Here is a 288,358-nt window from a genome sequence, read left to right on the forward strand (position 1 = left end):
ATAAAACAAAGAGGTGCGGGTGCTCAAACAAAAGCAGAAAGTTGGCGAGATAACAAAATGTGGAGATGGATGAACACAGCAGGCCAAGCAGCATCTTATGAGCACAAAAGCTGATGTTCCGATCCTAGACCCTTCTTCAGAAAAGTGGTGGGTGGAGAGGGATCTGAAATAAATAGGGAAAGAGGGGGAGGCGGATCGAAGATGGATAGAGGAGAAGATAGGTGGAGAGGAGACAGACCAGTTAAAGAGGCGGGGATGGAGCCAGTAAAGGTGAGTGTAGGTGGGGAGGGCAGAGGTCAGTCCGGGGAGGACGGACAGGTCAAGGGGGCGGGATGAGGTTAGTAGGTAGGAAATAGAGGTGCGGCTTGAGGTGGGAGGAAGGGATAGGTGAGAGGAAGAACTGGTTAGGGAGGCGGGGACGAGCTGGGCTGGTTTTTGGACGCATTTGGCAGTATTTGTGGACAGTGGGGAAAAAGAATTAACCTTTTGAGTCCAGTGATCCTTCTTCTGAATTGAAACAAAATGAAGCAAAACCCATGGCTTTGCGTTCATCTGTTTAAAGACCAGAAAAACAGATAATGTAAAGAGATCCGCAAACTGCGGGAGAAACTCTGAAGAAGAGTCAACGGCAACTGGTCACTGAGCCTGAAACGTTAACTCTGCTTTCTCAACAATGCTGCAAGATATGCTGAGTTTCTGCAGAAATTTCTGTTTTTGATTTCAGGATCCCAACAAAAGCAGTTCTTTGCTTTACTTTTCTGAAGAAGGGTCACTGGACTCTCCCCACAGATGCTGGTGAGTTTCTCGAGCACTTTATGCTTGTGTCTCCTTTATATCATCTCCTTCTCGTGTCTTTATTCATGTAAAAGTGTTACATTGTTTTGTCATAATAAGGTGTGGAGCTGGATGAACACAGCAGGCCAAGGAGCATCAGAGGAGCAGGAAAGCTGGCGTGCCGGGCCCAGACCCTTCTTCAGAAAATGTTTTTTGTTGTTTTATTTCAACTCTGAAGAAGGGTCACTGATCTCAAAACATCTCTCTCTCCACAGATGCCGCCAGACCGGATGAGCTTCTCCGGCATTTTCTATTTTTGGTTTGCTTCAGATCTGCAGAATCCACTGTTCTTTGGGCAACGGTTGTTACTGAATGTGGCGGCAACGGTTCAAATAGCAAAACAACAAATCCTGCTCTCTCTGCAACATCTGCGTTCAGATCTTTAATCATAAAACAGTAGTAGTCTTTTATTCATTTGTTTTACTTTGTTTTGTTTTATTTCAATTCTGAAGAAGGGTCACTGGACTCAAAATGTTGACTCTGCTTCTCTCTCTCCCGAGCAGGAAGGGTGACGTGTCGGGCCGAGACCCTTCTTCAGAACCGTCAGCCTTCCTGCGGGTCTAGGCCCGAAACGTCAGCCTTCCTGCTCCTCTGATGCTGTTTGGCCAGCTGTGTTCATCCAGCTCTACACCTTGTTAGCTCTGAGTTTCTCCATTTGTTTTGTTTCAGATTCGAGCACCCACAGTTCTTTATTCTGTTTTGTAAAAGGGTAACGTTTACTGGAACAAAAAAAACTAAGTTGCTGGAAAAGCTCAGCATCTATGAAGGAGAAAAAAGTTTTCTCCAGCATCTGCAGTTCCCATTATCTTTGATCGCAATTTTAACGTTTCGGATCCGGTGGGTTCTGAGGAAGGATCACCAGATTTGAAATATTAACTCTGAATTTTCCTTTACAGATGCTGTCACACCTGCTGAGCTTTTCCCGCATCTTAGTTTTTGTTCCTGATTTGCAGCATCCGCCGTTCTTTCGGTTTTTATTTGCTAACGTTTACTGATAAATCTGGGGTGAGGGGCCAAAGTGAAAAGCAAAACTACAAATCCCAGGAGGCAGCGCCGTCTTTGGTGCATGCGCCTTTTCTCCGCATGTCAACGTGGCGGTTCCCAACCAGTAAGAAACCCCACTCTGGACCCCACCAGTCACAGGGCCGGTAACAGATCCGGCAGGGCGGCGTGCGGAATGAAAGCTGAGTGGTGATTGGTGGATGTTTGTCTCGTCTGGAGTGGCGATAATATATCTCTTGCCCACAGATAATTCCAGCATTTTATCAGACTCATTGATAAGCGGTGAGAATATTATTTTTCTATTGATGAGGCAATGATAAATTAAAAATCTATCGCAAAATATTGCAAGTTTGAAGTTTTGTGTTTATAATGCACTTCTGTGATTTGCTACTTTTAAATTTCAGTTTTTAAAGTTTCTTTCAAGTTTGCAAACAGTTTATGTTAACATTTTCCGTCATTTATTCTTTTCCGTCATGTATTTGCTGCTGCTTATCTAAAATTTAGACACTTTGCGAACAGATATTAGTTCTTATTCCTTTTTTTTAACTAAATCTTTTAAGGTTTTGAAGGCTTCCATATCAGGAGGTGCTTTTTGTTAAATGTAAGTTTCTGTTTTGAGCGGGGAGAGAAGGAATTGCTTTGAAGTCTTTGTGTCAGTTGAGGTCGATTTGTTTTTTTTAAACATGTATTTTACGAAAAAGGGGTAGCTCTGCTAAACCTTTTCAGGACTAATATTAAAGATGCATTCAAGCCTTCATGCTGTCCCCTTCTGTTTGCTTTGCGTGTTTCAAATTTTGTTTTCAAGAAAGTTCCTGAAGCTTTTAGAAATTCGTACTGCATTGTTGATTCTGTCTTAATAAACTCATTTAAAAAAACGCTGGAGAATCTCAGCAGATCCGACACATCTTTGAGTAAGGACAGATAACGATTCGACTCCGATATGACTGCAGAATACTCAAAATGGTTTTTGAATGTTATGTGCACTGTCGTTTCCATTTAAATTAATCGTAATTTCCCTTAGTTTGTTGCGTGAGCCCGATTTAATTTGAAAGAGTTTCCAGTTTAGATTTTAAGCTAATGAGTTTTTTAGAAAATATATTTCTCAAGTTTTGTAAGAGGCAGAAGTACTGAATGTTCCTACACTCTTTTTATGCTGAACATAAGTATCCCTGGAAATAATGTACGGATAAAATATGAAATTTTCATTTTATTATGTAAAACGTTTATCCATGTCTTTGCTCTTATCAATATGTCATAAGTTCCACTCTTGACAATGGTGATGTGTCTTCTAATCTGTTGGCTAGGGACACAAGTTGAGGTTAGCTTTGCTTTCAGCCCAGATATTGGGGTCTGTTCTGTGCAGTATAAAACGTACAGCTTGCTCATTTCCTTGATTACTTGGCATGTGTATGATCAGCCTTGAACTAAATAGAATTTCAATCCTTTCCAAATCCTGCTCTGACCACTTTTTTGAAGAAGCTGTTGACTGCAGCGTTAAAAATTGGTAACTTGCAGGCAAGGAACGACAAAAAAGCAGAGGATGACTTGAAATTTTTTTTTAATAAAAGCTCATGCTACCTATTTTAAGATCTAGGATGCATTGCCTTAAGGGCAAGGGGAAACCAGTTCCATGCTAACAAAAATTGGACTTGTACAATTTGTATAATGCCTTTATTTTTCTCTACAGTAAATCCATTTAAGATTGACTCTGACTCTGAGAATTTCTTTTCCTTCACAGTGGTCAAGAGTTTTTCAAATCTCTTCCTCAAGGTTTAGAAAGCAGAGCATTTGGACTTTTCTAAAGGTAGGGGTAGCTAGATTTTTTTTGAGCAAAGGGCTGAAAGGTTATTGGGGATACCTGGGAATGTGGAGTAATTAGATCAGTCATAGTCTTATTAAAATGCAGAGCAGGTTTGAGGAGCTTACTCGTGTTCTTAATTCTTGTGTACATCCCAAAGTTCTTAATACAGAAGTATCATCAGACAACATTTGAACACTTGAACAAAAATGTTTGTGGGAAAAGAACAGAGCCGTAGATCTAATTGAATAGCTTGTACGATGGAACCGCACAGGTGGAATGGGCTGCATGGCGTCTTGCTGCACTGTTATGCTATGATCTTTCTTGACATTGTGCCTTGGCCTTCAAGTACTTAAAGTTAAGCCATTTATTGGCCACGCTTTAGCTTGCTGTGCTTTTTCTCGTTCCTTGTACACACACTCTTCTTCTTTTGCAGTGGCGATGAAGTCCCTGATTTTCCTCTGCGTGCTAGCTGTCTGCAGCTCTCTGGCCTCTTGCAAACCCACTTCTGAGAAGAAGGACAGGGTGCATCATTCTGTTGACCTGGGAGAACGGGACCATGCAGATCAGAAAGGCTACCAGTTTGATCATGAGGCCTTCCTGGGGAAGGAAACAGCCAAGACCTTCGACCAGCTCACACCGGAGGAGAGCAAAGAGAGGCTGGGGTAATTGGAATCTATGCTTCTCGTGGCGTCTGATTTATTCCTGGCGAGCATTTTCTCTTATTTCAAAAATATTGTTTATTCAGAAAAATATCTTAGTCCCTAAAGCAGTTCTGTTCTGTACAGTAGCATGTGAAGAAACAAATGTTGGAATTTGGTGTGTTTGTTGGATAGAGTCAAAGGCATTTCCTTTTGTGTAAGACTTTATTTACATATAACTGAATGGACCCCCATTTAACGTCGACTGGAAGATCTTGGTCAGTGGTCTTTCCCCACTGCACCATGGTGGCAGCTGCCCCAAGCTTTGTGCTGAGGGATGCACTATAGTCCTGGCCCTTGCAATGTGCCAGTTTGCAACACCCAGTTGCTGTCCATTCCTTTCTCTGGAAGACCATCTCATTTCAGGCACACTAAAGAGTTGATGGTTCTCCTGCATTACAGACAAACCTCAACATAAACCCCCGTCTTTGTCCCGATTTCCTTTGCAAAGGCAGATTGCAGCAGAAGATACTTTGAGGATAAAGCAGAAACTCTCACTCCTTATGCAACTTCTTCCCCGATCCTACGTGTTCAGTCGACTGTTCCATGTGCATCACTTAATTCAATAACGTCCCAGTTCAGTTGGCTACAAATTGGCAAGTTAATCTTTATGTAGTGATTTGCCTGACTGTTGTTTTGTTTTGTAGTAAATTTATCACAGTTAAAAGATCACACTCCTTGATAAACTAGTTCCTGCATGAATGGATAGTTCCTTCACTGCCAGCCTGTCGCAAACAGCTGACTGTTAGTATCTTGCAACCTCTCACTCTAACTATTCCTGTCATATGTTTGCAAAGTATAAGAGAATAGCTGCTTCTTGGTGCTGCGGAGTTCTGCATGAGTTGGTGGGGCAGGGGGTGCATTGTTCGTGGTGGGGAAACTTTGTTTTATGATTTTGGGAGGGAAGTGCTTTTTAAAAAAACTACAAACGGATTACAGTGAGCATTGGGGTGGGGATAAGCGGGGGGAAAGGGAGATTATATTACAGACTCCACTTGCTACTGCCTTCTGTCCTTTTTTTCACACAAGTGGAGCCTGTAATATAATCTCCCTTTACCCCACTTAGCCCAACCCCAACACTCACTGTAATCTGTTTGTGGAAAATTTTTAATTTTTTCTTAAATCTCAAGTGCTGCTTCCTAAACTACCTCCCTCCTTTGTTGCTGAGTTGGCAACAAGGTCCCACCCCTCCCCCACCCAGTCACACTCATGTAAATCCTGACTTTTCTGAAGGAGAGGCAACAGACGTGGCAGAGGGCAGAGCAGCTCTGGGCTACGTGGCCCCTCTACAGGCAAGTCCAGACCAGGAGTTATTTATACGGTTTCCCTAAAGTGCATCAGCTATTGTATCCTGTCAGCACAGATGGCAGGAAACCGAAGCAAATTGACCGGGAGTTGCATTTTACTGCCGGGAGTTGACAAAAGGTTAATTGAAGAGTTTTTGGTGACCCAAGGATTCTCCTCTGTGCCTGCAGCCTATGCCTCCCTCCCCCTTCTCTATGCAGACAGTGAGTGAAACACACATGCTCTCCCCCGCCCCAGGCTATGAATATTTCGGGATAATTGGGGTGTAGTTTGTGTTGGAATTTTACACCTCCCCCATCTGTGATGATGCTGACTTAGGCAGCGATGCACAATTCAAGTGCTTTTTTTTTAGAAAAGCCAAACTTTGAACAGTAGCAAGGCCTGTTCTTGGCACCTCCAGTGGAGGTCATTAACATTTGGTGGGTGTACAGGGCACAGTTTATAGTTGTGCCAGTAGTTTCTTGTCACCAAACCCGTTGGTATCATCAAAGTACAAGTCTCACCAATGTGCGGGAATGTTGGCCTTGCGCTGTCTTTCCCAAGTAACCATCTGTTGCCCTTGAGCCTTGACAGTGATCGTTGGTTGACATTTCGAACAGGAGGGGAAGGGAGGGTTTGGGGAAATACAAGTGCTGAAGTCCATCCAGTCATGCAGTGAAATTCTTTGCTTACGTTTGTCTTCGCCCTGAGGCTTGTCTCCTGTGCTCCTGCACCCTTCAGTAGTCAAGGCTCCAACTTTGCAATATCTGTCACTGGAGCTCCTGTTTTGTTTATAGTTTTTGTTGGAATGTAGGTGTCACTGAGAAGCTTAGCCTTTGTTGCCGCCTCCTAATTGCCCTTGAAATGACTGACGACTGTTTCAGAGAGTAGTGCAGAGTCAGCCACATTTTTGTGGGTCTGGATTCACATGTAGGCCAGACCAAGTAAGGACAGCAGATAATGTTTCCTGAAGACACTTGTGATCTAGATGGGATTTTACAACAATCAACTATGAGTAAGTGATCACAATTAGACTGGCTTTTAATCCCATGTTTTTGTTGAATTCAAATTTTGCCATCTACCATGGGGAAAGTTCAAACTCTACCTCAGTACACTGTTGCCTCGCAGCACTGGTGACCCAGGTTCGATTCTAGCCTTGAGTGACTGTGTCTGTGTGGAGTCCGCTAAAGTTTCTGCCAGGTGCTCCAGTTTCCTCCCACGCTTCAAATGCCTACAGGTTAGATGAATTAGCTATGCTAAATATGGGGTAATGGGGGTAGGGTGGAGCCCTGGATCTGGCTGGGATGCTCTTTGGAGGGTCAATGCAGACTGGATGGGCTGACTGGTCTCTTTCTGCGCAGGTATGGATTCTGTGATTTAGAACCATAGAAAACATCCAGCTCAGAGAAACCTTTCAGCCCATCATGTTTATGTTGGCTGAATAAATGTACTGCACTTTCTTATCCACTTTCCAGCAGCTGGCCCATAGCTTTAATGTTCCAGTGCTTCAGGAGTAGATCCAGGTTCCTTTTTTTATTTAAAAGACTTTAACCTCCACAACCAAACTGAGCAAAGAATTCCATGCCACCACCACCTTCCAGTGAAAAAATATTTTCCTCATGCACCCTCTCTTTTACCAATACCCTAAATCCATGCCACTGTTAATCGTCTGCTAGAGGAAGCCGATCTTACCTTCCAGTATATCGAACCCCTCATTACTTTGTTCACCTCAATTAAGTCATCCCCCAAACTCCTCTGTTTGGAGGACAACATCCCCACCTATCCAATCCTTCCTCAAAGCTGTAATTTTTGAGCCCTGGCAACATTCTGATGGATCACCTCTGTACTTTCTCTCTGGAACAATTAGGTCTTTCTGTAATGTGGTGTACAAAGCTGTACACAAACACCAGCTGTGGCCTAACCAGTGTTTTGTCAATACAGCAATAAATCCTTCCTCTTATTTTCAATACCTTGCCCAAAGAAGGAAAGCAGCCCATTGTGCTGCCTTTACCACACTATCCACCTGTCCTGCTACCTTCAACCCTATACATGTACTCTAAGGTCTCTCACTTCCTCCACCCCTCCCAATACACTCCTGTTTATTGTATATTCCCTTGTTTTACTTACCCTCCCTCCTGAAATGCACTTTTCCACATTGAGTTCCATTTTGCCCTCTTATTTTGTCCAACTCAACCAAGCCATTGATAGTATCCTGTAGTCAACAGCCATTTTCTTCACCATAAAAGCCCAGGTCAATTTTACAAATTGTGCCTGTCACATTCAAGTTTAGATCAGTAATAAATGCCACAGATAACAAGGAACCTGACACTAAATCCTGTGGAATACCACTGCAAACCACTTTCATGTGCAAAAATACCCATTAATCACTACTTCTTATTTTGTTGCCTGTCACTGAGTAAATTTTTCAATCCAGTTTGCCATCCTCCTATTTCCTGTGGGTGGGCTCTGTTCCCCCCCCCCGGCCAAAAAACTGGTTACCACATGGGACCTTGTCAAATGCCTGATTTAAATACCATGCAAACAACATCACTGCACTATCCTCAAAAATCCTCTTTGCCACTTAAAAGAATTCAGTGAAGTTCATAAGACACAACAATTCCTTCACAAAATCATGCTGCTATTAAACTGTATCTTTCCAAGTAACAGTTGACCCCGTCTCAATATTGATGATATTTCTTTTCCCACAACTGAGGTCTGACTGACCGACCTAGCATTATTTGGCTGTTCCCTTGCACCCTTTTTGAATAACGGCACAATGTTGGCAGATTGCCAGTTCTCTGGTACCTTACCTGTATTGAGTGAGGATTGGAAAATGATTGTTGGAGCACCTGCTATGTTTCTTCATACTTTCATTTAAATGCTTGAAATAAATTGACCTAGCTGATTTATCCACCATCAAGGAGGTCTGCCTCCAGGACTTCCCTTCATGCCATGTGGTTTTCTTTTAAACAAAAGTTCCCACTCTCGTTATAACGAAAGTGTGAAGCTGGATGAACACAGCAGGCCAAGCAGCATCTCAGGAGCACAAAAGCTGACGTTTCGGTCCTAGACCCTTCATCAGCTCTGTTGAAGGGTCTGGGCCCGAAACGTCAGCTTTTGTGCTCCTGAGATGCTGCTTGGCCTGCTGTGTTCATCAAGCTTCCCACTTTGTCATCTCAGATTCTCCAGCATCTGCAGTCCCCATTATCTCTGATCACAATTTTAACCTTCCCACTCTCATTTACTGGAATGTCAGCATTAATCCTTGCCTTTTTGAAGACAGACAAAGTACTCATTAGGAACCCTGCCCATTTGTTCTGCATCCTTATGCAGGTTATCATTACAACTTTGTGCCCATCTAGTTCCTTAGTCATTGTCTTAGTCTTAATGTACTGATTTAACTATCTTTGGATTTTCCTCCGTGTTATTGGTCCTTCTTTTTTGTATCCACTTTGTTTTTCTCAATTTTTTTTCCCATTCACCCCCATATTTTCAATTGCCCTTAAAGCTTCCTAAAGTAGTACTTTTTTTTTCTACTTTATTTAGCCATCTTTGTGTCTGGATGATCTGGAGACTTGGCATACCTTTTTTTTGGCTGCAGTGAGGAGATGTCTACACGACCTGCAGAATTGTGCTTTTCAACCTCTCACTGATGCTCCTTCAAACAGTTGTACCCAGTCGATTTTTGTCAGGGCATCTCTCAGCTTTGTAAAGCTTGTCCCCTGACCGTGTATAACTTTTTATTCCCATTCTTTCATTGTCCCTTTCCATAATAATGTTAAATCTGTCTATTATGATCACTGAGTCCTAAATGATTGCCTACTGGTACTTGATCTACCAGCTTTAGCTTTGTTTCCTAAGACTACATCAAAAATTATGTCCCCTCTCATTGGACTTGTTAAATTCTGGCAAAAACAACAAAGTTCTTCTAGAATGCAGTTCAAGAATTTTGACAATCTTTGCCTTTTTACATTGTTTTTTCTGTATGAGGCTTTTATCCCAGGGTGGGGAGCCAATTACTAGAGGACACAAGTTCAAGGTGTGAGGATGAAGTTTAAGAGATGTTCGAGGCAAGTTTTTCTCTCGAGGTGGTGAGTACCTGGAATGTGCTGCCGGAGGAGGTGGTGGAAGCAGACACAATAGCAGCTTTCAAGATACACTTGGAATTGGAAGGGAATAGAGGGATACAAATCCTGTAAGTGAAGACAGTTTTGGTATGGAAGGGCAAAATGTGGTGGTGCAGGCTTGGAGGGCCAAAGGGCCTGTGCCTGTGCAGTTGTTCTCTTTGTATCCCAGTTCATTTTTGGCTAGTTATGTATGCAATTATTATTGGCCTAGTGATGTGACCAATTTTGCAGTTGCTTTGCCCCCATATTTTGGAGGTGCTGTTTGACTGAGTTTATGGACGGTCGAATGGACGGACAGACAGAAACATGGATGCTGAAAGTGCTGTCAGAAGGGCAGGAGTGGTACCAACAGCTGGCATGTCTGTTTCTTAGTTAGAATATTCTGACCATGTGTCTTCCCCTTCTTGCTTGCTCTTCTAGGAAAATCGTTGATCGGATTGACCAGGATAAAGATGGTCTGGTCACCGCAGAGGAGTTAATCACCTGGATCAAGCGTGCGCAGAACCGGTACATCGATGAGAATGTTAATAAGAATTGGAAGGAATACGACAGTAATCGGGATGGGAAGGTGTCATGGGAGGAGTACAAGAATGCTACGTATGGATTCTACGTGGGTAAGATAGCTACCAAAAAATGCCTTGCTCTAAAAACACACCCATCGTAGAGACTCATGTATGCACATGTAACGCAGTTCTTCCCTTGATTATTTGATTGCCTCTTTATGCCCGTCACTATTTTGCCTCTTGCCAAGTTTGGTTTTCCCTGACGTGAAGAAGAATTTCTTCAGAGAGAAGCTCGTTGGTCTGTGGAACTTAATGCAGCAGAGGGCTGTGGAGGCCAAATCACAATGTACCTAAGACAGAGAGAGAGAGAGAGAGAGCCATGATATCAGCCATGATTGAATATTGGAGCAAACTTGATGAGCTAAATGGTTTAAGTCTACTCCCATATCTTAATGGACACATACTGTTCATTCTGAAGCTGTCAAGTGGCCAACCTTCTGGGTGTGAATATTGACAGGGAGTGTTGACTATCTATTCAGCTGTGAGCAGTAGCACAGGTCAATGTTGTGTGTGGCTCTGTCTGTTCTCCCTGTTCCCCAATAAGGTTCAAACCTTCCTATTTTATTCTCCCCAATCCTGCTGGATCTCCTTACCTCGGGTATTGAGGCTACAGAAACCGAGGAAGAGTATCCAGCGCTTGACACGTTTGAGGAAAAGTCACACTGGACTCAACGTTAATCCGGCTTCTCTGTCAACAGATGTTGCCCGATCCACTGAGTTTCTCCAACTCTGTCTGTTTATGATAGTTCAAAGCTAATTTCAAAATTGAGTGTCAATAAGGTTAGTTTCTTCACGTACAGTCTCTGGCAGTCAGAGCTGCACTTGCAGTTACAGCTCAAGTTTACAGTTTCCATAAGACGTATGAGTGGAAGTCCATTTGGCCCATCAAGTCCACTCTGCCATTTAAATCATGGCTGATTGGCATTTCAACTCCACTTCCCTGCACTCTCCCCGTAGCCCTTGATTCCTTTGTGAGATTAAGAATTTGTCGATCTCTGCCTTGAAGCCATCTAACATGCCAGCCTCCACTACACTCCATGGCCATGAATTCCACATGCCCATCACACTCTGGCTGAAGAAATGTCGTCTCATTTCAGTTTTAAATTTACCCCCTCTAATCTTAAGGCTGTGCCCACAGGTCCCAGTCTCTCCGCCTAACGGAAACAACTTCCCAGCTTCCACCCCTTCTAAGCCATACGTTATCTTGTAAGTTTCTCTTGGATCTCCCCTCAACCTTCTAAATTCTAATGAGTACAATCCCAGGATCCTTAGCTGTTCATCATATGTTAAACCTACCATTCCAGGGATCATCCATGTGAATCTCCGCTGGATACGCTCCAGGGCTAGTATGTCCTTCCTGTGCTGTGGGGTCCAAAATTGGACACAGTATTCTAAATGGGGCCTAACTAGAGCTTTATAAAGTCCCAAAAGCACATCGCTGCTTTTATATTCCAACCCTCTTGAGATAAACGACAACATTACATTTGCTTTCTTAATCACGGAATCTACCTGCAAGTTAACTTTTAGAGAATCCTGGACCAACACTCCCAGATCCCTTTGTACTTCTGCCTTATGAATTTTCTCACAAATTTAGAAAATAGTCCATGCCTGTATTTTTTTCCAAGGTGCAAAACCTCACATTTGCTCACATTGAATTTCATCAGCCACTTCCTGGACTACTCTCCTAAATTGTCTAAATCTTTCTGCAACTTCCCCACCTCCTCAGTACTACCTGCCAGTCCACCTATCTTTGTATAATCGGCAAACTTCGCCAGAATGCCCCAGTCCCTTCATCGACATCATTAATATATAAGGTGAACAGCTGCGGCCCCAACACTGAACCCTGCGGGATACCAATCGTCACCGGTTGCCATTCCGATAAAGAGCCTTTTATCCCAATTCTCTGCTTTCTGTCAGACAGCCAATCTTCAATCCAAGCCAGTAGCTCACCTCGAACACCATTGGCCCTCCCCTTGCTCAGCAGCCTCCAACGAGGCACCGTATCAAAGGCCTTTTGGAAGTCTAGATAACATCTCCTGGGTTTCCCTGGTCTAACATAGAATTCTTTGAAGAGGTAACGACTAACAGGTTTGTCAGGCATGACCACCCCTACTTACTCCATGCTGACTTGTTCTAATCTAACCCTGCACTTCCAGGAATTTAGAAATCTCATCCTTGACAATGGATTCTAGAATTTTACCAATTACCGAGGTTAGGCTAATCAGCCCATAATTTTCCATCTTTTGCCTTTATCGTTTCTTAAACAAGGGGGTTACAACAGCAATTTTCCAATCATCTGGGACTTTCCCTGACTCCTGTGACTTTTGAAAGATCACGACTAAAGCCTCTGCTATTTCCTCAGCCACCTCGCTCAGCACTCTAGGATGTAGCCCATCGGGGCCAGGAGATTTATCAATTTTTAGACCTGTTTAGCTTTTCTAGCACTTTCTCTTTTGTAATGCCTACCATGCTCAACTCTTCCCCCTGACTCTCCCTAATTGTTGGCATACTATTCATGTCTTCCACTGTGAAGACTGACGCAAAGTACTTAAGTTCTTCAGCTATTTCCTTATCTCCCATCAGTAGCTTCCAGCATCAATTTGGAGTGGCCCAATATAATAAAATGTGAGGCTGGATGAACACAGCAGGCCAAGCAGCATCTCAGGAGCACAAAAGCTGACGTTTCGGGCCTAGACCCTTCATCAGAGAGGGGAATGGGGAGAGGGAACTGGAATAAATAGGGAGAGGGGGGGAGGTGGACCGAAGATGGAGAGTAAAGAAGATAGGTGGAGAGAGTGTAGGTAGGGAGGGGATAGGTCAGTCCAGGGAAGACGGACAGGTCAAGGAGGTGGGATGAGGTTAGTGGGTAGCTGGGGGTGCGGCTTGGGGTGGGAGGAAGGGATGGGTGAGAGGAAGAACAGGTTAGGGAGGCAGAGACAGGTTGGACTGGTTTTGGGATGCAGTGGGTGGGGCGGAAGAGCTGGGCTGGTTGTGTGGTGCAGTGGGGGGAGGGGACGAACTGGGCTGGTTTAGGGATGCAGTAGGGGAAGGGGAGATTTTGAAACTGGTGAAGTCCACATTGATACCATTAGGCTGCAGGGTTCCCAGGCGGAATATGAGTTGCTGTTCCTGCAACCTTCGAGTGGCATCATTGTGGCAGTGCAGGAGGCCCATGATGGACATGTCATCTAGAGAATGGGAGGGGGAGTGGAAATGGTTTGCGACTGGGAGGTGCAGTTGTTTGTTGCGAACTGAGCGGAGGTGTTCTGCAAAGCGGTCCCCAAGTCTCCGCTTGGTTTCCCCAATGTAGAGGAAGCCACACCGGGTACAGTGGATGCAGTATACCACATTGGCAGATGTGCAGGTGAACCTCTGCTTAATGTGGAATGTCATCTTGGGGCCCAATGTCTACTTTTGCCTCTCGTTTGTTTCTTATGTATTGAAAGAAGCTTTTCCTATCACTTCTAATATTATTAGCTAGCCTACTTCATGTTTGATCCTCTCCTTCCTTATTTCTCTGTTTGTTATCCTGTTTGTTTTTGTAGCCCTCCCAATCTTCTGATTTCCCAGTGCTCTTGGCCACTTTATAGGCTGAATCTTTTTCTTTGATATATTTCCTGACTTCCTTTGTCAGCCATGGCTGTCTAATCCCACCCTGGATAATCTTTCTTTTCTTTGGGATGAACCTCTGTACTGTGTCCTCAATTATACCCAGAAACTCCTGCCATTGTTGCTCTACTGTCTTCCCTGCTAGGCTCTGCTTCCAGTCAATTTTCGTCAATTCGTCTCATGCCCCTGTAATTACCTTTATTTAACTGTAACACCATTACATCCGATTTTTGCCTTCTCTCTTTCAAACTGCAGACTGAACTCTACCATATTATGATAGCTGCCTCCTAAGTGTTCCCTTACTTAAAGGTCTTGTATAAAGTCTGGCTCATTCCATAGCACTAAGTCCAGAATAGCCTGCTCCCTAGTGGGCTCCATCACAAGCTGTTCCAAAAAGCCATCCTGCAAACATTCCATGAATTCCCTTTCTTTGGATCCACCAGCAAGATTATTCACCCAGTCCACCTGCATATTGAAGTCCCCCATGAACACTGTGACCTTGCCTTTCTGACATGCCCTATCTCTTTCCCGGTGCATCCTGCGCCCCTGGTCCTGATCACTGTTAGGAGATCTGTACGTAACTCCCATTATGGTTTTTTTGCCTTTGTGGTTCCTCGACTCCACATCCTCTGACCCTATGTCATTCAGTGCCGTAGATTTAATTTCTTAAGTAACAAGGCAACCCTGCCCCCTCTGCCCACCGCCCTGTCTTTTCGATATGTTGTGAATCCTTGGATGCTTAACTGCCAGTCCTGAACTCCCTGCAGCCATATCTCTGTGATGCCTACCACATAATAATCATTCAAGAGGATTTGTGCTGTTAATTCATCTACTTTGTTGCGAATACTATGATCATTTAGATAAAGTGCCTTAATTCTAACTTTCTTATCATTATTAGAGAGATTGATCAGATTCCAATCCATATACAACGTACAACCCAAGGTGAGGGGTCAGCTAGGGCCTTTACCCTCTTCCTTCACAGAGCAGTGGGGACACAATACAGTCAAGTCTGAGATAGCCCCACTGTTTGATCAGGGAGAGATGGTGGTTATGGGGGTCAGAAAGTGGAGCTAAAGATTCAGTCAGATCAGCTGTGACTTAGGGACTGTAGCAGGCCTGATGAGCAAAATGGCTGACTCCTCCTCCTAATTCCAGCCCTCCATGTACCATGGAACTTTGGGTGGGGGAGGTTAGATAAATATATTTTCATCCCTGATATAACACGGTGTGAATCTGGATGAATGCAGCAGGCCAAGCAACATCAGAGGAGCAGGAAAGTTTGACGTTTCAGGTCAAGACCCTTCTTTTCTTGGCCTGCTGTGTTCATCCAGCTTCACACCGTGTTATCTCAGATTCCCCAGTATCGGCAGTTCCTACTATCTCTGTAACATGTTTTCATCCCTGTTAGTTGTGGGAGGATTAGTGGTGGGTGGTTGAAACGTTAAAATTGAGCAGCAGTCTTCTGCTTGAAGATGCCGAGATGTAAGTAACCATCAATGGATTAAAATTTGTTATCTGTGATTTAACTGGATGGCATAAATAGGTTCGAGAGACTGGATGGCTTTTCCCTGTCCCCATGTTTCAATTCTAAAGCAACTATAGAGACTTAGGCACACAGACGAACATACTCACCCACACCCATACCATGAGGGCATTGTACACCATGGCTGAGACTGCAGGCACGCGAAAAGGATCTGACCGAGATTGGCAGGGGTTGGGGGCTCTTCCTGATGCATGCTGAGGTATGTCTTGATGCTCATTTGCAATTTTTTTTATTATTTATTTACTCACATCCCAAAAGTGTTGCCAGCACTTATTACCCATCCCTACCTGTCTCTAAAGTGGTGGTGAGCTGCCATCTTAAACTGCTGCAATCCATAAGTGGTGGGTAGACTCTCAATGCCCTTTAAGGTGGGCATTCCAGGGTCTAGAATCTTTTACTCCTCAAGGATCTCTTCCAAAAATATATCAACTTCTCAGTCTCATTCTTCCATCACTCTTGCACTTAGTGACTTTCACTAGCTCGCAGTCTGACAATGCCTCAGCTTTAAAATCATCACCCTCTATTTCCTGCTTTTCACCTCGCTCGATCCCATATGTATAGAAACGTTCAAAATGTTTGCACTCAAAGTTGTTACCATCACAACTTTAATTCCAAGTCTCGGGCACCAGACAGCAACACAGTCAGTCCAATTTACAAAGTCTGATTGCCCTCCAGTGGACAGAACTGTTTACTGCGGCAAATCATGACTAAATTGCAAATGCGCACGGAGATAATGTTGTAGTTTCATTTAACTTTTTTTTCCTTTGGGAATTTGTTCAGAATTAACATAAATTTCAGGTTTGATGTTTGAGAAAGCATTTTGAGTTTGTTTTCCCAATGTGAACCTAGGCAAAGTCTCCATTTCATTTAACTAAGGTGAATAATTTCTTGGGGTAGACTGTGTGTATTTAACAAGGAAGCATATTTAATCAGAGCATCTTCCTGAGCTGGAATGGGAGGAAAAGTCACATTCTGTCCCTGCCACTTGTCTTTTTGTGTGTAATCCCCAAAAATCTATTCATAATGTAACATCCAAAATTTAGCCTGGGCCTCTGGATTACTGGCCCACTGACATCACCACTTTACCATTATCCTCTAGGTACCATTCCACTCATTTTTTCAATCTCTGTGGAATAACCACATCCTTTCGCCCGGCTTTGATTCTGACCTTACATAACTTGGTTCACATCTTGATTGGAACAAACCCCATACAGTATTAATACAGCTAATCAGCTTTAAAAGACCCTCATACTGGATCTTGGATAAATCGTCACTTAATCATAAGGAGTCACTTGGAACAGAACCCAAACATCCACTCTGGGATTCTGTCAGAGAAATAAATGTACCCAGTTTAAAATAATGGTGCAGATTGTCACATCAAGCAGCAAAGAAAAGGCTATTCAGTCCATTTTGTACCTGTGTTTCTATAGCCTTTGATGTTTGGTCATGACTTATTGCTTTGAACTGCTACGGTCCATATTGGGTAGATAAACCAATGAAGAGGAATTCTTGTTAATGCTTGTTAGTGTTTTAAGTTATTTTTCCCCAGCGAGCATTGGAGATTGCATCATCAAATGTATTCCAGGCCAAGTCAGAGTGCACTTTGTTCAACATGGGAATCACTTTATGGACAATGGCATTAGGACTACATCTGTTCCTGAATGGCAGGATAGGTTGGAGAGGCCAAATGGCTTACTGTAATTCACATTGAGTTCTTAGTTTTCTCTTTGAAAGGACTGACTTATTCATTTCAGTGATTCCTGTATGACCTCCTAAGGGGAGCAATAAATGCTGACTAGCTTGCACTGCGATCATCCCACAAGAATTTAAACTGCCCAACGGCCTTTTTAAGTTTTCAATATCACTTCTGCCATCCCCTCGGGCAGAATATTTCCAATCAGAACTAGTTCTACTTAAACTTTTTTAAAATTTTCCCCTCCCCTTGTCCTTCCACTACTTATTTTAAGTCTGTGCCCTTTGCTCGCTGACCCTCTGCCTGATGGGAGCAGATTTACACCCAGTTTATCATCTAACTTTTAATCTTCACTCCAGGTGAAGAGTTCAATGATGTGGATGACAAGGAAGCCTACAAAAGGATGTATAAGAGAGATGAGCGTAGATTCAAAATGGCGGACAAAGACGGTGATCTGATTGCCACACGGGAGGAGTTTAGTGCATTCCTTCACCCTGAGGAGTTTGACTACATGAAGAGCATTGTTGTCATGGTAAGCAGGACTGTGAAAGGGGAGCAAGATGTGCCAAGATCTGAGCTATGTTTCAACAATGAAACAAAAAGCATTGCTGAAGCTTATCTTGCATTCACTTGGACAAACACAAGGATACAAAATTCCATATTATCACAACAATTTGTATTACGTAAAGAGTACATTGGTTGTTCTGGCCAAAGTATTGCCATCAGGAACTATTGGCTCCCCAAAGATTCATGGGTAATTCAACTAAAGGCGCAAGTCTTGAGCGAATTCTGTTTGTTTCTGGAGAACAGATCCTTTTTATTTGTTTGGTTTTTTGTTTTTTTTAACCCAGGAGCCTATAGCCCCCTCAGCCTACCACTGTGCCATAAAGAGTGAAAGCCATGGTTTAATCTAGTTCTTTCAAAGAGAAGTGGATAATTATCTGAAGAGAAACTTTATAAGGTGGAGGGGAACTAGCTGAGATGCTGTAGCAGTGAGCGTAGATACAACCAGATGTCTCCCTCCTATACTTGGCTCAATCGTTCCCTACTTTTTTTTAAAAGAATTTTCTTTGCATTTGTGTAACACTGACCAGGTTGCTACTTGTCACTCGTCTCTAATTGTCCGTGAACGAGTAGTTTACTCTGCAATTTGAGTGGACCGTATTGCTACAGGCCTGGAGCCCCAAGTAGGCCAGACCTGGGAAGGCAAATTTCCTTCCCTAAAGAGCTTTGGTGAACCAAATGAGACAATCCAAGGAATCGTGCAGTATTGAAAATGCCCATTGAGTCTATGCTGTCAAATATGTACTACAATCTATACTAATCCTAGTTTCCTGCACTAGGCCCATAGTCTTGAATGTTATGACATTACTTCAAGTGTTTATCTGTCTCTTTCTTGTTTTAAGGTTTTTTGACTCTGACACTCCCACACAGTGCATTCCAATCCCCACCACCTTCTGGGTAGAAAAGGTTATCCTCTCAACCGCTCTAAACTTCCTGCCTTTCGTAGTAAGTGTGCTCCCTTTACCTAAGGGAAATGGCTGCTTTCTATTCATCCTGTTCCTATCCCTCATACTGTTGTATACACCTCCTATAGGTTCATCTCCAGCCTTCTCTGCTCCAAAGAATACAACTCGAGCTTATCCAGCCTCTGCTTATAGCTGAAATGCTCCTACCAGGCAACATCCTGGTGAATCTCCTCTGCACTCTGTCAAGTACAATTACATTCTTACTCTTGTGTAGTGATCAGAACTGAACACAGTACTCCAGGTGTAACCTAACCAAAGCTCTGTACAACTCCAACAGCTGTACACTCCCAGCTCTTATAATCTATGCCACAACTGATTAAAAGCAAGTATCCTGTAGGCTGCCTTAACCACACTACTAACCTTTCAAAGATAAATGGACATCTCAAAATCCGTCTGTTTACTGGTGTTTTGCCATTCTGAGCACTCCCTTATTTTGTTCCTTCTTCCCAAATCCATTACTTCACACTTAGCAGAGTTAACTTCCATCTGCCATTGGTCTGCCCACCTGACCAATCCATTTATATCCTCCTGTAATCTTCCACCTCACTGTCAACCATTCAGCTGGTCTTTATCATCCCTCCCCACATTCTCATCTATGTTATGTGTGAATACCCTTTTTGTGACTGGATAAGAATGGCGTATCTCTTTTCCTGCAGGGGGTGAGCAAACCAGATGTGTGTGGCTTGTTTTTGGGATGATCTAATAATTTCAAATTCTGTTCATTGACTTTGAACTCCACTAGCTGCTATAGTGGGATTCAAACCTGAGCCTTTGGATTACCAGCCCAGTGACATAACTACTGCACTACTGTCTTTCCCAAGCCTATTTCATAGAGAACCTAACAGTCACGTTATACCTTGACGATTCTGTCTGAATGCCTACTATCCAGTGATTATGAAGTTGGACTGATTATTTGCATCCCACTGTTGCTGTGCTGTATGTTGAGTGTCAGAGTAAAGGCTGCTAATGTCATTGTTATCTTTAGGAAACAATTGAAGACATTGACAAAGATGGTGATGGAATGGTTAATCTGGAAGAATACATCAGTAAGTTTTTTTTATTATTTTTGTCTCCACTGTAGCTTTGACTCCAGGGGAACATAATTTTGCAATACTTTTTTCAAACTTTTGTGTTGGGTTGCTTTTACTTTTTGTCTTCAATTGTAGCACTGACCATTGTTATAGCTAGCCTTGGATGCTCCATCTGCAGAGCGCCCCCAGTATTCTTCCCTCCCTCTGTCACCACCTCTCCGCCCCGCCCCGCCCCGCCCCGCCCGAAACTTTCTCGTCCCATGCCCAACAATTCATACAGTATGAGGAACATCCCCATTTCTTAAGCCAACCGTCCTGCTGTCTGTACAAAAGGACTTAACTAGTAAAGTGCTTCTGACTTTTGAAGGGTTGTCATGGAGGAAATGCAGCAACCAGTTTGGACAAACAGCAATGGGAGAAATGGTCCAATTTCCTTTTTTTCTGATTCTGAGCGTGGGATTGGCCAGAAAAACTTCTCAAAGCAGTGCCATTGGTTCACAAATGTGGCCTTGAGAAGGCAGTCAAAGCCTGACCTGAAAACAATGAAAGCTTCTTCTGTGCTGTATCCAGACTGCATTTTGAACCCAGGGCCCAATATAAAGGTGCCTGTGAAACAGCATCCAAGCTGGATTTGAATTTCCATCCTGGAGCTTTGAGTTAAAGTAGTATGTAATAATGCCACTATTCCCAGCTGGAATAGATATTTGACAGGAAAACTACCCAAGCACGCCTGTAGATTATGCTGCTACAAGTAACTCTCTGATTTTACAGATTTTATATTATCCTCCACTCTTTTCACTAGAGAAAGCAACTTGCTTTTATTGGGAGACATTATTTTAATCAAGAATTTCACTTTCTGTAGTTTAGAAACATCTTTTACTGATAAAATAGACTGTTTAGTGTTTGCTGTGTGTATGGCAACAAGAGTACTTTTTTGTAATTCATTTAATGACAGCAGTCTTGGTAAATATTCTAATTTTAATGAGCCAATTTTTAACATTTGTGAGATAGGTACTTTCTTCCTTGTTAACCTATACTTGCCAATTTCAATTTTATAATCTGATGGTTTGACATCAAACATTGATCTTTCTTAACGTGGATGGCTTACCAGAGACTATCCAGCCAGTAACTCTTTCTGTAATCCGTCTCTGACAGGTGACATGTACACACCCGAAGAAGGTGAGCCCGAGCCTGATTGGGTGAGGAATGAAAAAGAGCAATTCCGTGACTTCCGTGACACAAACAAGGATGGGAAACTTGACCACAGTGAGATTGAGCATTGGATCCTCCCCGGAGACTATGACCACACAGAAGCAGAGGCCAGACATCTTATCCACGAGTCTGACAAAAACCAGGTCAGTTCATTGGTTGTTGCCAACATCTTGCTATCCCTCTGAAACGTGTTTCTTCCCCACACCCTTGACTTATTCCCATTGTTACAATAACATCTGTCTCCATCTCAATGCACTCAACTGCACCAGCATAAATGAGAGAACTACTATCATCTCATTCTGTTTGATACACTCTCCCATTTTCTTTCATATTCACTATTCCATCACTCCTGCCCTTGTCTCATAAGAACATAAGAAATAGAAGCAGGAGTAAGTCAAGTGACCCACAGAGCCTGCTCTGCCATTCACTAAGATTATGGCTGATCTTTTCATGGACTCGGCTGCACTTACCCACCCACTTGCCATTACCCTTAATTCCTTCATTGTTCAAAAATCTATCTTTGGCCTAAATATTAATGAGGTCACCCATTTTAAGTTCTGCAATCACTCTTGCTGTGTGGACACTGTGTCTTGCACAACCCACTGCCCTGCATCCCTTTTATTCTCTAAGCTTTCACTGTCTTTCACCACCACAACCGCCCCCACCAAACCGTCTCACGTTTTTGTCCGTCCGTGTGTCCCGGGCGAAAGAGCTCTCCCATAAGCTTCAAAATTAGTGGAGCTACAGGGAACTGAGCAGGGGCTTAGCAAGACTAATAAGCTAGCTCTTGTAAAGAGGAACAGAGGGCCGAATTTCATTCCTTGGGCTCTGTTTAGTTTTCTTTAAATCTAATGGCCCAGGTGAGATCTACAGAAGAAATTCCAATATTCTACTGTTCCAATTAATTCTCAATAATTTTTTGATCACTTACTTTCTATGGTCTCTGTACTTGCAGGATGAGAAATTGACAAAGCAAGAGATTTTAGACAACTGGAATATGTTTGTTGGCAGCCAAGTGACCAATTATGGGGAGGATCTGACACGTAAACACGATGAGCTGTGATCCTTGATGCACAATTTCCCATCAATGAACCCATCGGAATTGGCACCAATCCAAAGGAATTGCTTTTTGTTATTTTGCCTAACCCAAGATGTGTCTAATTTGAATTGTGATCAAAATTGTTAATTGTATTTATTTAACTGATTCATTAACCCTCTGTGGGAGTGAATTTCCATCAAGTTGACCCCCACCCCAAACCCGCAAAAAAAAATTGGATCTCTATGTTCTGGTGTAGAACTCCATACTGACTGCCCCATCGACTATAAGCCACGTGAGCTCCAAGTATTAGATTAAATTTGACCTGAGTTTTAATTGGTGGGTTTGCAAATGTATTTATCCCAACATAGCTTTCAAATTCCAGAGGAAAGATTTCTCTTTAAGAATCCCTTCGCCAGCTGGGAAATCTTCACCATTCTTGTTTTCTGTGGGGTTGAGGGGGAAATTTGCTCAAATCAGTGGGCAGTTGGGGCAGATACTGCACACAATCCTGTTCTAGTTTGGAATTAAGCAACCAAAAAAAAAGTTAGGGCTAGCAGCCCACGAAATGCAGTGTAAGAAAAGTGAAGCCTTTCAAAGGAAGTGTACACATTGTTAAATTAGAGATGCTTTGAGGGTGAACCTGTTCTATTGCAAAAGTGTTTGAAGCCAATGGGAGCTTGATGGAAAATTCATTCCTCACTGCATCCGATCTAATACCTGGCAGGTGAAGTCTAGGAGTATCTAAATTGGGAAGGGTACTCTTATCCCCATGCCTAGTGAGTGGTGCTCCCAGCAGCCAGCTATTTACTCACTTAATGTAGTACCTTTTTTTGCCTTGATAGGATATATTGGGGGGGTGGTGGCGGCGGTGGGAAGGAGTGTAAATGGTTGTACAAGAAAGGGAAAACCATCCCAAATAATAGATTCTAATCTGTGGTGTGTTTGTGTGGTGAGTGAGTGAGCAAGCCTGTCTGGTGTTTGTCCTCTGTGGGGACCTGTGCCATATCGTGACACACCAGATCCAGTTTTGATAAGATATGTCTGAACTTTGGGGTGAGAATGAAGGGGAGCATTTGCTTTGGGTCCAGTTTTTTTTTTGCCTGTTCTGTTTAAGAGTGTTGAATATAAAAGTAGTTTTCACCCTCTTGTCCTCAAGCCTTGCTCAGTTCTACTCATAGTGTGTGTGTGTGTGTGTGTGTGTGTGTGTTTGGGTACTGTCATTAGCACAGTGATTGTCGACACTATTTTCTTTCCTGAAGCTCCATTTTTGTCCAGTATCTCCTGTTGGAGGACAGGAAATCTGTCATTACTAGAAGGTTGGTCTTATGAGGGCGTGAAGGGATGAGAAGCAGGAATTGCCCAACTCTCCATTTCTAAAAGGTGTAGCATTGCTGCAAAGGAGATCTTATTCAATACTGACCTGAATATGTAAATTCACATGTTGAATGTGTATAAAGCAGCTGCAGGCTTTAAAACTCCCTGATTTCTTAGTAGGAAAGATCTGCCCATATTTAATGTGCCGTAAATACCTGGAGAATCTTAAAACCTGGAATGCACACCTGGTATTGGTGCCTTTTTTCTTACCTCCAAATAGGAATGTGTAGTTGTTATAAACACTAATTCACTTTTTATATTGTATTGAAAAACCTGTGAATCTCACTCTGATACTGAGCTGCATGTGGAGAGCTGGAGGGACCCAGGAACAGTACTGCCCCAGATTTGAACAGACTCTGAGAAGGGAGCTCAGAGTGCGAGTCAGTGTCACTTCGGCTCATGCTATGTTAGCAAAGATTGTGCAGTCAATCACCATTCTTGCTACTGCTTTTCTGAACAGCAGATGAGACTGCTGCTTCATTACATGGCAGTGAGATACTCCATTGATTTGCCTGATCTGCTCTCTACATGCAGGTAGTGGCCTCTATAAGGTGCCAACATGAGAAGTCATTCCCCTCCCCTGGCAACAGGCTTTTTGAATGGGGTCAGGGAGGCAGGGTGAAAATATACTAAGAAAAGCTACAATGTTAATTGATTCATTCACACCATGTGGACCTCAAAGACTGTTATCAGGAGCCATTGCAATGTTACTGAAAATCCATTGTATTTTTTGTCTTATACCATTATCCTCTCGAGATTAAATTTATAGAATTGTACTGTATTTTGAGAAGCTGTTCCTGCTGGCACCCTCATTCTAACATGACGTCTTGCTTCTGTGTTAGGATGGCAAACTTTCAAAAGAAGAAATCTTGGAGAAGTATCACAGATTCGTAGGGAGCACTGTGACAGATTTTGGAGAATTGATGGTTCAACACGATGAGTTTTAACCAGCACTGATTGCTGAGTCTCATTTTCCCATCATTGCTGTATGTAAGAAGCTGTGTAGCTTCTTGTCATTTGAAGGGTGGGGAGGGCTAGATTTTAACTTGTACAAGAATGCAGACTCTCTTAATTCATTTCTTTGGACGATTTTGTCCCCACTCCTTTTTTTAGTCCTTACTTAATCCTCACACCTTTATTTCAGTACGACTTCCACTTTTGCAGAGCCAGATTTTAGCAGATTATGGTTTTAGTAATCTTGTGACAAATTGAGGATAGGAAGTTGGTGGAATGGAGAACGTGTAGGAAGAGAGGGGAGTGGTAGAGAAGAGGAATCCTTGTGATTACGTGAGACATTTGGCACTGGGTGTGTTTGTTGGCAAAGGGTATATTGGATATTACAAAGGTGTTTGTGGCATAGTACAATGTTACTGGACTAGTTATGCTGGAGCCCAAGGTTCACATGCCTGGAGTGGAGTCGTAAACTCAATTCCAGCTTTTATTAATGGAGTTTATCAGAACATGGCTATTGTTGCTAGTAATCCTTTTTTTAAACCAACCACCTGAGTTCTAAAATGTCACTTGGAAAAAGAAATCTGCTATCCTTACCTAGTCTGGCCTAAATGTGCCTCCGTATCCACAATGTGGTTGATGTTCAACTGCTTTGAAGGGCAATTGGAATAGGTAACAAACTTTTATGGAACAAAATGTAAAGTAAACTGCATCTAACCATTGAGTATGAAATGGGTACACAACAGCTGAGGTTACCAATGATGTTCCCACTTCCTCAACCTTAAGTGTGGTGACCCTCAGGTTAAACTACAACCGTATCTCCCTCTCTTAATGAGAGAGCAGCCCTCCAGTCTTCTGGGCCAATGTCCACTTGTCCTTTCAGACAGGTATAGCTGATGCTGACACATGATTCTGTCTGCGACACTATTACCCTTCCTCAGCTCAGAAATTCTGCTCTGATCCTGGTGTGAATGTTGCTGTTGGGCGCCGTTGAGAAGAACCAGCTAATGCCCAACAATCATGCAGTGGAATACCTACTGAAATAATTGGTTTGACCAAGTTAAAACTCCTGTAAATTATGTCATTATACTGCATTGACAGAGAATAATGTACCAGTTGGTGCTTGTTGGCTCTGAAAGGCTTCTGGACACCTTCATTTAGTTCCAAGGTCACCCAGACCTGAACAAGGCTGGCCTATCTCCCTAATGAGGAGGAAAGTGTCAGTGAAGCTTGTAAGTATGTTTCTCAGTCATGGGAACTTCCTTCAATCGTTGTGCCCTGCTGTGTGTTCAGAATACACAGTGTCCCTACCTCTGAACCAGGAGGTTTGGATTCAAGTCCAACCTGCTCCAACAGTGTGTCATAACAGTGATTTGGGAGGAGGGGAAACACAGGTTTTAAAAAGTCTACAAACACACCAGCTACAGATCATTATGTGGAAAATACAGTGCCATTGACCTTCCCAACCCTTCGCATTAAGATTCCATCACTAAATTCACCTCATTTGAATTATTACATCCCATGAGGTGACTATTTAGTCTGAAGCTGGTTCCCAACTTGCTGTAGACTAATTAAGTCAGTCTTATTCCTCCCCTTTATTCCCTTAGCCCTGCAGGATTATTCCCCTACCTATCCATCCCACTAACCCTAGAAACTATTCTCCCTTCTTCCACCACCCTCCTGGGTAAAAATGATAGTTGTCCTCCCACCCCACTTACCTAACTACATCTGCCTACATCCACTTCCCCACCTCTTGAATCATCAGCAAACAGGAACAGCCATGTCTACCTTCACCAAAACCTATCTTTGTAAAATCTCCTTTGCTTCAGGGAGAACAGAGCCCACAGTCCACTCATTGTTCATCAGAATCTTGACAGCAATTGGCCTTATAATTCTTAGTAGGGTTGCCCAACTATGGTTAAATGCATTCCTGAGGTTAATTACATGATTCCCCACCCCATCTAATTCAACATTTTTATGTGCGATGATGTGTGTCCCTGGGCTTGCTCATTGCTCCAGTCTGGCCTTCAATCTCTGGGCAATCCTAGAAGAACTTGCTGTAATCGAGTCTCAGAGATGGAGACCACACCCTGGCTGCAGTTGCTTTTTGAGCCATTACCAAGAAAATTCACAAGTGAATTTTGAGTCTGCAGCTTTGGAACTGTACCCGAGTGAGAGTCAGCCTCTAAATTGTTGTATGGCTGAATGTAGTAGTGGGTGTTTGTTGGTGGGGGAGGGGGAGGGGGGGGGGCGGTAGTGAGGGAGAATACCAAACTGCTTTGAGCCCCACAGGTTTTCAGAATTTGCATGTCACTGTTAGATTCTCCTAAATACAAATGCACATGGGGGGAATAGTATCTCATCCCATGTTACCAACTTCTTTGAGTTTGTCAATAAATCTTTTATTAAAAGTTAATTTTGTGTCTTCTTTAACACAATTGTGAAAGCTTCCTCTTCTTCCCCCTTCCCCCCCCCCCCCACCACCACCCACCACCAATATTGAAGTAATCACATTGGTAGTTGGAGATAATGCTCTAACTGTTGTCAGTCATTCTCAAACTAAGTTTATATTTTTAAATGGCACTGCGGTATCCTAACTGAGTTTATTTCATGCATCTTTCAAAGGACCTACCCTCTGCCTTAGAGACTGCCACAGGCAGAAATGTTGTGGTTAGACAATTAGTATTACCTTCTTAAAAGGGATTTCCACAACCCTGGCAAGTCCCAAAGTGTTTTGCAGCCAACACAGTACCTTTCAGGTGTGGTCAGCCCATTTGCACACAGCAAGCTGTCAATTGTGCAAAGTGATAAATGACCAGATCATCTGTGATACTTAGTGTGGCTAAAAGGCTCAGATATGCTCCTATGATCAGACAGCTTGCTAGTGTTCAGAAATAACGCCTTGACAAGATTAAGGGCTAAGGTCAGAATAGGAGGCCACCCTGCCCCTCAAACCTATGCGACTATTTAATAAAATCATAGATAATCCTTTACTCAGCATTCTTTTACCAATGGCCCTGCCCTGCCGTGAAACACCAAGGATTCAGAATATAGTTCCATGCCCCTGGAGATATCTCAAGTGTGCCCACACAAGACAGCCTGAATAACAAGTAGAAAACAGCCTGTCTGGGGTTGGCTTCATAGCTGAGCACAACTTTTGTCCCCACGTTACACTTGAGATGAGCACTAACAAAGTCACTTTATACTGATAATTTGGGAGCTTTACTGATTTACTCATCCACCCGGCAATTTGAGGGTAATTCTTGCTCAGTTGCCCCACCGTGTACTATCAACAAGATGCATTGCAGAAATTTACCCAAGATCCTCAAAGCACCTTCCAAACCCCTTGGCCACTTGAAGGATGAGGGCAGCCGATATGTGGGAACATCACCACCTGCGAGTTCCCCTCCAAGCCATTCACTATCCTGACTTGGAACTATGTTGCCTTTCTTACACTACTGCTGGGTTTAAAATCCTGGAATTCCCTCCCAAATGGCATTGTGGATAAAGCCACAGCAGGTAATCGGCAGCTGACCACCACTGCCTTCTCAGGGGCAAGTGGAGATGGGCAGTAAAGGCTAGCCCAAGCAGCAACACCCATGTCCCACGAATGAATAAAAAAAACTTAACACGGCACACGATAGCTAAGCTTATGCCCTTGATCCACACTTTACCTGCCTTCATTCTAACAAAAGCAGAGTGTGAGAAGAGAGTAACTTTATTAAATATATCAACAAAGCACAAATGTGTTTGGAAATAAAAAGTGACCAAAAAGATGAAAAAAATGACATTATGACTGGCTCCCTAGCTGGAGGACAGCCTCATAATAATGCAAGTGACAGGATGATGCACACCAGGGACTCCTGGTCATTCCTGTATTTTCTTGAATTACTGTGAATTTTTAAAACAATTTGCAGATGGGTTGTGTCACCAATGAATGTCTAAATCATTTGTAAAGTAGAGTTTAGTACAAAGTGCTGATGATGGGAGCAGGAAAATGTCCACTTGTTCACTCAGGCACCTGATGGACAATCTGATAACTGCTGTGTTGTTACGCTTGCATCACCGGCCTCGACTCCTTTGCTTCCAATTTCACTCCGGAACCTGCAAATCCAGTCCCGCCCTGTGCCCAAAGAAACAACTGGTTAGTAAGAACCACAGTCCCTCAATCTTTACTTTGCAGTACCTAAAAGATGACAAATCCAAAGTCCTCCAGCAGGAAGAAGTTAATTATGTAGCATCCTCAGGATGTGCAAGAGTACTTTGCAGTCAATGACATTCCATATGCAAAAACAGAAATTGCTGCAGAAACTCAATAGGTCTGGTGGCATCTGAGGAGAGAAACAGATCTAACATTTCAAGTCTAGTGCCCCTTTGATTCTTGACTCGAAACATTAACTCCAGTTTTACTCCACAGATGCTGCCCAATCTGCTGAATGTCTAAGTTTCAGATTTCCAGCATCCACAGTTCTTTGATTTAACTTTGTGTGCTACTGTTTTGAGAGCAATTCTCTACTTTCCCTCATACAATAATGGGTTAATTTATTATTTCGGTGATGGCCAGGTCACCAGAGTAGTCTGGGGTCTTCAAATTACATCATAGGAAATTTAAAGCCCAGCTCAGAGGTCAGACAGCGCCTTAGTTTAATGTCCGAGTTGAAAGTTGGTACCTCAGACAGTGTAGCACTCCCTCAATATTGCACTGGAGTATCAGTCTGTATTACGTGCTCAAATCTCTGGCATGAGACTTAAATGCAAGACCTCTCATGAGGCAGGAGACAACACCGAGTGACGTTACTGTGAGATTGTCACGTTTCATCCACTGACCCGCATTCCAGTTCTCCACATGGTCACCTTCGTGTTTCCTGATTCTGTTACCATGCAGAATTAAAAACTGTTATTCAGAATAAATTTCACAGAGCTACTGTCACGGGATAGGTTGACCAGTTGTTTTTTGGACTAATAAGAGCCTCTGGAATGAGCTGCCAGCTGATGGAGTATGAACTCATTCTCCGAAAGCCTTATAAAGGGAGTTGGATTAACAACTGAATCAAGTGTCAAGCAGGGGAGGCAATGGCCTCATAGCATTATGTGGACTGTTAATCCAGGAACCCAGATAATGTCATGGGACCCAGGTTCAGATCCATGGAGTTCAACTGAAGTCTGGAATTGAGAATCTAATGATGACCTTTGTCAATTGTTGGAAAAATTCATCTGATTCACTGATGTCCTTTAGGGAAGGAAAATGCCATCCTTACATGGTCTGGCCTACATGTGACTCCAAGCCCATAGCAATGTGGTTAACTCTCCTCTGGGCAATTAGGGACAGGCAATAAATGCTGGCCGAGTCAGCGATGCCGTCATCCCAGGCTTTGTCGCCCCTGGGGATTATCCAGTTGCAGTGAATACGTTGGATGTATTGAACCATAATACAAGGGGTGTTCTGGTGCATTTTCCTGTGCTGCTATGCGGCACTCAGTCAGATCTGAAAAGGAACACACATGTATATAGCTGAACCAGGACGCTTTTGCTCACCCTCTGAATCGGGATGATGTCTTTCTCCATCAGTTTCACCCCGCTGATCGGATCCACCATGTCATGTTTAATCAGTTTCTCCACGCACTCCATGGTGACCACAGACCCTCTGCAAACCAGATGGAAAAAAAACAATAAACTACATGAACGATCATGGTCCCTAGTGCTCAATCACTGACACCATCCTCATTGCTGACTGAAACCGCACTTCTGTCACTATGACGCCACCCTCCAACTAGGGAGTTAATTATAATGTCACAAGAACAGTGGTGGACCAAATGGGCTATTTAACCTGCTGCACGATTCAATATAATCGTGTAATACAAAGGTACAGGCTAATACCTCAATGAAGGAAATGGGTTCAACTCCCACCATAGGGCAGCACAGGGTTCAGTGCATAGCATTGCTGCCTCACAGCACCAGGAACCCAGGATTGATTCCACCCTTGGGCGACTGTGGGTTTGGAGTTTGCACATTCTGTACACGTGTGTGTGGGTTTTCTCCAGGTGCTCTGGTTTGCTCCCACAGTCCAAACATGTGCAGGTTAGGTGGATTGGCCTTGTTAAGTTATCCATAGTGTCCCAGGAAGTCCACGCTAGCTGGGTTAGCCATGGGAAATACAGAGTATAGGGGACAGTGTTGGGGGGTAGGGTCTGGATGGGATGCTCTTTGGAGGGTTGGTGGGGATTTGAATGGGGCCAAATGTCCTGCTTCCACACTGTAGGGATTCTATGATTCTATTCTGTGGCAGCTTGCAGTATTTAAAATCATTTCTTTAAAAACATCGGGAAAATGAAGCTGAGAGTTTGGGGTCTTGTGGCACAGTGGTAGCTCCCCTACCTCAGGGCTATAGGTCTGGGTTCAAATCCTACATGCTCCAGAGATTTGCTAAAACAGGCCTGAACAGGTCGGATTAAAACATGTGAAAGTGAAAATCTCAGTAATGGTACCCACAAAATTATCACCGATCATCTCTCAAGACTGTTGTCTGAGTGTAGCGAGGTCACAAGTTCAAATCCCACAGCCACTTATGGCATTTAAATTCCATTTTAAGAAAATCTGTAACTGAAAGCTAATCTCAGTAACATTAACAACGGTCATAAAACCCACAAGGAGGTGTATGTATGACTAGTTTTTTTTTTAATGAGAATGAGGTGGTGCTATATCTCCAAAAGACCAGATATATTCCAAACAATGTCCCTTCTGGCCATGGCGAGTTTAAGGCTCGGACTCTCCAGGTTTCTAGGTAAGTACCGGAGTCACTCCACCCTTCCTGATTATATAAAATCTGTTTGGGGCCAAAGGTAAAGGGCGCATGGACCACAAGTGGACCTGAATGATATCGCTGGTCAACTTGCTACCACTGTTAGGCACTAGAAGATAAGTCAACTGATAACGCTGTACTTGAACCCTCAGCAATGTGAGGGATGGTAGTCTTTCCTCTGCCATAGGCAATGGAAAAATGAACAACTAGCATTTGTATAGTGTCTTGATACAAAGCCAAGGCTTGCCACAGGGAGTGGTTATCAAACAACATTCAATACTGAGCCTACTGTGAAATATTTAAGTGACAACAAGCTCATGAAAGAGATGGATTGAAGCAACAATAAAAAGGGTGACAGACAAGTTAGGGTGAGGATCTCCAGAGTTTAGATCCCAGACAGGTGAAAATGTGCAAGAGGAAAGAATGTGAAGAGCAGATGACTGTAGTTGGTTATAGAGATTAGGAAGGGGACACGGGGTTATGAATCAGGAATGAGATGTTGCAGGAGGTGGTGGGCAGTAGCCCACAGGGAACTTACGACGGTCGAAGAACAGCACACGGCACAGAGTTTCCCAGAACATCCCGTGTCACCGCACAGACATAGCGCTCCTGCCTCGTGATCAGCTGTACGCGGTCCAGCTTACTGTCGACAGGCAGGAAATTGACAGGAATCAGGTCTTTCATCTTCAGAGGCTTCCCACTCATTGGGCAGTAGATAGTCTTATCCTGCAAGAGGCAAAAAAGGCAGCATAACAATTCAGAGACACGGTAAACAGAGGGCTGTTTCAAGCTTATGGAAGAGTTGCTCATTTTATCCCCCATAGCAGCTCTCTCTTATTAATCCCAACTCTTGACCCTATCTCAATAAGCCCTGATGAATATACATTACTTTAGAGATGAAATAGGGATGTAGACCATTTGGTCCATTCAGCCTCCTCCATTATTGAATATGATCATTGCTTCAACTATCACTTGACCTCAACCCCAGTCCCAATTCTCTTAATTCCATAAGATCTCAGAAATCTCGGTCTTAAGTATTTTCCACAATAGAACATCCACAACCATGGGGCGGCACGGTGGCTCAGTGGTTAGCACTGCTGCCCCACAGCACCAGGGATCCGGGTTCAATTCCACCCTCGGGCAACTTTCCATACCGACTGTGCACATTCTCCCCATGTCTGTGTGGGTTTCCTCTGGATGCTCCGGTTTACTCCCACAGTCCAAAGTTGTACAGGTTAAGTGGATTGGCCATACTAAATTGCCCACAGGGATGTGTAGATTAGGTGGGATGCTCCAAGGTTCAGTGTGGAATTGTTGGGCCAAAGGGCCTGTTTCCACACTGTAGGGATTCGATGAATCCTCCAGGATAGAGAATCCCTAAGACACAAGACATTGGCTGGAGAAATTTCTCCTCATCTCAGTCCTAAATCATCGTCCCTTTATCCTCAAACCGTGTTCCTCCTTTTTTCTAGGTTGACCAGGCCAGGGAAACAACCTCCCAGCATCTCCTCTATCAATCCCCTTCATAATCTGGAAGGATTCGATGATATCACCTCACATTTTAGACTATCAAAGCAATTGAACAAAAGACAATTCCTCATCCGAAACACCAGTTAACTTTTGTTGTGACTGCATCCAAACTAAAATGGAAACAAAGACTGCACAAAGATTCCAGGTGCAGGCTCACCAAAACTCTCAACTCATTGCCATTTGGCTTTCTGTGCTATCATCTCTCTAGAACCAAGTCTGGTATTTGTTTTCAAAACCTGTGCTGTAAAAGGAGCAAACTAGGAGACTGATGCGACATACGAGCTTTTTACTATCCGGATGCATATGTTAAAAGACTTGAGCTTTCACACATTCCCTGTCTACTTTCAACAGCAACTTCTTTTATTCCAATTTGCTTGCAATAAAAGCTAATGTGCCATTTGTCTTCCAACTGCTTAATAACTCACTCTATTCCTTGCATGATTGTTCCCAAGTCACTCCAACATTAACATTTACAAGATCCACAACGTTTAAAACTAAATCTGCTTTACTATACTTACAGCCAAATTGAGGAATCTCACACTTTCCCACATTATGCTCCATCCGCCATATTGTTGCCCACTCGCCTAACTATTTGTAGCCTCCTGTGCTCTCAATTTGTTTGATGTGTATGGTCCTCTGGAACAGTGCATTGTACATTTTCACAACCCTGGTCTGCACCTATCAGTGAGGTGCCAATGGCAACCTTTCACTGGTAGTCGTTCCTCTGCTGTAATTGCTAGTGTACCTCACCAACATGAGCCGAGTATTTCATCAAGTGTGGCCTGGAGGGTGCCCCACTCACACCTCTGAGCCAGACTGTGATAATCTCTAACAAGGGCAAAGAGATACAAGACAAAGTAAGTAGGGCTGAACTGGAGGATCATGGGATGGAGAAGCAGGGGCATGGCCAGATCAATAATGCAGACCAGGAACAGTCAATATCAGTCTCAGCAGCAATGGTCTGCCCAAAATCTCAGTACCAAGACAAGGACACTCAACTGGATGAGGTGTGAGGAGATACATGGGCATCTCTGGAAACATTTGAAAGAGACAGTTCCAAGGGAAGACACGCTCAAATGTTGAGAACTGAACATGGTGTGTTAGGCAAACAATTTCCGATCTCTCTCAGCACAGAATTGTTTGCCCGCACATTTATAACTTTATGACTTAAACATTTCAATATTATTAGATGAGCTTTGTTGCACCTCCAGCCCTGAGAAATCTGAACTGGCTTCAGATCACAATTTAACTTTCTGTACCACCATCTTTGCAGAATCAAGTTTTGTAGCTCTTTTCAAAACACATGCTGTAAAAGGAGCAAACTAGGGGACTGATGTGGCATGCCAGCTTTTTGCCATCCAGATGCACATGCTAAAAGTCTTCAGCTTTCACACATTCCCTGCCCACAAAAAATGAAAGTTTGCCTTTATAGCTTTCCACATATAAAATGGGAATATCTTATGCAGATGTGACATTATAATTACAATGCTCCACCAGTGAGGACAGTATACTGCAGCAAAACAGTTTCTGCCTCAATTAGTTCCAATATTCTGCATCACAACTTATCATTTTTCTTCTTAACTCTAAATAATATCAAATCACTTCATATAATGAGGGAGGATTTGACTCACAGACCCCTCCTCTTAATTTCTCCCCTCCTTTCTTCTGTCTCTGAACTCAAGGCACTAGATCCAATATAGATCCACAGGCACCAGCAGTTCTTCTCTACCTCATACAAGGGACTGTTTTCCATGCAGTCCCTATGTTGTGACAGTGACTATCTTTCAAGCATAAATTTACTCTAAGTCACTCTAGCGCACCATGAAGGTGTGAAAGGCACTGTATTAGTACGAACTGGTTAGACCACTTTTGGAATTATGCGTTCAATTCTGGTCTCCCTGCTATAGGAAAGATGTTGTGAAACTTGAAAGGGCTCAGAAAAAATTTACAAGGATGTTGCTGGGGTTGGAGGGATTGTGTTATAGACAGGCTGAATAGATTAGTTTAGGATATCTGGTTGAGATGGACAAGTTGGACCCAAAAGGTCTGTTTCCGTGCTGTACAGCTCTATGATTCTAAGTCTTGCCTTTCTGTGTGCCTAGATAGGAATGGTGGCTGACTATTCAATTTTGGACAGCTTCATATCCCAAGTCCCCACCTTTCTCTCCCTCTCTCACAACAGCTTCTATCAGTGGTTCTGGTAGTTAACACACTTCCTCCTCAGTGCATAAATACCACCCACTCCTCAGTGCAAGCTCAAAATTCTTGCAAATGTGGAACTCAAAAACGTCAGATTCAATTAAAGGTCATGAATCATTGTTGTATCAAGTAGAGTAAATGTTGGAATTTAGGAGACCTCAACAATTATTTTCAATCTCACAATACATGCGAAGTGACTAGTCCTCTGGTGTATAAAACTTAAGGAGTGCAGAAACAATGCAATAAGGTCACTCAACCCCCATTTTAAATAGGTGATGGTTTGGGACGGACACAGGGACCTGGGTGTCCTTGCAAGCTTGCTTTCAGTGACCAGTAAGCAAATGCAACAAGCAATTAGGAAAATAAATAGCACGTTACAATGACCTTCATTGTAAGGAGGTTTGAATTCAAGAGCAGGAAGTCTTACTGCAATCTACAAGGCATTGGTGAGTAGTGTATGCAGTTCAGTCTCCTCACCTATGAAAAGATACACTTGTCATTGAGGAAGTGCAGCAAAGGTTCACCAGACTGATCATACAAGGACAGAGTGGACCAGCTGGGTGTGTATTGACTGGAGTTTATAAGAATGAGAAGGGATCTCATCGCAACATATAAAATTCTGACAGGGCTGGACAGACTGAATGCAGGCATAATATTTCCCCGGCTGGACATCCAGAACAAGGGGCTATAAACTCAGGACTAGCATTAGCCTGTTTTGGACTGAGATGAGAAATTTCTTCACTCAGAGATTGGTAAACCTGTGGAATTTTCTAGCCCTGAAGGCTGTGGAGATTGGGTTACTGAATATACTTAAGGAAGAAACAGAGAGGTCTCAAGAGACTAATGAGGCATGGGAAGAACTAAGGAGTGTAGCATTGAGATGGAGGTTCAGCCATGATCATATTGAATGGTGGATTGGGCTTACCAGCCTACCTTGCTCCTGTTTTTTATGCTGGGGACAGGGATAGGGATGTTGTTTGGAACAAGTGGATCAAACTAGAATCAATTGCCTTGAAGAATCTTACCGGTTTTCTCATGGCAGACACTTTTGCCTCAGGAGTAAGTGACGGAATCCAAAAACTAGGCAAGTGCTTTTCATTCTCTGGCTGAATGGCTTCTGTGCTGGAACCAGCCTGGGCCTCCCCTAGGAATCAGAGGGAAAAGGAAACAAAAAACAAAGACGCTCTAAATGGTGCGGATTATTTCAACTTTCCAGAAGGAGTCCCTGAGTAGAAGTGGGGAAGAGGTCTTAAGGACACTGAAAAATCTGGCTGTTTGCATTGATGCCACGATCGAGTCAAAATGTGGCAAATAAATCTTAAATCTAAAACGCTGACTTCAGTCCGAACAGCGCTGCTAGCTTTTGTGTTATATCGTGGACGAGTTACCACAATGTAAGAAGACGGTGTTGTTGTGTTAATGTCACTAGGTTAGTTCAGATGTCCGGTTTATCACTCAGGGGGACAGCTTCAAATCCAGAAACTGATAGAATGTCAATTCAGTAACCAATACATCCTACTACAACTTTTAAAAAGTTAGTTCTAAAAATCTGGAAGTGAAAGCTAATCGCAGTAGTGGTGACCACGTATCATTGCTTTCTTGTGAAACCCCATACAATTGACTAATGTCCTTTAGTGAAGAAAATCTGCCACCTTCACCCGATCTGGCCCAAGAACATAAGAACTAGGAGCAGGATTAGGCCATTCAAACCCCCTAAATTCGGACTGCCATTCAATATGGTCATAGTTGACATCGTCACAGCCTCAAATCCACTTTCCTGCCTGTTCTCCATAACTCTTCAACCCATTATTTATGGAAAAAAAATTGTTTTATATCCTCCTTAAATTTACTCAACGTTCCAGAATCCATCACACCCTGGGGTAGTGAATTCCACAGATTCACATATAACATTGATTTCTTACTGAAAGTTTGCAATATAATTCTTCAAATGAATGCATTGGATTATATTTTACTGTCAATAACACCACAACCTTCCATTCACACATCTAATTACTCAACCAACCGGTTTCCGTAATTCACAATATGCATCTTTTTGACTAAGATGGCACTTGGCAGGATGTTGTATTTAATCTACTCATGACTCCTGACCCACAAGCAATGTGATTGCCTCTTAACTGCCCTCTGAAATAACCCGAGCTAGTCCCCACCTCAGCAATGGGCCAATTAGAGATGGGCAACACACTGGCCAGCAGCATCCACATCCTGTCAAAGAATTAAAGTATGGAAGGAATAAAGAGAAGCAGCAAGAAGGAAGACAGTGATTAGCAGAGCTCCAATGAACTGGTCATTGAGTCTTTCAGCACAGGGACAGACCCTTCAGTCCATGCTGCCCATAATACCTAAGTAAACTAGTCCCACCTGCCTTCACTTGGGCCATATCCTTCCAAACCTTTTCTGTTCATGTACTTATCCAAACGTCTTTTAAACGCTGTAACGGTACATGCATCCAACACTCTCTCTGGAAGTTCATTCCACACGAACCACAGTGTAAAAGAAAAGTTTCCCCTCATGTCCTTTTCAAATCTTTCTCCTCTCATCTTAAAACTACATCCCCTAATCTTGAAACCCCCCACCATGGAGAAAAGTTGCCTGCCATTCACCTTATTTATACCCCTTATGATTTTATAAGCCTCCAAAAGGTCACCCCTCAACCTCCTACACTCCAATGAGAAATGTCCTAACTTATCCAGCCTCTCCCTATAACTCAAACCTTCCATTCCTGGCAACATCTCAGTAAATCTTTTCTGAGCCTTCTCTTGAAAGGCTTTGCTTCAGGCTCTTTTATATTCACCAGAGAGGCGGTGTGGGACCTTACCGTTAATACCTCAACCAGAAGGTGACACGCTCTCAGAGCCGCAACAATCTGCCTAAAGTGTTGTGTGAATTCACAACTTTCTGACTGAGACACGAGTGTAGCTCACTGAGCCTCTGCAGGCTCACTAACACAGACTGCTCACACACCAATATGATAAAAATAGTTATTCTCGGATGGCCACAGGTCTCCAGTTAAAGAGTGCTTTTCTCATTCTTCTATCCAGGAAGGTCACGAGTTCAAGTCCCCTCCAAAGGCTTGAGCACCCTATCTACAGCTGACATTCCTGGGATGGGCCAGGGGCATATTGAATAGTCAGAGGTTCCAGCGCCAAGCTGGACACAGACCATTTCACAGTATCATTTTGAAAAACATGCAGGGCAGTCAATCCTACTCAAAAGATATTTATCCTTGAATGACATTATCCAAGTGGTGATTTGATCATTAAGCACGTTGCTGTGGGTGTTTGTGGGAGCTTGTTGTGCTTAAATTGGCTGCCACATTTTCTCCATTAAACCAGTTCAAAAGAATTGGCTGTGAAGCTATGCTTTAGGATATGCCCAGGGTATGAAAGGCAATACACAAATGCATATCTTTCCTGAAAAGATGGACATTTTCACGAGTGGCGTGTATTTCCAAATCCCCACCAACAGAGGAACACATTCCCGGACTGCACATCATCTTCCCTGGGACAGCCTACCCTCTTTGGAGCTGAAGGGATTCAGTGGCTTGCTGACAATGGTTGACTCTTTCTCCAGGAATGCCTTGACTTTGGTCTCCTTCTCCGCCTTTGCCAGCTCGGCCAGCTCTGTTTTCTTGATGTTCTTCTGTTTCTCGTAAGCCTATATGAAATTAAAAGAAAAAAATTTAAAAAATTTTAAATGCACAAGACCAAAGCACAGGATCACACCCACAACTGCCTACAGAACAACAATGTCTGATGCCTCTTAAGTTAATCAAATGGGCAGGACATAGTGTAACAATTTGCACTCTGGACTTTGAGCTCTGCAATCCGAGTTCAAATCTCAGTGGAACCATGTTTCATGTTGTCCTTGTAATTGTTAAATTTGAGCAGACAACTGGAAGATACCTGTGGGTTTATTTGTTGCTAGAGGGCCTTTTATGGGACACACTGATCTAGTGCTATTGTCATCGAATCCAGAGACTGAAGACTGATGTTCTGGGGACCTGGGTTCAAATCCTACCCTGGCAGATGGTGAACATGAATTCAGTAAAAATCTGGAGTTAAAAATCTAATGATGACCATGAAACCACTGTCATTAAAAATCCATTGGGTTCATTAATGTCTTTTAGGAAAGGAAATCTGCCATTCTTAGTCAATCTGACCTATATGTGACTCTAGACCCACAGCAACGTGGTTGACTCTTAACCACCCTCTGGCTGAATGGGTCAGTCAGTTGTATCAATCTCAAGGTCATGTAAGGAGAGGTACGACACCAACATCCCATGAATTATATATATACACATTCACACACACAGACACAGTCAGGCGAGATCACCATGAGGGTTTATATAGAATGTGGTCATACATTCTTTCTGCCTTAATGGAGCTGTGTGATGTTATCCATAAAAAGCAGAGAAATTCTGCACGTGGTTGAGATATTTTATTCAAGTTAACAAGTAGAGCACTTTATCCAGTTCCGCCTCACTCTATCGAAAGACATGACTGGTCCCAAAAGAACGTGAATGGTTTTTTACTAGAATGGTACTACAATGGGATTTTAGCTATAAGGTCAGGTTAAAGAGGCTAGAGTTGTTCTCCTCAGAGATTAGGGGGAGATCTGATCAAAGCATACAAAATTACGAGAGGTTTGGACAAAATCAGAGAGTCATACAGCACAGAAACAGACTCTTTGGTCCAACTCATCCATGCTGACCAAGTTTCCCCAAAATAAACTAGTCTCACTTCCCTGCATTTGGCCAGTATCCCTCTAAACCTTACCTATTCATTCACCTGTCCAAATATCATTTAAATGTTGAAACGGAGCCTGCATCCACCACTTCCTCTGGCTGTTCATTCCACATACAAACCACATCCCAGCTCCCTTTTACATCTTCCTCCTCACAACTTAAAAATATGCTCTCTAATTTTGAACCCCCCCCCCCCCCCCCACCACCGCCGCCGGGGGGAGAAAAGACCTTTGCAATTCAGAATGGACTGGATTCAGTGCCTTTTTGTACTCCAACTGCCATGTTTTTGCCTCTCACTGAGCTTGGCTGGATAGCTCTTCGCATCCTCCTCACAGCAAGAATCTAACATTTAAGAATATGAGATGATATTCCCATTATTGGTTGAAACATTTCATCATGAAATCTTGACAGGATGTTTCCTCATAGTAGAATCTAGAATTAGGGGTGTCTGTTTTAAAATAAGGGGACTACCTAATTAAATCAGAACAGGAGAATGTTCTTTTCTCAGAAGTTTGAAAATCTTCGCAACTCTGCTTCCACCTCTTTGAGGAAGGAAGTCTTTAATATTTTAATTCAAGTTACATTTAATGCCACTGAAGAGAAACATCTCCACATGCATTATGTACCACAAACAGATTAGTCTAGTGATGCTCTGACACCATCAATATTTTCAAATCTGTATTTTAAGAATTAGCATTAGACTTCAGGCCATGCAAGTGCATTTACTCCCTAGTCAGGCCAAATTGCAATGCAACTGTTACTGTGACTGCAAGAGCACTAGTCAATTCTTCCTCACTCACTGATCTCTGATAAAGAGGGAATCTATTCTGTTTTTTTAGCACTGACTGAAGCAGAGCATGTGGTTGAAAGAGGGCAAAAGCTTGCACTAGGTGGTTGGAGGGCCATCACCTTTTAACATGCTGTTTCCATTAACTGATGGCACAAGCACTAGATTGAAAGGTTTTGAACAAGGCCTGGAACATGAGGAAGAACTTTTTTTTCAAACGCACAAAGGGGCAATGACCAATCATAAAGCACCTGGACAGAACAGATAGGGAGAAACTATTTTACATTCACAAAAGGATTGAGATCGAGGGAGCACAGTTTAAAGTTATTGCCATAATAAGCAAAAGTGATATGAGGAAAAAACTTCAACATGCAGAGTGTGGTTGGGCTCTGTAATACACAGTGCACCAGAGGCATTCAAAACAGAAGTAAGATGCCAACTGAAAAGGAGCAATAGACAGTCCCAATTTATGAATGAGATGCCTTACAGGAGTGTATTAATAGTAATTTTAATTAATATTAGCATTAATATTAACTAGTTTCTTCATTCTTATAAACGGTTATTTTATATTGTCCTCAATTGTGTTCTGACTTGTGTCGAATCGCCTTGCTAATGCACTCAAGAAAGGAACCTGCTCACAACCTGACGACTGCCCAATAACAAAAAGTGTGGAGTTGAATGAACACAGCAGGCCAAGCAGCTTCTCAGGAGCACAAAAGCTGATGTTTCGGGCCTAGACCCTTCATCCCTCTCTGATGAAGGGTCTAGGTCCGAAACGTCAGCTTTTGTGCTCCTGAAAAGCTGCTTGGCCTGCTGCGTTCATCCAGCCTCACATTTTATTATCTTGGAATTCTCCAGCATCTGCAGTTCCCATTATCTCTGATACTATTTTAACCTCACTGCGAAGCCTCTTCCAGGGATGCCTAACCTGAAGAAGTCACCCTCCTCCCCTCCGGAAGCTCTCTGATGAAGGGTCCAGGCCCGAAACATCAGCTTTTGTGCTCCTGAGATGCTGCTTGGCCTGCTGTGTTCATCCAGCTCCACACTTTGTTATCTTGGATTCTCCAGCATCTGCAGTTCCCATTATCTCGGACTACCCATATGTATGGGGTTACCAGGAGAAGAACTGAGATACTCATTCAGAGAGCAGGTGCAGACAGCCTCCTTCAGTACTTCAATAATTCTGTGAATAACCCCTTCTGTATTGTATATACTGGATTTAACCACATAATCTGACAGGGGCTTGCATTTGTTAGACTCAAGGACTGGAGTGAAGTGTCTCTCCCTTCACCCAGATCTTCAGGAAACAGTTTGTGTATAATTATACAAATTAGGAGCAGGAGTAGGGCACTCGCCCCTCTCTCACTTGCAAGGCCAGTCAGTAAGACACTGGCTGATCTGACAACTCCATATTCTCATCTATCCTTATTAACCTACCCCTAATAATCTATTACTTCCTTGAAATATTAAAGACTTTGCTTCCACTTCTTTTCGAGGAAGAGAGTTGCAAAGATTTTCAACTCTCTGAGAAAAGAGCATTCTCCTGCTCTGACTTATTTAGGTAGTCCCCTTATTTTAAAACAGACACCTCTAATTCTAGATTCTACTACGAGGAAACATCCTGTCAAGATCGCAGGATTAAATGTTCCAACCAATAATGGGAATATCATCTCATTCTTAAATGTTAGATTCTTACTGTGAGGAAGACACAAAGAGCTATCCAGCCAAGCTCAGTGAGAGGCAAACGCATGGCGATTGGAGTATGATGGGGAAAAACGTAAAATTACCTGCATTGGTAGGAATACAGAAATACATGGATTTTGTAAATGGTTACATATTGGGAAATGCTGATGTCCAAAAGGGACCTGGATGTCCTTCTCACATGCCTTTAAGAGTTAACATACACGTGCAGGAGTTGGATGCAAATGGGAATTTGGATTTTATTGCAGGAGGATTTGAGTACAGGAGTGAATACGAGTCAATACAACAGTATAGTGTCGCGGTGAAGTGGTGTATGGAATACTGTGCAGAGTTTTAGACCCCTTACCCAAGGAAGGGCATGTTGGCCATTGAGGGTAGATACAGGAAAGATGCCTCTCCTGGCTGGAGGGTCTAGAACCAGGGGGCAGTAATGGAATAAGGGATCGGCCATTTAGCACTGAGATAAGGAAAACGGTCTTCACCCAGAGGCCAGTAAATCTTTAGAATTCTCGCCCCTAGAGGCTGTGGAAGGTCAGACATTGAATATGTTCAAACAGATATCTGTGGGTCTCTGGATATTAAAGGTACCAGAAGATATGGGAATGGTGCATGAAAGTAGCATTCTGAAGGAAAAGGGCCAGATAGGGCCTGCCCTATTTCCTATGTTCCATTACATAGAGTAGCCATTGCTGTCCTGTGTACATTCTGTTCATTTGGTGTCATGTTTCATTGGGTCTGTGTCTGATGCGTTATCTCCTCCGATCTTCATTACAAAGGATAAGATTCTCTTATCAACACTAAATTAAAATTCCTCTCTACATTCCTTCCTGCTACAATAAAAGTCTGCCTGAAAAGTACTATATGTATCCTTCCATTGAGTTTTAAGCCCCTGATTTACCAGGTCAATCTTAGCAAGAGAATCTAGAGAATTCACATCAACTGGTATGCCAGTCACAGCACCATTAGCTGTATTCTACCCGAGCAAAGATGCATGCATGGACAAAAAAGACAGATTGCAGCTTTTGACCCCAATTACAGTCAGTAGCAAACCGGCGCCCACTCACTTGATCCATACTTTAAAAAAAATGATTTGAATAAGGTGTGAAAGGACTGATTTCCCGTGGAACATCATCCCAGCATGAACAACCAAACTCAGGCAGACAGACTGTGGACGTCAACAGCAACATCCTCCAATTCCCCTTAATTCACTAATAGCAAAGGAGGAAGAGTAAGAGGAAAATGGAGAAAGAATGCAGAAAGCGCACGAGAGGCTGAGAGAGTTTGAGGAAGGCAGAGGCACAGCAAGAAGGTTAGAAAACCGGAAACATTAGGAAAGAACGATATTCCATGGGGGTAAACAGGAGGGAGAGATAAGAGAGGGAAATCTACCTTTATTTTCTTAGCAATTTCAGTTTTCTGGTGCAAGATATATTCCAGAATTGCTTCCTTTTCATATAGATAACCATCAGGCCTGCATAACCAAAAAAACATGAAATATTCAGGGAAAAATGCTTCGCCTTTTCAGTAATAGACACAAATGTATTTACATTGAATAATATTCTGCCCAGGTCCAGTCAATGGTGCAGAGAATAAATGTATAACATGCTGCGAGAAATACAGATTTGAAGGTCTAATGTGAAAATCGCAGCAGGTTAAGAAATAGCTTCCCTTTTCATCATGTCTGTCACATGGTCAGTACTAAAGTGCTGTACAGCCAATAGAATGCTTCTGAAGCACAAACATTGTGGTGAAGTAGGAAATATGACCACTGGTTTGTACACAGCAGGTTCTCATAAACAACAATGAGATTATAGGAGGACGGCAACAACATGATTACATCACTGGTCTGGTTACCCAGAGTCCTAGACCAATCAACCAAATTCACAAGTTCAATTTCCACTGCAACAGCTGCATAATTTGAAGGCAATTAATTAATTGGGAATATGAAATCTGAAACTGCACGGGTAACCATAAAACTTCTGAACTGTTGATCCACCACCAGAGAGAACGCCAGCGTTATTGTCCATTTCTAGCTATAATCATCGACTACCCGGCTACTATCTGTTATCTAGATAGGTATGGATCAGGTTTACTCATTTTGGAGGAAAGATTGCTCAGAATTACAGAAAACAATCCGAAAATACAATGATCGGATCTAATAAAAATTTGATTCAGTTACTTGCTTGCACAGAACTTTTGATCTTGCTAAAAAGAGACCTGTTACCAAAATGTTTTGTCTTGCATGCATCAGGACAAATGCAAGGATGCCAAATTTCAAACTGTCACAACATTTTATACTAAAAAGGAGAAAAGCATGCTGATTGGTTAACAAGTTGACTCTGATTGCTTTCTCCATGACAATGCTTCAGCCAATGGCAAATGGCAGACTCCTGGGTAATTCAAAAACGATGCAAGGCTTGGACACATTCCTTCTGTTTGCAGAGAATGGATCCCTGTGAATGTATGCACGTCGCTTTTGGCAAGTGTAAATGAGCTGTGTTACAAAGTTCAACTTATTAATTTAAACGGGTTGTCAATGTAGATATTAAAGTACTTGGGAATTTTTTTTTTAAACTCATTCACAGATTTAGGGCCTCGCTGGCCAAGCCAACATTTCTTGCCCATCCCAGAGGGCAATTAAGAGTCAAACACATCGCTGAAGAGTCTGGAGTTACACGTAGTCCAGACCAGGCAAGGATGGAAGCTTCCTTCCCTAAAGGACATGAATAAACCAGATGGGTTTTTCCAACAATCAACAATGCTTCATGGTTATCAGACTCTTAATTCCAACTTTTTTTTCAACAGAATTCAAATACCACCATCTGCCTTGGAATTGAACCCAGGTTCCCATAACATTACCTAGGTCTCTGGATTAACCATGCAGTGATAACACCACAAGGCCATTGCCTCTATATTATCAGCAATATTCAAGAACTTGATCCACTCAGTCACCATTAGCCTGACTACAGGCACAGGAGCTAACGTCCTATGTGAGGATCACAGCAGAAGTTGGGTTTGATCCCAAGGCAGCTGTAGCTTCCAAGAGAGCAGTACCAGTGGCACAATGAGAAGGACTCACGTTATAACTGGATCTTTGCAGGGCTGCAATGACAAACAGCAGCAGTCGAAATCCTTAATGGCATCTTTACTGAGACGTAGGGATTGTGTCCCATACCCCGAAACAGCTGAGGGAGAAAGGAGAATCAGTCAGTTATTGAGATCACATCACTATGGGCAATCCAAACACTGTGCCCACATGGCCAACAATGAACAAATTCTGCCTTCAGACCTTAACATTCATTCGATCACACTCCACAGCAGAGTACTGGGCACCTATCAGTCATAGGTTATGGCACAGATACATCTTGTTGACACACAAATGAATACAATAATGCGAAATCATAACTGGAACCTTCTGCTCAACACCCCTTCCTGGCTTCCTATCTTCACAAACCACATCGTCCCACACATCCACAATGATGAAAATCCATGAGCTGGTTGAAAGCATCTGTGCTGTGCCTTGCTTACCCACTCTACATTGACCTGCTAAGACCACGACTCCCCATCTCCCATCTCAGCCTGTTAAAGCTACCTTCCTGAGCCAGACATCTGCAAACTTTCTTCAGATCAAATAAACATAGGAACTCACAAACAAATTCCTTGTGACAAATCCCCTGTCGATTGGGAGACTTGGATCTATGATGGCAAGAGTAGCCCTTGCTAAACAGGTTCAGGACAAACCATGTCCCTGCACAGCCAACTTCCACCACGGAGGCCTCAGTACAAAATCTATGTACTTCTGAAGATGCACAAAGACTGCACATTATTGAGGAGTACCCCCCTCTACAGAATAAATAGCAACTAATTACCTTAACTCAACAAATAAAGAGACAATCATTTGGATCCAGTGATTTGCATTCATTAAATAATTTAGGGAAATAGTGAAAATGGTTCAGGCTGAACACTGGTTTTGGCTCGGATTGTGATATAATGTCTCTGATTTGAAAACATCAGCTCTATGCATTTGTCTCTCAACAGATGTTGCCTGACCTGTGGAGTGGTTTCCAGTTATTCTCCTATTAATTCCAATTGTTAATATTGGGGCCAAGCCAAATGTGCTTTTACTACAAAGCCAATTTCACCCTCACCTCCACCTCCCTCCCTCCATTGCTGCACTCTCATGTTCTGTAGGCAACCTGCGTGCTGCTCAACCCAGAATCCAGCTTTAGTAATGTCCAATCCTGGCCGTTACTTCCACTCAACCTGCAGCACCTCTTCTCCCACTTCACCCCACATCCCATAGAACAATCATTTCATTAAAAAAAAACCCTCGTTGCCATTTGAGGTGGTGATTGGAAGTGATTTGCCTCTTGTCCTACTGTAGTCTGTTCATCTGAAATCCTTTATGATAATGTTCTTGCAGAACTAAAGGAAGATTCAGGATCTAACCTAGTGACAGTCAAGGAGCAGGTTAGCTACATCTCCCAGTCAGTGGCCTGTAGGGGGATTTGGAGGCATGTGCCTTGAGTCACCTTCTGTTTATAGCTAATGTACAGTATTCAATTCAGCCTCCCACATCCATCCCCATACCTGTGTCCTTTTTCTTCTCGTAATAGGTATATACAGCCCCTGCTGTGCAATTCTTCCCGTGTCTTGTCATCACTCACACATCAACAGTATGGTATCAGATCTACAAAAGAATGAAAAGATTTCAGCAAGCTAGTAGGAAGGCTTTATTACAATATAATTTGAATACTGTAATAGTGAAGCCTCGCTTCAATTGTAGCGGAGCTTGGTTAGATTCCAACGGGGCACAGCTTTGGTCTCTATCTCCAGAAAGATATTATTGCCATAAGTAAAGTGCAATTAAAAAAGGTAACTAGATCTGCTCCAGGGACAGGCCCAATGAAAAGGAATTGGGCAAACTTGACTTGTATTTTCTTGAGTTTCAAAAGAAAAGACAGGTGGTTTCAAAATAATTCAAGAGATTGACAAAGTAGCTGCAGGCATGAGGTTTCCCTGGTTGGGGAGTTTAGAAACAGAAGTTATAATTTCAAAATAAATGGAATGCCAGATGAAGAGAATTTTTTTTTAAAACTCAGTGCTGTAAATCTTTGGACTTCTCTATCACAGATGATCGTGTGGGTTCTGAGGAAGGGTCACCAAACCCGAAACGTTAACTCTGTTTTTTCCTTCACAGATGCTGCAAGGCCTGCTGAGCTTTTCCAGCAACTGTATTTTTGTTTCTGATTTACAGCATCCACAATTCCTTCGGTTTATCTTCTGTTTAAGGTAGAGATTTCTGGTTTTGAGGTGTTCTGGTCATGGGGATGGGGGTGAAGAAAAATCATTGAAGTGTTCAATCAGCTATGATTGTATTGAATGGCAGGGCAGGTTTGACAAGCTGAATAGTTTCCACCAGTTCCTATATTCCTAAACATCTGTGAATACGATGTCAATGGGGAAATAGTGGCAAAGCAGTAATGTCATTGGACTGGATGCATTGGCAGCCAGTCTGTTATTCTGGGTCATGGTGATTTTAAAACTTAATTTAAAAATCTGGAACACAAACCTAGTCATAAAGACAGACCATATTAACTATCATCAACTGTCGTTAAAGGTGATCTAGTTCACTAATATCCTTTAGGGAAGGAAACTGCCATCCTCAATTAGTCTGGCCTGCATGCGTACTTCAGCAATGTTTCTCTTAACTGCTCTCCATTAGTGCTGCTGTCAACTCCATAGAGCTCATAGTCCAGCGTTGACGGTCTAGTGCAGTATCCATGGGATGCTACACTGTCAGAGGGGCCACCTTTGAGGGACTTGAGGCTGTTTTCGTTAGAGAGAAGGTTGAGAGGTGACTTAATTGAAACATATAAAATAATCAGAGGGTTAGATAGGGTGGATAGGGAGAGCCTTTTTCCTAGGATGGTGACAGCAAGCACGAGGGGGCATAGCTTTAAATTGAGGGGTGAAAGATATAGGACAGATGTCAGAGGTAGTTTCTTTACTCAGAGAGTACTAAGGGAATGGAATGCTTTGCCTGCAACGGTAGTAGATTCGCCAACTTTAGGTACATTTAAGTCATCATTGGATAAGCATATGGACGTACATGGAATAGTGTAGGTTCAATGGGCTTGAGATCGGTATGACAGGTCGGCACAACATCGAGGGCCAAAGGGCCTGTACTGTGCTGTAATGTTCTATGTTCTATGTTCTAAAATGGCCTAGAAGTCACTCAGTTGAAGGGCGACTGGTGATGGCCACATTTCATAAGAGAATAACAAAAAAAAATCAATTGAGATATTCAGCCCATCAAAACTCAACAAGCTAGAAAAATCTTTAGTAGGAAAGAGTTAAAATCAAAACATGATTATATCACTGATGCCTACAAAGAAACTCTTCACATCTCAAAAACCATTCATTTCATGTACAAAGTTCAGAACAGCTTACAAATTTGGACAAAAAACAGGAGAAACATCTTTCCATTAAACAAGAACTGACTAGTGAAGCCATTCTTTTTTAAACAATGTTTGCTGAGAGACAAATATTGGCCTCAACAAGTGAGAACTTCAATATTCTTCTTCAGGCAGTGACCACAGGATTTGGTACAGCCACCCAGGGGTGCAGACGGTCCCTTGGCATTTTTAAAAATATTTTTACGTGATTGGTGTAATCATCTGGCCAGCATTTATTATCCATCAGAAGGAAGTAGTGAGTGGTCTACTTGAACAGCTGCAATATATTCCATACAATCACACACACAGTGCTGTGACAAAGAGGGAGTTCCAAGTGTTTGTCCCACCAACAGCGAAAGAACAGCAATGTACTTCAAAGTCCAAAGTCAAGACGACATGTGGCTTGGAGGGGAACTTAAGGTGCTCCACCATCCAAAAGGTGGCCCCTCTGACAGCGTAGCATCCTATGGATACTGCAGTAGACTGCCAACGCTGGACTATGAGCTCTATGGAGGTGACAGCAGCACTAATGGACAGGCTGAAAGATAGATTTTTAATCTAAGTCCTAAGGCACGATAAAGCGCAGACTAAGGCTATCCAGCCCACTCTCCATCTTCGGTCCGCCTCCCCCTCTCTCCCTATTTATTCCATTTCCCTCTCCCCATCCCCCTCTCTGAAGGGTCTAGGCCCGAAACGTCAGCTTTTGTGCTCCTGAGATGCTGCTTGGCCTGCTGTGTTCATCCAGCTCCACACTTTGTTGTCTTGGATTCTCCAGCATCTGCAGTTCCCATTATCACTGCCCCTGCCCTAGCACTTTAATATCTATACAGCCCCACAGCCTTTCCCCTTCAAGCATACATACTTAATGACTTATTCAAAATTATTACTTGTTCTATTATTACAGACAAATTAATACCAAAACGCTCCCTTAATTATGAATTAATTGACAATTTTAAAATCCAAAACTGTACCTTTAAGCCCGATCTCAGGCTTACCCAAACAGGAAGTACGTCACATTTGACCCAACCGGAAGAAAAAAATAGTATCAGAGATAATGGGAACTGCAGATGCTGGAGAATCCAAGATAATAAAATGTGAGGCTGGATGAACACAGCAGGACAAGCAGCATCTCAGGAGCATAAAAGCTGACGTTTCGGGCCTAGATCCTAGACGGAAGAAAAAATAGACACGTTTCCTTCCGGCTCGAGTGGAAGTGAATCCAAGGGCGGTGGTGGCGACGGATGAGCATGCGCACATTTGCGCAGTAAATATGAAATTATTAGACGTAGATATTGCCTTAAAACACTCTCTGATGAAGAGACAGGAAGTTTGAATGTGTTTCCTGCTATATTTACAGCAAGTGGTGGGGGCCTTAACCAAGGGGAATTGAGCAGTTGCTCAAGCGATTGCCATTGGCAGCTTGTGCGCCCCCTGCAGCTCGGGAGGACAACCCTGCAGCTACCTTTCTGTCTACCTGATACCTGGCCAACCCCACTCCTAATTTACAAGGCGTGGAGCTGGATGAACACAGCAGGCCAAGCAGCATCTTAGGAGCACAAAAGCTGACGTTTCGGGCCCAGACCCTTCATCCGAAAAGGGGGAATGGGGAAAGGGTTCCGAAATAAAGAGGGAGAGAGGGATCAAAGATGGATAGAGGAGAATTAACAAGGTATAGTTCCTATTACCTCTCCCCACTCCTAATTACCTATATTGTCAAAACTCATAATGAGATCTGTAGGTCACAGATTGTTATATGGCAGAAAGAGGCCTTTCAGCCCTTCCTGTATGTTCTGGCTCTCCCAGTAACCATAAGATAGAGTCATAGAGATGTACCGGACAGAAACAACCCCTTTGGTTCAACTCATCCCTGCCTATATAAAACTAGCCTCATTTGCTAGCATTTGGCCAGCCCCGGCCTATTCAGCCTCTCCCTATAGTTCAAACCTTCCAACCCTGGCAACATCCTTGTAAATCTTTTCTGAACCCTTTCAAGTTTGACAACATCCTTCCTGTAGGAGTGAGATGGGAATAGCACGCAATACTCCAAAAATGGCCAAACCAATGCCCTGTACACCTGCAACATGATTTCCCAACTCCTATACTCAATGCACTGACCAATATAGGCAAGCATACCAAATGCCTTCTTCATTATCCTATCTAACTGCGAGTCCACTTTCAAGGAACTATGAATCTGCACTCTGAGGTCTCTTTGTTCAGCTACATTCCCTAGGACCCTCCCATTAAGGGTATAAGCTGTGTCCTGATTTACTTTTCCAAAATGAGGTACCTCCCTTTTTTAATTAAACTCCAACTGCTACTCCTCAGAACATTAAATATGGGCCATTCAGCCATTGAGTGCTATGCCATTCAATAAGACCATCGCTGTTCAGATAATCCTCAACTACATTTTCCTGCCTTTTTCCCAAAACCTTTGTTTTCCTGACTAATTAAAAATCGGTCTAATCTCAGCCTTGAATGTATATAAAAACATAGCCTTGACAGAACTCTGAGAGATGAATTTCACAGATTTATTTTCTTTTGAGGCAAGAAATCTCTCTCCATCTGTTGTGAAATGGGCATCGAAAATTTAGCATCACATTATCCTGCTTTTTCTCCATAACCCTGCACATTACCCCATTAAAATAATCATCTTATGCCCTTTTGAATGTCTCGATTAAACTTGGCTCCACCATACATCCAGGATGCATATTCCACACCTTAACTACACGCTGATTTGAATTTTTTTTTCTCTCACACCGCATTTCCTCATTTTGTCAATTATTTTAAACCCAAGCCCTCTCGTTCTTAATCCTTTTACATGAGGAGATAGTTTCTCCTTATCATCTCTGTTCATACCTGTCAGAATTTTGAAAATTTTAGTCAAGTCTCTTTGTGGGATAAGTCAGCATCTGCTCATAAAGCAAAAATTCTGTTCGGGTTCATGTCCACTTTTCTGTTCCAGCATTTCAACAGTTGCAGTTCTCTTTCTCTTCACATCTTTATACAATTGATTATTTTTCTTTATTCTTTCACGGATGAGGGAGTCACTGGCTAGGCAGCATTTATTGCCCATCCTTAATTGCCCTGAGGGCAGTTAACAGTCAACCACATTTGCTGTGGGTTTGCATTATATGTAGGCCAGACCAGTTAAGAATGGCAGTTTCCTTCCCTAAAAGACATTAGTGAAACAGATGGGTTTTTCTGGCAATTGACAATAGATTCATGGTCCTCTTCAGATTCTTAATTCTGGAATTTTTTAATTGAATTCAAATTCTACCACCTGCTATGGTAGAATTCAAACTTGGTTCTGAAAGCATTATCTAGGTCTCTAGATGAACAGTCCAGCAATAATACCAATAGGCCATCGTTTCCCCCTCTGTATAAAATATTCATGGGCGTGGCCATCACTGGTAAGGCCAGTATTGATTACCCATCCTCCTTTGTCAGGCGGTCTCTCAGGATCGAGGATAGCTTCCTTGTGCTCCAGTATTTTGGGTCCTCAGTTGACTAAAATAATTCAGCACCCAGTTTGGCCAGGTGGTATCAGCTGAGGGGAGGGGGGAGCATTTTTGGAATGGTCAGATTTTACACGCTTGTTTCATTTGGCACTTTGCTTTTGTCCTCCACTTAGGCCTGTCGGAGACTTTAAAAATGACTGGCATCTTCCTGGATGATCCCTCTCCAATTTGCATGGTCTTTAGGCAGTGGGCATGTGTCACTTCTTTCAGAGAGGCTTTGAGGAAGCTCTTGAAGCATTCTCTTTGCCCTCCTGATAATCATTTGCCATGATGAAGGTTGGAGTAAAGAACTTGCTTTCAGCATCTTGTCTCCTTTTCAAAGACTGTGCCTGTTCACCATATTCTCAAAGACAATTACGAATTGAGCAATTCATGCTGTCCCAAACAGCAAATGCCCGCATCCCATAAAAAAGGATTAAAAATGCCTAATTCCTTGAAAAGTTGGTACTGACTTGTGCCGCACATTTCTTCAATCACTGCAGTCTATGTGGTGAAGGTGCTCCTATATTGCTATTACGAAGGAAGTTCCACAGTTTAAATACAATGACCGTGAGGAACATTGAAACAATATGTCTAAGTCAGGATGGCTGTTCGAAGAATTTTCAGGTTGTGGAATGAAAAATTGCTATCAAAACATGTATTGCAGGTTCTGAGTTAGTTATAGAGTCATACAGCACAGAAACAGACCTTTTGGTCCAACTCATCCATGCCAACCCAAGTCTTCCAAAATAAACTAGTCCCATTTGCCTGCATTTGGCCTGTATCCCTTCAAACCATTCCTATTCACATACCTGACCAAATGTCTTTTAAATGTTGAAACTATATCTGCGTCCACCACTTCCTGTGGCAGCTCGTTTCACACACAACCCACCCTCTGTGTAAAAACGTTCCCTTTCAGGTCCCTATTAAATCTTTCTCCTCTCACCTTAAAAGTATGCCCCCTAGTTTTGAATTCCCCCACCTTAGGGAAAAGACCTTTGCTATTCCCCTTATCTGTGCCCCTAATGATTTTATAAGCTTCTTTAAGTTCATTCTTCAACCTCATACACTCCAGTGAAAGAAGTACCAAGCTACCCAACCTTGTCTTATAACTCAAGTCCTCCATACCCAGCACCATCCTGGTAAATCTTTTCTGAACCCTCTCCAATTTAATAATATCCTTCTTGTAGCAGGGTAACCAGAACTGTATGCAGTATTCCAAATGTGGCCTCACCAACGCCCTGTACAATCTCAACATGACGTCCTAACTCCTGCACTCAATGGGTCTGAGCAATTAAGCGAGCGTACCAAACACCTTCTTAACCATCCTGTCTACTTGTAATGTAATTTGCAAAGAACTATGTACCCACACTTCTCAATCTCTCTGTTCGACAACACTCCTCAGTAGAGTTGTGTGCTTTGTTAACATTGGTATACAGTTGGATTCAGATTGGGTAAACAGAAAACAACATTAACTTTTTCTACTGGTCTGATATATATCTATCGGGAACATGGGCTCCTTAGACATCACCTTCCAAAACCCTTGAACTCTACCATCTCAAAGGACAAGATACATGAAAACATCACCACCTGCAAATTCCCCTTCAAACCACACACCATCCCGACTTGGGAATACATCAGTTGTTCCTTCATCATTACTGGATCAAATTCCTGGATCTCCCTCCCTCACAGCATTGTGGGTTGACTTACACCAAATGGACTACACCAGTTCAAGAGGTTGGGGTTGGGCATTGAAAGCTGGCCCAGCCAGTGACGCCTACGTCTCATGAATTTGTCAGATAAAAGTGGGATTGGCAAACAGGTGGCCAATTGCCCAGTACCACTAAGATCCCAGGGAAGAATGGCCCTTAGGGTGGGAGACAGATGCCCTTTGGCACTCATGGGAACCCACGTTACAAAACAGGAGTTTACTAAGTTAATAACACTATTTATCAAAAATAAAGCTGTGCTCGGCCAACTTAGAAAAGTTGCACTCTGTGATGTCTAGACAATGGAAATCAAACACCAAGGAATCCGGTTATGAACCCGGCTTCTTTTGTGTGAAATTACCTGGATGTCTGAAAATATGGAGCTCTCCATATTTGGAATCAAATCAGCAGTGAAAACGAGGAGTGGGGGATGGGGAGCAGGGTGGCAGAAAGAACATGGAGGGAAAGTTACTATAGTAACAGGCCACATTTTACACTGGCAAACTAGCTGCGTTCTCTAAAAGAATGTATTCTCAAATATGGAAGTATAGAACTAAAGGCATTAGGGTAGAAAGACAGAGAGAAGACTGGTCTGTAGTTAACCTGATGACTGGAGGGAAATGGTGTGGTGACAGTAATTCACACACACATTCACCGAACAGGAGCAACTGACTCATTCTCAATATCACAGGGTGTTAGAGATAGGACCCCACCACTTCCACTTTTTATAATTACACACCCTAAATTGAAAAAGATCCTACCTTTTCATGAAATAAATGTAATTTTTCACAATGAACTTACAACACTTGCGGCCCCATACCTGGATCAGCTGGGGATCCAGAAAAGACTCCATGTGACTCATGAGAGATCCCGTAGCCTCTGCCGAAAACACACTCCAAACCCTACAAACTAATAACAGCACCAAACCTTGTTGGTGCCCCCTTCACCAACTGTAACATGGCGATGGACCCAAGTGCTGAGAATCTTAGGTTTGTGAGTACCTTCCATGGAAAACTTGTACAACCCTCAACCACTTTGAGGACTTGGAGGAGGCAAATATATAATGTGGCCACTTCCTCTGTAAGTTTTACAAACTCAAATTGTAACTGTGGTCAACCATTTCTGGACCACTGCCCACAGACTGAACCACTGAGCGAACTATCCCTAGTGGCTTCACAGCCATTCACACTGTAGTGGCTGAAGCTGTTGAATGAATTGATACTGTAGACATTGATTTAGAACTCTTTCACCAGCCGTATACAGTAACATCTGGATGGCACAATAGAAATCAAATCCCACTATTCCCATAATTGTTGCAAAAGTTAAAAATTTTTAAATGTAAGTAAAATTCCTCAATTTATCTCCCTTTTAGAATCAGGTTACCAGAATGCACATACCAAGTTTCTGCATGTAACATAAATGACTGTTACAAATAATTCAAATGCAATTCCCGGGAAACAATATTGAACTGTCGACATATAACTCAACCGGTTAAAACTCTAACCCCCTTATAAACTACCCCTCTGCACACACATACAGGCAGACATCAACAGGAAAAACAACGTGGGTATTATGGCAGAGGGAAAGACTGGGCAGACAGTTTGGTGGCCTTTGTCCACATGGTTTAATGAGATGATTCTTGTGCTGATCAGAATAAAACTTCTCAATCTTCCTTCTCCAGATATTTCATCTACTCAAGACCATAACAAATAAGAACAGGCATAGACTGTACAACTTGTAGAGCCTGCTCCACCATTCAATAGGATCATGGCTGCTCCAACATTCCTCATGTTTACTTTTGTGCCCTTTCCCCATAACCCTTGATTCCCCAGCTGATCAAGAACCCATCTATCTCAGCCTTAAATATACACAAGGACTCAGTCCCCACAGCTCTCTGTGACAATGTATTCCAAAGATTTAAAATGCTCTGAGAGAAGAAATTCCTTCTCATCTCAATCTTAAATTGCACCCCCCCCCTTAAATTCTGTAGTCTATGCCCTCTGATCTAGACTCTCCCATGTAGGAAACATCCTCTCAGCATTTACCCTGTCGAGCCATTTAAGAATCCTATGTGTTTCCATTAGATCACCTATCATTCTTCTAAATTCAACTGAGTAGAGTCCCAACCTGTTTAACCTTTGCTCATAAAACAAACCCCCCATACGGAGGATCATCTTAGGGAACCTTCTCTGAACTGCCTCGAAAGAAATAATATCTTTTAAATAAAGGGACCAAAACTGTTCACAGTACTCCAATAGCGATCTCACCAGCACCTTGTACATTTGCAGTAAGACATGTTGGCCAGAGGCAGAGGGTAACTGATTTCCACTCACTAAGATCCTTGATTTGTCAATTAAAAGTCACAGCTTACAGCAAGGTAACAAAAAAGGCAACTCAGCTTACAAATGGAGAACTAAACTGGCTACCTTCAGGCTTAAGATACCTTTTAATGCAAAGCAAAAACAGCTCCTTCTCCTCCAAAGATCCAATCATTTCTGCCAAAGTATTCACAGCCCAAAGCTGTTCAGCTACATGAAGGCCGATCACATAACTGTAGGTGGGTTGAAGGCCTTTGTCATTGTTTATTGGCAACTAGTCCACAGACTAACAATGTGTCAGCCAAAGCTTCATTTGTACACATGCCTTGGTTCCAGCTCATCTGCAAACTAGGCTTCCGCTACTGCTATGTCAACAGTACTTACAATGAGTGTCACATTTTTAAAAGTGCAGTAATCCTTCGGTCCTTGATTTTTGAAAAAAATCTTTTCCTATTTATGTCTACAATCAAAAACACATAAAAATAAAAAGGCAGTGTCTTTACAATACATATGAAAAAATAAGTTGACAGGATACTCACCTCTGAGTCACAAGTTTCTGAGCTCAAGTCCCACTCCAGGGGGACACTGACACTGAAGTACTGATGGAGTGCTGAACTGTTAGAGGTGCCATCCTTCAGATGAGATGTTATCCTGATGTCCCGCCTGCCTGCTCAGATAAATGTAAAAGATTCCATGCCACTATTTCAAAGAAGACCAGGGAAGTTATCCTTGGTGACCTGGCCAATACTGAGCCATCAAACAACATCATAAGAAATACAGATTACTGTGTTGCTGTTTGCAGGAGCTTCTGTGCACAAATTGGATATCCTACATCATAGAAGTGGTCACACTTCAAACAAAGTTCTGAACTTGCTGAAAAGTGTTCAGTCATGCAAAGGTTATGAAAGGTGCAATAATCACAATCCTCTTCTTTTTGTTTGCGTGTATGATCTTTTCTCTTAGGCAGTCCTTCAGGATCGAGGTTGACTCACTTCCCCTTAGTTCAATAGGTTCTGAAGTGCCAGATAAGCCTAATGTGTGATCCGCACACTCTGCTACATGTTGGCAGGTGTTTAAAGGATTTGATGTATAGTTGTTGAAGATTGATGGGCTGCCTCCAAAGCCACAACTTCAGTCCTTCAACATGACAAAGTTTTTTGAAATATTCAATGCTTTGCTCCTGGAGTGGGTCACTCCGTGCCTTGATCTTCTGTGCATTGGCAGGGATGTTTGACCTCTTAAGACCTGGTATTTACTGTGCAGTTCCATGGGTTACGGTTGATGGGGATTGACTCACCCAATTGAGCATCACAGTTGTGTGTGGCATGATATTGAGGGTCAGTGGGTGATGCAATCTTGGGCAGGATGCGGCATTATTGTTGCTGATAGGCACATTCAATCCTTTTGAGACCAGGACAGGACAGGGTAGTATGTCAGAGCCCAAGAACAGAAGCCTTAGGGCAGCCACAGTGCTTGAGTCTAGGGTGGGGCTACCTATTTAAGACAGGAGCTTGTGATGTCTGTCCCTCTTCGCCCCACTGCAACCCAGAACTCTTTGGTTAGGTGTAGCCACCTAAGTAATGACATAATAGACATGATTTTATTGCAAATTGGAAATGCAATCTGAGCCTGTCACGTCACGACTTGTATTTTTGTTTCAACTCCCAGAGTTATTTTTTTACATAGCTCACAAAGAATTATAATACTGCAACATTCATTGCCATGGTGACGAGCAATTTTTGATGCCATAATTGTAAGCAAACCGCACAATTTTCTCTCATTTTTCCCCATTTCCAGCTTAAAAGAAAAATTTGCATTTATTTAGCTTCCTTCTTGGTCTCGGGATATCCCAAATCACGTTATAACCAATAGAGTGGTTTTGTAGTGGTATTACACTGGTGCTGTAAGAAATATGGCAATTAATCACAGCAAACTCCCACAAATAATGTCATAATGACCAGATCATCTGTTCTTGTGATATGGATTGAATATCAGGCCGGAGACCAGAGACAACGTTCTCTGGGAATGTATATGCAATGTATAGAATACAACAGCTAATTTGTATTGCTTGATCTTACTCAGCAAGCTTCACAAGGTCAGGAAGCAGAGATTCCATCTACAGTGAGACACAGCCTGAGTGAGACATAGCCTGAGTGAGTATATAGTTTGGGGGATTGGGAGGCAATGTGGGAATTCAGTGCTGATGGGAAGAGGAGCTTTTTACTTGCTTTATTTTGGCTCATACTTAGCAAGGAAGAATTGAAGCAGAGGATCTAGGGCCCAGCACAAAAGAGTGACATCACAGGAAAACAATGTGTTGGTTTTAGCTGCTGCAAATTTAACTATCTACAATAGATTACTTTCAGATTGAAGGTATATAGGGGAAATATTTACAGGCCACAAAATAAAAGACCAGTGCTGAATTTTTAAATATCAAATTAAGAACGAAGGAATTAAAATAGAGATGCTGGGCTAGACTATATGTTGTAACTGCATGATGTGGGAGCTGTTGGCTACACTGTGGTTCATTGTAACCATTTCTGTAATAAGTGTTGACGAACTCCGGCTCAGAGTTACTGAGTTGTAATCTGAGTTTCAAACACTGCGACTCATCAAGAAGGGGAAGAGTTACCAGGAAACTGTGTTTTAGGAGGAGTCATACCCCTTAGATTAACCTCCTCAAATTCAGTCCGAGGTGGGGGACAGGAGGTTGTGACTACGAACAAGGCAGTTAGAGGGATCTAGGAGGCAGTGCTGAAGGAGCATCAGTCCTTGACCCTGTCTCTAACAGGTTTGAGATTCTTGCTCCTTGTGTGGGTGAGGGCAGGGGCTGTATGGAGAATAAGCAAACTGACCATAGCATCGTGAGGGGGCAGAAAAGAAAAATGTAGTTGTAATCAGGCTGGTATAGTCAAAGGAATAGATACTGTTCTCTGTGGCCAGGATCAAGAATCCCCTAGGCTGCGTTGCTTGGGCTCAGTATTTCTTACCTGGGCTGCAGAGCAACATGGACTGCAAAGGGAAAGATCCACTTGTTGTTGTAGGTACCAACGATATGGATAGAAAGAGGAAAGAGGTTCTGCTGAGGGAATATGAACAGCTAGGAGCTAAATTGTAATACAGAACTGAAAAGGTAATAATCTCTGCATTACTATCTCAGCCACTGCAAGTTGGCACAGGATCAAAGTGGTAAACAGTGGTAAACACATGACTCAGAGATTGATGTGGGAAAAATGGGTTCAAATTCATGGGACATTGGCACCACTACTGGTGTGGAGGAAGCTGCTCCTGAATCATGCTGGGACCAGAGTCCTTGCAAATTGCATAAGTAGGGCTGTAGATAGGGCTTTAAACTAAATAGTTGGGGGTGGGTGCAGTTGCGTGGAAAATTATGGAAAAGGTTAAGGGTGAGGAGGGCTCAACAGAGATTATTAAATTTTCAAGAACAAGTAATAGGACAGAGAGTATGGAAAGGGTCAGGCATCTAACTTCTGGCACAGCAGATAAGGGGACATCAATGAAAGGGGCGGTCAATGCAGGACTGAGGGTGTTGTACTTAAATGCGTGCAGTATCTGAAACAGGGTAAATGAGCTTGTGGTGCAAATTGAAATTGGCACGTGTGATGTTCTGGGTGTCACAGAGATAAGGCTGCAAGGGGATCAGGGCTGGCAACTGAATAGATATGGATATGCGTCCTATCGGAAGGACAGGCAGATGGGTGGGGGGTTACGGGGTTACCTTGTTCATAATAAATGAAATTAAATCAACAGCAAGAAGTGACATAGATTCAAAAGGCATAGAATCTGTTTGCGTAGGTTTGAGGACCCTGATGGGAGCTGTGTATGAGCCTCTGAGCAGTAGTAGAATGTGGAGAAGAAAATAGTCAGGAAATAGGAACGATGAAAGATGAATAAGTTAGCTAGTAAACTAAAAGAATATTGCCAGAGACTTTTTAAGATATTTAAACAGTAAGAGAGAGCCAAGAGTGAACATTCGACTGCTGGACAATGAGAGTGGAGAAGTATTAATGGGGATGAAGAAATTATGGAGGATCCGAATGGGTACTTTGCATCAGTTTTCACAGTGGGAGACACCAGCAGCAGCAGAACAAATCTTCAAGAAAGTCGGGAACAAGAATGTGACAAACACTACATTGGACAAACAGGCAGAAAGCTAGCCACCAGGATACGTGAACATCAACCAGCCACAGAACGACATGACCCACTATCACTCGTATTCTTACATACAGATAAGGAAGGACACCACTTTGATTGGGACAACACATCCATCCTAGGACAAGCCAAACAGAGACACGCACGAGAATTCCTAGAAGCATGGCATTCCAACCGGAACTCCATCAACAAACACATTGATTTGGAACCAATCTACCATCCTCTGAGAAAAAGATCAGGAAATGACATCACCAACGCAGGAAATGACATCACCAACCCAAGGAAACCTAAACAGACAAATAGAAAGCGGGGCAGACCCACTCTCTTGCGGACCGAGAGGAGGAGAGTGCTATCTTGGAGGTGAAAGGAGGACGTCGGGTTGGCTGTGCGCCCTTGCGACCAGTGGATCTTAATGCACTTCACCGGAGGCTCACTGATGATGTTACCTAGAATGGTGACAAAACATCTGGGAACAAACCGGCAAGCTCAGTGAACTAGCTTACATCTCGAACACAATAAAGACCCACTGTCTTGTGGACCGAGAGGAGGAGAGTGCTATCTTGGAGGTGAAAGGAGGACATCGGGTTGGCTGTGCGCCCTTGCGACCGGTGGATCTTAATGCTGGCTTCGGCCTAACGCTGGTTCAGGGAAGCAGCCAACCTGCAACGATGGCTGCGGCAAGTGCTCGTGCCCCAGGTCAGGGGGTCCGGAACACCATCCGTGTTTCTGTAAAGAAGGTGGATGAAGGTGCACCTGTGAACCGCACCTTCTTCGTGAAGAGGGTCCTGTTGGACTGTTGTGAGTTCGCTGCTGCGGACATCTACTGCCTGCAGGATTTCCCCGGAGGAGGTTTTTACGATGTGACCTTCAGGAGTGCCAAGCTTTGCGAGCGTTTCCTGGAGGTTTTCAAGGAGAAAGGAGGTGAGGGCCCCCTCTCTGTATTGACCGCTGTCCCGCTGTTTGTGATGCCAGCGCAGAGGAGCCGTATGGTGACTGTACACATGTACAACCCGCATGTGCCAGCAGTTGATGTCCTGACCTTCCTCGGAAGGTATGTGAAGGGGGAAGGGGACCTAACTGACATCATGGACCCCTTTGGCATCTGGACCAGTAAGAGGCAGGTCAAGGTGACGCTGAGGATGGGCGCAGATGGGAATGTCGCACACCCACGGTCCAGCTTCGCGATCGGCGGGAGCAGGGGCTACCTGACCTATGCAGGGCAACCTAAAGTCTGCCATGCCTGTGGTAGGTCAGGTCACGTGGCGGCCGACTGCAAAGCCACCATCTGCAGGAACTGCAGGGAGGAGGGACACCTTGCAAAGGATTCCCCACGAGAGAGAAGCTGCAACCTTTGTGGGGAAGCGGGCCACCTCTATCGGGCATGCCCGCGGCGGGGGACCACCTACGCCCAGGTCGCCGGCAGGGGCAATGCGGGGCCAGCCCCCCCAGAGGAGAGGAAGGCACCAGGGCCCAGCAAGGACCCCACTAATGTGCAGGAGGGCCTGGCCGTGCAGGAGGGCCCAGCCCCGCAGGTTGGGCCCGAGGCCAGCAAAGCACCCCTGCAGGCTCCGATCCACCCCGACAACCCGGAGTCAATGGAGGCAGCGACAGGCGACCCAGGGGAGTGGACAACAGTCCGGAGAGCGAGGAGGAAGGTGCGTCGACGGGCCCAGGAACCGCAACCATCAGGCGGGAAGAGGCAGCTACAGGGGGGCTATAAGAGCTCCTCTGACGAGGAGGATTCGGAGAGGGCCCACCCGAAGCAGAAGTTAAAGGTCTCGAGGGGGAAGGAAAGCAGCACCCCGCTTCCAGGTGACGGGAGGCGTTCTGAGGCTCACTCCGACACCCAGTCAAGTGCCGCTGGAGCACCGGAGGGCCCCCCGGAACTTCCAGGTGGGAAGGAGGAAACAGCGCGTCCCCAGCCTGACCCGGAGCCGGACCCTCCTGCCTCCGCACCCCTGACGGGGGGATGCTACCCGGAAGGCAGCACGGACGGTTTCCTGAGCCCGGAGAGCGTCCAGCAGTTAGCCCGGGCAATGGGCATGAAGGGACAGATGGAGGGGCTGGACCTTGGACTTGGGGAGGGTACTGCGGTCACTGCCCACAATGGGGGTACGAGTTGCGAGCATTAATGTGCGCAGCGTCAAGTCAACCGCGAGATGTGTGTCCACGTTGGCCTACCTGACCACCATCGAGGCGGACCTCCTGTTTCTGCAGGAGTGCGGGATACCGCACCTCAGCAGGTACGGGAAATGGTCCGGCGCCTGGACCTGTGGGCCTTCGATCTGGTCGGGGGGTAACGACTGTCGCTCCTCGGGCCTGGCTATTCTGCTGCGGGGGCGCGACTTCACCATCTCTCAAGTTCAGGAGGTGGTGGGGGGGGCGCCTCCTAGTGGCTGACATCACCTACAGAAATGATCCCCGAAGGCTGATCAACGTGTACGCCCCAGCGGTACGGAGTGAGCGGTTGGCCATCCTGCAGCGGCTTCCACCCCTGCTGGCTACGTCCAGGCCGGTCATCCTAGGCGGAGACTTCAACTGCATCATTGATGCAGATTGAAGATCCGGCGTGGGGACAGCGGGTGGGGGGAGTCAACTGGACGTCACGTCCAGATTCCTGATGGGCACGGTGAAGGACGCCAAGCTGCTCGACGTCTTCAGCACCCCTGCAGACGGAGCGCAGGAGAGGTACACCTGGTCGCGGCCAGACGGGTCTATTCGCTCAAGAATAGACTTCCTGTTTGTGTCACGGACGTTCTTGGTCAGGTCCACCGGCGTCGAGCCGGCGTTCTTCTCTGACCACTGCCTCCTGCTGGCCGACTGTCACTTACAGGACGACCAGCCGGCCGGCAAGGGGACGTGGAAGCTCAACACGACTCTGTTGACCCCAGAGAACGTCGAGGAGCTTAAGAGGGAGTACGCCGTTTGGAGAATCCTGAAACCCCTCTTTGAGTCTCCAGGCGACTGGTGGGAGACGGTGAAGGAGAACATCAAAAGGTTCTTTGTCCTCAAGGGTGTTCAGAAGGCAAGAGAGAGGCGGGGAAAGCTGTCGCGACTCCAGAAAAGGGTGCAGAACCTGCTCCTTCTGCAGTTGATGGGGGTCAATGTCACGGAGGACCTCCGCGAGGTGAGGGGCCAGCAAGCCTCGTTCTTCGCCGCGGAGGCCTCCAGGATAATCTTCCGGTCCAGGGTCTGCTCCGTGGAGCAGGACGAGACGTGCTCGCGTTTCTTCTTTCAGAAGGTGCACAAAGAGAGCTCTGTGCTTAGCCGGCTGAAGGAGGACGACAGCTCGGTGACGACGTCTCGGCCCGACATTTTGAGGATCGGCAGATCCTTCTATGCCAGACTGTACGACACGAAGCCCATGGACAGCATGGCCTCCAAGTCGTTCTTGTCGTCTATCACGGACGTCTTAGACGACAGCACGAGGGAGTGGCTGGACCGGCCGATATCCCTGGACTAGCTGACCAGAGCCCTCAAAGTCCTTGGAGAGGAATAGGACTCCCGGAAGCGACGGCTTACCGGTCGAGCTGTATTCCGCTCTGTGGGACCTGGTCGGCCAGGACCTGCTGGAGGTGTACGATAGTGTGCTTCGAGCAGGGGAAATGTGCAAGTCCATGTGGAAGGGCATCATCATCCTCATTTACAAGAGGAAGGGGGAGAGGGAAGAAATTAAGAATTGGCGTCCCATTTCACTATTGAACGTGGACTACAAAATCCTGGCCAAGGTCATAGCCAACCGGGTCAGGTCTGCCCTGGAGTCGGTGATTCACTCTGACCAAACCTGTGCTGTGCCGGGCAGGAAGATCGCTGAGAGCCTCGCGCTCATCAGGGATACGATCGCCTACGTACAGGACAGGCGGGTGGACACCTGCCTCGTCAACCTGGACCAGGAGAAGGCCTTCGACAGGGTCTCTCATGCTTACATGAGGGACGTCCTCTCCAAATTGGGGTTCGGGGAGGGCATCTGCAATTGAATCCAGCTGCTCTACACCAACATCGTTAGCGCAGTCTCGATCAACGGGTGGGAATCGGACAGTTTTCCTGTCAGATCTGGAGTCAGGCAGGGCTGCCCGCTCTCTCCGGCCTTGTTCGTGTGCTGTGTGGAGCCCTTCGCCGCATCCATCAGGAAGGACGTGAGCCTGAAGGGCGTGACTATCCCAGGCAGCGGAGGCCTTCAGATCAAGACCTCCCTGTACATGGACGATGTCGCCGTCTTCTGCACTGATTGTCGGTCGGTGAGTAGACTATTGGACATCTGCGGCCAGTTTGAACTGGCCTCGGGTGCCAAAGTCAATAGGGGTAAGAGCGAGGTCATGTTCTTCGGGAACTGGGACGACTGCTCCTTCATCCCCTTCACCGTCAGGACAGACTACCTGAAGGTGTTGGGTGTTTGGTTTGGTGGAGCTGGGGCGTGCACTAAGACTTGGGAGGAGCGTATCACCAAACTGAAGCAGAAGCTGGGCAGGTGGACACTCCGGTCCCTGTCCATTGTGGGTAAGAACCTGGTTGTAAGGTGCGAGGGGCTTTCGGTACTGTTGTCCTATTCCCTGGACCTGCGCCACTGTGGTCACCCGGGCCATCTTCCACTTCATTTGGGGGTCGAGGATGGACCGGGTCCGCAGGGACACCATGTACAAAGACCTGGAAAATGGGGGAAAGGGCGTACCGAATGCCACCCTCGCCCTGACGGCTACCTTTGTGTGCGGCTGCATCAAGCTGTGCGTAGATCCTCAGTACGCAAACACCAAGTGTCACTACTTACTCAGGTTCTACCTGTCCCCGGTGTTGTGAAGGATGGGCCTGGCCTCGTTGCCGTGGAACGCTCCGAGTAGTTGGACCGTCCCGTACCACCTGTCCTTCATGGAGAAATTTTTGAAAGGAAACACCTTTGACCACAAGGCCATCAGGCAGTTGTTAGCACGTAGTATCCTCGGGACCCTTCGGGAAAAGGAGAGGGTGGATCCCGTCGTGTGGTTCCCCACGCAGACTGCCACAGTCATTTGGCAGAATGCCTCATCGCCAGAACTTTCAAACAAGCACAAGGACATTGCCTGGCTGGCAGTGAGAGGGGCTCTGCCAGTAAGATCCTTTATGCATGCCCGGAATCTCTGCGCCACCGCACGTTGCCCTCGAGGCAGCTGCGGGGGGGACAAGACTGTCGATCACCTCCTTCTGGAGTGTGCCTATGCACAGGAGTTCTGGAGGGGGATGCAGTGGTATTTGTCAAGGTTCGTCCCGAGCAGCTCCGTGACGCGGGACTCCGTGCTCTACGGGCTGTTTCCCGGGACGCACACCGAGACCAACATCAACTGCGCCTGGAGGACCATCAATGCAGTGAAAGATGCTCTTTGGTCTGCCCGCAACTTGCTGGTCTGCCAGCTGAAAGAACTGACCCCGACCGAATGTTGCAGACTGCAGACAAGGTCCAGGACTACGTGCTGAGGGACACACTAAAGCTTGGGGCAGCCGCCGCCAAGGCGCGGTGGGGAAAGACCACCGTATGAAACCCCTCGTCCAGAAGAGAAAAAAGGGCCCTATCTGGTAACTGGGCCCAGCTGGCGCCTTCCCCAACTGGTCAGGGGGCCAACGGGGACTGTGCCGGGTGACGACTGCCAGGGTATTTTCTTTGCTTTGTTTTTTTTTCTGCCTTGTTTGTTTTTTTTTCCTTTAGTTGGTGTACGTACCCCCTGGGTAACCCGGAGCAGCTTGCATGACTGGGTAGGTGTATAAATATGTTTTATTTTTTGTACATCTTATGAATAAAGTATATTTTTTCCAATTTAAAAAAAAGGTGACAAAACGTCTGAAAACTAACCTTCCAGCTCAGCGAGCAAACTCACATCCAGAACCTCAACCTGAGCTACAAATCTTCTCAAAACTCGACAGAGGTGTGTAGTGGGTATCGTTAAGGAGAAGGTGATGGGGAAGCTGAAAGGTCTGAAAGTGGATAAATCACCCAGACCAGTGAAATACACCCCAGAGTTGTGTGGGAGATAACGGAGGAGATTGTAGATGCATTGGTATTGATCTTTCAGGAATCACTGCAGTCAGGGAGGGTCCCAGTGGACTGGAAAATAGCTAATATGACACCCCTATTTCAGAAGGGAAGGAGGCACAAGACAGGAAACTGTTAGCCTGCCCTCAGTCACTGGTAAGATTTTAGAGATTTTTAAGGATGTGATTGTGGACTACTTGAAGGTACATAGTAAAGTAGGGTGGAGTCAGTACAGCTTTGTCAAGGGAAGGTCATGCCTGCCAAATCTGTTCGAATTCTTTGAGGAGGTAAAGGGTAAGTTAGACAAAGGAGAGCCATTGGATGTGATTTATTTAGATTTCCAAAAGGCCTTTGACAAGGTGCTGCACAGGAGGCTGCTAAATAAGATAAGAACCTATTGGTGTTAGGGGCAAGGCACTAGCATGGATAAAGAATTGGTAGACTTGCAGAAGCCGGAAACTAGGGATAGTCAGGCAGTCAGTGACTAGGTAATAAATTCTTCAGAGTGAAACTTGCCTTCTGACTCATGGACAAAGTACGATTAATACTTTTGGCAGTCATTCTTGTAAGCAGAGCCCCAACACTTACTTCCAGTAGGGTGACAAAATTGAGAAAGGCAAAAGTCATGTTACACCCAAGCCATCTTAATCAAGAGCAAGCACTGAGAGCAGGAGTGGGCTATTTAGCCCTTGACGCTGCTCATCCAGTCATAGCTAAACTAACTCCTCAAGAACATAAAAATTGTGGGAGATGCGGCAATGAAATAAGCTGATGACTGAACACTAGTGCAATGCATCATATAGATCTTGCAGAGCGTGAACATACTATGTCTATATTGGATTGGCTGCCACACATAGTCTAGCGGCAATCAGACAAGCTATTCTGGATGGAATCAAGCTGCTTGAATGTTTTTGAAGCTGCAGCCATTCACTTAAAGTTTTGGGAATAACAAAGAGAAAAATTATGGAAAGACTTGCATCTATACAGCACTCATCACAGCCATTGGATGTCTCAAAGTGCTTCATAACCAACAAAGTACACCTTGAAGTTTAGTCATTATTGTAATGTATGGAACACCACAGCTAATTTGCATTTAGCAAGCTCCCACAAATAGTAATATGCTAATGACCAGATAATCTGTAAAAAATGTATACCTTCAATTTTCAAAATCCAAATGCAACCAAATTATGGATCAATTTTGTCAAAATATCCCACACTCCATCAACTTTGTATTCCTCTCGAATTGATGTGCTCGCAACATCAATCACCTTCCCTGACTATCCACAGGTGAAATATCTATCCCCAAAATTCACCTCTGCCCATTTCTCACTTGTGTCTCCTTTAGCCTCCTTTCAGAGAGAGAGTTGCAGATTTCCACCATCCACAGTCCAAATCTGCAATCTTGGCCAACTAGAAGGACAAGGGCAGCCATTGCATGGTAAGATCACTACCCATAAGTCCCATCCGAGTCACAGAAATTTCTGTCTGGGAGCTATTTCCCCATTCTTTCAATATCACCAGGTCAAAATCCTGAAATCTCTCCCTAAAATCACAATGTGTGTGGATGCAGTGGTTAGAAGGCAGCTCCCAACTATCTTCTCAGAAACAACGAGGTGTAGGCAAATAAATAGTGTTGCCCATATCCTAAAATAAATTTTAAAAAAAGAATTGCCTGATCCTGATTTCACCACTGAACAGTCAGCATCAGTTTTGAAACTGACATTCCATTGTTTTCCGCTGGACAAGAGTGATGCATTTTAATTGTACTTAATTGGCAAGAAAACATTTTGAGACCTCCTAAGGTCATGAGAAGTGCTACAGATGTGCAAGTTTTTTTTCTTTGTTCTGGGCTTCCCCACCAAATGATTTTCTTCAGCCATCCAATCATACCCTTTAATCATCTTAAAAACCTCACAGATTAGCCCCAGAGCCTGAATACTAGAGGGAATGCAAGTCTTTTTGAGGCAAACCTCATAATTTCATTCCATTGGTCCCAATACCATCCTAGTGAATCGTCACTGTAGTCCTTCCAGGGCATGGTTATGAATGCCATGAAGGAACCAACAAGTCAGAAGGTATTTTAAAAATAAACAACAGCATGTCTAACTTCAACATTGATGGGCAATATTGCATTCATCATTTGTCATACCATCTTGTCCATATGCCTTTTTGTTTACGAGAACATGTCATATAATGCACAGCCCACATAGGACAACTGCTCCACAATACACATTGCATTCCAAATATTCTCCACTTGCAACTCCACCTACACTCAACAAGTTCAATACGTACCTCAACATATTGTAGCCCATTTGATCAGCATCCCATCCACTACCTCCAGTATTAGTCCTGTCTATCACTGACACATGGTAGAAGCAATCTGGATCATATGTAAAATACACTACAGAAACTCAACAAGTCTCCTTCAGCCGCATCTTCCAAACCTGGGAACTAAATTACCAAGGGCAACAGATACATGGAGACAGCACCACAGACTATTTTGACTAGAAAATATATCACAGAGTCTCCAGGTTAAAATCCTAGAAATCGCTCCATAGCAGCACACCAGTTCAAGACGTCAGTTCCAACTCCCTTCTTAGAGGCAACTAAGGATGTGGAACCAGTACTGAACCGGCTAGTGACACCTCCATCCCTTGAACAAATTTTAAAAAACTAATAAAACAAATGGTGATTTCAGAACTCTGGAAAGTATATGAAATGCAATCTTAAAATAAGCATTTTATGGAGTGCAGGGAAATCACTTCGAGAATTACAACTCAATTTGAGGATTTGATCAAACATCAAGAGGAGAAATAGAAGTAATTGAAGGACATTGTATAAATTAACAGATTGAATTAAAACTGTATGTGGTTGGAGAAAGATTTTACAAGAAAGAGGCTGGAATACACCTTGTTGTTAATAACCTGTTATGGCCTGGCAATATGACTAGAATGTTTTACATTCATCAACTGAAGTGAATCTTCCACAGTGAACTTGTGTCGAGAGTATATTTTCATAGGGGTTGGGGGAATGACACTCTGATAACCACTTAGCTATTTTGATATCAAATGGAGGACAGATGGTGGCAAAATAGCTCAGAGTCATAGAGCTGTACAGCATGGAAACAGACGCTTTGGTCCAACTCATCCATGTTGATCAGATATCCTAAATTAATCTAGTCCCATTTGCCAGAATTTGGCCCATACCTAGCTAAACCCTTCCCATTCATATACCCATCTAGGAGCCTTTTAAATGTTACAATCGTACCAGCCTTTATCACTTCTCTGGCAGCTCATTTCATATACGCACCACTGTCTGCATTAAAAAGTTGTCCCTTTTAAATCTTTCCGCTCTCACCTTAAACCTATGCCCTCTAGTTTTGGACTCACCCACCCTGGTGAAAAGACCTTGGCTATTCACCCTAACAATGCTGCTCATGATTTTATTAACATCTATAACATCACCCTCCAGCCTCCAGTGCAAATAGATTAGATTACCTCCAGTGTGGAAATGGGCCTTTCAGCCCAACAAGTCCACACTGCCCCTTGAAGCATCCCACCCAGACCCATCCCCCTATAACCCACACACCCCCAAACACTATGGGCAATTTAGCATGGCCAATCCACTTAGCCTGCACATCTTTGGACTGTGGGAGGAAACCGGAGCACCCGGGAGAAACCCATGCAGACACTGGGAGAATGTGCAAACTCCACACAGACAGTCGCCCAAGGCTGGAATCGAACCCGGGTCCCTGGAGCTGTGAGGCTGCAGTGCTAACCACTGAGCCACCGTGCCGCCTCAGCCTATTCAGCCTCTACTTATTAGCTCAAACGCTCCAATCCTAGCAACATCCTTGTAAATCCTTTCTGAACCTTTCGAGTTTCACAACATCTTTCCTATAGCAGGGAGACCAGAATTGCATCCAGTATTCCCCAGGGCTAAAGTTCTGGGGACATGGGTTCAAACTCCAGATTGATAACTGGTGGAATTTAAAATCAATCGATGAACCTGGAATATAAAGCTAGTTTCAGTAATGTTAATTGTGACAACTACTAATTGTTGCTACAAGCCATCCAATCATAAATGCTCTTTAAGTCCGCCGATTTCTCAGCAACTAACCCAAACAAACAGACAAAACGGGCTCAGAAACCATAACCACTCTCCCCTACATCAAAGACATTTCCGAAATGACTGCCAGACTACTCGGACCTCTTGGCATCAGGGTAGCCCACAAACCCACCAACACATTAAAACAGCAGCTAATGAACTTAAAAGACCCTATACAGACAACAAATAAAACAAACGTCATCTACAAAATACCTTGCAAGAACTGTGACAAACACTACATTGGACAAACAGGCAGAAAACTAGCCACCAGGATACATGAACATCAACCAGCCACAGAACGACATGACCCACTATCACTAGTATCCTTACATACAGATGAGGAAGGACATCACTTTGATTGGGACAACACATCCATCCTAGGACAAGCCAAACAGAGACATGCACGAGAAGTCCTAGAAGCATGGCATTCCAACCGGAACTCCATCAACAAACACATTGATTTGGAGCCAATCTACCATCCCCTGAGAAAAAGAACAGGAAATGACATCACCAACCCAAGGAAACCTAACCAGATAAGTAGAAAGCGGGACATAACACCAGCGCTTCGTCGGAGGCTCACTGATGATGTTACCTAGAATGGTGACGAAACGTCTGAAAACTAACCTTCCAGCTCAGCGAGCAAACTCACATCCAGCTCTTTAAGAATGGAAATCTGCCAACCTTATGCAGCCTGGCCTACGTGTGACTCACAGCGATGTGTCTGACTCTTAGCTATCCTTTTAAATAGCCCCGCAAGCCATTCAGTTCATGGACGATTAGGGATAGGCCTACTCAATAACACCCACACTCCATGAAAGAATTATTTTCTTATGAAAAGCTTGGAGATTGGAAATCACCAAATAAATAACATATGGTGCAACCAAATAAAAACAAATGGTGAGAGCTCCTTTGAAAACAAGTGTGTATCAGATGCAGAGAGAAAAGAACATGGAGAGGAAATCTGAGCTAGAAAATTGCCCAAAATTCAGCCCTCTGTGATCCTGTGCCTTATGTTACCTTTTCAATGCAAATTATCCCTAGCTAAACTGCCAGAACTACACTAAACACACCAGATGATGAACATCTTTGTCTGGAAGGTGCATGAGCTTCTCATTTCCCAGAAGAACAAAATAGATTGCCATATGCAGACACACTATACTTGGTTTTCCAGAAAGCATTTGGTAAGGTGCCGCATTAAAAGTTATTGTGGAAAAGAAAAGCTCATGGCTTAAGGATAAATGTATTAGCATGGATAAGAAATTTGCTCGCTGGCATAAAACAGAGCCCATGCATATCTGGGTCTTTGACTGGCAGAATGTCACAAGTGAGATCCCGCATTGGTCTGCACTGGGGCCACAGCTTTTTACAATTCACATCAAAGACTTAGATGACAGAAGCAAAGGCATGGGAGCTAAACCTGCAGATGACACAATGCAGGTAGGATGGTTGGTTGCGAAGAAGACTTGTGAAGTTTGAGATGGATATCAATAATTTGAGAGAGTGGGCAGAAATTGTTTACTTCGGCTGGGAACTTTAAAAAGCAGATCATTATTTAAATGGAAAATGACTGCGGAATTCCAAGGTGCAGAGGGATCTAGGTGCTCTGGTGCATGAAGCACCAATGAGTTAGGTATACAGGCACAGTTTGTAATCAGGAAAGCTAATGGGATGTGATCCTTTAGTGCAAGAGGAATTGGACATAAATGTAAGGATGTTATGTTTCAATTTTACATAGAGTCAAAGAAATATACAGCACAGAAACACACCCTTCAGTCCAACACATCCATGTTGACCAGATATCCTAAATTAATCTAGTCCCATTTGGTCCTCATCCCTCTAAACCCTTCCCATTCATATACTCATCCAGACATCTTTTAAATGTTGTAATTGTACCAGCCTCCACCACTTCCTCTGGCAGCTCATTCCAAACATACAGCACCCTCTGGGTGAAAAAGTTGCCCATTAGGTCCCTTTTAAATTTTTCCCCCCTCATCTTAAACCTGCGCCAAATAGTTTTGGACTCCCCTATCCCACAGAAAAGCCCTTGACCATTCACCCTACTCATGCCCCTCATGATTTTATAAGCCTTTATAAGGTCACCCTTCAACCTCTGACACTCCAGAGAAAATAGCCCCAGCCTACTCAGCCTCTCCCTATTGCTCAATCCCTCCAACCTTGTAAATAGTCCTTGTAAATATTTCTGCACCCTTTCAAATTTAACAACATTTTTCCTATAGCAAGGAGACCAGAATTGAATGCATTATTACAGAAGTGGCCTAACCAATGTCCTGTACAGCTGCAACATAACATCCCAATTCTTATTCTCAATGCACTGACCAATAAAGGCAAATACCTTCTTCACTATCCTATCTGCCTGTGACTCCACTTTCAAGGAACTATGAACCTATACTCCAAGGTCCCGTTCTTCAGCAACATTCGCCAAGAACCGTACCATTAAGTGTATATGTACTGTCCTGATTTGCCTTTCCAAAATGCAACACCTCACATTTATCTAGATTGAACTCCATCTGCCACTCCTCTGCCCATCTGATCAAGGTCCCATTGTATTCTGAGGTAATCTTCTTGGCTGTCCACAACACCACCAATTTTAGCACAATTTGCAAATTTACTAGTCATACCTCATATATTCACATACAAATCATCTAGATAAATGATAAAAAGCAGCAGCATTGATAAGAAAACAGACTTGAATATTAAAGAAACAAAGACACCTACAGCACAGGAACAGGCCCTTCGGCCCTCCAAGCCTGCGCTGATCAAGATCCTCTGTCTAATCTGTCATCTATTTTCTAACGGTCTGTGTCCATTTGCTCCCTGCCCATCCATGTACCTGTGAATTGTTTTCATCTCCTTATTTAAAGAAGGATGTAAACATGTTGGAGTAGATTCAGAGGAGATTTGTCACAGTGTTACATGGAATTAGGAGGTTGTGTTATAATGACAGATATAGGCTGGGCTTGTTTTCCAGAGAGTTTAGAAAGAGTGACAAATTACTTGACTGAAATTTATAAGATCTTGAATGGTCCTGATAGGGAGAAATATTTAATATCATTGGATTGTGCAACATTGAAACTCTGTGCTTCAGAAAACAGTGGGAGTGAGGTCATTCAATATTTTTAAAACAGCAGTGAATAGATTCTTGCTAGACAAGGGAATCAAAAGCTATGGGGCGTGGTTGGCATAGGTGAATGTGGAATTCGGAATGCTAAATGGGATTCAATTACCTACTTTTTGCTCCTATTTCCTATTCAGTTTGTGGAATCTTGCTGTACGCAACTTTGGTCGTTCTGTATTAAATGGAAGTGGCTCCACTTCAAGGAAGTGATCAAGCCCTTTGAGATTTGGGGCACCAGCTGACGGTCATCCCTTCTCTATATTCCCTCCCCCAGCTGCCATCACCAAAATCTTAGTATCGAGAGTGGTGAACGAAGATGAGAAATAAAATTGATTTGGTTTCCCCTTTCCTTGTTGTCTAGAAATGGCCCTCAAAAGGTTTGTCATCCCTTGGATTTCCAGGACCTGGTCCTGAGAAATTGGCAAGGCAGAATTGTGGTGGGAAAAAAGGCGCTACACAAACGCCAGGATTGTCTCTAGTAGCTACATTTCCTCGTTACCTGTCACGAGCACGTGATGGGCGGCTGAGTTAATCCAGTCAATGAGCAGTACGTCGGTTTTTTTCCCTGTCTGTTTGGGAAGATTGTTTGTTTTCTTAGCCTCTCCTGTTTGCACCTGACTTGTGGGGAGGAGTAGGAGGAGAAAGAGGGAAGTTGGCGATTTGTGAAGACGCACAGAGAGGGCGAGCCATTTCTATCGAGGATCTGGGATTTTTAATTCACTGAATCATTTGGCCTCTCCTCGCTGTGAAACTGGACCTGGGAACGTTAATTTCATCCTGTAAGTTTCACAATTCAATTCGCAACAGTTTTCGTTTCAATGTGTCATTTTATTTTCGTAGACGGAACTGTCTTGATTTCCCTCTGTTTCCTTATCAGTGAAAAGGAAAAGATTTTAGTTTTTTCCAAACACTTATTGTATCGAGTTACTTTCTAACAGTGAGCGAATGGAGTACACATTGAGCGCCGCTGAGACTCGACTCTTCGGCTTATTTCGTCTTTTCCTCGCTTAATTTTGAAAGAGTGTTTTCTTTTAATTGTTTAACTGCCTCAACCCCGGGAGAATTGATTTTTGTATTCGGATATGAATAAATGTTTTAATCGTTTCGTGAACCCACGGCCGCCCCACATGGACTTGTATAGTTTTAAACAGAAGGTTTTTTTTATTTTGACGTTGCTTTGAGTCTGTTTTAAATTTTTAAAAAGCCGAAAGTGGGAGTTCTGTGGATCTAGGAAAGGCCGGAGTTTTGCCCCGGCTCGTCTCCAGTTGCGGCACACCACCCCCCGATTTTATTTTTAACCCTCCTCGTCCGAATCCCGTTTCACGACGGCTGCTCTTCGTTGGTTCGGTTCAGTTCTCTAAGTCGTTGGGGGGGCGGGGAGCGGGCGGTTGATTTGGTGTCTGGTTGAAAAACGCGATTTAAATTGGGGGTTTGGGGGGGTGTCGCATTCGTTTTTGTTTCCCCGTCCACACATGGATAAATATTTGTAAGAGATTAACAATTTTGGTTTAGACTGTTAACAAAACGACAGGGCTCCTAAGATTGCTGCTTGTCCTATGTTCATCCAGCTCCACACTTACCCTGGGCAATCCTTGAGACCCGTTGAGTAGCTCTTCTGAGGGTCTGACACAGACCCATTGGGCTGAATGGCTTCCTTTCTGGTGGGTGGTACTGTTCCCAAAAAAAAACAAAATGCTCACTGGATGTGGGCTAAGCAGTATTTACTGCCCATCCCTAATTGCCCAGTAGGCAGTTAATAATCAACCAAGATGCTGTGGGCCTGGAATCATATATAGGTCAGACCAGGTAACGAAGGCAGACTTCCTTCCCTATAAAAGGCATTAGTGAACCAGAAGCGAGGGTTACACAGTAGCCATTTGGCCAACTTTGTATCCCAGACTTTACTGAATTCAAACTTCAGCATCTGCCATGGAGGGATTTGATTCTGTGCCCCCAGAATGTTGGCTTAAAGTTCTGGATTACTAGTTATGTGAATTTCCTGTTACATCATCACCACTTCAGTGAAGGGGCAATGGGAAAAGGGTCAGGAATTAAGATACAGGCTTATGGATGGGCAAAGCTGCAGTATGTGAGACTCTGTTTTTAGATTTTGATTGAAGATGTAAAACCCTGAGAGGTCTTGACTGGGTAGAAATGAAGGTTATGATTCCTCCTAGAAGAGATTCTGAAACTACGGGGTCACTGTTTACAAAAATAAGGGAAAGCCCCTTAAAACATGAGTAATTTGTTCTCAAAAATGGAAATTTGCTTTCACTGTATTTTGAGGTAGTGCATGTGTTTTGAAAAATATTTTGAGGTAGTGGTAGATGCTTGAGCAAGGGGATGGTGAAAGATTATAGGGAGGTAGGTAGGAATGTGGTGCAATTCGGAAGCCCCAATCTTGGCTAGAGAGGCTTGGTGGGGGGGTGGGTGTAGAGTGGCCTACAGACATTCCTAATGTGTATGTTCATGGATTCCAGGTGGGATCTCGATTGTTGCCCCCCCCCCCCTTACAATTAACAGGGTTACTGAGGCCACCTTAAGCCCTCTGAACATGGGGCAGCTGTGGCTAGGTCATTCAGTACAGTCAGTGATTAGGAGACATGATGTGCTCCAAAGGGGCTCAGCTCAGCAAACCGACTGAAATGTACAGAATTGCACAATTTTTACTTTCCCATTTGTTCACAAGGCACATCTGCAGTCAGTTCAAACACCCTGAAGTTATGTGAGGGTGAAGTCTGTCAGCACTGAGTTGTATTGGCTGAATAAAGACAGAGGGCAAACAACAGGATTGGGGTGGGGGGGGAGGGGCTGTTTGTGGTGGTGGTGTTTGCGTGAGGGAACAAAGGTGGGAGGGGAGGAGGGAGGAGGACCAAACTGAAATGGAAAGGGAAACACTGTTAATCCACGTTCTGCAACTCTTCAGCCCTGCGAGGAGTGCTCACAGCCATAACAAAGTATTTTATCACCAGCTCATTAAATTGTCAGTGACAATTTGCACTTTAGTCCATCCGGATAAAGCCCACAGTCAACCTGTTGCAAATCACTTTCATTTTAAATGAATAGAGTTGTGACTTCTGCCATGGAATTCATTCTGTATTTTGATTGTTCTGTGTCATACAATTTACTGTGACGAATCCTAATTTGCTACGTAATATCTGGAACTTGTGCTCAATTTATTGCAAGCTAATGTCCAGAAGCCAATTCTTGCTGTATTTTTAGCTTTGTACCTGAAGTACAGCGGAAGTCCATTATAAAACAGAACAGTACAGTACAAGCCCTTAGGCCCAACATGCCTATGCCAAAGTCAGTAGTTGTGTGATACCATATTAAAGTCCAACAGGTTCCGTTGAACCCAACAGGCTTTTGGAATGTTGTTTCTTTGTCAGGTTGAAGTAGATTTCGCCTGATGAAGGATCAGTGCTCCGAAAGCCTGTGATTTCAAGTATCTGTTGGACTGTAACCTGGTGTCACGTGACTTCTGATTTTTGTCCACCTTGTCCAAAATTGGCACTTCCATATCATGTCAATGCCAGCCATGACACCATTCTAAGCTAATATCTATTGCTTGTACATGGTCTGTATCCATCTATTTCCTGCCTGTTTGTGTCTAAATGCCACTTAAACTTTTTGCTATCATTATCTGTTTTTCCCATCATCTTTGGCAGCACGTTCCAGACATCTACTACCCTCTGCATTTCTTAAAAAAAAACTTCCCTCGCACATAAACGTTCCCTCCCACCTTAAACTTATGCTCCTGAGTATTTGACATTTTTATCCTTTAGGGTGGATTCTGACGGTCCATGGCTTCCATAATTTTATGCTTCTATCAGATCACTCCTCAACATCTGACAGGCAAGCAAAACCAATTCAAGTCTCCCAACCTCTCCTCATAGTTAACATACTCCAGGTGAGGCATAATCCTGGTAAATCTCTGCACACCCTCCAAAGTGCCCCACATGTCTTCACTGCCCCTTCCACCCCCCCCGCCCCATTGTATAATATGGATATTGCGATCCAAAAAGTTAGACCACCTTATATGCAGGCCAGTTTTTCTTTTCTTTTAAAGAAAAGATTATTTTCTCCTTTTTTTTAAGGAGGAAAATGAAGACTTAAATAAAGATTTGTCTGTCTTGGGAGACATGAAGCACTGCACTGTAACTGAGTATGAAGTATATTGAACTATGTTATCATGAACTTCCACTGATCTATTGCATTTATTTAGCACCATTCACTACCTCCTTTTACAGCCAATAAAGTTGCCATCGGCAATCACTTGCTCGCAAGTGTGATTGTCCACCTGGGAAATTCCAGTAAATCCAAAAATAAAAGTAGCCTTTAAACAAAAACAAAATATTACTGGAAATCTGAAATAACAACCAGAGAAAATTTGAAAATCCACATCACACAGCCATCTAGTGAGCGAAGCTTTCTGTTTCTCTCCAAAGATGCTGCATGACTTCTAAGGCTTTTGCAAATAATACTTAAAGTTACAGCTTGCAAGTAATGAGATAATTGCATAGATATCTGGCTTGTCTGGTGAAGGGTCTAGGCCTGAAACGTCAGCTTTTGTGCTCCTGAGATGCTGCTGGGCCTGCTGTGTTCATCCAGCCTCACATTTTATTATCTTGCATAGATATCTGTTTGGTTTTATGTGGATGTTGATTTGAGGGATAAGTAATGGCCTCAAGATGAGTTAGGGCTCCATGCCTCTTCCCTCAAAAGTAGTTTCTTGGGACCTTCTACAACGCACTGAAAGTCAAGATATAAACTTTGTCGTAAGATGGATCTTTCAGTACTACAGAGCTAGCATAGAATATGTTTTTTTAAAAATTGGCCATCACCCAATTAAACCTGGAAGAAGGGAGAATTTTTTTCATGTTTCAGAGGCTGTTCTTTTCAAGGCAGATGAGAATTTTATTTTTCCCCTCGTGTTGTTAGTCTGTGGTAATCTGTTCCCTGAAGATCTGAAGGTTGAATCATTGAATACGTTAAAGTCTGAGTTGGACAGATTTTTAGACAAGTGTAAGGGGATAAACAGGAAGGGGGAGTCGAAACCACAATCTGATCAGCTACCTTCTTGTCACAAGGACCTGAATGGTTGGTTGAATCACAAATCTTATTTCCTAAGTTATGTGCTCAAGTATGTAAGGCAAAAACTGAATCCTCTGCTTCGGAGACAATGGAAACTCCAGATGCTGGAGAATCCAAGATAACAAAGTGTGGAGCTGGATGAACACAGGCCAAGCAGCATCTCAGGAGCACAAAAGCTAACATGTTGGCCTTTTTCTGATGAAGGGCCTAGGCCCGAAACGTCAGTGTTTGTGCTCCTGAGATGCTGCTTGACCTGTTGTGTTCATCCAGCTCACGTTTTATCACTGAGTCCTCTGCTTTCTGGCTTTAGGAATACAGCAATATACTCTTGGCTCCTTTAATACCAGAGGACTTTGCTGAGAAAAAGAATTTGGAAATTTTTCAACATTGGAAGCCATTTTGTGCACAGCAAGCTCCCACCAATGGCAATGTGATAATCTTTCCTAGTAATGACCCAATCTAAATCATGTTGATTGGGAATCAATACTTTCTAGCCTGGTGAGCTTGCTGGAGGTGATATCCTCATGCTATTTGGTAGTGTGACTACAGGAGTGATTCTCTCCACCTGACAAGATAGGCAGGGCCACAGTTGAACATCTCATCCTGCACCTCTGACCATACAGAGCTCCCTTGGTACTGCACTGAAGTGGCAAGGTGGGCTGTTCACTTGAAACTCTGTACCATTCGGCATTAGCCCATATCCTTCTGACTTAGGGTCCTAATGAGCTATCGGCTGAGCCACAGCAGGAGAATTATCTTTATTGTGATGCCTCTCACGGAGGAATATTCACTGTCAAAAGTTCGTGCATGAAGGACTTCTATTCGGTCAAGGAACCTGAGGCAGCTTAGAAAGTTTGGCTCTAAAATTAAACTGGAACTGGGGGGAGAAAAAAAGTACTTCAAATTCATGTTCGGATTCTCAATTCTTTTTGTTTCTTGAACATGAAATAGCCTTTGGGAGGTATGATGGTTTGGGAATAGAGTTTGGAAATAGTTGAGGGTTGTCAGCACTGCTGTCAGGCTGAATCTCATGGTTTATATTGAGGCAGGGGTGAAAGGTCAACAGGCTTAACTCTTGACAATGACAACACCCGTCTCTCAGAAAGCCAGGAGTGGATCTGAAATTAAGCATTCAAAGTGAGACTGTTTTGGCACCTGTTTACTTGATGCTGTTGCTTATTAATTAACTTATTCTCCATCTGTTATAAAATTATTCTAATTTTGTTGGTGTGAATCTTGCTGACAGTTGGGATATGTCAATTAAGAGTCAGTCCATGGTAACTGATAGCTTGATAGTTGCTGCAGTGAACTGTTTGTTTGTAAAGTTGTCTTTTTGTGGTTTGGCCTCACAGCTGTCTCTGTGTTTGATTTGGGAATATCTGTCTGTTTGAACAGTGAGTGCTGACAACTGGACCTTCCAGAAAAGCAGAACCCTGTCCGCGCAAGAGAGCTGAGTCAACGGAGAAGCAATCACTCACCTGGGGGCTGTAAATGCAAGTTTAGCATAATTTGGATCACCTTTTAGCTGTTGACAGCTGCAAGTAATTGCATTTATTTAGCACCTTTTGTGGCTGTGGGATGTTGTTTAGTTGTTGTGCTATGGAAAACACTGGGCTCGGGCCTTGTGTCCTGGTTATGGAATTGTAGGAACGTTATTTTTAAAAAAAATAGCGGTCCAATTCCCACCCCAGACTCTCTTTTTTTCGATCCAGAGACGAGCCCACATCCCTCGTCTCCCCAGCATTGTCTTGTGCTGTGTACCATTTAATTAATCATTTCATAATTATTGGTTCCACCCACCTACTGTCTGCCTTCCATTCTGGCATCCCCATACAGTAACATCGCTGAGCAAAACACTACTAGCAAACACCCATTGGATTCAGGAGTGTGAAGCAAAGTCACTGGCTGGTTCTCGTGACAAACCCCATCTGATGAACAGTGGACTTTAAACCGATTAAAATGGTCTTTGCCAAACAGGTTCACGACAATACGGGGTACCTGTGCGGCCAATATCCACTACTGGGACCTCTATATAAACTCCTTTTCAGTCTTGTGGAGAGACACAAAATGCTGCACATGACCCAGGAGTGTCCCTTCCTCAGATTCAGTAGCAGACTCATCAGCTTAAACTCAGCAAGCGAGGAAGTAATTGCTTGGTGTTGGGGTTTTGTAGTCATTAGATGGATAACTATGCTGTACTGCAAAATCTGACTGTTCATTGAGATAACAGTTGTCCAATGAGATTGTCATGATGTGTAACCCAGACCACTAAATGGCAAGCTGCTTGACTTTGTGCAGTGTCTTACAAGTTGGTGTGTGGGGACATTCCATGTTGTTTGGAATGTGACACGCTGCGACAGTCCTGGTGTAGTATTGACTTGCCATAACTTGCTCAGTTGACACAATGGAACAGATTTCAGATAGTTGTTCATGATTTTTGGGGCGTGTCCCTAATGGGTGACTCAGCATTTGTCAACAGGATTCTCAATACTTGAAAGCTGCGACAGGGAGGAAACAGGGAATTTTATTTTAGTTTCACTTTCACACCTGTGGTCTCAGTTTTACCTTTACGATATGGAAAATTATATAATGTGAAAGTGCTTATTTCTGTGTTTCATTTAAGATTTCACCCTCTTATTGCGTGTGGAGTCTTGTCACAATTAATCTGTGCATGTATCTCTGCTTTGGTGTTCGGAATAGTATTCATCAATTTTCTTTCATTGATGGGACATAGGTGATGCTGACTAGCTAGCATTTATTGCCCATCCCTAGTTGCCCTTGAGATGGTTGTGAACTGTCCACTTGAACCACTGCAGTCCACCTGCTGTGGGTTAGCCCACAATGCCATCAGGGAGGGAATTCCCACATTTTGACCCGACAACAGTGACGAGCAACTTGGAGGGGAACTTGAAAGTGGTATTCCCATATATCTGCTGCCCTTGTCCTTTCGGGTTGGAAGTATTTGTGGGTTTGGAAGGTGCTGTCTGCGGATCTTTTGAATTTCTGCAGTGTGTCTTGTAGATGGTATGCACTGCTGTTACTGAGCATTGGTGGTGGAGGGAGTGGAATCAACCAATGCAGGAGATACAAACATGAAAAATAGGTGTGGGTCAAGGGCATTTGGCAGCCCTGCCATACAGTAAGACCATGGGTGATCTGCTCCAGGCCTCAATTCGGCGTCTTTTGTACCAGTTCCTCATAGCCCTGAGCTGCTGTTTCAAACATCTGTGTTGCTTCTTTCAATACTTTGTGATCTAACCTCCACAGCTGTCTGGGGTAAAGAATCCCAGACATTGACCACCCCCTGAGAGAAGAAATTCCTTTGTGTCTCAGTGTCCCTTTATTCAGTAACTCTGTCCTCCTACTTTGAGACTTCCCCCACTCATGGAAACACCAAAATCTAATCTGATAAGCACATCCCTTGACAGTGATCTTATTGTGTATTGTATTGCTGTTCTTGGGATCTTGCTTTGTGCAAATTGGCAGCCATGTTTCCTACATTAATACAATCACTGTTTCTTTATTCTTTCCTGTGATGTGGAGATTGTCAGCAAAGTCTGCATTTGGTTTTTTTAACACCATCCTTAATTTCTTTTGAATAAACTTAACTGCTCTCTGCGATGGCTTAGTGATTAAGAGGCTACCAGATTACTGTCGGTCTGGAGTCACATGTAGGCCAGACCATGAAAGGATAGAGATTTCCTTCCCTAAAAGAGATTAATGAACCAGATGAGGTTTTTTTTTAAGAAACTCAATTGAGGTTAGTCATTGTGGGCATTTGAGACTGGTTTCCTAGAATTGAGAAGGTTGCCTTATGGGGAGAGATTGAGTAGACTGGGACTATACCCATTGGAATTCAGAGGAATAAGGGGGGGAAACCTTAAACATGTAAAATTTATGAAGGAAATAGATGAGATTGAAGCAGAGAGGTTGTTTCTGCTGGCGGGTGAAACTGAAACTAGGGGGCATAGCCTGAACACAAGGGGGAAGCAGGTTTCGGTCTGAGTTGAGTTGTGAATCTGCGGAATTCCCTGCCCAACAAAGCAGTTGAAGCCACTTTGGTGAAAGTTTAAAGCAAAGATAATTTCTTTGCTGTTCAAAAATCTAAGGGTTACAGTGACCAATTAAGTAAGAAGTGGAGCTGAGTCCATATAAAGATCAGCCATGAACTTATTGAATGATGAAGCAGGCTCAATGGGCCAGATGGCCTACTCTTGCTCCTGTTTCTTATGTTCTTATTGATTTGAATTGAAATTCTACCAGCTGCAGTGTTGTGATTTGATTCCATGTATCTTGGGAATAAACCTGGGTCGCTGGATTACCAGTCCAGTGACATTACTGAGGCAATAAAGTGTGAAGCTGGATGAACACAGCAGGCCAAGCAGCATCTCAGGAGCACAAAAGCTGATGTTTCGGGCCTAGACCCTTCATCCCTCTCTGAAGGGTGTAGGTCCGAAACGTCAGCTTTTGTGCTCCTGAGATGCTGCTTGGCCTGCTGTGTTCATCCAGCTTCACACTTTATTATCTTGGGAACTGTAGATGCTGGAGAATCCATTATCTCTGATACATTACTAAAGCATCCCTGTTAGAATTCATTTCGAAGGAGCGCACCGATAATTAAGCTGCACTATCCCACAGACTAACTCCAATGTGTAACTACCCAATTAAAGCATTGAGATGATCAGTTTATCTGTCTGATATTTAAGACAAACATTAATTTCACACTGGTTTTGTCATTATCTTAAAAATGACTTGATGATAAATGCTATTTTAACAAATAGCAAGAGTTTATTAATGTACTACTATGTAACTTAAACCATGTCCCTTTACCGCCACGTTCCTCCATCCATCCTCCATTGCACTTTCTCCCCCATTTCCGATGGACAAAACAGATGTGGATGGAAAATATGAAGTGGGAAAACAATTCCTGTTGATCAAAACTCCAGACCACAAAGATGGAGAGCTACTTCTCACAGTTCTTTTGCTTTTACTATGATGCCATGATGTGTGCAAAATGATGGTCAATCTTTGATTTTCAACAGTTAATCAGATGGATCCAGATCCATTCTTGTCCTTGACTTTTCTGAGTGCATTTTTTTTTTGCCCTTTTCGTCTCTCGGGGAGCGATGCCCCTGACTGCACTCGTAGCTCTCTAACAAACTGCAACTAGACCAATCCAAAGGCTGTCACCAGGCAGCTTTTTCTTGACTCAGCGCTCTGGTACCATTATGTCTTAATGTATCTACCTCATTGCTGCACAAAGTAACATTGTGTAGCTAAAGTATTCAGTACATACTCCTATGAGATGTTGAAATTTGCATGAAAAAGAATTCTCCTGGTACTTTGAGGATGTTATATAGATAAACTGTGTAAAATGGAAGTTTCTTTTTCTTAAAGGTCCAAAAGAGGAAAACATGTGGTCACTTGCACCATACCTCATTCAAGAAAACACCTCAAAATTGCTTCAGTGGATATAAAGCACTCTTTACCATTTTCAAGATCATGGAAGCAGCTATAGAAATGTGATTTATTTTTCCTCTTCTTTTGTTACATTCTTTTCCATCTCTTCTATCCCCATATCTCTGACATTTTTTTTCTTTGACTTTTAATGCCCTCAAGAGTGGTCCAGCAAGCCATTCCACTATTACTTTAACCCAAGTAAAAAAAGGCAAATGCAGAGGTAATGAGCTGAATGGCCTCCTTCTGTGCTTTTTTGGTTTGCATTTCTTTTTGTAATTCTATATATCTTGGGAAAATAAAAGAACGACAAAACTATAGTTAGCTTTGAGACTCCTCTCTCTCAGGCTTAAAAGCTGCTAGCTCAGGGTTCTGATGATTGTTTGTCATGAATTCACTGGAAAATAAATTTTCTTTCTTTCTCACCAACTTGCTATTACCTTCAACAGCACCTTCCAAACCCATGATCGCTTCTGCCTAGAAGGTCAAGAGCAGCAGATGCATGGGAACACCACTGCCTGCAGTTCCCCATAAGGCTCACCCTATTCTGACTTGGAAATATATCACTTCCTCCAGTGTCACTGTCAAAATTTTGGCGCACTCTCCCCGACAGCAATGTGGGTGTACCTACGCCACATGGACTATTTAAAGTAAGCAGCTTGCCACCATTTTCTCCAGGGCAATTAGGGATGGGCCATTTAATGGTGAACTTGCCAAAGTTGAATGCTTCCTGTGAGTGAATTTAAAAAAAAATTCTGGGATATTCAGTCAACCTCATGGTAAAACCATAGGGCAATTTAACAAACTAAATTGTGTGTTATTAATTAATAACAATGTTATACAATTTATATTTTGAAAAATGATTGTGGAAAAGACCTGTTTGTTGTAGAATCATCCAGAGGTGACATGGATGAGGGGAGGGCTTCAGTGAAACCTTATGTAGAATGTAATGCCAGAGACTTTTACCTTGTTTTTAAACTGGACTTTAGGAGGTTGGGTGAAGGACATTGGAGATCTGCTGAGTTTTTGCAACAAAAATGGCCTAATTCTTTCTTTCAATAGGTTATATTTACATAGCACCTTTCCCCTGTTTTAATCATAAATGGTTTGATGGTACACAACTTCTAAATTGCTGAAGGTTTTCATCTGCTTGGTTAACAAATCAAATCTGTCCAAGGCATTGTCTGGGAGAAAACAACTGGGAACTGTAGCCTCCCCAAGCTCCTAGCTAATTTAAAATAAAGAGCTCATAGCTAGAATGTATTCCTTTCATTTACAGAGAAAGGCTCACTGTATCTGAATTTGTTGCTTAGAGCCATGGCAAAAGAGCCATGTTGCCAATCTTTCCCAGTGTAAAAACACAAATTGTTGTGATTGTTTGAAATGTTGATATTCTGCCCTGATGAGTGCAAGGCAGAATGCTTCAGCATCTCTCTTGGTTTAACCCCATCAATATATGATATATCAGCAAGTGCTTCCTATGTGTCTCTTTCTGGTAATGTACAAGCAATAAAACATCCAACGGTGCTTCATATGTTCATTTTGAGCATAATGTGGCTCTGAGTTACATAAGGAGATTTTAGGTCAAATGATCAGAAGATGGGGAGGAGGGAGGTGTTACAACGGTATCTTGGAGCTAACTTGGTGGGGGGAGGGGGTGGTGGTGTGGTGTTGGCCACCAATAGTGGAGCTATTAAAATATGAGGATATACAAGAAGCCACATTTAGTTAAGCACTGATTATCTCTGGTTGAGAGGCTGGAGGAAATTGGAGATCAGGAGGGATTCATCTTATAGAAGGATTTGAAAACGAGGAAACTAAGTTTAAAATCCAAGATCTTGCATAACCAGGAGCCAATAGCCAGAATTGCGGATGAGACTTAGTGTGATGTGGTTAGCCATGTTTTGGATGATCTCCTGCTTATGAAGGGTAGAATGAGAGACCAACCAGGAATGTGATGGGATAGTCAAATCTAGAGCCTTTCAATGAATGACCCAACCTTTCTGTCCATTGTGTTAATCAGTGTAGCTTCTGTCGTTCTGTTGGAACTAGGTACTCCTCCAGAATGGTCACCAATTGGTTGTTATATCTGGTCCTTCTAATCTGCGCACTCTCCGAGATTTGTTCAATCGATGCACGATCCGTGCCACAGCCAGGAGACCTTCAGAGTGAAGGTATGTTCCCTGTCTAGTTCACTTCTCTTTCTGTAACCATTTCATAAATAAAACCTTCTCAAATTTAAAAAAAAATCGTTTAGCTAGTCATTTGACACAGCATTATGTAAGAAGATTGAAAGGGTAGATGTAATGTGTTGTGCAAATGGAAATATCTTCACTGCCATAAAGATTACATGGTCACTAATAAATACAAAACTGACATCTGTTTACTCAGTGTGGTAGAATGTTAAACTTGCCAACACAGGGAGTGTTTGAGGTGAATGGAATAGATACTTTTAAGTGACTGGACATACACAGGGGAGAAATAGGAGTTTATGTTGATGGGGCTAAACAGGGATAGGAGGATGCTCTTGTGGAGAATAGTATGGAGCAGTTGAGCCAAACTGCATGTTTCTGTGCTTGAAATTCTGTGGAATCCTTCAACTCTTATGACCAAAGCTTTCTGTGACTTGAATCTTACGGATCTTGGAATGAGACTTCATAAAGAATTTTGCACTAAGGCTTTAAAATTTGTGTGCGTGTTTTTTTTCCCCCTCTCTTCCAAATATGTCCAGTGTTCCTCGAGGAACGTCAAGCATCAGTGTTCTTGCGTCGGAAGCTGATGTACAACAGCTGGGATTTTGAACTCATCACTCCTGGAAATCTGCAGCGGGAATGCTATGAAGAAGTATGCAATTATGAGGAAGCTCACGAAATCTTTGAGGATGACCAGAAGACAGTGAGTATCGTTCCAAGAGCATGAAGTCCCTCGGCTCTGTGCTTTAAAGGGCCTGAGCGTGTGACCTTTTTAGTGTGAGTGGCTTTCAGGACAAAGGACCCTAATTGCTGCCTTTGCATGGCATTTTCTGGTTTCAGTTCTGTAATGGCCTAATCTGCAACCTTTTCATCTGTGTTCACAACAGCCAGCTGATCCAACATAAAAGGATTTTTTAATGGATTTAACAGCATCTCTTCCTTGCCACAAGCTGTAAAGTAGATTTGTGGGAAGGAGATGGTCTGGATGATGCACAGGCACCAGCCTCCCCTTCACCCCACCCTACAACTGTCAAACACTGCTGCTTAATGGTCAGGAGGAGCCCTCCTTTGTATCTCTGCTTACTTCCCCAGCAGGAAGCTCCACTTATCCACCACCCGCTGTTAGCTGCAGTTCACTTTCTTGTGTTGGGATAGGAATGATGCCATAAGTGTAATAATCCAAGGAGTGTTGATGGACATGCTAACTAAAGAGACAATAATTAGAAAAGGTGCAAATGGTAGGGCTTTGTAGTCTAAAGGGTAAAGTTTGTTAATTGACAGTGTATACCACATGACCGTACACTTGCTTGCAGCCTTGTGACAAGATAAAGCCACAGTGGGATGTTTCTTAACAGTATACTCTGTAAGTATTTCTTTAGCCACAGAACAATACCAAGAAAATTATAGAAAGGAGACTGTTAAAGGAGGGAGTGGTTTAGGGACAGGTTTGAGAAGTTCAGGACCCAGATGACGCAGCTTCAACTAGTCAGACACAAGAATGGTTAGCAGGTAAAGGCACCATAGTTGGAGGAATTTGCAAATTCTTGTCTGCTGGGTTGCAATTGTAACTGAAGTCCAAAAGATGAAGGAACAATGTCATTAACTACGAGGCCTAACGATGTGGGAGAATTGTACCATCACAGCTATGGTGTGACCAGGCACACACCGTCAGATCTTAAATTATGGATGTAAGTTTGCTTGCTGAGCTGTAAGGTTAGTTTTCAGACATTTCGTCACCTTTCTAGGTATCAGTGAGCCTCCGACGAAGCGCTGGTGTTATGTCCGGCTTTCTATTTATCTGTTTCGGTTTCCTTGGGTTGGTAATGTCATTTCCTGTTCTTTTTCTCAGGGGATGGTAGATTGGCTCCAAATCAACGTGTTTGTTGATGGAGTTCCGGTTGGAATGCCATGCTTCTAGGAATTCTCGCACGTGTCTCTGTTTGGCTTGTCCTAGGATGGATGTGTTGTCCTTCCTCATCTGTATGTAAGGATACGAGTGATAGTGGGTCATGTCGTTTTGTGGCTAGTTGATGTTCATGTATCCTGGTGGCTAGCTTTCTGCTTGTTTGTCCAACAGTTACATTGGACAAATAAGCAGAAAGCTAGCCACCAGGATACATGAACATCAACTAGCCACAAAACGACATGACCCACTATCACTTGTATCCTTACATACAGATGAGGAAGGACAACACATCCATCCTAGGACAAGCCAAACAGAGACACGTGCGAGAATTCCTAGAAGCATGGCATTCCAACCGGAACTCCATCAACAAACATATTGATTTGGAGCCAATCTACCATCCCCTGAGAAAAAGAACAGGAAATGACATTACCAACCCAAGGAAACCGAAACAGATAAATAGAAAGCCGGACATAACACCAGCGCTTCGTCGGAGGCTCACTGATACCTAGAAAGGTGATGAAATGTCTGAAAACTAACCTTCTAGCTCAGCGAGCAAACTTACATCCAGAACCTCAACCTGAGCTACAAATCTTCTCAAAACTCGCTATCTTAAATTATTTCACTTTTTTAAAATAGTACAACCTCAGGATATCCCAAAATGCTGTACAGCCAATTACATTGTCTTTGAAGTGTAGTCACTGTTATGGTGTAGGAGCTGTGGCACTCTATTTGCACACAGCATGCTCCCACACTGACATGAATAGTTCATTGCAAATACACAAAAAATGCTAATTAAGGAATAAATGTCACTTGGGACACTAGGATGACCCCATTCTTTGCTCTAACAATCCTTCTGCATGCCCCCCCCCCCCCCCCCCCCCCCACCAACTCACATCTGAATTAAAATGTCCATCTGCAACATGGTTTAACATCACATTATTTCATTAATAAAGCCTATTTTGTTTTACAGCGTGAGTTTTGGAGGCAGTATGTGAAAAATCAGAAACCAGGTAAGCGATGACAGGATTCAATGTTGGTGACTGTGTATCTGTATCAGACTAGCACACGATCAATGCAAGTTACCAAACTTTAGTGAAAAGAAAGTTGGGCTGTGGCTGAATCCACTCTTTAGGGAGCATGTCATAGCCTTTGAAGGACCAAGGATACTGAGTAGAATTGGAGCAGGGGTGAAAGTGGAGGAATTGGAAAAGAGATTGGACTGTGCTGCTTGGGTAAAGTAAGAGCAGAGGCAATGGAAACGTTCAAGACTTTTGAACAAATTTGGAGTACTTGAACTGTTTTCGCTGGTTACAGGCTCAGTATCCAGACAGCATGGGTTTGAAAATAATTGCTGAAAGAGGCAGCAGCAACATGTGCAAAACACTTTATGAAGCTGAGGAGATCAAATTGAACTATTGAAAATCATGTGTTCTCGACACAGTAAATAGGGAGAAAATGTTCTTGCTCCTGAAAGAATTAAAAATGAGAAGGCATTGATTTTGATGGAATTCTTAAAAGAAATGAAAGTGGTGTAAGAAAAATCTTTTCTTCTCTCAAAGCAAGTCTAGAGCACTTCTTGTCTGAGAATGTGGAGGCAGATTCAGTCAAAACATTTTGAGAGAGAATTAGATGGTTATTTGAAAAGGAACAGTTTGCAGGGATGTTCACGTGTTGCACTAATGTTCATTTGGTGATCGGGTGCAGCCATGATGGGCTGAATGGCTTCCTGCACGATATTGAATCTCCTTTGGAGTGTGCTCAGGCACAGGACATTCAAGGTATAATTGTGGTAAAAGATCAGGGGGAGAGAGAGGCTTCTGTTTTCTTGTAACGTTAAGAGAATAATACCATTGGTTCAGTTATATCCACCCAAGAAGGCAGAGAGGAACTCAGGAAAGACAGCACCTTTTTGACTGTGCAGCACTACCTCCCAGGGAGTGAGAGGACTTGAACCCACAGCCTTCTAACACTTAGGGACAAAATTGCTACCCACAGTGGTGAAAACGAGTTCATAATTTTCTCGTTAATTTTCATCAGCAACCAAGCCTTCCTGACAAAGGAAGTTCCCCTGAGGTGGTTTAGCTTGGATTTATAAATTATTTTTAAGCGAGGTGTTCTGGGGCAAGTTGGACTTCAACCTGGAACTTCTGGCCCAGAAGTAGGGCACTCTTACTGTACCACAGGAGGTCCAGTGTGGATCTATGTGTTTGTAACTAGCAGGAGTTGTTGGATGATTGTATTTGTTGCTCATCTCAGTTTTGTTTATTTTGGTCCCTGAACCGAGTAGGTTATTTCCGTCAACTACATCACTGTGTCGTACATAGGCCAGATTGGGTAAAGATGGCAGATTTCCATCATTCTAAAGAACCAGATGGGGTGGGGTTTTTTGTTTGTTTGAACAACAATCAATGATAATTTCATGGTCAGTATTACTGAGACTAGCTTTCAATTCCAGATTTTAGGCAATGGATTATGCTAGTCGCAGTTGTGGGATTTGAACCCGTGTACCCAAAATATGTTCCCAATGACTAGAAAGTCCAGACCAAGGATCACAATTTAAGGATTTAGGGTCGGTCATTTAGGACTGAGACGAGAAGAAATGTCTTCACTCGGGATGGAACCTGTGGAACCCTTTTGCCACAGAAAGCGGTTGAGGCTAAAACATTGAATGTTTTCAAAAATAAGTTAGATATAGTTCTTAGGACTCTGGTGCTATGGTATTAGGACAAAGTGGGAACAGGGTGCTGAGCTAGATGATCAGCCATGATAATGTTGAATGGCGACAGGCTCGAAGGGCCAAATGGCGCACTCCTCTTATTTTCAATGTTTCTATTAACTGGAACTCTGGAATACTCGCCCAGTGACAATACCATGACTCCACTCTGTCTCTCTTTTCTGCCATCCAGTGTCCAGATTGAATTTGTTATTGTTTGTTCCTCAGGTGGCCCCACTGCTCACAAGTTTGATGTTGCTGGGCTGGTAGCGGGACTGATCGGTGGATTTGTTCTCCTCATCCTCATTGGGCTGCTTGTCGTCTACTTCTGCAAACAGAGGGGCAAGAGAGCAGACAGGTAGGTGCCAAACTTTGAACAGAGTTCATCTACCTTTGCCTTTTTCTTAAAAAAAAATTCTGCTTCCACGACCTTTTTTCTTTGGGAAGCGTGTTTTAAAGACTCACGACCCTCTGAGGAAAAACTTTGCCTCACCTCCATTTGAAATGGGCAACCCCTGATTTTATAAGTAGTGCTCCCTCGACCCCTTTTTTTGCCTTCACCTGTAAGGGGAAGCTCCCCTCCACAGCTGCCTTGTCAAGACCTTCAGGATCTAACATAGTAAAACCATGTGTGAATTTTACCAGACAGATGGGGGCTATTCAGCCAATGGTAGCTGTGCTGACCCCTTTATGAAAGTTGTATCCAATCTGTTACCATGCTCCCGCTCTTCTCTCACCACCTTGCAAACATTTACCAATTCCCTTTTTGAAAGTCACTATCAAATCTGCCTAGATCCTATGGAAGAATAAAGAACTTGTCCAATACATCTTGATCGCTGTTTGCGTGTTGGTTATGGACCTTGGTTTGCTCAAACTTGAAGAATAGACCATGGACTGATGGAACCAAGTTTTGCCTTGGCAAACTGTTGGAGTTCAATTGTCCCAAATCACTGGACCTCCATATCCAGAAGGACAGGCAGCAGGTGCACAAAATGCATTGCAATCTCCAAGTCGTTAGCACTGGTCCAGACTGTCTAATGGTCCATCCAACAGCACACAGTCCGACTGCAGCGCTTGACGATGATGCCTCACCGTCATCTTCAAGGGCGGTCAAATGATGGGCAATAAATGCCAGCCTTGTTTATGTCCCAAAAATTCTTTTTAAGAGGGACAAAAAAAAACACTTAAGGACTGGAGAAGCTGCCATTACTTCTCTTCTAGCAGAGAAAACCAAGAAATCATCAACGGAAGGTTTCGAAATCACGTGATTCTAATGGAGTAACTGAGTATAAGCAGTTTCCTCAGGCAGAATAGTCAGGAACCAGAAGACGCAGATTTAAGATGAAGAACTTGAGAAGGAGAGAGGATTTTTACACAGTGGTTGGTGATGATCTGCAAGAGCAGTGGAAGCAGACCTGATAGTTACTTCCCTAAAGGGCAGTAATGAACCAGGATCAGGTTCTTTAAAATAATTATATTCACAGTCACCATTACTGAATTGACTTTCATATTCCACATTCATTCACTGAATTTTATTTTGTAGAGGGATTTGAACCCATTTCCCCCAGAACTCTAGCCAGGCCCTCCGGTTTACTAGCCCAGTGACTTTACCACTATGCTATTGTCATCCCTCAAAGCAGAGATATTTGTTAGATTTGATTTATCAATGGGTTTGGAGACTCTGAACTTGCCTGGAGTCTCCTTTTTATACTGGTGTCCAACCTGATTAAGAGCTAGTTCCACATTGCAGATGATTTATCAGTAGAGAAGCCAGCAGCCCTTGTGGCAGAATTGTAAGCAAGTACATTGCAAGAGGGAGCCAGGGATGGCTGTGAATCCCACCACAGATGAACAACCTGCAGTCACCCATTGGGTACCGACCGGCTCCTCTTGTTAACTTGCCAGGCATGTTTGTACACTTCCTGCCCAGGTCTCTGCCAGAAGAGGGAATTATGGGGTGGCATGCGTGCAGGGAACTCGGAATGGAATGAAACTGGGAGGGATCGAGAGTCTCCATGGACATGCAATGATGTTTCTCCCATCCTTGTTTAATTTTCTTCCAGACCACCTGAGTACCGAGGGCGAGTCCCAAACCCAACCAACCATCCACCTTTGGAGCCAGGTGAAGAGCTGCCCTTGACCAATGTGGAGGCCACAGCCCCTGGACTTCCCTCATATGAAGAGGCATTGACAAGATCAGGACATTACGATGCTCCTCCCCCACCATATGGAGGGTCTGTATATTTACTCAATTTTTTTTTATTTTTAAAACTTCTCACTTGGCTTGCAAATATTTGTTCCAAAGTCAAAGGGACAAATTCCCAGAATCTCCTACATGGTGCGAGGGGCACTTGGGCACTAAAGGTGTGACTGTGCGAGTTAAAACTTGCCTCAAATGCTTTATTTGATTTTTCTCAGTCACTTTTTTTCTCTTTTTTTAGGTTTTTGTGGGGAGTGGGGCTGTTTTTGTCATAATCACTAATGCCAATACAAACAAGTATGTTCTACGTCCCAGTTACCAGTTTTGTTTTAGGGTGCCTGACTTCCTTTCTTTTGTAGTCTCTCTCCCTTTGCTCAGTCGGTGGCACTCTGAGCTACAAGGTTTCTCGTTCAAATCCACTCTGGGGCTTGAGCACAAAGATGAAGTCTGACCCAATACAATGATGTTTTGAGGGAGTGCTGCAGTGTCAGAGCGCCGTGCTCTGGAGAAGTATTTGAACCACAGCACCATTTCTGCTCTGGAATTTAAAAAATCCCACCGTCATTTTTTTTCTTTTTGAAAAAGGCAGAGGAGAGTGCGCCTAGTTGCCTGGCCAGTCAATTATTTCTCCATCAATGTGGTGCTGGACCAAATGGCCTCCTTCTCATAGAATCCCTTTGGTGTGAAAAGAGACCGACTGGCCCATCAAGTCTGCACTGACCTTCTAAAGAGCATCCCATCCAGATCTACACCCCTACCCTGTAACCCTGCATTTCCCATAACTAATGCAGCCAGCCTGCGTATCCCTGGACACTATATGGGCAATTTAGCATTGCCAATCCACCTAACCTACAGGTGTTTTTTGGGACTGTGGAGCACCCGGAGGAAATCCACAATATGCAAGCCATGGGTGGAATTGAACCCAGGTCCCTAGCGCTGTGAGGCAGTGGTGCTAACCGCTGAGCCACTATGCCACCCGCTTCTATAACCTGATCACAGAAGTATGATTACCTGGCTACTACCATCCTGTGTAGGATCATGCTGTGCACATGTTGGCTGCCATATTTCCCCCCCCCCCCCCCCCCAACACAATAGCACACTTTGTCAGCTGCAAAACTTTCTACGATGTCTGGCCGTGAAAGATGCTATATATAAATGCAAATCTTTTGTGTAGCTTTATTTCTCAAACTTAGGCTTAGGATCAGGATCTATGGGAGTGTCCCATATATCATAAAAATATCAAAAGGTCCTGGGGTGGTGGGGCGCGAGAGGGTGGGAATCATTCCTGGTAGTTGTCAGTATTTGTAGGGAGGGATTTTGGGAGTGTCAGTGTCTCCCTGCACCCAGAGGGAGAAGGGGTGTGTGTTTTGAGAAGCGAAGGTGTCAACCTCTTAATCTGTCCACTCGCTCTTTCTCTCTGCAGTGGAGCTACAAGTGAGCAACGGCCAAGCTGAAACTCAGTACAATGCTGTCGCCTTCAATTTTTGAATCCATGGATCGAGTCTTGTGACGTGGAGAAGGGAGGGGAAGAGCTGCTGGACAGTATTTTGAGGATCATCGTGATAAGTGAAGACAATAACTTAACAAAATCTACTCTCTTGGGTGCCTGGCACCATGTTCCTCCAGCAAATTTTCATAAACCAACAAGTCAATTGGTTTCTCCAGGCGCCATTTAAGCTCTTTTTCTCTTTTTACAAACTTTGTAAGTAATTTGTTGCTCCAAAGCTGAACGATTGGACTTTGCTGAGTACTGTCGAAATGTTTCTCTGGGTTACCCACGGCTGGGTCTGAGATGCAGTTCAGATGAAAACCCAACTGGACGTGTGACCTTCTTCAAACTCATTTGGAATCTCCTTGGAGTCTACTTTTTCTGTTTCTGTGGCAGGACAGCAGCTGTAATTGCACTCGGTTTGTACCTCCCTTTTGGGCCACCCCCACAAGGCCACTATTGGAGGAGGGGTGTAGGTGTGTAATGGAATCGGGTGCTATTTTCAATCCCGATTGCTAAATTGGCAATTGCATTCAGGTTGTGTGCACTGGGGAATTGGGGTGTTTGAAGGCAAAGCTGACTTTGGGTGTCATTGTGTTTTGCCTTGAGGGACCACAAGATCTGTATCCTCTGTCCCTACCCTCTGGAGGGTGCCTCACCGTCAGGAGCGCAGCCTGTTAACGATGTTTGAGTTTTATTTTCCCTTTTATTTTGTAACCAAGAACTGGACCTTTTTTATTTGGACAGACCAATTCCTCTCGATTTTACTTGACTCCAGACTTCATTTCTGTTACCCCCTGCCCACCAAGTCAATGCTGATGAAATCTTACTACCTGTTAATGACCTTGACCTGTTTTCCCTTCCCCCACCCCATCTCATTCTATATGGCTCTTGCTGAAAAGAGAACCAAAATAAAACATGAATATTTACTGTCGGAAGCAATTCTGCAGTTGGGCAGCAATTACTAAGCAATCCTGAGTACGCTAATGGCCTTCAATTTAAGATAATCCATCAATCTTGGAACATTACTCATTCACATTAGATAGATGGAACATGTCTTCATTTGCATATTCTCTGTAAGGAAATGAATATGTCCCAAGACTTCCACCACTTTTGAATTTCTTTGGAGCATGGGTAGTTCATAAATTCCCTCTTGCTTTCTCCATGTCTGCAACTAGAATTGACTTGCCAACCAGCTGACACCCTTTTTCTCCTGTAAATTGTTGAGATCATTCCAAACTTGGCATTCTTGCATTTGTCCTGATAAGTGCAAAACAACAAGCTTCATCAACAAGCCTGCCTCTTCAGAGTTTAAATTCTGTTCTACAGTGAGTGACCACTGATAAAGTGAGCAGGGTGCTTTTCTGTATGTCCCAAACAGTGGCGCATTAACTTTGCGCGGAGTCAGAGTTGCTGAGGCCAACTTGTGCTTTCTGACGGCACATTGTAGCCCAGAGCTACAGATAGTGATAGTGGGTGCCCCAACATTATTTCCACCAAGCAGCTGGCCAGGAAACTGTCCTGCTATTACCACTTGCCCTTGGCAGGTGTTGACAGGATTTACAGGTCCATACTTAATCTGTTTGACATTTTGAACATCCTTTCCTTGATTTGTTGGTCCTAGAGTTTGAGTTAAGAGGCAGGGATTCAGTTTGCTGTTTCAGACTGTAAAAGCTCAATTTGCATTATTAGGAAGAGAGGTTGGGAAGTCTCTCTGCTGACCTGGCCAATATTTGTCCCTCCAGTAAGGTCAACACTGACACAAATAACATCATCTTACAACATCATCTGGTCATTTATCATACCGCTGTTTGGGGAAGCTTGCTGCGTACAAGTTGGCTGTTTGCTTTGTTTACGTCACAGTGATTATACTTCAAAAATATTTAGTAGGATGTAAATAAGATCCAAGGTCTATTTTCTCTCCTGTCTGTCCATCTTTGCTGATGGCCGTCAACACAGGCCTGTGAACACTCCTCCCAACCAAAGAAAATTCCAAATCACATGCATCTTTAACCTGAGCTCAGGATCCACTGGCTTGTCTTTCCTGGCCTCTCCCCTTCCACACTAATCAAAATCAGGAGATCTGTAGCGGTTAAACTGGGAACATTATTGGTCCGATTGAAGCAGGTCACTGGACCATCCCAAAACTGAGATGGTCGTTGCCAGCAATATGACTGTTGAGTACTTGTGCTGAGCACAGATGATTTGCCTACTATCACCTTCCTGCTATAGGCTTGAGCCAGCACAGTGTCGTGCCATACTCTCCTTTGCTTTGACCAAGGCATGAATGCCATCCTTCTGGAGTTATGATATGGGTATGGGAAGGGGAGGAAACAGGAATGGCATAGGCATGGATGGTGGGTACTGAACTTTGAGTTAGTGGGGCAGAAAGACAAAATAGGAGTTTTCTGCCTGTAGCTGAGCCCCTCCTTCCAAGGAACATGTTAGACGTTTGTGAAAGGCTTTTGGGGTGCGAATTGGTTTTTGGAGGGATGGGCAGTCACATGCCTTTGTTGTCAAGCAGTGAGGATGGGAGGAGAGAGAATAGACCTCAATCTATTCGCATTTGAAACAGTCTTAAACCTTTGTATTGACACTGCCAACAGTAACCAGACTTACAAATTCTCCTCGGGTACGATGTAGCAATAGCCATCAAGAGAACAAAAATGAGTGGGCCAACTATTTAAAGTTAAGTTGGTATCGATGACTTGGCTGGTGAGGGCCAAAAAATGAACCTGTGAGATGCTGTGTGTACCTCAGGCCTCCGTTTTAGCCCTGTGGGCCTCCAAGCAAAGCCTGAACCAAGGACCACTTGGATGAGGGCTGACCAGATCTGTGGAAATGTAGCCAAGCAGGAGTTAAACAATTCAGGATTGCTAAAACACCCCTCAGCAGCCTTAAGCCAGACAATGGTCGAGAAGACAAAAATGTCATCCAGAGTTGTGAGAAGAACAATGTGGGATAGGCTGGTGTTAGCAACTCTAGTTGGGCCTACAGTGCAGCTTTGGCTATAGAGTAAAATATTATTCCTCGCCCAGCCATCATCAAAAATCTTAACGATAAGTGTTTTGAATACGAAAAACTACTTACTTCCCCAGAAGGGAGAAAAGGGGTAAAGAGGGTAGTTGGTGGGGGTGGGGGGACTAACTTTTTTGCACTGTGGGCAACCTCTGACCCAAATCTACATGTGCTGATCAAAGAGAAAACCCACCACTTTTTTTTAATGGAATCTGTCCCTACAAACAAAATTCAAATTGATTCAAGAATATTATTCTCCTGAAGAGAATAATCTGCATGTTTACTGAAAACAGGTGATTAACACTCTTCTAGATTAACCCTGCCTCCAATTTGGAATTAATCCCAGAATTGGGAACTATTGTGTAGAAAAAAAACCAGTCATTCCTGTTAACAACTTAATAAAATACAGTGGGTGTGGGGAAGAAAGGTTCAGAAATCATACCATAAACTGTGGCGGGACTGGGCCTAGGTATTCATGTTTGGGTTTCCATGGTAACCAGGCCTTGACTTAATAACAGCACCTAGCCCATGCCAATCGATTTTAACAAAGGAAGGTACAGGGAGCTTTATGAGGACTTGGGCTAAGTGACAAAATTGCACCAGCATGGGCAATTTTCCAGAAATATTCCCAAAATAAAATGGGGGGAGGAGAGATTGAGGATAATTACAGCTTGTTTAAATTATTGTTAGAGTGAAAAAGAGTTTTTTCAAGCTGTAGTTCTCCATTCCTGCCTACAGAGGGTGGGTTTAATTTTGATGTGGGATTTGAGTGGGGGGGAAGGTCTCAGTACAGTTTATCAAAACTTCAGTAAATCCTGCAAGTTATTTGTAAGACTGAGAACACAAGTGCAGTGTGCAGTTTTAACAGGGCAGTACATGTTTCTGTCTTGTCTTGTTTCTTTGGGTAGTGGGGAAAGGAAAGGAGAAACTTTGTTATAATGGACTGACTTCCTTTTTTCTAAATGAAAAATCATTTCTAAAGCGGATCACACTCGGGTCACATTTCTGTCTGAAAATCTGCCCTCTAGCTGACAGTGTGGTGACCTATGTTGTACTTGATTCCTATTTCAGCCTCATTTCAGGGCACTGGAAGCCTACCATCTTATGTGGAGCACCGGGTAAAACTTCTGGCTCATTTTTAAACAAAATATTAATAAAATCAATGCCTTTCTGAGCCCAGCCTCCTGGATGTGAGGTGTGGTAGTGTTATAACTTACTCATTGTCCAAGCCACACTCTGTGCACGTTACAGTCTGGAGCTATGGTTTGTGATGGGAGAGGTTCCATTGCGCTCTCTATCGCATTTCTGACAGGAATCTCTTTCAGTCTCCTTGCTTGTGCATGATAGAGAGATTTGCAGGTTGCCACTTAACCTGAATGGCTAGGTTGTGAATACACCTTTGGCCATTGTGTTCTCAAGTGGGACTTGAATCCAGAGCATCTGGCTCACACACAGTCCACAGGACCATAAGTGCAAGAGTGTACCTACTGTACCTATTAGTGACTTGTTCACCAAATACAAAATGGATGAGCAGGAAAAAGAGCACAGTGACTGGATGCTCAATCCCTCTTCCATTTCCCCACTACAATCATGTGATCCCCTTGGAGGACACTGGCAATAACGTGGGAAAAGATCTGGAAATCTCAATCTGTCTGGGACTTTGCAGTCTTTTCCATACAGACCTTGCCTTCAGAAGTCATGACATTAATTCTGTTTCACTCTCTACAAATGCTGCCAGACCTGCTGGGTTTCACCAGTATTTTCTGTGCTGATTTTTAGATCTCCAGCATCCAAAGTGTTGGCTTTTATCTTAGCTGGCTGGCTTAGATATCTAGGGGTAAACCTGTGCCTTTGACAGAAAGTCTGGGAACTGAGTGTGGTCCAGTGGCTAAATGCAGGGTTCTGAGGTCTGTAGATAGCTGTTGTGCTCCATATGCCATTTGTGCCAAATTTAGCTGGTCTCTAGCCATGTTGGGATGCCATGCTTAAGGGGAAAATCATTTCGACTTGTCCTGGTGGAATCTTGAGGAGGCTAGAAGAAGGTATAATCCGTTACCTTTTTGAATTCTGATCACAATCCATCAGTGTCAAGGTGTGGTTGTTCGGCAACTCTGGTTTTTGGCCCAGACCAGAGATTGACTGCTCGGCATCTGCCCAAATTCCCTGAAACTGTATTTCAGTAAGAGTCAATGTAGGTATAAGGGACAATTTTTAATCGGACCTGTCCTTTTGGATTAGATGCAGGAATTGTGTGGTTTGTGTCCAACGAAGGCAAGTTTAACAGAACCAGTACTCTAGCTGACACTGTAGGCTCATCCCTTCTGTGAAATATGTTAAACTTATCCATTACATCTTTTGGCACAGTGTTAGTGTGACTTCTGAGCCAGGAGAACTGGGTTCAAGCCCCTGTGCTCCAGAGGTGTGTAATAACAGGCCTGAGGTTTATTAGAAAATATCTATGGAAAGGAATGGATGGCTCTGCAGAAATAGGGAAACAAAGTTATGAGTAATGTTCTCTTGCAAACTAGGTCTCAGAGCAAAAACAGAACCACTTTATCTTGTGCTAGTTGTTATCATTAGCATTTAACATATTTTATATAGTTTTGTAAGAGCTCAGAAATAAAAAGGCTTTAAATTCATGTCTTTCGTTTAATAAACTTCAACAAAAAAGTTTCATAAAAAGGATCATCGTGAATTACCCCCAATTTTCCCAAATCGCTCCCTCAATTTCTCTTCATTATGTTGCTGCTGTCTGGCTGGAGTTGCCTAAGTAATTAAGCACAGATGCTGGTTTCAGCTGGGCTTGGTAGCCATCCTGACTCAAAAGCATGGGCTCAAGCCTCACTACAGAGATTTAAGCCATAAACTATAAAGGAATGCTCTCTATGCAGTACTGAGGAAGTGCTGTATTGCTGGAGGTCATGTTTGACTGAGACTCCCAAACCTAAAATGCTGTAATACTGTTTGGAGAACTAAGAATGTTCTCTTGGTTATCAGCCAACAATTGTCCTTTCACTTATGTGCCCACATTACTTACCCCGTCTTTGATTAATTTTCTGTTTATTTGTAAACAGGGTGCATTAGCCGACTTGAAGAGGAAATAAATATCCACTGGTGACAAACACTGAGATCTTATGCGCTCTGGCCATAACATAAATGTAAAGTACATGGGGGGTGGAGGGTGGGTCAAGAACAGGCTGGAAAGCCCATCAAGGTGGGGGAGTGGGTCCGTTGTGCTGTAGTGATGTTACAAGCCCACTGATCAAGAAACGCAGGTTAATCCAGTGAGGAAGTGAATTGGAATCATATCATTGGTGGATGATGATGATGATGATGACCATGTAACCATTGTCAGTTTTGGGAATGGGGTGGGTGGTGTGGAATCATCTGGTTTACAAATGATATTCATGAAAAGCGATCTAACATCTTAGTGTGGTTGACATGTCAGTCTAGCCCTTCAGTGCTATAACTGAAGCTTAACTGACCTCAGCATTTGGGGAGGGGCAATAAATACTGCCCTTGCACCGTAAACAAAGAAGGAAAGCCTTGGTCAAACTCCAGAATTGTATAATTGTGACAGCATGGAATAAGGCCATTCAGCCTATCAGGTCCACACGTTGAAAGATCATCCCACCCTCACCCACAGCCACACCCACCTATCCCTATAATCCTGCATTTCCCATGGCTGACGCGCCTAGTCTGCACATTCCTGGACACCATAGGCAATCTGACATAGCCAATCCACCTAACCCGCACATCTTTGGACTGTGCATGGAAACTGGAGCAAACTTGTGCAGACACAGGGAGAACATCCAAATTCCTGGTGGGACTATCACAACTAGGTACCTCCCACCCCTCCACACACCCACACAATCTCACCACAGTGCATCCACTAGCTAACACAACAAAGATGACCACATTGTACCCAATCAAACAGCTGCAGGACATGTACATTACAAGGTTAGATACAGAGTAAAACTCCCTTTGCTCTTTTAAACAAAGTAAGTATGTCTTCCTTGACTCTTTTAAATTGAAAGTAAATCTGTTGATTCTGAAAGTAAAGCTTCTTATGCTCTTTCAAACTGAAAGTAAATCTCTCTCTACATTGTGTCATCAAACATTCCCAGGAGAGGGATAGCATGGTGTAAGAAATAGAATGAAGTTTCCTTAGCTGTTTTAAATAGAAAGTAAATGTCCCTTGACATTGTCTCCATCAAACACTCCCAGCTCAGATTAGATACAGAGTAACATTCCCCCTACTCTTTTAGTCTAAAAGTAAACTGAACCCTAATTCTTTCTCTACACTGTCCCCATCAAATGCTGCTGACACAGGTACACTATCATTTTAGGTACTATGTAAAGCTGCCTCTATTCTTGTCACCTGAAATTAAAGTTTCCTCTGCACTGTCCCCATCAAACACTTCCAGGACAGGCACAATATGGGGTTAGATATAATGGTAAAGTTTCCTCTTTGCCGTCAAACACTATTAGGATAGGTACAACACTAGGTTACACAGTAAGGATCTCTCCAGTTTGAAACAGAAGTAAAGCTCTCTCGCAAACACTCACAGGATAGGAACAGCACACAGTTTAGATCCAGAGTAAGGCTAAAAGTGCAGCTGAGCTGCAGCCCCATATAGTTCTTTTTGCCCCTCTATAGAAAGGATATTATTAAATTGGAGGGGGTTCAGAAAAGATTAACCAAGATGTTGCTGAAACTGGAAGGTTTGAGTTATAAGGATAGGCTGGGACTTTTTTTCTCTGGAGTATAGGAGGTTGAGGGGTGACTTTATAGAGATTTATAAAATCATGAGGGCATAGATAAGGTGAATAACAATGGTCTTCTCTTTAGGGTGGGTGAGTTTGAAACTAGAGGGCATAATTTTCAGGTGAGAGGGGAAAGATTTAACAGGGACCTGAGGGTCAACTTTTACACAGAGTGTGGTTTTTATGTGTGGAATGAACTGCCAGAAGAAGTGGTGGATGCAAGTAGTTGCAACATTTAAAAGACATTAGGGCTAGTTTAGGAAAGGTTTAGCAGGATATGGGCCAAATACAGGCAAGTGGGACTAGTTTAGTCTGGGAAACTTGGTCAGCATGGACAAGTTGGACTAAAGGGACTGTTTCATGCTTAATGAACCTATGACTATGTCCCGATATATTTTGCTTAACCATTTGCTTCAGTGCTCTGTGAGATTGCCATGTCATATTGGAATGAGGAACGAGGTCAGATGTGCAAACCCATTTCTTACAGGCCCTGATTGTCCACAGGGCAGCTGGGGTTCTGGTGGATATTGCAATGCTGATCCTGTGAAGGCTATTGGCTCGTCAGAGATGGGACTGTCAAAATGAACCTGACATAATGGATCCTAGACACCAGGTCCCATATCATCTGTACCATCATGTTTGAGAGACTGAATGCTGCAGAGCACAACAGCCACTTTGTCTCTGTGCAGACTGTATTTTAACATTAAAACCTGTCCCCATTCTATGATGCTTGAAATTGGCAAACCAGGTAGAATGGGTGCTTTATTTAAAAGCAAAACCTCTGGATTCGGTTTCAAAATCTGTTTTACCCTCTTCTGATTAGAATGACTATTTTTCTTTTGTTTCTTTGTCAACTTTTTACATGAATGCATGCATCTAAGGATATTGGATTTGTGCTGCTGTCTGTGTGTTTCCCAGTGAGGTTCTGGCTGAAATTTTTTTTGCATGTGTGTCTGTCTGTCTGTCCCCTTTTACTGGTTTGAGAGCTCTGAGGATTATATGATCCTCCTACCAGCCCCCCCCCCCCTCCCTGTTTCTCTCTGAAATGTATTCTGGGTATTGAGATCAGAGACAGGCAGAGAGAGAGAGCCTGAAAGATGGCCGAACCGTGAGTCCTCTTTTACAAGAAGTCTTTATACATATATATATATATATAAATATAAATATACACACACATTGCATGTTTTACTCCCCGTGAACTGAGAGCAGATTAAGAAACCAGCTCCACCAAAAAGATAACAACATCAAATCCAATAAGTCAGAAAGTGCAATCCAGGACTGTCTCGAAGGCTTGCAAAAAAAACCCGGGTTCCAACAATTTAAAAAGAGCCGAGAAAAACAACAACTTAAACTGAATTTAATGGATAGAAATTATCCCACTTCTGGATTTGGAGATCCCTTAGGTGCTGGGCAAGGATGGACCTACGACAGATCACCGTCAGGAGTGAAAGCCAGGTAAAAAAAAGCCTCCGTTTAATTTCCACCCCCACCTTCTGTCTCTCTCCCCCCACCTCCCTCCCCAATATAAAGCCGGTGTATCTCGGCTCCAAAGGGAGTCGGAGGGAGTTACTCCTCTCTCCTGCACGTCCATTCGCAACTCGTCGCTTGCAAATATCGGATACAATTTAGCAAAGTTAGCAAGCGGTACAAAAGCGTTTCCTGCTTTCAAATGTAAAACGCAGTGTATACACACACACGCACAAAAGAGTCGAATTAGGGGCCTTTTAATATGTAACCAGAAAAATCATATATGATGGAAGAGAGAGTTAAATAAGGGAGGGGGGAGGGAACAAAACGAAAGGAATTGCAACAAATGTTCGATACAATGTCGCGCCAGAGAGCGAGTGGAAACTGATCAAAGCCAGCAGAGAAATTGACGCGAAATGCAATGGGGAAAGAATGGGATGTTATTGATAATAGAGCTTGGGGGCCCAGCTTTTCTCCTTAGCCTTTCCCTGTTCCACATTTCCCCTCCCGTCACGATTTTGTGAGCGTCCCGTGTTGAAAATGCAACGACTCCAACCCCCCTCCCTCCGGCACATATACCCTCTCGCGTGCGTGTTTTGTTGCAAAAAAAATGAATGTAGACATTTCTTTTGCCATTCTCCACGACTAGGCCCCGCTGCAATCTCTGTGCTTGCAATGTAAAAGTCCAACCAGCCCACTTTCCCTCCCGCCCGCTTTTCAAAGGGTGCATCTGGAAGTGTACTTTACGCCGTTAGCTTTTTAGGAGGGGATGGGGCAAAGAAATGTAAGTTGTAAAATTAAACATTGCAACCTTGCTGGTACATTTTTTAAAAGAAAACCTGATGGGCGAGCATTGGTGTCTGAAGAATGATTGCTAAAAGAAGTGGGGATCTGCATTATTTTTAAATCTGAGTTGCTGCCTTTGTTGACATTAACCCCACCCCCTTTTGGGGGCGTTTGGAATCGGGCAGAGGAAGATCCCACACTACTCTTGTAAGTTTCTGATAGAGGTGATAAATTTGAGAACGGTGCCTGGTATTTATATTTTTTCTCTAAGAAAGCCAGGTCAGGTGTGCAAAGTTTAACCCTGCCTCAGTGCTGAGATCAATGCGTTCAGCTCATGTTATGGATTGACCTCAGTACCACTGTGGGAAGAGGATGGTGTGGGTGAGGAAGGGGCAAATATCAGGTGAAATTTCTGCCCTCAATCGCTTGTGAAATGCCCCCACAGGACAGTCAGGTGAGGTGTGAGAGAGACACACACCAATGCTTCATAGGCCGAATAGTCTGTATACATTAGTGTCCACACTCTGGTATGAACAACCAAAGATATCATTGTGTTCGAGGCAGCTCAGAAGAAGTTCTCAACTCATTTCTTGAATTAAGGGTTATCCTCTGAAGCAGGCTGGACTGGGCCCATGTTTACTGGAGTTTAGGAGAGGTGATCATATTGAAACCCATTAGATCCTGAGGGAGCTGGTCTGGACAGACGCTGAGATGTTTCCCCTTCTGAAGGAGAGCAGAATGAGGATTTTAGACACAGTTTAAAAATGAGATGTCTCACTTTTGAGATGAAGCTGAGGAGAATCTTTTTACCCTGAGGGTGATTGATTTCTGGAATTCTTCTCAGCAAGGAGAAACCAGGGCATGGACTGCAGCGATGCAAGGAGGCAGCTAGGGATGGGTAAGAAATGTCAGCCATGCCCACAGCCCACAAGTGAATACAAAAGGCAGCTAGATCAGATTGACGTGGACCAGCCATGATCTAGGTGAATGATGGATCTGACTCGAGGAGCTGAATCCCTTCTTGTGTAGGTTCACTGATCTGATCCCTGGGATATGGGGTGAATGCATAATGTTATACTCACTGGAGTTTTGAGGAATGAGAGGTGATTCTATTGAAACATTGAATATTCTGATAGGATAGCTGTAGAGAATTAGAACAGAATCCCTACCGAGTAGAGGCAGGCCATTCAATCCATCAACCCCACACCAACCCTCCAACTATCATCCCACCCAGATCCACCCCCTTACCGCTGTCCTTGTAACCCTGTATTTCCCGTGGCTACCCTACCTAACCTGCACGTTCCTGGACACTGTGGGTAATTTAGCATGACCAGTCAAACTTAACATGCACACCTTTGGACTGTGAGAGGAAACCGGAGCACCCAGAGGAAACCTACACAGACACGGGGAGACCTGGACCCCTGGTGCTGTGAGGCAGCACTGCTAACCACTGAAGCATGGATGAGTCTGGAACAGGGGTAGCAGGGGGAGAAAACAACAGCCTTTAATCAACCACCCCCCCGCCCCACGCTTTTTAGATAGATGTCGGCTTAATTAATCACTCTATGAAATTGCCTGTCTCAGAAATGTTGTAAATGTCCCATGTCCTTTCACCAAGAGTTAATCTGTGATGATGCAGTTAAGCTGCACACAAAGTAAGGTACCGGGTACTAGCCAACTGTGTCTGTGGTTCTTCAGCAATAGAGGGCTTTAGGTCTCCTTTATGAGCCGGGATCTCTGGATTCTATCACAGCATTTCCCAAGATGTAACTCTCTCTGCTTAGAAGTTAGGGAACATAGCAATGCCGTCATCTGCAAGTTTTCTTCTAATTCTGAGAACATCATGACAGAGATGAATCTCATCAAAATTCCCCTCAACTCAAGTTGTTTGCATTTGAATACTCTGTATCCAAATGGGACGGTAAATGTAACTGCTACATAATTACCCATAATATGCTCAATAATTTGTAGAATCGTAGAGTCTTACAGCACACAAACAGGGCCTTTGGCCCAACTCGTTCATGCTGACAAGATTTCCAAAACTAGACTGGTCCTATTTGGGATAATAGGAACCGCAGATGCTGGAGAATCCGAGATAACAAGGTGTAGAGCAGAAAAGTTGATGTTTCGGGCCTAGACCCTTGCTCAGAAAAATAAGGGTCTAGGCCCGAAATGTCAGCTTTTATGCTCCTAAGATGCTGCTTGGCCTGCTGTGTTCATCTAGCTCTACACCTTGTTATCTCTGGTCCTATTTGCCCGTGTTTGGCCCATATTCCTGTAAACTTTTCCCATTCATTGTACCTATCCAAATATCTTTTAAATATTTTGCTAGTGATTTTTTTTCATAGGGGACTCTGGGATGAGGCATATTTTCTCAGCACACTTTGTAGCCCCTCTCACTATTAACTCTTTTGACATAGAGTACACTGTCTTGTCGGAGGGCTGTCTTTAGGATGAGATAGATAAAAATTGTTAATTGATAATAAGACCACCATAAGAGCAGGTCTGGATGTATTAATTAAAAACATTGTTTAAACAGAGTGCAAATGAATTCTAACAGAGGGCTTAAGGATGTTTTAGATTTGGATGGCAGCTGAAACTTATCAGTAGGAATTCCTGTGCCAGGTGCTGCAAGGTGTGTCTTGCAGACATCTCAATGTTCAGTTCAGGCTCGGGATTTCTGAATGTGAAGCCAACTACAGTTGTTGTGGAGAATCAGCAAGGATGGGAGTTTCCTAGGTCATACTTTCCAGTGGAACGATAGTCTCAGAGGTCACATATCACAAACCAGCGTTTTCACCAAAAGATAACACAGTGTGGAGCTGGAGGAAAACAGCAGGCCAGGCAGCGTCGGAGGAGTGGGAAAGTTGACGTTTCAGGTCGGGACCGTGCTTCAGAAATCCTGAAGAAGGGTCCCAACCCAAAACATCAGCTTTCCTGCTCCTCTGATGCTGTCTGGCCTGCTGTGTTCCTCCAGCTCCACACTGTGTTATCTCTGACTCTGGCATCTGCAGTTCTTACTCTCTCTGAGTGAGTTTTCACCAATTGAGCTAACTGGAGTTGGTGAAGAAATTAAGAAGCAAGATCTCGAAGATTGCAACCTTTGAATTACAAGCTACACATTAAAGTTGGTGATTAATTCATTCAGAAAGACTCAAATGTTATTTATAACTAAGGGATCTGAAGGAAGCTGGTAACAGCTAATGCAGTGAGTTAAGACCTGGAATGATTTTCTGGAGACTGCCTAAGAAAAAAAATTCTTTATGGGATGTGGCTAGGCCAGCATTAATTGCCAATCTCTAATTGCCCTGGAGAAGGTGATGGTGAGTTTCTTTCATGAACCACTTCAGTCCTTTGGATGGAGTGTAAACTTGCGATTGTCTTACCAGACACATAGGACTGCTCTCTCATTAGAGAGAGAGAGAGAAGAGAGACAACTGATGATGGTTTAACTGGAGAATCACGATGCCTCAGGCAAGGGAAGAGCTTGAGAAGGTGGGACCTTCACGGTAACCTCAGCTGATGCAGGAGTTGAACCCACACTGTTGGTGTTAAAATGCATTAAAAAAACAGCCAACCAGACAACTGACCCTTAGGAATGTAGGGACAGACACAGTACTCTTGGAGAGGAACGCACAGATGGTATTGTTCCACTGCATCTGCTGCCCTTGCCGTCCAAAATTCAGAAGATGTAGTTGATGGAGCCTTGTTGAGTTACTACAGTGCATCTTGTAGATGGTACGCATTGCTAACACTGTGCATCCGTGGTGAGGGGAGTGAATGTTGAAGGTGCTGGATGTGATGTCAGTCAAGCAGTCTGCTTGTTCTAGGAAGTAAAACATCTTAGGTGTTGTTAGAGCTGCATCTACCTAGGCAATTAGAGAGTATTCCATCACATTCCTGACTTTTAATGCCTTATAGGCAGTGAACAGACATTGGGGAAATGAGCAGTGCTGCAGAATTCCTAGACTCTGATCTGCTCTTGTAGCCACAATTTATATGGCTCCTCCAGTTTAGTTTCTGGTCAATGGTAACTCCTGGGTTGTAAATAGTTTGGGTTTTCCTTGATACTAATGCCTTTGACTGCCTGCTGCACACTGGCACAGGTTGCTTCAGTATCTGAGGAATTTGGAATGGTGCTGAACATTGCATGATCATCCCCACTTCTAACCTCATGATCAAGGGGAGATCATTGAAGTAGTGGAAGATGATTGGCCCTGCAGACCTTCCTTGGGCAAAAATACTTGACTTCCATGAACCACAGCCACACTGGGTATGATTCCAACTAGCATAGAGTTGCCTCTGTGATTCTCATTGACACAACTTTTACTAGGGCTGCCTGATGCCACACTCTGTCAAATGCAACCTTGATATCAAGGACAATCACTTTCTTCACCTCTTCAATCAGATCTTTTGTCCATAATGAAACCAATTAGGTCAGGAGCTGTGTGGCCTTGACAGAACCCAATTTGGGCATCAGTGAATAGGTTATTCCTTTGCAAGTGCTGCTTGATAGCACTGCCAATGACTTTTCCATCCCTTCACTACTGGAGAATTGTGGAATTCTCAGCGATAGCACTGGAGAGGGTGGGGAGGAGATTTACCAGATGCTACCCGGCTTGGAGAGTTTCAGTTATGAAGAGAGATTGGACGCACTGGGATTGATTTCATGGAGTAGAGGAGATTGAGATGTATAACATTATGAGGGATGTGGAAAGGAAGAAACTTTTCTCTGTGATGGAGGGCTCAATGACCAGGGGCAGAGATTTAAGGTCAGGGGTAAAAGATTTAGAGGAGATGTGAGGAAAAAGTTTTTCACCCAGAATGTGCTGGCAATTTGGATCTCACAGCCTGTAAGAGTTGTCAAGGCAGAAACTCTCATCACATTGAAGACATATTGAGATATGCAGTTGCAAGGCCATGGACCAAGTGCTGGAAAATGGGATAGGAATAGTTAGTTGGTTGATTTTGAATGGCACAGATGTGATGGACCAAAGGGTCTTTTTCTGTGCTGTAGATCTCTATGACTCTGAATAGACTGATGGGATTGATGGGATTGTCATTGGCCGGATTGGCTTTGTCTTTGCTGTTCATGCACAGGACATACCCGGGAAGTCTTCCACATTGCTTGGCAGATACCAGTGTTGTAGCTGCATATGGAACAGCTTGGTTAGAGGCACAGCAAGGTCATCAGTATTATGGCTAGAGTGTTGTCAGGGCCCATAGCCTTTGCAGTATCCAACTATTTCTTGATATCACATGGAGTGTTTTGAATTGCTTGAAAACTGGTATCTGTGATGCTGGGGGCCTCAGGAGGAGGCCAAGGTGGATTCTCCATTCAGCACTGTTTGTTGAAGTTTATTGCAAATGTTTCCACCTGGTATTTTGGACTGATGTGCTGGGCTACCTCATCACCGAGGAGGGGGGTTATTTGAGGAACATCCTTCTCCATGTTAGTTCCTTAATTTTTCAGTGCACATGGCCGGACTGCAAGCTTAGATCTGATCCGCTGATTGTGCATCAGCTTAACCCTGTCTATTACATATCCTTTCTTTTAAATAAGACATTTTTGGGGTGTGGGCAATGCTGCAATTAGTTTAGCCCTAGTTCTTTCAGAGAAGATGGGAATGGATTGCTGTAGTCCTTACCAGTGAAGGTCTTGTTAGAGACAGAGACGGGAGCTTCGTAATTTTGAAATTGAAAGGACAACAAAATATTTCCGAAATCTAGATGGTGTGAGATTGGAGTTAGTTTCACATGGAGCCTCAGTGAGTTGCTGCAGTGCATCTTGCAGAGGTTACACATTGCTGCTCTTCTGCATTAGTGGTGTGGCAAGTGAATTTTGCTGTTGGTGGATAGGGTGCCAGTCAAGTGGGCTGCTTTGTCCTGGATGATGTTGAGCATTTTGCAAGTTAGTGGAGATGGTGCCTGAAATAACTGCATTGAGGCTGGCATCCTGTCGCCAAGTCACTCTTTATTTTCACGTGGAGAGTCTTTGACACTGATCTAGCTCCTTCAGAGCCAGCTGTCAAAGTGAACAGAATGTCTGACATGCCTGTTCTTATCTGTCAGCCAGGACTCCCTGATTGGACAAGATTAACAGCCCAATGGGGGAAACACATATTCTATGCGGTCCACCTGGCAACAATCGCTACATCTCTCCTCCTCAGAGTCCAAGGACATAGGCTAGTTCTTTTTATTTTGTAGCTCCTCCTGGGTGTGTTAGCTCTGGGTCAGGTTCCTCCAACTCTGCCTCAGATATGGGCAGTGTGTAACACACAGTAAGATAACAAGGTGTGAAGCTGGATGAACACAGCAGGCCAAGCAGCATCTCAAGAGCACAAAAGTTGACGTTTCAGGCCTAGACCCTTCATCCCTCTCTGATGAACGGTCTAGGTCCGAAATGTCAGCTTTTGTGCTCCTGAGATGCTGCTTGGCCTGCTGTGTTCATCCAGCTTCACACTTTGTTATCTCGGATTCTCCAGCATCTGCAGTTCCCATTATCTCTGTAACACACAGTAGTTTGCCTCTTGCGCCTGGAGCATCTTTTAAGAATTTCAGTCTCCCCTTCAGGCAGCAGAGGCATCGAAGCAGTAACATTTGCTGTATCCATCTCGAATTCCAAGGAATCTTGAATGCTTGATGGAGAGGGAGAACACACAGGCTCTGAAACAGTCAGAAAGGCTGTTCAGGAATCGGACATGTTTTACTTCTGCACCATTTGCGAGTTTGCAGCTTTCGTATGGACCACATTGACTTAGGACCAACCTGAACTGTTTATGTCACTGGACCTGATCTCACATCGACCATGCCCCTTACCCTGGCAAGGCCATTCCCTTGGTTCCTACACCAAACTTTGTCCTCCAGAGTAAACTGTCTGACTCACTTGGAGGAGTCTTGTGCCTGGATTGGAATTTCTGATGCTGGTTCACACACCAAACCGCCCCCCATTCAGAAACCAAGGTCCAGGAAAATCAGATTTAATCTGATGCAGAGTCTTCTCCCAGTTGGCAACTCTGCTGGAGCTGTTCATGTAGTTGCATGAGGGCTAGTCCTGTAATCAAATGGGGACCGGGATAGTTTGGTATCTAATGAAGCTGTAGGCTGTTTATTTAAGCCTGCCTTTGAGCTTTGGACTACCCTTTCTGCCAGACTGTTGGATGATGGATGGTATGGAGCTGTCCTTATATGTTGGTTAGCATTTGACTTTAGGAAATATTCAAACTCGCTGCTAGTAAGTGATGGCCCATTATCTGTGACCAACACTTCCAGGAATCCACAAAAGATGCATGCAGTTTTTCCATCGTCATCTCCATGTTTAACGACTGAACTCTATGCATGTCCAACCACTTTGAGTGGGCGTCCACAATGAATGAGAACATTGACCCGGGAAAGGACCTGTACAGTTGACGTGTAACTGAGTTCAAAGTTTACCCAGCTATACCATGAATGTGGGGGAACAGTAATTTTTGTCCTTGTTGGCACTCTGGGCACTGCCCCACCAACACAACTAAGTCTGCATCCAATCCTGGCCATCAGCCACAACTTCTCACCAACATCTTTAGTATGAAACCCCTGGATGACCATGGTGGAGTTCAGCCAGTAGCTGCTGTTGACCTTTGCTTTGAACAATCACTGTTGCTCCCCATAATGACATGCCGCCCTGCAATGTGATCAGGTGTCTCTGGGTCCAAAAAGGTTTCAATTCTGGTTGCGATGGCCCTTGGTTTCCCCCATTGCCACCAGCTGTTTCAGCTTTACCAGCACCAGATCTTTCTGTGTTCTTCTGCATCTGTTATTGTCGGCTGTGACTGGAAGTGTGTCCAGAAAATTTAAAACCATTACAGACTCTTCCAACACCCAGCAGGAGGTGGCTTGAGGCTTCTGCAGTTGCTACTTGTGCTCCCGGACTGTGTTCCAACTTGTAATTATGTGCATGTAGTATTAGAGCCCATCGCTGAATTCAGCCTGAAGCTATGGGCAGCACTACCTTGTCCCCTTTCAGTATACCCAGCAAGGGTTTGTAGTCCGTTAATATTTCAAATTTATGTCCGTGAAGGTATTGATGGAGCTTCCTGATGCCAGTTATGACTAGAAAACCTTCCTTCTCTGTCTGGGCATATTCAAGCTCTGCATTATCCAAGGTCCGGATGCATACGCTATTGGACATTCCATTGTGTCACCTATGAGCTAATACTACCCCATACAGAGAAGCATTACATGATGTTGATTGGTATTACAGTATGCCAACACCTTTAGAAGATGATAGCAGTTTCTTCACTTGCCTGAAAGCTATGGCTTGGCTACGTGAACATTTCCAAGGCTGACTTTTTTTAAAAAAAAAAGTGCTAATGCAAAAGTGCCAGGATGGAGGCCAGGTTATGTATGAACTTTGAGTAATTCACCGGCCCAAGGAAGGACCTAAGCTGTGCTCCAGCTGTGGAAGCCGGGGCACCTTTGATCACCCTCAATTTTATCTTCCAATAAGCGTAACCCAGTCTTGTTGGCTCTGTAGCCCAAGTAGATCACTTGAGGTGCCTGGAACACACATTTTTCCCTTCTAAGGTGTACGCTCACCTCAGAGAAATGTGAACACACTACGTACAGGTGCTCTAAATTTGCTGTTTATTGGTCTTCACAGCTGTTAGAATGTCACCTAGAGAAATGGCAACCTGGAGTAGACTTAGTAGAATGTTCTCCATCATCTGCTGGAAAATAACACAGGCTGATGATACCCCAAATGGCAGTCTTATATTGGTACAAACCATTCTGGATATAATTGTAGAATACATCTGAGAATCCTCATCTAATCACAATTGCAAGTATGTTTGGCTCATGCCCAAATTTGTGAAGGATAGCACCCTCCACCCGCCCCCCCCCCCCCCAACCCTTGCCAACTTTGCATATAAATCCTCTACGTGAGGGATTGGGTTTTTATCCAGCTTCGAAAAGCAGTTTACTGTTCTTTTTAAAATCCCCACAAAGGCGAACCGACCCGCTGGGTTCACAAGTGGTATGACAGGTGCTGCCCCTTCCACAACCTAGACTGGTTTGATTCGAGCCTTCTGATTTCTGCCTCGACTTTTGCCCATAAAGCAAATGGCATTGGGCAGGTGTGATACAATCTTGCGATTGCTTCATGGTCAACATGCAAAGTGGCCTTGGCTCCTCTTCCAATGACTTTCCTGAGAAGCCTCTGGGTATTTAATTAGGATGTCACTCAGGCAACCATTTGCTGATCAAGAAGTGTTCAGACAATCGAGATAAATCTTTCTCCATCAATTTTGCCCCATCGAGCTTTGGCCTGAGCCTCTTACTATAATCAGTGATAACTGAACCAGCTGCTTCTTGTAAGAACCGAAGCTGTACCCTTAATCTGTAAAGGTTCCCTGGTGTAAGTGCAGTCTAGCTGTGGTCTTGTGCAAACGTATGGGTTGGAGTTCAGACCGAGTTTTGTTAAAGACTGGTTCTGTGATCACTGAAAGAGTTGTGCTGGCAGTGATCTCCATTAGAACTGGGTGACCATTTAACCAAGTGATTTTTTTAAAAATTGGTGCTGGTTCAGATGTTGCTAAGCAATATAACTTTTCCAAACCAGATGTAGGTGGGCTTTCCAGTCTGTACGCTCTCCTGGATACCAGCCTACAAGTTGTCTTACTCAATTTAGGTCTAGTTGGGACTCTTCTTGCTGTCTCGAGTCTATGCACTGGCAGCAACTACAGTGTCTTGCCGGCAGGGATCCTGAAGAAAATCTTAACCGTTTGGCTTTGTTTTGGTGTTTGCTTTGGCCTGACCTAGAGTCCCTTTGTTTAGGATATGTCATGAGTGAGCCTATGCAATTACTTTTACTCAAGTAGTATCCCCGAACTCAGTGCAGTTGGCAAGGGTGTCCACTTCCATTGGAATACTCATATGCTCTACTTACTGCATTTTCCAATGATAAAGCCAGTTCTAGTGCCTGTATAAAGTCTAGTTGGGTTTAAGCTACTAGGCATTTTTGCCTGGTTACATCATTAATCCCATACAAACAGTCTCTCATCATCTTATTAAGGGTTAACAAGTCACATGCCTCTACCAGTTGTCTTAAACCTCGTCAAAAATCCCAACACAGATTCCCCTGATTCTCAAACTGCTGAATAAAACCAATATCGTCTCAGAATTAGAGGAACCTCAGGGTCATAATATTCCTTAACTAAATCTGTCTACTGTGGAAAGGTTTTAGTATTTTGTGCTTCAAGGAAAGTTAGGCTCCTAATAACTGGAAAAGCTGCAAGTCCACAAGCTGAGAGGAGAATAACTTGTGGCTTTTCATCTGCCCAATGTCATTTGTTTTATTTTTCCCCAGACATTCTTCCTGCATTACTGACCCCAGTCTTCAGCAGCACAATTGAATAAGTCAAGCTTCCCAAATAAGTGGCTTCATGCCAGAAATGTTCACCCAAACTCAAAGATGACTATTGCAATTTATTTTTTCAGGTGTGTGCTTTGCTTTCATTGCCATTATAATAACACCACAGAGGCCAATATCCCATCAGCAAGTCACCTTTTTTGACACATGGTGGGCCCTTGACACTGATTTAGCCCCCTCACTGTCAGCTCTGGAGTGAACAGGATGTCTGACACTCCTGTTCTTATCTGTCAGCCAGGACTCCCTGATTGGACCAGGTTAACAGGGAACTCATATTCTATGAGGTCCACCTGTCTGGCCTCGTTACAATCATAACAGTGCGATCACTCTTCTGTGAAGAATTATTGGTTTAATTGGGAAGTGAGTCAGTCAACACCAAATGTTGAGATTCTCAAGCTCTTCAAGTCACTGTATTCTTCTGGCTGGTCCACTTGAGCTTTCGCTGAGTGATGAACTCCAGGATGTTGATGCTGATGTAGTGACAGTAGCACCAAGAAATGTCAAAGTGTTTTGACTTTCTGTTGCTGGAGATAGTCATTGCCCATCAGTTGGGTGCCATGAATGTTGTTTGCCATTGAATTGCCCTGTTTCATCGCGAATGGTGCTGAACACTCGTAATTGCAAGTGAAATCCTACTTCTGACCTTATGAAAGAGGAGCAGCTAAGATGGTTGGGTCTAGGAAGGTCCTAGCATTATGGTGACTGATAATCCGATAACTAGAGTCCTCTTCCTATTTGGATAGGTAAGATTCCAATGAGTGGAAATATTTTCCTTTGATTCTCTCTCACTTCAGGTTTACTGCAGAGGGCTCCTTGATGCCAAACTCAATTGAATGCTGCCTTGATGGCAAGGGCAGTCAGTCTCACTTCAGCTTGTCCAAGGCCATGGAAGAGCTAGGAGCAGTGTTTTTTTTCACTCATTTGTCGGCTTTGGGTGTCACTGGCTGGGCTCAGCGTTTATTACCCATCCATTGTTGTCCTTAAGATTGTGGTGGTGGTGAGCTGCTTTCTTGAACTGCTGTAGTCTACCAGCTGTGGGTTAACCCACAATGCTTTTAGGGAGGGAATTCCAGAATTTTAATCCAGGAGGAATGGCGATATATTTCCAGATCAAGATGGTGAGTGGCTTGGAGGTGATCTTGCAGCTAGTGGTGTTCTCCTGTATTAGCTGCCTTTGTACTTCTCGATGGAAGTGGTCATGGGTTTGGAAGGTGCTGTCTGAGGATCTCTAGTGAATTTCTAAAAGGCACACAGTAACTTTGGCAGAACCCAAGCTGAGCAAGTGTGCAGGCTCTTGGCGCGTAGGCGTTGCGTAATGACAGTTTCACTTTGTTGATCAAGAGTAGACCGATGGGGCAGTAACAGGCTAGCTCGGATTTGTCCTGGGTTGGTTTTTGTGGACAGGATGTGTCTGAGCAATTTTCTGCATCACGGGGTGGTAGTGAGTAAGGTAGCTGCCCTCCACCAGCTTGTTTCAGGACGTGGAAAACTTTGGGATACAGCGGTGTAGCTGAGATATTGTTGGCAATTGTAACCTGTGCTGTATCCTATGCATTAAATTGGCTGAAAACTGGCATCAGTAGTGACAGAGACCTCAGGAAGAGGTTGCGAGGAGCACACACTTAGCATTTAGAGTCAGAGATGGACAGTGTGGAAACAGACTCTTCAGTCCAACTCGTCCAGGCTGACCAGATGTCCTAAACTGATCGAGTCTTATTTGCCATCATTTAGCCTATAACCTTCTAAACCCTTCCCATTCATATACACATCCGGGATGCCTTTTAAATGTTATAATTGTATCAGCCTCCACCACTTCCTCTGACAGCTCGTTCCGTATATGCACCACCCTCTGAAAAAGTTGCCCCTTGGGGGTCCCTTTTAAATCTTTCCCCTCACATCTTAAACCTACACCCTCTAGTTTTGGACTCCCCCATCCTGGGGAAAAAAGTCTTGGCTATACACCCTATCCATGCCCCTCATGATTTTATAAACCTCTGTAAGTCCACCCCTCAGCCTCCGACACTCCAGGGAAAATAGCCCCAGTCTCTTCAGCCGCTCCCTATAACTCAAACCCTCCAACCCTGGCAACATCCTTGTCAGTTTTTTTCTGAACACCTGGCTGAAGTTGTTTACACATTTCAGCCTTGTCTTTTACAGTCCAATGACTCGTCCATAATTTCCAAGTGGGCTTGGTTACGTACTTGAAAAGCAAAGAAGTTTGCAGGGAGTTAGGACAAATATGTGGGAAGAGCTGGGCTGTGGGAGAAATGGATTGATTTGAACTGTGCAGGAAACATAGTTGTTTCTGTGCTATAAGCTGTTATTTACAGCTCAACGCTGCTCTGGTTGAACGTTGTATAATGAAACTGGACTGAACTATTCAGCCCCCTCGAGTCTGCTCTCCTATTAGGTTGGATCATGGCTGAAATCTGCTTCCATTCCAATTAACGCTGCACCCCCCCCCCCCCACCCACCACCAATGGTTAAACCTTGGTCCATCAGAATGGGGCCAAAAGAATGCTGTTTGTGTTCTTTTCTGCCCTGCCCTACAGTCTTGTTATTATTGTTATTCTTTCATGGGATGTAGACATCGCTGACAAGGCCATCGTTTGTTGCCCATCCCTAATTGCCCTTTGAACTGAGTGAATTGGGCCAGGAAGCCAGAGGGTAGATAAGAGTCAACCACGTTGCAATGGGTCTAGAGTCACATTTTGATTTGATTTATTACTGTCACATATACCTAGGTACAGTGAAAAGTTTTGTTTTGTGTGCCATACAAACGGATCACACCATTCAAAATGGATCAGGGCAATAGAACGGAGCGAGCAATGCAATGTTGCAGCTGTGGAGAAGATGCACAAAGAGCGAGATCAGCATTAAATTTAAAAATTTGAGAGGACCTTTCAGAAGTCTAATAACAGTGGAGAAGCTGTTCTTGAATCTGTTGGTAGGTGTGTTTAAGCTTTTGTATCTTCTATCTGATGGAAGAGGTTGGAAGAGATTATAACCGGGGTGGGAGGGGTCTTTGATTATGTTGGCTGCCTTCCCGAGGATTGGGAGAAGATAGCAGATCCCCTTCCCTAAAGGGTATTAGTGAAGCGGATGGGGTTTTATGGCAATTGTTAATAATTGTCATGGTCATTGTTGCAGCAAGTAGCTTTACTTTTCACATTCATTAAGTAATCTCCACCAGCTTTAAACTTGTGCCCCTGATTTGACTGAAACTTTGATCAATGGTCCGGCATTACAAAGTCTCCCCTACAAGTTAGCGGTTATCTAAAAGGTAGGTTAAAGTTCAACTGCATTGACATGGAATTGGAGTAGCATTAAGGCCCAGAGTGTGAAACTGGCAGGTTTCCTTCCCCTAAAAGACATTAGTGAAGCAGATGGTTTTTGATAGCAATCCTGGCAGCTTTGTGGTGACTTTCACCTCTGCCAACTCTTTTAAAAAAACAACTGAATTGAAAATTTCAAATAGTGAACTTTGAGCTGGATTACGACTCCAGGAACACAGCCACGACATGCATCTTCAGAATGAGTCCCTGTTTGGGCTCTGTTGCTTTTATGACTATGCTCCGTTGTTTTAGCTGCTGGCTACATTTCTTGAACAACCTCCCTGTGATAGAGTTGATCGCAGGTCAGAGGTTATTAGTTGTAGACTAGAGATGGGAGCAGCAATAAGATTAGAAGCTGCTTGTTGCTCAGAAGTTATGGATTTTATTAGAAAAGTAACATTGATTTCCATCCTCAACTCTCCTGAGGCTGATTGTTTTTGCTGAGCGACAGGTTCTCTGTCTGGTATCTCATAGCCAAGCAGCCAGTCTTCACGCCCCGTGCCTAGAGAGTGAGCGTCGGCTGACTATTTAACCACAGGATCCTTCGCAGTTGTGCCTGAGCTCCAAACACATTCATTTGTATCATTGGATTGTGAGAAAAAGTGGGAGACTTCACAAATTTTTCCTGATAGTATCAACTACAAAGCCCTTTCCCTCAATTCCTCGTTTCAAAGCCCTGTCCCCACTTAACCCTATACCTCCACCCACCTCTAGCTTTCTCTCCCATCTCTTCATCCCCTTGTCCCCCCTTGCCTCTGGCTCTCACCTCCTCCATTTCCCACTAATGTGCTCCCCCCCACCACCTCCCTCCTGCCCTTATGGATACACTCTTGCAGCAGCTTCCCCTTGACCCACTCCCTCTTATTTCCCTGCTCCACATCATCCCATCTCTCCTCGCCCTTGTTCTATCTCTTCCACCTATACTGTCTGCCTCCTTTCTTGATGTTCCCCTGAATGGAGTATGCTGTGATTGAACAGATAGGAATGTGGTAAATAGGAGCTTCCCCACTTTGTGCTAGTTACCAGCTTGCTGCCTCTCTGGTGCAGATGGCTTACGGCCATTGCACCTTAAGACTGAGCCTGTCTCTTCGAATCGTAGGAGCACCGGGAGGCCATTCAGCCCATCAAGCCTCTCCCACCTTTCAATAGGCTCACGGCTTCTCTGCATTCAAACCTTCCTTCTCCACCTTTAGTCCCAGTTCCTCCCACCTGGCTGTGTAGCGTCTTGTGGGAAAGTATTCCAGAATTTCTCTGCATTGTACGTTTTCTGATCTTGCAATGGAATGTGTGCGCTCTCAATTTTGGGTTCTCCATCTGGGATTAGGGCCTCCCAAGCAGAGGAAATAGGGTCAAGAGAAAACATCAAATCTGGTCCTCGTTTTGACACCAGCCCATCGTCCAGCGACAAGAGTTGTTGCTGGGTGATGGCTCCCTCAGTTGAGCAGCCAGCTGCTGCACTCTGGTGTCGCTTGCATGTGCGAGGTGCTGGCTAACCCGTGGAGCTGTGCTCCAGCGAGAATGAGAACCCTGGAGAGGGTTGTCAATTAAGGTAACCTGGAGCAGTGTCAGATTGTGCCACTTGGGTATGTTCCAATCTTCTGTCTCACCAGTTTGGACCCTGAACTGATCACATTCCTCCAAACACAACTCGACCACCGTGCCCCAGTCCCTGAGAAATCCCATTGGATGCAACTTAAAAAAAGAAACCTCAGTAAAATATTGCAGTACCTTCGCTGGAGTCTGGACCCCAGCCCTTCCCTGAGAAGAGTTTGAGTCGACTGGGCCAGTTTTCACTAGAGCTTAGAAGAATGAATGGGAACCTGGTGTACACAGACCCAATGCAGGAAGGAAGTTTTACCCTGGTTTGCGAGTCTAGAGCCAGGGGTCACAGTCTCAGGATACAGAGTAGACCATTTAGGACTCAATGAGGAGAGATTTCTTCATTCAGACGGTGGTCAGCCTGTGGAATACACTACCACAGAAGGTTGTGGGGGCCGGGTCACTGAGTATACTTAAGAAAGAGGTAGATCGTTTTGTTTGGCATTAAAGGCATCAAGGGGTTATGGAGAGAAAGTCAAAATATGATATTGAGATAAAGGATCAGCCACAATCGTATAGCTTGGTGGAGCCAGCTCAAAGGGCTAAATAGGAGCAGGAGTAGACCATTCAGCATCTCAAATCTGCTGTGCTAGTCAATAAGAATGGCCTCAACTCCACTTTCTCACCAAAACTACCAACCACCTCCCCCCATCCGCCCACAGTCCCTGCCCCCCACAACCCCACCACCACCACCAGCAGGTAAATGGGACTAGTTCAGTTTAGTAAACTTGGTCGGCATTGATGAGTTGGGCCGAAGCTGAATGACTCTAACTCCCCTCAGGATGTATAACTGTTTCAGTACGCCACTCTCTTATTCTAAACTCCAATAGGTGTGGACCCAACCTGCTCAAACCTTCATCAAATGAACTGTTCATCTCACAAATTAGCCGTGTGAACCTACAGCAGGAGGAGGCCAGTCAGCCCCCGAGCCACATGCCTTGTTCAATGAGATCGTGGCTGATCTGTGTGTTGACTCCTTCTCTGTTACATACTCCTCGATAGCCCCTGCCTAACATGCATCAGGCGCAGCTTGAAGCCTTCACTTGTCTGTCTCCATCCCTGCTTCAAAACTCATCCCCTGCATTTCTGAATGAGGTAGGGGTGGCAAAGATGAGGGTTCGAAGGCAGTTCTGGATTTTCCCCTAGCCTTTGCGTGAAACTGTGTGTCGTGGCATTGCCCCAAACTGTCTGTTTTCTAATCTTAAAGTAGAGCCTCTTTATTCGAGACATTCCTCCCCCACCCCGAAACCTAAGGTAAAGTAAGCCTCAGTATAATTTCAAGCTGCCGAGGAGAAATTAAAAACCATTGGGATGCACCGAAAACCCCAGTATACTGTCAAATATTGTTTCAGCGGAAACTGGATCACTTTGAGATCGATTGAAACGCTCATAACCAGAAGATCATGTTAATCAAATGCAATTAAAAGGGACTTTCTGGACTAAGAATAGAAAAAAATGTTTTGGAAATCTCAGTGGCTTTGGCAGCTCATGTGGGTCGGCTTGTCAGTGGCTCGAGAGGACCCTTTGCTTCTTTCATGAATAAAACCCCCCGTATGGTCCCACTCCAGCTCTGCCCGCTTTTACCTGCCTGATCCTACGTGAACCGCATCTGCTTTAACTCCACTCACTGTCTACAAAGGAAATGGTGTTGCTTTGGTTACAAACAGACAGACAAGGAACAAGCGTGGGCCGTTCAGCACTTCCAGCCCATTCTATACAATCACGGCTGATCTGATTTTAACCTTAACTCTGCATTCCTGTGTATCCCCTGATAATCTTTCATCCCCTTGGTCACCAAGAACCTATTTCCCTCTGCCTTAAAAAGATTTCAAGATTCTGCATTCACTGCCTTTTGAGGAAGGGAATTCCAAAGACAGTCAACCTTCTGAGAAAACTACGTTTCCTCATCACTGTCTTAAATGGGCAGCCCCTTATCTTTAAGTAATGAGCCTTCGTTCTAGATTCTTCTATGAGAAGAAACATCCCTTCAACATATGCCCGGTCAAGTCCGATCTAATATGTTTTAATTAAGTCATCTGTGACTCTTCCAAACTCCAAAGGGTAGGATACAGGCCTGGCCTGTCTAGCCTTTCCTCATTAGGCAAACCACTCGTTCCAGGGATTAGTTCAGTAAACCTTCTCTAAACTGCTTCCAATGCATTGACATGAATCTGTGAGTACAGTGATCAGTATTGTAGATGCGGTCTCATCAATATCCTTTATAACTGAAATCTCACCTTGTTATTATATTCAATTCCCCTCGCAATAACACATAACATTCTGTTAACTTTCTTGATCACCTGTTGTGCCCGGACTGGAGGCCTGTGACCAGCGGTGTTTCACAGGGATCTTTTGTTTGTCGTTTATGTAAATGATTTGGATGAGAACATTGAAAACATGGTTATTAAGTTTGCGGATGATCCCAAAATTGGTGGCATAGTAGACAGTGAAGAAGGTTTTCTAAGATTACAAAGCGATCTCGATCAAATGGGTCAATGGGCTGAAAAATGGCAGATGGGGTTCAGTCTGGATAAATGTGAGGTATTACATTTTGGTACATGATGGGGCTTATACAATTAATGGTATGGCCTTGGGTAGTGTTGTAGAACATGGGGACCTACGGTTGCAGGTACATAATTCTTTGAAGTTTGCCACACATATAGGCAGGGTGGTTAAAAAAAGCTTTTGGCATGCTTGCCTTCATTACCCAGTCCTTTGAGTATTGGAGTTGGGATGTCATGTTGAGGTTGTACAGGACATTGGTGAGGCCTCTTCTGGAGTACAGTGTCCAGTTCTGGTTGCCCAATTACAGGAAGGATATTCTTAAGCTGGAGAGGGCTCAGAAGCGACTTGCCAGGATGTTGCTGGGTGTGGAAGGTCTTGGTTACAAAGAAAGGCAGGATAGGCTGGGACTTTTTCACTAGAGCATAGGAGATTGAGGAGATGTAAAATAAAATAATGAGAGATAAAGACAGAGCTAATGGTAGTTGTCTTTTTCCTAAGCTGGGGCATTTCAAGACTAGGGGGCCGATTCTGAAGGTGAGAGGAGAGAGATTTAAAAAAGACACGAGGCAATTTTTTTTACACAGGGTGGATCACGTGTGGAATGAGTTTCCTGAGGCAGTGGTAGATGTGGGTATACTAAAAGACATTTGGATAGATGCATAGGAAGGGTTTGGAGGGATATGGGCCAAACACGGGCAGGTATGACTAGCTTAGTTTGGATTAATGTTTGGCACAGAATGGTTGGACTGAAGGATCTGTTTCCATGCTGTATGTCCTGTTACAAGAGGTGTCAGTCTTGGGATAGATGGAACATCCTCTGTTCCAGTCCGACTCCAATGCCCTTCCTCACCTCAGTGAGCCACACGCAGAAACGTTGAGGCAGGTGACCAAAACCCTAGGCCAAAGGGAGCATCTTTAAGGATTGATGAATACTGTGAATGGAAAAGCAAAGCTGGAATATAGACAAGCGAATGGGAAAGTTTAAGGGCAGACACTGGCTTCGTGGTTTATCAAAGCACGCCCCCACCCCCACAACATAGTGATGGGACCATTCAACCCGTGTAAGTACCTCGTCCCGAGGAAGAGGAGAAACCCCAGAGGGATAATGGCATACAGGTAATTTTGGATAAAGCAGTGTGAAATTACACTAATACAAGCCAGGACTGTACCCTTCTTGGATGTTTATTTGTAGAAGTAAGAGTGATCACCTGATGGTTCTTTCCACATGAACTCGCTGCCCGGTTTGGTGGATCAGACAAAAACCCTCAACTTGATTGCAAGTAACCTCGACCCGAAGTGCTGTAACCTACAATGCCATGGACCAGACACTGGATTGTGGAGCTAGAATGGGCGGGATAGATCATACAGTCAGGGCAGACAGGATGGACTGAATAGCTTCGTTCTGTGCTGTAACGTTTCTATCTATGATGTCCGTAGTTCCTCCTCATCTAACATTTTTGTGACCAAACAAAAGTGTTGAAATGATGGGATGGGGAAGTGCACAATTTCTTGCCACCCACTCTGGTTTGTGTTTCTTGTAATTGTGTCCAAAAGGTAAATCTTACATTCCTAGAAACTCAATCCTGGAGGCTTGGCAACCTTACTCAGCACAGATTGCTGAAAATCCTTGCAGCACAGTATGACCCAGGTATCTATAGATCACTGACAGTGGTTTGTCATAGACAGACCTCTGGTTGGGTGCACTTGAAAGATCCCATGTCTGTATTCAGAGAATGGCATTGACTTAGTATTGTGTGCAGTTTTGCTGCCCTAGTCTGAGGAAGGACATCCTTGCTAATGAGGGAGTCCAGTGAAGGTTCACCAGACTGATTCCTGGGATGGCGGGATTGACATTTGAGGGATCGACTGGGCTTGTACTTGCTGGAATTCAGAAGGATGAGGGTGGAATTTCATACAAACATATAAAATCCTGATGGGACCAGGTAGGCTAGATACAAGAAGAATATTGCTGATGTTGGGGAAGTCCAAAACAGGGGTTCACAGTCTAAGAATAAAGAAAAGTAAGCCATTCAAGACTGAGATAAGGAAGAATTTCTTCACTCAAGGAGTAGTGAACCTATGGAATTCGCTCCCACAGAAAGCTGTTGGGGCCAGGTAAATTTGATACATTCAAAAGGGACCTGGACATGACCCTTGTGGCTAAAGGGATCAATGGGTATGAAGAGGAAGCGAAAGGTGGATACTGAACTTGCATAATCTGCCATGATCACATTGAAAGGCATAGCAGGCTTGAAGGGCCAAATGGCCAACATTTCATCCATATTTGCTCCTCGAAATACATATCTGACATTTATACCCCTTTCTCACTGGGGCAAAATGGCTGCCATGAATCCCCAGTTGGAAGGTTGGTAGTTTGTTGTGAGTGAAGTGCCCTTTGGGTTTTCCCAAAAGCTGTGTTGATGAGATATAGTGTAAGTGTGAGCTTCCTTTCAGACCCTACTTGCAGTTGAGGGTGGAAAGCTCCTGGAGAAACCACTGAGGTGATACCTTGATACCTTCCCCATTCATACAGCAGGAAAACCTGCCTCCGGGCCTGTGCTGAGTAAGTCTCAGTGAGCAGCAGTAACTTGCCTTCATACAACTGACCCAAGGCCAAGATGAGAACGGTCAACTGGAGTTTGACCTTTCTGGTTGCAGACCTTTGATATCCGCTGGGAAGGATTGTAGGGTGAACATTTTGAGGTGTCTGAGGAATTGAGATGGAGGTTGTACATCTGGATAGCCTTTTGTGCGCTGGTGCAGCGCAAAGATTGAGCAATTCTCTGAGTCGAGTTGGTCACCTGAAACCTAAGGTGTGGGCATTTGCAGACTTAGCAACACAGTTAGATTCAACACATCCAGAGACCTGACAGTCTTGCAAACCAATGTTCTAAAGCCTAAGGCCCAGCTTCCAGTTTGTGCAGATTGAAAGGGTCACTCCCAGGTCAAGGTCAACGTAGGAATCAAGGAGGCAGTATGGTGGATGCCAAGTGTCACCAACTTTCCAATCGCCAAGAATTGAGGGTTAGTCTGCTATAGACAACACATGCGAAAAATCATAGGAGGCAAATTAAAAACTAACAACAAATATTTGCACATTGTGAAACAGCCTTTTTATTCGCCCTGCAGTGAAAATGAATTTGACAAAGTCAGCTCGCTTTCTAGTTGGCTGTTGGAAGCTTTGAGGATGACCAAGGCAGAATTTTGGAGGCAGGGTGTGAAGATCATGTGATGAAACCTCCAGCAGAGTTGGCAACCCTCAAAGTGGGCAGTCTTGGATCTCAAATATCCTGCCCTCGGTTGTCCGCATCACCCACGCATAGTTTCTGAGTGTAGTTTAGTTTTCAGCTGCAGTGAGGTACAGAGTCGTATCTAACTGGATCAGGAAAGTGTGAACATAGTTGGTACGATGGCTCATACCATTGTGTCTTGAATCAGAAGGATGAATCCTGTTCCATTGTTTTGCCCACATAATCAGGGCAACACTCTCTGTGCAGGGTTTATCAGGTGAAATGTTAAACCAAGGCCTGACTATCCCAGACGGTGAATGCCCAAGACTCTCATCCACTTTCTGAACAAAAGCAAGGAAGTTCTCCTTAGGATCTCCCTAAGGGTGGCATGGTGGCTCAGTGGTTAGTACTGTTGCCTCACAGTAGGGACTTGGGTATGATTCCACCCTCACGTGAATGTCAGTGTGGAATTTGTACATTTTCCCTGTGTGTGCGTGGGTTTCCTGTGGGTGCTCCATTTTCCTCCCACTGTCCAAGGATGTGCAGGTTGGGTGGATTGGCCACACTGAATTGTAAATAGTGTCGAGCGAGGTGCTGGCTAGGTGGATTAGCCATGGGAAATGTCGGGTTACAGGGACAGGGTAGGGGTGTTGGTCTGGTTGAGATGCTGTTTGGCGGGGTGGTGTGGACTTAATGGGCCGAATGGCTTGCTTCCACACTGTAAGGATTCTGTTTGATAATTCTATGATCCTGAGACCAATAATTATCCTTCAAGCAATATATCTAAACAAAGACAGATGATTTGGTCATTCATCACGTTGCTGTTTATGGGAGCTTGCTGTATGCAAATTGGCTGCTGAGTTTACTACGTTACAGTGTCTACGTGAGTGTACTTGGCTGGAAAGTCTTTGCGGAACGTTGTGAGGTCCTGAAAGGCACAATATCAGTGAAGTGAAGGTCGCCTTAATCCCCAAGGACCACAGGCTGCACTTTCAGTAGGAGGAGAGAGAGAGTGAGAGAGAGAGAGAGAGAGAGGGAGAGGGAGAGGGTTACATTCAGATGGCGTGGCTTTCATGATGGCCTTGCCCACAATTGAAGCTTTGCAGCTGGCATTATTTTGCATCACAAATTGCCTGTCTAGACAACTGAGCTAATTGACCCCAGTGCATGTTTCGTTTGGTTAATGTTTGGATTTTGTGGTTATTAATAATGAAATAGTGAAACTTGGAGCCATTTGAGGACTGAGGAGAGTAGGATTTTTCTGTATTAAACACTGAGGCAGGTGAAGCCATTTAACTGTGTCACTGATGAGTCACCTCGGGGGGCTATAATTACAATGTGACATGTTTACATAGGAAATTCCTATAAATGTGAGCATGGTGAATTTTAAGGCAGTGCTTGTAGATGGAAGTTCTTTAATGTATCTACTTTTTTAACCTTTTCCTGGGGTTTGTGGATCTCCTTAGAACATAGAACGTAGAACTGCACTGCACAGGAATGGGTCCTTTGGCCCACGATGTTGTGGCTAAGATGACACCAAATTAAACTAATCCCTTCTGCCTGTCTCGGGTTCATATCCCTGAATGCCTTGCATATTCATGCGCTTATCTAAACGTCCCTTAAACGCCCCTATCGTATCTGCCTCCACCACAATGCCTGGCAGCCTGTTCCACACTCCTACCACTCTCTGTGTAAATAAAACTTGTCTCACACATCTCCTTTGAACTATCCCTTATCACCTTAAATGTATGCCCCCTAGTTTCAGACATTTCAATTCTGAGAAAAAGATTCTGACCATTCACCCTACCTATGCATCTGATAATTTTATAGACTCCTATTGAGTCTCCCCTCAGCCTCAGCCGCAACCTGAACTTTTCTAGCCTCTCCTTAGAGCTCAAACCCTTTAATCCAAACAGTGTCCTAGTACAGTGTGGAGTTGGAGGAACACAGCAGGATAGGCAGCATCAGAGGATCAGGATCCTGAACCGAAATGTCAACTTGCCTGCTCCTCTGATGCTGCCTGGCCTGCTGCGTTCATCCAGCTCCACACTGTGTAATCTCTGTGACTCCAGCATCAGTAGTTCTTACTACTTCTGAGCATTCTAGTAAACCTATTCTGCAACCCATCCAAAGCCTCCATATCCTTCCTAGAATGTGGCGACCAGAATTGAATGCAATATTCTGTGGGGCCTTATGGCCCTTCACCAGGGGAGATGCGTTACAGAGGTAGTATAGCTCATGGTGTTGTCCAGAGGCCCCAGGGAATTGCATCAAATCCTATCAAGGCAGCCAGTAGAATTTATATTTAACTAATAAAATCTCGAGTTGAAAGCTAGCCTCAGTAGTGATGATCAGCGATTGTTGTAAAACTGTGTCCAGTTCACCAGTGTCCGTTAGGGAAAGGAAATCAACCATCATGTGACTCCAAACTGCCCCTCTGAAATGGCTGAGCAAGCCACTCTGTTCCAGAGGATGGACAGTAAATGCTGGCCTCGCCAGCGACACCTGTGCCCCAAGGAGTAAAAGACACATCAAGTTGGTGACTTGGCTAATCAGCTGCGGACACCATTGCTGGAAGCCAGATCCACAAATGGGTGCGCTGGAGCAGGGTGTTAAACAGAATGATCACAAACAATTGGAATTTTGGCCACTAGGACCCCACCTCCCACCTTCCTGGTTCCAAAGCCTGAGATCAGGCGACTCTGCAAAGCCTCATTGAACCGAGAACACCCAAAGCTAACTTGACTGGGTGTAGCACCTGGAGATGTTCTATCCTGCTGGCCCCAGTAGGAAGCCCTGAACGGATATTCACTGAAATATAAATATTGCCCATCTGGGATTTTCAGACGGATGCAGATACAGCCAACCAGAGTCTGGTTAAGATACAGACAGGAGACACAAAACGACAGGAATAACGTGCAAATAATTTGTGGTTGCATGGAAACATGCTTCCTGATCGTTATGGCCCACGGTAGTGGATGGTTTTATATTTATGAAGGAAATAAATTTACCTGTGGGATATAGTTCCAGCACCAAGCTAAAAATAACTCAAAAGTTGGACAGTGTAATGGAATTGTGTGAGGAAATTGCAGGCACAGTGATGACTAGTGATGGTTATGGGAGGATCCACCAGAGGGAGGAACTGAGGATCAGAAGGAATAGCGGAATTGGAAGGTACAGTAACTGAAGGACGAGGAACAGGAGTAGGCCTTTTGGCCTCTCAATAAGATCATGACTGACCTGATTATGGCCTCAATTAGACTTTTACTGCCTACCCATCCCACATCCACAACGCCTTGTCAAACAAAAACCTAGTATATAGTCTTGAATAAATTCGATGACACAATGTTCTCTGGGAGAGAGAATTGCCCATCTTAATGGATCTCTGAGAGAGGAAATTCTTCCTCACCTCCATCTTAAATGGGACACCCCTTAACTTTCAGCTTTGCCCCGATCCTGGATCTTTCCATGAGGGGCAGCATCCTCTCAGCACCTGCCCTGTCACATCCTTCTCAGAATTTCGTGTGTTTTAATAAGGTTATATCTCATTCTTCTAGAACACAGGCATGGACTTGTTCACCTGAATGGCCTCTTTCTATGCTTCGTACTCTCTGTCTTTCACGATCAATCCCCAAAATTGTGCTCTCCACTGCTTGCTGGGGAGGAAAATTTCGCAGAATAACCCCCCTTGGAGAGAAGAAATTCATCCTCATCTACATCTGAAATGGGTGACCCCTTACTCTGAAACTGGCCCCCAGTTCAAGATTTCCCAGTCTGGTTGGGACACATTCCTCTCTGTGGGCACCCTGTTGGGCTCCCTCAGAAGTTTACATTTCACAGGCATCGCTTATTCTTCTAAACCCTAATGAGAGCATAGGCCCAATTTGCTCATCATTCCTCATGGGACAACACTTTAAATCCATCTTTCCTGAACTGCCAGCAGTCTAAGTGATTTGGATGTGAATATAGGAGGAATAGTTAGTAAGTTTGCAGATGATACCAAAATTGGTGGTGCAGTTGTCAGTGAAGAAGGTTATCTCAGGGGACAATGAGACCTTGATCGGACATTGGGCCAAGGAGTGGCAGATGGGGTTTAATTTAGATAAATGCGGGGTGCTGCATTTTGGAAAAGCAACTCAGGGCAGGACTTAATTGTGAGGTCCTGGGGAATGTTGCTGAACAAAGGGACTTGGAGTGTCAGTTCATAATTCCTTGAAAGTGGAGCGACAGGTGGAGAGGATAGTGAAGAAGGCATTTGGAATGCTTACCTTTATTGGTCAATGCATTAAGTATAAGAGTTGGGAGGTCATGTTGCAGCTGTACAGGACATTTGTAGAATTCGGGTATTTCTGCTATAACGTGTTTTGTTAACTCTAATTGGCTCTAACGTGATTGATGAATAGTGGATGCTGTTTGCATCTCTACTGTACAGTATAGCGATTTTCCTATAACACGACTTTTCTACGGCAATTTTCTATAGTCCAAGGTCACGCAAGAATGTAACCATCATGTTATGGGAGAAATACCTGCACTGCATTCAATTCTGGTGTCCTTGCTGTAGGAAAGATATTGTTAAACTTGAAGGGGTTCAGAAAAGATTTAGAAGGATATTGGCAGGATTGGAGCGTTTGTGTTGTGGGGAGAGGCTGTATAGGCTGGGGCTTTTGTCCACGGAGCATTGCAGGCTAAGGAGTGACCATATAGAAGTTATAATATCATGGAGGACATGGATGGCGTGAATAGCCAAGGTCTTTTCTCCCCCAGAGTAGGGGAGTCAAAACTAGAGGGTGCAGGTTTAGGGCGAGAGGGGAAAGATACAAAAGGAATCTAAGGGGCAACTTTTTCACGCAGAGGGTGGTGCGTGAATGGAATGAGCTGCCAGAGGAAGTGGTGGAGGCTGGTACAATTACAACATTTAAAAGGCATCAGGATGGGTATATGAATAGGAAGGATTTAGAGGGATATGGGCCAAATGCTGGCAAATGAGACTAGATTCATTTAGGATATCTGGTCAGCATGGACAATTTGGACCGAAGGATCTGATTCTGTGCTGTACTCTAAGTGAACCTTCCTGAGGAACGAGATCAAAACTGTGCACAAATCTTCCAGCTGCGGCCTCCTTAAGACCTTGGGCATTTGCAGCAAGACTTCCCAACTTCCATACTCCGACCCCTTGTGGGAGGAGGTTACAGAGGAGAGGGGTAGGGAGCCGGCTGAGAGCTTTGTTGGAAAACGTTTCGGAGGTGCATTTGAAGGCATGATGTTGTAGATGTATGTGGAAGTGTTATCTCAGTTAATGTGATTCCGTTACATCCTTTCTGGGCTGTGTCAGAAGCCAGTGGGTTAATTCTTTAATATAGTTCTAGGTGCCTTCCTCTCAGTGAGCTCTTATGCTGAGACCATCCTCGGCCTGTCAGACAGTGCCTTTGGTTGTTACAAGACTCTCTGAACCGTTCCAGACACAACAGGCCGAAGGTGTTACGAAAACCACAGTTGCTGGTAAAGCTCAGCAGGTCTGGCAGCATCTGTGAAGAAACAATCAGCGTTAATGTTTCGGGTCCGGTGAGGAAAGCCCTGATGAAGGGCCACCAGACCCGAAACGTTAACTCTGATGGGTTCTTCACAGGTGCTGCCAGACCTGCTGAGCTTTTCCAGCAACTTCTGTTTTTGTTCCTGATTTACGGCATCTGCAGTTCTTTCAGTTTTTATTTAGGCTCGAGGTGTTTTTAATCTCATTGCCTTGTGTGGGATCTTGCTCTGCGAAAAGGAGAAGCACCCCCTTTCCTCCAAGTGCAAAAGTACGAGAAGCTGGCTCCTGCTCATCCTCTGTGGAATCTTGCTATGCTTTCCCCTGCCGTTGTAGGCATGGAGTCCATTGTCCTCGTAAAGCAATATGCTGCAAGGCGAAGTGCCAAGCACGTCTGCAGCCACTCGCTCTCAACATGGGGCAGGCTCCCTCTGGCTTGTTCTACTCTCATCCTTCTGCTAATTCAAGCCTTGATGTTTGATTTGGTCCAGAGCAAAAATCGGAATGAACCATCCCAATAGAACAAGAGTCAAACACACTGATTAATCTTATTAGTTAGAATTCGGGAACCAATCACTTTTATAATTTGAATAAGCCCAAACTTGAATGTTTACATTTTGCAAGCATTTGTTTACTGGTTTCCTTGGTATGGCAAGATTTGAATATTGGTGAAAAGAGAGAGATGTTCCTGAAGTTTCTCAGCCTGCCCTCATCAGGAACAAGTCAGAAGTCACACAGCACTAGGTCATCAGGTGATGAAGGAGTAGCGCCCGAAAGCTTGTGATTTCAAATAGACCTGTTGGACTATAACCCGGTGTGTTTGTGGCTTCTGACCGTGTCCACCCCATTCCAACAGGGGCACCTCCACATCATCAGGACTCGAACAAGAAAGCCAAATTCCAAACCATCACAACAATTCATAGAGTAGGAAGGGGGTTGACAAGTCGATCTTGGTTGTTCAAGGTGATCAATTGAGCCCGTAATGAGATTGTTTATCCTCATTTAAAGTGATTTACATTCAGATGCAGGGACGTGGTCTCCGCAAACAAAATAATCTATTCAAGCCTTGCAACCTTGTTGACTTACCTGGGGGCTTGGGGAACTGAGGATTCACCATAGTTCCCTTCACGGCAACGCCTTGGCCAATCACAGTTGATCTGCCAACCAATCTGTGCCTTTTTCTCCGGTCGTCTACGTTGTTGTGTTGGCTTGAAATTTGGCATTCTTGTGATCGACCTGATGCATGCAAGAATGGCTTCACAGACATGTCTGCCTTTTATTGACCAGTATTCATTCTCATTCGTATCGACTAATTGACTATGAAGCTGAATTGTTAACGTCTTGAGGATTATGTGAAAGATTATGTCTTAGATTCCTTCAAATCTGGGTCAACTGCTGAACAAAACAGATGAGAAATCATTTTGTTATTCAGCTAACGATTCCTGAGGTCATCCTCTACATGGGAGTATCATGGTATTTTTGACATAAATGAATGGACTATACAAGGACAGAGTCTGAATCCTGCAGTTTTGGTGATGCCAAGTGCATTAAAACAGATGGTAGTTTTGGTGGGATGTAAGTGCTGAGATGAATTGTGTGATTGAACAGACCTGCATTTCTACAATGCCTTTCACAACTGCGCAACATCCTGAAGTGCTTTGTACCCAAACCATAATCTCATTGTTGGATAGAGCTGACTCAATGGGCTGGTTGTTATAGTTCTGCTCCTGTGCCTTATGGTTTAATGGAATGGGTGACAGGTTGGGGCAGACTGTTAAATCAAGGCTAATCCAAGGACTTTTTTCTGATGTGTCAGTTTTTTCTATTATTCCCTTTGAATCATTGTTTTATTTTTGAAAATTTAATTCTCATCTAGTCTGGTGTATGGAGGGTCTCGCAGTTCACATCCCGAAACAGACATTCTACACAGACAAGCCTATGCGACACCTCATCCTCTTCAAGGCTATGCAACCAATCATCATCCCGCTGGTGAGTAGCAATTTTATTGACTTTTCACTCGTTTGCAGGATAATGGGCTTTGCATGCTGGACCTGCAATCATGATGTCTGTTATTGTCCCTTGAGAAGATGGTTGTGAGCTGCCAACTTGATCCACAATGCTGTTAGGGAGGGAAGTCCAGAATTTTGACCCAGCGATGCTGCGCGATATATTTCTAAGTTAGGATGGTGCGTTGCTTGGAGGGGAATTTGCAGCAGGTGGTGATCCCTGGTACGAGCTGCCCTTGCCCTTCTGGATGGTGGTGGTCTTTGGCTTGGAAGGTGTTATGTAAGGAGTCTTGTGGAGTTACTGTGGTGCAACTTGTAGATGGTACACCCTGCTGCTACTGTGCCTGGGAGGTGGAAGTAAGTGAATCTTGAAGATGGTGAACGGGGTCCTGATTGTCAGTCAAAAGGCTGCCTACCATTGGGACAGATACAAGTTCGAAAAGGAACAACAATTTTTATCACCTGTTTGGTTGGTAAGTTGACTAACTCAAGTTTGAGGTCGGGGTCACTACTGCTGATGAGAAGTTACACCCATTCAAGCCAGAAAGCTGCCTCTGCAAGCAAGAGGGACATTTTAATTTTATTTCCCATACGATGTGGGTGTCACTAGCTTGCCAGCATTTATTGCCAGCCCCTAACTGCCCTTGAACTAAGTGGCTTGCTAGGAGGTCATTTCAGAGGGCAGACCAGGTGAGGATGGAAGATTTACTTTCTTGAAGGACATTAGTGATGCAGGATGGGTTTTCCCTGACAATTGGCACTGGTTTCCTGGTCATCAGTAGATTCTTACTTCCAGGTTTCTTTTTGTAATTGAATCCAAATTCCACTATTTGCTATGGTGTGATTCAAATCCCAGGTCCCCAGAACATTAGCTGAGTCTCTGGGTTAATAGTCTAGCGATAATACCACTAGGCTGTTATCTCCCCCATGGCCGGGTACTGAGCCTATCTTGAAATAAAGAATAGCATGGGGGAGTGATGGTCTCTTGGTGTATTCCTCTTGGAAAGCAATCAGTCAATCAGCACTCCCTTCTTGTGTAACGTCTGTGCTTTCTGATAATTCTGACCTTTATAATTGTTCCTTCTACCCTCAGCGCAGGTTCCAGGGATTAAAATGTCCTGGTGTCTGGGGGCAGGGAGAGGAGTCATTTCCAACTCACTGCCATGGAGGAGGGAAGGTTTTTGGAAGAAACACTCAGCTTCTGAGTCGGAAGGTTGTGGGTTTTCGAGTCCCACTCCAGAAGCTCGGCTGGTGCCTGAGGGAGTGCTGCACTGTCGGAAGTACTGTCTTTCAGATGAAACTTTAAAACTAAGCCCCATTTCCTCTCTTGGTGGGTCAGAGAGATATTGCGGCGCTAGAAGAAGAACCCAAGGGGACTTCTGTCTCCCGTGCCCTGGCCAGCGTTCCCTCGAAATGAACCTGTCCCTGGGCGGAACTCCAAATTGCAAATTCTGTATACGGAAGCAGTGCATGGTAGCGCAGCTCAAGAGGAAAGATTGGTTCTGGCCAATATTTATCCCTTCGTCAACATCACAAAAAGCAGAATACCTGATAATTACCATCTTGCTGTTTGTGGGAGATGGCTGTGCGTAAATTCGCTCCTGCATTTCTTACATCACAACAGGTGACCGCACTTGTGAAAAGGATCTTCTTGGCCGTAAAGTGCTTTGGATCATCCCGAGTGTGTGAAAGAGGCTATTTAAATGCAAGTCCTTTCCTTTTACTAAACACCTTCAGATAAAATTGCTGTAACCTTCCATTTTTGTTTGTTTGTTTTGTCACAGGCCTCTCGGGGCTTTTTGAGACTGGGCTTCACCACGCTGGCAGCACCACCCCAGACGCCTCTGTCATGAACCTCATTTCCGCTCTGGAATCACGGGCACCGCAGCCTGGACCCTCTGCCTCCTCCCTCCTCTCACAGTTCCGACCTCCATCCTGGCAGACAGGTGGGTGAGGCAGCTCATGCTGTTACCTCCCTTTCATTTGGTACACCGCAGTCACGGCTCCTTCGCAGTCCTCGAGTTGCTGTCTTGGAGAAGGGTTGGAGCCATTTTTAACACTTGGCTAAAATGTTAAGACCCGCAGTGCTGTTAGGATTCTGGGTCGAAGAGCCGGTCATTTATTTTTTGAGGTTTCCTTCAGTGTTGGAGCTGATTTCTTGGAGCTGTAATTAGTGTTTTATAAGCTGTGGCATTGGTTTGGACATTTAAAAGGCATCTGGATGGGTGTACAAATAGGCAGCGTTTAGAGGGATATGGGCCAAATGCTGGCAAGTGGGACTTAATTTAGGATGTCTGGTTGGCATGGATAAGTTAGACCAAAGGGCCTGTTTCCCTGCTGTATATCTCTGTGACTCGACTCACATGGTAGCTAGGTCAGTTAGCTTAGTTGGCTGGTTTCTCAATGCCAACAGAGCAATTTCAATACCCGCATCATCAGAGCTCCCACCTTCTCAATCTTGCCGTTCGCCTGAGCTTAACCTGACCCTCAGGGTAAACCATTCCTGTCTCTCCAGTGAGAAAGAGAGACACTATGGCGACTTTACTTACCCATTGTTACTCAAATGCTGACAGGACGGATACACATTTCGGCAATATTTTGGAAGCTTTAGTTAATGAGATAATACTACCAATGTGAATGTAAAAATTGGAACATACATTATTCAGGCCCTCAAACCCATTTCACCATTGACCATGAGATAACAAGGTGTAGAGCTGGCAGGCCACGCAGCATCAGCGGAGCAGGAAGGCTGATGTTTTGGGTCTGGACCCTTCTTCAGAAATGGGGGAGGGGAAGGGGAAGGGGACTCTGGAATAAATAGAGAGAGGTGGGGGAGGCGATGATAGAAGGTGGATAAAGGAGCAGATAGGTGGAGAGAAGACGGACAGGTGAAGGAGGTGGGGATGGAGCCAGGAAAAGTGAGTGTAGGTAGGGAGTTGGGATGGGGGTTGGTCAATTGGGGGAAGATGGACAGGTGTAGGAGGCGGGGATGAGGCTGGTAGGTAGGGGGTGGGGGTGGGTCAGTGAGGTGGGAGGAGCAGATAGGTGGGAGAAAAGACGGACGAGCCAAGGAGGCGGGGACGCACTGGGCTGATTGTGGCTAGCATCGGCCGTTCCCATTATTTCTGACCATTGACCAAGTCTATGGCTGACCTGATTGTTCCATGTTCCCACCAACTGCGATAATCTTTGCCCCCAACAAGTATCTGCACACCTCACCTTAAAAGTACTCAAAGACTCTGCTTCAGTTGTCTTTTGAGCGAGAGAGAGTTCCAATGACTCTCTGTGAATAATATTTTCTCTTTTATTTCTGTCTGAGAAGGAATTGGGGGTTATGGCAGGAACAATGGGGATGAGGCAGAAAGGTGGAGTTGAGAATTATCAGGTCAGCCATTGAATGATGGGACAGACTTGATGGACCGAATGGCCAGGGCCACCAACTCGAATGAGAGGGTTGCAAAGAAAGGTTGGACCAGTTCAACTTGTTACCTGCTGGAGTTTAGAAGAGTATGAGGTGATTTGATGGGGACCTGAGGAGCAGTGACAGGCCAGATATGTATGTACCAGCATGGGGCAAAAAGCCATAAGATACGGGAGCAGAATTGGGCCATTTGGCCCTTTGAGGCTGCTCTGCCATTTGATTGTGGCTGATACGTTCCTCAACCCCATTTTCTCCTGTCACTTCCCTGTAACCCTTCACACCATTAGAAGAACTTATCTATCTCTGTCTTAAATACACTCAATGACTTGGCCTCCACAACCCTCTGCAGCAATGAGTTCCATAGATTCGCCACACTCTGGCTGTAGAAATTCCTCCTCGCCTCATTTCTAAAAGGTCATCCCTTCACTTTGAGATCCTCGTCTTTCCTACTTGTGGAAACATCTTCTCCGTGTCCACTCTGTCCAGGTCTCTCAGTATTCTGCAAGTTTCAGTCAGGTCCCCCTCACCCTTCTAAACTCCATTGAGTACCGATCCAAAGTCCTCAACAAGCCCTTCATTCCCACAATTCATTCTTGTAAACCTTCTCTGGACCCCATTGATGGCCAGCACATCCTTCCTTAGACATGGGGTCTACAACTGCTCACAACATGCCTACTGTGGCCTGACATTTACCCACAGTTCACTGCATGATGATGTGGTTCACGACCTTTTGAGTAGTCCCACTGGCCACTGAGTGAGACGGACCGAACCACTGGCTTAAATAAAGACTGTGGGCCTCTCATCCAGCAATAATAGACTGGTTTATTGCCTGCACACCAGTGTGAGTTGAAACCTTTGTGAGAAGAAGCATGAAATAAGCGATTGTCTTCCCCTGCATGCTGTTGCTGATTGGAATGCACTGCACTGAAAGGATGACGGGAATTGCATAAGGATGAGTAAAGGAGAAAATTCACAGGGGCTTGGATCGAAATGGAAAGTTGTTTCAAGGAGGATAGCAGATGTTGAAAGAGATGCTCGCCTCAGTGGGGGAGACCAGGACTCGAGGGGATCATTGACATAAGTCAATCACAGATAAACCAGAGTAAATCAGGAGAAACCTCTTCGTTTAGAGAGTGATTACAATATGGAAATCATACCGAAAGATTAAGGCAAATATATGTGTTTAAGGGGAAGCTAGACAAATATTTGAGGGACAATACATCAGGAAATTATTGATGAAGTAGGATGGGAGAAAGCTTGTGCGTAAGTTTCTTTTGGTTTGAATTTTCTAGAGATGATGCTAGTTTGGAAGTGCGTTGGAACTTTATTTCCAGAGTTTAATTCAGTGCTTTAAAATATCTGCACTGACCTTCCAGCTGTGCTTCTTTAGCTTCTCTGGGTCTGTTCACTTTACTCTGAGTCAACATCCAGGCCTAAGCAATTGAGCCTAGTGAACACAATTCAGTTACCAGGCTCTCATAATCAAACACAGAAAATTGAACCATTGATCATGACAAACTGGTTAGGCCAAATGGCCCGTTATTGTACTGTTAAATCGACGTACAATAATCTCTTCCTCTGTCTTGTCTTTGTAGCCATGCACACCCCCGGACCCGCTGAATTATTCATCTCTGGAGCTATTCCCGGTTCTGGGACTTTTCCATCGTCGTCTGCGCTCTCGGCCTATCAACACCCGGCCTCCTTCAGTGGGCGGAGTTTCCCGGTGACCTCTTCGTTGACCCTTCAGGATGCCACCTTCAGCCCAAGCTCCAACGGCCTGCTCTCGCCCCATGACCCGCTGCTCCACATCAAGTCGTCGCAGTCCAGTGTCCCGTCCTCACTGACCTTCGACCGCCTGGGCAGCGCTGTCCTGGGTACGGGCCTGCCGTCACAGAGCTCGGCGTACCGCACGGCGCAGGAGTCGGCCTCCCGGCACCTGCAGTCGCAGTTTAACCTGCTGTCCTCGCCCCTGGGGCCTTCGGACCAGGCCTCGCAGCTCTATAACACCTCGGTCTTCTCCAGCTCGCCAGCCTCGGGTATCGAGAGGGCTATCCCGCGGCAGGACAGCGTCATCAAGCACTACCAGCGGCCTACCGGCGCCCAGGCCCAGCTGCCCGCCTCCCACCACTCCCTGCAGCACTACCTCAGCTGCGGGGGGAGCCACAGCTTCCAGCAGATGCCCAGGCACTCCACACTCTCGTGCAGCCCGCTGGGTGAGCAGTCACCGGTGAGCAGTGAGGGCGGCCAGAAGAGCTCCCAGGCCCGTGGTGAGCACTCTCAGAGCTACCGGCCCATCATCCAGTCGCCGGGCTACTCCTCCTCCTCGTCGACCTCCTCCAAATCCAAGAGCTACTCTGCCTCACGGCAGGCCCAGAGGGGAGGTGCCGCTGGTGCCGCCGTCACGCCCAAGTGCCAAAGCATCTCTTCCAGCGGCCAGTCGCACATCTTCTCCTCGTCCGCCCCCAAGGCCAGCTCGGTGATTTCCACCCAGGCCCAGGCCTATTCCCCGGGCCAGTCGCAGGCCCTGCTGGGCATGAGCCAGTCACAGAGCTACACAGCGTCGCAGGCTCAGAACCTGGCGGCGGCGGCAGTGACCCAGTCGCCGGGCTTCAGCTCCAGCCAGTCGCAGGACCTGACAGCGGTGAGCAAGGCCCAGAGCTACTCGGGTAGCCAGCAGGCCCAGCCCCAGCCGCAGCCCCAGCAGCAACAGCAGCAGCAACAGCCCCAGGCCCTGCAGACCTGCGTCAGCCAAGCACAGAACTACTCTCCGGAGCAGCTCCAGGGCCTGTCGTCAGTTGGCTCCATCCAGACCTACAGCGTCCAGTCAGAACCCCATTCCTCTGCCACACCGGGGCAGAACTACGGCCCGGCCCACTCGCAAGGGATGCCCGCGGCCAGCCCCTCCCTCAGCTACGCTGCTGGACATTCCCCGGCCTTGAGCTCCCACGGGCCATCCATCGTCTACTCCTCAGCCAGCCACGTCCAGAGCCTGTCGGATGCCAGCCCCTCACCAATCATCCGGCCCCTGCAGTCACCAACCAGCAGCCGACCTCAGGGCGTGGGGTCTCCGGGCCAGTCCCAGAAGTACCTGTCCTCCGTCCTGTCGCCGTCCTTCATCCAGCCGCCTCACTCGCAGGCCTTCCAGCCCTCGCAGGCGCCCCTGGAGAGAGCGCCGGCCTATGGCAAGGCCAAAGCCGACCAGGAGCTGCTGGCGTCGGAGAGGACGGAGGACGAGGACTTCCTGATTCAGCACCTGCTGGACTCACAGAGCCCGCCGCGGGTCTCGTCGCAGAGCCTGGCCGAGTGTGAGGAGCGGGCGCCCAAGGGCATGGTCTACGAGATGTCCAAGTCTGAGGAGAGGTACCACCTGCAGAGCGTCATCCGTACCAGCTCGAGTTTGGACAGCCAGGTCCTGGAGATGTCGCTGCAGGGTCTGAAGGAGAAGAAGAAAGGCGAGCGGCAGAAGGAATACGGCCGCTCCTCATCCGATGCCCTGGTCACCTCGGTGGTGCACTACAGCCACCAGCCCAACAGCATCGACGGCCTGGCTCAGGACATCAAGAAGACGGTCGACCACCTCCAGGGGGCGCCCCACTTGGACGGTTCCGGAAAGGAGCTCGGCACGGGCCACTCTTACCTGCAGAAGACCCCGGAGCCGGGATCTCGGGCCCACCACCTGGGCCCTGACTCCTCTCAGCTCGAGAGCCACGGAATACTGCAGGGCCAGGCCGGCTCGCAGCTGATGCTGGAGGCCTCGCCGGAGATGCAGCTGCCGCTAGGCCACCAGGCGCCTGGGCAGCAGTCACAGCTGCTGCAGTCGGTGCTGACCCACACCCAGAGCCAGCAGCAGGCGCAACAGCAGATGCTGGAGGCCCACCTGCAGAGCCAGCAGCTACAGGCCGCCCACGCCCACGCGGCAGGCCTGGACTCCCGCCTGCTGCCCGGGGAGCCCCGCTCGCCCCAGCTCGCCCCTCCCGATGCCATGGAGCGCCTGCCACGCTCCGAGAGCATGCAGCCGCAGGAGATGCAGGAGTTCCTGGAGCCCGAGCTTCACCTGGAGAGCCACCTGGCCCAGGCCGGGCAGGTCCAGCAATCTCAGCAGCCGCAGCCTCAGCCCCAGCCCCAGCACCTCCTCCCCGAAGCCAGCGAGCCACTGCGGCTGGACAGCTCCGAGACCTCCCAGCAGGTCTCCCAGCAGCAGCTGGAGGGCAAGGACCAGTTCAGCTCGGGCAGCCCACAGAGCGCCAAGCAGAGGTTCGTGCCACTCACCTCCATCTGCTTCCCGGATTCCCTGCTGCAGGATGAGGAGCGCAACTTCTTCCCGGGCATGGAGGACATGTTCTGCTCGGCCCCCTGCAGCAACGAGGAGTATAGCAAGCAGTCGTGCGGGGACGAGGCTGGGCAGCCGATGGATAGGAGCGACGGTGGCATGAAGTCCAGCTTTGACATGATGCACTCGAGCCAGAGCTTCCCGGGGTACTGCGCCTCTGAGCCGGCCGGGGGGCAGCAGAACGTCCACCTGGACCTCAACCCGGTCACCCTGAAGCCGGAGCTGGAACCGCCCACTGTCCAGGCCGAGCACCTGGGCCTGACTCCGCCTGGCCACGGGCCCACCAGTGCCGATCTCAAGTCGCCGCTGACGACCGCCAGCTTCTGCTCCATGAAGACCAAGAAGTTCCTGAAGACCTCCTCACTCCACCTGCTGAAGAAGAAGGACTCCCCACCGCAGCCGCCGAAGAAGAACTATGCCCAGGAGTACGAGTTCGAAGACGAGGAGAAAGAGGATGTCCCGGCCGACATCCGACTCAACAACCGCAGGCTCCCGGACCTCCTCCCTGACCTGATCTCCAGCTGCCGCACTCGCACCAACCTCAGCCCAGTCTCTGACATCGACTTCTGCTCTGGCAACAACCTGAACGAGGGCAAGAAGAAGGCCAAGAGGACGCCCAAGCCCAAGGAGAAAGGGCCCCCGAGACCCCGGGGACGGCCGCGGATCCGGCCCCTCGAGCCCCCTCAGGGCGTGACTCAAGACGGACCCAAGAAGAGGGGCCGGGGCAGGGGAAGGGGCAAGAAGATTATGGAGAACGAAAACGAGGGCTTCAAAATGGAGAAACAAGCGAAACCCGGCAAGGTAACTTTCCGCTTCCTTCCCGACTTTAGTGCGAGTCTCATGCAGATGTTGAGAAATTTTGAGGCTTTATGGGAAGAGCACAGGAGGGTATTGTTCATTCAGCTGAATGTGGCTTCGAATGATCTGGGACATGTCCACCTGAAATGGAAGAAAATAGTAGGCCATTCAGCCCTTCCAAATTACACCACCGTTCGTGAAGGTCTGATTGTGGTCTTACGCCATGCCTGGCCCCCATTGAGCAAACACATGGCAGATGCAGTACAATGTGCCCAGGTGTGAAGTTATATATTTCAGTGTGAAAAAAAAGGAAGGAAGAGTATTATTTAAATGGTGGGATACTGGGAAGTGTGAATGTACAAAGGAATCGGGGTGTCCTTGGGGCCTTTCGATGGAAGTAAACAGAAAAATGCAGCAAGCAAATGGGAAGGCAAATGATATATTGGCCTTCATTACAAGAGGATTGGAGTTTGGAAGTAGGGATACCTTCCTGCAGTATACAGGGCTTTGCTGAGGCCAGACCAGGAGTGTTGCATGCTGTTTTGGACTCCCTACCTATCAGAGGATATACTTGCCATAGAGACAGTGCGGCAGAGGCTCATTAGGCTGATACTGAGGATGCAGGACTGTCCTGTCGTGGAATACATTGAAGGCCAAATGAAACGTAGAAACTAAGAGGACTGTCCTGTGAGGAGAAATTCGTTCAACTGGGCCTGAGCTATAAGAAGAGGCTGGAAAACTCAGGTTGTTTTGTCTAGAGCTGTGGAGGCTGAGGGAGACTTGATAGAAGTCTATAAAGTTATGAGATGCATAGATAGGGTCGACGGTCAGAATCTTTCTCCCAGAGTTGAAATGTCTAAAACTGGGAGGCATTCATTTAAGGTGAAAGGGGGAGTGTTCAAAGGAGACATGAGGGGGTCATCTTTTACACAAAGTGTGGTAGGAGTCTGAAACATGCTGTCAGGAGTGGTGGTGGGTGGGCAGATATGATAGGGGCATTTAAGAGACTTTTAGATAAGCATATGAACATGCAAGAAGTGGAGGGATATAGACCAAGGGCAGGCAGAAGGGATTACTTTAATTTGGTGTCATGTTTGGCACAGCATCATGTCCTGTGTTGAACTGTTCTATGTTCTAAGTATTCACAAGAGTTTAGAAGGATCAGAGGGGATCTGACTGAAACAAATAAAATTCTAACAGGACTGGACGGACTAGATGTAGGGACGATTTCCCCAGTTGCAGGAGTCTAGAACCAAAAGAACGTAGTCTCAGGATTTGGGATAGATCACTTAGGAGAGGATTGAGATGAGGAAAAGTGTCTTCCCTCAAAGGGTAGTGTACTGTGGAATCCTGTACCACAGAAGGTAGCGGAAGCTAGGTCATTAAATATATTCAAGAAAAAAATTTGAAATACTTCAAGAGGTCTGGGGGAGAAAAATGGGAATATGGCATTGATATAGAAGATCAAACTGAATGGCAGAACATGCTCAAAGATCCAAATGACCTGTACCGCTTAGTTTCTATCTTTCATTTGGCCTTTGATGTATTCCATGACCCACGGACTCTCCACGGCTCTCTGGGAGAGATAGTTCCAAACACTGCCAATCTTCTGAGAGCAGAAATTCCTCCTCATCTCTGTCTTAACTGGGAGACACTTCATTTTGAAAAACATGGCCCCTAATGTTAGATTCTCCAACAAGGGGGACCCTTTCAGGATCCATCCTGTGAAATCCCCAGATTCAAATCAACAGGAAGTCTGGGGAAAACATGCCGGAAAAGCTTTGTGGGAGAATGGGATTATACAGGCACTACTCAGACCATAGCTGGAATATTGTGAACAGTTTTGGCCCTCTTATCTAAGGAAAGATCGACTGGCATTGGAGGCAGTCCAGAGAAGATTCACTTGACTGATACTGGGTGTGGAGAGATGGCCTTGTGAGGAGAGATTGAGTGCGTTGGGCCTGTTCTCTTTGGAGTTTAGAAGAGTGAGAGGTGACTTTATAGAAACATACAAGATTCTAACAAGGATTCTTGACAGGGTCAGTGCAGAAATGTTGTATCCCCTTGTAGGAGACACAAGACATAATCTCAGAGTAAAGGTTCACCCATTTAAAACAGACATGAGGAATTTCTTCTCTCAGAGGGTAGTCAATCTGCGGATTTTTTTACTGCAGAGGGCTGTTGAGACTGGGTCATTATGTACGTCCAAGGCTGAGTTCAGTTTTTAAATCAGGGGAATCAAGTTTTATGGGAAAAAGACGGGAAAGTGGAGTTCAGGATTATCAGATCAGCTATGATCTCATTAAATGCCAGGATGGACTCAACGGGCTGAACGACCTACTCCTGCTCCTACATCTTATGGTCTGCATGGCTCTTAGTTTTTCAGCATAGAAAAGTTTCGGAGGAACAAGAGCTGATCAGTCATGGTGTCAAATGTGCTCTGTCTCCCAGTATCATCATGGACAACCTCTGCTTCAACTCCACATTCCTGCCCAGTCCCCAAGTACTTTGATTCCCTGAGAAACTAAATGTCTGTTGCCCTCAAGCTTAAACAGACTCAATGTTGGAACATCATGCTTTGATTATACAGAATTGTAGATGGGGGAGGGCGTTCAGTATTGGAGCATTCTGTGCATCCTACAACCCTTTACCCAAGGAATGATAGATTTCCCTTTGAGGGAGCGCAGCAGAGATTCGCTTGACTAATTCCTGGGAAGGTGGGACTGTACTGTCAGGGTAGAGACAAAGGTTTCTTGGGATACAGGAGGACCATCTGTATTCCAGATGCATACTCTTCCTTCTCACTGTCTTCCAATGAAGGGCACCTATTCCTGTTCTTAACTCACTTTTTTTCACAGCAAGATGTTGTCTTCCTTTCCCCAACCATTCTGCACTTCCTTTTCTCCCTTCTGGATGTTTTCGGTTTTGGTGTTTGTCACAATAATTTTGTCTCTTCGCTCGTGCCCTTAGTTTGAAGCCTTAGCAACAACATGGTGATGTGTGCACTTTTCCCTCCTCAAAGGCCAAGGTTCAAGGGTCAAAGACAAGTGACCTTCTACCCATCGAGGCTCCAGAGTCTGTCCCAGCAGAAAGTGTCTTGGAGAACAGTCAAACCCAAGAAAAGATCAAGAAGAAAATAAAAGAGGTGGAGGAGAAACAGCCGGAAATGAAATCTGGATTCATGGCCTCGTTCCTGGACTTCCTGAAATCGGGAAAGAGGCAGCAGCTGCCAGCCACGACCTCCAGCCCGCAGAAAGGGCGCCCCTCGTCGGTTATTAACCAGCCACCACAAGCTTCCTTTGGCCTGACGCAGTCAATGCTGTCGGGGCCCCTTGACGCCTCAGAGAGTGACAGCCTAATGAGCTGTGCCAGCCCCTGCAAGAGGTTTGACGATGACCTCAAGAAGAACCTGGAGACTCTGCCGTCGTTCTCTTCCGACGAGGAGGATTCTGTTAGCAAGAACCAGGACCTGCAGAAGAGCATCAGCTCTGCCATCTCTGCCCTCTACGACCCAATGGATCGCAAGGAGAATGACATGACAGGTACCATGCTTTCTTTCCTAATGTAAGGGAGTCAAGGTGGGAAACCAGCAGGAACTCAAAGTTAAGGTAGGAGCTCAAATCGCATCGTATTGACCTATTTTTCTAATCAGTCTCTTCAGAGATGTTATTTGCACACCTCTGGAGCAGTTGGGACTTCAACCTGGGCCTCCTGGTCTAGGGTTAGGGATTGTACCACCACACCACAAGAGCGTCCTTGTTTTGTCATGATTCAGAACATGAGACATCATCACATGGCAACTTGTACAGTTCTTACATAGCTCGATAGGCTACATTCAGAAAGAATCTAGCTGGGGAGTGTCTGGACTCAGGAGACCCACTGTCTGAGTAAGCAGTGGTATATTTTGGCCTGAAATGAGGAATTACTTCACTCAGAGGGTGGTGAAATCTTCAGAGCTCTCTCAGTCATTGAGTATTGTTCAACTGAATGATTAATAGATTTCTAGATATTAAAGAGATCAGGGAAGTGGGAATAATGAGGAAAAATGGCTTGTGGTAGAAGGTCAGCCTTGATCTAGTTGAATAGCAGAGTGAATGGCCTGTGCCTGCTCTTAGTCTTTGTGCCAATGCCAGCTGCGTCTGGAGAAGATTTTTTTTTACAGGGATGGCACTAGAACTGTGAGGTTATAGTTCTCAGGATTGTCCAAACTGAGCACTTTTGAAGGTTGATTCAACTGAAGTCTTCAAAGACGTTTGAAAGGGTAGATGCAGAGAAGATGTTTAGATTTGCTAAGGAGACAGAAACCAGTAAATCCAGTCAGGAATTCAGGAGTAAATCTCTCCCTTCAACAGAGTGTGGAACTCTGTATCATGGTAGTCTTTGTGGCGGGGGGAGGGGTTGAATGTATCAATGCATTTAAGGAGAAGCCGGACAAGTGGATGAGATGTAGCAAATAGGTTAGAATACAGGTTCAGATGAAGTGGGGTGGGCAGAGATTACGTACCAGCAGGGACCAGTTGGACCAAATCTGCTGTAAATTTGATGCTTAAACATTGCACCCAAATCAGATATCACCCTTGAGATTGGAGGACAGAATTTCTTGTATCATGGTCAATTGGGTTTTGTTGTAACCTAGCAAATATGGGAAAATCAGACATAAAGGAAAGTATGCTCATAAGGGACTCTCTCACGTTCCTTCGCCCCATGGTATGCATCAAAATTGGGAGAGGTCCCTTAGCTAAAGATCAACGTGAATTTGGAACTCATTAGCGGTAGGAGTACTTGAAGTGAATGTTATCGATTTGGTTTGACTTATTGTCGTCACATATACCTAAGTACAGTGAAATTCTTTGTTTTGCCAGCGGTACAGGCAGATCATTAGCAAACAAGGACATACAGATCATAGGGTGCTTAGACAGAGCAAGGCATGCAAGGTTATGGCTGCACCAGAGGTGCTCAAAGCAAGATCAACATTATTTGAAGTTCTAAAGTTTGTTCATCTGTCTATTGACAGCAGGAAAGAAGCTGTTCTCGAACCTGTTGGTGCATGTGTTCAAGCTTCTGTATTTAAAGTGAGGTCAAACAAGCACAGGAGGGTGAAGGGAATACAGGGTTATGCAGATTGATTAGATGAGGAAAGGTAGGAGGAAACTCAAAGTGCAGCTTAAACTGGTTTGGATTGGTGGGCTGAATGGTCTGTTTCTATTCTGTATTTCTTTTGGAAAAGAAAAGGGAGGTATCAGTGAAATTTGGGGTTGAGTGGGAGAAGAGAGACTGTTCCTTGAATCTGACTATTTCCATTTAGATCTGTGTTGTTTTGCCAGATAATATGACCGTAGAAGAGAAAGAAGTCAGCACATCACCTTCTGAGGCCTCCCAGCCAGAGCAGCCTGCTCCCCCGTCTCCAGTCTTGCCTAAAGAGTCGATCCCAGAAGAAGAACCTTCTCCTCCCCCCGCGTCCCCACCACAGCCAGAAGAGAAAGAGGCTCCTTCCCCCATCAAGCTAGCCAAGAAACAGGACACAGTGGCCATTTATGGCGAGACTGACGAAGATGATGAGGAGAGTGGCGGAGAAGGTGCCATACGGAAGTGGGACGAGTTTGTCATCAAAATTGACGACATCAAGGAACTCAAGGTATGATTTCCCACCCGTTAACACTCAAAAATTAATGAAACCTTTACAAAATATTATCAAGATTCACGTGAATATTATATTTAGCAATAAATAGTGACCACTCTTGGGGACATGAGTAATGAGGAACTTCTTGTTTGTTGGAAGGAAGTAGGTTAAATGGCTGACGCCCAAAAGGCTAAAAAATAGAAGTGACTATGTATTTTCTATTTGTGACTTTTAGGATCTTCTTTCCTGACTTGGTCATTGAGGCAACTATTGAGAAGGAAATATTTCTCTAAATCTTCCTGTCTTTGCAGCAGAGGCCTAGGGCAGGCCCTTAGTTCCCACTCATCGTCGCTGTCCCTTTCAGTGGGGTATAGTTTAATCCTTTAGTAGTATTTCATACTGGGACACGTTTTGTACTTTAGAAATGGTCTGGAAATCCATAGTCATTGCAGTTTGGAAAGAGGGCATTCAGCCCATTGGAGTTCTCATCAAGGTTTGGAAATCCTCAGGAGAGGCAACGGCCTAGTGGTATTATCACTGGACTGTTAATCCAGAGACCCAGATAATATTCTGGCAGGTGGTGGGATTTGAAATCAACAAAAATACCTGGAATTAGGAATTAGGAATCTAATGATGACCATGAAACCATTGCCGATTGTCGGGAAAAACCCATCTGGTTCACTAATATCTTTCAGGGAAGGAAACTGCCATCCTTGCCTGGTCTGGCCTGCATGTGACTCCAGACCCACAGCTATGTGGTTGACTCTTAACTGCCCTCTGGGCGATTAGGGATTGGTAATAAATGTTGGCCTAGTCAGCAATGCCCTCATTCTCCTGAATGAATAAAGGAAAAAAAACTGGGACCATTTCCTAGAAGGACAAGGATAATACAAACATGGGAACACCACCCCCTGCAAGTTCCCTCCTTGAGCCACTCACCCTCCTGACCTGGAAATATATCACTATCGCTGGGTCAAAATCCTGGAATGCCCCTCCCGATCAGCATTGTGGGTTAAACTATAGCACCTGGGCTGCAGTGGTTCAAGATAGCAGCCCACCAGTACCTTCTCTGGGGATGGAGCAATAAATGCTGGCTCAGCACTGACATCCACATGCCATGAATGAATTTAAAAAGAATAGCCCCATTGTTATTTCCTGAACAGACAAGCTAATGTTAGCGCAGGGAAAATCCTTGCAAAAATGTAAGCTAAATCTTGAAACCTTTAGCCAAGTTATTGAGACAGAAATCTCAATAGGGTGTGTTGGTTATGTTACTGGACTAATAATCCAGGTGTGGGATTAGCAGCAGAACAATTGAGAGTTCAAATCCCACCATGGCAATTTGAGAATTTTATTTCATTTTAAGCAATTTTGTAAATTAAAGGAAAAAAAAAGGAACTGGCCTAGAGCTGTTGAACTATGCATTTGCTGGGGTTACATGACAACATGGGGCTTTAGTGTGATCTCTGAATTGTGATTGAATTAAAAACTGCCACCCCTGTTTCCTTGACTAACAGGAAATGGGTATCCCTGGCAAAGACAAGGCTAATTGCCCATTTCCTGTTGCTGCCGAGAGCTTGTCAGCGGCCATTTATCTGTCATTATAGAGTTAAAAATCAGTGAGCAAAATCAGGTAGGAGTTAATAGATTGGGCCTGTACCCATTGGAGTTTAAAACAGCGAAGAATGAAAGGTAGTAAGAACTGCCGATGCTGGAGTCTGAGATAACACCGTGCGGAGCTGGAGGAACACAGCAGGCCAGGCAGCATCAGAGGAGCAGGAAAGTTGATGTTTTGGGTCGGGGCCCTTCTTCAGAAGAGTGAAAGGTGATTGTATTGCTACGATAATGGGGTGCTGATGAGGTGGATTCCGAGAGGATGTTTCTGTTGTGAAGAGTCTAGATCTAAGGGACACAATTTCGAAATATGGGGACCCTGATTTAAGACTGATAGGAGGACAATTTGTTGGTTTAGTTAGTCTTTGGAATTCTTTTCCTTGGAGCGCAGTGGAGGCTGGGACACCGAATATATCCAAGGCTGAGTAAGATTTTTGGTTGAAAAGGGGGTTGATGGTTATAAGAAGCAGATTTGAAACTGGGGTAGAGGCAGATCAGCCATGGTCTTACTGATTGGCAGAGTGGGCTTGAGGGGCTGAGTGGTCTTCTGCTCCTAATTCTTGTGGGACAACCACATTGCTGTGGGTCTGGAGTCACATACAGTCCAGGCTGAGTAAGGATGGCAGATTTTTTTTTTCCTTAAATGGTATTTGTCAATGAGCTGGGCTTTTCACATTGATGCACTAACCTCATGGATATGATTACAAACTTTTTTCTCTATTATTAATTTTTGCCACTGTTCTGTCCAAACTGTGCAGCTGTTTGGTAGCCTAAGGGGTCCTGCACTTCAGATAGAGTTAATGGGAGTTGTCTTTTTCTGAGGGTGGGGGATTTCAAGATTAGGGGGCACATTTTGAAGGTGAGAGGAGAGAGATTTAAAAAAGACATGAGGAGCAATTTTTTTTTACACAAGAGGGTGGTTTGTGTGTGGAATGAACTCCCTGAGGAAGTGGTGGATGTGAGTACAATTACGTTTAAAATAGATTTGCAAAAGGTCATGAATCGGAAAGGTTTGGAGAGATATGGGCCAGGAGCAGATAGTTGGGATTGGTTTAGTTTTGCATAATGTTCGACATGGACTGGTTGGACCGAAGGGTCTGTTTCCATGCTGTGTGACTCAATGACTCCATATACATGGCTGCACCAAGCATTTGAAGGGTCTTCACACTTGAGCAATTCACTCACTCGCTTCAGAATGCTTGAAATGCAGTCATTTGACAACTGCAGTGCTGTCTTGAGGCAGCAAAATGTGGGAAATGTGTTTTTTGCAGCAAGTTGTCATGATCTTGAACACTCTGCCTGAAAGGGCTGATTGATTAATTATTTTTTAAAGGGATTGGGACGATTACTTAAAATTTTACAGCTAGAAACAAGCAGTTCAGCCCATTTGAGTGTCACAGAAGCTTTCTGCCTCCTCTATTGAATCTCGGGCCTGAACTTGAAAAGCAAAAATTGGCATTGTTAAAAGGACTATGTGGAAAGACTGGGAGGCTTTCAAACAGCCAGCACAGGAATGGTGGCTACCCGGCCTCTTCTGCTCTGTACCATTCTGTAGCCCAGGGCTGACTTTGTCAGAGATAGTAGGAACTGCCGATGCTGGAGAATCTGAGATAACAAGGTGTGGAGCTGGATGAACACAGCAGGCCAAGCAGCATCAGAAGAGCGGGAGAGCTGACATTTCGGGTCTAATCCCTTCTTCAGAAATGGAGGAGGGGAAGGGGATTCTGAAATAGTAGAGAGGGAGGGGGAGGCGACGATGGATGGTGGATAAACGAGCAAATAGGTGGAGAGAAGACGGACAGGTCAAGGAGGCGGGGATGGAGCCGGGAAAGGTGAGTGTAGGTAGGGAGTTAGGATGGGGGTTGGTCAGTCCAGGAAGGCGGGTGGGAGGAGTGTATTCTACATAGCCGTGGGAGTCGGTGGGCTTGAAATGGATATCGGTTTCCAGGTGGTTGCCAGAGATGGAAACAGAGGGGTCTAGGAAGGAGAGAGAGGTATTGGAGATGGTCCAGGTGAACTTAAGGTTGGGGCGGAAGGTATTAGTGAAGTGGATGAACTGTTTGAGCTCCTCAGTGATCAATATAATGGAGGAAGAGCTCGGGGATAGGAGGGATTGTTCCACATTCCACGTACCCTACAAAGAGGCAGGCATAGCTTGGGCCCATGCGGGTACCCATGGCCACCCCCTTTGTCTGTAGGAAGTGGGAGGAATTGGAGGAGAAGTTGTTAAGGGTGAGGACGAGTTCAGCTAATCTGATGAGGGTGTCGGTGGAGGGGGACTGGTCGGGCCTACGGGACTGGAAGAAGCGGAGGGCCTTTAAGCCATCTGTATTGGGAATGCAAGTGTATAGGAACTGGACGTCCATGGTGAAGATGAGGTGTTGAAGACCAGGGAATCGGAAGTTTTGGAGGATGTAGGTGGGGAGTTCCTTGACCAAGGGGGAGAAAATGGAATCGAGATAAGTGGAGATAAGCTCGGTGGGGCAGGAGCAGGCAGAGACAATGGGTCTACCAGGGCAGTCAGCTTTGTGGATTTTGGGAAGGAGATAGAAGCGGGCGGTGTGGGGTTGGGGAACGATGAGGTTAGAGGCTGTGGGTGGGATGCCACCTGAGGTGATGAGTTTGTGGATGGTCTGGGAGATGTTGTTTTGGGGCGGCTGGGGATGGGGACCTGATCAAGGGGGTGGTAGGAAGAGGTGTCAGAGAGCTGGTGCATGGCCTCGGTGATGTAGAGGTCAGTGCGCCATACTACAACTGCACCTCCCTTGTCTGCAGGTTTTACAATGAAGCTGGGGTGGGAGCGGAGGGCTGCATGTTCTGTGGAGGAGAAGTTGGAATGGGTGAGAAAGGTGGAGAGGTTGAGGTGATTGATATCTCGCCGGCCGTTGGAGCTGAAGAGGTCGGGTTGGGGGGGGGAGCGTGTAGGAGGCCTTAGGGTGGTGTCCAGGAGGAGGGGGTTGTTGGAGGTGGGAGAAAGGATCAGTGGAGGGAGGGTTAGGCTCATGATTAAAGAAGTAAGTGTGGAGGTGGAGACGGCAGAAAAACTGTTTTGCAAAAGTGCCATCCCCTATTCCCAATTCCTTCGCCCCTGCCACATCTGCTCCAGAGATGAGGCGTTCCATTCCCGGACATCCCAAAAGTCCTCGTTTTTCAATGACCGCAACTTCCCCTCCACAGTGGTCAAAAACACCCTTGACCACGTCTCTCGCATTTCCTGCAACTCATCCCTCACACCCCCTCCCCGCAGCAAACAAATCAGAATCCCCCTCGTCCTCACGTACCACCCCACCAACCTCCGGATCCAACGCATCATCCTCTGACACTTCTGCCATCTGCAATCCGACCCCACCACCAAAGACATCTTTCCCTCCCCATCCTTAACTGCCTTCCAGAGGGACCACTGTCTCTGTAACTCTGTCGTTTGCTCCATACGCCCCACCAGTCCCACCACCTCTGGCACTTTTCCCTGCAATCGCAGGAAGTGATACACCTGCCCCTACACCTCCGCCCTCACCCCCATCCCAGGCCCTAGAAAGACTTTTCACATCAAACACATCTGTTAACGTGATATCCTGTATCTGCTGTACCCATTGTGGCCCCCTCTACATCGGAGAAACCAAGCAGAGGTTTGGGGACCACTTTGTGGAACACCTACGCTCGGTTCGTGACAAATGACTGCACCTCCCAGTCACGAACCACTTCAACTCCCCCTCCCACTCCTTGGACAGCATGTCGATCCTGGGCCTCCTCCAGTGCCACAACGATGCCTCATATTCCACTTGGAAACCCTGCAGCCCAATGGTATCAATGTGGACTTCGCAAGTTTCAAAATCTCCCCGTCCTTTCTCCCCACCCCATCCACTCTTCCCAACTCAACCCCGCCTCCACCTCCTACCTACCAGCCTCATCCCCGCCTCCTTGACCTGTCCACCTTCCCTGGAGTGGCCAACCTCCACCCGAACTCCCCACCCACACTCACCACCCACACTCACCTTTACTGGCTCCAGCCCCGTCTCCTTGACCTGTCTGTCTCCTCTCCACCTATCTGCTCCTTTATCCAGCTTCTATCCGCCTCCCCCACTTTCTATTTATTTCAGAATCCCCTTCCCCTCCCCCATTTCTGAAGAAGAGTCCAGACCCGAAACGTCAGACTTCCTGCTCCTGTGATGCTGCTTGGCCTGCTGTGTTCATTCAGCTCTACACCTTGTTATCTCTGACTTTGTCAGGTTGTCCCTTGAGACACTAAAGAGCGTCAAACATAGAAAACAGGAGGAGACTCTTCAAGCCTGCTTCACCAGTTAATATGATCATGGCCGATCCTCTCTCTCAACTTCGTTTTCTGGCTTTCTCCTCAGACTCCTTGAAGCCTTTAAAATCTAAAAATGTGTCCATCTGTTGAATGTCAGATTTTGCTGAGGCTGACTACTTGCACTGCATACTGTTTTACAGCTAGCGATGCAGGCCGGAAGCGAGCCTCCTCCAATCTGGCGAGTGCAGAAAGCCTCGCTCCAGCAGTTTGTACCCGAGGTGCGGGATGGTCAGCGCCACTTCTCTTCCAGTGCTCAGGTAAGCTCAACTGCCCCTCCTTCCTTCTTTTCCCTTTCTCTTCCCCGTTTCTCTCTCTGTCTGTCTCTTTCTCTTCCTCCCTCTGTTCCTTCCTTCTGTCCCTCCCTCCTTCCCTTCCCTCTCTCTCCCTCTCTCTCTATCTCTCTCTCTCTCTCTCTCTCCCTCTCCCCTCTCCCCCCCCCCCCCTCTCTCTCTCTCTCTCTCTCTCTCTCTCTCTCTCTTTCCGCCACCCGATTCTTTTCCACCCTCCCACCAGCCTGGAAAGGACATACCTGAAGTGGTGAAGTACCCACAGAACGTAAGCAACAAAGACAAGAGTGTCTGTGGCTCAGTGCACAGCACTCCCATCTCTTGAAGCACAAAGGTTACAGGTTCAAGCCCCACACTAGAGACGTGAGCATTAAAACCCAGGCGGGTGCTCCCAGCGCAGTCCTCAGGTGCCAGAGGTGCCCTCTTCTGGAACGAGATGCTCAGCCCTTAGCCCTGTCTGCTGGATGTTCCGGAACAGCAAGTGCCCTGGTATTATTTAGAAAAGGAGCCTATCCCTCAGTTAACATCTACACAAAAACAAAACAGGTTATCTGGTCATTCCCATATCACTTTGTGGGAGCTTGCTGTGCACAGTTGGCTACTATGTTTCTGACATTATAGCAGCACCTACTCCTTTTGAATCTGCCCTATGGCCTAGTGAAGTCCTGAAGTCATGAGAAGGTGCTGTATAAATGCAAATCTTTCAAATGTTACATTTATATAAATCTGGAATTATAAAACGGCTGTTGATTGTCAGAAAAACCCATCTGGTTCACCTAATGTCCTTTTAGGGAAGGAAATTTGCGATCCTTACATGGCCTGGCCTGCATGTGACTCCAGACCCACAGCAATGTGGTTGATCTGGGTATTTAGGGATGGGCTGTAACTGCTGGCTGAGTCAACAATGCCTGCATCCAGTGAATGAATAAATAAAAAGGCATATTTCACAGCTTCTGTTCCTCAAAGCTTTACGGCCAATGAAGTCCTTTCAAAATGTAATCCCTGTTGTAATGGATTAAGTATGGCTGCCGGTTTGTGCACAGCAAGCTCCCACAAACAGCAATGTGAGAAATGGCCCGATAGCCTGTACTTTCCAGGATGTTGTTTGAGGGATAAGTATTGGCCAGGACACTGTGAAGAAGTCTTGATTCCTTTGATGGCCAAATTTAAAGGGCAGTTGGAGGTCTCTGTGCAATATTTCCTCTCCTTTTTTTAAGGAGAATGGGGAAGGGGTTGGGGAGAGAATTCCAGAGATTAGGCCAGCCACTGGCCTCCCTGTATACCACCGGGCAAAGTAGTTACTGCCAACTGGGATATTCAACAACAGCAGCCATCACCAGTTTTCCAGAAAGGACGGTGATCTGGGCTGGAATTCCTAGATTTTTGTTTCACTCATAAGCCTAGGCTGCTGGGTTTTGAGTGTCATTGAGTAGAAGTAGCTGACCCAGCACAGTTCTGGGATCAAATCTGCTGTCTGCAGTTTAGAAAATTGTCATTGCTGGTTTATGGGTGTTGTTGGCTAGGTATCCTTGAGAAGGTGGTGCTGAGCTGCCTTCCTGACAGCTGCAGTCTCATATGGTGTAGGTAGAGCCACAATGTTATTAGGAGCAGTTTTCCCAGAATTTGACCCAGCAACAGTGAAATAATAACCAGAGCAACATACTGGAGATGCTGGAAATTTGAAATAAAAGCAGAAAGTGCTGGAAAACTGAGCAGGCCTGGCAGCATCTGTGAAGGGAGAGAAACAGAGTTAATGTTTTGGGTCTGATATAACACCGTTCTGAAGAAGTGCCACACTGGACACGAAATTCTGTTTTTCTCTCTCCACAGAATCTGCTTGGCCTGCTGGGTTTCTGCAGCATTTTCTGTGTTAATTTTAGATCTATGCTGTGTGATGCCCCCTGTTCAAGTAAGTAGGCGAGCTCTGTTCGCTGTATTTGGGTCCTTCGTAACTTTACAATCAGATGTCACAACAGAAGGTTATAGCCTGACTGGTTTATTTGAAGTCACAAGCTTTCAAAGCGATGCTCCTCTGCCAGGTGAAATGTTCACCTGGAAATCCGAAATGAGAATGGACAGTGCTGTAGAAACTCAGCAGGTCTGGCAGTGTATGTGGAGAGAGAAATGGAGTTAACGTTTCAAGTCTGGTGTGACTCCCCACCGGAGTTCTGAACAAGGAATGGCTTGTTTCTCTACACCGGGATATTTTGTTTATTCAGCCGCGGGACAAGGGCACTGTTGGCTGGCCAACTTCTCCTGCCCGTCCCTACTTGTCCCTTGAGAAGGTGGTGGTGAACTGCCTTCTTGAACTGCTCTTGTCCATGGGCTGATCCACAATGCTGTTAGGAAGGGAACTCCTTCAGGAATTTGAAGGTGGAAGTGTTCCTGTGCACCTGTGCCCTGGGCCTCAGTGGTAGTGGCTGTTGTTTTGGGAGGTGACGGTCGAGTCATTTTCCATCTTGCACACCCACCATAAAAAATGGCCGCCGTTGGTACAGTGAAGTGAGCATTGAAACTTTCTCCTCTTCCTCATTAGTATATCGAGTACCCGGATGAGGTGAAGATGGACTACCAGCGGCTGTATGTGAAGTTTCTGGAGAATGTGGAGAAAAAGGACTACGTACGGATCTGCTCAAAGAAGCCCTGGCACAGGCCCTTGCACCTGGCCAAGAAACAAGACTCTGTCGCCATTTCTGGCGAGACAGATGAGGAGGATGAAGAAAGCGGAGGTGAAGGCGTCTTCCGGGAGCGTGACGAGTTTGTCGTGAAGATCGACGACATCAAAGCACTTAAGGTAAAGCAAGCCCCCTGGTGAAACAGTAACTTGCCCCTTGGACAAAAAAAATGTGTCCGCCATCATCATAAACAACAATCCCCCCAACTCCCCTTTGCAGGAATTTCAGGCAAACCAAGATGGACGCAGAACCAAGTACCAGGGGTATTGAGGCAAATAAAGCAAAGTGTGGGCAAAGGGGAAGACTCAAAGAATGAGTTAGAGGTGGATGGGTCTGGAGAGAGATTTCCAGAGATTCAGCGCTATGTGAAGATGTGACTACTTATGGTTAGCGAAGGGACGTTTAGGAATCTGGAAGAGGCCAGGATTTGCAGGAGTTCCGGGTCTGGTGGGGATTAGAGATACGGAGTGATGAGACCATCAAAGAATTTTAATATGAGGATGGGGAATTTAAAACTGAAATGTTGCTGAATCTGGAATGTGATTTCTACCTTGTTCTAGTCTAAGTATAAAGTCCAACATTTCATTATCCTTTCTGAGCGTCATTGGTTTGAGCCTTGAGGAAATGATGGGCTGAATGGACCATTCCTTGAGACTTTAAGCTCCTCCCCATGATGATGCCAGTTCGTGTTTGAATATGAAGCTGGTGCCAAGGGTATGCACCCAGGCAAAGCATACAGATGGGATATTCTTCCACAGGTGGCATCACTGTCTCTTTGAACATGGTCCTGTTGGGGCAACTCTACTGTTTTACAGTGAATGTAAAGCTCCTTCGACACTGTCCCCGTTAACACTTGCAGGATGGGGTCAGCACTGTTTTAGGTACAGGGTAAAACACTTCACTCTTTTAAAGCAAAAGTAAAGGTCTCTTGACACTGTCTCCATCAAACACTCCCAAGACAGTGTCAGCATGGGATTAGAAACAGAGTAAACCTCCCTTTACTCCTTTAAACTGAATGTAAAGCTCCCTAAACAGCTGAGGCACAGTGACAAAACAGAATCATAGAGTAATACAGAATGGAAGCACAGACACTTCGGTCCAAGTCATCCATGCCTACCAGGTTTCCCAAATTAAACTGGTCCCATTTGCCTGAATTTGCCCTGTATCCTTCTAAACCTTTCTTAATCATGCACCCTAATCCAAATGTCTTTCAAATTTTGTAACTGTACCTGCGTCTACCACTTCCTCTGGCAGTTTGTTCCATATATGCACCACCCTCTGTGTGGAAAAAGTTGTCTCTCATGTCCCTTTTAAATCTTTACCCTCTCATCTTAAAAGTATATCCTGTAGTTTTGAACTCCCCTACCCTGGGAAAAATACCATTGCTACTCACCTTATCTGTGCCCCTTGTGATTGTCTCTCTATAAGGACACCCCTCACCCTCTTACACTCTAGGGAAAAAATCCTGGTTTATCCAGCCTCTTCGTAATTCAAACCCTTCAATCCCAGTAACACCCTTGTAAATCTTTTCAGCATTCTCTCCAATCTAATAATATCCTTTTTATGGTAGGGCAACCAGAATTGAACGCAGTATTCCAAAAGTGGCCTCTCCAATGTCCTGTACAGCCACAACATGACATCCCAACTCTTATACCCAATGCTGTGCCCAAATAAGGCAAACATGCCAAATACCTTCTTCGCCACCCTGTCTAGCTGTGATGATGTTTTCAAGGAACTGTGTGCCTGAACCCCTAGGCCTCTCTGTTCAACAATATTCCCCAGAGCTCTACTATTAACTCTATAAGTCCTGCACTGGTTTGCCTTACCAAAATGCAACACGTCACATTTATCTAAATTAAACTCCATCTGTCACTCCTCAGTTCGTTGGACCAGCTGATCACGATCCCAATCTGAGATAACCTTCTTCACCATTGACTATGCCAGCAATTTTGGTGTTACCTGCAACTTTACTAACCATGCCTCCTAAATTCTTATCCAAATCATTTTTATAAATGAAAAACAACAGTGGACCCAGGACTGGTCCCTGCAGAACACCACTGGTCACAGGTCTCCAGACTGAAAAGCAACCCTCTCCCACCACTCTCTACCTTCTTCGGTCAAGCCAGTTTGGTATCCCATTGGCTAGCTCTCGCAGGATCTGATGATCTAACTTTACTAACCAGTCTACCACACAGAACCTTGCAGAAGCCCTTGCTAAACTACATGAAGACAGCATCGGCTGCTTCGCCCTCATTTGTGTTCTTGGCCATGTCCTCAAAAAAACTCAATCAAGTTTGTCAGGCATAGTTTCCCATGCACAAAGCCATGCTGACTATCCTTAATAAATCCTTGCCTCTCCAAATGCATGTCTTTCAGAATCCCCTCCAACAATTTATCCATCACTAATGTGAGAGTCACCAGTCCATAGTTCCCAGACTTTTCCTTGCAGCGTCTCTCAAACAAACGCATAACATTAACCAGCCTCCAGTCTTCCAGCACCTCACCCGTGGCTGTTGATGGTACAAATACCTGCGAGGAGCCCTGCATTTCTTCCCTAGCTCCCCACAATGTGGGGTACCCTTGATAAGGTCCTGGACACTTACCAACCTTTTATGCTCTTTAAACCTCCAGCAACTCCTCTACTGTAATGTGGACTGTTTACAACATATCACTGTTTATTTCTACAAGTTCTCAAGCTTACATGTTTTTCACCACAGTAAACACTGAATGTGAACTATTCGTTTAGTATCTCACCCATGTCCTGTGGTTCCACTCATAGATGGACTCGTTGATCTTTAAGTGGCTCTAATCTCTCTTTTGCTGTTTTGTCCTTTAATGAGCAAAAAACTAATGTGAACGAAACTTGTATAAGGAAATGGAAACTTGTCAAATTAAAATAGCGTTGTCCAGGGTGATGATGCAATCCAGCCCCTGCAGTGCCTTCAGGTTTGTAAAGGCCTCTATAGTGCTGGTGAGCTCTGCATGCTCCTTCTCTAGGGACACCCAAGTGTGGGTGTGACTGTGAAAGAGTGACAGACGGTCAGGAATAATGACACCCTTTTCGGCCTGCTGCCTCGACCTATTGGCCAGGCTCAGGAACAGACCCATGAGAAGGCCCTTTGATTTACCTGCCCCTCCCCACATAGGAGCACGGGGCTGAAGTACAGTGAACACTTAAGGAGCAGCCCCTTCAGAAAACTAGAAAGGGCCTGCAGACAAAAACTTCCAGCATTAATGTGACATGCGGTTTTGTCCCAGCCACAAAAACTACACATGGGCTGGCACTCAGTGTACTTACCCAACCAGTGGTTGCATGGGACTGCTGCGTGCAGTACTGTCTCAACCAGATCCCTAAACTGTACCCCAAAAGCAAGCTGAGATAGCAAGGTGTAGAGCTGGATGAACACAGCAGGCCAAGCAAAATCAGGGGAGCAGGAAGGCTGACATTTCAGGCCTGGACCCTTCTTCAGAAATGGGGTAGGGGAAGGGGGAATCTGAAATAAATAGGGAGAGAGGGGAAGGCAGATAGAAGATGGATAGAGGAGAAGACAGGTGGAGAGGAGACAGACCGGTCAAAGAGGTGGGGATGGAGCCAGTAAAAGTGAGTGTAGGTGGGCAGTTAGGGAGGGGATAGGTCAGTCCGGGGAGGACGGACAAGTCAAGGGGGTGGGATGAGGCTAGTAGGTAGGAGATGGGTTGGCACTTGAGGTGGGAGGAGGGGATAGGTGGGAGGAAGGACAGTTTATGGAGGCGGGGACAAGCTGGGCTGGTTTTGGGATACGGTAGGGGGAGGGCAGATTTTGAAGCTTGTGAAGTCCACATTGATACCATTCACCCAGCTGTACACTTTGTTATCTCAGATTCTCCAGCATCTGCAGTTCCTACCACCCCCAAAGCAAGCTGCTGCTTTCTGAAGGGAAAATGTGGGACAGCAATTGGAAAATCGACAGATTAGTCACAACCAGCATCGCCAACCTTTCCAAGATGTTTGGGAATCTCCAGAAATTGAAGAATTATCTCCCAGGCCATGTGTGGGGGCACAAGAGAGAAAAATAGTAGTGATATGTGCTCACATTGGCCCTGATTGATCCAGGAGTAGCTACTCTGTTGCGGCTTTTTTTTTCCATCCAACACTACTCCAGTGGGTTTTCCCGAACCCAGCTCTCCCAGAAACACTGCAGAGTTCTCTCCAAGGGACACAGTATCACTGGGGGTTTGGGAGTGTAACCACACCGCGCATTTTTTTTGAAAACAGCAGTTATGGTAAGTTTAAGATGCTAGTGAATGGGCTGAGTTGAAGTTGACAATTGAGCCAGGTAGATCAGGTAGCAGTTGGGTGGTGGGGAGGGGTTGGGCAGTCTGGTTTGGGGGGGTAACTGGACAATCGGTGAGGGTCACTTGGGGCATGTATTCAGGTAATGGGTAGGGAAGGGTTGGGGGTCAATCAGGTATAGGGTGGCATTAGATTGTTGATGGGACCTGATGAGGAGGGATAATCAGACAGAGCAGGGACTAGTTGAAGTGAGGAGTTCAGTGAGAATTTTTGCGGGGGTGGGTTGAGGCATGGTGACCCCCAGGTTAAACCCATTACCAGTTGTCCCTCTTTAAAGAGAGAGCATGATGCTTTGGGATGTTGGACTTTACTAGTTGTGTAGTTATCTAGGAGTTAGACTAGACTTTTTATAGTCTAACATTTCCAGGGTAACTCTGCAGGTTAGCAAATTGGAACTTGTCCAGAGGGTGACTGGGAGAATGTAAGTTTTCCCTCAGATTCTCAAACTTCCTGGACTGAGGGGATTGGGATTCTGGCATGCTCCGGGTTTGGAACGCACATCTGGTCTCCAGTGATCCAGGGACTGGGAAGTTTTCGACCATTCAGCCCTTCGGTGACATAACTGGACAGTGAGGAAAAAGCCATTTGATTGGTCTAAAGTAATAGGGAGGATTGGCGAGGGAGGGGCAGATGAACATGGCACAGAAAGCTCCGGGAATGTGCCGAATCGGAGTTGGCAGTGCCCCCGTGATGATCAATAATGCCTCTGCTTCCTTCGCCCACAGCTCGCCATGCAGGCAGGAAGGGAACCGCCGCCTATCTGGCGAGTGCAGAAGGCCTTGTTGCAGAAGTTCACCCCCGAGATCAGGGATGGCCATCGGCAGTTCTGTGCAACCAGCAAAGTAAGGACGCAATCGCTGGCGAGAGGGAATTTGCATTTGTATAGCGACTTTTGTGACTGCGGGGTGCCCTTTTACAGCCAGTGAAACACTTGCGAAAAGTGCACTCGTCGCTATCATAATGTAGAAAATGTGGCAGCCAAATTTGTGCACAGCAAGCCCCCACCATAGTCATATACCAGTGACCAGGTAATCATTCTGTATTTTGTTTTGTCATGCTGTTTGATGGATAAATACAGTCCAAGACACCAGAGATGAGAGCCCTCCTTCTCTTCACATAGTACAATAGAATTGTTCACTTCCACCAGAACGAGAGAGAGAGAGAGGTTTAATATCTCAGTTGAGAGACAATGCTGTTTCAATGCTCTTTCAATGTTGTAGCACTTGGCAATGCGCTAGGAGGGTCACCCTAGACTTTGTGCTGTCAAGTCTGGAGTAGGATTTGATCCCTCTGCCGTCACACACAGGGGATGGTGGGAAGGAGGGAGACGTAGAGTACAACCCCATGACTCATCTCCTGACTCTGCAAAGCCAATCCATCATCTACAAGTACAAGTCAGGAGTGTGATGGAATACCCCCCCGTTGCCTGGATGAGTACAGCCCCAACAACACTCAAGAAGCTTGATACCATCAAGTACACTGCATCTTGCTTGATTGGCGCCACATACACAAGCATCCATTCCCTCCACCACCCACACTCAGCAGAAGCAGTGTGTACTATCTACAAGATGCACTGCAGAAATTCACCAAAGATCCTTGGACAACACCTTCCAAACTCACAACCACTTACATCTAGAAGGACAAGGCCAGCAGATATGTATGAACACCACCACCTTCAATTTCCCCTCCAAGCCACTCGCTATCCTGACTTGGAAATATATTGCCTTTCCTTCACAGTCACTGTCAAAATCCTGGAATTCCCTCCCTAAGGGCATTGTGGGTCAACCCTACAGCAGGTGGACTGCAGCAGTTCAAGCTCACCACCACCTTGTCATGGGGCAACTAGGAATGGGCAATAAATGCTGCTCAGCCACCCATGCCCACGTCCCATGAAATGAATAAAAAACAAAGCCACTCAGCCAACCAGTGATGGGCCATGAATGTGGCAATAATGGTTTCAATAAAGAGAGCGGTTTAATAGACTTAGAAGGTGCTCCCAGTCAACGAATGTACATTTTCTTTGTCCTTTCGTCAAATGTGGGCATCGCTGACAGCCCATCCCTAATTATCCTTGAACCGATTGGCATGCTCAGCCATTTTAGAGAGCAGTTAAGAATCAGCTGCATTGGTCTGGAGTTACATGTAAGCCAGACTGGGTGAGGATGGCAGATTTCCTTCCCTGAAGGAAATCGGTGAATCGTATGGGGTTTTTACAACAATCCATGGTCTAGCTGTACATTCCCGATTTGTTAATTGAATTCACATTGCACGGCAGCCTTGGTGGGATTTGAGCCCAGTTGATCCTGTGGACCTTTGGATTACGAGCCAAGTGATGGTACCACTACCTTCATTGTGAATTAGTGGAAACAAAATGCATTGATCCATTGTCCAGATTGGGTGATTTTTCAAGGTGATTCCCGAGCATCCCACTCAGCAGAAGCAGTGTGTACTATCTACAAGATGCACTGCAGAAATCCATCTCTCACCTCACTCCCATCCTGTCAGCCGCCTCTCCCTCCAGCACCCTTGATGTGGACAGTTCAGCGATATTCCATCTAAACCAAGGGGTTGCTCCGAGGCTCTTCCCATGCTGATTGCCAATGCCAACACATAGGCCTCAGGTTCAGGAGTTACTGCCATGTACAGACCTTGGATGTCCGTGCACTGAGAACAGAATTAGAGAGAATGTTATGTTGTGGTCAAGAGCCTGTTAGCCCTTGCTAAGTAGGCAACTGCTAAGGGCCTAACATATGCTGCCTTTTCCTTTCAGTATCTTGGCTACTTTGGTCACGCAAAAAATGAATACCAGCGACTCTACGTTAAATTCCTGGAGAACGTCAACAAGAAGGACTATGTCCGCGTATGCTCCAAGAAGCCTTGGCATAGGCCGCAGCAATCCCTGAGGTACAGGCCTCTATCTCCGTGAAGGCAGCTTTCAGTTAGTGCTAGTGTGAGCTTCCTCCTTTATAAAACATGATTAAAAAGTTGTTTGAGAAAGTAATAGGGTCTTTGGGTGAATACTCAGGTGGTAAGCACCAGACCAGGTCCTGCGGGCCTAGTACAAGTGCGGGGGTTAGAAGCCTTGATTGGAGTTGGGTCATGGAGGGGTCTCACATTGGGACTTTGATTGAGTATCCTCACACATTCCAAGCCTCTTGGTCAGGAGCGTGAAGCCTTGCTGATTTTCCCTTTGCCCCTTACTAAAAAGAAAGAGGGTTTTCTTGCAGTTTCCATGTCCACCCACCATCTCAAAGTACTCTACAGCCACGTTTTGAAGTGTAGACACTGGCGGAAGTGCATGAGCCAATTTGTGCACAGCAAGCTCCCACAGACAGCAACATGGCAATGATAACAAATAATTGGCTTCTCTGACAGTGTAGCACTCCTCCTTGACAGCCAGGCTTGGGTTTTGTACTCGAGTCCCAGAATGGAACCAGGGAAGGGGCCAACTAGATCCCTCCCCCTGGTGACAACCACCCTGGCTCAGATCCCACTGCATTTTTCCCTGATGGGGCAAGGGTAGAGAATCTGAATGTAACACTCCCTCTCCCGGTGCTGACTTGTCGAATTTGGTGCTTTAGACGGCAGAGCCAGACAAAGACCACTCCTAATCGAGTACCGGTCGTGGTTAAACCGGAGCCACCTGCTCGACCAGCATCGAAACCCAAGCAGAGACCGTCCAAAGCCAAGGCCGAGCCCCCTCCGAAGAAGAGGAAAAAATGGCTGAAAGAGGTTGCTTCATCAACGGAATCGGACTCTACCCCCAACCAGCAAAGTGAAGAGGGTGAATGGCTTAGTTTGATTTCTCTTCGCCACCATTTTGTGTTTAAGTTGTGTTGTGTTGACTGTTGGCTTGTTCCATTTGGATTTTTTTAATGGAGGAAATATTCAGGAGACAAGTGGTGAGGATGAGGGAGGAAGTAGAGCACTTTCTAGATTTGGGATTCATTTCTTCCCAGCTCGAGCATGAGAGAAGCTCGTGTCTGAGTTAAGCTTCCTTCAGAACGCAACATTGAACACAGACAGTACAGGGTTAGATACAGAGTAAAGTTCTCTCTGCACTTCTAAACTGAAAGTAAAACGAAAATAAAGCTTCCTCGACACTCTCCCCACCAAACACTCTGAAGCCAGGACAGAACGGGGTTGGACACAGAGTAAAGCTTTCATTATTCTTCTAAAGTGAAAGCAAAGCGAAAGTAAAGCTTCCTCAGCACTGTCTCCATCAAACACGGGGTTAGATATAAAGTAAAGTTCCGTCTACTCTTTTAAACTAAAAGTAAAACCTTTCTGTTCTTTTTAACAAAAATGTAAAGCTCCTCAAACACTATCTACATCAAACACTGCTGGATAGGTACAGCACGATGTTAGATACAGAGTAAAGCCCTCTTGACACTATTCATCAAACACTCCCAGGACAGTCACACCACAGGGTTAAATACAGAGTAGCATTTGTCTGAGTTGAAGTGGTTGATGTCTTTGAGTTAGAACATAGAACATAGAACAGTACAGCACAGAACAGGCCCTTCAGCCCACAATGTTGTGCCGACCATTGATCCTCATGGATGCACCCTCAAATTTCTGTGACCATATGCATGTCCAGCAGTCTCTTAAATGACCCCAATGACCTTGCTTCCACAACTGCTGCTGGCAACGCATTCCATGCTCTCACAACTCTCTGCGTAAAGAACCTGCCTCTGACATCCCCTCTATACTTTCCACCAACCAGCTTAAAACTATGACCCCTCGTGCTAGCCATTTCTGCCCTGGGAAATAGTCTCTGGCTATCGACTCTATCTATGCCTCTCATTATCTTGTATACCTCAATTAGGTCCCCTCTCCTCCTCCTTTTCTCCAATGAGAAGAGACCGAGCTCAGTCAACCTCTCTTCATAAGATAAGCCCTCCAGTCCAGGCAGCATCCTGGTAAACCTCCTCTGAACCCTCTCCAAAGCATCCACATCTTTCCTATAATAGGGCGCCCAGAACTGGACGCAGTATTCCAAGTGCGGTCTAACCAAAGTTTTATAGAGCTGCAACAAGATCTCACGACTCTTAAACTCAATCCCCCTGTTAATGAAAGCCAAAACACCATATGCTTTCTTAACAACCCTGTCCACTTGGGTGGCCATTTTAAGGGATCTATGTATCTGCACACCAAGATCCCTCTGTTCCTCCACGCTGCCAAGAATCCTATCCTTAATCCTGTACTCAGCTTTCAAATTCGACCTTCCAAAATGCATCACCTCGCATTTATCCAGGTTGAACTCCATCTGCCACCTCTCAGCCCATCTCTGCATCCTGTCAATGTCCCGCTGCAGCCTACAACAGCCCTCTACACTGTCAACGACACCTCCGACCTTTGTGTCGTCTGCAAACTTGCTGACCCATCCTTCAATTCCCTCGTCCAAGTCATTAATAAAAATTACAAACAGTAGAGGCCCAAGGACAGAGCCCTGTGGAACCCCACTCACCACTGACTTCCAGGCAGAATATTTTCCTTCTACTACCACTCGCTGTCTTCTGTTGGCCAGCCAATTCTGTATCCAAGCAGCTAAGTTCCCCTGTATCCCATTCCTCCTGACCTTCTGAATGAGCCTTCCATGGGGAACCTTATCAAATGCCTTACTGAAGTCCATATACACCACATCCACAGCTTGACCCTCATCAACCTTACTAGTCACATCCTCAAAAAACTCGATAAGGTTTGTAAGGCATGACCTACCCCTCACAAAGCCGTGTTGACTGTATTTGATCAAGCCATGCTCTTCCAGATGGTCATAAATCTTATCCCTCAGAATCCTTTCTAACACCTTGCAGACGACAGACGTGAGACTTACCGGTCTATAATTGCCGGGGATTTCCCTATTTCCTTTCTTGAAGAGAGGAATTACATTTGCCTCTCTCCAGTCCTCAGGTACGACTCCAGTGGAGAGCGAGGATGCAAAGATCTTCGCAAGTGGCGAAGCAATTGCATTTCTCGCTTCCCAAAGCAGCCGAGGACAAATCTGATCCGGGCCTGGCGACTTGTCAATCTTAATGTTTGACAAAATTTTCAGTACATCAGCTTCGTCTATCTCTATCCATTCCAGCATGCACACCTGCTCTTCAAAGGTTTCATTCACTACACAGGTCGTTTCTTTCGTAAAGACAGAAGCAAAAAACTCATTTAGGGCTTCCCCTACCTCCTCAGGCTCCACACACAAGTTCCCTATGCTATCCCTGATCGGCCCTACTCTTTCTTTGACCATTCTCTTATTCCTCACGTAAGTGTAAAATGCCTTTGTGTTTTCCCGGATTCCTTCTGCCAAGCCTTTCTCGTGCCCCCTCCTGGCTCTCCTCAGACCATTTTTGAGTTGGTGTTGGTCCCACACTTGCAACCTTTCTTCTACGTGGCATTGATTGTAAAAGGTGCTCTCAACGAAGCCTCGGTGAGTTGTTGCAGTGCATCTCATAGATGGTACACACTGCTGTCACTGTGCACTGATGGTGGAAGCAGTGAATGATGAAGGAATGGGATGGGTGCTGATCGACTGGATCGCTTCGTTCGAGATGGTGTCTTGAGTGTTGCTGGGGCTACACTTCTCCATGCCTCGGGAGAGCATCCCAACACACTTCGGGGTTTCCCCACCTAATATGACCTGTTAAGGTGAAGCACGGTTTAAGCTGAACCTACATTAGACTGGTACAATATTTTAAACACTCAACCTCATACCCCATGCAGTGTAAATTCCCACACCAGTTGATCACCACAGCAGTGCGACTGAATAAAGGACTGCAGGTTGTAGGCTAGTGAATGCTAGATCAGCATGGACTAAATTCTACAAAGTTAGGAATGAAAATAAAGTAAAATATTGCGATGTTGGATATTTGAAACAATGTGAACATACTGAACAAACTCAGGTCTGGCAACGTCTGTGCAGAGAGAAACAGTTAACATTTTGAGTCTAGTATGACTGCTTCACAATCCTGAACTCTGAAGGATAGTCATATTGGACTGAAAATGTGTGAAGAAATGTGGTGATATGCAACACCAGGATACATACAAATACATTCAAGCAGGTGCTTTAAGGAAGAAAACAGACAAAACTTAAGTGAGAAAGATGTATGAATGGGATTAGATAAAGGAGGGTGCAAGGTGGCTATGGAGTATTAACCATCAATATGAACCAGTTGGGCTGAATGGTCTGTTTTTGTTCTGTATACATTGTGCGAGGAATACAGTCCAACCTCCTGTGGACTTCAGTGATTCGAACTAATGTTCAATCCAAAAGTGCATGCATTTCTTGAGCTTTCCCAGGTGCTGTAGAAATAATCTCACCCTGGGGAATGATTTGTTTAAAGTAAACACAGTAAATGGACTTTGAAGTAATACAAAAGCCTCTCATTGTGACCTGGAGGCTTTCGAATCCCAGACAGTCTGTTGAAGTTGAAAGCACTTTAGCTCGTACAGTGTTGCTGCATAGTTTTGCTGTTTTTGCTTGCATCCTGCTTTCAGCAACAGGCACTCCACCAAGAGTCGTGGGCTCTGTGTTAGGTCTAACCTGACTTTGGTTGTGTGTGACCCCTGTGTCTTGCTGCACAAGGATATTTCCAACCGCACATGTTACAGCAGATGTCGGTGAGGAGTATTGGAAGTTTTAGAAGGAGTGTAGAAACATGTAGGGGAGGCACAGTGGCTCAGTGGTTAGCACTGCTGCCTCATAGCACTGAGGACTTGGGTTTGACTCCAGCCTTGGGCTGCTGTCTGTGTGAAGTTTGCATATTTCTCCCTGTGTCTGCACAGGTTTCCTCCACCATCCAAAGATGTGCAGGCTAGGTGGGTTAGCCATGGGAAATGCAGGGTGACAGGGATTGGATAATGGGCTGGGTCTGGGTGAGACACAGTTTAGAGGGTCAGTACAGACTCAATGGGCTGAATGGCCTCTTTCTACATTGTAAGGCTTCTGTGATTCTTTAATGTCGACACTCTTGGTTCATGGTGAGCTCTGCCTGGGAGAATGGCATAATTAGACTAAGCTAGCTTTGTACAGAGCCGGAAGAGACCACTCAACTTGACATGCTTATGGCCAACTCTTTTTGAATGCTCTGTCCACTTAGCACCAATTATCATTATCCACAAGTTTGTACTTTTTGTTTCTACTTTCCAAAATTACAACTGACCTTTCACTGCCCTTTCAAGCAGCACTGTCCAGATCCTAGCAACTTGCTATGTTTAACAAAAAAACAGTTCTCCTCATCTCCTCCCTGGTTTGTTGCTGGAGTAAAATGAATTATCGGATTTAGCAAACTTCTACTCACACTCAAAGGTTTCAAGGTTCCATCCACCAATGGACATTATTGTAGAGTTTAGGGCTGAAAATATTAGTAATTCATCAGTACTCTCTTATAAAGTTCAAGATTGCCCCACTCAATCGATGTTAATCATTGGTGTGGGAATATATTACAACAGAAAGAAGGATTTGCACTTATATAGCATCTTTCACAACACTTGGACATCTCATACTGTTTTACAGTTCATGAAGCACTTTTTGGTCTTTGATGTGCTGGTAAATTAAGGGACAGCTGAACTAGCTTGTGCAGAACTAAATTTTTTAATAAGTTATTTGTTATGTATGTTATGTAAACTAGAAGAGGGCACAGGTTCAAGAAAGAAGTGCAGGGATTTTTTTTTACCTAGAGGGTGGGTGTTACCTGGCACACACTGCCAGATGAGATGGTGGAAGCAGGCACGCTAGCAACGTTTGAAGTTATCTTGATAGACACATACAGGAGGCGAACAGAGGGGTAGAAACTGATTGAGGCTTATTGGGCTGAAGGGTCGGTACCTGTGCTGTATTGTATTGTACTGTTGCATAGCCAAATGGAGGTACCATGTCACCAGCATTGGTGGGATGGTGTAAGTGCAGTGTGAGATGTTTACTTAGCTAATTGCCATTTTAATTGTGGATGCATGTATTTATAGGTTGGTCCAGAATGTGGAAAGCAGTTCGTAATCAGGCAAGGCTTGCAGGCAAATTTATTGTTTAAAACTGTGTTCTTGCGTATAAGCAACCTTCCTGAACAAGATCTAAACATTCTTTTAGATTGAGGATTAGGAAAAACAGAAAGTCGTAGATGAGTTCCTTGTGACAAACCCCAATTGTCTTTGCATTTCCATGGTGAGAGTGGTCCTTGCTAAACAAGTTCATGACAAGCCAGAGGTGCTGCACAATCAAATTCCACTACTGGACCTCAATAAAAAGCTTAAACATATGTGGATGACAATGTTGTAAATACTGGTTCCTTTAAGGATGAACCAGGATGTTCTGCAGATTCTCTTTGGAACACAGATTTAATGGACTTTGCATTGGAAACTAACTGATTGGAAAACACAGGTGATTTACTGATGGTGGTTAGTAGTTGAAACAAAAACCATGGGCGATTTGGTGATAGGAAAATAAAGTGTTCAGTTGTGTGTAAGAGCACTTCAGGATAGTAAAAGAAAACAAAAAAAGACTTTTGTTTTGGGATAGCAAAGTATGGAGTTGGAAGAACACTCTTGCTGAAGAAGGGCTCCAACCCAAAACGTCAGCTTTCCTGCTTCTCTGATGCTGCCTGGCCTGCCGTGTTCCTCCAGCTCCACACTTTGTATCTCTGACTCCAGCGTGTGCAGTTCTTGCTATCTCTCTGATGTTTTTTATTGGAAGGCTTTTGTGGTAGTCTGCCTGTAGGCCAAGTTGTCTGGCTTCAAACTTCAGAGATTTGTAATAAAATCTCTGAAGAGGTTGATATAAATAAAAATTGCTGCCATTCCTTTAGAGAGAGCTGGGCACTGCAGGGCCTGAGGTGTTTTATTTCACCAGGAACTCCATCTGAACTTAGTTGCTTCCCTTTTCCCCTATCTTCTCTTGATTTTTGTTCATGCCCAGTGGACGGTGCTTGCTGAGGAAGTGTCACTGGACCTGAAATGTTAACTCTGATTTCCTGCCTCAGACGCTGCCAGACCTGTTGAGTTTTCTCAGCAATTTCTGTTCTTGTTTGTGCTTGTTAATTGTTTGCTTCAAGATTATTTGGGTGATTGCATAGTGGTTTACTGGGGGAATAAAAAGGCAGGTTTTTTTATCGAAAAAGTTGATTGGGAAGGAGAGAGAGCAGCCTAGAGTTTGTATTGAACAATGAAATGAGAATAAACATCTGAGGAAGACAGACTGCTTCCTGGTAAATGGACCGACAGCAATACAACTGTGCAGAGACACAAACACATCCCTGAGGACACTTTCCTCTACAGACTCAGTGGCACACAACTCATCTTAAACTCAGAAAATGAGGACTGTGTCATTTGGGTTTTGCATTCGCAAATTAAATAGCATCACATAATTTGAACACAGGCAATTAACCAGAACGCGTCTCTGTTCTGCAGAACGGATCCCGACCGGCCGCATCCTGAACACACGGGCAATGAAGGAGATGTACAAGAGCTACATCGAGCTATTGGTCAGTGCGGCCCTTGACCCAGCCATGATCGAGACAATTGAGGCCAACAATGGTAGGGACGATGAACAAATTGCAAACTCTGTACACGGTTTGAGTGAGCCTTTTCAGCCTCATTCATTTGATGTTCTTCCCCATCCATTTAATATTTTCATTTCTTTTTATATTCTCTACTCCCTCGTTGCCCTTCTCAAGCCTCCATGGCTGTGCCTTTTGAGCCCATGCACTGCATCTCACCTCTGTGTGTCTCATTCACTGTTTCTGTTACTGATCTCTCCCTTAACACAGGGGTGGTATAGTGGCTTAGTGGTTAGCACTGCTGTCTCTCAGCGCCAGGGACCTGGGTTCGATTCCACCCTTAGACAATTGTGTGGAGTTTGCACATTCTCGCCAGGTCCACATGGGTTTCCTCCAGGTGCTCTGGTTTCTTCCTACCATCACAAAGATGTGCAAATTAGGTGGTCTGGCCATGTGAAATTTCCCCTAGTGTCCAGGGCTGTGCAGGCTGGCTGGATCAGCCATTGGAAATGCAGGGTCACAGGGATAGTGTTGGGGGCTAGATCAGGGTGGGATGCTCTTCAGAGGATCACTGTGGACTCGATGGGCCGAATGGCCTACCTCCATGCTGTCGGGTTTCAAGGATTCTTACAGAACCCACTGTTGGGAGTGTTTGAGATGCAAACTTTCAAAGGAAAACTTGTCAAAGTTTCTGAAAATGTAATGGGTTAGAGGGATGGCATGGTGTTAGGAGACTAGATTAGTCATGCAGCGACCCAGGTCAATGCTTCGGGGCATGGAAGTTGCTGGAATTTAAATGTGAGGTTAGTCCCAGCCCTGGTGACCATGACAACTTTTATTGGCGGTTGTAAAAACCCAATAAAAAATCCATCCATTTAGGGAAGGAAATCTGCAGTCCTTATGCAGCCTGGTACCTCATGACTGCAGATTCACAGCAATGTGGTTGACACTGAACTACACTCCTAAATGGACAAACGAGTCACCAAGTCCTAGGGCAGTTAAGGACAGGCAACGAACTCTGGCCTTGCCGGCGATGCCCACCCCCCATCAAAGAATATGAAAAAAGGAATTAAACTGCTTTGAGGTTTGCTTGCTGACATGTGTCTTTGCTTTTTGGCTGTAGATGAACTCTATTTACCAACCATGAGGAAAATTGATGGAATTTTAACAGAACATAAGAAACGCGTGACAAAGCGCGTGTCCCTGAGCTCCTCACTCCAGGTATCTGTGTCGATTGCTTATTTAAGTTAAGCGTACACCCTGAGGGTCAGTGAGACATGAAGGTGTGGAGTTCATATCACACAAATAAGGATGGAGGTCCTTGATGGCTCCTTTGTTTAACTACTTTGCTTCATCCTGGGTTGAAGGGGTTTTGTGAAAAAGTGGTTGGGACTGCACCCATTGGGCTTTAGAAGAATGAGGCAGGATCTTATTGAAACATGAGATCTTGCAGGGGCATGACAGATGCTGAGAAGATATTTCCAAGTGATGGAGTCCAGGAAGCACAGCTTAACAATTAGCAATTTACAACAGAGTTGAGGGAATTATTTATTTTCCTCCTTCCAAGCAATGGAGGCTGGATCATTCTATACATTCAAGGCCAAGTTAGACAAATTGGTGATTGATGAAGGAGTCTTGGGCTAAGGGGAACAGGCAAGAAAAGGGAGCCAAGACCACAAGCAGATCAGCCATGATGCCATTGAGTGGCAGAGTAGGCTCTTACTTCTAATTCTTGTATTCTTGTGAATGTTAGATACCATAAAGGTGCCTTGGCTTGTGAAAATATCCCAAGATACTTCTCAGGAGCCTAATCGGGCAAAATTTGACCACTGAGCTGAAACAGAAAAATTTAGCTTGGGCCAAGAATTAGGCTTTTGAGGAACATTTTAATGGAAGAGAGAATGAGACGGAGGGGTTGAGGAAAGGAATTATGGAGCTCAGACCCCAGGCTTCTGGGCGGCACAGTGGCACAGTGGTTAGCACCGCTGCCTCAGCACCAGGGACCCAGGGTTCAGTTCCAGCCTCAGGCGATTGTCTGTGTGCAGTTTGCACATTCTCCCTGTGTCTGCATGGGTTTCCTCCCACAGCCCAAAGATGTGTAGGTTAGGTGTATTGGCCATGCTAAATTACCCGTAGTGTTCAGGAAGGTGTAGATTAGGTGGGTTGGGGGGGCGGTGTGTCTGGGTGGGATGCTCTTGGGTTAGGTGTGGACTTGTTGGGCTGAAGGGTCTGTTTCCACACTGTAGGGATTTTTTAAAAAGTAAATTTCTACAGCTGCCAACAGAGGGGCACACGCTGTTGGCATTTCACAAGAGGCCACATTTGGAGGGAGATACGGTTCTTGGTGGTGGTAGAGGGTACTGAAGCAGGACGCAGTGAGGGTTGAGAGATCCAAATTTGAGGCCTTGGTGATAATCTGTCTCTGTGCTCTCCCCCTTTATCCCTGCAAAGGTTTCCTTTACAAATATGTATCTCGGTCCCTTTTGGAAGTTAACATTGAGGACAGATTGTGACATTGTAGTAAGATCACAGGGTCATCATCAAGAGGCTCAGGCTGAAGCTCTGGGGTGTGCATATGTTCAAATTAGTTGGTGGACTTTGAAATCAGGATTGAAAAACCTGGATTATAAAGATATTCTAGTCCCAGTAATGGTGAGACCATCATTGATTGTAAAATCCTTCTTGTTCACACATGCCCTTCAGGGAAGCAAATGTGCTGTCCTTACTGGATATGGCCCACCTGGGATTCCAGACCCACAGCAGTATTGACTGCCCTCTGAAAATGGCCTTACCAGCCACTGAGTACAAGGGTGTTTAGGGATGCACAACGAATGCAGACCTTACCAGTGATGTCCATATCCACGATCTCTTCATATACGTCACAAAGACTGTCTGTGTTTTAAGACAAAAGTCAAAACTCTACATCTTTCCTCTGATTCTATGGCCAAATATCATGCATTTGTGCCCTCTGATTGCCAATTATCCTCTTGATAAAAATGGCTTCTCCTTTTTTAGAATCATTAGAATTTTACAGTACAGAAAGAGACCGTTTGGCCCATCATGACTATGTCAGCCTCTGTAACATCATCATTATTTTTATACCCTAACTAATTCTCTCCCTAACTGCTGAAATAAAAGTAGTCGCAGTTACTCTTAGTTATATCAGAATCGATGAGCGCTTACATTCCTGATAATCTAGTGAATATCCTTCCTAACTTCAGAATCCTTGACATCCATCTTAAAATTAAAATTACCTCCATAGGATATAATAAAGGATTGCGTATAAATGCTGTTTACTTACTGAATACTGTAAAGCCAGGTGACAAACTCATACACGTGGTAATGAAGATGACTGAACTGCACAGTGTGTCTCTGTACTGAGGAAAGACAGAACTAAATTAAAAAGTAAATCAACTTCAATACTGATCATTTACACCAGTCTAAGGAATAGTAACACTTAAAAGTCAGACTTGGGCTGATAAAGTGACAAGTGACATTTTTACCACACAATTGCCAGGTGATAACCGTCTCCAACAATTAGAATCTAAGTATTTCCCCTCAATATTCATTGGTATTGCCACTACTGAATTGCCCAATATCAATGTCCTGGGTGTCACCATGGACCAGAAAATGAGCTAGACCAGTCATGTAAATACTGTGGTTACAAGAATAAGTCAGAAGCTAGGAATTCTGCAATGAGTAGCTCATCACCTGAATCTTCAAGGCCTGTTTACTTGTCTATAAGGCACAATTCAGGAGCATGATGGAATACTCTCCACTTGTCCGGATAGGCACAGCTCCAACAACTTTCAAGATGCTCCACACCATCCAGGACAAAACATTTTGCTTGATTGACATCCCATCCACCCCCTTTCAACATTCATTCTCTTCACCACTGATGTAGCACTGCAGTAACATATCCAGGCTCCTTTGACTGCATCTTCCAATCCCACAACCTCTACTGCCTAGGTGGAGCAGATACATGAGGAGCACAACCATCTGTAAGGTGTCCCCTCCAATCCACATGCCATCCTGGGTTCGAACTTTATCACTGTTTCTTCGCTGTCACTGAGTCAAGATTCTGGAACTCCCTCCCTCCCTGCACTGGGTTTCCTGCATACCCCAGGACTGTAACAGTTCAAGAAGGCAGCTCTTTCTCCAGGGCAACGAGGAATGGATAATAAATTTGGCCTAACATCCATGAATTAATAAAGAAAATGTATTATTAGGTCAGTGTGATTGCGAAGAATTAAATATAGTATTTGAATAAATGTCTGTTTTAGCATTGCATTTAATTTGTCTGCTGCCAGAGTTGCCCTTGTCACATTCAGGCTGTTCACATGATCACCAAGGTGTGAATTGACAGATTTGCAGCAAGGAGAACAGGTCACCTGGGACCTCACTGAGCAGGACAAGCAACAAGAACATTGACTTACTATCTGATCGAAGGATGAGAAATTAGCAGTGTAAGGTCTGAGAAAATGGATAACTTAAATTGGTTAAAGACAGAGAAATGAAGTGAGAGGAAGAAAAATGAGATTGAGAAAGAGAAAGGAAAAGGAATAGTTTTAAACATTTTAAAATTAGATATTTCTAATCTTTAACAACAATTAAAACCTGAAAGAATGAGACTGTCCACTGAGAATAGTTACTTTTCAGTGCCAGAAGGGTTGATAGGGAATAATTAGCAATTATCATGACATTAAAAAGGCACTTCGGCTGGAATGCATAGGACTTAACATTCTTGTGTTTACCAAGCATATCCAGCACCTTCATACCACTCAATGCAAGGTGAACACTTGAGATGCCACTTATGGATGGCAGGCATCTTGAACAGTAAAGATTTGAAGAATTGAGCGTCACTGTGCAAATGGCTCTTTTGTGATGTTGATGCAGCATTTACACTTCATGAGTGCTGTGAGCGTTGCTGGTCTGTGGACTGGACAAAGTAGACCATCTGGTCACGTTTTGGCCATGTGCATCTGGTGTGTTACAGGAGGGGCTGCAAGCATTCCCCCAACTGGTTGTTGAGGACTGTGATGCGGACCGCAAGAACAACCCGGCCAGCTCGGTGAAGTTAAAAGTGGCTGGGACACCTTATAACCGGAAGACACTCAACCAACTAAAAAAGAATGTACCACGGACACAGGTAGGACACCTGCCCAGCCAGCCCTGGCTGTTTTGGGGGGGAGGCCATCGAGTTGAACAGTTGGATCCGATGTCCTAGGGACAGTCCAAGGTGCGGGATGGATGGTGCTGCATAGTGGAACCCATTTTTCGGAAGAAAAGTGACATTGCACCAGGTCAGCGTTGCGGGGTTTGGGGGGATGTGAGGATGTTTGGAAAGGCCATTTCTAATGCCTCTTGTGTGGAACAGCTAATTGACCTATCGCTCTCCCAACTTTCACGGCCACTCAGATGAACACAGCAGAACCCATGAAATTGTACGTGAGTCGGTGACATTGGAATGTAGTGGCAAGCGGTGATGGCTGACCTCTTGAGCCTATCTGCCTGGTTTCATATCCGTTGCTAATTTAAAAAGAAGAGGTTAGAGACAAAAGGCAAGGGACTCTAAATAAGTGAATATTTTTTGGTACTGGTGCACGTGAGTGCAGCACAGGGTAATGGGTCTTTGTCTCCTGACTATGTTTTCATGATTGTCTGCTGTGTTTGATGCTTTACACTTAGGGGACTTGCTGCAAAAGAGCACACTATTTGATAATAGTGATACCTCTGTTTATTTAAAATACAAATCCCTTTAAATTGGGCATTTTCAGGCTCTGTCTCTCGTCTTCACCAAACGGACTTGCCAACAAAAAAAAGTGATTGGGAAAAATAACTATTAGTCGTTAACCAATGCTGAAATATTGAACGACATTTGTTGCTCAGAAAGCTGCTCCATTTCATTTCAGTGATGTAGAAATGGCTCCTATCAGCGGTATAAGCCACTTGTAACACCTCAGCTGAAGTGTTGCGTCCAGTTGTGGGCATAACACTGTAGGAAAGATGCATTGGAGGGAGAGTGCCAATGCGATTTCAAGGAATGGTTCCTGGAATGAGAAATGTTAGTGATGAGGATAGATTGAAGATGCTGGGTCTGTTCCCCTTGGAAAGAAGATGGCTGAGAGGAGATCTGGTGGAGACTTTCAAAACAATAAGCGAACTGGATAGAGTAGATAGGAAGAAGCCGTTCCCACTTGTAAGCACGAGGGCAGAGATTTAAAGTAATTTGCAAAAGGAACAAATGTGATGTGGGAGAAAAAGTATTTTCACATTGTGAGTAGTTAGGGTATAGAATGCACTGCCTGGAATTTGTGCTGGAGACAGGTTCAATTGATGCATTCTAGAGAGCATTCCGTGATCATTTGCATAGAAATAGTGTGTGAGGATATGGCGACAAGGAGAGAGGTTGGCCCCCATAATGACGCCTATTTGAAGAGCTGTTGCAAACACGACAGACCAAATGGCCTCTTCCTGCCCTGAAATGCTACATGCCATTGGCAAGACAGTAGCTTGGCAGCTTGATTTCTGTTATTGCAGTTCACTGTCGTCAAGATTAGCTCACTTTTGAACACCATCTTTTACACATCAGCAAATCAAGAAGTTGGACTTTCTCCAGCAATCATTTCAAACCCTCTTAATTTTGAATCAAAGGGTTCCTCACTAGGACAGACTCATATCATACTGCAGATTAGTTATAATAAAGCTTTGTAATGCTGTTTTCTCCTCGACTATTTTTGATAGCCTGAAAGAGATAGTGATGAATTTTTTTCAGACTGTGATTACCCCCTTTTCTTTTCGGTTTACAGCCTTTCCCAGGGGATTGGATAACTGCCCGGGTGAGGAAGGTGGGAAAAGGAAGAGCGCAGGATTGGGTGGGATCTGTCTAATCAGGATAGCTCTGGCCATCAGGTATATGAGTGACGAACCAATGATTTTATTTTCCCGCCTACCTTTGAGTTTTGTCTGTGCACATTTGAGGAGGGGAGGAGGTTGCTGGCTGGTTTGCAGGGTATCTTCAGGCTGGCAGTGCCCATGCTATATCCTCATTGATCACTGAGACCATCCTTTGCTTTGTTTTCCAGGACTTCCAAGTGGAGGCAGAGAAATTGCAGTTTTACACCTTATTCCACTCTCTCCATCACTACAAATACCACACATTACTGCATTGTAAGGAGCAGGTGAGCTGGTTTCTCTTCCTGTTTGATTCTTCTCTTCCTCCTAGAAGCAACATTAGTCTATTCTTGTTACTTCTCCCCATATTACTCCCTGCCATCATCTCACCAAACACCTACCCCTTGGTACGGCGGAGGAATTGGAGGAGCTGGAGTTATTCTCCGGGGAGGGTGGATATCACAGTGCTTTTCACCATAATAAAGGATTTTAATTGAGCAAACAGGGGTAAACCGCCTTCACACTGTCATAATGGCTGGTCACCCAAGGACATGGATTGAAGTGAATGGCAAAGGAACCAGAAGCAATGTCAGGATCCTCTTTTTTTAGTGTCTGGGGTGATTTAGAATGTCTGCCTGAAAAGGCAGTGGAAATAGATTTCAGTCAAATTTCAGAAGGGAATTGGCCAAACACTTGCAAAGAAAGATTCTCAGGGAAGTGAAGCAAGTGCAGGTGATGTGGATCTAATGAGATTGTTCAAGCAAAGAGCAGGGACATGCACAACAAGCCGAATGTCATCCTTCCATGATCTTTACATCTACATTTGTAAACCACAGAACAACCCATATTAATTCCCTCAGCCTGGGCTTCCTTTCAAGCATGAATGAAGGCTTGTTGATCTAACTTTCTTGTCTCCTAGTACAGACAGTTCAACTGAATGGCTTCCTTTTGTGGTGTAATATTCTATTCCGTTCCCCAGCTCTGTAATGAGGAGGTCACTAAGAAGGCGGAGTACCTGCCATTGGTTCCCACTCGGTCAAGCAGGCTCAATAGGCCAAGTAGGGATAGGTTCATTAAGTGTTTGGTTGGGAACAAGGCAATGCTTGCTTTTGTTACCCCTCCCTAATTGCCTCTGGATAATGTGGTGGTGAGCTGCTGCCCTGAACTGCTGCAGTCTATGTGGTGCAGGCCCACCCACGGTGCTATTGGGGTGAGAGCATCCCAGCACCAGGAAGGGTGTTTGTGACCCATCATTCACCTGCTCATTCTATGAGCTTTGTTTGAAAATCTGTGTCTCTCTGAGAGCAATCAGGAAGGAAGTAGTCCTCTCAGATGAGCAGTGAACTGTAGGAAGGACGGTAAAAGAGGCAAAAGAGAAGGGAAGTGGTGTTTTTTCATCAAAGAAAACATTACTCTTAGAGCTAGAGAAGATATTTCTGAAAAACCGTCAAGTCAAAATATATGGGTTGAAATTAAACATAAAATGGGAATAATCACCCTGATGGTATTGTACTATAGACCTCTCAATTGTTAGAGGGAAACTGAGGATCAAAAATGTAGAGACACCTCAGATATATGTAAGAATTCTCCAAACATTGATTGGGACTACTTTAGTGTTAAAGGTTGGATGGTGAAGAATTTGTTAAAGGTGTTTAGAAAATTTTCTTCATCAATTATGTAAATATTCCTAGCAGAGAAGGAGCAAAATTCGACCCTCTTGGATAATAGGACAGGGCAAGTGACTAAGGAGATGGCAGGGGTACACTTTCAGTCTAGTGATCATAATTCTATTTGTTTTAAAATAGTTATGGAAAAGCTTAAGCTTTCCATAAAAATTAAAGCTTTTAATTAGAGTAAGGAAAATTTTACTAGGATGAGACAAGAACTTTCAAAAATTGATTGAAGCAGACTGTCGCAAATAAAGGAACATTTGATAAGCGGGAGGCTTTCAAAAGTGTGATAACGAGAGTTCAGAGGAATCCTGTTCATATTAGAGTGAAGGCTAAGGTTGGTACGATTAGGGAACAATGGATAATGAAGTTCAAGTAAAGAATAAAAAAGAATCATATATTAGATATGGACAACTGGGATCAAATAAGAGTATAAAAAGTGTAGGAGCATTCTTCAGAAGGAGATCAGGAAGGCAAAGAAAGAATATGAGATTGCCTTGGCAAATAAGGAAAGGGAGGTGAGTGGTTGGGGTCTTTTCCCCAGGGTGGGGGAGTCCAGAACCGGAGGACATGGGTTTGGGGTGAGGGGGGAAAGGCACCGTAAGGGCAACTTGTTCACGCAGAGGTTGGTGTGTGTACAGAATGAGCTGCCAGAGGAAGTGGTGGAGGTTGGTACAATTACAGTATTTGAAGGGCACCTGGATGGGTATATGAATAGAAAGGGTTTGGAGGGATATGACCAAATGATGGCAAATGGGACTAGATTAGTTTAAAACATCTGGTCAGCATGGACGAGTTGGACTGATGGGTCTGTTTTCATGATGTACGTCTCTATAATCTAAACGGACTCTACAAGTATATTAAGAGCAAAAGAGCAACTAGAGAGAGAATAGGGCCCCTTAAAGATCAAAGGGATTGTCTTCGTGTTGAAACTCAGGAAATGGGAGAGATATTAAATGAATACTTTGCATCAGTTCTTGCTGTGAAGAAAGAAATGGAGGCCAGAGAATTCTGAGAAATAGATATTGATGTTTTGAAAACAGTTCACATTATAGATGAAGAAGTTCTAGAGATCTTAGAAAATATGGAGGGAGATAAATCTCCAGGACCTGATCTCATCTATCTCAGGACTTTGTGGGAGATAAGGGAGGAAATTGAAAGCTCCTCGTAGAAATATTTGTATCATCTCTAACTATGGCTGGGGTGCGGAATGACAGGATAGTGGCTAATGTTGCATCTTTGTTGAAGAAGGGCTGTAAGGAGAAGCCTGGGAACTGAAGACCTATGAGTCTGCGTTTGACAAGTTTGATAAGTTGTTGGAGGTGATTCTGAAAGAAAGGATTTATACGCATTTGAAGAGGCAAGGATAGTCAGCATGGTTTTGGGCGAGGGAAACTTGTCTCGTGAACTTGATTGAGTTTTTCAGGAAATAACCAAGAAGATTGACAAGGGCAGAGCAGTAAGCGTTGTTTACTTGTACTTTCATAAAGCCTTTGACAAGGCTCCACTTGGTGGTCTAATTAGGAAAGTAAGGTCATAAGGGATTCAGGGTGAGCTTGTCAATTAGATACAGAGTTGGCTTAACCATAGGAGACAGTGTTGATGGAGAATACAAGGTGTAGAGCTGGATGAACACAGCAGGCCAAGCAGCATCAGAGGAGCAGGAAACCTGATGTTTCGGGTCTGGACCCTTCTTCAGAAATGGGAGAGGGGAAGGGGATTCTGAAATAAATGGAGAGAGAGGGGGGGAGGCTGATGGAAGATGGATAAAGGAGCAGATAGGTGGAGAGGAGACAGACAGGTCAAAGAGGCAGGGATGGAGCCAGTAAAGGTGAGTGTAGGTGGGGAGTTAGGGAGAGGATAGGTCAGTCCAGGGAAGTCAGACATGTCAAGGAGGCGGGGATGATGCTGGTAGGTCGGAGGTGGGGGTTGAGGTGGGAGGAGTGGGTAGGTGGGAGAAAGGATGGACAGGTTAGGGAGATAGGGACGAGCTGGGCTGGTTTTGGGATGCGGTCAGGGATGGGGAGATTTTGAAGCTTGTGAAGTCCACCCAAAGCCACCTGAAGGTTGCAGGAACAGCACCTCATATGCCTCTTGGGAACCCTGCAGCCCAATGGTATCAATGTGGACTTCTCAAGCTTTCCTGCTCCTCTGGTGCTGCTTGGCCTGCTGTGTTCATCCACCTCTACACCTTGTTATCTCAAATTCTCCAGCATCGGCAGTTCCTACTATCTCTGAGTGTTGATGGAGGATTGTTTTCAAACTGGAGACCTGTGACCAGCAGTGTTCCACAGGGATTGATGCTGAGTCCACTTTTGTTTAGATGAGAACATAGAAATCATGGTTAGTAAGTTTGCGGATGACACCAAGATTTATAATATAGTGGGCAGTGAAGAAGGTTATTTAAGATTATAAAGAGATCTTGATCAATTGGGTCAATGGGCTGAAGAGTGGCAAATGGAGTTTAATTTGGATAAATGCCAGTTATTACATTTTGATAAAACAAACAAAGACAAGATTTAGATAATTAAAAGTAGGGACAAAAACAGGAGTTGCTGGAAATGCTCAGCAGGTTTGGCAGCATCTGTGAAGAGGTGGAAATTATCAGGGATTTCTAAAATGAGATTGGATGGGTCTACAGAAATAACATAGCCGGACTACAGTGATAAGCAGGAAATGGGACCAACTGGATTCCCCTGCAGAGAGCCAGACTTAAAGGATTGGCCAAAATATCCTTCTTCTCAGCCAAAATAACTTCACAATGCTAACAGTCCTGGCCCCTTTTAGGGAGGGAAACTGTCAGCATATTTTGGAGTGGTCTAAACATGTTCTGGTACAAGGTGACAGAGCTGAAACCTTAACACTGTTTTTTCCTCTCCCACTGCACGGAAGCCTGTCCTGCTGTCCTGGCATTTTATGTTTATGTTCCATAAGATGTTTTTTTTTCCTTTATTTATTCAGTGGATGAGGGCATCGCTGGCTAGGCAGCATTTATTGCCCATGTCTGACTGCCTAGAGGGTAGTTAAGAGTCAACCACATTGTTGTGGATCTGGAGTCACATGCAGGCCAGACCAAGTAAGGATGACATTTTCTGAAGAAGGGTCTAGGCCTGAAATGTCAGCCTTCCTGCTCCTCTGATGCTTCTAGGCCTGCTGTCTTCATCCAGCTCTTATCAAGGATGACAGTTTCCTTGCCTAAACGACATTAGTGAACCAGATAGGTTTTTCCAACAATTAACAATGGTTTCATGGTCATCAGTAGATTCTTGATTCCAGATTTTTTTTTATTGAATTCAAATTCCGCCGTCTTGCCTGGTGGGATTTGAACCCAGGTCCCCAGAACATTATTTGGGTCTCTGGAGTAACAGTTCAGTGATAATACCACTCGGCCATCGCCATCCCCATCTGTAAGACCATAAGAAACAGGAACAAGGGTAGACTGTTTGGCCCCTCAAGCCTGCTTTACTGTTCAACAGGATCATGGCTGAGCTGACATTCCTCACATCCACTTTCCTGCCCTATCCCCATAACCCTTGATTCCCCGACTGATCAAAAATCTTACTATCTCAGTCCTAAATACACCGAAGGACTCAGCTCTCAGTGCAAGGAGTTCCAATGACTCTCAACTCTTGGGGTAACCAGGTGCTTGGCAATGGAAGCTATCTCGCCTCAGCTCAGCATCATATATTTTCAAGATTCCATCTAAATTATCTAAATCAATTTTAAATCAGAATGAGTGAGATCTGACACAAATGCGTCTCTCTTAATCTAGCCCATCTTGGGCTTCCTTAACTAACTTAACTATACAAACTTGCCCTGTCAGAGGGGAGTGGTATTATTGACCTGGTCAAAAAGTGTGATAGGTTGGAGGGAGGTTGGCAGATTGATTTTATTCATAATTAAACTTGTCCCCTGCCTAGGTGGCAGGCTGATATTTAAATGGCTGGTGGAGACACAAGGTCTTTAATTCAGGCTTCTAAAACTGGAATAATGAATTGGAAGTTTAACCAAGAACATTTAGAGCTGTAGGAATTGTTTACTCTTTAGCTTGTGATACAGACATCAGACTACTTTTAAGAGCAAGTTCTTTTTTTCTCATTCAGGAATAAAGTATTTATTGAAATTGTGCCATTGGTGACGGGTTTCAACATGGCTGCCCATCTTTCATGATCCATTTTGAAAGAACTATTACGAGCTAAAATTAAACCAAGCTTTCAGTGCAAGAAAAAATAGTGACTAGGGAATTGCGTATTTTGTGAAAATGGATATCAGAGGCCTGAGTGATTTAAGTTTGAATGCCACCATGGCAACCAGGGAACTTGCATTCAATTGATTAAATAAACTCTGAAGTAAAAATTTGTAAAGATTAAGCTACTGGGTTGCCATGGTTGCTGTTGGGTTTCTATCTGCTTTAAATGAGGCTCTTTAGGGAAGGAGATCTGCTGTACTGACCAGTCTGGCCTGTATGAGCCTTCAGACTAACAGAAAAAGTTCAGGGAGCCATATTAAGAAGGTGTTTCAACATCTTCATCAATTAAAATGTGTCACGAATGCTGATCATGCCATAAAGCCGTACACACTGTGAATGAACTTTTAGAAAGGCCTCAAATTCAGTGCTCAAGATTTGTAAAAAATTTGTTCATGGATATGAGTGTCACTGACAAGGCCAGCATTTATTGCCCATCCCTAACTGCCCCTGAACTTAGTGGCTTGCTGGGGCCATTTTGAATGGCAGTTAAGAATTAACTACATTGCTCTGGGTCTGGAGTCCCAAGTAGGCCGTAAGGCAGATCCCTTTCCGTGAGGGACATTAAGTGAACAAGATAGTCTTTTGCAACAATTAATTATAGTTTTGTGGTCAACCTTGTTGAGACTAGTGTAAATTCCAGATTTTATCAATTGAAATCAAATTCCACCAGCTGCTGGAGGGAGATTTGAACCCATGACCCCAGAACAATAGCATACTAATTCAATGATACTCCCACTATGCCACTCTCATGATTAGTAGCTGTCAATCACATAGGAACTCCATCTCTGCCTCCCACCCCACCCCCATTCTTGCAAAGAGCAGAGAGCATCAGAACAATAGATAACGGGTTAAAGCTTAATAGAAAACTGAAAGAACAACAGTAACTATCTATAGATCACTCATATCATTTGACCTTGAAGTGATGAGTTGGGCATTTACGATATGACATGATGGATGTTGTAAATTAGGTGAGAATGGCAAGGTTCAGTTCTGTCACAGGAACTCCGTGAGATTTATCCTTTGGCATACAGAAGGAGACCATTTGGTCCATCTCTCTTTGCCTGATCAACTTGGCCAGTTCCATTCCTCTGAACTGTTTTCTTTGATTCCTGCCTGTAACAGGACAAACATTTTCTCATCATTGTTTGCATTTTGTTTGTAGTCAAAAAGCAGACTGGGAGCCTACGTAGCCTCTAAAGAATGGGCAAAAATAATGCAAATTTGCTATTATAAAGTCTCTTGACAGTATAGATTTTGAATATTGCTGATACAAGAGTAGTACCGCCAAAGCTTTTCATCTTGCACTGATATGGATGGATGCAAGAATGCCAAATTTCAACCAATCATAACATTTTATACCACAGGAGAAAGGGGTGCTGACTGGTTGGTAAGACATTTCTATCTGAGGTGTTGCTACAGTTTCTCAATTGGGCTTGTGATGTGGCCCATCTTTGCTCAATAGAAGCAACATGCATTTGCAAACAGGCACCCACTCTCTGCAAGCGAAAAGAATATGTTTGAGCCTTGCAGTGATAATGGGAACTGCAGATGCTGGAGTTAACAAAGTGTGAAACTGGATGAACACAGCAGGCCAAGCAGCATTTCAGGAGCACAAAAGCTGACGTTTCGGAAGGGTCAAGGCCCAAAACGTCAGCTTTTGTGCTCCTGAGATGCTGCTTGGCCTGCTGTGTTCATCCAGCTCCACACTTTGTTGTTTGAGCCTTGCACTTTATTTTTGAATGACTGGGAAGCTGGGGGATCTTGTAGTTCCCCGCTGTTTTCCCCTGGACCAATTGGAATGCGCAGGTGTCGGAGTTTGGCTGTTGCATTTGCTTTCTCCCTCCTTCTGCAGACGGACACTCTGTCGGAGGTGAACGAGGACCTGGGTCAGGAGGAGATTGTGCAGCAGTGTATGAGGAATGTGGCGTGGTTGGAGAAACTCTTTGACTCGTTCAGCGAGCTCCTTACACAGGTGCAGCAGCAGTGTGCGTGACACCTCCCGCGATTGACAAGGCTGCCCGGGACTATCCTTTCTCTTTCTGTCATTCTTCCATTTCCCTCCACTCCATCACAGATCCCCTCTCACTGCCACCTTGTTCCCAGCCCTTGTCCTTCCCTCCGACGCTGGACTCTTTGTCCAATTCAAAAGGACGTAGGACTTGACATCAGTGAACAGTGGAGCTGGCCTGACCTTCGTCACTGGATTTACGATTTTATATTTTGGGATTGTTGTTGTTGCTGTGTGGTGATTTCAGTGCAAAAATATTCGGTTAGGATTTTTGAATGACTTATTACTTTCTTCCTGGCCCCTCGGATAAATCCTGACGGCCTAGGCCTCGGCCTGCACTCAGAGTACTGAGGGACATCGAGGTTTTAGGAAAATGACGACGGAGGTGGGGCATGCTGGGAGGGAGGAGTGTTGGCGGAATTGCCTAGTTGAAAGACTTACAAAAAAAGAAGTGGTAATTCCTTTTCTTATTGCAACCCTGTCCACCTGACCCACCTTCTGAAGATGCCATCTGCCATTTCCGTGAGATGAGTTGCAGCCTACTCACCAATGCTCGGTTTGAAGGTCACGTATTAACCCAGCTCACTAACAGTTTCCTTTCCCTCTGGTGACACTGTGTTAATATACAACTGGAAGATGTGGTGTTTGAGATGGGGTGAGGGCGGGGGTGTGGGGGGGTGGTCAATGATCACATTGGCTACAACATTGCCCATGGTGACCTGAAGCATAGCAGAGAAAGACCTGCGACAGAGAAGAAGAAACGTGTGTAAAAAAGGAAAAACAACATGAAGGCAAAAATCAGGTTTTCCTTTTTTAAAAAAGACAAAGTTTCATTTACATTTAAGTCAGACTGCCTATCACAACTTGTTTTTTAAAAACAAAAATGAATTCAGCCCCTTCAGCAAAATTAACTACGAACATATCCTTTAACCACAATCCACTTCCTCACTGTCTGATTTTCCTCAGATTCAAAATTTCCTAAAGAGGCGCTCAATATTGTTTTTGAGCACTGTCTCCCTTTACTGTGGTCCGTTCTAGGTCTCACTTGTCTATGTTGGTTATTCCTGGTGTTGGATATATGAGATGATGGATAGCCTGATATGTGCTAGTTGACACCTCAGTCATTGCTCTAGGCAAATTAATGACAGCAGAGGTGGGGTGGCAGTGTTTGGGTTATAATTGTCGTCTTCTTCCCTCGCCAACTCCAGTCCCACCCCCAATCTTTCTAACATGCCCCTTCCTGACCCTTGTCAATTTGGAAGTTGTAAACTATCACTGACCCAGCCTGTTCTGTTCTCTGGTACTGACTCCTCTATCACTAATCTCACCTGTTCCCTGAATGCACCTCCTTCATCCTGTCCAGTCCCACCTTAATCTTAACCCAACCCTATTTCAAAGGCAAATTCCTGAATAACAACTTGATTTAATTATGGGGGAAGGGGGGTGTGCGAGTTGGTTGGGTGTAGCTCTGGGTCATGTGTAGGATTTTTATTTGTTCCCTGTGCGGGAGGCAAGGACAAAGGTCAGAGGTGAGCCACAAATGTCACACACCAACCATTAGGCCTTTTGACTGACCTCCTGGATGGAATGCTCCCTATCCAACTGTCCCTCTGGACATCCCTTGGCTTTTTCTGAATGTCTGGGAAGGGATGTTTGTGCTTCCTTTTCTCTGGAGACCGGAGATGATGTTTTACTCTGTCATTGGCTTTCTTTGCTTGTCTTGTGAGCTGCTGACATGGTGTGCCAGATACTCGAACAGAGATCTGACAGCCATGTTATATTTTGACTTCTCCCCTGGCCAACTGACCAGGATAGAGTTAGGAAATAAAATAGGTCACTTGTCAACTCATTAAGTATTTCTCCAGAGGTCCCAGTGCTCTCCTAATTTGGAAACTTCAAATTCCAAAATAAATATTTTCTTTTTACTGCTCAGACATTGGAGGTGAGATGGGGCTGGGGGGGTTTGTTGCTGGCTTGTCTAACTCATGCTGTCTCTAAATTGTTGCTAATTATCTGATTAAGAGTTTTGAGAAGCTGGAATATTCAGTCAGCGAAGTCTGCGAGGTTGCCATGGTGACCGGCTAGTTTGCCAGTCAAACCTGACCCCCAATGTCTAGTTTCCTATTTTGGTTGCTTACCCCTCCCACTGACCCCATCCCCTTTCCCAATCCCAACAGGTAAAAAAATCCTGGAGGTTTCTGTTTGTAAATTAGTGTTTATCAAGTTAATTTGAATTGAGATGATCTCAAAATGTGGGAATGTGAGGCCGTAAATGCTGGATCAGCCTTGTGCTGCTTATTCAGTGAATGGCTTTGGACAACACTGCAAATGGCTGCCATTCTGGAGGACATGTGACTGAAAACACAAAGTGGCTGCCTTCTGGAGGACATGAGACTGGATAGTCAAAGTGGCTATCATTCTGGATATGAGGTGGCTGGACACTACGATGGCTGCCACCTTGGAGGGTGTGTGACTGAATACTGGAGAACAGATGATGGTAAATAGCTGCCAACTTCAAGAATGAGTGGCAACTGGACACAATTTTACTCTGGACCTGGGAGGTTGGGTGCAAATGGCAATTTAAAATTGTGGCCAATGTGGGATGGATATTACATATGGCCATCAGTTGCGAAGGGCGAAAGACTCCGAAGATTGATTTCTTTGGAAACAGGTCCCACAATCAAAGAAGACAATCCTTCCTTCCGAAAATGGCTGTTGTAAATCATCTTTCACCGGCCAGGCAACTCCAACCCACCCCTGCACCATCCTACAACCTCCCACCTACCCCACTGAAAATGTAACGCTTTTAAAAAGATGCACAGTCTATATTAGTAGTTACTTCCATGCAAAACGTCCTGGGGTCTCCTTGACATGACCTTTGGCAATTCTAAATGGATGTGGGAAAGGAAGGGGAAACAGGTGGGTGGTAATGCAGGGGAGGGGAGAAATGCCAGTAAGAAAGGAACTCTGCAGGAGCAGCTTTGAGCTTTATTAAAAACTCATTAAGGTGAAGTTGAGTGTGACACACTGCAGCAAGTTTTGGACCTAACTTTCTGATTTTAATCATTTAAAAGAAAATTTCCCCTCATCCTTTTAACAAGAGAATTAACTATTTAAAAAAAAACAAAAAAAGTCTAACGCTGGCTGAATATAATTTAATCAAGTTTTCAAGTTATTTAAATGCATTTTACTGATTCCATGTCTCTTTCCTTCCAGTAAAACAATTTTACAAAAAAAATTAGATTCTGTCCTTCTTGGGTGCTGAGTTCTCTGAAGCGCTTTTTAAAATAGTGGCTACATGCCAAATCTCCAGTGTATATATTGTACAGAGCAAATGTCCATGTACTATATTATATTTGAGAGAGGTAATCAATTCTTAACAGAGGAAAAAAAGCAAGGTTGCTTAGCTGTGATGTTCAGTCTGACTGGACCTTATTAGTACCTGGTTTATATAATATGTTCTGAGACTTGTCACGTGTCCTATTTTATTCAAAAAGGTAGTTTACGACAAAACGGATTGATACACCCCTACACAGACCCAGTGAGTGGCGGGATGAACTTGCCTGTGATAAGATTTCCCAAACCTTCCCCCTTTAGCATAAGAGACTCGGGTGCCCCAAACTAAAGGCCACAACCCTGCAGGAGTGGATCTTGGTTGCTGCTGGGAGTTGGGATTTGGGCACAGTTCATTGGAACTAAGAGACGTATGGAAATGAAATTCAGCCAGAGCTGCTGATTCTGATGGCTTTGAAGCCTCCCACTGTCTGCAGCGTTAAGTGTGTGTGTTTGTGTGTGTGTGTGTGTGTGAGAGAGAGAGAGAGAACAGTCTGGGAAGAACAGCACAAGACTGGATTACTCTGGAGGGCCAGCAGTGCTGCTTGTCCCAGTTGAATTTCACGTGGGGCACCTGTCAGCTGCAGGCGTTGTGCTGGGCTGTAATGCCTGTCCCGTTTGAATACACAGTGTAAGTCTCTGGGCTTGTGTGTGAAAGCAAGTCATGAGGAAAGATGACAATGTGATCAGAGGGTAGAGTAAGCCTGTAACAGCCCAATTATTTTTATGTCTGGTCAGTCTGATGGCCTCTGTGGAAAATATTGAAAGATGCCCACTTCTGAGCTGGGATATCAATTTTATGATAGCACATTGTGTTAGTTGCCTGGTTTCCAATTCTCCCCTTCCACCCAGCTATATACACAGCCGACACATTTGCCCCATTGTTGCTGAGAGGTCCAGAATGTTAGGCATGATATCCTAAGACCATAAGGCATAGGAGCAGAAATAGGCCATTCAGCCCATCAAGTTTGCTCCACCATTCAATGAGGTCATGACTGATTTGATAACCCTCAACTCTACTTTCCTGCCTGTTCCCAGTAATCCTTGTTTCCTTACAGATTAATAATCTGTCAATCTCAGCCTTGAATATACTTAATGACCCAGCCTCGACAGACCTCCGCAGTAAAGAATTCCACATTCTGAGAGAAAAAATGTCTTCCTCATTTCTGTTTTACACATGTGACCCCTTATTCTGAGATGATGCTGTCTGGTCGTGGGTTCTCCCACAGGGAGAAACAGCTTGTCCAGAAATACCCAGTCAAGCCCCGTTGTATGTTTCAATAAGGTCACCTCTCATTTTTGTAAATTCCAATGTGTACCGGCCCAATCTATCAAATCTACCATTAAGACAGTGCCTCCACTCCTGGATTAGCCCACAAATCGCTGAGCGAAATTCTGGTGAATTCTCACCTATATCGCAATGTCACGGTTCTCATTGTGGGAAACACTGAGCCAACACTTGTGCACAACAAGCTCCCACAAACAGCAATATGTGAAGGACCAGATCATCTGATGGTTGAAAGATCTATATAACCCAGCCAAGGCAAAGCTCCTCGGCCCTGCTTTTCTTCAGAACACCGCCGGTATGTCGTCTTTGGAGCATATCCACCTGAGGGAATAGATTGGACCTCGGTTTGTATCCAAACCAAAAGATGGCACTGTCTGACTGCAGTTCTCCTGCAGTACTGTATGAGGCACTTTGAAGCTTGACTGAATGTGATTTCTTAGTTGTGCATCTCACCACCATCTCCCTTCCCCCCCACAACCTTTATGGCACACAGAGGCTGATCAGCTCATTGCGTCCATGCTAGCCTTCCACAGTAATCCAGTCAGTCCTTTTCCCCTGCTCGAATATTGTTTCTTGTACCTCAGTCAAACAGACATTCCTTGTGTGGCAATGGCAGTGTTGTGTTGGCTGTTTGGATAAGTTGGCATTATCATCATCAGGCTTCATTCCAACTCTCAGGCATTTGTCCATCAGCAGTGTCACTGGATTGTGATCTGAAGTAAGACCCTTTAGATAAACCAATGGACTGGGGGAAGCATTTTATTTGAGTCATTGGTTTTTGAGTATCCTGTGGATTAAAATAATTCTTAGGGTTTACTTTCACTAACTTATCATTAATGTATGGCTGGCTGGCTGTGTATCTGTGTGAACGGAACAAATAGTAGGTTATCCATGGATATGGGAAATATCTTCTATTTGGGGCCACAAGAATCTTCTAGAACTTGCATTATATGATGTGTTGGGTTGCCAACTCCGACTGGATGATTTCTTGAAGGTTTCCTTCACATGATAGCATCTCAGTTGCAAAAAACTTTGTAACAATTTAAAAACCTGAAGGCTTTCAAACTGAAATGTCAAAACTTTTCCCCAATCTTGCTCCCAGGTTTTAATTCCTAGCATCTTCCCTGGAGATTAACCTATTTTTCTAATCAACCTGTTCAGAGATGTTATTACACACCTCTGGAGCTGGTGGGATTTGAACCCAAGCCCTCCTGGTCCAGGGTAGGGATACCTACCACTGTGTCACAAGATTTCCTTCTGCTGGAGATCACCTTGGAAACTCCTGACTAACCATGGAGCATTGTCAACCCTAGACTGGTGATGTCATTTTTTCTAGTCCCTAAACTACACCTGTATCCTCTTATCAGGCTCTGTGGTTGTAAACTGAGTGTTGACCATCAGTTGCACCAACTGGACCATTCACTCTTCTGCTTGAAATGCCCCGGGAGATGCCCATTGCTTTGGTGAAACTAGTTGGGACTTTGGGAAGAGTTGGGAAGGATATTTCATTGGCTGTCCTTCTCAAAATTGCTACTGTCCTTCCCACTAAACCGGCTCTTGAGCTTGTTGCTCCTGCTCTATACTCTCTGGATGTGGGCAACATGTACTGTCCACCCTTCACTGAATTACTGGGACACTCAGTGGGACATTGCTGCAGGTTTGTGACATTGTATCTACACCCATCTGGGTAAGGCAAGTGAGTTTTCTTCCTATAGGAAGCCTGATGAGTTTTATTTCTAATTGAACTTAAATTCGCCAGCTTCTGTGATGGGATTTGAAAATGCATTTCCCGATTATTCACCCAACAACATAACAAATGTATTGCCGTTCCTTTTGTTACTGAAGTAGATCAGTGAGAAGAACAAGTGAGTGATTGGGGAATTTTCTTTTAGAAATACGTGAATTTACTGTTCATGATCAGAAGGATTGTTTCCTTTTCTGGGGGCTTTTCAAGAAAAATTATCAAAGCAGTCCTAAAATTAGCCACTCCTTGTTGGTGCCTTGATGAATTGGTTGGGTTTCTCACTGTCAATCTGACACCACTTGGAAGATGGCGAATCCTGAGTGGGGCTTGGGTGGCTAACTCTGGTAGGATGGATTCCTGGAATTTCATTGTGTAATCACCAATGGCTTCATTCCCAGCTCACCCTCCACACCCATCGTCATGATTCTCCACCTACTCCACATCCAACTGGAAAACCATCAAAGTCCTTCTGACTGTCAGTTGAACCATCTTTTTCATCCCTATTTTTCTCATTTTTATTTTAACCCAAAGCATTCAAAGTCGGGTTTGTTTTGCTCTCAGTTTTCATGGCCGTTATAATTGTTCTTTCTCTCCAGGGCTTGCTAATCTCAGCAACGCCCTTGGCAATGAATCTGTTTAACTTTTGAAGGCTCCAAGATAATCCCGTTGGAGCTGGCAACCACTAGGAGAGTTGGGGACTGTAGGGTTACAGTGCAACATGGTCAGGTGGTGGGGTGGAAAGGGTGGAATGGGAGGTAAGCAGTTAAGTGTTTCAACATGTCACAGAGCCCCTTTCCACTGGATGGCATATTTGATGACTAGGAGTATGGGAACCACCTTGCAGATGTGAGCTATGTTTGAAGTTTCTGCAGTTTGCTTCTAAAGGAAGCGTTGTTGGCACATCTTGAACCTTTTTTGTCGTAAACTGCTTTTCTGAGTTGCAATGTTTTCATCCCTCTCACAGACACACACACACACACACACACACACACACACACACACACTCTCTCATTATGTACTACTTATTATTGACTTTTTTTAATGACGTGTTTTAACTGTACAATGTTATGGCCTGAAAGGTATTGTTACTGTTTCTGATTTGTGTTTCTGTATTGATGTTACATATATTATATATTTTTAATTGTTTAATAATGTCCTGCAAATGTTATTCTTTTCCTAATTCTACCTTCCCCTCCCCCACCCATCAGCCCCACTTCCCTCGCAAAATGTAAAACTTGCGTTGTATACTGTGTCCACAGAATGAAAAAAAAACACATTCTTCCTCTGTATCGTTTTTTTTCTAAAAAAAATAGTTTAACCTCTTTTGTGTTTTAAATGATGAATACTTCCTTCGCTGCTTTCTGCATTTTTTAAAAACCTGTTTTAATATGGTTGTGCGTGACTAGACTGGTGTCTTCTTGTGCTTCTGAAGAATCGTCTACCTCAACCTGAATGTAATATCTATTTTATAAATGGGGAAAGTGTTTCACAATCTGAAGCACAAAGGGATTTAGGAGTCCTAGTCCAGGATTCTCTTAAGATTAACATGCAGGTTCAGTCAGCAGTTCGGATGGTAAATGCAATGTTAGCATTCATTTCCGAGGGCTAGAATACAAGAGCAGGAATGTACTGTTAAGGCTATATAAGGCTCTGCTTAAACTGCAATTGAAAAATTGAGAGCAGTTTTGGACCTAGTAGCTTAGGAATGATGTGCTGGCCGTCATGGGTCCGGAGGAGACTTATATGAAACCGAGGGATCAAGGGCTTGTCATGTGAGAAGTGGTTAAAGACTCTGGGTCTGTACTCGATACATTTTAGAAGAATGAGGTAGTATCTTATTGAAACTTACAGAATCCTGGAGGCTAGGGTAGAGTGGATGTGTAGAAGATGTTTCCAAGAGTTGGAGAGATTAGGGCACAGCCTCAGAATGACCCTTTACAACTGAGATGAGGAGGAATTTCTTCAGTCAGAGGCTAGTGAATCTATGGAACTCACTGTTGCAGTGCGCTGTGGAGGACAAGTCATCGAGCATATTTAAGACAGAGATAGATAGGTCCTTAATTGGTTCAGGGAGCAAAAGTTATGGGTGAAGGCAAAAGAATGGGATTGAGAAGCACATCAGCTATGATTGAATAGTGATGCAGACTCAGTGGGCCAAATGGCCTTATTCTGCTCCTATATCTTATGGTTCCAAAAAGATTTAAAGATTTTGTTTCCAGTGCCTTTTGAGGAAGACAGCTCTAAAGACTCGTGACCTTCTGAGAGGAAAAAACTTTGTCCTCCGGTGCAATGACGAGGTTAAAGCCATCATCCATTGCCAGTGCCAAGTGGATGATCAATCTCAGTCTACTCCTGAGGTATCCAGCATCACAGGTACCACTGTTAAGACAATTCCATCAATTCAACAACATATCGAGAAACAGTTGAATGCATGGAATGCAGCACAGGCTTTGGGCCCTGACAACATTCTGATTGTAGTGTTGAAGATTGTCGACAATTACTAGTCCTATGTGAATGCAGCTAACAGTCTGACCAAAAGTGTAAAAATTTGCAGATTATGTCCTGAAAACTTAAAAAGATAAGTTCAATCTGGCTACCCACCATTTCATTCCTTTACTACTTCATTATTAATATGATGGAAGGTATCATTAAATGTGTTATCAAACAGCCTTTGCTGAACAACAACCTACTCATTGATATTCAAATTCATAGAGCTTGTTTGTCTCCAGACATCGTTTCAGCTTTGTCCAAGCATGGACAAAAGAATAACTTAGAAGAGTATGAGAGTGCCTTTGACATCAAAGCAGCATTTGGCAGTGTTTGGCATCAAGAAGATTTGGTCAATGGAAATTGGGGCAATTGGAGTGCCGGTAAAAAGGAAGCTGTGTTGTGGTTGGGAGAGGCCAATCACCTCAACCTCTGCATATTAGTGCAGGAGTTCTGCTGGGTAATGTCCCATGTTCAACCTCTTTGGCTGCTTCATCAATAACTTTCCTAATATCAAAATGTCATTTCACTAACGATTGCATACTGTTCAGTCCCACTTGCAGCTCCACAGATAAAGAACAGTCCATGATCACATGAATCAAGACCTGGATGTTATTCAGGCTTGCACATATGAGTGGCAAGAGAGAGTGTACCCACCTTGAAATTCACTGGCATCAAAAGCATAAAATCCCTATCCTGCAACATCCTGGAGATCATGAATGACTAAAACCTTAACTGGACTAGCCATAGAAATACTCTGGTTTCAAAGGCAGACCAGAAGATGAGCACTGTACAACTAGTGACATATCTTTGGGCTCCTGTACATTATCTACAAGGCACAAATCAGAAGTGTGAGTGATAATGGGAACTGCAGATGCTGGAGAATCCAAGATAATAAAATGTGAGGCTGGATGAACACAGCAGGCCCAGCAGCATCTCAGGAGCACAAAAGCAGATGTTTCGGGCCTAGATCAGAAGTATGATGGAATACTCTCCACTGGCCTAAATGAGTGCAGCTCCATCAACACTCCATGACCGCTTCCATCCAGAAGGACAAGGGCAGTAGATATATGGGAACATCACCACCACCAAGTTCCCCTCCAAGTCACTCACTGTCCTGACAGCTTTCTTTCACTGTCACTGGGCCAAAATCCTGGAATTCCCTCCCTGCTCGCATTGTGGGTCAACCCACAGCAGGAGGAATGCAGTGGTTCAAGAAGGCAGCTTACCACTACCTTCTCAAGGGCAAATAGGGATGGACAGGAAATGCAGGTCAGCCAGCGATGTTCACATTCCTTGAAATGAATAGAAAAAAATACTCGAAGCTTTACACCATTGAGCGAAAGCAACATGTAGATTAGTGCACCATCCACCAACTTCCAGCATTCAATCCTGCAACTGATGTGCTGTTTCGATGGTGTTTACTATCTGCAAGATGCACTGCAAACCAGCATCTTGCACATCTCTGAGCGCTAAGATCTGGAAAGTCAAGCAGCAGATGCACCTCCATCTGCAAGTTCCATTCACAAGTCTCAAACTGATCTATCCTGAAAAAATAGTGCCATTTCTTCATCGCCACTGGATCAAAATCCTGGGACATTCCCCTATTCCGTGATGACAGTGAGGAAGTGTCTACATCACACAGACACATGTGTTCATCCAGCTCTACACCTTGTTTTCTTTTAACCCCACTGCTAGTCCTTGAGAAGATAGCTTAGCAACTCCTGAAAGGGAAATTAAGGGAAAGGAATGAAGATTTGGGCCATACTAGGGGTGCCCACACGAATGAATAAAAACAAAAAAAATTATGGTTTTCTTATCAACAATGGTTACTTGTGTATCTGAAATATAAAATGACCATTAGGTCTATGTGCGCTTACTGTCAGCTTTCTGGAATTGCTGTGGAGAATCCAGGAATTAAAGACTAACCTGTGCACCATGGTGACCAGTCCAGAGATAAAATAACAAACATATCAAATAATTCAGTGATTATTTTGAGCATTTATTTATGGTAAATATATTTGTAATTGCAAATAAAAATGATTTTTTGATTATGAGGTTGGTTGGAGATAAGACCATAAAACATAAGAGCAGAAATAGGCTGTTCAGCCCATTGATACTGCCGTATCATTCATTGAAATTATGATTAATCTGATAAATGCAACTGCACTTTCCTGCTTTATTCCCACAACCTTTAATGCCCTTACTGATTAGAAATCTATTTCGGTTTTGAATATATTTAATGACTGACTCTGCCCTAAATAATTCCACAGATCAACTCCCTCTGATAGGAAAAGATCTTCCTCATTTCTGCCTTAAATGGGTGACACCTCACTGATACTATGTCCTCTAGCCCTGGACTCAACCGCAAGGCATTCTACCTTTCCTATTCTACTCTGCCATGTACCTTAACAATTTTTATATGCTTCAATAATGTCTAGTCTCATTTTTCCAAAATCCAGTGACTATAGGTTTAGACTATTCAAGGTCTCTTCATAGTTTAATTCCAGGTTTGTAAGAATTACATTTTCTCCAGACTGCCTCCAATGACATTATATTGTTCCTTAGATAAGCATAGCAATAATGTTCACGGTATAGCAGGTGTGGTCTGACCCATGCCTTATATAATTTTAGCCATATCTCTCTTATTTATTCCCTTTGAAAATAGAGTCATCAGCCCTTTGCTTTCCCTAATTCTTGCTGAACTAGAATGCTAGCATGTAATTTATACGTCGGCCCCAAAATATAAAGTGCTGTGGCTTTCTGAAATATTTCCCCATTTAAATGATATTCAGCTTTTCTGATCTTCCTGCCAAAGTGCATAACCTAACATTTTCCCACATTATATTCCATCTACCACTCACTTAATTTTGCCATTCACTTAACCTGTGTATATCAATTTGTAGACCGCATCATTCTCACTACTTGCTTCCCAACCGTTCTTGTGTCGTCCACAAACTTAGTGATAGTATATTCACAATCTCATCCAAGTCATTAATATATATTCTAAATAATTGTGGCCCCGTACTGATCTTTGTGACTTTCTACTAGTTATAGACTGCCATCCTGAAATTGTTCCTTTTTTTCTACTCTGTCTGCTGTTATTGAGCTAATTTGCTATTCATCCTAATATTATTACCACCATCAACGTGGTCTCTTATCTCTTATTAAGTTGCCTTATGTGTATGCCTTTTGGAAATCTAAATCTATTACATCTAAAATTGCCCTTTATATATCCAGCTTGTTACCTCCTCAAAGAACTGAAATAAATTTATCAGGTTTGATTTCCCTTTATAAAGTCAAGTTAACTGCTTGATTATATTATGTATTTTTAAATGCCTCAATATCATATTCTTTATAATAGACTCTCATATCTTCCCAGTGACAGTTGTTAAGCTAACAGGCTTATAGTTACCATTCTTCTTCATTTACCTCCCTTTGAATATGGATGATATGTTGATAGTTTTACAATCTTCCGTGCTTTTTCAAAATCTAAAGATCCTGGATGTGAGTTTGCTCACTGAGCTGGAAGGTTAGTTTTCAGACGTTTCATCACCATTCTAGGTAACATCATCAGTGAGCCTCCGACGAAGCGCTGGTGCTATGTCCCACTTTCTATTTATCTGTTTAGGTTTCCTTGGGTTGGTGATGTCATTTCCTGTTCTTTTTCTCAGAGGATGGTAGATTGATTTGGAGCCAATGTGTTTGTTGATGGAGTTCCGGTTGGAATGTCATGCTTCTAGGAATTCTCGTGCGTGTCTCTGTTTGGCTTGTCCTAGGACGGATGTGTTGTCCCAATCAAAGTGGTGTCCTTCCTCATCTGTATGTAAGGATACGAGTGATAGTGGGTCATGTCAGGAGGAAGGACACCACTTTGATTGGGACAACACATCCATCCTAGGACAAGCCAAACAGAGACATGCACGAGAATTCCTAGAAGCATGGCATTCCAATCGGAACTCCATCAACAAACACATTGATTTGGAGCCAATCTACCATCCCCTGAGGAAAAAGAACAGGAAATGACATCACCAACCCAAGGAAACCTAAACAGATAAATAGAAAGTGGGACATAGCACCAGCGCTTCGTCGGAGGCTCACTGATGATGTTACCTAGAATGGTGACGAAACGTCTGAAAACTAACCTTTCAGCTCAGCGAGCAAACTTACATCCAGAACCTCAACCTGAGCTACAAATCTTCTCAAAACTCGCTAAATCTAAAGATGCTTGGAAAATTATCATTGTGCAAGAACTATCGCTTTAGCTCCTTGTTTTAAAACCCAAGAATGTAACTTTTCTTTTGTGATTGTTATTTTATTTCCTGCTCTTTTTTAACTCTTTGATTGTTTAGCATTTTTAGATTGCTTTTAATGCCCTCTTCAGAGATCTGATGCAAAATATATATTCAATTCCTCTGCCATTTCTTAATTCCCCATTATTATTTCACCAGCCTTATTCTCTAAAGAGTCCATGTTAACGTTGGTATCTCCCTCTTCATTTTTATGTTTTTAGAGAAGCTCTTGCTGTCAGTTTTTCTATTACTTGCTAGTATGCTGTTTTGTTTTCTCCCTCTATTTTTAGTAATCTTTGTTGACTGACACATTACCAAACATCCAGGAATATCTCCAAACAATACCCTTTGTACTTCTTGCTTACATATCAAGCATCTCTGACCCACATCCTCTTGGAATAGGCAACCAAAGGCAACTCAGGAATTTTGTAATAAAACATTCTTCTCCAATCATGGACAATCAAGGAATAAAGTATCCAAGAAAAGGGTAATGTCCCAATTATAACAAAGACAAAATGAAAAATTAAATGGAAAGTAGTAAACACAAAACCCCTAAGCCTCATCCTTCATACACCTCTGCTCCAACATTTTCCCCCATCATCATCCATGCCACCTCATGACCTCCACCTGTCCTCCACTGCTGACCCCTCATAATACCATGTTAAGATTAGACTAGATTCCGTACAGTGTGGGAACAGGCCCTTCGGCCCAACAAGTCCACACTGCCCCTTGGAGCATCCCACCCAGACCCATCCCCCTATAAAGCTTTGGCACTTCCATTTCTTTTAGTCCACTATACACTGTATAAAACCAATGGATCTTATAATACAATTGTATGTGCAATAAATCACTAATTTATAACTTTGCAAATTTATTTTTAAAAGATTCCTTATAAAAGTGTTGTTCATCCAGACCCTGATAAGTATTAATAACAGAAACGATAAGCTTTTGAAACATTCCAATTACGGATTGTGGAGATCAGAGTACCAGAGCTGTCAATCAAGCAATATTTTCCCTGGGACTGTGCCACAGCGCAGAATGGATTCTCAGGCGCTTAGCCAAGTCATATTTTGCAATTCAAGTGCACTCGGGCTTTTTTTCTGAAAGAGTACGACATTCAGAGAAAGAAATGTGCAGTCTGCTAAGAGTAAATAGTGATCATAGTGTATGTAGGAGTTAACGTTGAAAAAGAAAGACGTGACCGTGGATCTTTATTGTCCTACCAACCTGTTAAAAGTACCACTGCAAATTCTTGTGCTGCCGATCCCTGAAGAATGTCTGATTTTTCACAAGTGAGTTGTTGAGGTATTCAATACTCAACTGCTTTAACATACGAAAGGCAACTTGACGTATTTCATTTTTTTAAAAAAACACATGTCTCCAATATTGAAATGGATTTTATGGTCTGATTTGTCCCTTTGGCCATCGAGTTATAGGGATCTACAGCGCGGAAAAACGCCTCCGATCCATTATCTTTCTCACTGCTAATATTTCTTGGCATGACCAGGAATCAAGTGGTCGTCTCCAATAAAGGTTAGGCTTTATTCTGAAAAATGGAACAGAAACGAGTCGCTATCTCCTTCTGCAGTTCGATGTAAACTATGTTTGATAATCTCTCTTTCGAAGAAATTAAATGGGTTTCAGTACTTTAAAAATAATAAGTGAACGCAAACTGTTGTATACTAATTCCACAAGAGAACAAGACTTATTTTCTAAACAGCAAACTGACTTCCCGATTTAGGACTATTTTCAGTCAGTAATTTGCTGATCACCATGGCAATGGCGGCCAAGGGGGCGGCTTTTGGGACGTCATCTGAAAACGCTCTATCAATTTCCCTGAGAGCCTGGAAGCGGGTGTGGTCCAGCAAGCACGTTGGCCGCCGCTTTGGTGTCACGTGATAGATAAGGGCGCCGTTTTCTCGCAGCTGGGGAAGGCGATGACCCGTCAAGTGCATGCAGCTCAACCAATGGTGACGACCGGGATTAGGGGGCGGGGCTGCATCTGATTCACGTGACGCAGCTGACTGGCGAACTGAAGGCGGTGTAGGATATGAGGCTCTCATGGGCGGGACTAAATAGACGTTACGTGACGCGTCATTTGGTGCGAGAGTGGGTGAGTAAAAGTGGCATGACGGCACGACGTCATGTGATGCACGTTGGCGGGCTATTTGTGTTCACCAAGAAGGCAAGAGGGTCAGGCTAGAGTGGGCGGCACCCATGTTCGCGGCGACACGCGTGGAGAGGCAGGACTGTCAGTGTTACGTTTTTTAATGGGTGGGGCAGGTGTCGGGGGCGTGTAAAGGAAGCGTGGTCTGGGCACGAATAGGCGGGGCGCCCCGTTTTGTCATGTGACGGTTGGAAACCATGTGGGCGGGTACCGTTTTGTGTGACGTTTTTTTGACTGGCGTGAGGTGGGCGGGCGGGTTTGTGGTATCACGTGAGGTGGCTGTTTGCGCTCGAGCCGCTTTTCTCCCGCGGCCTGGTGGAAAAGGCTGAGGGAAGATCAGCAGAAGTTGCAGTCAGATCGAAAAGATTCAAACGCCCTTTACTGCGATGTGGAAAGGCGAGAAACCGCCTGTGAGGTTCGTTAATCGTTAAACGGCGAGCCTCTTCTGTGTGAATGACTGTCATATAAAGGGGAGGAGCCCCCGCTGTAGGGCAGTTATTTATTGGAAAGCAAAACCGATGCTTCACGTTATCACAGTACACGTTTTGAAGGAAATTTTTCATATCTATTATGCGTTTATTTCTTTACGAGACGTCTTGACAGGTTTTGTTCATTTATTTTTTCCAAATGGCAAAGTGTTAATGTTTGAAACCAAAACACACGTTGCTAGAAAAACTCAGCCGGTCAGGCAGCATCTGTGCAGACAAAGTTATCGTTTCGAGTTCAAAGACCCTTCTGCAGAACCAGCAACTTTTGTTTTTTCCCTCCAGATTTTTTAGCATCCACAGTTCTTTGTTTTATTTATTTGGATTCAAGTCCCTACCTGCTCCAGGAGATAGGGACATCAGAAATAAAGTGCTAGAGAAATACAGTGATAATGGGAACTGCAGATGCTGGAGAATCCGAGATAACACAGTGTGGAGCTGGATGAACACAGCAGGTCAAGCAGCATCTCAGGAGCACAAAAGCTGACGTTTCGGGCCTAGACCCTTCATCAGAGACGGGGATGAAGGGTTTAGGCCCGAAACGTCAGCTTTTGTGCTCCTGAGATGTTGCTTGGCCTGCTGTGTTCATCCAGCTCCACACTTTGTTATGCTAGAGAAATACAGTCTGGCAGTATCTATGGAGAGAAAAGCAGTTAAGCTTTCGAGTCCAGTGATCCTTCATCAGAACTGAAAACAGCTGAGAATTGGACTTTTTGCTGATGATGTGGGGTGGGGTAAGGAGAGAATTGAATGGATGGAGATTTAGCACCGTTTCATGGCTGAAAAATAAACTGTAAGTGAGGAATGTGGGTAGCTCTTTATGACTTAAGTGCTTGGCTGTCTCTCTTTATAACTTTGAATTTAGTAAGATCAAAACAGGAGGAGGCCATTCAGCTTAAGCAGTCTTGCCTTTCAGAAATCTCGTAGCTGTCCTCCAACCTTGCTGCATATCGTCACATTTGAACCACGTCCTCTATATTTGGTTAAAAATCTATCAATCTCAATTTTGAAACAAACCATTGCCGTAGCATAAATTGCCATTTGTAGGAGAGAGTTCCTTTCTTAACTTCCTCTGCTTGAAGGGTGATAGTTTGCATCTTCTTCAGTCTTCCCTGGTACCATTCTAACAAAATTGTTGTACTCGCTCAGTATCCTTTATATCCTTAGTCAGTGATTAGTTCATCTCTGGGAACAATTGGGACACAGTTGGTGGTCCTGCTGCACAGAGTGGTCTCCCTGGATCTGGGCCAGAAGAGCTGTGTACAGGGCTAACTTTTCCAGAGGTATAAAAACCAAGTCAGAGTAGATTGATGAACATTGGGGAATAAATTCGATGGTAACAAGAAGAACATATTATGTAACACTTTTTTAATCTAAAGCAGTGTAAGGATTTTGGCACAAAAAGCGAAGTTGCTGGAGAAGCTCAGCAGGTCTGGCAGCATCTGTGAAGGGGGAAAAAAAATCAGAGTTAATGTTTCGGGTCCCGTGACCCTTCCTCAGAACTGTTTTTGGCCCTTTTTTGGCTAAAATTTCAATCTGTTCTCTTTTGGACTGTGGGCAATGATGTTATTTAAAATCTATATATCAAAAATGACTACTCCCTCACACTTCTCCAACTGAGGTGTTTACAGTCAAAACCTAATAGCACCTGTCTTAATTGAATTGTATGTCAATTTTCCAATCCGACTAACCCTCTTTGTACAGTCAACCTCTGTCTCTTCCCTCCACACTCCACTCTTCTTCCTGCCCTGCAGCCAAAAAAAATTACTGAGATGTAAGAATATTGCTACAGGACCGAAACACACACAAACTATAGTGTTATAACAATGTGTAGAGCTGGATGAACACAGCAGGCCAAGCAGCATCAGAGGAGCAGGAAAGTTGACATTTTGAGTCAAGAAGGGTCTCGACCTGAAACATCAGTTTTCCTGCTCCTCTGATGCTGCTTAGCCTGCTGTGTTCATCCAGCTCTACACATTGTTATCGCAGATTCTCCAGCATTGGCAGTTCCTACTATCTCTAAACTGTAGTGTTACCTTGGACGTTAGCCTAACTTGTAATAGGAGTCGTATCTGTTAACAGAACACTTGGTTATTTTTTTCTTTCCATACAGCTGCCCCTGTGTAAAAGCAAAGGCTTCACAGTGACTTGCGAACACCATGGTTGTGCCCCCTATTGATACTCCCACCCCTTCCAACATGGTAGCAGATGTGGTTTTTGTTATCGAAGGTACCGCGAACCTTGGGCCATACTTTGAATCTCTCCGGAAGCATTATATTCTTCCAGCAATTGAGTAAGTGGACCCTGTACTGTTTGTGATTACCCGAAGCAGACCAAGTTGGCTTTTTTCTATGAGGGAATGCTATGATCTAGTGGCTGTGGCATTGTGCTAACGTCCCAAAGGTGCTGTGCGCAAAACCGACTGATTCATTCTTGTTCTTATGGAAATGAAGCCTGTCCCCTCCCTTACCCAGTTCCACCATTTCTTAACTCCTGTACCGGTGTAAGGGAATCACTCCCTGTGCATTGATCAGGTTGATATAATAAATATTTGAAGTCGTATTGTTTGTGATAGGGAATAAAGTTTGCTTCACCATGCTGTAAGGGAGACCCAGATGCTGAAGCCAATGAAAATGATATATGGAGGGGTAGTCAAACAGACCCTTCGAGGAACAAAGTGCAAGATTTTACAGACTGTGCCCCTTTAGAAAAGAGATGACTGAGAGATGACCTGATGGAGACTGAGGATGATTGAATGGCTATACATCAGGAAGATGTTTCCGTATGCTCACAAGTTCACAGCTAGGGATCACAAATATCAGCTAGATGCTAGTAAATCTGATTGGGAACTCAAAAAACATCTTTACCCAGAGAATAGTTTGAACGTGGAATGTGATGCTTCATAGTACAGTTGAAACAACTGCTACAATTGGGGGAAGGTCAATACATAAATGAAGGATCAGAGTGTGAAAATTGTGGTTAAAAAGGAGTGCTGGGAGGAGACAAATATCAGGCTGTAGCCAGTTAAGTGAATAGCACTTTTCTGTACTGTAGGTAATTTTGACTGGAGAAGGGCAGATTCAGAGAGGGCTTTCCAGAATGAGTCCTAGTTAGTTGAACATTTGTCACCCCTGGTAGAGTGAGGGAAGAGGCGGGGGGTCAGTTGGAACAGTTGCACGATTCTGAGTGTGAGTTGACTGAAGAGAGAAATGAAAACTGAGTTGTCTCTTCAAAACAAAAAGCATAGAAGCCCAAATTCTCTTCATGCCCACCATCATTGTCTCTGGGTGGTTAAGTGGTGCAAGCTGAGATGGATAGAAAACTCCAGCTCTAAAGAAATTTGGTTGGTTTGGAAAGTTTTTTTCCTCTTAAAAATTGGCTGGTTATTGAAAAGAAATTCACCAATTAAAAATTAAACCAAAGAATAGTACCTTTAGAAAGGGTTCACTTAGCCTATTATGTCAGTGCTTCCTCTCTACAAGTGCACCTGATCCCACTTTCTGCCTTTTTCCCTGAGTCATGAAAATAATTTCTCTTCATGTAACTATCTAATCAGCGAGTGGTTATGGTCTGAAATGAACAACCTGAGTGTGTGGTGAGGGTAGATTTAAATTGTGACTTACACTAAAGGAAAACTTACCTCCTATTGTTTGAGATTGAATTAAATCTTTGGTATTGGTACTTAGTTTAAGGTAGCACGCAAACTGTACATGTTGATGTTTTCAATGGCCTTTCAAACTAGAAAGTTCATTTTATCTTTGTCTATTGGCATAATGCCTTTGATCCTTTCCAGTGGCATCCTTTTGTGGTGGAGTGTGGTCTTGATTTCAACTTTCATAATTTTATTAGTCATGTATTCAATAATGACAGACCTCTCCCTTGACCAAGAGAGAATGTGAAAGTACAGCTTTGATTCTGTACTGGGAGTACAGGAAGTTTGAGTAATGGCCTTCCGTCTATGAAATATTGCTTCACAGCATGCCCAGCATAAAGGAATGAATGGTTTGCTTGTCATCGTGTGAGAAAGTTCATGGTTTTGAATCATGCCTTGAAAGGAAGCCATTCCACCATCATGCATATACCTGTTCATTGAAATAAAAGTCCAAATGTCCCACTTCCACTCATTGTGCCCGTAGTCTGGTAATTTTATCTTGTCTTTTTGAGTACAGGCATTTTTTCACTTGAGATAAATTACAAAGAGTATTAATCTGACATTGATCTCTCGAATCTTGTGTTTTTTTGCAGGTATTTTAATGGTGGTCCTCCAGCAGAAACAGACTTTGGTGGTGATGTATGTCAGCTTCTTGAGTGTTTCTTTGTGTTTGAGTGAATCCTTGAGGTGCTATTTAAATTCTGGTGTACTGTATACTTTGGACTAGGAACTTGCCCAAAAATATTAATACAAAGGATTGACGAAGTGACAATCTTGAGCATCAAATTCTATTAATTTCTGCCCAGATACTGCAACTTTCAGGAACGTTCTGAAGTTTGTATACATCTTGCTTTTGAAAGAGGAACTAATTGCTAACCTAGATTAATCATGTGTCATACTGAGTCTTGTGAAGGACAGTATTGTTTTTACAGAAATAGTGACACTGAAACTTGGCACTATCAGTGGGGCATTCTATTGTGAATAGAAAAAAGTAATGTGTATGTGGTCAGAAAATTATAGGGATCTTGTGCGTCTTTCCCCAAGGGTGTTTTAATGACTCTTATTTACTATGTCACTTGACCTCTTGTTTCAAGATTTCTCTAATGTGCTTGTTATGGAAAGAACAAGCTGCAGATGCTTGAACTATGAAATATTAAAGTCAATTAGCATTCAGCAAGTCTATAAGCATCTGTAAAGGAGGAAAATAGTTTCTATTGTCCTTTGCTGAAAGTGGTGATTCATCTTGGGTTATGGTCCAATGTGACTACTTTAATCTACCCTCTTGCTCTCTCCCATTCTTCACGTAAGAGCTAAAACAATGGGGAAATTGAGCTCGAGAGGGTATGATCTTAAAAATAGTGAAGCGCCTTTTGGGAGAGAAATCATTTTTCACAGGAATGGTGGCTCTGGAATTCTCTTCCTCTGTTCTCCTCCCTCCCAAAATGAGTGTTCTCAGACAGTTGGAGCTTTCAGTACAATGCTTTAGATTTGTATTAGGTAAGGTTATTTAGGAAAATAGACCAGAGGGATAAATGTAGTACAGATCAGCCACAATCTAGTTGAATGTAAGCTTTTTCTTTGTTTTCTCTGTTTCCAAATCAATTTGTTTCTTCCTCCCTTTATTTTTCCCAATCTCTAATTTGACATTGAGGTCACTCATTGTAATTGATCGTTCATTCATCATTGAATTTTTTTCAATCCTCAATCTGTTTGCTTAATTGGATGCTCTGCCACATGATCAGGGCATCTTAGGTGCCCTGTTTCTCTTGCTACGTTGTCCTCAGTGCTGATTTTCAGAAGCTTATTTTAAATTCATTCATGTGCAAGAGCAAATCCAACTGATGGTAGACAGTTAAATTGTTGAGGAAAAAATACATCTGGCTCACTAATATCTTTTTAAGGAAGGAAATTGTCTCCCTTTGTACTCCTGGCCTATATGCTCCTCCAGACCCAACAGCAATCTGGTTGCCCTCTAAAATGGCCTTAGCAAGCCATTCAATTAAAGGCAAATTAGAATGGTGAAAATCCATTGCACTTGGCAGTGACATTCACATCCTATGAAAGAATTAAAATTGAAACAGTTTACATTGCTTCACTGAATAAATGATGTGCATTAGTACTGATAGTTATTCCCATGCTAATTCCAGTCTATCTTTCCTCAGTATGGAGGCACACAATACAGTTTAGTTGTGTTTAATACTGTGGATTGTGCCCCGGAGTCATATGTACAGTGTCACGCTCCCACCAGCAGTGCGTATGAGTTTGTCACCTGGCTTGACAGTATTCAGTAAGTAAACAGCATTTATATTTATTCATTTACTGGATCCTGCAAAGGGAGCCTTATCTTTAATAGGAATGTCACAAATTTGGATCACGTACAGAGGACATATTAGGACATCAGGAAAGTGAGACTTCAGTTACTTTGAAAGGACTAGAGAAACTTTTTTTAGCATATTTGTTGACGTAGGTACTCCTTTAAATTTGCTACCCTTGTCCTTCTCGATAGCAGAGATTGGAGATCTAAAAGATTCTGTCCAACTTGAATTGTAAAGTTATTGTTGTGCACCTTGTGCATGCTGTGTCTAACTTCATAGAGGGTGAATGTTCAAGACTGTAGGTGAGATGCTTATAAACAGGCTGAGTTGGCAGAGGGATGCTGACAAGTTAAGCAAGTGGGCAAAAACTTGTTTTATTCTAACTTGGGAGAATGTGAGGTTATGTACTTTGGCAGGAAGAGTAGAGGAACTGAATGTTGTTTAAATGGAGAAAGACTGCAAAAATCTACAGCACAGAAGGAATTTGAATCCTCAAACATAAATCTGGCATCCAGGTTGAGCAGGTAATACAAAAGTCAAATGGAAAGTTGCCCTTTATTCCAAAGTGGGGGGGAGTATAAAAGTAGGGAACTTTTGCTAAAATTATAATACAAGGTATTAGACTACAGCTAGAATACTGTGAAAGATTTTGATTCCCTTCTCTGGCATTGGAGGTAGTCCAAAGAAAGATTACTAGGCTGACACCAGGTATGTTGGGACTTCTTCGGGAAGGTTGAATAGGTTTGGGCTGTACTTGTTGGAGTTTAGAAGAATAAGAGGTGACCATTATTGAAGCATACAAGATTCTTAGAGGACTTGACAGGGTGGATGCAGAGAGGTTGTTTCCCCTTGTGCGTGAGTCTCGACCATAAGGTTTAATTTCAGAATAATAGTTTGTCTATTTAAGTCAGATGAAGAAGAATTCTTGCTGACAGTAATGAATCTGTGGAATTCTTTACTGTGGAGGCTAGGTCGTTATGGCTGATACAGACAGAGATTTTTAATCAGTAAGGAAATAGAGGGTTATGAGAGAGGCAGAAGAATGGAGTTGAGGATTTATCAGATTAACCATGATCTCATTGAATGACAGATCAGGCTCGATGGGCTGAATGGCCTACTTCTGATCCTAAGTCTTGTGGTCTAATTTGCATAAGGCAAGCTCCCACAAACAATTGATCTGTTTTTGTGATGTTGTTTGAGGAATATTTCCAGGATAAATTTCAGGAAATACTGCCATGTTGTCTTTACATCCAACTTGATGGACATTTAGAGTCTCTGTTTAAGATTTGATTCAAAAGAAGTTACTATTGATTGTGTAACACTTCAGAGCTCCTCTGGAAGATGGTTGAGATTTTATTTTCAATTCCCTGGAGTTTGACTTAAAGGTGCAAATCTGCCTCAGAGACTAGAGCACTTGCTGCAGAACCAAAGCTGACAATCTTCCATTGTAGCAATCTTAATTTACCTTACAAACACCAACCAGTTTTTAGTTGGGTGATAATTGAGAATGTTGATGGCCTTGTGAATTCAATTTAATTTCACCATAACACTTGTTTTCAAGCTTGTGTTGAAGAGAACTGTTCTGTATTTTTACAAGAATAAAGTATGAGTTGATAACAGTCTTGGTCTGAATTTTCTTTTATGAAGACAACAGAACATCAGGAGAATGGTATTCGCACTTTTGCTGATTATTTCAGGTTTTCCCAGGTTCAGTCTATTTAAGGTTGCATGCAGAATGAAATATGTTCATTGTGTATGACTCAATACGCCAAGGCACTACACTAAAAGTTGAGAACAAGAGGGGAACTCGGGTAGAGAAAAGTTTAACAAGCCAGTGGTTTAAGTTGCCAGTGAAAATGTTCAAAATATATATTTAAATGGCTTCTGGCTGAAATTGCATATTCGGAAAAGATGTGATTGAGTGAGGTGTTAAGAGATTTGTGACTAATGAAAGGGTGGTCTAGTAGATTTAATAGACTTCCCTTATGTCCCAAGGTTCTTGAGAGCTAATTTTCTTGAAAATAATCTGTTTTGTGTTCACAGGTTTATGGGTGGTGGAGGGGAGAGCTGTAGCTTGATTGCAGAAGGATTAAGCACGGCACTGCAGCTGTTCGATGACTTCAAGAAAATGCGAGAGCAAATGTAAGATGATATAGCAAAGTCCGCATTGTTTGATTTTTTGTTTTATATTCAGTAAAGAGACAAAGTTAGCTGTTTTTGAGCAACTTTGTGCAACAACCATGGCAAGAGATGAATCTGCACCTGTCCTTGTGCTGACAGGCCTGATCTCTCTCCTAGTTCAGAATGGTAATGGCAGACATTTAGAAAGACTAGAATTTATATTAGCATCTTTCACCTCTGGACATTCCAAGTAGCTTACAGTCAACAAAGTGCTTTTAAGATTCGGGCACTGTTCTTTTGAAATGCAGCAGGTGCTTTACGCATGGCCAGGTGCCACAAACAGGGATGTGGAAAATAACCCAATCTGTCCTTAGTGATGTTAGTTGAGGGACAAATATCATATGGGACATTGGTGAAAAACTCCTTGCGTTTTTTTTAAATAATGCCATGAGATCTTTTGCAACAACCTGCAAGGGCTGTCATGGCCTCACTTTAACATCTCATTGAAACGTCTGGTGGCACAGTGCTACTTGTGTACTGTTAGGGTCAATCTTAGTACATTTAATTCACTCTGCAATACATTTAACAAACAAGACAAACATGTCAGTTATTTATCCATAAGTGTTTAGATATGTTACACGAAGATTGGACTTCATGGCTGTACATTGATTACTTCGCACGATGATTAAGGGAACAGTTTAAGTACAAAATAGCTTCTCTTTGACAAGTTTTTTTTTTTTTCTTCCTTTATTATTCTGAAGGCACTCCACCCGTGCTAAGAACAACTTTTCAAATGTCATTCTGCATCTGGTTCCTTAGCTGGGTGTAAATTCCTTAAATATGACCTTTTGTTGTATCCATTAGTGGACTGTAATGTAACAATGCGTCACAGCCAAGTCCAGTCCTGATCGAGATAAACTTGCAAATGTTCCAGGCAGACTTACTGGTTAGTGCTGGGCAGCTATTACATTGGCCTGAAAGACAGTGCAGTGTGGTTTTACCAGAATGATACCTGTCTTCCAAGTATGAAGTCAGATTAGACAAACTAGAGTTGTTCCATGAATTTTAAAAAGTCAATGGCTATCCTGATCAGGGTTTTCACATACAAAGGGTTTTCAGAGGAGGGTAGATTGGGACACACTACTATGGAGAGTCGACATATCCTGTGAATTTGAGCCAGACCTTTTCAGCAGTGAAATTTGGCAAGAAAAGGGTGATAAAATCTGGAATTCTCTTTTTAAAAATACTGATTGATCCGCTCTCATGTAAAATTTGTATTGATGGACTATTAACATAATGTATGACAGAATTTAAGACAATGATGGACATATAATGGAATCAGAGTTGTCATAGATAATGAAATGTGAGGCTGGATGAACACAGCAGGCCCAGCAGCATCTCAGGAGCACAACAGCTGACGTTTCGGGCCTAGATCCTTCATCAGAGAGGGGGATGAGGTGAGGGTTCTGGAATAAATAGGGAGAGAGGGGGAGGCGGACTGAAGATGGAGAAAAGAAGATAGGTGGAGAGGAGAGTATAGGTGGGGAGGTAGGGAGGCGATAGGTCAGTCTAGGGAAGACGAACAGGTCAAGGAGCTGGGATGAGGTTAGTAGGTATGAGATGGAGGTGCGGCTTGGGGTGGGAGGAAGGGATGGGTGAGAGGAAGAACCGGTTAGGGAGGCAGAGACAGGCTGGACTGGTTTTGGGATGCAGTAGGTGGAGGGGAAGAGCTGGGCTGGTTGTGTGGTGCAGTTGGGGGAGGGGATGAACTGGGCTGGTTTTGGGATGTGGTGCGGGAAGGGGAGATTTTGAAGCTGGTGAAGTCCACATTGATACCATTGGGCTGCAGGGTTCCCAAGCGGAATATGAGTTGCTGTTCCTGCAACCTTCGGGTGGCATCATTGTGGCACTGCAGGAGGCCCATGATGGACATGTCATCTAAAGAATGGGAGGGGGAGTTAAAATGGTTTGCGACTGGGAGGCGCAGTTGTTTATTGCGAACCGAGCGGAGGTGTTCTGCAAAGCGGTCACCAAGCCTCCGCTTGGTTTCTCCAATGTAGAGGAAGCCACACCGGGTACAATGGATACAGTATATCACATTGGCATAATATAAATTGGCATCTCCTGCTTAATATGGAAAGTCATCTTGGGGCCTGGGATAGGGGTGAGGGAGGAGGTGTGGGGGCAAGTGTAGCATTTCCTGCGGTTGCAGGGGAAGGTGCCGGGTGTGGTGGGGTTGGAGGGCAGTGTGGAGCGAACAGGGGACTCACGGATAGACCACTCTCTCCGGAAAGCAGACAAGGGTGGGGATGGAAAAATGTCTTGGGTGGTGGGGTCGGATTGTAGATGGTGGAAGTGTCGAAGGATGATGCGTTGTATCCGGAGGTTGGTGGCGTGGTGTGTGAGAACAAATGGGATCCTCTTTGGGCGGTTGTGGCGGGGGCAGGGTGTGAGGGATGTGTTGCGGGAAATGCGGGAGACGCGGTCAAGGGCGTTCTTGACCACTGTGGGGGGGAAAGTTGCGGTCCTTGAAAAACTTGGACATCTGGGATGTGCGGGAGTGGAATGCCTCATCTTGGGAGCGGAGGCGGAGGAATTGGGAATAGGGGATGGAATTTTTGCAGGAGGGTGGGTGGGAGGAGGTGTATTCTAGGTAGCTGTGGGAGTCAAGCTGTTATAACAGTTGTTATAGTTGGCCTACGGTTGGCCATTCAGTCCATAATGCCTGGAACAGCTGTCTGAATCAGCAATTCACTGTGTACTATTCTACCATCTTTTTAACCCAGTGCATTCTTCCTTGTCAGATAACAACCTCAATTAAGTTTGAATGCTGCTAGAGAGCTAGGTCACATATTCAGAGGAATGGGCTTGAGAGACTAAATGGCCTATCCTGTTCCTGTGCTTCTATCCATATTTATTTGCATTCATGTGCCCATGTAAATACCCGAATGTCTTCCTAGATTTGGTTGAATAAATTCTATGTAAACTGAAGTCACAGCTCAGGACTGCTGGGATAATGCTGACCCATTTAAACTGTCACCTCTTTCTCTGATTCAGTGGAACAAAGGGCTGTGCATTTGGATTTTATAGTTCCGTAAATCCTACCTACCAATCTTACAGCCGTTCCAGAATGCTCCCAAAAACTACTATTAATTATGTGAATTTTTCGTGCAAATTATGTAATTTTTTTATCCATAATTTCATATCCTGTGCAGTGAGAATAGTCTGATTTAGTTTGCTGGAATGTGCTGAAATTAAGAGGTAATCGAGAACCTAATCTTGACTCTGTTTTGATCATTCTGTTACTGGGGGTGAATAACAGGTTAGAAAAAATTTGAAATTTACCGAGAGGACTGACAGATTGTCAGATTGGAATACAAATTTGGTTGGATCCTTGTGCTGTTTTTAAACCTGTCTTTTCTCTATTTCAGTGGGCAGACTCACAAAGTTTGTGTTTTGATCTGTAACTCTCCTCCATACTTACTGCCGGCTGTGGAGAGCACCACCTACTCTGGCTTCACCACAGATAATCTGGTGCAGATGATCGGAGATGTGAGTGTTTACTGTGCTACCATGAAGCTGAAGAATTATGATCGTTGGAGAGATGACAATATGTGATTTAAATTGGGAAGGGGATCTTTGGATGGTTGTGGAGTTTTGGTTACTAGAATGAAACTGTCTTTGTTTGAACAGTATTTCATGTTTATGGTAATTGAGTGACGTAAGACTGAATTTTCATCATTCTAAGGCAGACTTTACTGCTGAGTTCCCAAATTCTGCACTTCCTAAAAGGCAAATTATGAGCATATGCAGAGCAATAAGTTTGAAAGGACAAGAGTGAAAAAGTGAAAATGATCAAGTCTCTGCCCTTTTCCAAGTAGATGCAACCTTGTATAGCCTTGGTTATGACCACCAAAAGGGAGGTGTAATCTGACAAGAATAAACAGTGTGATGAAGATTTGTGGGAAGCCTTTAAAAACCAGAAGAGGATAAGTAAAAAAGCAGTAAGGGAGAAACAATAAAATGTGAGAGTAAATAAGGAAGTTATATATAAGAATATTGTCAGAGTTGTTTCTTTAGACGTATAAAAGGTAAGAGAGAGGCGAGAGTGGATGCTGGACTGTCAGAAAATGAGGCTGGAGAAGTATTACAGGGGAGCAAAGAAATTGTGGAGGAACTGAATAGGTACCTAGCATTAGTTTACACTGTGGAAGACACCCACAATACTTCAGAACTTCAGGATTCAGGAGGCAGAGATTGGGGAAACAGAAAGGTCTGAAGGCAGAAAAATAATCTGGGTTGGAATGGCCGCACCCAGTATTCTGAAGGAAATAGTTGTGGAGATTGTAGAAGCATTGATGGTGATCACTCAGGAATCAATGGAGTCAGTATGTGGCCCAGAGGATTGGAAAATGGTTACTTTTAACACCCCCATGTTTAAGAAGGGAGGGAGGCAGAAGACAGGAAACTGTAGGCCAGTTAGCCTCACCTTGGTTGTTGCTAAGATTTTAGAGGCTATTTTTAAGGATGAGATTGTGGAGTACATGAAAGTACATGGTTAAATAGTGTGGAGTCAGCATGGCTTTGCCGAGGAGGGGTCGTGCCTGACAAATGTTAGAATTCTTTGTCTAACTTGCCCTTTACCACCTCAAAGGAAAGCCAGTGGATGTGATCTCTTTGGATTTCCAGGAGGCCATTGACAAGGTTCTACACAGATCTGCGTTAAATAAGATATGAGCCCATGGTATTAGGGCAAGGTACTAGTATGGATGAAGGATTGGCTGACTGGCAGAAGGCAGAGAGTGGGAATAAAGGGCTGTTTTTCATGGTGGCTATTGGTGACCAGTGGAGTTCTACAGAGGTCAGTGTTGGGACCATAAGTTTGTTAATATATAACATCAATAATTAACGAAGGAACTGAGCTCTGTTGCTAAGTTTGCAGATGAGACAAAGATAGGTGGAGGGGCGGATAATGTTGAGGAAACGGGGAATCTGCAGAAGGATATGGACAGGCTAGGAGAGTGGTCACAGAAGCGGTAGATAGAATACAATTGGGGACAGTCTGAGGTTTTTCACTTTTTTGTAGGAAGAATACAGGTGCAGATTATTTTCTAAAGAGGAAAGGTGTCAGAAATCTGAAGCATCAAGGAACTTGGGAGTCCGAGTTCAGGATTCCCTTAAGGTAAACATGCAGGTCCAGTTGATGATTAGGAAGGCAAAAGTGTGTTGGCATTCATTTCAAGAGGACTTGAATACAAGAGCAGAGTATACTGTGGAGTCTGTATAAGGCTGTGGTCAGACACCATTTGGAATATTGTGAGCAGTTTTGGACCCTGTATCTAAGCAAGGATGTTCTGGAGTTGGAGGGATTCCAGAGGAAGTTTACAAGAATGGTCCTGGGATTGAAGGTCTTTGTTGTATGAGGAGTGGTTTAGGACTGTGGGACTGTACTTGGAGTTTAGATGGATAGTGGGTGGTGGGGGTGGGGGTGGGGGGGGGGGGGGAGTGGTGCGCGTGGGATCTGAATATTAAGAGACCTGGATTCAATGCATGTGCTGGTAGGAGAGACTAGAACCCAAGGGCACAGCCTGAGAGTAAAGGGGCAACCCTTTGGGACTGAGACAGGAGGAATTTCTTCATCTGTGGAACTTGTCACAGAAGGCTGTGGAAGCCAAGTCATTGAGTGTTTTTAAGGTAGAGATTCTTGATTATTAAGAGGAATCAAGGGTTATGGAGAGAAGGCATGAGAATGAGGTTGAGGAAACAGAGAAAGCATGATCAAACGGCAGAACAGTCTTATGGGCTAAATGGCCTAATTCTGCTCCTATGGTCATGTGATGCTGTAGTGTTATGTAAAACATTTGGATTTTGCATCTGTAGATAAGATAGAATTGTCTCTTTCCGTGCCACTCGTGATTTCTTGTTGCATCTAATTTTAGCATGTCATGTACCCTTTAAACAGAGAGGGATCCATTTCTCAGTGGTGTCTCCTCGTAAGCTTCCTGCCTTGCGTGTACTCTTTGAAAAAGCAGCACTAAATAATGTCGTGGAAACTCCGCTGAAGGACTACAGCCAGGACCCACGTCATATGATAATGATCCGAGGGATGGTGCTTCCTGGTAAGTGCAGCACAGTCATTGTCCCTGACTCCCAGTGGTCTGTCTCCAAGGTTTCCCACAATCCAAGTCACACTGGAGAGTTAACTTGCTACTATACAGCAACATGTGTACTATAAGTTTTGCAAGTCGAGGGCAAGTAGGTGATTGAAAACAACAGTGGAGAATATCGGTATGACAGGTCGGCACAACATCGAGGGCCGAAGGGCCTGTACTGTGCTGTAATGTTCTATGTTCTAATAAAAACAAACTACTGCAATGCTGAAACAAACAGATATCAGCATCTGTTAAGAGTTTGATACAATTCCTCAGCTCAGTAGGGAAGGTGACTAGTTAAGTGTTTACTTATTTTAAACACTGCTCCCTCTGAAGCTGTATTTTTTTGTGGCTTCAGTCTCTGCTTAAAATGTCCAAGTGATCACGCTCACAAGGTTCAGGCATGAATGCGAGCAAACTACACAATCAGAAAGCATCACAGCTAGCACTCTGTCCTGTACTCACCAGGCACCTCTGCACATACTTTCATTTCCTCCCTCATCAGCTTCAGAGGTGACTTGATAGAAGTTTAAGATATTGAGAGGACTGATGGGGTAGGTTGGAAGAAACCATTTTGTCTAGTTATGAAGTCTAGACATTGAGACATGGCTCTGTCTTCGAAGCTAAATTGTTTAGAAGTGAAATTAAACATATCTATGTGCAAACTATGGTAGCAGCTTAGAATTCCCTTTTTTTTCAAATGATAAGTGAAGCTAGGTTAATTTTAAATCTCAGCTTCATGGACTTTTGTTAACAGAAGGTATTGAGTAATGTAGGGCAAAGGCAGATATGTAGAGTAGAGTTTGGTCACAGATTCACTGTGCTTTAGTTGAACAGTGAAATGAACTTGTGAAGCTAAATAACTTAATGCTTCTTGAACTACATGAATAGGTGATTAGATTGTTGACAAATAGTTTGGTGGCCAAATGGAAGAGAGGTGCTGATGTTTGTCTTGCACTAGTGGAATAATGTTTCCTTGGGACAACAGGGTACTAAAACAAAAGTAACTGTACACTTTGCACCCTGCTCTAGGTCCTGTCAGCATCACTGCATCAAAGTTTATAACTTAAGGGAGCAGTAAGAAAGATATTAGCTACTGCATTGACTGACTTTGTCTTTGTTTAGGTGGAGGAACAGTTGCAACTACTACATTGCCACAGAAGCCAGCTCCTCCACAGCCACAGCCATCAGCACAACAGCAGCCAAGTCTGTTGTCGAGTCAACCACCGGCACCCCAGTTATCACAGTCTCAGCCGCCATCACAGTCCCAGGCAATGCCTTCTGTTTCGCAGCCATATCAGGTAATGCAGTTAATTTTTGGAATTATCCAACAGTTGATTGTTTTCTCCAGAGTTGTTTTCGGAAGCCTCTACGAACTAACATAAGTTAGAAGTTTTGATCTGTGACTGTTGACAAGAAAAAAGAATTTGGTAACCAATACAGAAATTGCTGGAAAATTTGAGCAGGCTGAGCAGTGTCTGTGGAGAGAAATCAGAGTTAACATTGCGGGTCCAGTGACTACTTTCATAACTAGTGGTAGCTCTGAAAAAGTTGTTTTTGTTTACACAGAAGATGGGTAGAAAGTGGAAACAGATGACAAGGAAGGGAAGGACGGAGCAGGAGGACCAGGTAAAGGTGCAAGTCGGGTGGAAATTAGAAGCAAAAAAGATATTTTTCCAATTCCGAACGAGAGAGGGAAGCGGTATCATTGATGCACAAGAGAAACCGTTGTGGGGCAAATCCCAGAGTAGGACTGAAACAACGAATGCTTCATGTACTCCATGAAAGCGACAGGCATAACATGGGCCCATGTGGGTTCCCATGGTCTCCTCTTTGACTGGAATAAAGTGAGAGGAGTTAAGAGAAATTGCTCAGTGAGGATGAGAAAAGAAATTGGTGTTCTGTGGATGACAGTGAATGGAGGGATTTGAACACAGATGAGAATTTTAAAACGGAAGAGTTGGTGGCTTGTCTCTTTGCTTGTGTTCAGTGCTCTTGATATTGAAAGTAATAGTAGTGATGCCTATAGATAGCAAGTGTTTTACTGGTCTCTTTTGTTGGTTCAATCTCTCTTGTCTACAGTAGCACTGGATGTCCAGAGCGCACTGCTTTACAAAGGAAGCAGCTGTAAATGGAACTCAACACGGAATTGCTGACAAACAGCCCTACTTTGATATGTATTTCTATTCAAGAAAAATATTAATGGTTTGCAACATTAGCAGTACTGCTACAGTGTATCCAATGTTCACATTACGTAGTAAAAATTATCAGTAACAACATCACAGCAAAGCGACACCTGGAAAATAATGATTTTGCTACAACTGTGTTGGGTCTACCCTGTTTGCTATAATATGAAGTGTTTCTTTAATTTCTTTGACTCATAGGGCCCTGCAGTGTCTGGTTCCCTCGCTGCTGCTCAGGCTGCTGCTCAGATTGCCGTGGAAACAGCGACCAGTCAGCTGAAGGCAGCTGTAGTCCCATCAACCAATCGATGTAAGGTCAAAGCATCAGAGACTCTGACTAAACTGCATTTTGTAATTCTGCCGACTTTTCTGTCATTCTGTCATTCTGTCTTCTTTGGCAATTGAGGGTTTGCTTACCACATAAAGTGATATCATTTATTTTGAACCAGGCTTAGTAAGCAATAAGAATACAAATAATAATGTAAAGCTGATCTTTTGGCCCCTTTTGGAACTTATCCTAATTGATCTTGCTTCAAGGACTGGGATAATTTTTCTGGAGCATGAAAATACAGCTTTTATTCTTTTGATTCTGTTGTGAAGTTGCAGGGTCACAATTGGGGTTGGTCTAGTGGGGTTGGTGTACAATCAAACTAGACTGACCATGAGAAATGAATGTTTGATTCCTAGCCCCCCTCCAATCATTAGGTGCATCAAATCTCACCTCTGTTACCCCCAGCCTGCACCAGACCAAGGTAATTTGTAGAACGTCATCCAGGTTTACTATTCCTGATCTCTGGATAAATTTCACTGGAATAAATGTAGGAAATGTTACAGCCATGCTGCCAGAGAACCAGAACATACAGTTTACATTAATGAGCAGTGCTCCTTTCAAAGATTGTGACAGAAAAAAAATGTACAGTTGATTTAAGGGCAGCATTTTGCTTGGTTGGAGATGACTGGCAGAATAACTTAATCTGAAAGCATTCTGTTGTCTGTGCTTAATGAGAAGCAACTACTTGGGGAATGTACTTGAAAGAGGGCAGTTGCCTATGAAGATGTTTTCCAGTGAGTACCCTACTTAACAGAGGGAAAGAAATGGTTCAAGGGATTTATTGTTGCTGTGCTGTAGCTGACCAAAAAAAGCTTTCAAAGCTAATTATGGAGATGGCTAATCTATTGTTTTGCACACTTACTGCTTCACAGTTCCTGCAGTAAGCCAGATACCTCCAGCTTCTGGTGTGGGAGCCATGTTCAGCCAGGCTACTCCTCAAGCATTAACGACAAGCCCTGTGGCCAGCATAACCAAAGTCATCCCATCCACTGCTTCCATGATGACTGCAGCAGCACAATCTAGCCTGGTTACCACTGGCGTTCCATTACCACAGCAGCCACAGGCTGCACAGCAGCCCAACCAGCAGTCCATGGTAAGTAACACTTTTTTCTAGTCATTTTTGACAAGTAAAGCATTTATTGTCCATTTCTAATTCTTGTTACGGTGTTCATGAGTCATTTTCTTGACCTGCAGCAGTTTATGTGGAACAAGTCCTACATTACTGAGAGAGGGGCATTTTGCAGGATTTTGTTCCAGCAGCAGTGAAGGAACAGTTCCATATAGTTGTGTAAATTGCGGCAAGTTAACTTTAATTCAGGTATTTAACAAGAAATCTCTCAATCAAATATTGAAGCTATTTCTTATCTTAGTTACATGTAGTAATGAAGACCCCTCAAGTAAGCAAGCTTCTCTCAACGCAACACCCAATTAATGGTGGAATTTGGCTGCGATTCTAACAAATGGTGTCTGTTTCTAGATGTTCAGGTTTCGGTCCTTCTGCTGTGTTGTTCGCCAGAGTTCTGGTCCTGAAGAATCCTGATGTTGAATTTTTATAGAATTTTCAGTCTGGTGATGTTTCTGCCGTGCCATTGTTGATTATTCTTTTAGATCCTTTCATCCGCAGTATTGATTATACTTGTGGAGTAGTAGCTGTAGCTTGCTTTCCTATCAGGAGTAGTTGCTCTGGTCATCATGACATTCGGGATGAACTGTTCAAAACACAACTTTCCTGCAATTAACCCTTTACCTTGGGACATACCTTCTGCAAACAATCTAACTTGACCATTTGTCACGATGTAGCAGGTATCAAGCGGTGTTACCTTCTCTTGCCCAGGAAACAGCTTGTTTGTGTTGTTCTGACCCCTTCTTCGCAGGGATAGGTAATGACCATATTGCTTTAACTACTTTATAACATTTTTTCCTTGTCTGTTACATCTCAGGAAACAATGTTTTCCAGGAAGTTATTGGCAATTCTTCAATCACTGAACTGTTATTCAAGTTTTGAAGTTTGCATTATTGCTGTATTTTTAAGTCAGGACATTTTTTTTGTCCATGTCACTGGTTTGGCCAAGATAATTATAAATAGGTAATTGGTCTGATTAGATTTCTCCTTTTTGCACGCATGGCATATCTGGGCAAGTTTTCACATTGTCGTGTATCAGAGATAATGGGAACTGCAGATGCTGAAGAATTCCAAGATAATAAAATGTGAGGCTGGATGAACACAGCAGGCCAAGCAGCATCTCAGGAGCACAAAAGCTGACGTTTCGGGCCTGGACCCTTCATCAGAGAGGGGGATGGGGAGAGGGAACTGGAATAAATAGGGAGAGAGGGGGAGGCGGACCGAAGATGGAGACTAAAGAAGATAGGTGGAGAGAGTATAGGTGGGGAGGTAGGGAGGGGATAGGTCAGTCCAGGGAAGACGGACAGGTCAAGGAGGTGGGATGAGGTTAGTTGGTAGATGGGGGTGCGGCTTGGGGTGGGAGGAAGGGATGGGTGAGCGGAAGAACCGGTTAGGGAGGCAGAGACAGGTTGGACTGGTTTTGGGATGCAGTGGGTGGGGGGGAAGAGCTGGGCTGGTTGTGTGGTGCAGTGGGGGAAGGGGACGAACTGGACTGGTTTAGGGATGCAGTAGGGGAAGGGGAGATTTTGAAACTGGTGAAGTCCACATTGATACCATTAGGCTACAGGGTTCCCAGGCGGAATGAGAGTTGCTGTTCCTGCAACCTTCGGGTGGCATCATTGTGGCACTGCAGGAGGCCCATGATGGACATGTCATCTAGAGAATGGGAGGGGGAGTGGAAATGGTTTGCGAGTGGGAGGTGCAGTTGTTTGTTGCGAACTGAGCGGAGGTGTTCTGCAAAGCAGTCTCCAAGCCTCCGCTTGGTTTCCCCAATGTAGAGGAAGCCACACCGGGTACAGTGGATGCAGTATACCACATTGGCATATGTGCAGGTGAACCTCTGCTTAATGTGGAATGTCATCTTGGGGCCTGGGATAGGGGTGAGGGAGGAGGTGTGGGGGCAAGTGTAGCATTTCCTGCGGTTGCAGGGGAAGGTGCCGGGTGTGGTGGGTTGGAGGGCAGTGTGGAGCGAACAAGGGAGTCACGGAGAGAGTGGTCTCTCCGGAAAGCAGACAGGGGTGGGGATGGAAAAATGTCTTGGGTGGTGGGGTTGGATTGTAAATGGCAGAAGTGTCGGAGGATGATGCGTTGTATCCGGAGGTTGGTAGGGTGGTGTGTGAGAACGAGGGGCATCCTCTTTGGGCGGTTGTGGCGGGGGCGGGGTGTGTGGGATGTGTTGCGGGAAATACGGGAGACGCGGTCAAGGGCGTTCTTGATCACTGTGGGGGGAAAGTTGCAGTCCTTGAAGAACTTGGACATCTGGGATGTGCGGGAGTGGAATGTCTTGTCGTGGGAGCAGATGCGGCAGAGGCGGAGGAATTGGGAATAGGGAATGGAATTTTTGCAGGAGGGTGGGTGGGAGGAGGTGTATTCTAGGTAGCTGTGGGAGTCGGTGGGCTTGAAATGGACATCAGTTACAAGCTGGTTGCCTGAGATGGAGACTGAGAGGTCCAGGAAGGTGAGGGATGTGCTGGAGGCAGAGACAGGTTGGACTGGTTTTGGGATGCAGTGGGTGGGGGGGAAGAGCTGGGCTGGTTGTGTGGTGCAGTGGGGGAAGGGGACGAACTGGACTGGTTTAGGTGAACTGAAGGTTGGGGTGGAAGGTGTTGGTGAAGTGGATGAACTGTTTGAGCTCCTTTGGGGAGCAAGAGGCGGCGCCGATACAGTCATCAATGTACCGGAGGAAGAGGTGGGGTTTGGGGCCTGTGTAGGTGCGGAAGAGGGACTGTTCCACGTAACCTACAAAGAGGCAGGCATAGCTGGGGCCCATGCGGGTGCCCATGGCCACCCCCTTAGTCTGTAGGAAGTGGGAGGAGTCAAAAGAGAAGTTGTTGAGGGTGAGGACGAGTTCAGCTAGGCGGATGAGAGTGTCGGTGGAGGGGGACTGGTCAGGCCTGCGGGACAGGAAGAAGCGGAGGGCCTTGAGGCCATCTGCATGCGGAATGCAGGTGTATAGGGACTGGACATCCAGTCTGATGAAGGGTCCAGGCCCGAAACATCAGCTTTTGTGCTCCTGAGATGCTGCTTGGCCTGCTGTGTTCATCCAGCCTCACATTTTATTACATTGTCGTGTAGTTGGTTAGAGGCACCATTGACTGAGGAGCCTTTAATTTAAAAAAAAAAGTAGTGAAATAAGAGACCACACCACTCCTGTACTCAAGGCACTGATCATTAAAGGCAAACGTATCAAATGCTGCCTTCACTATGCTACCTGCCTGGTGACTCCACTTTCAAGGAATTATGAACCTGCTCTCCAGGGCCTGTTTGTTCAGTAACCCTCTGTAGGAGTGTCTGAGTCCCAACCTGATTTGCCTTTCCAAAACACACCCCATGTTTATCTAAGTTAAACTCCATCTGCCACTCTTTGGCCCATTGCCCCATCTGATCAACGTCCTGTTGAACTCCTAAGGTAACCTTCTTTGCTGTCCACTTTCCCTCAAGTTTTAGTGGTCATTTGCAAATTTACTTGCCGTACTCCCTATGTTCATGTCCAAACCATTTATATAAATGACGAAAAGCAGTGAACCCAACACAGACCCTTGTGGCAGATCACTGCTCACAGGCCTCCAGCACTGCTTTTTCTTCTAACTTTGACCCAGTTCTGTGTCTAAGTAGCTAGTTATCCTTGTGTTCAGTGTGATTTAACCTTGCTAACTAGTCTACCGTGAGGAACATTGTCAAATGCCTTATTGAAGTCCATCCCTCTGCCCTCCTCAAACCTCTTTTGTTACTTCTTCAACAGCCCAATCCAGGTGATGGGAGAGATACTAAGTGAATATTTTGTGTCACTTTTTGCTGTGGAGAAAAGCAATGGAGGCTGGGGATCTCGGGGGTGGGGGTGGTGGTTGGTAATAAATAATGTTTTAAAAATGGTTCACATGACAGAAGAGGAAGTGCTGGAGGCCTTAGAAAATGTAAAGGTGGATCAATCTCCAGGACTTGGTCATGTATTCCAGGACGTTGTGGGAAGTTGGGGAAAGATATTGCAGGGCTCCCAGCGGAAACATTTACATTATCTAGAACTGTGGGTGAGGTACTGGAGAACTGGAGGGTGGCTAATGTTGGACCTTTATTTAAGAAAGGCTGCAAAGAGAAGCCTGGGAACTAAAGACTTGTGAGCTTGATGTCAGTGGTGAGTAATTAGTTGGAGGTGATCCTGAAAGATAGGATTTACATACATTTGGAGAGGCAAGGATGGATTAAGGGTGGCCAGCATGGTTTTATGCGAAGGGAAATTGTCTCACAGATTTGATTGAGTGTTTTGGGGAAGTAACCAAAAGGATTGAGGACAGAGCAGTAGACATTGTTTACGTAGGTTTTTAGTGAAGCCTTTAACAAGGTTCTACATAGTAAACTGATTTAGTAAAGTTAGATCACGTGGGATTCTGGGTGAACTTGCCAATTGGATAGAAGATTGGCTTGACAGTGGGAGTCAGAGGCTGGTGGTGGATGGTTGTTTTTCAGACTAGAGACCTATGAACAACAGTGTTCCACAGGGATCAGCACTGGGTCTACTTTTGTTTATCTTTTACATAAATGATTTGAATGAAAATAAAGGAGGCATGATTGGTAAGTTTGCAGATGACGAAATTAATGCTTATAGTGGACAGGGAAGAAGGTTATCTCAGACTATAAAGAGATGTTGATCAATAGGCTGAAGAGTGGCAGATAGAGTTTAATTCCGCTAAATGTGAGATATTGCATTTTGTATAAGTCATGCCTTTCTTTGTTTTACCAATTAGTGGTAGGGCTTTGGGTAGTGTTGTAGAACAAAGAGACCTCAGGGTTTAGATACATAATTCTTTAAAAGTTACATCATAGGTAGACAGGGTGGTTAAGAATGCCTTTAGAATGCATGCCTGCCTTCATTGCTCAGTCCTTTTGAGTATAGGAAATGGAATGTAATGTTGAGGTTGTGCAGGATGTTGGTGAGCCTTCTTCTAGAGTACTGTATGCAGTTCTGGTTGCCCTGCTAGAGGAAACATGTTAGTAGATTGAAAGGGTTCAGAAAAGTTTTACCAGGACGTTGTTGGGAATGAAAGTTTTGAGTTAGTCCAAGCCCAACCAGCCTATTTTCATTGAAGTGTTAGGTTGAGGATGATCTTTTGGTAGTCTATAAAATCATTAAGGGTGTAGATAAAGCGAATGGCAAGAGTTTTTTACCTGGGCTGGGGGAGTTGAAAACTAGAGGGCATGTTTTTAAGATGAGAGGAGCAAGTTGTAAAACAAAATGAAGGTCAACTTCTTTACAGTGGTTCATACATGGACTAAACTGCTCGAGGAAATGGTGGAAGCAGGTACAGTTACAATATTTAAAAGTCATTTTAGTTAAGTAAATGAACAGGAAAGGTTTGGACAGGTATAGGCCAAATGCAGGCAGCTAGGACTAGTTTAGTTTGGGAACATGGTTGGTGTAGATTAGTTGGACCGAAGGGTGTGTTTCCAAGCTGAATGACTATCTGACTCTGACTGACTGTGTCCAGTGTCTTCACTTATTTTTTGATGTCATGTGCAATTAATTGAATTGGTTAAAGACTGACATGATGCCGGACCTTGAAGAGAAGGCTGAGGTGGATTGTCCATTCAGCATTTTTACCTGAAATACACCTTTTGTCTTTTGCCCTAATGTGCTCAGCTCTATCCTCAAAACCTGGGAAGTAATTTGTCGAGCCTCCATCTCCTGTTCAATTTTTAATTTTCCATTGCCTTTCACGATCTGATCTGGTAGGACTGCAGAGCTTAGATCTAATCATTTTATTATATGATCGCTTAGCTCCATCTATCACTTGCTGCTGCTAATGACGTGCAAGAAGTCCTGTGTTATAACCATGCCAGGCTGGCGTATCATTTTTAAGTTGCCTCCTGGATAACCCTCCTGCACTCTTTATTGAACAAGGATTGATCTCCTAGCTTGGGTTGTAATGTTAGAGTTGGAGTTATGCTGAGGCATAAGGTTGCAGTTTGTGGTTGAATACAATTCTGTTGCTAATGGTTCATAGCACTTCATGCATTAGTTTTGATTTGCTACGTCTGTTCAAAGTCTATTCTATTCAGCATTGTGGTGATGCCACAAAAAACAATGGATGGTATCCTCAGTATGCAATGGTCACTCCTACCAGTACAGTCATGATAGACATTCCTGAGACAGGTAGATTGAGGACAAAGTCAAGTAAACTTGCCCTTTCTTGCTTCTCTTGTCACCAATGCCCCCTCTGAGCTATGTGACTGATCCAAGGTTCCATCTATGGTGATTTGGGGTCAACACACTGCAGCTTGACATCTAGTTTCAAAAGTTTTTGCTCAAGGACCGCTGAAGCTACACAACCAGAAACCAATTATATTCAGTGTTGCGGAGGACATGTCTTTGAGAATCTCCCACCCAGTGTCTTGGGACTAAGATAATTGGTCTTCAGCAACTGGAACTGTTCCTTTGTGCTCTGCATTTCTACAAAGAACAGTGATTTCCACAGTCTCCTCCAAGACTCTGCAAACTATGTACTAGTGATGCCATGAAGAGTTTTGTACATCCAAGTCTCGACCAGAGTGCAGCCTGTGTCCATGCAAGCTTTGGTGCTTTTTGCAAGTGATGCACAACATGTGGGGTCTCAATTCATCAGCTGAGGGATTGAAGTAGATGGCAATCTTGCCAGTGTCATGAGACTTCATTGGACCTGGATTTAATGTCGAGGACTCCCTTTCCCATGAACTCTGTTCTCCCACTGTCATTAAATCTGTCCCTCTGGATGGTTTGGCACAAAGTGGAGTAGTCTGAGATATTGCCCACAAGGTAGGATTCACTGGGTATGACTAAGGATGTTGCTTCAACATTCAGTGCTGTGCTTTTCTGAATGTTTGCACAAGGTTCTACGGTGTTAATAAAGAGATTAGAATCAACCATGTGCCTAGATTCATGTCAAGTGACCTGTATGATTTGTCTCATTAGACCATTTCAGAGGGCACTTAAGGGTCGTGTGTCAACCAGAGCCAATAAGAATGAGAGATTTCCTCCGCTGAGGAATACTAGTGAATCAGGTTCTACGATGCTTATCAATGAGACTCGATTTACTAATTGTTTAAGGTCTTCTGGCTATCTTTGGGATTTGAATTCGTATCTCTGGAACATTTTGTCTGGGCCACTGGATTACTTGTCCAGTAATATTACCAACTTGCTACAATTCAAGCTGAATTTGACAGATTTTCTTTGTGTACAGGAGCAGACTCCTCTATGATGCACTCCACCTATTCACAACTAAACTGCTGACAGCTACTTTCGCATACATTGAACTGATTGTTTCCTTGGGTCTAGAGTAACAGTCAGACCTGTTCAATGTCAGTGACTTCAACAGAGAAGGAAAGCAATATTGCACTGGTGGAATGGGAGTGGGTAGCTGGGAGGTGGAACTTGGTACTCAGGATTGCCAAATATTGAGTGTGCATTTGCCTCTTCTTTCAGCAGACTGTGGGTGTTGGAGCCGGTGCTGGAAATGTGGTTGGAGTTACTGTGGCACCTAGCTCAGTGGCCAATAAAATCCTAGCATGGAGTGGAGTCTTGGAATGGCAAGAGGTGAGATATGTCTAGTTTTGTTTATTTTTGACTGGTAGCAATGCTAGGGGAGTGAGCAAATTTAAGACTGTCAGACTAAATGTAAAGGAGGTCTCTAAGTATCTAACAAAGACATGACGAGCTTTGTAATTCAATCACTAGCACTTGGCGTTTTCCGTCTTCACAATAGCAAAGGAAATATTTTGAAAAGATGAAACATATAATTACACCCAAAAACAGAAATTGTTAGAAAAACTCAGCAGGTCTGGCAGCATCAATGGAGAGAAACAAGAGTTAATATTTAAGGTCCTGCTGAGTATTTCTAGCAACTTCTGTTTTTGTTTCTGATTTCCAGTCCTTGCAGTTCTTTCAGATACGCAACTCTTAACTGCCCCCTGATATGACCTCATGAGACAAATCTTACAAGTCACTTGACATGAATCTAGGCACACAGTTGATCCTAGCCTCTTTTCTAACACCCTAGAACCTCATGCAAACATTCAGAAAAGCACTGCACCGAATTTTGAAGCAACATCCTTAGTCATGCCCAGTGAAACATATAATTAGCTTGAAGTTCCATTGCATGACCACTTGGTGTTGCTGGATAGTTCTTTACAGTGATAGTTAATTCTGTAGCCAGTGGCACATTATAACTCCAGAAATAGTCATTCATTCAAGACTTGGCTTGAAGGTTGCCATGATTGAATTTCTTTTTGTGCCTCAACTTCCCTAGAAACCCAAACCTGCATCAGTGGATTTGAATGCGAAACTGACACGATCACTTCCTTGCCAGGTCTACGTCACCCCTGGGGAAAACCTGTAAGTATGAGAGCAGAAAAATGTTATATTTGAAAGTCAGATCGCATTGAAAAAATGACGATGATTTTTCCTCCTTGTTTCACATTGGCATTTGTTGGGGTGAAGTTCTTTGGGTGTTTATAACTCTTTTGGTACTGCGAACAAGTGCCCTTCTGAGACTTTGTATGGAGCTGATGATGAGATTTGCTATTCTGAACAGCTAGACCTCTGTTGTTCTTTGTCCAGTTTTCTTAGAAGCACTTGCTGGTGACACCCTCTTTCTTTGCACACGGGATTCTGTGACCATCGTTGATACTGCCATAACTCAGATCAACTACTAGCGCACAGACTTGGGAATGAAACTTCCAGTCAGTTTGATTCAGTAAAAGAACAGAATTCAATAGTGTTTTTCATGGCCTTGGACCTCCCGAAATGCTTCACAACTAATGAAACACTTTTCTAAGTGCAATTGCTGTTGTAATTTATGAAACATGGCTGCCAATTTGTTTGCAATAAGTTCTCATGAGTAGTGATGAATAAATGAACAGGTATGCTCTTTGTTGATGGAGGAATATATAAATACACCATGAGGAACTTTCCTGCAGTACCCTGAATGAATCCCCTAGATGCAAAAGATCCTATCTTAAGAGGACAGATGGAGCTTTGGTCTAATGTATTATCTAAAAGACATCATCCCTGCGATACTGCAACGCACGTATATCCGATACATCTTCAGAGAATTTAAGTTGCTGAACCTTTTATCAAAAGTTGTGTTGATCTTTCAATATGTGTCAACAAACTCCTGACTTGTAAAACAAACTGAGTTTCAGGAAGAAAAGCTGCAGTTCTTAAAACTGAAGCATCAAGGCTATTGCTAACTTGAAGTTCTTAGTATATTAGACTGAATAGCTCTTTTCATACATTATTTAATCAGCTTTGTTTTATCAGAAAGTATGTTTAAAACAACAGCACTCGGGTTTTAAAAAAGGGAAGAATCATTTATATATTTAGCAGACTGAATGCGTGTTAGCATTTTGAGTGAAGATACACACCAATAGAACAAATTGGCACAAAAGTCAACCTGTTTACTTTCTGATGTCAGCACACCTGTGTATTTCTAACATTTCATAACTGTTCTTTTTGTATGCAGCCTCACTGTCGATTTGGTTTCTAAAAGCCGTGTTTGCTGCCCTGCAGCTGCATGGCGTACACTTGCTATAAAACAATCTCAGTGCATATGACGTCACTTTCTTTAAAAATTACTTTGCCTCATATATCACCTTTAGTGAACTCTCCCACTATTCCATCACCATCTCTTTTTTTAAAAAGAATAAATGTCAGTTTCCAATGCTGCACTCAATTTGAGACTGTGTTTTGGATTCTGTGGATTGCTTCTCCATTCCTAATTCATCTTGCCATCCTGCTCACCTCTCTTTTTCCATGCCACTCCTGTTGACCTTCTCACCACCCTGCTCCCAATCCTTGACCACTCACTCTCTCACTTGCTGCTCAATGCCATGAGCAGAGGTGATGAGGTGCAGTGGGTAACGTGAGCAGAAGGCAACAACGGTGGGCAAACAGTGACATGAGTCACACCAAATTCTTGATTCACTGCATTGGCAGGAGCTGGCGATTTCAAAATAGAGTTTACTGAGTCTCTGATAGATGAGTTCCCTCTTCCTATCTGCCAATTTTAAATTGCTGCTTTTAGCAAGGTGTATCTGAATGTAAAAACAAAAAATAGTGCAGATATAGTTGATGGCAATAGAGTCTGCTTTACTGGAGATTTTTTCCCCCATCCCCCCTCCCTCCCCATTTTCTCCCTACACTATTTCTCTACAGGAAGACAGACCAGTGGCCTCAGAAACTTATCATGCAGCTCATTCCACAACAATTATTGGTAAGTAAGCAACGGTTGAATTTTCCAGATTTGAATTGAATATGTTGATCACAGGCTGGTCATTTGATAGAACAACTGTGCTGACGTGGAGGGGTGCAAAAATTAGGTGTGCAAATAATGAAGAGAAATCCAATTGCTGTAACGTATGGATATATTTTCTGTAGTCTGAAGAGCTGATACTTTGCACCTGATCTGAGACCAGCCCTTGCTGTTTTCTGCCTCTGGCATCCTGTTCCTCCCTGCATATCTCATGCTTGCAGATGTTTTGTGTTGAGTTACCAGACAAAAATAAAGCACTTTGTGGCAGAATGGGATGTTAGAGATCTTCTGTCTACCTCGGCAGTGCTTGCAGAAGTCTTCTTGACAGGTGCTACAGCATTGGAAGATAGTGAAGTTATAATGTTCTGTGTGTGTAAATGTTTTGCTGATTCTGCACTGACTATCAGGAAATGTCCATTTTCCAAGCATGTAAAATTGATAGGCAGCAAAAGACCAACTGGCCTGTCAGGCTTTCCCCATGCTCAGGATGGTCAGAGCATCCTGACTTGATTCTGCCCAATTGTGCAAAACTCTTTTCTCTTGCGAGTCAGTTATTGTATTTGTGTTGTCATTGTTGCTCACAATATAGCTTCATTGAAGATGGAGAAAATTCTTTGAGGTAGTGAGGGAAATTACTTCTTTCTTTAAAAAGTTCTAATTTACTGTCTTAATTATCTTTGACTGTTCTTGTGCTTTCTTTTCGGTACTATCTAGACAACACTCGGACATTTATTCCGTAATTCTCGAATGGTCCAGTTTCAGTTCACAAACAAGGATTTGGAGTCATTAAAGGGACTGTATCGAATAATGGCTAATGGCTTTGTAAGTACCAGAAAGAGGTTTTCCTAAATTCATTGATTCTCGAGTGACATCTAGGAGTTCGTATGTCACATTGCAGCTGTGTAGAACATTGGTAAGGCCACTTTTAGAATACTGTGTACAGTTCTGGTCACCCTTTGATAGGAAGAATGTTGTTAAACTTGAAAGGGTGCGGCAAAGACTTATAAGATGTTGATAGGACTGGAGAGTTTGAGTTATAGGGAGAGGCTGAATACACTGGCATGTTTTCCCTTGAGTATCAGGGAGTGAAGGCTGACCCTGTAGGGATAAAATCACGAGGGGCCTGGATAGGGTGAATAGCAAAAGTTTTTTTTAATCTCCTTCCTCCCCCCCCCCCCCCCCCCACCCCCCACCCCCCACCCCAAAGGATAGGGGAGTCCAAAACTAGAGGGCATTGGTTTGAGGTGAGAGAGGAAAGTTGGACCAGAGGGTCTGTTTCTGTGATGTATAACTATAACATTGGAAGTGAGCACGTTTTACTTTTGTTGAACAATCTCTGTCAAGAATCTGGTTTCATAATGAGGCAAAGAACTCCAACTGAAGAAGGAGTTGAAGCTAAACAAGAAAGTGATGATTGGGTGACAAGATAACAACAAGGTGTAGAACTGAATGAACACAGCAGGACAAGCAGCTGACGTTTCGGGCCTAGATCCTCCTTCAGAAATGGGGAAGGGAAAGGAGGCTCTGAAATAAATGGGGAGAGGGGGGAGGTGGATAGAAGATGGATGGTGGAGTGGAGTTGCAGTGGGAGAGAGAGATTAGATGACGCCAGGCTTTGATTCAGGTTGTGACAGGAAGTGAAAACTGAGGCAGTTTAATACATTTCAAGTCCCTGAAAAGGATGCATTGAATTAAGACACAGTGACTGACACTTAAGGATGTGAGGAGGAAATGGCACAAGGAATTTACATATGAGGATTTAATTGGAGCAATAGGAGTTTAGAGCACTGACTGTGGCGTTGCTAATAGAAAAGGAGAGCGATGCAGAAGAAAAAATTGCCATCAAGTGAAAGTTTGGAGGCTTATGGGATCAGTCCACTAATTACAGAATCAAACTTCAGATGTATGTGTGTGGCCTTTTAGTAATGTATTATGAACATGTAATGTACCCCAGTGTCTCACTTTTATTGTAAATTAGACTTTTTTCCTGAGCATGGATGGAATCATGGGGCAGGGGTAGGTCACTTGATCCCTCAAGCCTTTCACGGCACATTGGCGCAGTGGTTAGCACTGCAGCCTCAGTGCCAGGGACCCGGGTCCGATTCCAGCCTCGGGCAACTGTCTGTGTGGAGTTTGCACGTTCTCCCCGTGTCTGCATGGGTTTCCTCCGGGTGCTCTGGTTTCTTCCTACAGTCCAAAGATGTGTAGGCTAGGTGGATTGGCCATGCTAAATTGCCCATAGTGTTCAGGGGTGTGTGGGTTTATAGGGGAATTGTTCTGTGTGGGATGCCACAAGGGGCTGTATGGACTTATTAGGCCAAAGGGCCTATTTCCACACTGTAGGAAATCTAATCTAATCTAACCAATAAGATGATGATTGATCTAATTGTAACCTCAAGTTCACATTCCACCCTACCCTGATAACTTTTCATTCCACTGATAAACAAGAATATGTTTCTTGACCTTAAAAATATTCAAAGACTCTGCTTCCATCATTTCTCAAAAGAATATTTCAAAGATTCAAGACCTGCCAAGTGTGGGGTGGGGGGGGGGCAAACAAAATTGCATCCTCTCTGACTTAAGTAGGTGACCCCTGAATTTTAAACAGTGGCATTTCTTAAGTCTCCTAGCAAAGAATAGCCTGTTTCTGTTTTGTCTATTTGGCTCAATTGATCCATACCAGTGTCACAGTTTTCTTCCCAATGTTCCTTGGGAGGGCAGATTGCACCAATTACAAGAAGGCGGCTATTGTCAAAGCAAGTAAACAGAGCCAAAATCAAAACACTGGTTGCAAGACATTTGAAATGTAAACATTGCCTGCCTACATATATCCAGAATGATCTGTGTTTATGATCCAAAGGGGAAGCTACTGAAGAATAAATGATGTGCGAGTAGAAATGCCACTAAGTGAGACCGGGTGCAAAAGTTTTCAACCTGTCCTGTCTCAGTTTGAAACTATAAGGATGCAGAAAAGTGAAGAATGGCTACTTCTGACCATGATGAAATAAATACAGATACATTCCCATGCCAGATTCCATCCATAAATGATACTGTATCTTGGGTCTGTGTTTCTTCCAGGCAGGCTGCGTCCATTTTCCACACAGCGCTCCATGTGAGGTCCGTGTCTTGATGCTACTGTACTCCTCCAAGAAGAAAATCTTCATGGGTTTGATCCCAAATGACCAGAGTGGCTTTGTGAATGGAATCCGACTAGTCATAACCAACCACAAGAAAGCACAGCAGCAGAAAATTGAACAGCAGAGAAATGTAAGCATTTTGATTTAAAAACACTAGTTAATGATTCATTCGTAAGCAATGCCTTTTGGGTGCAGCTTTTTAAAAGGAATACCTGTCCATTTTGTTTACTTGTAGCTGAGTGCTTAGTGCGTTCATGTATGTTAACCCAGTCATGTAAGTCTTGAGCTGTTGCGTTATCTTGGAATGGTAGATTGAGCATATTCATTTATCTTGCTGCAAGGATGGATGGCTTGACTTTGCATATAGTCAGTGTTAGTTTTAGTCGTATGGTTTACCAACACACACACCCCAATAGTTGGAAAGAAAATCTGAACTTTTGCAACCTATAGGATGGGTTCCTAAACTAAAAAACAGAACATTTTATTATTCCACTCCCATCCTGTTTGACTTTGTAATGTGTGTAGACTGTTAATTTCTGTTTTTGTTATGTGATATTGAAACTCCTCACTAAGTCTTAAGAATGGAAGAAAGGCAAGAAGTAAATTATAATTTATATACATTCATGCAGCAATGTCTTCAGCATGGTAATACATTTATTTGTATCATCTTTGTTCTTTAATTTGGCAGCAAATGGGTGGAACACAACCATTGGGGACTGGTTCTATTCCAAACCCACCATTTATGCAGAAGCCCGGGACAATGCCAGTCTCTCAAGGAGTGCAGCAGCAACAGGTATGAATGATCCCATATTCCTGTGTCATATTTTGAATGGCACAGGGTATACCCTACGTGTGCAAATCTTGACACTGAGTTGCAAACTAATTGGCCGGACCAGGCACCATATCAAAACCAATCCTGTATGTGTTCAGCATTCATTTATATGCTGTTCCTGAAAATCATTGCATAATGATCTGATCCAGGGATAATGCCTGTTAGTGTCCTGGCTGAGATTAGCTCACTCAGTACACACATGTCCAAATGGAATTATGGACAACTTAGACTGGCTGTGGAGAAAACTCCCACTCCTTCCTGGTATAACCCCACACTACTTTGTGTTGAATTTGCTCAGGTTTGTTTTTATGGCTTGTAGCATTAATGACTGAATATAGTTTGTTGCAGACTTCTGCAGTTGTTATAAGTCAGTGAACTATCAGCTCATCAGACTCAAAGCTAAAATAATAAATTGATTGATCAGATCCCTCTCTTTGAGGAAGAATTGAGAATTTACATTTTGTAAAAATGAAAAGTGGTTTTACTTTGTCTCCCTCATACCTTGTCCCTTTGCTCCACTTTACAGATGTCAGGTCAGCCAGTGACCACCTCAATACCTCAGGTTCATACAGTTACAACAATGGATGACCAACAGCGGCAGCAAAATCTGGTGAGTGTACTGGGTGCTTTTACGTTTTACTTTTTTGCTGCCTGAAAACATTCATTGACCTGATATTTGATAAAGCTTTACCTTTTGTGTAAATACCCCTTTATGCAACAGGCTATTGCCTACAGCTGGACATGCCTGGCTCCGATATCAAATCTGCCTTGTTGCCATTTATAACTGTCAGGAGCTCCTTTGCATAAAACTTGTACAGAATCCAAAGAATAAACTTGGCTCACTGACAACATTTTGCATAGTATCTTCCATGACCTTGTGATGTCCCAAAGTGCATCACAGCTTTGGGTATTCTGTCACTGTTGCAATGCAGAAAATTCAATACCAGTTTACTCATAACTTCAAGTATTAGCCAAGGAACAGGGAACACTGCCCTGGTCTTCAAACTGATAAACGTAGGATCTTTTGCACTGACCTAAAAGGGAAATTGGGCCTTGGATTAACATTTCTAACAAATGGCACATTGGGCACTACAAAACAGTTTCTCAACTGGACTCATGTCATCTCGATGTTATACTCAAATTCTGGGAGTAAGCCGATTAACAGGGTCTTGAGGTGATGTACAACTGAACCATGGGTGATGGTTAATTTTACTGATCTTTGTGATGAGAGGTAATAGAGATGCAAGAATTTATTTCTTTGATCATCTGTTCCAAGTGATTCTTTGTGTTTCTCCTTATCCAACCTAGTTCAATTCTCCTCATCTAGGCACATGAGTGTTTATCGATGGATTAACAGATATTCATGGGAATGGATCAGTGCCTGAGTTTTCTATTTTCCTATTGGGCATTCCACCCCCATTCACTCAACTTCATTTCCAGCCCAAGAAACGAGTTTAGTAATAATAGACAAATAAGTTGTCACAGAAATAGGTTACAATGTTATGCATGGTTGCCTAGCAAACACACGTTGGATTCAGTTGCCATGCTGAGCTCTGAATTCTGCCATACTGTTGAGAAGCACTTGGAATTTCTCCGTTTTGTAATTTTGGTTGTCTATCTCAGTACTGTGAACACAGGATAGCACGTAAGCGCAATAAAATCCCATCTCTTTGTGCATAGCCACAAAATTACAGCCTTTGCAGAAAATATGAAAACCTTGAAGTTAAAATGCTTACTGATAGTGACTTATTAATATAGCTGCTTGTATCTGTGAGTGTCTTTCACTTCCTCCTTCTCTTCTCTTTCCCCCCCACCACCCCGTCTTTCTCTCCATCTTTGCATTGCATACACTCTCTGCATCTTTTCATGCCTGCACTTTTTCTTTTCTCTATTCTCTCCCCTCACACCTTGGTGCCTGCTCCCTCTCTTTCGTCCATTCTCTCCATGCCGGACCACCACCACCACCCCACGTTGGTGCCCACACCCTTCCCTTTCCTCTTCTACCCCCTGTGCTTGTTCCCTCACCCACCCTGATCTGTGTGCACACTCCATTTGTCCCCACTTCCCACCCTGTGCACTCTTCCTACCCTTTTAATTTGCGTTGCTCATAATTTTATTCTGTCTCTAACGGCAGCAGCAAATGCAGCTTAGAGCGCAGCAGCAAGCCCAGGCTGTGACACAGCAGCAACAGTCAGGTGGCCCTCCTCAGAATCCACCTCCGGCTCCACAGCAGACTGGACCCCTGCTCCGACCACCCAACCCTGGGGCTAACCCACAACTTCGCAGCCTGCTCCTCAGTCAGCAAACAGTGAGTGTAATTGTCTGTGCAAATATTCACTTTAGTGACGCACTTTTTCCTCCACTTTTCAACTGTGCTATTTTTCAATCCGTGTGCTGCAAGACACTTTCTAAAGTGGGACATTAATTGGTGCAAGGTTTTGCCAAATTGTTGCATGACTACAAAGAGCAGAAAATTTTTGATTTGCTAAATAAGTGCAAAGCGATACAATATTAACTATTGCTAGCAACATTGCTAGTTAGAGAATATTAATAAAGAGTGAAAACCAGGTAAAGTTACAGGCCAGTGACACCTAAAGGCTGAGTATTTCCAGCAATTTATTTTTATTTCAGACTTCTAGCCATGGCAATATTTTGATGCAAGTATTAGCAGCCATTGATTTGCTGTGCTGAGAGTAGGCGTTTCCCCCATAATTTGCCTTGATAATTTCAACAAATACACAGCACAGAGCCACAAGTTTGAATTTGTTACTGTTCATCCCGTGTATCGTGAGTCATTGTTAAGGCCTCAACAGATGTAGTGTCTCATCACGGCGACCATCTATTTCCGGCTCTAACCAGTTATCATTGCCATATAAGTGAGTTATATCTGATATACTGTCTGACAGCTTGGGTAGTTACACAAGTCGCTCCCATAGGATTTTCCTAAGCGGAGGCCGAAGCCGCAGGTGCGGGGTCCCAATTTTAAGTTTTGGTGCCCCAAGCTCTGAGGGAACAATGGCTGCCAAGTTATTAACAGCTGCACTCCTATTCTAGGACCGACTGCTTTCTGGCCCTCTTCTGTACATCTCTGAGAGGCCATAAAAGGTTTCAAATCTTGATGTGGATTGCATTGGGAGAACGTTTTGGAAAGTACCGGCTTATCTTATACTTGCTGATTTTACAAGGTTCTTCCAGTTGGCCCTTCAGGCAGTTTCAGTCAGCTGTTTGCACCTGGATAAGGTACATTTACCACAATGAAGAGGTTCTTGGTGCAACTGCTAACAGTTGGGAGAAGTATGTATTAAGTCTGACGTGGGGCCGGATTTATGGTTTCAATTTAATTGTTATCAAGAGCATGCTGTCTGTGCACTCTGCAAACAATATCTCTGTATTTATGATCAAAGCTAGCAGAGGCAGTATGTCTGAAGTCAAGGCTGATTTCCTCGGTGCATTGCAGAGTGGAGAAGAGCCATCATTTAAGTTTCTACATAAAATCCATTGTAGTTATTTATTTATTAGTGGGAAGTGAGTGATACTCGCAGAGTCTGCATTTGTTGCCCGTTGAACTAAGTGGCACACTGGTCCATTTGAGAACGCAGCTAAGAGTTAATCTGGAGCCACATGTAAGCTAGATCAGGTAAGGATGGCAAATTTCCTCTCCTGAAAGACATTAGTGAACCAGATAGGATTTAAGATAATCGGTTGTTTCATTGTCACCATTGCAAGTTTTTAAACTCAGTTAATAAAATCTGGAACTAAGTTCCACCAGATGCCTTGTTGGAACATGAGCCCAGGTCCCCAGAACAGTAACCTGACCCTCTGAATTGCTAGTCCTGTAATTTTACCATTTCGCTACATGGACCCTTAATTCTTAAAAATTCTTGGTGTATTATCTGATGGGCTTAATACCGCTGCACTCATTATAAGTCAGGACTGTTGCCACTAGATTTTGAAATTTGAATGTGGGATTTCCCTATAAATGGTGTATTGGTGCCAAGGACAATTCCCAAGTCTCCAAGCTGTTAAATTTCCAACTGAGCAAATGGCAAGAGTGAAGTGCACTAATGACTCAAGTTTCTGTACTCAACATTTCCAGAGCTTAATGTTGAGATGACCTTCTGACACTTGTAGTATAGCTCATGGATTTAGATTCCAGTTCTCCACCTGCACTTTGAATGCAGTTTTTTGCTGTGAACCTGGCACCAAGCTCTTGATCCTTTAGTGTTTGAGAATGGTGACGGTGCTGGTGAATATTCTTCATGCACGGGATGAAGGCATCGCTGGCTAGGCAGCATTTATTGCCCATCCCTAATTTCCCAGAGGGCAGGTAAGAGCCAACCATCAACCACATTGCTGTGCGTCTGGTGTCACCTGTAGGCCAGACCAGGTAGGGAAGGCAGTTTCTTTCCCTAAAGGATATTAGTGAACCAGATGGATTTTTTCCCAACAATCGACAATGGGTTCACAGTTTTTGACTCTTGGTTCCAGATATTTCATTGAATTCAAATTCCACCGACTGCCGTGGCGTGATTTAAACCTACATCCCCAGGATGTTATCTGGGAACCAGGATTAACAGTCCAGCAATAACACCACTAGGCTATCACCATCCCCTGAAGGAGAGATTGGTCACCTGATTGTACTGTAGTAGTAGGATGGGGGATACTTTTGTATGCAAATATTTTGTAAAATGGGAGGGTCAGCTTATTTTGGCATTGACCAGGTGAAATTTGACTTGCTATGACTTGCTTTAATTGAATTGCAGCCAGTGGTGACTTTGGTACTTTGAGGAAGCAACAAGTAGTGACATCTGGCTATTTAGGATGGGTTGTTTTAAGGTCCTTGACATCAGCTGAATGAGTTCTGAAGGGACTTTCAGCTGTACCAGTGGCTTAGTGGTTAGCACCGCGGCCTCTCAGAGCCAGGGACCTGGGTTTGAATCCACCCTCTGACGACTGTCAGCATGGAGTTTGCACATTCGAACAATATCTTTGTGAATTTCCTCCATTGCTCCGGTTTCCTCCCACAGTCCAAAGATGTGCAGGCTAGGTGGATTGGCCATGCTAAAATTGCCCATAGTGTTCAGGGGTGTGTAGATTAGTGGATGGGTCTGGGTGGGATGCTTTGAGGGTCAGTGTGGACTTGTTGGGCAACACGGCCCGTCTCCATACTGTAAGGATTCTATGATCTATGTATCCGCAACACTGTCAAAATTTAACTTTCTGTCTGTGTACGTTGCTGTTTATTGTACAGTCAGATGCAGAAAATGTTTGCATTTACATATTACTAGTCCTGGAATAGATCAGAAAATTGAGATTCTAAAAGTTAATTTTAATATTCATAACAGTTGATGGTGTATAGTGTAAGCCCAAAAATAGCTTCCAAACCACCTCATTTTGCTAGATGAACTTCCTCCTCCTCCTCCCATTTTTGAATAATTGATTTTGTCTAATTGTTTTAGTCTTGTAATTTTTTTTTCATTCTGTGATGTTTTTGATTCAGTCTCAGAGTGGAGTTCCACAGCCACAACAACCTATGCACCATATCCAGCAGCAAGCTTCTCAGATGCTGTCCCATCAGTCCATGGGTCAGCAGATGTCCCATCACCCTCAAGGACAACAACTCCAGATGCAAGGGCAACAGCTAATGCACCAAGGTCCTGGGCAACCATGGGGCAACCAGATGGCTCAACGCCCACCTTTACAAGGTAAGAAAATTCAAAGCCTGAACAGTTAGTATAAAAGTTTGTGCAGATTACCTTGTAAAGAGAACCATAATGCACAGGAAAAATTGGATGAATGAAAGTTGCGTGCGAGTACATTCGTAGATAGTGGAAATATATCTGTTTGCCAGTCATAAAGTATCAGAATCCATCTGGATGAATGTTATTAGAGACAATATAAACAGTCTCATTCTTGGTATTGGATGTAATGCTAAAGATGCACTTGGATATGAGAAATTGTATCGATGTGAAGGAATGAAGTATACAAATAAGCTTTTGTCTCTTCCTAGAGGACACCATCTTGCATGGGACCATGGAAAGAAGTGTCAGTACAATTGGCTTAGTGATGGGATGAAAGAGGAGCAATGAAGGGGCCTCTAAGTCACCAGTAATTATTATCACTAAGCAGCCAGGGAACAGGGGTATCACCAGCAACTCATGGGAAGAGATGGGAGGGCATCTGGGAGAGTCTTTTTGTCAGTTGTTCACAAGTAAGGGAGTCTAATTCTCTACAAAGAATTCCTAGTTTAACTAAAGAACATGTGATTCTTTTAATTTGGATTAAAATTTTCAGTGTGTCTGAATCTGCTATTGATAATTGTGTGACACACCTTAAACGAGTCTCCCATATCCCTTTGAAATTCTAAATATCACTCAAAACCTACCTGTTTGACTAAGCTTTTGGCACTTGTATGGCTTGATTTCTTTGCTTTTTATGTCCTTGGTAACGTCATTGGAATGTTTTGTCTCTCTCCCTCTTCCCCTCCATTACTGTGTTGGCAGAATGTGCAGGTTGACAGTTAACCTGTTTGACTGCCATGGGCATACCTTGCATGTCCAAGCCCTGAAGTAGAACTCTGACCTGGAGCTAAAAACTGAAAGGCATCAAGGCACACACAATACAACAGCTTAGATACCCAAGGCCCTCCAAACCAGCTTCCTCTCCCCTGCCTTCTGACTCCATCCCCTTCCCCAACCCCAGCCCTGTCATGTATTTACTATCCTGCCTGACCTTCCACTGTCCGATGCTGAATGTTCTGTACTTGGCAAAGGTTTCAGTTTTATCTCTCTGAGCTCACATTAAAGACTTTGGGGCACAACATGAAGTTGAACTCTTCTTCCTTCACTTCTTCCTTGCCTGTTTCTTTAGGTAAGGGTCCCCTTTGCCCATCTCCAACACCCTCACTCCACCTGGATCCCTCCCTCTGGCCTTCTACCTGCAGTCAACCAGTTCATTTGAGAACTGTTGCCCTGACATTGGCCAGTTCAATTTCTCTGCTCCCCCTCCCCCACTCCCACCATTGCAACCTATCCTTCCAGGACTGACTGCACTCCAAGCTGTCAGATTCAACTCTGACTTAGTTGTCAGCCTGCTGATAAGGGTGGTCTGTTGTCTGGCGGACTGACCTCTACTTTGCAGAGGCTGAGTTCCAGCTTTCAGATACCTCTTGCTATCCCTCCCTGGACCATGACCCCACCATGGAACATGAGGCCATTGTGCCACTACGGTCAGTAACCTCCTTTTCATCTGGTGATTGTCTCCCATGAAACTTACACTCCTTGCCCCCCAACACTTCTACCCCCCACTGCCTCCAAGCTGACAGTCCCCCAACCCCGCACAGCTCACATTCATCTCTTTTCCAAGATCCACAAACAGGACAGACGCTTTGCTTCTGCCTGCTACCCGCCCACAGAACTCCTCATCCCTACCTTGACTCGGTATTTTCTCCCCGGTCCAGTCCCTGTCCACTTAGATCTGCAATTCCTTTCTGCCAGTTCAGAATTTCCAGTTTATGGACTCCAGCTGCCTCCGTTTTACTGCAGTCTATATATACATTCATTCCCCAACAGGATGATCTAAGGGCTGTATGCTTCTTCGTGGAGCAAAGACCTGAACCGATTCTATCCACAACCAGCCTCCTCTGCCTAGCTGAGCTAACCCTCATCCTGAACAATTTCTCTTGACTCCTGTCACTTTTTTTCAGACCAAAAGGTTAGCCCTGGGTACTCAAGTGAGCCCCAGTTATGCTGCTGCTTTTGTGGGGCACATGGCACAGTCCAGCCCCTACCCACAACTCTTTCTCTGGTATATCGACAGCTTCATCAGTGCTGCTTCCCTCTTTCACTTGGAATTGGAAAAGACTGTTAATTATGCTTCCAATTTGTGGCCCGGACTCCCCCCTTCCCTTGCTTGACACGTGTTTCCATTTTTGGGGATAGACTGGCCACGAATATCCATTGCAAACCCACTGATTCCCACAGTTATAAAAACAGAAATTCAGCAGGTATGGCAGTATCTGTGCATTAAAAATCAGTGTTAACGTTTTGGGTCTGGTGACCCTTCCTCAGAACTGTTACCGCACTTGAAACGTAAACTCTGATTTTTCTTTTCCCCCTCACAGATGCTGCTAGATCTGCTGAGTTTTTCTAGCAACTTCTGTTTTTGTTCCTGATTTACAACATCTTGAGTTCTTTCAGTTTTGATTTCCCCCCAGTTACCTTGACTGTACATCTTCAGACCCTGCTTCTTGTAAAGACTCTATTCTGTTCTCCCATTTCTTCCACTGGTGTCTCTGAAATGCCCACCTTTTTCCTCAGATGAGGGTTCCCCAGCACCGTTGTCAACTGGGCCCTCAGCCAGGTCCGACCCATCTCCTGCACTTTGACCCTCAACCCTGTCTTTCCGCCCGCAACAGCTATAGGCCTCCCCTTGTCCTTACGAAACCATCCCACCAGCGTTCACATTGAAAGGATCGTTAGCTGTCATTTCCACCACCTCCAGCGAGATGCCACCACCAGATGCGTATTCCCCTACCCTCACTTGTCTGCCTTCGGGGGCTGTTCCCTCTGAGTCACTCTGGTCCACTTCACAATCTGAACACGGGAACCTGCCCCTTCAGCATCCAAGGGCCCAAGTACACCACCCAGGCGACGCAGTGCTTTGCCTGCTCGCAGTGCGATCCCCTGTACATTGGGAAAAACTAAGCTTAGACCACATGACCTCTTCGCAGAACATGTACAGACTGTCCAAAGAAAAGACCCTGAGCTTCCAATTGTCTGTCGCTTCCACACAGTCCCCTGTTCACTGGCCAGTATCTGTCTCAGGTTTGCTGCAGTGCTGCAGTGAAGCTCAGCGCATGCTGGAGAAACAGCACCTCCTTTTTCACTGAAGGACCCTCCAGCCTTCTAGACTCAATAGTGAGTTCAACAACTTTAGGGATTATGCTGATCCATATCCTTATTCCAACCCCAACAAACCAGGCCTTGTTATCATTTTTTTTTGCACACAACCCATTGTTAGTCACTAACAGTCCCCATTAATTGCCAGATCATTATCCACTCCTTTGTATGTCCAGTTGTTGTTCTCTCTCTTTGGTGTCTATCCCTATCTATCATTTACTCTTTATCTCCTCCTGCCACCCTATCATCAGCATGTAAACCAACAAGTTCTGAGGAATGATTATTGGACCCAAAATGGTAACTCTGATTCCTTTCCACAGATGCTGCCAGACCTGCTGAGCTTTTCCAGCAATTTCTGTTTTTGTTTCTGACCTGGAGCCACAAGATTTCCTTGTTATGTTAGAAGTGCTACAGAAATACATTTTGAGTTGTTGAGTGAATAAAAAGAAACTGAGTCAATTGAAGTTTCTAAAACACGTCAGGCTAGATGAGATTTGTAGGATCTTTTCAGATGTCAGTGATTTTGGAATTGGATATTGTACAAAATCCAGTGGGGAAACTCTTGTGGTTTTGAAGTTCCTTCCTGGGCTTATCTTTATTTTTCTGGATTTGTAGCTTAAGGCTTGTATTTACACTCTGGTGGTTCATCCATGGTTGTGATGGCCCTTTTTTCTGTACCCTTTAAATCTGCAGGCCAGATGATGATGAATGCAGGCCCACGGGGCCCAGTACCTCAAGGTGGATTGCAGCAAGGCACCAGTCTGTTGGAAGAAGAGATTCTGATGGATCTAATCTAAAAGCTTCCCAAGTCTGACTTCTCTATGTGCAGGGTCTGGACATGACATACGGAAGTCCAAACTGGGAGTCATCAAGATGAACTTTTTGTCCTGTAAGGACAATCAAAAGAAAATTCACAATTGACTTGCTATCCTGTTTAAATGGGCTAGTGGTAGGAGATGGATGAGTCTTTTTTTAAATATTAGGTTTTCCCAAATCAGTAGAGGTTGTGTGGATCAGGCAACCTGATTGGTACTAAACCACTTTTTAAGAAAGATTCAAGATGCATTTGAGTGCTGCATCCGCAGTAGTTTGAAGGTTGCTTTCATTTTGTTTGTTTTTGCCCATGTGTATTGATCTGATTACTGTAGTTTTTAAAAAAATAATGTATTTAATTTTATTTTTGAGAAAAGGCAACCTGTGTCTGTTTTTTTGTTTCTTCTTTACATCCTCTTTAGTCAGCAGATCTGAAAATAGTCTCCAAGTAATCGACATTGTAACTAGGGCTGCTGGCTTGACCCATGACGTTGGCAGTCAGTAGAGATCATGCTGTCGACTCTAAAGGCTGCTTTGCTGACGCTGCAAGTTCGCTGAATGCTTCAGTAGCTCTTAAGAACTGATGTCTCCACATCAGAGTCTACACTTGTAAGTATGAAAAAGAGAACTTTTTCTTCTGAAGAAAATGAGAATAACCAGTTTTCATATTAAAAGTTTTTAGATGTGTCACAAACAGTTAAAGTTTTGGTCTCTGTCTAGTCTCATGACTAACATGGGGTAACATGGATCTGGACTTGCAAGGGAGTGAGAAGTAAGCTATTGAAGTGTAGATGAATTCAGGGATAAAAATGGGTGAGTGTTTTGCCAGGGTGCATTGAAGAAGTGCAGCTTTGTTTGCTGACTTGGATGGTTCCTTTGTCTACTTCCATTTAAGTTTCAGCTTTCAGTGGTTGCCTTTCTTTTCGTTATGTGATGAAGCATGGCTTTGATTTCCCATTTTCACTATGCATTGTTCCATAAAATTCCGTATCCAGAACATAAGACAAATGAAGTGGTGTTTACAATTGCAAGACCAAAAAGAACTCCCTTTTTATTTGAAAGGAAATGACATCCAGAAAAGTGTCAGTATTTTAGGTGTTTGGGAGTTGAAACACTACTGAGATCTCCTGTATTGGGCAAGGTGTAGGGCAGCAATAGGAGTTGGCCAAGGTGCAGTAAGATGATTTGACATCTGGATGGTTGCATTTGAGCTACAGTGTATAAGAGGGTGATGCAAGGCAGACAAGCATGGCATACCGTGACAGCAGATCTCATTGGTAAGAGTAGTTACCAGCAGCTACATTATCCCTCCCACACTCTTCTCCCCCAACACTTCTCACTGCTCAGTTAGGCACCCTCCTGTCCACTTGGGGTTCAAGTCCCACTCGAGAGACTTTACAAAATCTAAACTAACACTCTGCAGTTGTGAGGGAGATACCTTTTTTTGGATATGTTAAACTGATGCCCTGTCAGATGGGTGTAAAAATATGCTGATAGCACTATTCTGAAGAAGGATAGGGAGTAAAGCAAATAATCAGGTCAATTATCTCAGCTGTCCTTGGGAATCTCATTTCAAATTTTGTTGTTACAACTACAGTAATGACTTTAATGATTCTGAAGCACTGTAGGGCATCCTGTGACATGAAACATGCTATATAAGTTCAAGTTTGTTCCATGACAGTTAAGATGCTCAATGTTGGAGGTTCCTGGATTCTCAATTTGTCTACCTTCACTTGGAAGAATGCATTCAACTTATACTGCCATTTTCTCCTAGCAAGTAGCCCAACTCACTGTCATGCTCACCGGGGAGAAGCGCCCCTTTCAATGGATTCTATTTCACGCAGGATATCCTGATATTAAATGGTACCACTCCAGAAACACTTCTCAGATGAGCAAAGTTAATTTGGTTCATATTTCATTTGTAAAGTTCCTAAGCAGTAGTTCTCATTTATTTTAATCCCCAACTGAATTAACTTGGGCTGTCCCATGGGGCCTGATTTCCTCTTGGTCCGGAGTACCAGTACTTCAGCCAAGTGCCTGCAATTTCTGGGTGAGTACTGGCAGAACATTTGACCTGAAACAGGTTTTATGAGCACCAGTCTGGTTCGTTAACTCAGCACAAGCTAGCCATCAAACCTGGTGACCTTCTGTTCATCACAACTGGTCATTCAATGTCTGAACCATGAGTATATCAGGAAAGCTGGAATGTACTATTTCAACACAGTACTTAAGATACAGAGCTGGGTATTCAGTCTAGCAGTTCAGTGTCAGTGTTTATGCTCTTCCCACGATTCTTCTCACTCCATCAAAATAACCTTCTTTTCCTTTCTCCTTCTGATTACTGCACTTCCTCTTAAATGTTTCAGCATCGTGCTTACCATTAGGGCAGCCAACACAAAAATGACCAGTCTGACCTGGATTGCTAATCTTTGAAACCTTGAATTTCAAGATGAGTAAGAGAATCAAGTCAAACAATCTGCATTTTTAGCTTGCTATGGGTTTTTCAATAAATAATAAGGTTCCCTACAACATTTGAGAGTCCTGTCTATGGGGAATTAAATATTCTTGTCTGTTCAATTGGCCATCTCAAGAAATGAACCTTGTTAACAGTATCATTCAGGGCACTAAATTTAATGCTGGCTTTTTAAAAATTGATTTAATTCTCATTTTTTATGAGAATAAATAAAAACTAGTTTATTGCAGTTACAAGTTCCACATTTTTAACACTGCTATTTGACAGGAATGGTACCCAATAGTATACTGCTGTACACAGTTAATGTTCAGAGGAAGTGTGCATTCCCCACCCACTGCCTTCCCTCTGCATGTCCCTGACTGGCCTTTTCACATTTTCGGAGAGATGGATTTTTATTCAATGTGGCATCATCTTCATGTCTTTTTTTTTAACGTGTTGTCTCTTGGTGTTGTGGTTTATATCCTTCAGATGTTGTGCAGAAATTCTGGAAGTGTTTGTAATGTGTATCAAGGGATGAGAAGAGGAATAATGTGCTAAGTGAACGCTGTATAGTTTCATTTCAGATCATAAATAAATTTATTCTTAATGGCTGCTTGTTTTCTGTTCCCTTCCATGTTTCAACAACTTGTATCTCTGCAGCATTGTGGTTGACTTTTGCCTGTCCTATGGACAATTAAGGATGGGCAGTAAATGCTGGCCTATCATTATCTGGTGAATGAATAAAGTAGGTGACAGGGCTGAAATGGGTGTAAAATGAAAAAAAGGATATTGCTGAAAGGATTGATTTAATAGACCTTGAGGAATTGTTGCAAAAAAGGAGTTTGCGTTCCAGAGTGTAGTACCTAAGAGTGTCACTCCTGATAATGAGCCAGAAGGGGAAAGAGTAGACTCATGGTGAGCTTGATTTGGAACTACAGAGGGTGCAAGCTGAGAGTTTGGCTGGAGAATGGACTCCATAGGATGGAGTCAAACAGTGAATAGAATGTGTAATTTTGAATGATTATAGCAGGAACATCAAGCTGACAGAAGTAGATTCAGATAGTCCTATCACGAATCCCTGATGCTACTGACTCTCCTTTGGAGTGCTGTCCCAAAAGCATTTATTGGCAACTAACTCTAGTTAACCAGAGTAGTCTGATTCAGATCCAACCTCAACTGGTGTCATCGAGTGGCTTTTTAAAAAACTTACTTATGGGACATAGGTGTCACTGGCTGGCCGGTGTATTTTCCCATTCTTAGTTGCCCTTGAAGGCTGTGATGTGCCGTGTTCTTGAACCGTTGGAGTCCACATGCTGTAGGTTAATCCATAATGTCATTAGGGAGGGATTTCCAGGATTTTGATCCAGCAACAGTGAAGGAACGGTGATATATTTCCAATTTGGGATGGTGAGGGCCTTAGGAGGGAATCTTGCAGGTGATTGAGTTTTCATACTTCTACTACCTTTTCCCTCTAGATGGAAGTCATTCCAGATTTGGAAGGAGCTGTCTAAGAATCTTTGGTGAATTTCTGCAGTACATGGTACTGCTACTGAACTTCCAGCAGGGAATGCTGAATAGCGAAGCAGTTGGGAACTCTCGCTGACCTTTTTACCTCCTGTTTTTCTACCCCTCGACTTCATCCATATCACTGAATTGCATATTGTTTTTAGGTGTTACAAAGGAACTAAACAGCCCCTTGTCAACCATTTGTTGGTAAAGGAACCTGAAGCCAGCTGAAGAAGATTAATCTTTTAATCAAGGTGCATTGTTGTCAAACTTTTATTCACAAGCATTTGCAGTGTCAATATACAGAGAATTGCAAATGTAGCTTCCTGTTGGTTAACACGTTTCTGTAGTACAAGTGAGGAGACAAAAACAAGAGCTGTAGCAATGGTATGTTCTTGCTTAGACAGTCTGAAAGATATGAAGTTGAGATGGAGCAGAAGATTAAACCTCTAAAGGCAGCCTAACAAGATGACCTTTAGATTCTCTGGGCCTTGGATGATTTATATCTGGAACTCTTGGACTGGTTAACTTTGTTTTAAGGAATGCAAATGTGCTCTCATTCTGAAGTTTATTCAGGTCTGATATATGTAAGTTCTTAGCAGATAGGTCAGATGAAACTGCGGTAGTTCTCTATGAGCAACACAATCACTTTATCGAGTTCTGTTCCTTCCTTGTGTCTAAAGCTTCTGACCCTTGTTTGGAAGCATGCTTAGAAGTCAAAGTCACATAGCAACAGGTTACAATCCAACGGGTTTATTTGAAATCACAAGCTTTTGGAATTCTGCTCCTTCATCAGGTGAAGTAACCTGAAATAAATCTGTTATCCAAACTTGGTGTCATGTGACTTCTGACCTTGCTCACCCTCGTCCCATACCAGCACCTCCACATTATGGAAGAATGCTGACACACATAACAAGATCTCTGTGGTACCTCAGCCACATGGGCTGCCCTCAATGTTGGTGGCCCTGACGGTGAACATTAACAAACTATTCTACTGTAGAGTGAAGATCACATGATCTTGGTCCCACCCAATATCCATTCATGTTTGAGGCGGGGCCCTGCAAGGCTCACCAGAAACATGTATTTACTTTTCCTATCACCAACCAAGGAGATCTGAAATCTAATTGTTGCTCTGCTTAACGGTTTCACCTAATATGAGGAATTGAACCTGGAACCCTACTGGTGGTGATGAGCGAGTAACACATAAAGAGTTCCCTCTTTTATCATTTTGGAATAGCAGTTTGATTAAAACAATATAACTTCAGCAAAAGCCTTTCAACAATGGAGGTAGAACGCTGAGGCTAAATTAGATGAGGTCTCTGCTCACCACAATTTCCTTTACACTTTATTCCTATTTCTGAGGTACGATCCTGTTTTACAGAGAAATTTCATATTTTTATGATACAGAATGATTGTGAATGCTGAACATCTGAAATGAAAGCCAGGAATGACTGGAAAATCCCACTAGTAACAGAAAAGACATGAGTTAATGTATTGGTGATGCTGTGTCAGAATTGATAGGCTCTGAATTTCTTTGAGGTTGTCTGGGCTGTGTATTTCTAGCATCTTTTTGGATTTAATTGAAATCAAGGCCAGATGTCCATTTCAAATGGGTGCAAGTGACCGTGAGGTCATAGGAAGCAGAGGAACCACCTTAGACTCAACATTTCCAGCTCCTCAGTACCTTACTTCTCAATCTGTAATACTATAGGGTTAATTTATACTAGTCATTTGCAGAAATTAAAACTTGCCCAGTAATCTGGACCACACTAATGCAACCTGTCACTTTCTTGAAAGCATTCTAAAATCCTCCAAGCTGATTTCCGGTTGCCTAAATTATCCACTCTGGCGCAGTCGTTCTTTCTGCCTGAGCGCGCAAGCCATCTCGGGAATATATGAGAGTCAGAGTTGTACCACACAGAAACAGATCCTTCAGTCCATCTCGTCCATGTCAACCAGATATCCTAAATTAATCTAGTCCCATTTGCTAGCATTTGGCCCATATCTGTCTAAACTCTTCCAATGCACCCATCCAGATGCCTTGTCAAATGTTGTAATTTAGCCATCTCCACCACTTTCTCTGAGCGCTCATTCCATACACGCACCACCCTTTGTGTGAAAACGTTGCTCCTCAGGTTTCCCCTTAAATCTTTCCCCTCTCACCTTAAACCCACGCCATCTAGTTTTGGACTCCCCTACCCTGGGGAAAAGACATTAGCTATTCACCCCATCCATGTCCCTCATGATTTTATGAACCTCTAAGGTTACCCCCAATCATCTTTGTTTTTATAACGCTATCCAATGTACCATGCTAAGTCGTGTAGATGCTACATACAACACTGCCATTTGTCGTGGCCTGTGATAGTGGTGTGCTTTAGATTAGATTCCCTTAGTTTAATCATCTATAAATAAGTGTGTGTGCTCAAAGTTAATCATCTATTTAAGATGGTGGATGTCTGAGTGACTCAGTAGAAAAGGTCTGGGTACTACCCAGACTTTGTTTTAATTTGGTTGTTAAGACCCTATAGTTGCTGTCTGGTAGAAAAGAAGCAAATCAGCCAGGGCTTTTGATTGCTTTTTCATGGTTGATGTAAAGTATTTCATAGTTTTGCAGTGAGTGAGGGTGAGAGCTTTATCTTTTGCATTGAGGGGTGTGCACGTTTTGGGAGTGTAAAACAAAATAGGATTAAAGCAGGGGTGTTCTAGTATAATGTTCATCACATTACAGGTTTACAAATTTTGCAAGTGATTTACTTGTGCTTCTGCCAATCCTATTATGTAAATAAGTGAAGGCATGAGAAATTTGCAAAGTGTATGAAGTTTGAAACTTGCATTCAGTCATTCAAAATAGCTCCAAATGCACCTTTTAAATGTATCTGGTCTATTGAGAGATGAGAGAATTCCAACATCAGGGAGCTACCATTTTATCTCAAATCATTCAATTCTTAAGTTTCCTCCTATCCATTTTGTCTCCTGTACAAGTGACATGATGCAGTTTTGTGGGGAAGCTGGCTAGGGGTTGTAGATATCCTGAGAATAGAAATTAATTGACCTCCCACAGGGGTTATGTTTGTTTAACCCAGGGTCTTTTGTTCCCATTGCTATTGTGAATGCAGGTCCCATTCCTTGTGTTGCCAAATTTGGATTGGTTACTTGACAGAGATCCTGTTAGTGACCTGTGTATTTTTTTTAAACTGATAATCTGGTTCATTTACAAGATTAACTCTTCCTGCTCCTCAAGCAATCTTCTCTGCTGCCTGTGGATCTCTGGCTCAGTAAATTCCCTGTCCAATGCTCGAACACTAATCTAGCTCCCCTGAATTTTGTGGGCACAGTTAGTCCTCCCAGCCAAAAATGTTAGCATTCACAGGCTAATTTTTTTTTAAAGTTAGTCATAGTAATGAAAAATAAAGTTTAAACAGTATTTTTTTAAAGCGGTATCAGTGGAGAAACACTGTCTTTGATATAGGTCCTGGTGGTGATGCCTTCATATTAAATATCAACTTTTTTTTTAAGCAGCATTCACACTGCCTACTACTGTATAACTTCTACATAGTTTGCTGGGTATAGTCCAATGCGGCCTCCATCAAGATAACCTTTACACCATCCTTGCTCATCCTCGTCCTCTACTTTAGTCAGTTCCTGACCTGAAAACCAAGCACAAAAAGTCTGATGAAAGCAGCATTAAGAATCGAAAAGACAACCTGTTGCAAAGTTTAAATTGTATTCCATATCATTCATCATTTGGAATGGGGTGGGGAAGTGAGGACCAACATGGGAAACTAGGAAGGCAATGGCCTCGTGGTGTTATCGCTAGACTATTAATCCAGAGACTAAGGTAATATCTTGAGGACTCCAGTTTGCATTCTTCCACAGCAGATGATGAAATTTGAATTCAATTTATTAAAAAACTGGAATTAAGAGTCAAATAATAACCATTAATCTGTTGCTGATTGTCAAGAAAATTCCATCCAGTTCACTAATGTCCTTCAAAGGAAAGAAACTACATTCCTTACCTTGTTTGGCCTACTTGTGACTCCAAACCCACAGTAATGTGCTTTACTCTTAAGCTGTCTGCTGGGCAATTTGGAATTACCAATAAATGCTCACTTAACTATAAACACCCTCATCCCATGGATAAATGTATTTTTTTAAAAATTGATCCAAGGAATGTCCACCCTGAAGAAGTTTTGCTCTTCCAGCCTGATGAAGAGTCAGTTAGACTTGAAACGTTAGCTTCAGAGATAACGGGAACTGCAGGTGCTGGAGAATCTGAGATAACAAAGTGGTCTAGGCCCAAAACGTCAGCTTTTGTGCTCCTAAGATGCTGCTTGGCCAGCTGTGTTCATCTAGCTCCACACTTTGTTATCTTGAAATGTTAGCTTGCTGTGTCTCCAGGGATGCTGCCTGACTTGTGATTTCTAGCATTTTTTTTTGTTTTTGTTTGACCCGTGGTGTCATCCTGGTCCTTTGAAAAATGTCTTATTCAGTGAAGACCCACCTTTTCCACGTCATGAGGAAAATCTGTCCTTCACAAGTATATATCCAATCCCCATTGGAAGTGCATCTCAGATCATAAGAGCTACTCAAAAATTATCATCTTGTCTCATTATTTTACTCATGACATTAGATCTTTGTCCTCAAGCTGTTGATCCAGTGAAAACTGTTTCAATTTATTTAATCTACCAAAGCCACCTCATAAGATCTCCTCTTAAACTCCTCTCTTCTAAACAGAGCAGCTCCAACTTGTCTAGTCTCTCTAAGTAGCTGAAATCCTTCAAATCTGGTATAAGTTTGGTAAATCTGTTTCCCCTTCAAGCCCTTGACATCTTTCGTAAAGTGCATTACCCAGATTAGGCACTACTGTAGTTGAGGCCTAGTTCTGTCTTTAGAAATATAGTGTCAGAATAGTTTTACCATTATTCCAACAATCAAGTGAATGAATGTGCCACCCAGCCACTAAACAATGTGGGTCTGAATGCCATAGACTTTGTTTCTGATATGTGCTGTTCTGGTGATCTCAGCCAGTGGAAGTGGTTAGGTGGCTCCAGTCCAACCTTAATGAAATGGTGGGATTGAATCAGGCCAGGGGTCTCCATTACTTATTACCACCACTATCTTTTAGTTAGAAGCTGATGTCTCAGGACAACAGGTATTCTGACTCTGCTGTGAAGCATAATGCTTCCAAATAGCCCACAACCATTTCCACGTTCATGCATGGTGGGTACGGTAGGAGAGAAAATGTCACCATCTATTCAACTGTACCCCCAAGTCTAAAGGAGATGATTTTGAAGAGTACAATTTCCAATTTTTTCTGGTAATCTAAATGTCATAGATGCAGACTGACTTTCAACCGTGGGGTGTCAATTTTGGTTAGTAAATATGGCCAGTAATTTTATAATCTGCCATTGTTGGCCTGTAGATTTTGATTGTGGTTTTGCTATGAGCCAGTTTTTTTTTCCTGTTTGTTTGAAGTACTCCTATTTTATTGTCTTTTTTTAAACCCTGTCATTCTGTCTTCCAGACCACCACCACAACTCTAGCAGGAACTGCATATGGATGATGATGAGATAGTGAAGGGGGAGGGGCTTGGATTAGTTCACAGGTTGGCACAACATTGAGGGCCGAAGGGCCTGTTCTGTGCTGTATTGTTCTCTGTTCTATAACTGACAGTTTACTGAAGGGGCAGCAAACTGAGAATCCCCTTTATTTCCACCCCACTCCAGCAAAAGTTACCATCGGTAGAGTGTTCTGATAATGTAACGAAGGCTGAAGTAGTGACAATTGCCCAAGTGTCGCCTGTAGCCTTGTATTACGCCATTTTGCTTCTGGTTGCTTATCAAGGTGAGAATTATTAGAGCTTGAGAAGGGAACAGACTCCCTCCCTGGGCCAACATTAAGCACTTCTAGTTGAGGTGCAGCACAGTTAGGATCAGCGTAAAGCTAACTCTACTCGGCCCCAGCAACCTTCTTTAGCCTTTCTTGCAACAGTATGACATCTCCGTACTTTGTGAACTTCCTATTGGTCAGCAGTTGATCAAGGGTTGACCTTGAACCATGGACTGATATCTATTATGTTAAGACTTTCTGTAAGCTCAGCAGAAAAGAAACATCCTCCCAACAGCAATAAACTTAGATTTGACATCTCTAGTAATAAATGTCCAATGATATATTGCGTTAAAGAATGTGGACATTAAGCAAGACTTCAAGGAGAAAAGCGAAATACTGCAGATGCTGGAAATCTGAAACAAACACGAAAAAATGCTGCCAAGATTGGACTGGAAACTTTGGCTGTGCTGTTAGATTACCTAAGTTTCTTCAGTGTTTCACTGTGTTAGACTTCAGATACCTGACAAAGTAGTCAAAAAGATAGATTTTAGCAAAGATTTCAGAAATAAGAGTTAGAAAGGTGAGGAGAATTGTAAGCTAGCAGTTCCAGAAGAAGAGGATAGAGTTGGCTGAAAATTCTGTACACCATGTTGGATGATGAAAGTTGAACTGTCATGAGGTTGGAATCAGAAGCAAAGAGTAAAGGCCGAGAGAGTTTATAGAGATGGATGAATGAGACCCTGAAGGAAAATCAGGAATCTTTTTTAGTCTTTAATTCAGTATATTTTCCAGATGATCAATGGAGGTTGTTTCAGGGTAAGGTTGATAGATGAAGAGGTTGTCTTGGAGAAAAAGAGATGGACTTTGTGCATGAATTGGATTAAAGGAATGCTTGATAGAAGAGCTATGGAGAATTTAAATCTTGAAGTAATAAAAATAAAGCTCTAGAAAGGACATGGAGATCAAACAGAGAAGAAAAGGGACTAAAGAACGGAGCTGCCACACATACCATCAGAAGGAGATTTTTCAATGTCTTGATAGTGAATCTGGAGCCTTGGTTAGACCACATTTGGGAGTACTGTCACAAATTCAGGTGTTTGTGTAAAAAAAAAAGTTGAAAGGGAAAAAGGGGCAAAAGTTATTTGCTGGATTGAAGTCAGAATCGGGAGATTTTACTTAATAGGAAAGATTGAACAGACTTGGGGCTGTCTTCTCTGGAAGAGACGGGATTGCAAGAGCATGACTTGACAGAAGTGGCAAAGATTATGAAAGAGTTTGATAGGATAAACTTGGAAAATGTTGCCATTTATGAAGACATTAAGAGCTAGGGGGCTTGTAAATATAAGACAGTGATAAATGCAGTAGAGAATTCAAGTGTTTAGAATGGGAAAATTCTCACTGCATCTAGTGCTACTGACAGCGTGGATGGTCTTCAATGGGAAGCAGGATAAACTCATGAAGAGCACAGAAGTATACGGTGGTGAGATTACTCACAGAAGGAGGAGGCATGTGTGTGAACTAGTTGGGCCGAACGGTCTACTTTGTGCACTAAAATAGAAAGGAAGCAGTTTCAAGAGGGACGTAGCAACTGAAAGGATGTTTGTTTCCTGATAGTGAAGCATCGGGAAGGCTGCATCATTCAGCCCTGAAATGGTGTGCAGTGTCGTGTCTGTCACCTCCATGCCCTGTTGCACTATTTTCAGACTCCCTGGATTAGCTTTGAGAGAGGTAGGTTGTAAAAGTTTAGGATGCAGTGCTTACCCGCCTTGAAACTGAGCTCATCTGACTCCTGGCTGGTGTAATCGTACAAAGCACGGATTCTGACGCCAGGGACGTTTGTGCCATCCTCACCCAGGGAGTACCCTTTACTTAAACTGTGAAACCAAAAACAAAATAGTGGAATGGCTTGGAGGAAAAATAAATCCACCCATGAACCAGTGATGATAAAGGAAGCTAAGCAGTTGAATTGGGTAAATACTTGTCCCCTGTGCTGCAAGACAGTTCAGATCTACATTCTCTAGAACTGGACATTCAGTATGAAGGTGTACAAAATTGAGTTTACACAGAGGTTTTTATTTGGGTTTTGCTTTTTCCCCCTCACCCTCATCTTTGCTTGAAGTTGCTTTTTGCTGGGATATGATAATTGAATATAGGAACAGAAGTGGGTTATTCAGCCCCTCAAGTTTGCTGAGTTATTTAGACATACTAATACTTTATATTTGCATCCTTTCAATCATAGGAGCATTTTCTCCCCAGTTACTCTGTTAGCTTCATGATTTTGAATAATTCGATAAGATCTCTCAGCCTTGTCTTCTCCAAGGAGAAAAGTCCCAACTTATCTAATCTATCTTGATCATCCTTGGAACCATCCTTGTAAATCTCCTAATTGTTTTCGAATATCTTCACTTCCATCCTGAAGTGCAGCAATACTTCAGTAATTAGTGTTTTATATTGATATAAAGTGTGGACATTTGCTTTCATTGCTTTCTCTGATTTGCACTTTTCTGCAGGAAACTCCAAACTCTGAGCCTGTGGTTTGTGGCTACCTATGCTTTTTAGCTTTTTTTAAAAGAAATTGGATAATTTCCAGTGTGCTCAGGGATAACTTCATGTTTGAAGATTCAAACAATTTGGGTATTATCTTCTGCTCTGAGCTGAGCTACCTGAATTATTCTGGACTAGACAGACTTCAATTTATTTGTCGTCCTGCACAACATCAGAAAGTTTGCAATGTGTTTGCACCAAGCAAGATCCCTCAGGATCAGCTGTCTGCACTGCGAGATCTTCGATCTCAAATGCCTTTGGCATTTGTGATGCAAATAATAATGGTAGTATTATCAAACACTGGTTCAGTAAATTTATTCAGTCAGTAACTGAACAGCCTCAGTTTTTGTTATCACTGGACAGCAAAGGCAAGAAAGGCCACACAGGTGATCTCTGTTCCCTGGATTTCGATTCAGTTGTGGCTCACGTTACTAATTTTCAATATTCAGGAGTTCCAGCTAGGACTGAGGACTGACCCGGGCCTGGCTATTTCCTACAGTGGAAGCCCTTGCTAACCCATGTGAATCCTAATTGTGTCGAGTTTTTGGAGGGATAGTTAGCACACTGAAAAACATCAAACGTTGGCATCTTCAGGAAGGTGAGGAAGAAGACTGGCAGAGAGAGGGGAAAAAGTACACTGTGGTCTGAGTCAAATTGAATGTTGGAAAGTCACTCCCTAGCACCGGAAATTGCTATCTGTAACACAGTACAACTCTTGATATATCACCTTAAGCTTTGAAGAACCACCTTGTCTCCTTCCTTCTTCCCCTTCCCTGCTTTGCCTGCAATTTTCTCTCTCTCTGGACTCCATTCCTGTGGAATCAAAAGAAAGTTTGTTAGGTGCTGTGAAAGAAGGACAAGACTAGCCTTTTATTAAATTAATCAGCTGGCAATCTCATTCATTATAATGTTTTTCTTGGCAATCTGGAACCAAGATGGGGAATTCAGAATTAGTGTCTTCTAACAGAATATGTGAATGTAAACATTTAACTCTAACGATATATTCTCAAAATTGTTCTCACCCAGCAGAAAGCCTTCTGGTTCTGAAGAAGAGTCATTGGACTTAATTGCTTCTCTCTTTAGAGATGCTGCTCTATCTGCTCAGTTTCTCTAGCACTTGGTCATTTCAGTAGGCCATTCTGTCTGTTGGTCAGCAAGAGCTGCTCAGTTACTGCCATTCCATGGTCCTTGCCCTATACCCTAGCAAATCTTTCTTTTATACACTTCTCCAACAGCTTTTCAAAAATCATGCTTTTAGGCAGTGAAATCCATTGCTATATTAAAGGTTTTCCTCATGTTGCCAGTGGTCCTTTTTTTTCCAACCATATTCTGTCTGCATCCTCTGAATTTGATCTGCCCATTGATGACAGCAGTTTCATTTTATCTACTCTGTCCCTACCATGACTGAAGCTTTTGTTTTACTTGACTTCTTAAAAAATCGGCTGTAGCAATGCTCACCAGGATAGAAATTGCATTTACGTAGTGTCTTTCACATCCTCAAGTCTCAAACTCACCTTGGCAATCTAATCACACAAGTGTAGATAATGTTTTCATGGGCCAGTGGTGGCAGCCATTCTGTAGTCATCTCAGTAACGAGATTGTGAAGAATGATTACTTCACCTGGAACATTGACTCTACTTGCTCGCTACTGATGCTGCTAGATCTGCTACGTTTCTCCAGCTAGTTCTGTTTTTTTTAATAAAGGTATTGTTGCCTTACAGGGAGTGCAGGGAATGTTCACCAGACTTCATCTGTAGGTGATGAGAGAGTACAGTGGAGAGATTGGGTCTGTACTCCCTAGAGTTTTGGAAAAATGAGAGGTGATCTCATTGACAGTTACAAAATACTTAAAGGGATAGACAGCATTCCAGGTAACACATTTCCCCTGGTCAAGGAGTCTAAAACCGGGAGACCATCTTAACAAAAAAAATACTTGAGTCTGAGATTAGAGAAATCTTAATTCAGAGGGTGGTGACTCTTTGATATTCTCCACACCTAGAAGGCTGTGAAAACTTAGCAGTTTAATATTTTTAAGTAGAGATTGATTATCAAATAAAAAAGTGTAAAGGATTTGTGGAGATGATGTAAAAGGCATTGCAGTGTTCAATTGGTCATGATCGTATTAAATGTTGGAACAGGCTGAAAGGACTACTCCTGGTCCTACAATCCCATGTATCTCACTGAACAAATGTTGGGCAGATTATCTGTGGAAAAGGGGCAATGTCACAGGATCCATTTGACCAAGGTAATAGGGTCTCTATGTTGCATCTGAAAGATGTCAACGTTGCATTGTCTTAGGAATACACTGAAAGTTTCCCTGGATCATGTGCCGGAGTGGAACTCGAGCCTCAAGCCTTCTGACTGCGAAGTAAGTGATACAAGTTGATGTAAAGTTAAGGTTGTGTTGCTTTCCTAAGTGCAACAATATTCCAAAACACAACAGAAGAATGCAGCAATGATGCTGAAAGATGCAAGTCTTTGTGTTTGAAGTTTTACAAAGTATCAGTTACTTCTGCGATTTAGGAAATCGGCACACGGTTTGCACACTGCCAGCTCCTAATAAGTGAGGGATTAATATTGTCCACTTTTGGAGAGTAATCCTCAGAATTTTTGTAGAATTTTAAGTTCTGACAGCTCAGCACTGCCTCAGTATTGCACTTTGTCTAGATTCTTGACTTGTGTTCCAAGCAGTATTTGCACTGGCACCCTCCTGCATTGGAGGCAAACAAGTTAATCGATTTTGTTGTAGCTAAATACTTAGTTCCCCAGTCCTGGAACGCTGTTAGAGGATTAAAATTCAAATTTGTCAGAGGGTTAAACAAAATGAAAAATGTTGTGGTGTTTGGAGATAGACAGTTTGAATCAGGTTCAGTTTAAGTGGGTGGAATGATTTTGCACTCACCTCAAAATGTGGCCAGTTGGTTGGCATCCCTGGACCATGTGTGTTGCGCCACCACTTCAAATCATTCTGCTCATTTACTGAGAGTACAGTCTGGTGTAGGTCCTTGAATATAGACCGGAAGCTGGAGAGAGAATCAGGAAATGGAAATTTATCAAAAGTTCTGTGCAGTTTACTTCATGTATCCCTTGAAATGTAGTCACTTCCACTATAAAGGTGAGGAACTTCCATGGCTGAGACCGATTCAGTGATGGGCAAACTGCATGTAGAAACAATCTTGAAAGTTAGTTAACTCAAGTGCTCCTCGCATACACTCCTTATGTTCCAAAGGGGAAACTTTCTCCACTCCCTCTCTTTTAATTCGTTCACAGAATGAGCATCACTGGGTAGGTAAGCATTTATTGCCCATCCCTAATTGTCAGAGAGCAGTTAAGTGTCAATGTAGGTCAGCAGGTAAGGATGGCAGATTTCCCTCCCTAAAGGGCACTAGTGAACTGAGTGGAGTTTTGTTAGTCACCAGTGGTTTACGGTAACAATTATGTTTGCCTATTTAAATATTTAATTCAATTCAACTTTTGATTTTATGGGGATGTTGGGGTTGGAGGAGTGAACCAAGGTGTCCTGGAAGGAATGATCCTTGGAGAAGGCTAATGAGGGAACCAAGGGGAATTTGTGTCTGGTGATGGCATCCCACTGGACATGGCAAAAATGCAGTTCATAATCCTTTGGACATGGATGCTGGTGGTATGGGAGGGAAGAGAAGGGGTGAGGGCGGAAGTGCGGAAGATGAGGCAAACACATTTAACTAGTCAACTACAGTGTGGGGAATTGTTGAGCAAGGTAAAAGGTGAACTTTTTTGAGTCCAAACCCCCCCCCCACTTTCCCCTCAACTCCCATACCAGGTCATGCGTCTAGTGATGGCATCCCACTGGAGATGGTGGAAATGATGCCTCAATATTTTAGATGTGGATGTTGGTGGAATGGTGATGGTCAGGGAGCCCTATTGGTGGTGTGGGAGGGAAGAAGTGAGAAGAGAAGTATGGGAGATGAGTCAGACATGGTTGAGAGCCCTGTCAACCATGGTGGTGGAGAATCCTCAGTTGAGGAAAAAGGTGAACATTTCTGAGACCTCTCATTCACATACCAGGTTTTGTCATCACTTGGGCTGCTACCAGAACCAATGGTTCCCATTAGTAGCAGTACTAATTCTCCCATGCTGACCTTTTACCCATTCCTTTGTCTGTCCAATTACTGCTACGTCTGTGGGCTCCATCTCCATGCGCCCCCCCCCCCCCCATGTCTCTCTGTCTCTGTCTCATGCTCGTGCACACTTGCACTTGCATCAAGAAGGGTCCCAACCCGAAACATCAACTCTCCTACCCCTCTGATGCTGCCTGACCTGCAGTGTTCTTCCAGCTCCACTCTGTGTTGTCCATATCAATTTGTTTTTGTTTTTGTTTCTGATTTCCACCATTTCTGTTTCTTTGTTTTTTTTTGTTTATCATTCATTTATTTATTTAAACAGAGGGGCACTCTGGCCTCCAGGCTGAAAGCATGCAAATGAAAACTATTTTGAAGTCAAGCAAAAGAGTTCTCACTGTTGTCCTGGCCAGTTTGTTCTCTTGTCCCCCTTGGCGATTGTTTGTTCAGATGAAAGATAATGTATTTGCATTTTGTAAATTCACTGCTGTTTGATTACCAAAAAGGAATAGGAATGTGGCCTACTCGAGTACCGCAAAAGTAAACTACTCACTTCTTGTAGCTTAACTAGCAGTTGTGCCATATTCTCCCTTCCTCTTTTTCCTCACACCGCCCCCCCCCCCCCAAAAATTGTCAGCTCTCTATTTGCATAACCCATTTTTCTTCCCCTCTCCATGTTCTGCATTCATTCCACCACCACTGAGACTAGATTCAATGTTAACTTCTTTTTCTCTCCCTTACCAAACCCTGCATTTCTCCAGCAATTTTTTTTTGTTGGAATCGAGACAGTTTGCTAACACCACGCTAACTGAACAATGATCAGGAGTTTGAATCTTCTACCACTTATAGCTAGGGGGTGAAGTGGAAGCCTGGGCTATATCAAAGCTAATCCTCATTTCATAAATCATGAGCAATTTAAATTGAGTGTCATAAATGTAAAGACTGTCATTTTATTTTTGATTGTAGAATGAAATGGGAAAAGGAATACTTTAAAAACCAAGGATTGTGGAAGGGAGTACTGGGCTTTTTCAAATCCAAGACACCAGCAGTTATAGTAATTCCTGTCTACAGTGTTATTTGTTCAATCAGTGGGAAAGGTTATTACAGACGAGCTGGAGCCAGGGAGTGAACAAATAAATTTGGCCAGCTACAAGTAGCTGATTAACAATGATCATCATTCCATAAGCCAATGACGGACCTGCCTGCTAACAACTGTGTGATGGCTTTCATGTAGTTTAACACCTTGCGAGCATGAACAATTACTTGATCATTAGACCTCCTGAAAGGAACATGCTGTTTGTCTATCTGCTGTTTAAAAAAAACCTACTGTACAAAAAGCTAGAGTATTTTCCTTCTCTAGTTGCCTGTGACCAATAAATCAGAGACTTTATAAATTGTGGAGCAGTTATTCTATGTCTCCTGTAGGCAAGTGCAAGTACTTGGAGAAAATGGAGATTAATGAACAGCCAATCTTCGCAAGGATCATCTCTGCAAATCTAGTAATCGGGCTGTTGAACTGCCTCCCCTGCTTTTCCCACCACTCATAACACCAATTTTTTTCTACTGGAATGCTTTTAGAAAGGGGTTGGTGTTTTAAATCAGTAGAAATGAGTCGATGGATCATAATTATTTACCTGTAGTTAGAATCAGAGTATTTGTGTGTAGAAATTAGTCCATAATCTGTCAATTTGAGTCTAAAAGATAGGTAAATAGGACTTTCTTTGTACTTTTTATAAAATTTTTAACTTGTGATGACCCCAGGAATAGTCGGGCTTGATTTTCAGTGCCCTATGCCAGTGAGACATTGCACAATTGATCTTGTAGAAAATTTACAACATTAAAACTTATCATTCAGATCACTCCTGATCCCACTTTCCTGTAAGTCATGATTCTTCAAGTAGACATTTGTATGCATTAAGTCTCCCTCAGCCGCCTCTATTCCAAGCAAAACAACATTCAGATTTGGGATGACAAGTGCTCAGTAACATCCTACCAGTCACTGACCATCTCCAAGAAGAGGAAGTTTAACCATTTTCCTTGATACTCCACAGTATTACCATCACTGAATCCCACACTATCAACATTCTGGATGGATTGCCACTGACCAGAAATTGAACTGGATTCGCTCTATGAAAACTGTTCATAAACAGCTCAGAGGCTGGTAATTCCATGGTGACTAATCAACCTCCTACCTCCCCAGAGCTTGTCCGTATTCGAGGCACAAGTTAGTGTTGTGATGGAATAATTTTTGGTTGCCTGAAAATGTGCAGTCCAACAACACTCAAATAGCTTGACAACATCCAGGTGTCTGACTGGCACTCTATCCTTCACTTTGAGCATTCTCTCCATTCATCAACCATTCACAATAGTAGCAGTGTTCATCATCTCTGAGACACTACAGAAACTTGCCCACCCTCCTTTGACGGTACCTTCCAAACCTGTGACCTTTATCACCTGGATGATCAAGGGCAGCAGATGCATCAAAACACCACCTCTTCCAATTTCCCCATCAAGCCATGCACCATTCAGTCACAGAACTATATTGCTATTCCTTTCACTGACATTGGGTGAAAGTCCTGATACTACATAATAGAACTGTGGATTTACCTACATGAACTTCAAGAAAGTGCCTCACCACCACCTTGAGGATAATTAGGGATGAACAATAAATGCTGGTCTTATATAATAAGAGGGGAATCTGTCCTGGTAACATCATCTGTTGAAGTTTGGAGTAGTGAAAGATGGCCTGAAGAACATCACCCACGTGGAACGAGAAAGTGCCATTCAACCCATCAAGTTCACTTCCTGCAATGCTGATTTCCAGCCCACTGAAGGTTTAACCCTGATCGTTTCATACATTGTTCCACCAATCCTATCTCTGTTTCTAATCTCTTAATTTTTGTGTGCATACTGAAGTCGATCAAAACCCTTTCAGTCATTATTCAGTCAACTTCAGTTGATATTTACAAGCTCTTTTCTGCTTTTTCTTAATTCAGTTAACTTGGCTCTTTCATAGGTCAAAAGTCTGCCTGCAAGAAAATTCAAGGTTATGGAGTTGGGAGGGCCAGTGAGAAAATGGAGTTAAGGATAGGATCAGATAACCATACCATACTGAATGGTGAAGAAAGTTTGAGAGGGTCAATGGCCTATTCCGAATTCTTGTTTTGATTTCCAACTTCATAGATGTTTTGATATCATCTGGCCATATTTTTAAAGGCATCCTAATTGGCCCATCATTGATTGTAGTAGCTGGGAATATACATACATAGAAAAATATTTCTCCTAACCTTATCAAAACTTAAGCTATAGCATCTCCATACATTTAATTAGATTTTAATTTGGATGATTATGCAAGAGAATAAATAACTGGTTCATAACCAAAAACTGGATTATGTTTGTCTTTTGAGATGGGAAGATACTGAAAGTTATTTTGAATATATCTAGTTTTCTCACCTGAATAATCTGATTCTTGCTGAGGTCCACAGCTATGAACTATACCAAAGCACCACATCTAAGTGACCGTTGTATGTTATGGGCTCAGGCAGAAGCCGTCACTGCATAATTGATTATAACGCCTGATCCTAATCCATGCATGTTCTTGCTAGTCTAAGTTACTGTAAACCAGTCAGAGTGAAAACAGAGACCAAAGTGTAGCTCCCCGTCACCTGATCTCCATGAGAATTAATCTCCATATGCAAGGTGATCAAACTTAGTCTGTTTTAACTTTGTACCTAGTTGGCTGAAGCCTTTAGCCACTGGCTTTTCAGAATGTTTATTTACATCTTTCAGGTAGCCATCAACTTATTCCTGTCTGTGCATAGAGTTATTAAGGCAGAGAAGGATATCATTCAGTCCATCAAGTCATGCCAGCTCTCTAAAGTCAGCCCAATTCTCTCCCTATCCTTGTTTCTTGCAAGTTTATTTCTCACAAATGCTCATCTAATTTTCTTTTGAAATCATTGATCACCAACACTTCTACTAGATTCTCAGAAAGGAGTTCCCTAACTCTAACCTCGTCATTATCACACAGTGTCTAAGGAAGTTCATTCTTGTGTATCCCATAAATCTGTTTCCCTTAGCCCTTGTACTATTATGGTAAAGACAGTTTTTGGTGGATTGCAATGTACCTTTAACCTCACCTTTCATTGTTGGTGACATCAAGGTGCCGGTGTATGGACAGGAAGATCTGTTTGAGAAAGATAATGCGTTTCTGCTCCAGCTGCTGGCTCTGGTCAAACACCATCTCCATCTCTTCCATGTATTTTGGATTGTACTTGTTTAAGTCCTCTATCGTCTTTGTGTAGCGCTGCTTAACCTTGAAATGTTGGAGACAGTGGAGAGGACAGGTTGGGGATGAGTGGACAAAGGAGAAAGAAAGGCAGACGGACACATGCTCACTCTTGCCCTTTCCCTTGCCCCATTCTATCTTGCACTCCCCTCTCCATCCCTGGCCTGCCCCCTCTGTGCCAATCTGTCTTGCTCAAAATGGTGTTATAGTCCCAGTGCAGTACGGAGGAAGAGCTACATTGTCAGCGATGCAGATATTTAGAGAAATGCTGAGTTAGCAAACAGGACCTCAGCTTAAGTTGGGGTAAAAGATCCTTGGATGCTCTTACAGAGCAGTAGAGGGAAATTCTCCTCGCTAATATTTATCCCTCATTCAAAATACGACCATTGGACTCTCCTCTCATCACCACAACATGGGAATAACAGCAAAATACTACAGTTGCTAGAACTCTGAAACAAACTCAGGATGCTGCAGAAATTCAGCAGGTCTGGCAACATTTGTGGAAAGAGAAACCAAGATAATGTCCAGAGTCCAGTGTGACTCATCGGAACTGAAAAGTAATAAAAATTGGCTTTTGTCAGAAGTAGTTTAAAAGAAAAACAATACATGCTGCCAGACTTGTTCAGTTTTGCTAGCATTCTGTGTTTATACCATAATATGGGATGTAGCTTTGTACAAAAAAACCTTTTCCTACATTAGAATACAGGCTGTAAAATGTTTTGGGATCCTGAAAATGTAAGAAGTGCTATACAAGGCATGATTTTTATAAATGAACAGTGGGTGTGGTAAAACCCAAAAAAAAATCTACAGAGACATCATTCATTCCCTTTAATGTAACCGCTGTGTCACTGCTTGATCGGGATGCATTGTGAGATCAGGGTAATTGTACCCTTGTAATTTGATAGATTGGAGACACATTTCCAAGCACTGACAGTGTAAGCAACTCAGTTCTATTGTTACCAGCCTCTTGTAGCTGAACTTTGTTGTTCATATGGATAGGCAGAGAATTGGGAACACTGAAAAAGACTTGTGTGACTAAAATGTGATGCCTTGGTAGCCTTCTGCCAGTCTGCTAGTTAACACGTTGTGCTGCACTGGTGACTTTTGGTTTGGATACATGGCATCAGAGTTTTGAAGCCCTGTGGAGGCTTATGGACCCTGTGTTGCCCCAATCCTGCACAGAAGTTATTCTTAAAATAGCCAGGTGAGGCTTAAACACAAATGCCATATACCAAATTGGAGTAATTAAGTGTCCTGTTAAGATGCCACTCCTATTCCAACTGAAGTCAACACACAATAAAAAAGGCATTACTCAACACAGCCAGGAGATTCAGACAGCTACAATTTTGAGCCGGCAGCTTTGGCCTTTATCATTGTCAATTTTTCTACCTGCAGTTCAGGAGGACACTTCTACCTTGAGGCCCTCTCATCTGCCTTGATTGCTTCCGTCTGAAACCATGGGGCTGTGGCTCTGTCATCATAGGTGGGCTTCATATTGACCTGACAGTTTCAGGATCCTGTCGTCCATCCTTATTCGGACAGCAAGTGAGTTTCCCTCCAGTCATTGACACAGCAATGCGAAATCATGCCACACCTACTCTGTTCAGTACTGGGCCTAGAACATTAGGGTCTTACCCCATTTGCTCCCGGTCTGCGCTATCCTCATTTTAAGAGGGAGAATTCAGATATTTTAATTGACCTGTTCAGAGACATTATTACACACCAGTGGAGCAGTTGGGACTTTTCATCTGGGCCTTCTGGTTCAGACATAGGGATACAACCACTGCACCACAGGAGCCCTCAAGGTGGTGAATCTCCATTTAATGTTTGTGGAACAAGTCTGAATCTGAACCTGGAGTATCACGGCTGCAGACCAAATGCTGGAAAGTGGGATTTTGCTGAGTGGCTTGTTTCTCAACCAGCGCAGGCACAGTAGGCTAGGTGATCTTCAGCAGTGCTGCAAACCTATGATGATTTCAGACATTTTCCAATCAACCTGTTCAGAAGACATCATTACACATCTCTGGAGTGGATGAGATTTGAACCCGAACTTCCTGGCTCAGAGGTAGGGACACTACCACTGTACTATAAGAGACTTCCAGGGGGAAAATCTATTTTTACCCCCAGCAAATTGGCAACCCTAGATCTGTGCATTGATGGCTTGTAATAGAGTGATAACTGGGGTGCTAAAACTGGGTCACCAGAGGGACTGCAAAGAAACAAGGACTATTTGGGATGGATTGTAGATGTTACTCTCACTAACAATGCCAACATCCCATGAACAAATTAAAATATTTGCTTCAGGCCACAGCAGGGGGAACTGAAAATGTTCCCACCATGAGACGATTGAGAAAAAGAGGGCACAGTTTTAAAAATTTGACAGAAGAGGTAAAGGTGATATTAGGCAGCAATCTTTTATTGCAGCAAGTGATTAGGGTATGGAATGTGCTGCTCAAGTATGTAGTGAAGGCAGATTTATCTAAACAATCAAAAGGGGATTGGAGCATTATTTGGAAAGAAGGAGCTTCCAGGGTTACAAGGAGATGGCAGGAAAACGGTACGAAGTGAATTGTTCATTCAGAGGTCCAATATAGACACAGTTGGCTGAATGGCCTTCTTTTGCACTGTAACAAATCTGTCATCCTGTGACCTTTGGGCTGATGAATAGTTTAGCCACATTTTTAACTCCTGATTGCAAATGGGACATTGTGTTAGAGGCTGGTATAGTGGTAAGAGTCCCTACTTCTCAATCAGGAGGTCCAGGTTCAAGTACCACCTGTTTCAGATCCCTATAGTAACGTTGGTTAAATTAACCATTAGTGGCTGGTATGTTTGAAGATTGCTCAGCACCTTCAGGAGTGGAGGGGGGATTGTTGCTTGGGGCAGGAAGGTTTGATCACACGCATTGACCTCTGGACATGAGTTGTATGAATGTTTAGAATCGGGAAGAATGGGTATTCAACTCCATTTTGGGATATATGTACAGAATCTGTAGAAGTACTCCAAGAGAATGCTGGGTTAATATTGAATATTTTCAAGGAAGAGGCATAGAGGTTCCTGTTAAACAAGGCAGTGGATGAGTATCAGGACTGGGCAGGAATGTAGATTTGAGCTGCTGAGGTGGTATGGTGGCTCACAGCGCCAGGGAACCTGGGTTTGATTCCAGCCTCAGGCAACCCTGCACATTGTCTGTGTGGGTTTCTTCCAGGTGCTCTGATATCCTCCCACAGTCCTATGGCTTACGTCGAAGGTGTCTTAATTAAACTTCTCACGAATAGCCCTAGTTTGCTGATATCTAAGGGCACAGCTGGCATGCTTCCAGCGTTTGCCCTAAGTGTGTTACTATTAGGGTGGCACGGTGGCTCAGTAGTTAGCACTGCTATCTCTCAGTGCCAGGGACCTGATTTTGATTCCGTCCTCGGGTGACTGTCCTTGTGGAGTTTGCACATTCTCCCTGTCTCTGTGTGGGTTTCCTCCGGGTATTCTGGTTTCCTCCCACTGTCCAAAGATGTGCAGGCTAGGTGGATTGGCCATGCTAAATTGCCCGTAGTGTTCAGTGGTGTGTAGATTAGGTGGGTTTTGAGGGATGAGTCTGGGTGGGATGCTCTGAGAGATGGTGTGGACTTGTTGAGCCGAAGGGCCTGTTTCTACACGAGGAATGCTATGTGCAGGTTAGGTGGATTGGCTGTGCTAAATTGCCCATTGTGTCCAAAAATGTGGAAGGCAGACGGGATATGCAGCGTTACTGGAATAGAGTAGGCAGATGGGGTCTGAGTGGGATGCTCTTCAGAGGATTTGTGTGAACTCAATGGGCTGAATGGCCTGCTTCTACTCTAGGCAATATGATTCAGATCAGCCATGACTTTATCAAATAGCCTGCTGTTGCTGTTAGTTCATTTATTTACATGATATGTTCATTAACACATTGCTGTTTGTGGGAGTTTGGTGTGCATATTTTGACATCTGCACTCCTTACATTCCAATACTGCTTGCACTAGGGATGTAAATATTGTTTAACAAATATATGTATAAACTGTTAAAATTATATCATGTAACCATTTAAATGTTAACAGGTGTGTTTATTAAAAATAAAGTTTTGATACATTTCTTCTTTCAGCTCTGTAGCTTAAATTATACTCAGCAAAGATCAAAAAAAACAAAATAGATAAATCTACAGGAATAATTTCAGCCATGTCTTACATGATATCCTCAAACACAGTGAACGCCTTTCCAAAAATAAAGTCTCCTTCCTGCAGATTTTTTTAAAATCAGTTTTAAACATTTACTGTAATTTACAAATGACCAGACCAACACTTACTGATTAACCATTTACTATTTTAAATCCCTAGACTGCATGTAATTTGAGTCGTTCTAAGGATGTGGAAAGTGATATATAAATGCAAGTGTGTTTTGTTTTCCCTTTTGACATTGATGCACACAACACTCAAATTTACTTTCTCACCTTTTCTACTTCGTGATTACACTTCTCTCGATCCCGCTGGAGTTTGCGCTGCTTTGATGCAGATGTTGCCTGGTTGGCCTTGCCACTGTTTTCACGAACAATGGCTACCCGCTCCTTTTTGCGTTTGGTGTGGTACAGTTTCTTCAGCTTCTCTGTCTGAGCAAAGGGTTTAAAGAAGATGTACAGGTTAATGTCTGCACACCCTACTTGGAGAAGGGGGCATGGGCATTTGAGAGAGGTGTACAAGAGTTTGACAGATTCAGGAAAGGTGGACAAAGGAGTGTTGTTTCCATTTGCGGACAGTACAAGAACAAAGGGCACAGGTTGAATATTTTGAGTGAGAGTTGCAGTGGGAAATGAGGGGAAGAATTTTTTTTTAGGCAGCCACTAGCAACGAACTGAAACTTACTACCCATGCAATGTTATGAAAGCAGAGATGATCAATGATTTGAAATGGAAATTGGATGGGTGAATGAAGAAGTAAATTTGCAGAGCTATGGAGATAGAACAGGGCATTTTCTAGATAGGTTAAAAAACTGGCATGGACTCAATGGGCCAAATGGCCTCTTCCTGTACCATCAAGTGTCATGCGACCTGGAGATGTCCCAGCGACAGAATGAGTTAAATAAATTTGAATTGGGCGAACAGAACATAATCTTGTGCCTTGGGACGGGGTACAAGTAGAAAAAAAGATCACCCTTGGATCATGGTGTTGACCATTAAACGTCTTTATCTAGAATAGAGCTGAGGGACTGCACTAATGTGGAGACACTGGAGAAAGTGGATTGTTCCCCCATAGCCTGCAAAGGTTATGGGGAATTTTAATAGGTGTTCAGAGTTACAAAGAGTTTTGATACAACAGAGTAGAAAACATTGCTCCTATTGATCAGTAACCAGGTGAAACAGGTTCAGGTTGATTAGCAAAATAACAAAATTGTTATCATCTGGGATGCACTTCTTAAAAGAACAGAAACAAATTCAGTAGTAACTTCCAAAAGGCAACTCAATAAACATTTGAATTTTTTAAAAAATTCATGCATGGGATGTGGACATCACTTGCTCCATCCCTAGTTCTTTTTGAGAAGATGATGGTGAGCTGCCTTCCTGTAATTGCTGTAATCCATAAACTATAAGTAGACTCACAGGATTTTGTCCTAATAGAATAGAAGGAATAGCTATATATTTTCAAGTCTGGATGCGGAATGGTTTGGAAGGGAACTTGCAGGTGGGTGATATTCCCATGTACCTACTGCCCTTGGTGGAAGTGGTCATTCATCTGAAAGGTGCTTTCTAAGGGGGTTTGGTGAATTTCTGCAGTGTAACTTGTACATGATACACACTGCTGTTTGGCATAATTCAGAGGACATTAGAGAATAGAGCTGGGGATAAGACAAATTTGTTTTCAAAAAGCAAACATAGACGTCAGGAGCTGAATGACTTTCTTGTGTGCAGCAGGATTCCATGAGAGATATTTACTTGGAAATGGTTTCAGCTGAGCACAGGAGAAGCTTTGTGGCCTCATGCACCAAGAGAACCACTTGACCAACATCCCAGATGACACCCCAGCATGTTCCAGCTACTTTGTACCCCCGTATTAAAATGATCTTTCAATGAAGTTTTCCTTAGAACAGAGAAGGCTGAGGAAGTACCTGATTGAGGTGTACAAAATAATGAAGGACATAGGGAGAAACTTTGCCACTTAGGATGATCAATAACTACAGGGACAAATTTAACATAAATAGTACAACATTTAGATGGGAATTAAGGAAGAATATTTTCATCTTGATTGTGGTGGGTATCCAGAGCCCGTTCCCTGAAATGCTCGTAGGGGTAGAAAATAGGACAATGTTTAAGAGTATTTTGAAATGATTAAGAAATGATGAACACATGAAGAGTGATAGCATGCAAGGCTATGGGCTAAGTCCTGACAAATGGGACTAGAGTAGATCGGTGCTTCATGACTGGTGTGGATATGATGATGGACCAAAGGGCCTATTTCCTTGCTGTGTAATTCTACGACTTCATTACTGTCACAATAAAGGTTGCAAACCAGTAGTGGATAGCTGTTTGATAGGACAGAACACTAATATTGGTAAAAAGAGAGACATGTTGCTGAAAGGTTTGTTTTGCACTCATTAGGACAGATGCAAGAATGTCCAATTTCAAATGAACACGTGAGCTATTACAGATTTGAACATTGTTGGTAGTGTGGATGTGCAGAGGGATCTTGGTGTCCATGTACATAGATCCCTGAAAGTTGCCACCCAGGTTGATAGTGCTGTTAAGAAGGCTTACGGTGTGTTAAGTTTCATTGGTAGAGGGATTGAGTTCCAGAACCGTCATGTCATGCTGCAACTGTACAAAACGCTAGTGCAGCCTCCCTTGGAATATTGCGTGCAGTTCTGGTTGCCCCATTACAGGAAGGATGTGGAAGCATTGGAGAAGGTGCAGAGGAGATTTACCAGTATGTTGCCTGGTCTGGAGCACAGGCCTATGAAGTAAGGCTGAGGAACTTAGGTCTGTTCTCATCGGAGAGAAGGAGGCAAATGGGGGATTTAATAGAGACATACAAGATGATCAGAGGATTAGATAGGGTGGACAGTGAGAGTCTTTTTTCCAAGAATGATGACTTCAGCTTGTACAAGGGACATAGCTACAAATTGAGGGGTGTTTGATTTAAGACAGATGTCAGAGGCAGGTTCTTTACTCAGAGAGTGGTAAGGGCGTGGAACGCCCTGCCTGCCAATGTAGTTAACTCAGCCACATTAGGGGCATTTAAACAGGCCTTGGATAAGCGTATGGATAATGATGGGATAGTGTAGGGGGAGGGGCTCAGATTAGTTCACAGGTCAGCACAACATCGAGGGCCTGTTCTGCACTGTATTGTTCTATCTTCTATGTAAAGAGATACGGGTTGCGTACAGGATAAATACAAGAATACCAAATTTCAAATGATCATAACAATTTATATAACAAGAGGACTTTAATTGCTTAAAATGAATAGTCAGCTTGTCAGTCAAATTTGACTTGCCAAGCAGTCAGCGTCCGTTGTGTAATTTGTGATCATAGATGGGGAGAAACTTTTCCCCTTCATAGAGGGCTCAATAAGCAGGGGACACATTTAAGATAAAGAGCAGGACGTTTAGAGGGGAATTAAGGAAGAATTTTTCTGAGTGCAAATCGGAATTTTGGCAACCGGTTTCTCTGCAGCAATTTTCAAATCTGTAATAACTTGTACTCTCCACTAAGTGGCACCACAAACTGTGAAATGATCAGAAGTGGGGAATTTATTCAGAATCAAAGTCACTACCCTGCAATATCCAGTAATTAAAACAAATTTGTCATTGTTCATGAATCATATAGTTAAGTCCTTTAACATTTCCAGGAGTGATAATTTGAGGATGATTATTGCGCCGCAGTCAAAGAATTTCACATTCAATTGTTGTGTAGGTGCTGGGAGTGGAACTAAAGCATTGGATTGAATATAGACATGGTGTTCACTGTTACTCCCTGTTCATACTCCCGTGTGAAGAAAGACAGTCTTGCACAAGATATCAATGATGTTAACCTGCTCACACACCAATGGTCAGCTTTATTAAAATTAATAGTTCTAGTTAATAGGTTGTTTACTTTTAATACAGTGGGGACGTTGAGAATATGTAATGTCAATGGAATGGGTATTTTAGTGTGCACAACACAATCCCATTTAAAGCAAGAAACACTGCCCCTTATGTGGCTTGCATACACCATGCAATGTTTAACATACTTTTTTCAGTTTCTTTGTCCAGGGCTTCTGTGCTTTTCGGAATCCACTCTTCACCTCATGGGTCTCCTTGAAGCCGCCGAAGAATTTCTTGTGGTACGTCTCCCCCTGCCAGTTCTGAATCTTGGCTGTGTCCTCAGTCACCAGCGATTTCTGGATCTGCAGGTGGAGTTCACTCAGTCGGTCTGCAGAGGTAAGGAAGGCGTGCCACGCCTTCAGCAGAGTACCGTACATTGGACCTGGTGAGTATGATAGACAGGCTGGGTACGTTTGCTTTGCAGTTAGTTCTGCTACAAACTCTGATCCAGTCCTTTTGGTCATTAAGTATCCCGTCAGCCTTCTTACAGATACAGAGTGAAAATAGCAGAGGCAATAGCCTAGTGGTATCATCGCTAGACTATTAATCCAGAGACCCAGGTAATGTTCTGATGACCCAGGTTTGAATCCCACTGTAACAGATAGTGGAATTTGAATTCAGTAAAAATCTGGAATTAAGAGTCTAATGATGACCATGAATACATTGTCAATTGTTGGGGGGAAAACCCATCTGGTTCACTAATGCCCTTTCGCAACAGAAATCTGCCCTCCCCACCTGGTGTGGCCTACATGTGATTCCAGACTGACAGCAATGTGGTTGACTCTCAACGGCCCTCTGGGCAAATAGGGGTTGGCAACAGATGCTGGCCCCACCAGAGATGCTCACATCCCATGAATGAATTTTAAAAATTCATTCTACTTACAAACCAAGATAGTGCTAGTACTACTGCTAAAGCCAAAGTGATTCCTGAGATGGCAGGACTAAGGTATGAAGAGAGACTGAATTAGTGAGAACTGTGTTCACTGGCATTTAGAAGAATAAGGAGGGATCTCATAATAACCTATAAAATTCTAACAGGGCCAGACAGGAAAGATGTTGCTAATGACAAGCGAGACCAGAATGAAGGGTCACAGTTTAAAGGGTCGGGGGTAGGCCACTTAGGACTGCAATAAGGAGAAATTCTTTTCACCCATGGAATTCTCTGCCACAGAAAGCGTTTGAGGCCACAACATTGAATGTTTCCAATAGCGAGATATAGTTCTCAGGGCTAAGGGAATCAAAGGGTATGGAGAGAAAGGGGAACAGGAGCTGGATGATCATCCATGATCATATTGAATGGCCAAGCAGGCTCAAAGGGCTGAATAGCATACTCCTGTCCTATTTTAAGTGTTATGTTTTTTTGAAACACTTATTGCTAAGGCTGCTAATCCTGCTACAGCCAGAGTCAGTATTTGGACAGTCAGCTTTTGCATAGATAATAAAAGAAAGGACTTACAGTTGTTTATATCCTTTCACCTCCCCCACCCCAAATTCTTTGTAGCATGGTGTCATTGGAATTTTTACATCTATTTAACAGTGTGCACAGAGTCATCACAAGAGAGGCATCTCCAGCAGTGTGGCACTGACTCAATATCTTACTGGGAGTGTCAAACTAGGCTTTTTATGCTCATGTCTCTGGGAGTAGACTCAGAACTGTGCCAGTTGGTCTGCAACAATGGGGCAATTTAAGAGTGAAATGAAGAAACACATTTTCACGCAGAGGGCAGTTGAAATCTGGAACTCAATCTCCTGAAAGGCTGTGGATTCACGTTGGGGGACAGGGGGAGCAACTGGAGCTTCAAGACTTGTTGGCTAAAAGCACAGAGGATATGGTGGTTAACTGGAGCCAAGATACAGACCAGCTGTGAATGAACTGAAAGGCAGAGCAAGTTCAAGGGGCTAAATGGCCTCCACCTCCTCCACTGGGAAGGTCCACGGTTATTTACTTCCCTCGACTATTACTCAGAAGATTTTCTCTCATGCAGTAGTTTATTTATAGGATGTGATGCCGAAGACCAGCCTGCACACCAAACTGACAGTCTTGGCCTGGCCACCTGTCCTGATCTCCAGCGGAACTCTCACATACACATTGTTAGTAAGAAACCGGTTTCCTATTTCATGCCAAAACCTTCCATTTTAAAGTTCAAGTCCATCTTAGCTTCCAAATCTGAAGACGCTGTTTCAATGTGTCTCTCCCACTGTTGGACAAAAATAAACGCTTGTACTCAATATCTCTCTCTCGCTTCCCCCCCCCCGCCCCTTTAGCTGTCAATCTCCCTCCTCTCTTCATGTATCTCAGTATCAATATCACTGTGGCAAATGAGACTCCCCTCTTGTTTCATTCACTCATTCACTCACTTCACTGAATATGGATGTTCCTGGCTGTGCCAGTATTTGTTGCCTGTTCCTAATTACTCTGGAGAGTTGACGTTGGTGGATGAAGTGCCCCCTCAAGCAGGCTGCTTTGTCCTGGACAGTACTGAATTGCTTGCATTTTGTTGGAGCTACACAGATGAGTGGAGAATATTCCATTACACTCCTGATCTGTTCATTGTAGATTATAGACACACACTGGGGAGTCAGGCAGTGATTTACTTGCTGCAGGATTCCCAGTCTCTGACCCGCTCTTGCAGCCACAGTATTTATTTTGACTAGCCCAGTTCAGTTTCTGGCCAGTGGTAACTCCCAGGGGTCATTGCTAAGCTATGTCCCATACACAAGAAGCAGGACAAGCCGAACCCACCAGTTATCGCCCTATCAAATCTAAACTTGACAGTGAAGGTGTCAGCAATAGTGATGCCACTGAACATAAGGGGGAAATGGAAATTTTTGGAAATAGTCTTTGCCCTGGAATCTGTGTGGCGCAGATGCTACTTGCCACGTTACCACCCAAACATGAATCTTTTCCAGGTCTTGCTGCCTATGAATAAAGAGGCTGCTTCAATATCTCAGCAGTTGTGGATGATGCTGAACATTATTTAATTATTTAACAATATCCCCACCTCTTACGTTATAACAGAAGGAACATCTTTAATGAAGGTCGTTGCAGTTTTGACTGAGGCTGTATTGATGTCAGGAGCTAAGTGGCCCTAACAGAACTCTAACTGGGCATCAGTCATTGGATTACTATTAAGCAAGTGCTGCTTGATAGCATGTGGGTGACACCTTGCATCACCTTACTGGTGATCAAGTGTAGACTTGATAGGGCGGTAATTGGTGGGTTGGATGTGTCCTGCTTTTTTGCGCATAGGGCATAACGAGGCAGTTTTCCAAATTGGCGGTGTAGCAGCTAAACTGGAACAGTTCTGGAGCGCAAGTCTTCAGCACTATTGCCAGAATGTTTTCAGGGCCCATGGTTTTTACAGTATCCAGTGCCCTCAGTTGTGTATTGATATCACATTGAGTGAATCTAATTGGCTGAATACTGATATTTGTGATGCTGGGGATCTCTGAGAAAGCTGAGATGGATCATCCACTCAGCACTTCTGGCCAAAGATCCATTTTCCTGCTGAGTTAGGATGCTCTATTCTACCCACTTATCGGCCGAGACTCGGAATAGCACATTCATCTTGGGAGTTGGAACGTCATGGGTTCAAGCTCCACTCTTGGAAACTTGGGCACGGAATACTTGTTGACTATAAAAGCACTTGGGTTATTTTGAAGTTGTGAATGGTGCCACAGAAATTCAAGTCTTTCTTGTCATCCTTAATTGAGAAAAGTATGGACTAGTTCTAACGTTATCTGTTCTACCTGTTGGGAAGCCTTGAATGTCTTATACTTCCATCTAGGAATTGGAGAATCTTACAACACAGGAGGAGATCTTTCAGCCCATTGTGCATGTACTGGATCTTAGTGTGTTCACTACTGAGTTAAATCTGATTCTAACAACCTTTTCAGGTAGTGGCTGATAACACCAGTTGTGAAAAAATATATACTTTCATTGCTTCTGAAGATCTTTTTCCAATGGTTTATAAATCAATGAGCTTTTGTTCCTCACACATTTGCCACAAGGGAATAGTATCTACTGCTTGCTCCATCCAAACCCCACAATTCTGATTAACATTCAATATCTTCTTTAGCTTCTCTGCTAGAATATGAACATTCCCAGTTTCCCCATATAATTGACTGATTGATCTTCCTTGAAATTCACACTTCTGGACGTACTCACTTGCTTCTACCAGTGGCTTCCACTTCCTTGACCAGGTTGCTATCTGCAGAGCATATTGTTTCTCAATCTTTGCTCTCTCCTGGAAACACAGGATGATGTCGTTGCAGACTTTGTAGCCATCGTCCGTGCGTTTTGTTGTGCTTTTATATTTATCTGGCTGGGGAAAGGAAATTAAAACATTGCTGAGACATTAGTCGCTGATGTAGGTGTTCCTGGTACTTATTGTACATGTCACCCCAGTGCTCACTGCCTGATATTGACAAGTGGTTGACTAATTGCTTAATATTACAGTTCTTTTCTTTAAGGTTTTGGAGTAGATTTGTAGCTCAGGTTGTGGGTGTTGAGGTTGGTTTGCTCGCCGAGCTGGTTTGTTGTTCCACAGACGTTTCATTACCATGCTTGGTAACATCCTCAGTGCAGCCTCTGATGAAGCATCGGTGTGTTTTCCCACCTGCTTTTTAAACTCTGGCATACATTGCGATGGATTGCCTCACTTCCGGGTTTCCTCCGTAGTGGAATGGGATCGAGTTCAATTTGTTTATTAATAGCAGGCTTCGTGGAGTGCCATGCTTCCAGGAATTCTCGTGCTTGTCTCTGCTTATCCTGACCCTGGATCTTGGTGTTGTCCCAGTCGAAGTGGTGGTTCTCCTTGTCCATGTGGATTGAGGTGAGTGAGTATTGGTCGTGTTTTTTTATAGCCAGTTGGTGTTCACATACTCTTGTTTTTAGTTTCCTTCCTGTTTGTCCGATGTAGCGTTTCTCGCAGTCTCTGCAGGGATCTTGTAGATGACATTGGTCCTGTCCGTGATCTTTAGTTTGGGTGAGCACTTGTTGTAGGGTTGATGTGGGTTTGTGTGCCACTCTGATGCCCATTGGTCATAGAAGTCTTGTGGTGAGTTCTGACGTGTTCTTGATGTAGAGCAGTATGATGACAGTGTCAGGGTGTGTAGAATCTTTCTGATGCTGTTCCTGTAGGCATCTTCTGACCCAGTTCTTTGGATATCCATTATACTTGAACACTCGGAAGAGGTATTCCTCCTGCTCTTGGCGCAGTTCCATGCTGCTGTAGTGTGTTATTGCCCTTTCAAATTGTGTTCGCACGCAGCTTCATTTGTGTGTGCTGGGATGGTTACTATTGAAGTTCAGTACCTGGTCTGTGTGTGTGGCTTTTCAGTGTACTTTCGTTTACAGTTCCCCATTTATCTTGCGCTCTACCATGACATCCGGGAATGAGAGTTGTTTGTTCTTCCCATCCTGTCTGATGAATTTTGTTCCAGTGAGTGTGTTGTTTATGAGTTTGTCTGTCTCTTTTAATTTGGTCAATTGTCATCAACGGACCAAACGACATCATCTATAACATTCCCTGCAGAGACTGCAAGAAACACTACATCGGACAAACAGGAAGGAAACTAACAACAAGAGTATGTGAACACCAACTGGCTATAAAAAAACACGACCAATACTCACTCACCTCAATCCACATGGACAAGGAGAACCACCACTTCGACTGGGACAACACCAAGATCCTGGGACAGGCTAGGCAGAGACAAGCACGAGAATTCCTGGAAGCATGACACTCCACGAAGCCTGCTATTAATAAACAAATTGAACTCGACCCCATGTACATTCCATTACGGAGGAAACCCGGAAGTGAGGGAATCCATCACAACGTACCCCAGAGTTTAAAAACCAGGCGGGAAAACACATGATGCTTCATCAGAGGCTGCACTGAGGATGCTATCAAGCACGGTAATGAAATGTCTGCGGAACAACAAACCAGCTCGGCGAGCAAACCCACCTCAACAATTATTTTCCTTGTATAATCATAGAATCCCTATAGTGTGGAAGCAGGCCATTTGGTCCATCAAATCCACACCACCCCTTGGACAGCATCCCACCCAGATTCACGCCCCTATCCTATCCCAGTAACCCTACATTTCCCATGGCTAATCCACCCAACCTATACATCCCTGGATACTATGGGCAATTTAACATGGCCAATCAACATAACCTGCACATGTTTGGACTCTGTGAGGAAGCAGGAAGGGGTAGAATGTGTAAACTCCACACAGGCTGTTCCTGAAGGGTAGAATCAAACCTGGGTCCCTGGTGCTTTGAGGCAGCAGTGCTATCCACTGAGCTACCATGCAACTCCTTAAAATACAGCATGGTGTTCTATACATCCAAGAGACAGTAGCACTTTTAAAACCTTGAAGTTTGTGCCTAGTCCTATAAAATGTCTTTGTTAATTTCAAATAGGTTCTGTTGATGGATTTTAAATATCTAATGGTTGGAAATAATAGGATAAACAGATATTGGTTATTGATTAGTTAATAACATGGAGTTGCAAAGGTTTTTTGGAGCAGTGAATGTGTCCCTACCTCTAAGCCAAGAGGCCTAGGTTCAAGCCCCACCTGCCCCAGAGATGTCATTACATCTCTGAACAGGTTGATTTGAAAATATCTATTGAGTTGCAAAGTGTTCTTGTGTTGCCATGATAGTATCTTGACCTAGGAGCCAGAAGGCCCTGCTTCAAGTCCCTGCTCCAGGTGTGTCACAACATGTCTGGACAACTTGATTAAAACTATCAAGTTGCAAAACTTTGTGTTGTGGTAGAGGCCATACCTCTGAGCCAGGAGGCTTGGGTTCAAGTCCCATCTGCTCCAGAGATGTGTCATGACATCTCTAAACATGTTGATTTGAAAAAAAACACTAATGAATTGCAAGCAGGGGCACAACCAATCTGCTGCAAGACCGTACTTCTGACCACAGGATCCAGGTTCAAGTGCCATATCAGGATACGATGGCCTCGGAGAGGCATGTCATAACATGTCTAAACAGATTAATTAACCATTGAGCTGTAAGTTTAAAATTGAACAGGAGGCAAAGAAATATTGAGGGCTGTTTTGGCACAGGGACCTGGGTCTAAGCCCTTCCTGCTCCAGAACTGTGTAATAACATTTCTGAACAGGTTGGTCAGGAACTGAAGGCTGGCTTTTTATGATATAGTCCAGCGAGATTTGGATCTCCTTAAAGTATAGAAGCATTGTGAAGATATATGCTACTTAATAGAAGAGGACAAAGGTTAAAGGAAAGGTTTCTTGAAGCACTTCAGTCCCAAGTGCTTGATCTTTGGGCAGTGGCCCCTGTCCCTAAGCCAGGAGACCATCCCATCTGCTCCAGAGGTTTGTCATAACATTCGTGGATAGGTTGATTATAAAATGGCTATTGATTGTCACTTAGTGCTCTGGCAGTACAATGATAGTGTCCCTACCTCTGAGACAGGAGACCCAAGTTCAAGTCAACCTGCTGCAGGGGCGTGTAAGAACGTCTCTGAACAGATTGATTGATCAGTAAAATATTTACTTATAAATATAGAACGTAATTTGAAGTGTGGACTGTTCTCCTTGGAGGAAATCTGACAGAGGTTTTCAAGAGCATGCACAGAGTGTATAGAGTAGATCAGAAGAAATTGTTTGTTTAAAAAAAAGGAGAGGTTATCTATTCAACCTGACTTTCAAACAAAGCAAGGGTGAAATGAGAATTTCATTTCCGCACAGCAAATAGGTAGGTCTGAAATGTACCACATTGAAATGTGACGGAGGCAAATTCAATTGCTGCATTCAAGGGAGCATTGGACAATTATTTGAATAGAATTTACAATATGGGGAAAATGACAAAAGATTGGCACCAGGTATTGATCTTTATTTGAGGAGCAGTGCAGGCAAGATGGACCAAATAGCCCATTATGCCATAAGACCTCCTTGATTCAGATAGGCTTGGAAATCCTCTGATAAACCTCTCACCCAGTCCTGTTTCTGTAATCTCCTTCAGCTCTGCAGACCTTCTCTAAACCTGCACAGCTCCAACTCTGGCCTCTTGTGCACATTGCCTTCTTTGACCCACCATTGGCGACAATTGTCTTCAGCTTTCAGACAACTAAGTTCTTGAATCCTTCCCCAAAGCTCTCCATCTTTTCATCCATCTCTCTCTATATTATCAAAACACATTCATACAATGCAATTTTATGTGTTTGAGGGTTGTCTTTGGTCAGAGAGGTGGCACAGTTGTTTGTCGTGCCCACATCTTGTGCAAACAACCAGTGAAGCGATGGCATTGATTTCTTGGACATTGAGTGCTGAGTCAGTGCAAGTCTGGATTTTTTGGGAGGGGTGAGGTTTGTAGGGAACCAATAATTTGTCTTGCAGACAGTGGGGTCATATGGCCATCAACATTTTAACGTGGTTAAAATGTGTGGTCTGAAAACATAATTAGTAAATTGCCTGAACCTTATTGAACAGAAGGGAATTTTGAAACTGTTTGGGAGTGAACTGGATAGTGGGACTAGCACTGCCACAGTCCTGAGGAGCCAAGTGTCTCCTGTCTGCACTAGAATGTTCAATGAGGGTAAATTTAGCTTCTGTTACTCGGTAAAAATCCATTAATGACATGAATTTTGTGGTGGAAATGACAGTAAAACTGAGAGTGTTCAGTGTCATTACTCCACTACAACTGATGGCAACTTTTGTGGTCCACATGTGCAGAATAACATGGCAGTCCAGAGGCTACAGTCAATGATAGTCAGAAAGTATAGACAATCTGCTGTTGAGGTACCTCCAGCCGCAATCAATGAATAATCAACCAGACCACAAGAATTTCCACTTCTTCTGTGCTTCTCATTGTAAAGAGCCGTTGTAATAGTTACATCTTGTTGAATAAATTGTAACTGCATTTTAGCAGCATACTAACTTCACAATAACTGCTAAGCAGGCTCACTGACCTTGAAAAGCTCATCTTATGTTTGTGTAATATCAAATTTATCCACAGAAAACAAAATACTTTTAATAGAACATTTTAAGCCTCCTTTAACTTTAGATTTAGATTTTACTGTCACTCGTCACCTTTGGATTAATATAAGCATAATCATTTACGGTAAAAAAATTTCATTTTGCAGCACTGAAGCAACTCCGATACCCCAAAGACTTAAAAAAAAGTTAAATTTTCCATCTTGAGTCAAGCATGATTTAAATCTGTTTATTTATGTTTTCTTGATTTGATCTTCTTTCTCTTTCTTTAGCCAACAAATTGTGTGGCTGAACTGTTTGTAGAATGTAACAAATACATCTCTGTAACCAGCCTGAAAGTGGTGCAGAAGGGAAACTCAGCATGACAATTGCAGAGCAGAATTTGTTTTTCACATCACCCATCCCTTTCCCTGCTATTAATAGCTATAGAGTTATTGCTTTCCCCGCTGAGCCTCGTAGTTACAGAAAATAAAGACACTCTCTATCAGCTCTTCCTTACTGAGACACTCAAAAGCATCATTTCATAAGTAAATGCACATCTTTTCCACTGCTCCTGTAGTGACTCCCTAATAACTGGCATCTTTTCCTTAAGGCGCCGTCCATTCCCAACATGTGATTCATCGTACAAATTTAACTGTTTTCAGAGCATGGAACCTAAAAAGGAAAGATATCAACAGCTTTTACCTTCCCAGAGTTTGCTGTGATTTACTTGATGTGATTGGCTTACTTACTTGCTGACATCACTGCTGCTGGATACCTGGAGATCCTCTGACCAAATTCATGCGGGCATTGGGATTGGGGGAAAGCCAGAGAGTCACACAGCACGGAAACAGACCCTTCTTTATGGACAGCCTTTTTGGAAGTTACCGGTGACTGCAAACTCTAGACCAAAAACAAATCAGCTACCCATTTACACCTTGTCTCACTTCTCATCTCGTGTGACTTTAGTGAAAGTCAATCCATCAATTATCACTTCATTGAATGGATTTCTCAATATAATAGAACATTCCCTGATCAGATGGTTAAATTCCTTCCACTGTAGTTCAGGTCACATGTGTGGTTAGTTCACACATAGGCCCTTTACTACCATGGTTTTCCTGGTAGTAACTACAGTGATTGTAATGAGGTCAGCCAGCTGGACCTCAGAATATGAGCTCCCTGTTTGGGGTTGTTAATCTGGTCCAATCAGGGAACCCTGGCTGACATAACAATGAGCATCAGAAATACAATCATTCTGGTACCTGTCTCTGAATGAGGTAATACTAAAGTGAAGGAATGTTCGTGTATAAATAAAAGGTGAATTAGAGTTGGGATATTAGCCTCCACTGGGGTATTTTAGTAACGTGTTTCCCCTCACTAAGCATGTTCAGGGATTTCAATCAATTTTAGTTTCATTGGTCTGCTCTTAAGAGCTTGAGCAACAGAAGTAGAAGTAGGCCATTCAACCACTCACTGACCTACTATTCAATACGGTCATGGCTAATCTGATGTAGCCTTTACTCCATTTTCCTGCATGTCCCTCATAACCTTGACTTCCTTGTCAAACAAAAGTCTGTTGTCTTAGTCTAGCTCTCAGTGACCGCAATAACTATCCAAACAGAGGAGATCATTCATTTGCATTCAGGAATCCAAGTCTTTATTGCTCTTCCTTGACTGAGGGAGACGGGGACTATTTATAGTTTTCTGACTACATCCCCAGTTAAAGTCCAGACTTGGAGCTTTCTGTCTGTGTAGCACAAGTCTTCTCCCTATTTGGATTTTCTGGAGACTTTTGTTTTAGAAAAACTGTCTGAACAAAATGATGAATATAAATCACCCGCCAGAACTATATATTGGAGCAATGTTGCATACTAAGCATAAGATAACCCCGATCATATGAAACTCACCATCCAGAAACTGTTGCTGGTTGCTCCTGACCCTGGGGCATCACTGTATTTCAGAGACATAGCAGTGCAGTCTTCTGGCTTCTCTTTCTCTCAGACACTGTCTCTGTCTCTTTCTCACGTCAACTTTCTTCTAGGAGTCAAGATAAAAAGGATTTATTGTTTGAGAAAAGCTTGTAGCTTCCATTTTTTGGCTGTTGAAGTGGTGTATTTTCAGTTTTATAAGATGGGAAAAGTTCACATGTTAGAATATGTGGGAAGGAAACTTCCTCAGTCCCTGCTTCATTGCCTTATAACATATAGTTGTAGGGTCATAGAATCATACAGCACAGAAATAGATCTTTTGGTCCATGCCAAACATAATTCCAAACTAAACTAATTCTACCTGCCTGGCCCATATCCCTCCCAACCTTTCCTATTCATATATCCATCCAAATGTATTTAAAACATTGTAATTGTACCCACATCCACTATTTCATCAGGAAGTTCCTTCCACACACGAACAACCCTCTGTGTAAAAAAATTTGCCCCATATTCCTTTCTTAAATCTCTCTCCTCTCCCCTTAAAAATGTGCCACCTAGTGTTGAAATTCCCCATCTGAGGAAAAAGACAACACAATCAACCCTCTATCTATACCTCTCATTATTTTATAAACTTCTATCAGGTCGCCTCCCAACCTCCTATTCGTCATATCTAGAGTCCAAAAGTAAACTGCATAGAATAGAAGCTCTGATATCAAAGTGTGGAGCTGGATGAACACAGCAGGTCCAGCAGCATCTAAGGAGCACAAAAGCTGACATTTCGGGCCAAGACCCTTCATCAGAAAAGGGGGAAGGGGAGAGGGTTCTGAAATAAGTAGGGAGAGAGGGGGAGACGGACCAAAGATGGATAGAGGAGAAGATAGGTGGAGAGGAGAGTATGGGTGGGGAGGGGATAGGTCAGTCCGGGGAGGACGGACAGGTCAAGGGGGTGGGATGAGGTTAGTAGGTAGGAAATGGAGGTGCGGCTTGAGGTGGGAGGAGGGGATAGGTGGGAAGAAGAACAGGTTAGGGAGGCAGGGATGAGCTGGGCTGGTTAGCATGAAGTGGGGGAAGGGGAGATTTTGAAGCTTGTGAAATCCACATTGATACTGTTGGGCTGCAGGGTTCCCAAGTGAAATATGAGTTGCTGTTCCTGCAACCTTCAGGTGGCATCATTATGGGACTGCAGGAGGCACAGAATGGACATGTCGTCTAAGGAATGGGAGAGGGAGTTAAAATGGTTCGTGACCGGGAGGTACAGTTGTTTATTGTGAACCGAGCATAGGTGTTCTGCAAAGCGGTCCCCAAGCCTCCGCTTGGTTTCCCCAATGTGGAGGAAGCCGCAATGGATACAGTGGATGCAGTATACCACATTGGTGGATGTGCTGGTGAACATCTGTTTGATGTGGAAAGTCAACTTGGGGCCTGGGATGGGGGTGAGGGAGGTGGTGGTGTGGGGGGCAAGTGTAGCACTTCCTGTGGTTGCAGGGGAAAGTGCTGGGTGTGGTGGGGTTGGAGGTGAGTGTGGAGCGGACAAGGGAGTCCCGGAGAGAGTGGTCTCTCCGGAAGGCAGACAAGGGTGGGGATGGAAAAATGTCTTGTAGATGGCAGAAGTGTCAGAGGATGATGCGGTGTATCTGGAGGTTGGTGGGACGGTATGTGAGGACTAGGGGTATTCTCTTTTGGTGGTTATTGCGAGGGTAGAGTGTGAGGGATGAGATGCAGAAAATGTGGGGGACACGGTCGAGGGCGTTCTGGACCACCGCGGGGGGCATGTTGCAGTCCTTGAAGAATGAGGACATCTGGAATGTACGGGAGTGGAATGCCTCATCCTGGGAGCAGGTGCGGCGGAGGCAAAGGAATTGGGAATAGGGGATGCAATTTTTGCAGGGGGGAGGGTGGGAGGAGGTGTATTCTCGGTAACTGTGGGAGTTGGTGGGCTTGAAATGGACATCGGTTTCTAGGTGGTTGCCTGAGATAGAGACAGAGAGGTCTGGGAAGGTGAGGGATATGTTGGAGATTGTCCAGGTGAACTTTAGGTTGGGGTGGAAGGTGTTGGTGAAGTGGATGAACTGTTCGAGCTCCTCTTGGGAGCACGAGGCAGCGCTGATACAGTCGTCAATGTAATGGAGGAAGAGGTGGGGTTTAGGGCCAGTGTAGGTGCGGAAGAGGGACTGTTCCACATAACCTCCAAAGAGGCAGGCATAGCTTGGGCCCATGCGGGTACCCATGGCCAGCCCCTTTGTCTGTAGGAGGTGGGAGGAATCAAAAGAGAATAGAAGCCCTGCAGTGTGGAAAAGCTATTCAGGCTATTCAGCCCAACGAATCCACACTGGCCCTCTGAACAGCATCCCATCCAGACTCATCCCCCAACCTATCCCTGTAACCTGCATATCCCATGGCTAAAACATTGAACTTACACACTTCTGAACACTATGGGTCAATTAGCATGGTCAGTCCACCTAACCTGCACATTGTTGGAATGTGGGAGGAAACTGGACCACCTGGCAGAAACCCATGTGGACACAGGGAGAAGTACAAACTCCACACAGACGGTCATCCGAGCATGGAGTCGATCCTGAGCCCCTGGTGCTCCACTAACCACCAAGCCACCATGCCAACTAAAGGTGAGAGGGGAAAATTTAAAAGACACCTAAGAGGCAACTTTTGCACGCAGACAGTGATGTGTATGTGGAATGAGCTGCTAGAGGAGCTGGTAGAGGCTGGTACAATTACGACGTTTAACAAGCATCTGGATGGATACATGAATAGGACAGGTTTAGAGGAATATGGCCAAATGCTGGCAAATGAGACTAGATTAATTTCGGATCTCTGGTTGGCATGGACAAGTCTGTTTCCATGCTACTGTATATCTGTACGATTCTATGATTGGTGGTGTGTTTAACCCGAGGGTCACCATGCCTTAGACAAGGATAAGGCTGAAAAGTTGGGACTTCATAGTGATCTTAGTAGTACAGGAATTGCACTCCTCACATAAGTTGGCATCAGTCTGTACAGCAAACCAGCTGTCCAGCCAACTGAGCTAGCCAACCCCAACTCCCACACTTCAGCAAGCTTCACCAACAGATATGTAGCAGCAACCCAAAATAGTGAATTTTAGTTAATCTCTTTGAGGGATCAATATTTCCCAAAGGCAGAGAGCAGCAGTCCTTGAGACTTTATTGAGATGGTGCCCTTTTGCATGCACCAGGAAGGGCAAGTGGGGCCTTGGTCCATTCCAAGGAAAGGCATCTTTAACAGTACAACTCTCCCTCAGTACTGCAGCAGTAGTGCGAGCTTAAATTTTGTGTTTGAATCACTGGAACCAGTTAGACGAAGCAAAGACTGAAAAGGATTTGCAGCTGAAATAGGTGGAGATGGGCACTTTGAATATAGATCACTTAACTGACCATATCACCATTCGTGCGACTGGTTAGGTGCATGGGTCAAAATCCTTGTACTCCCTCCCTAAGAGCACTGTAGGTGTACACTGTAGGGATGTGTAACGTCGCTGGACAAATAATCCAGAAGCCTAGTTTAATGCCGTATGGGTAGAAGTCTGAATCCCACTATAGCGACTGGTAGAATTTTAATTCAGTTAACTTTGACTATTAAAAGTACTGGTGCCTTTAAACCATCATCCATTGTTGTCAAAACCCAGCTGTTTCACCGATGCTCTTTAGAGAAGGAAATCTGCCATCCTTACCCAGTCTGGCCTACATGTGACTCTAGATCCACAGCAATGTGGTTGCCTCTCAACTGACCTCTGAAATAGTCCCAAGCAGACCATATTTCAAGGGCAATTAGGGATGCTGTTTGGTCTGTCCAAACCTTGTTGGTGTTCCAGAGCAAGGAATTAACCTCAACCAAGTGTTGTAGGCTGACATGTTCCAAGGTCCAGGACTATGTGCTGAGGGATGCGCTAAAGCTTGTACTGCCAAGGCACAGTGGGTAAAAACCACTGTCTGAGGTCTTTCTGCTGGAGTTAAATGGGAGTCCAGTTATTGGATCCTCCTAGTGCCTCAAATGCATGCAAATCTAGTTTGTTCAACTAAGAGATATTTTATTTGGGTAGAGTCAAGCTCCAATGTTTGCTATGCCACTGTACAGAACCGAACTGTGTTTGTGACGATGTACTTATATGAACAGTTTTTGATGAGTAAAGTATATTTTTGAAATCAAAACAAAAACAGTTAGAGATGGTCCACAAATGTTGCCCTTGCCAGAGACACGCAAAAACTTTTTTTAAAAAATGGATTGCAGATTCACAAAATCAGCTCACCATCATTCTCTTAAAGGGCAAGTAAAGATGGGCAGCAAACGCAGGACATTGCCATCAATGCACAAGTCCAAATAAAGAAAAATAAATTCTATCCATGGTCCTATTTGAGGTGTGGAATTTAGATTAGATTCTCTTGGCACCAACATCCTGAACTAAATATGTCTTTGTAATGTAATATGGGTGTGATTCAGAACAGGCTCTCTGTTTATTATCCTATCTCAAAACCCCAAACTAAGAGTAAAAACCAGTGTAATTGTCTTCTGGATTCACCTTAAAGAATATTCAGAATCAATAGTAGTTCACCCCTTGATTTTCTTTAAAAAAGTACAATCCAGGGATTGCAATAGATCCTCTGGCAGATTAGAAAGGAAAATAATCTTCAAAAAGCACTTTACCTCATCCTCAGGATGTCCTGGAAGGGAAAAACTGTTTTGACTGTCAAGTGGATCAGAAACTAAAGGAAACAGATTTAAAATAATGGGTGAAAGAACCGGAGGACGGAGCAGGAGAATCCTTTTGTTTTATAATTAAAACACGGCAGGTTGTTATCTGGAAGACATTGCTTTAAAAGGCAGGCCGAAACCGAATTAGGAGTGACTTTCCAAAGGAAATTGCATGAATACTTAGAAAGGATAGAGAAGGAGGTTATGGGGAATGGCAGGATGGGGAGAGTAGTGGATTTTTAACTGGGAGGAGGATTACAATACCAGACAGTTGAAGAACGGAAAACACCTCAAAAAATTTGCAAGTCATAAGCAGCAAAGATTCCAGCTAAGTGGGGAATCCAACAATATAGCAAGGAATATTTTATTATTGAGAGGATCATTGTTTCATTGACCATGTAAGGAAATTATTCTGATTTTTTAAAACATCTTGAGTCAGTTTTTTTCAAAAAGGCTTGT

At 43.9% G+C, this 288,358-nt stretch overlaps 6 protein-coding genes across 20 annotated transcripts in view; 4 read left to right on the forward strand and 2 right to left on the reverse strand.

Moving 5' to 3' along the window:
• The first annotated feature begins 2,016 nt into the window (after positions 1-2,016).
• On the forward strand, positions 2,017-26,706 carry rcn3 (reticulocalbin 3, EF-hand calcium binding domain). 5 transcript variants are annotated; one of them, XM_048521222.2, is made up of 8 exons: positions 2,017-2,118; positions 3,575-3,640; positions 4,071-4,299; positions 10,167-10,360; positions 17,514-17,686; positions 19,669-19,729; positions 20,870-21,069; positions 21,882-24,301. In XM_048521222.2, the coding sequence occupies exons 3-8, from the start codon at positions 4,076-4,078 to the stop codon at positions 21,987-21,989; spliced, it is 960 nt and encodes a 319-aa protein (XP_048377179.1). In that variant the 5' UTR covers positions 2,017-2,118; positions 3,575-3,640; positions 4,071-4,075; the 3' UTR covers positions 21,990-24,301. The 5 variants fall into 5 exon arrangements, with proteins under 5 accessions (XP_048377179.1, XP_048377178.1, XP_048377177.1 ...); XM_048521223.2 differs by lacking the exon at positions 2,017-2,118 and adding an exon at positions 2,414-2,437; XM_048521221.2 differs by lacking the exon at positions 3,575-3,640 and having other exon boundaries at positions 2,019-2,118; positions 24,182-26,706.
• A 1,229-nt stretch (positions 26,707-27,935) lies between these two features.
• Positions 27,936-49,712, reverse strand: nosip (nitric oxide synthase interacting protein). 2 transcript variants are annotated; one of them, XM_048520976.2, is made up of 9 exons: positions 49,501-49,712; positions 46,662-46,761; positions 45,151-45,256; positions 43,461-43,542; positions 38,352-38,493; positions 35,844-35,962; positions 31,628-31,815; positions 29,826-29,934; positions 27,936-28,413 (listed from the first exon to the last, which is right to left on the reverse strand). In XM_048520976.2, exons 2-9 carry the CDS (start codon positions 46,729-46,731, stop codon positions 28,342-28,344), a joined length of 888 nt encoding a protein of 295 aa, XP_048376933.1. In that variant the 5' UTR covers positions 46,732-46,761; positions 49,501-49,712; the 3' UTR covers positions 27,936-28,341. The 2 variants fall into 2 exon arrangements, with proteins under 2 accessions (XP_048376933.1, XP_048376934.1); XM_048520977.2 differs by lacking the exon at positions 49,501-49,712 and adding an exon at positions 47,644-47,664.
• A 24,264-nt stretch (positions 49,713-73,976) lies between these two features.
• Positions 73,977-100,175, forward strand: prrg2 (proline rich Gla (G-carboxyglutamic acid) 2). Of its 3 annotated transcripts, none has more exons than XM_048521354.2 (8): positions 73,977-74,246; positions 79,957-80,102; positions 86,071-86,192; positions 86,750-86,913; positions 89,087-89,126; positions 91,058-91,187; positions 92,893-93,063; positions 94,453-100,175. In XM_048521354.2, exons 3-8 carry the CDS (start codon positions 86,084-86,086, stop codon positions 94,481-94,483), a joined length of 645 nt encoding a protein of 214 aa, XP_048377311.2. In that variant the 5' UTR covers positions 73,977-74,246; positions 79,957-80,102; positions 86,071-86,083; the 3' UTR covers positions 94,484-100,175. The 3 variants fall into 3 exon arrangements, with proteins under 3 accessions (XP_048377311.2, XP_048377309.2, XP_048377310.2); XM_048521352.2 differs by lacking the exon at positions 79,957-80,102 and adding an exon at positions 84,468-84,668; XM_048521353.2 differs by lacking the exon at positions 79,957-80,102 and having other exon boundaries at positions 73,978-74,246.
• A 3,212-nt stretch (positions 100,176-103,387) lies between these two features.
• LOC125447080 (proline-rich protein 12-like) lies at positions 103,388-193,617 on the forward strand. The gene is made up of 16 exons (XM_048521175.2): positions 103,388-103,758; positions 133,037-133,149; positions 134,951-135,112; positions 138,183-141,718; positions 144,738-145,257; positions 147,040-147,350; positions 153,399-153,515; positions 156,082-156,339; positions 161,279-161,395; positions 163,324-163,457; positions 164,135-164,337; positions 170,952-171,077; positions 172,164-172,261; positions 176,037-176,189; positions 178,126-178,221; positions 185,706-193,617. The coding sequence occupies exons 1-16, from the start codon at positions 103,664-103,666 to the stop codon at positions 185,844-185,846; spliced, it is 6,180 nt and encodes a 2,059-aa protein (XP_048377132.2). The 5' UTR covers positions 103,388-103,663; the 3' UTR covers positions 185,847-193,617.
• Positions 193,618-201,436: 7,819 nt separating this feature from the next.
• med25 (mediator complex subunit 25) lies at positions 201,437-246,559 on the forward strand. Of its 4 annotated transcripts, none has more exons than XM_048521237.2 (20): positions 201,437-201,587; positions 203,771-203,950; positions 205,903-205,948; positions 207,472-207,596; positions 209,668-209,766; positions 213,177-213,297; positions 215,708-215,864; positions 217,023-217,198; positions 218,282-218,390; positions 219,284-219,504; positions 226,988-227,098; positions 227,811-227,896; positions 229,718-229,775; positions 230,529-230,636; positions 232,893-233,081; positions 233,640-233,744; positions 234,310-234,393; positions 235,918-236,091; positions 239,284-239,488; positions 243,377-246,559. In XM_048521237.2, the coding sequence occupies exons 2-20, from the start codon at positions 203,817-203,819 to the stop codon at positions 243,478-243,480; spliced, it is 2,412 nt and encodes an 803-aa protein (XP_048377194.1). In that variant the 5' UTR covers positions 201,437-201,587; positions 203,771-203,816; the 3' UTR covers positions 243,481-246,559. The 4 variants fall into 4 exon arrangements, with proteins under 4 accessions (XP_048377194.1, XP_048377195.1, XP_048377196.1 ...); XM_048521238.2 differs by having other exon boundaries at positions 235,921-236,091; XM_048521239.2 differs by having other exon boundaries at positions 226,991-227,098.
• A 1,152-nt stretch (positions 246,560-247,711) lies between these two features.
• si:ch211-51c14.1 (protein kinase C and casein kinase substrate in neurons protein 3) overlaps positions 247,712-288,358 on the reverse strand; it is a 67,752-nt gene continuing 27,105 nt past the window's right edge. For 2 of the 5 annotated variants that reach the window (XM_048521485.2, XM_048521483.2), the window contains 9 exons: positions 283,157-283,283; positions 276,466-276,622; positions 272,444-272,679; positions 268,678-268,833; positions 264,067-264,242; positions 258,730-258,850; positions 256,555-256,640; positions 255,045-255,157; positions 247,712-251,101 (listed from right to left, as the gene is read on the reverse strand). In XM_048521485.2, the coding sequence (XP_048377442.1) occupies positions 250,989-251,101; positions 255,045-255,157; positions 256,555-256,640; positions 258,730-258,850; positions 264,067-264,242; positions 268,678-268,833; positions 272,444-272,679; positions 276,466-276,622; positions 283,157-283,216 (1,218 nt within the window). In that variant the 5' untranslated portion in view covers positions 283,217-283,283 and the 3' untranslated portion in view covers positions 247,712-250,988. Of the gene's footprint in view, positions 251,102-255,044; positions 255,158-256,554; positions 256,641-258,729; positions 258,851-264,066; positions 264,243-268,677; positions 268,834-272,443; positions 272,680-276,465; positions 276,623-283,156; positions 283,287-288,358 lie in introns of all 5 variants that reach the window. The other 3 variants (XM_048521484.2, XM_048521482.2, XM_048521486.2) reach the window with 2 other exon arrangements.

Source organism: Stegostoma tigrinum, chromosome 38 (assembly GCF_030684315.1).
Source record: "Stegostoma tigrinum isolate sSteTig4 chromosome 38, sSteTig4.hap1, whole genome shotgun sequence".
Lineage (NCBI taxonomy): Eukaryota > Metazoa > Chordata > Chondrichthyes > Orectolobiformes > Stegostomatidae > Stegostoma > Stegostoma tigrinum.

Excerpts from the sequence above, each read along its gene's own strand:
- nosip (XM_048520976.2), bottom strand. The coding sequence starts at position 46,731 with ATGACAAGACACGGGAAGAATTGCACAGCAGGGGCTGTATATACCTAT. Across the intron at positions 43,543-45,150 it reads TGCAAAGATCCAGTTATAAC|GCCTGATGGTTATCTATATG; the intron begins GTGAGTCCTTCT and ends TTGGTTATGCAG. Across the intron at positions 38,494-43,460 it reads AAATTGCTAAGAAAATAAAG|GCTTACGAGAAACAGAAGAA; the intron begins GTAGATTTCCCT and ends AATTTCATATAG.
- LOC125447080 (XM_048521175.2), top strand. The coding sequence starts at position 103,664 with ATGGATAGAAATTATCCCACTTCTGGATTTGGAGATCCCTTAGGTGCT. Across the intron at positions 135,113-138,182 it reads ACCTCCATCCTGGCAGACAG|CCATGCACACCCCCGGACCC; the intron begins GTGGGTGAGGCA and ends TTGTCTTTGTAG. Across the intron at positions 153,516-156,081 it reads ACTTCTCTTCCAGTGCTCAG|TATATCGAGTACCCGGATGA; the intron begins GTAAGCTCAACT and ends CTTCCTCATTAG.
- rcn3 (XM_048521220.2), top strand. The coding sequence starts at position 2,037 with ATGTTTGTCTCGTCTGGAGTGGCGATAATATATCTCTTGCCCACAGAT. Across the intron at positions 17,687-19,668 it reads TGAAGAGCATTGTTGTCATG|GAAACAATTGAAGACATTGA; the intron begins GTAAGCAGGACT and ends TGTTATCTTTAG. Across the intron at positions 21,070-21,881 it reads ACGAGTCTGACAAAAACCAG|GATGAGAAATTGACAAAGCA; the intron begins GTCAGTTCATTG and ends CTGTACTTGCAG.
- med25 (XM_048521237.2), top strand. The coding sequence starts at position 203,817 with ATGGTTGTGCCCCCTATTGATACTCCCACCCCTTCCAACATGGTAGCA. Across the intron at positions 207,597-209,667 it reads ACCTGGCTTGACAGTATTCA|GTTTATGGGTGGTGGAGGGG; the intron begins GTAAGTAAACAG and ends TTGTGTTCACAG. Across the intron at positions 230,637-232,892 it reads GAATAATGGCTAATGGCTTT|GCAGGCTGCGTCCATTTTCC; the intron begins GTAAGTACCAGA and ends TGTTTCTTCCAG.
- prrg2 (XM_048521352.2), top strand. The coding sequence starts at position 84,634 with ATGTGGGTGTACCTACGCCACATGGACTATTTAAA. Across the intron at positions 86,914-89,086 it reads TTGAGGATGACCAGAAGACA|CGTGAGTTTTGGAGGCAGTA; the intron begins GTGAGTATCGTT and ends TTTGTTTTACAG. Across the intron at positions 91,188-92,892 it reads AGGGGCAAGAGAGCAGACAG|ACCACCTGAGTACCGAGGGC; the intron begins GTAGGTGCCAAA and ends ATTTTCTTCCAG.